Source organism: Sphaerodactylus townsendi, linkage group LG07, assembly GCF_021028975.2.
Source record: "Sphaerodactylus townsendi isolate TG3544 linkage group LG07, MPM_Stown_v2.3, whole genome shotgun sequence".
Lineage (NCBI taxonomy): Eukaryota > Metazoa > Chordata > Lepidosauria > Squamata > Sphaerodactylidae > Sphaerodactylus > Sphaerodactylus townsendi.
The window spans coordinates 53,312,647-53,567,846 of NC_059431.1; the positions used below are offsets into that span (position 1 = coordinate 53,312,647).

The 255,200-nt window shown below is 40.8% G+C and overlaps 1 protein-coding gene across 2 annotated transcripts; it reads left to right on the plus strand.

Moving 5' to 3' along the window:
- The first annotated feature begins 28,160 nt into the window (after window positions 1-28,160).
- Window positions 28,161-158,954, plus strand: FER (FER tyrosine kinase). Of its 2 annotated transcripts, none has more exons than XM_048502984.1 (20): window positions 28,161-28,293; window positions 36,086-36,190; window positions 38,223-38,489; window positions 41,805-41,978; window positions 43,714-43,813; window positions 54,380-54,563; window positions 57,638-57,775; window positions 59,066-59,185; window positions 62,688-62,810; window positions 63,803-63,992; window positions 81,907-81,999; window positions 84,883-85,086; window positions 88,990-89,112; window positions 107,511-107,567; window positions 111,001-111,116; window positions 113,026-113,120; window positions 131,227-131,350; window positions 148,587-148,741; window positions 153,252-153,374; window positions 156,145-158,954. In XM_048502984.1, exons 3-20 carry the CDS (start codon window positions 38,283-38,285, stop codon window positions 156,285-156,287), a joined length of 2,469 nt encoding a protein of 822 aa, XP_048358941.1. In that variant the 5' UTR covers window positions 28,161-28,293; window positions 36,086-36,190; window positions 38,223-38,282; the 3' UTR covers window positions 156,288-158,954. The 2 variants fall into 2 exon arrangements, with proteins under 2 accessions (XP_048358941.1, XP_048358943.1); XM_048502986.1 differs by lacking the exon at window positions 28,161-28,293 and adding an exon at window positions 28,525-29,445.
- The last annotated feature ends 96,246 nt before the right edge of the window (window positions 158,955-255,200 follow it).

Consider the following 255,200-nt stretch of genomic DNA (forward strand, 5'->3'; position numbering starts at 1 on the left):
TGGCGCAGCCTTCGCACTGGCTGTGCCACTCCCAAACAGCTCTTACCTTCTTCCACCTTCCATCATGTTGTAGAGGCCCATGGTCAGAGTGATGGCTCTGGGGTTGAAGACCAGGAGGCGTGTCCCCTGGCCTCCACAAAGTGATAAAAGGTGCCAGAAGGTAAGAGCCATTTGGGAGGGCCATGGAAAAAACGCCGGCTTCCACCAAGTGCCGTTTGCTTGGCCTTGAATGGAAGCCAGCATTTTCCAAAAACCTCATTCCCAAGCGAGGTTCAAAAATGCCATTTTGGAGGCGGGGGGGAGCACCGCTGCATCAATTTGGCAGCAGCACACCCTGCCCCCCAGCGGAAACAGCCTCAGTTAGGAAACGTAGTGCAAAAGATTTTCATGCCTGATTATCATGTCTATTTTTTTTTACAAATGATAGAATACCTCAGAGAATAAGCTCACTCTCATGAATTGCTATTAGTATTATGCCAGCTTTCATCCAAATTGGCACAAGATGTAAAATAACAAATTCTATCTGTGTCTAATGTATTTTTTTCCCCAACTTTCAGGTTTGGCGATATTCCTTATTGACATTTTATGTTTAGCAGGAGGTTAATTAGACTCAGTTTCAGCACTGCTGCGATGCTTTAGGGCACCACACAACAGACCAGTTTTTAAATGTCTGTATTTTAGAAACCCCGGGAGATAGCAGCATGAAACCTGTAGCAGATTGAAACCACAGCTTCTTCTACACAAATGTATCTAGCAGAATAGAATTTAGTTCCCTAGCACAAACTATAATTGGACAAGGTTGTGTTAATGACATGTTCCTGAAGGGCACAATGAAAAATCTGACTTTGTAAGCATGGCTTTGTCTTTTTACACAGTAGCTCTCAGGCACGATGCAAATGTTAACATCCAGATGTCCATATCCAACAGGGATCAAAGATTCTCATGCTGAATACAGAATGTCAGCTATTCTGGATCCTACAATTCAGTCTGTACATTTACATTTGGACACTTTAAAAATACAGAGTACAGGTCAAAGAATAGCCTTGCTTTGACATGCTAATTTGTGGTTTACATTTTCAGTATTTTACCTCAAAGGCAGAAACTCATAAATCAAACTACTGTTTTGTGATACGAATAACAATGATATCTATTGACAAAGAGTAATGAAGAAGTTTCTTGGAATTATTTCTTCTTTTTTTCAAAAAGTGGCAATGCTTAATATACAACAGAGCTCAATATTCCTTTTGCTTACAGGCATGTAGACGTAGAAAAGATGAACCAATAACAGCTCCACACAACCAAAGGATAAACCATGAAACAAGCTGATGTGACCAAAAGCAGTCCCGGATAGGAAGTAGGAAGGAAGTGGAGCAATTAAATCCATGTGACTAGTTGACTAAACTGTTAGACTAAGAGCTAAATTTATTAAGAAACGGTTGACAAATGTATCAGCAATCAAAGCAGCTAATGCAGTTTCTGGGTGTCCAAGCAAAAATGTTGCTGTGATCTTTCTCCCCTCGTTTTATTGACATTACTGACTATCACTTGGCTTGTGATAACCCAACTATCCTACCAGTCAAGTTGCGGTTAGCCCTTATCTGGCAGTTGACAGATCAAGGAACAATGGATCTATTTATGTATGACCAATTTTGTGACTGTTATTCTAAGCATTTCATACTAATGTAGAGGTCATTGGGCACCATACTCTGTTGACTTATCTCAGTTTTGCTTAACAAACTGGTCATCTGAGCCTGTAACAATGAATTATTCCTCTAAAGATGAAATTTCTCCAGTCTGTAACACTCCTCCTCTTTGATCTCTTCATCTGGAAAGCTATCTTCCATAATAGTCCCTCCTGTTCATACCTAGTCCCCACTTCAAGCCACTTCAGGCTTGATTCTGACTTCACCTTCATTTCTCCCAGCCACAATGGTTTGTGTTTTTTATTCCCTGACTCTTCTATTAAGAATTGCAACCATCATCCTGACTTGTGTTCATTAAAATCACACAGGCTCAGTATGGCACCTACCCTGTATAGCAGCTACACCTACTCTCTTGCTCACCACCACCACCACCCCGCCCCTGCAAGTTGTATAGATGCTTCCATGTACTTGGAGTGCCATGTGGCTTTGACTAGCAACCCTTCTGGAACCCTTCCTTCTCAACTTCTGGTTAGTGTAGGTCTGAAGGCTATGAGATGTCTAGATAGTTGAAAATTATGGCAAATGATTTCCTAACATAAACTAATACAAGGGGAGGTAATATAGTTCAGTGTTTTTTGCTTATCACTTTCTAAAACTGTTCCTTGAGTTACATGTGGCAAATGTGCATATTTGTCCCACAATAATTTGGTATAGTTGTTTGATACATGCTTAATAAGACTGAACAAGCATGAGTGTATTGTGGGTATTCTGGGTTGTATGGCCGTGTTCCAGTAGTATATAGATCCTCTGAAGATGCCAGCCACAGATGCAAGCGAAACATCAGGAGAAAATGCTACTGAAACCCAGCCATACAACCTGGAAAACCCACAACACGCTAGTAATTCTGGCCGTGAAAGCCTTTGACAATACATTGAATAAGCACATTTCAGTATTTCACTCAATAAAACTATGTCTAATTATCCTACCGTATTCCAACCTCTCTTTCATGCTAAACTTGCTTAGGATCTCCATTGCTTTGTCAAAGAACTCCAAAATACAGTGTGATGGTCTAAATACAGATTTGCAAATAATTACCTTGAAAACTCTATGGGATCGCCATGAGCCAGCAGTAACTTGACAGCACATGCACACACCCAATAATGCTAATATTTACAATAATGAATTATTTAGCTCAAAATTTTAATATGGTATAGAAAAACTAAAAACATAGACTCTACTCCCATACGTAGAATGGAATTTTTATTTATTCACTTCATTTTACAGTATTTTCTCAAATGCAAGATTAACAGCACAATCCAGATAGTGGAGGCAGGTTGGGACAGAGCTGCTACTGCCTCGTCCTTCCTTGCTGCCTCAAGAGGCATGGGGAGGGAGAAAACAGGAAAAAACCTCTCTGTCACTGAAAAACTCTCCACCGGGACCAATGGAATATGTCACCTAAAAGGTAAGGCCAAGGCTGCTGTAGCAACTGGCTGCAAACCCTGGTTGGGAGCTTAGCTCTTGGGAACGCCCCAGTCCTACCTCCCACATGCTGATGTTGGTTCTAGAAATCAGCACAGCTCCACTGTGGCCAGGACTTCTGACTTCTGTGGTGGTGGTGGGATTGAGGGACACTTGCCTGCCTGTGTATCTGCCCCCTTTACTGATGCATTTGCCCCTTGTGCATGCGGAAGGGGCAAATGCATTGGTACAGGGTTGTGCTGCCTCCTAAGATAAGTCCGTCTCCCTGGATTGGGCTGTACATTTCCCCCCCAGTAATGCCCCCCCCCAAACAACAGTCAGAATTGTCATACATTCAAATACATTACAGTTATGTCCAGCAATTTTTTGTGGTGTATAACATTTTAAAGAATGTCTAACATTCAACATCCTCTTCTTTTTCTCCCCACTAGGAACTTCAATCCACTGAGTACTCTATACAGTGCAATCCTAAACAGTATTTCATATTTCTAAGTTATTGACTTCAGTGGACTTAGAAAGGTGTCACTGTGCTTAGAACTGGACTACAAGTGAGCTTCGTAGCTGAAGGTAAGCAGATTTGAAACTGGGTTTCCCCAGTCCCAGTCCCTCAAAGCTGTATGTTGTAGGAAGTGAAGGGACAGCATCTGGCCACTGGTGTTAATGATTAACAATCGTGTCTGTATTCCATTGTGTTTTTTCTTGAAACAGTCCAGAGCAGTAAACATTTGGTTGTCCCATTTTTATCTTCAGAGCAAGCCTGCAACTCAAGCTTACACACAAGGTTTCATGTAACTGAAAATGGAAACATTTGCCCAGTTCTACACAGAGGCAGCTTTCAGTGCAGCTGGTCTTCATGGATACCTAGATGTTGTCATGACAAACAGTTCAGATCCCATGCCTATACCAGCCAGACAAAGTCAAATGTGATTTAGGGATGACTCAGATTGGCAGACATCAGCACAGACCCTCATTCTTCCTTCCTGCACATGTTAAACAAGAAGAACCTGCTTCAGAATATGCATCTTACACTATTGTGCATCTATTGTACCAGAGTACACTTACCTGTGATCTTCAGTTTGCATAACAGGGTCAATCTATCTGCATTTGCTGGTGTTAGCAGCTGTTCTGCATATTCCACAGTAATAACTTGTTTTTATGTAGCCTGTTGGAATTAAAACACATGGCTACTTCTGTGAAATATCTATTTCCTTATAGAAAATTCAGCACTTTCCTAAAGCCCTGTTGCTGCAGCCAAAGGAATTAGGCACATGGCTGATTGAAATGAGCCAAACTTTTGGTTTAAAGTTACTTGTTGCATCTAATGCAGACATTTGAGCTTTCTCCTGAAAAGTGTTAAAGTGAACCTTCTTTACACTAGAGAGGAGTGTATATTCCCAAGAGAAACAGGTCTTGGAAGAACAGGGACAATTAAGCTTTTTTGGCCTTTCTTGGGGGAAGACTTGATCGTGTATAATTCTCTAATTCATTTTAGGAGTATAGATCACAAAATTATATTTTATACATGGGCGTGACATACATTTACTATATTCAGAGGATTTCTTCTTTACTAGACAGTGGGATGCAAAGAACCACAAAGGAGCCCAAAGGAGCTCTAGACATAATTTTCTAGAACAGGAGAGATAGCATAGTGGTGGCAGGGATCAGGTTTAGCCCTTAAAAGAAAAAAATTGTCCAAACCTTTTGCATGACCCTAAGTATTACTTTGAATCTAGTCCAGCTGTAAAAAAATGGTGCTTAAATCTGTTTTGCAGAGTTCTGTGACAAAGTTGGGAAGAAAACCCAGTTTTCATTCTCCACATTTTTTAATGTATGTATGAAACAATATAATCTAGGTTGAGTTTTTCAGGCATATTTATTTTTTCAACATTTGGTCATTGCATTTCTCCTACAAATGCTGTCTCGTGAGCAGGGGGAGGGGGGCTTTCCTTAAAAGCTAAGCAATCTCTATCTTCTATTTCCAAATATCTTCCCCATTCTTTTTATATTCCAGGTTTTACTTGGGAAGGCCCCTTTGGAAAACTCCAATTGGAGTTCCCCGGTGAGTGCTCTGTCACAAAATTAACATACTATATTCTGCACAAAGTCATCGATTTAGTGATAGGATGGAGTACTTCCAATTCAGTCCTGGGAAAATGCCATATTAGCTACATTTCAAAACTTGTACAATAGTAATACTAATCAGTGTTTATTAAGATTCAGACATATTCACAACTATTCCAGCTGCTGAATGCCTGTAAGCTAAATTGATTTTAGCCCTGAGACACCCACTAACAGACACCCATTATTTCCCATTTAGATGATGGAGTACAGTTGTTATAGGGGTGTTTGGGAAATGGCAACCATTTGATTTATAACTGACCTGGACTGAATAAGGCTGGGTACATGCTAGAATTTAGTCTCATTTGATTACTGAATGTGAATCTAGAAAGAATACAGTAATCTATAAAAACCCAAAATATTAATTTGTTATGTATTCCATCAGAAATATGACTGGGAGGTTTAAGCATTAACTAGTATTTCATTTATATGCAACATGTAGAAAAGATGTGAAAGCAATTATAAAAAAATAAAAATCAAATTTTGCTCATTTGGCTTTATAGTTTATGATAAGTCTGATCAGGTTCCATAGCAACAAGCATTTTAGGAGTTAGTTAAATACCAAAAATTGCTGTACAGCTTCTTGAAATGATTGTATAGAAGGTGTACAATTAAATTATTTAAGAAAGTTAGGAAGGTCCCACTGGCATATATTATATATAACCAGAGAAATCCCAGCTTGTCCTAACAATAATGCTTTCCAACACTATGTTAGTTGTTAAATAATAAATGTAGTCACTAGCTAAATAATTAACAAGATGTTTGCTTAAAATAAATTTTAAAAATCATTCTCCAAGGATCTCTGTTACATCCTAGCATAAGCAGGATTGTCTCTCTTGAAGGGCATATTGAGAACATTCTCTAAACATGCAGTTTGTGGTGATGATAGTGAAATGATTTTAAGAAAAAAATAATCTCAGAAGTTGGATCGTGCCAGCTTTATTGCTCTTTTTTGCACAGTTTTCCCCCTTACCATCATCCCTATCCCACACAGCTTTTTCTCCATGCAGTTCATGATAAACAGGGGTTACCCTTGTCAGTCATCAAAACAGACAGACTGAGGCTCCTTCCACACATGCAGAATAATACACTTTCAATCCACTTTCTCAATTGTTTGCAGGTGAATTTTGCTATTCCACACAGTAAAATCCAGCTGCAATGTGCATTGAAAGTGGATTGAAAGTGCATTATTCTGCATGTGTGGAAGGGGCCTGAGAGTGGACAAACTTTCAACTAATAAGGACAGCAAATAATTACTTCTGTTGAAATAATGAAAAAATTAGGAAAATTATCAAGAGATAATAGCCTATCATCAAAGACTTCCCTGTATGTGAGTTACCACCCCTACTGGAATAGAGAAAGACTAGATCATTAATTAGGGCAGATGTTAGAAATCCTGACCCACAGACTACTTTAAATACAGTGGGGATTTCAAATGGAGCATGCGTGCTGCCTGCTTGCTAGCATTTGAGTGCAAATAAATTTCATTTCTTAAATAACATTTCTATAGAAAGATCATACAATTTACAAACTGCAATACAAAAACTGCTGTTTATTGTGTATTTTGCTAGCATGGTTTGTCTTATATTGTAGAAAGGTAACGACCAGTGTGCTTGAACACTTATCCCAGATCTTTAACAGGGTCATGGAAACACCACTAGTATAACGCTTTGTCCAACAACAGCACAAGCCTGAATCTCTTTGCTTCTTCGTGTTGGCTATGGTGGAAGAAAAAGATGCACAAGGTAACATTCAACAAGAATTACAAAAGATGAAACATTACCAACTGTCCAACCCACAGGTCTCAATGCTAATCTAGATTTTCCTGCCTTTTTGTGACCCATACCACTTGGATTTCCCTCACCTGTACTCGGGCGTTTGTGCCCTTCTATATGACTGCTAGTACTCTCTTGTTTCAAGGACAGTTTATGACATGAGTAAGTAGCACAGAGAACAATGCAGTCCAGAATGGTTATTTTCTGATAGAAAAAAAAATTCAGTTTGTCCTGGTGCTTTTGTATACAAATGAGGATAGATTTTCCATGTCTGTATATGAATCATGATGGCATTTGTATGGGGAAGGGAATACAGGAAAAAATGAAAGTACTTGCAGGTTCTATATTGGTTATGCTATAATTCTCAACAGAACTTCACAAGGTAGATCTCTCCTGTTACGGTTGCATTGCATGTGGGGCGAGACTGAAGCAAAGAAACAGGGCTTAAGCTAATTCTTGTAATTCAAGGCTGAAGTAAGATGAGAATCAGTGATTCACTGATTTATAGCTCATTTTATCAAGCACTATTTATGCAATCAATCTCTTTCAGGTAACGTAGAACTATAATCTGATTTGAATTTGTACTGTCTTGAGTCTGTGGGATACATTACAATAAATACATCAAATAGTGAAGTCTCTTAATACTTATTCCAAGACGCTTGGTTTCTGTTGGCCACAAGGTGGTGATGATGCATCTATAAAGACTTGAAAAGCCTTTGTACTTAAAAATAATTCCAGCCACACTATAAGTAAATGTGGCTGCCCAATCCAGGCTATTCGAAATTCTGTCCCCTTTACATATTGTGTGGTTAAAGGCAGAGGCATAGCTAGGGAAAATGGAGCCCAGGGCAAAATCTGAGTCCCCCCCAATATAGGCAGCTCCCCACCACCACAACGGTAGGGGAAATGGGAAGGGGTGGCTAGGGGTGGGAAAGGGTGGGTAGGGATTTGGAGAAGGGGTGGGGGAGATGGGAAGGGATTGCTAGGGATGGGGGAGATGGGAAGGGTGGCTAGGGGTGGGGAAGGGTGGGAAAGGGTGGGTGGGGACAGAGGCGTAGCTGGGCCAAACTGCGCCCGGTGCGCAGTGTGATTTTTCCGCCCCATGGCCCCCCCATGGCGCCCCCCACCCTCCTTCTCACCAGAGGAGTTCCAGGGGTAAATGGCGCCCGGAGACAAATTGTCTCCAGAATGCCCCCCCCAGCCTCAGCCCCCCACCCTTGATGCCCCCAGGCTCCATCCCTACTGCCCTCGACCCCGTCCACGTCACCATGGACATGGGCAAAGTCTAGGGTGCCCACCTCCCCCCCAGACTCACCCAGCTGGCTTCCTGCTCCCCAAGCCCCACCCCCGGCCTCAGTGCTTATAAAAGAAGGTCTCTGAGGCCGGGACTGCAGTCTCTTCTGGCCTGCCTGGAGGGGAGGTCAGAAGAGAACTGCAGGCTGCCGGCTGGGAGCCCAGCTGGCGGGGGAAGGGAGGGAGGGGGGAGTTCAGGGTGGGATTGAGGGCGCTTGGGGCTTCCTGCTGCCTCATCGTGTTTGAGTACCTCGGACGGGTCGGGGCACGCAAAAACGAGGAGACAGAAGGACTTCCTGGTTATGTGGGGGGCTGATTTTGTGCCCCCCACATGACCAGAAGAGTGGCGCCCGGGGACAAGGGGTACCCCTTGTCCCTAGGCAGATACACCACTGCTTCTCACACTTACCTACATTCCTTTTCTATTTCTAGTACTTTTTGAGGCTGAAAAAAGTGGCCTCTTCACAGTTTAGGGAAAAAACTGCCTGACGAACTATACTTCCCAGGAGACCTTGTGAGCCCCAAGGTCTCCTGGGAACTGTAGTTCCATAGGCAGTTTTACATAGGCCGCTTTTTTCAGCCTCAAAAAGTACTTAAAAAATAAAAGGAATGTAGGTAAGTGTGGGAAGGGGGGGCGGTGTGTGTGTGCCATAGGGGGGTGCCGCAGGGGGGCTGCGGGAGGCCTGGGGGAAAGGGGGAGGGCCTGGGGGCAATTTTCTGCCCCTCAGCATTCGCCGGGTGCACGTCGACCCCCCGTCCCCTTGGCGCTCCGCCACGGGGTAGGGATGGGAGAAGGTGGCAAGGAATTGCTAGGGTTGGGGGAGATGGGAAGGAATGGCTAGGGGTGGGAGAAATGGGAAGGGTGGCTACAGGTGGGGGGAGGGTGGGAAGGGGTGGCTATGGGTGGGGGAGGGTGGAAAAGGGTGGCCAGAAATTGGAGAAGGTGGCAAGAGATGGCTGGGGTGGGGAAGATGGGAAGGGATGGCTAGAGGTGGGGGGAGGGTGGGAAGGGGTGGGTAGGGGTTGGAAAGGGTGTCAAGGGGTGGCTAGGGGTGGAGGAAGTTCTCACCAGGCCCTCTGTGGCCCAGGGAGCTTGAAGATGGGCAGGGTAGGGGCATCTCCCGCCAGGCTCAGCAAAAGCTTCCCCAACTCCGCTCACGCTGAAGCTCCCTGGGCCTTGGGGCAGGGAAGCTCTCACCAGGCTCTTGGTGGCCCGGTGAGCTTTGAGGTGAGCAGAGGTAGGGAAGCTCTCACCAAGCCTGGCAGGAGCTGCCCCCACCCTGCCCACCTTCAAGCTCCCTGTGCTGCAGAAAACCCAAAGAAAGCACCCCCCATTGCAACTCAAGCCAGGCTGCCGAGAGACTGGCGAGAACTTTCCCACTCCACCCCCTTCAAGCAGGCCATAGAAGGCCTGAAGAAAGTGTCCCCCCATCCCAACTCAAGCTGGGCTGCGGAGAGCCTGGCGAGAGCTTTCTCAACCTGTCTCCTTCAAGCTCCCCAGGTCGAAGGGCAGGAAAGCTTGCGCCAGGCTCTCGGCATCCCAGTGAGTTTGAAGGGGGCGGGGCAGGGAAGCTCTCACTGGGCTCTCCACAGCCCGGCTTGAGTTGGGATGGGGAGCGCTTTCTCTGGGCTTTCTGCGGCTGCCCACAGAGGCGTAGGAAGGGGAAAGGAGGCCCAAGGAAGCACCTGCTCTAGATTGCCCCAGCTCTGCACCCCCCCACACACACCCCATACACCACTTACCTTAGGCAGTGATGGTCCCAGGCAGCCTGGTGGGGCAGGATCAAGGGGTGCCTGGTGGCAGCCCTGCTAATCTGCTCTTTCAGCTGGCGGAGGCTCTGCCGTGTGAAGGGGCAGCCTGGCAAGGTGGGGCTGGGCCAGTCCCAGGGAGGAAGGAGGAGGGGTATGGGGGTGATTTTCCGCTCCCCACATGATTGAACAGTGGTCCGCTCAGGGCAAAAGTCCCCATATGTCCCCATGGAAGCTCTGCCTCTGGTTAAAGGACACTTTAACCTCCTACTTGACACAGCTCCACATTTCACTGAGCAGTGAGAAGTGACTGCAGCAGTGCTTCTCTGAGTTAGTCCTTTGGAGAAGAGAACACTGCAGACTAAATGACATTTCTGCAATATTTGCTTTACTTATGAACAAAACAAAGGTAGAAGCAAATATGCTCTTCTACAGAAGGACAAGTGCACTACGCTGCATCAGATTTCCAGAGAGGTCTTGTACCACCACTGCACTGACAGAAGAGGTAGGAAGGGTGATTTCACCCCCTTTCCCCTCTTTGCTGCAGCCAACTAGACTGCTTGACTATTACTCCACACAGATCCTACAATCCCAGGAAGCAACTTTGTCCTTATAAGAGACTGTTGGTCAAAGCAGAAAGTGGGAAAAGTCCAAGGGTGGGTCAGCACCTGCTTCTTACAGATTTCTAGATCAAAACTGGAATCTCTCTTTCCAAGGGTACGGAACATGTTCATGCTTATGCTTGAAACTCCTTCTGTTCAAGGAACTGTGGAGCACAAAACAATATATTACCATCAGTGATGCTTCAGTAGGAGATACTTTAATAAATACAGCAAGGCAGGATATATCATACACGTATCATTTATAATTGTGATTTCATTCATAGAAGAACATAAATATTTCTACGGTATGTGAAATATTATTCTCCCAGGATATTTCCAGCTGATTTGTGCCAAGTGATCTAACCAACCTTGTATTTAATGTATTTTAATGCATTGATCTTAATTGTAATGATTTATATAATGAATCAGCAACAATGATTATGCAATGCCTAATGTTACTGACTTGTTTGCTGGTTATGGAGTGAAGTGAATGCTAGCTTGCACCTGCATAGATTTTTTTAAAATGGCTTCATGGCTGTGTAAAATCACATAATGGAGCCATTTAACTAAGGGAAAATCCCCAGGAGACCAATGCTCTGGAGGGCTACTGGTGGCCAAAAGCAGAGCCAAGTCCTAGAAACTCTGCCAGTGCCTCAGGAGCATCTTGGCTCAGAGACAATGGTAATTAGTATCAGTTCCTAAATGGCCTTTTCCTGCACTGCTGTCATTTTTCAGGAGGAAGAAAAGGGTGACTGACTCCTGCAGTGCTTGTTTGTAAAGCCACAGGGGCTGCTCAGCTTGGCTCCTTCCAGGGCCATCTGCACTTGTCAGTCTGCTCCTGACTTTATTACTTATATAAAAAAGTACACATATGCGAAACTTGGAGGATGCTGATTATATGATATCATCATTTTACATAGGGAAGCAGCTGGAATAAGAGAACTGACAAACCTAGTGCCTAAAACCTTATACTTTCACAGCTTCATCGTCTACAAATATATGTTAACTTTAGATCAGAATGCATGCCAATTGTCTGTATATTGAACACGTATATGGGAGATGCATGCGCTTGTACTATATATATACACAGGCTAATTATTATTGTTAATAATACTTTATACCACCTTCCACCCAGTTTAAGATCCCCAAGGTGGCAAACAATAACAAAATTTTGAATGGGTAACTAGGTAAGTATATTCAATTCAACAAAATTCAAATTCATAGAAACATACATATAAATGGAAGGAAGGTCATTGAGGATGACTGAGGGAACGCCAAACCAGACAAGTCTTTATCTCTAGCAGATGGTAAAGGAATTCTGCAGCTTTGGTGCCATGACTGAAATGGCCAATTCACAGTTTTCCACCTGCCTTATGTCAGATGGAAAGAGAATATAAATTCAAAAGAGCACCCCTTCACACACACACAAAGTAGAATTGCACTCAAGTAAATATTATCAGTTTCATTTAAAGCATAGAAAATCAATATTTAGGATCTATAACAAGAAAATCTGCAAAATACAGAAATACAAATGAAAATTGACAATTAAATATGTATGGTAACTCCCACTGTTAATGAAAGGTGTACAGTGAGTTCCATTTGAAGTGAGCCCAAAGATAAATTATAGTTGATGCTAAATAGCTAAATAATGTTAAAGTTCATTGCCAATGCATTATTTAAACAAGGAAATTCCAATCCAAAAATAAATGAAGCTAAGCTTTCAAGGGTTTGTTATGAGTGATGTTATGCAGCCAACGTTGTCTTAAGTTGTGTTTCAAAATAAACTCGAGTCTACAAGCCACTCCAGATTCTGACTTGTTCAGCATACCTTCACTGTCCTCAAGATGAAATTTCTAAAATACATAACAATGTAGAAGACGAAGAAGAATTTGGATTTATATCCCCCTTTCTCTCCTGCAGGAGACTCAATGGGGCTTACAATCTCCTTGCCCTTCCCCCCTCACAACAAAGACCCTGTGAGGTAGGTGGGGCTGAGAGAGCTCCGAAAAGCTGTGACTAGCCCAAGGTCACCCAGCTGGCGTATGTGGGAGCGCACAGGCTAATCTGAATTCCCCAGATAAGCCTCCACAGCTCAGGCGGCAGAGCGGGGAATCAAACCCGGTTCCTCCAGATTAGAATGCACCTGCTCTTAACCACTACACCACTCCTGCTCCTGCTACAGCTTCTGGTAACAATTCAACAAATGCATCAAGGGCATTTAAGTGCCAAAGCAGTTACAGAATTAATCACAAGGAATGATACAAAAAGTAACTTGGAAATAATTAACAAATAATCCCAAAAGGAGGAAATACTGTGCCTATTGATTGGCAATGTTACCTCATTTGCTTGCCTATGATCCCAGGTGTAGTTTACCCAAGTAACCATTAAGTAGCCTTCAAGGAAACATTTACCATTAATGAATTATAGCTCCAATACTTTCTGCTGATCTAGGTAGCCTATTCCAGCCACCGTAAAGGTTTTTAGGCCTTACAGGTTTCACCATATAGGAGAAAATAGATTCTTGCTGCCAAGAGTCAAAACTTCATTTTCAGCTAGGAAGAGTTGTAGGGTGGAATATAAATAGGTCTCTTCTTTTCTATTTAGAATTTAGTTGTGGACTTTGCTCCTGCTGTTTCTGTGATTCCTGTCAGAGAGAGGGAGGGAAGGACCAGAAGAAGAAGAGTTGGATTTATATATCCCCTTTCTCTCCTATAGGAGACTCAAAGGGACTTAAAAACTCCTTTCCCTCCCTCCCTCACAACACACTGTGAGGCAGGTGTATGCTCAGAAGAACTGTGACTAGCCCAAGGTCACCCAGCTGGCATGTGTTGGAGTGTACAGACTAATCTGAATTCCTCAGATAAGCCTCCACAGCTCAGGTGGCAGAGTGGGGAATCAAACCTGGTTCCTCCAGATAAGAGTACACCTGCTCTTAACCACCACACCACTGCTGCTCCCAGGGTCATCACAGTCACTTTCTGGAGCCGGGGGGCTGCCCATGACAGTGATCCACTGGCAGATTCTATCTCCATAGTGCAACAGGGCGGTGACAGGGCTTGTCTTGGAGCCTCTTCCTCTGGCATCCTAGCTGATCATCAAAAGGATGGGCCAGCATTGTGTGTGCGCGCACACACACACACACCTGCCCTCTGCTGTTCATTGATGAGAGTACATTCTATGATCTTCGTCTACTGACCAGCTGCCACCTTAACAGAGGAATCTAGACTCCCAAAGAGTAAGACACAGCATATTTTATCCCCACAAAAATGTAAGTATTCTTGATCTATAGTCTAAAGCAGTGCTTCCCAAACTGTGGGTCCTAACACAAAACTGGGTAACTCACAAAGCTTGGGAAAGTAGATCTCAGACTTTTTCTAGTATTATTGATTTGTACATGTTCTGGTGTTTTTTTTTAATTGGGTGTCCTATCAAGTAAATTTGGATCTGTACATTACTGTACCAAAAAGTCTGGGAATCCCTGGTCTAAAGGTCTATTCAGATGTTTCGATTCTCGATGTCTCCCAACCCTTTTTCGGCTCACTTAGCTCTGTGGTAAACCAGGGGACTGAGTTTCATTCCAAGGGCAGAAGTTGTTGTCAATAGGTAACCTTTAAATTCCAAGCTTCTACTGCAACCTCAACACAGTAAATTGTTGGATTCCTAAAATCCCCCAGAGCACTTTGCAATGAGCTTCTGTGGGTGGATCATTTTAACTGGGCTCTCTCTTCTGTGAGTGTTGATGCTATATTGCTGGTCATGGTTGCTAACAGAATGCTGGGTTATGTGAAATTTTGGTCTTGTACATCAAGGCAATTCCTTGGTTCTGAGAGTTTTGTATGAAGGCATAACTACAATTGTTTTACTTAAGGAGTATCTAATATGTAATAAAGAATATGGCCCCAAATTTTGGATTTGAAAAATTCATACAATGTGGCCATGTACACTTTTGAGAGAGGACCATGGTTCTGCAAACCTAGGGCAAATCGCAGGTTTGTAGAAAAATCTAATTTTAAAAAATGCTGAAGAATTTAAAATCTCCGTTGAAAAAATGAGATTGTATTTACATTGTGATATTTCAGCTGCCATGCTTAGCAAAACCAGTAAGCACTCTGAGACCAGTGAAACAGTGTAAGGAAGAATAGAAAGCAGCATAAAAGGAGGTGTTGCCAGGTTTGGTGAGAAGGAAAGACAGTGGCAAAGGGGTGGCAGGGGCCAGGAAGGGGTGAGAAGGCAGCTGCAGCTATTCCTGCTAGGGTTCTCAAGTGCCCCCCTCTAAGGGTGGGCAATTGGCCATCGATTGCTGCAGTTGCGCACAGACACTCAGTTGGCAGGCAAAAGCAAGCCAACAGAAAGGGAAGACTGATCCATGGCCCCATGTGATGATGTCCTTTATGTAACAGCATGAAACAGCCGGCTTTGCACCAAGATGGCACTTGTTGTAATGTATCCGTGAAGGTGAAAAATGGGTGCTCCGACAAATTAACTAGTTTAGAATAACTAGTCTTGGTCAACTTTAGCAGCTTTTGACTTGAATCTCTAGCTGTTGCTCATGTTGGAATAAACAAGGACTTCTGTGAGACTATTTCCAAGGCCATTTTTACCCTTAGCACTGGAGATTTTCAGTCTAACAATCTTCTTGAAAGCTTCCAGATTTTACCATATACTTAACACTGATATCACGATTTAAAAGACTGTTCTGGATTTGATTTTTAATATGAAGTTAACATTATGGAAGCATCTTAACATTATGGAAGCATCTTATGGAGCAGCAGTGGTGTAGGAGGTTAAGAGCTCGTGTATCTAATCTGGAGAAACTGGGTTTGATTCCCTGCTCTGCTGCCTGAGCTGTGGAGGCTTATCTGGGGAATTCAGATTAGCCTATATACTCCCACACATGCCAGCTGTGTGACCTTGGGCTAGTCACAGCTTCTCGGAGCTCTCTCAGCCCCACCTACCTCACAGGGTGTTTGTTGTGAGTGGGGAAGGGCAAGGAGATTGTAAGCCCCTTTGAGTCCCCTACTGGAGAAAAAAGGGATATAAGTCCAAACTCCTCCTCCTCCTCCTCCTCCTCCTCCTCCTCCTCCTCCTCCTCTTCTTCTTCAATCCAATACTCCACCTTAATTGCTTTGGATGTTCTTACAGTTTTCAAAAACCATTTGGACATTTTCAAAAAGCAGGTAGGTCTTTTGCGGGGTTCTTTGGAACAAAATACACAGAAGATTCTATCATTAGTTTTTTCATTATAAAAAGAAATGCTGTAAGATGTGATTCATGAAAAACTGAGCCTGATTTGTCAGAATTCATAGTTATTGCCGTAGAAAGTTGAAGTAAAGTAAAAGATTTAATGTTAAATAGGAATGTGCTCCATTAATTCTACAAGCATAAGAGACAGATTCAGAATTAAATTTTGCCTTCTGCCTTTTTTCCCAATAAAACTATACAACTGATTTATATGAAAAAATAAAGAAATGATTATCTGCTAAATCATAAGAGGAAATATTCAGAGGTGAATGCTCCAAGTTTTGAAAAATGTGAGCTGCTGACCACGTTAAACTTTTTATGCGCCAACTTCCCATTAAACAAGTAGTATTTCTTAAGCTGCAGTTAAACAATGCTTTTGCTGTCGCCATTACTTTTCACTCACATCTCTCGATACAAGATTTCATTCAGCGCTCTCAATGGTCACTAGTTGCTGCAAAGTAATTACAATTGCTCCAAAGTAATTAAATCTCAACTTCCAAAAATGTTATAAAATCTAAGTTGCCTGAGAGGGACTGCAAAGACATTGTACACAAGAAAGTACTTTGCAGTTTCTCTATCATAAAACTCTGCACCAATGATCTAAATGAAGATAACTTCAAGCCAGCCATGGACAAGATTCAAGATTAAAGAAATCAAGAGTTTATTTCCCTATTTGACAACATTTATTGCCCTTATAGGCCATCATTTAGATTTATGGATGAATATGACTTTGCAGTTTGTACTAAAATTCTACAGGATCCCCAGTAGTGTTGTCTTCTGACAGCTGGCCCTATCCAAATACAAGTGTGGACAATTAACTGTCCACAAAAACAATTAAAAATGAACATGAAAGAAACATTTCTAAGGAAGCCATGATGAAACTGAAAGAACTAGGGAGTCAGTAAATGATGGATACAGATTCCCGAGTCGGAATATTCTGAATGAACATAGCTGGGGTTGGTCAAATGGATGGGATTTTGAGTACTGTCAGGTTTGAGGGACAGCTTTCTCAGCATGAGGGATGGCAGCTGGTGCATCTGGTTACCAACCTAAAAGTGAAAGAGGGATATAGCTGGAGCAAAGCTTGCAAATAAAACTCACGTGGGAAGGAGTGAAGGAGAGGGTTACATAGTATGATCTTTAGTATTAGCTGAGGTATGTTTGGTATTGATTAGTGTAGATGGTTGATCTTACCAAGGAGGGGTGGAATTAGTATTCCACTTGAGGAAGGTCAACATGGAGTTGGGGATCCGAATGCTTATGAGGTGAGGGAGATATAGCAATGGGAAAAGACTTTATGAGAAAAGGTGGCTGATATGTGGTAATGCCAGCCTCCTTCTAGCCTGTGTCTTATCCCAAGACATCACTGTGGTGAGGATCGGAAATAATTCCCTTCTCCAACACTGATGCTCTGCAATGCCAGGTGCATCAATAATAAGCCATGACATGGCAAAATTACTTTGAGGTGCATAAGGTGGACCTGGCATGTGTGACCAAGATCTGGGTGCAGGAGAGCGAGACAGTTGCCTTGAAATAACTGACCTCAAGTTACTCGGTCTTCATCAGTCCTAGACAAAGGGCTGGGGGCTATGAATTGAGGTTTTCTCCATCATTCAGGAAGTTTTCTCCATCAGGACAATTTCATCCCAAAAATATCCAGCACTGACTGTGTGACTTTGGTGTGGGACACCTTGGAGAGTTTGGCTAACTTACTGGTGTACTGGCTACCTAGTGCGCCAGTAGATACCCTGCTGAACCTATTAGAGGTTGTGCCAGACTGGGTCTTGAGGTACCCCAGGCTGATTGTCTTGGGGGACTTCAAAATTCATGTGGACTTGGCCTCATCATCTCAAGAAATGAACCTGGTATTTTCCATGGCAGCACTAGGACTCTTCTTGGATAGTACAGGTCCCTCACATCAAGCATGCCACATTTGATCTCTGGCATGGGGTTGAATGTTTGTCTGATCTCTACAGATAGGGTTCTATGGATGGATCATTTTGTCTTGAAGTACCCCTCCCTGTGTAGGTGGCAGGTGGATTTATGCCTGCCTGCTGAGACTTATGGATCCTACTGGTTTCTGGAATGATCTGCAGGATCTGATGCCCCCATTGATTCTCTTGATAAGCTCACAAAAGACCGTCATGCCAGCTCTCTGATACCATCAATGACATCCCCACTGCCATCCTCATCCCTCCTATTTTTTCCGGGTTGAGTGGCCATGGTCTGGTGGATCTTGCTCCTAATGTTTCGCCTGCATCTGTGGCTGGCATCTTCAGATGTGTATCACAGAGGGAAGTCTATTTTACACTGTGGTTAATCTCTGCTACTTGGAGATGTAAAAAGAGGAGATCTCCAACCACAACCTGGAGTTGGCAATCAATTGAGGTCACTGCCCTCCCCAGGTTTTATTTCCAATCTCTGAGAATTTACCAACTAGATCTGGAAACCCTAACCCACATCTCCCACCAGTGGCTAGAGGGGACTTGGCAACCCTACGAAAGTATCTCTAATCACCTCTCATTCCATACCATGCATACAGCAGAATGAGTCCTTTCCACTCTTGCCTGGTAGAAAAGACTGCCTCTGCTCTGTAAAAACGAGGTGCTGAGAATCACACTGTCACTGAAAATTTGGAAGTAAATAACTTTGACGGTACTTTTTCTTTAATGCTGTTTCTTGCCTCATTTTTCCCTGTATATCACTTATGTCTAAAACTCAGTTTTTGAGGAATAAGCTGTAGCTTTTTCATTGCCTTGTTATAGTGTAAACTATCTTGTGTAATTTGCATGTTTGGGTAGGGTTGGAAACAGGCCAGGAGAAAAGTTTCCTTTTTCTTCAACTGAGGCTTAATGCTGGGAAATGGCTAGCTGAAGCTGTTTGTGGTAAATAATATTCCACCTCCCCAAGTTCCCTGCAAAGTTGGCAACCCTGCCTTTGGAGGGCCCTTATTAACTAACCATTATTCTCCTTAATTTTTATGATGCACAAAGTAACCCAGTCATTTTAGTTGAAGTATTTATAATTTATTTTTTTATCCATTCAGTTTTCATACAGATTACATTAACTGATCCATTAACCTAAACTTTTTGCCCAGGTATTCATTCAAGGTAAGTATTGTTAACATGGAAAACTCCAGAAATAACATGTGTTTTACTAAACTTTATGTTCCTGCTGCTAAACATTCACGGATGCTGCAATACACAATTACATACAGGGATTTGCCAAAAGATATGAAACTTTTTTTTGGTTATGAGGAAATTATGGAGTTTTCAATTTATTTCTTTGAAGTCCTCTCTAAAAATCGGAGTATTTGTTAGGAAGGCTGGCTGGAGCCCTGAGAAAGCCTAGGATGATTCATTGGTGAAGATATAACAACTAACTACACTGGCTTACACTCTGAAGGATGTGTGTTGTTTTTACTACTGTTGAGCTGAAGCCAAATACCTTAGCTCTGTAGTCCTACTCAGAAGCTCTAAGTGGCACTAGTTTGTCATTCTTCATGTCCTCAAGAGAAATCTTAGCTGTTGAGTGGGATAATGAATCTAGAGCAGTCCCACAGTTCCTTTCCTGATCCATTCAGTGTTGTGTGAAAATAAAAGGTCAGTGCAGAACTGCAGAGCTATCATTGCCTACTGTTCATATTTAGAAAATATCAGTGCTCCCTTTCATGAGAACTGACATGGATTCATTTTTCCCTGCTTCTACAGAATATCTGGTCCAACTGGATTTGCATGTTTCTGAATTACTTTAAGCATTACTTATGAAAAGCTGCAGCTGCCTTGGAAGACCAGTAGGGCTACAATAAATGCTTACATTTTAGAGTGATTACACAAGCATCTATTGTACAGCATCTGTGATGATTAATGCATACAGCCACAAAGTGAAAATTTAGAGCTGTTTTTAAAATACTTCATGTACCAAAATGCTTATATGCACATCTGCACAACTGCTTTTTACAACAATGGCAAAACACCTCAGACCATTTCATACCTTGAAAACCCTACAGGGTCACAATAAGTTAGCTGCGACGAAGGATCTGGGAGGAGAACAAGACACTTAGAAATCTCATAATCTGAGGATACTTTCTTTCTTGCTTGGTGTTCACAATTCCTAAGGTTAGGGAAAGCAGCTGCAATTGGGATTGTATAATAAACATTAACAGGCTTCCTTGCCTAATGTTTGAACACCTACCAATTTGTGATAGTAGGGAAAGGGTGTTTCTGTTGTTTCTTGTCTGTGTATACACAGGCAAAGACTGAACTTCATTCAAACATTTTCTCAGAGGTCCCAAACCAAAGTAATTTGCCTTTTATTACAATGGTTAATAAACTTTGAATAGAAAACTGGCCAAAAGATACATTTATAGGAACCCCAGTTCTGGTGCAAAAATAGGCTTGATTTTCCTCCATGGTGAAAAATAAAATTATAGATGTCTCATCCAGCTGTGTTTACTCTGAAGTTCAAATACAATTTGATGATGGAAACAGATTGAACCTATGTAAATCTGTATCAGATCACTAAGAAAACTCTAACACTCTTAAATACATATCCTGGGCATAGAGAAATATCTGCATCAATATCATGTGGATTATTACACCACCACCTGCCTTTATTGACAGTTGGACATGATGTTAGATTTACAAAAGGTGAACATACTTGCACAAACCAATGCAGAGAAAACATTTAAAAGGGAATATGCTCTGATAACATCCATTCTGATTATTTAAAGAGATCTCTACACTGAATAGTTGAAATGTTTTACTAGTAACATTAAAGCATTTTTGCAAATAGTTTTTCACACAAAGTATTTGTTAGAATGATATTGGCTAGAGAAGTATGTACAAGAGGCTTGGGGCAAGTGTCTCTTGTCAGCACTACCTTGCTATGTGTTTGGAACAGCTTGGGCCATGTGAAGAAGATTGTGATCTTGACTGTGAAACCTTGATGGGGAAGCCCAATGGATCTTTGGCCAAATCCCCACTGAGAAATTAAATCTAGATAAAACTAAGTTTCAAAATAAACTGCACCTTTTCATCGAGGTTTCAACCTCCCCACCACAAAATTCTTCTAGTAAACACATCTAGGCCCATCTGGAATTCAGGAAATGTAACAATCCCCACTACCATGAGATTGGCTTGGTGGGTCTATCCTGATTGGTTGTCATGCTGTGTTGGGGCAGGAACTTTTTTTATTTTGCGAAAAAATGTACTCGCATTAGCACATCAGCATATCCACACAGTATCCACAACCAAGCATCTTTCTTCCAATTTGTTATCGTGCTGTCGCGAGAACTGTACTGCGTAGTCTCGTGCATGCGTAAAATGCATGCGTTCCAGTCATTGCCGGATAAATAGTTGCCTGCCACTAGAAAACATGTTTGTGTTAGCTCATGCGAACGTTTGAGCGTTTCCCATTCTCCCGTTCGCACGTTAGAGCTGTTCTCGTTCCCTAGTGCACACGTTCACCGAAACACAAAACAAAAACGAAACACACAAAAAAAGGCTGTGCAGGCATTGCGCACAGCCCACCATGCACTGATTGTCTGGAAAACGTTTGCAGCACTTTCTATGGGAAATTTGAACCCACATTAGACCCCCGATTCTCCCCTCTGATATGTTTTGGAGATGTGTTTTTTTTTAAAAAAGTTCACATTCAAGCAAGTTCAGGAAAAACACGGGGGGCGGGTAGCACCAGAACCGGGATGAATCTGTGTTCAGCGGTTCGGCTGTGGGGAGATCTCGATGAAACCTGGATATTTCAGGTCACGGGATTAATTGCCAGTGGGAATATCGCAACTGTTAGCTGATACCAAAATGAAGCACAGGAAATGTACAGGTCAATGTGTGATATATGAAAGTGGTAATTATTTAGGGACAAAATTAAGTCTGGGATGGCTCCTGGCTGCCCCTCTCCTCATCCCATCACTTACCTTACAGTGATGGGCAGGCCCACCAGCAGCTTATGGGCTCTGCTGCCATGGACAGGATACTGGGCTCCACCCCACACTTCTGTGCTTCACTGAATGCTCCCAGATTTCAGAAGGGAATGTCCCAGTATTAGAAGCAATACATATTCAGACATGAACCCCATTGCTCCTTGATTGTTTCTGCACCCCTCAACTTCCCCTAAATTGGTATCCTCTCCTTCCTCCCCCTGCCCCATCAGTAACCCTATCCTTGTTTGACCAAAGAAAGATACTTCATGTATTTCCTGTCTATAGCATCATCTAAAGTTATTCTCCAGTTCTATGAATAAATGGACAACCCTTTCTTTCTCCCATACAAGATGGTCTGTTAGTTCTTAAAATTTCAAAAGCAGACTCTATCTGTGTGGAACTAGGTTGCAGGTCTGAGTATCAGGTTACAGCATGTAGCATGTAGCCTGCCTGGTAAGAGACAGCCCAAGCTAGGAGTCAGTATCAAAGTCTGCAAACTGAGAAGCTGAGTCAAGAGTTCCAAGGTCAGAGCCAGGTTACCAGTACAAGTTCAGAGTTCAAGGGGTCCAGTTCAGCAGTCAGAGTCCACAGAGGTCACTCCAATGATTGGAAGCTATGCAGCAATCAAGTTGCTCAACTGTGTCCAGGCTGGTGTGTCTCACAAATCCCCATGTTATAGATCTCACAGTGACCTAACCTTCCTCCTGTGTGGAATCAGATACTCCCTGCTGAAGCAGGTATCTCCTTCGAGCAAGCAATCACATGCTTTGCCTTTTTGTTCACATCTCTCTGCAATGCAGTCTGTGTGGGTGAGCTTGCTCAGGTGAGCTAATTGTCTGAAGCACCTCAGCTGGGGTGAGGTCAGGTAAACAGGTGGTTTCTGCAGGCACTTTGGCCCCTGAGCCCTGGCTAGCTTGCTGTTCAAGATCACCCTGCAGGGGCTCTGGCTGCTCTGAACTCACCCCTGTTGGGGTTCTGGCTGGGCTGAACTCTCTTTGCCAATTCTTTCCCTGAAGACTCCTCATTCCCCAGGGATTGGCCCAATGCACTATTCAAGGAACCTGTGTAACTTCTTGAAATCTTATCTTCATCTGTTACCTTGCCATTTAATTAAGGGTGCAACACTTTCAGGTCATTTAAAGAAAACTGCTGACTTTGGAACAATACAACTTTCCAACATTTCCTGAACATTTTCTCTGTCTCTCCTCCATGTCTGTGTATTGAGCATCCAACTTGATGGAGCACAGAGAATTTGAAAGCTTGGGCTCATTATTTTGTGATATTTTGATTGGTCCTGACAGAAAGCTATTGTGCACATCTTGCTTTTGGATAGTTTCTATTAATCATCACAGCTGTCTACAATTTCTGTCCACTTCTGTTCGCATCTCTGGTTCTGGAACCACTCTCTTCTCTTGCTGAGAGGTGTATGGGATTGTTTAAAACCATTTTGAGGAGCTGGGGTGATGCAATGGTTCTCAGCAACCACATTCATTTTCAACTGGCTGCTCTCCTTGACTGGAGCACATCTAAACCAGAGATGCGAATTGCTAGCATAAGACGGTGTACCATACTAAAAATGCATATTTTCATTCTTGGTACCAAATACCATTCTTAGCAACATACCATGAGGAGACAGTTCTATCCCTCAACAGAACACACTTCAGTGTTGCAATTTATGTTCAGAAGTTTGGGAGAGTATGTATTAATGAGATTATTATGCTTTAGTCCTTACAGAAATATGTCCCTACAATCATTCATTCTTTTTAATCTTCTCTAATAACTTCCTGTATTATTGCCATATGCATTAATAGCCTCCTTTAATATATTCAAAATATTATTTTATGTTGTAGTTTGCAATTATTTGAGGCCTGTTCTATCATCTTGGAGGAGTGATAATGAGGTACTCTGCCTCTTATATTTTATACTCCCCTTCCAGGCATGTAATTTCCTTCAAAAGTTAATATTGTTCTCAAAGCTGTTCTTTCCAGTAATAGAATGTAGTGTAGCGATCTATCCTTCAACTAGAATTTTAAAGTTCCCCTCTCCCTTCTCCCCAGCAAGAGGATTAATTATTTGCAGCAGATACAGCAACTTGTATTAGGGAATTTGAAACAATGAAGTGGAAAGAAGGAAGAGGAACGAATTAAAAAAGAGCAAATTTGGCAGTGAACCAGAGGAGAAAGGTGTGTTCCAATCAGTACCAGAAAGAAATCTGATTAATTGATGGTTTTTATATTTTTAAAGAGAGATCAGCCATTTGTGTCTTTAAACCTGTTTTGTACTTAACCCAATGTAATCCAATTAAGTCCCCATCACATTTTGGTTCTGCAGACTAGGTGTCTTTCAATATATTCTAAAACTTCTCCAGTCACTTTTTTTTTGTAATGAACATCCACCCTGGTAAGAGTTTTTCTTACTGTTTTGTGATATTTTTCTTGATCATAATAGCCCACTGATAATGGAAGAACAAAAAGTATCCCGAATCCTTGGAAGCACTCAGTAGGAAAAGACACCTACAGTGCAATCCCAAAAAGCATTGCAACCTTCCAGGCCCACTTTCAGTGAAGGCTTTAACTTTTAGAAGGCTTTAGCCCTGGAATTAGTAGGATGTCACTCCTTATGACAGCACGGCTTGATTTACTATAGCCTTCAAATGACTCAATAGTTATGCCTTGGAGAGCCACATGAAATTGATTAACCTTTTTTTAACAAGCAAACAACACCCAGAACTGTTGGTGGGGAAGAGCCAACAATCACTGAGAATTCTTAACAGTCTCCACAACTACAGTTCCCAGAACTCACAGGGAAACACCATGAATGTTAAACTGATAAAGAAATGGTACATGTTTCTAGAGCAGATGCATCATACTTTAGGGCCATTGTGAAAGATGAAAAATACAAAAGAATTAGGCTGGAGACAGAATTTTAAAAAATGTGTTTGCCATTGCTGAACACAGTGATTTCTTTTGTTCTACTGAAAGAATGTCGTTTTCTCTCTGATCCATTAAACTACACACCAATTGCCCATACCACTGGAGTCAATAAGATTATTCTTATTATACCTAGCCCTAAACAGTATCTGAAAATATTTAATGTAAAAGGCCATTAGGTTACCTCCACAAACCCCAGAATAAATCATTTTTGGGGTCTCAAGATTCCAAAAGTAAAGGCTTACTGATGCCATAAATCAACAATTTGGCACAACGTATTTCTCTCCATCTGTTCTTTGGCCTGTAATCTCTTCTATCAGATGGATGTTAAAGCTCAAGGTTAGGTATTTTCTGGAAATAATATTTTTTATTTAAGTTGGAGTTATTTCTTTCCCTTTCTATTGTAGGCAGCTTATCCTAGTGGGATGAAATGTTGGGAGACATGGAATGCTGAGAAATAGCAGTTAAGAACAGCAGCTAAGGAATCAAGAAGGAAAAACAAGATGAGTGAAACCAGTTATAACTATATAAACTGGTTATAGAAGGCTGAAAATAGTCAGTTTGTAATTAAAGGATCCAAGTTGCAGGAACAGGACCTTAAGTCTTGGTCTACATCTAAATCATAGGATATGAATAAATGCTGGCAGCATGTGAATGGAACAAAGTTTGAGCCCCACCCTAATAACTCTGGCCGATTATGCACAAGGCATCTGTTGCGAGATGGGGGCAAATGTCTATTGCAGCAAGTTTTCTTGGGTGGATGTATTTTCTACAGCCTCATTTTTACTTTCCATTCTCTCCATGGCAAGCAAAACCACTTCTAGCACAACTTTAATTTGCTTCGCTGCCAGAGTGGGACAGATTTGACAGTCAGCACAGCTTTGTCCCAGACATCTTTCCTACACCCACAGCTAGCCTGCTTAGCTTCATCCTGCCATCCATGCTTTCCCCCTTGCTTTCCCTTCCATGTTGCCAGCTCTTTCCTGTTTCTCTAAGTGCATATATCAAAATATTGATATACTGATATACTAACAACAGAGCGGGTTTTTCCAAGAAATAGTACAAGCACCTCCCCCGCTCTACTTCCTTCCGCTCTAATTATTTCAACCCAGCCTGTCTTTTAGAACAAATCTGTGTTTTCCATGAAGCAGTAGTAATGGCAGGAAGGGGGAGAGGGGAGGGGGAGAGAGCTGTGCCTTTCAGCCTGATTTGATGGGTGGAGTAAAGAGAACTAGGAACTCAGAGCCAACAGAGTTCAGAAGACAAACTGTACTGCAGGCTGCCTCCTTGTGTGTGTAAACAGAGAAACACGAAAAGACCCCACTACAAGCCCACTATGGAACAAGCTAATCTCATTTAGTTGAGAACATATTCTACATTTTAATTCTACAATTGCAGACAAATAGTCTTTGCCACACGCATTCCCTGGTCTAAACAATTTTTATCCCTTTTCCCTTTTGTACTGACATTTGTCTGATAAAGAGTTCTGATTTGCCTGATAAATAGTTCAAGAGCCTGCACACTGTTTTATGTTTGATACAGTTTTTTGACATTTTGGTTGGTTTTAGCATCACATTAACTTTATTTTCGGAATATGTCTGCAGGTCAATGTGGCTATCAGCAACATTTGTCTGTTTTGATTGAAGAAGAGATAGATAAATATGCAATTTTTCAATTGCAATTGACATGTTAGAAACTAATAGTACAATAGTAGCCATATTTCATTGGAAGTGCTGATTGACACAGGATCATTTCAGTTTCTATGCCATTATAGCATTTTTTATTTTTACTCATTAAATAACAAAGACATTTAACTTTACTCTCTCCTTTGTAGATTTTTATCCTGCTCTTGCCCCAAGGATCTCAGAGCGGCATGCAATAGGAGCTAATAGAAGATGGGGGCTACACCTTTGAGGGTCCATAACTTTGGATCCCCTGAACCAAACTTTACCAAACGTGGGTGGTATCATCAGGAGAGTCTCCTAATGATACCCTGAAAGTTTGGTGCTACTAGCTTAACAATTGTACCCCTGACAGCAGGCACCCCCCCAATTTCCCCAGATTCTCCTTTTAAATCCCCCCCTTCTGCATGGATTTCAAAGGGAGAATCTGAGGTCCCCAGTTTAAACACTGAAAATGATGCTGTTTCAAGGTGGGGAGTAGTGGGAGTCCATAAATTTGGACCCCCTGAACCAAACCTCACCAAACCTGGGTGGTATCATCAGGAGAGTCTTCCAAAAAATCCATGAAATTTTGCTGCTGCTAGCCTAAAAACTACATCTCCTACAGGCCCAAAACTGAAAAACCCCCACCAAAAATACAAAAAAAAACACAAATGGGGGGAGGGGGCGGAACTTCAGAAATGTAATGGGGGGTTGAATCCGGGAAAACCCGACCACCACCACCTACATTCTTGATGAGCTGTAATTCTGGAAACGTTCCTAGTCCTACATGGAGATTGGCATCACTGTCTGCTACTGCTTACCAGAAAACTGAGTTGGCATGGGAGGACACTGCAAGAATAAAGTTTTAGGCCTTCCAAAATCAATACAAGGGACTAGTCTAATACATAACAAACATCCTTGATAAGAATCAGTACAGCAGTCAAACCTATGTTTGATCCCAACAGTTTCAGCTCAAGGTTGACTCAACCCTCCATCCTTCTGACCTTGATTAAATGAGTACACATCTTGCTGTGGGTAATGTATAGAAAACTGGGAAATACAATGGCAATTGCAAACAATCCCGAAAACACAATCTGTCTACGGTCACTTCATAAGTCAGTCATGACCAACTTACCTTTACCTTTAAAATAATACTCAATCTATACTTCAATGGGAGGAAACCCCTTTTGCCTGCATTAAATTCCTGATGCGCTGCAGGTCATGAAACCTTGTTCACAGGAGACAATCCCATACATACAAAATTAAGTCCAACCTATGTTCTAGTCACTGTACACAGGATCGGGTTGCACGGCTGTAGTGTTACATGCACATCCTGCATAACCATTTGCGTACTCCCGTGTCAATCAGACCGTAAATGTACCCAGGGCTGCAGCTTTACGTTAGTAGAAGCCCAATTAAATTCGATAAGGCTTCGAGCCCAGTAAAGGCTGAAAGTGACGTGCAAAAATATTTACAAGGAGGAACCGGGCAGAGACCCAACAATTACTCCTTCCCCCTATTCTGCTCCTCTGTTCCGAACGGGACCCCTCCAGGATACTAACCCACCTGCCTAATCAATGAAAGGAAGCCAACGCCCTCTGCTCCGCTCTTGCACCTTCCCACCCAAAAGGGGTGCGGCCAATCACCTCCCGACATCAGACAGGAGGGCGGGAGCGACGGTTTCCTCGTCTCCACCTATTGGTTGCCGGCGGGAGAAGTCTTCAACGAAGAGCTCCAACGCTAGCCGGGATTGGTGGCCGGTAGAGCGAGAGGTGGGAGCGGATTCGCCAACCTGTCCTCACGTGACCCAGGCGGGCCGATGACGGCATATTGTGGCGGAGGGGGTTCAGCTGGTAAGGTAGGTGGGTGCTGTGTTCGTGTTAGACCTGTCCGGTTTTTTCCTTAGGCAGGGTTTGCACTCGCTCAGGGCCGGCAAGGGGCGGAGGGAGGTGCATGGGGGCACCCGTGATGGATGCTGGGGGTGGGATCGGTGGGGGTCGCTTGTGGGTAGGCCCGACGGTGGGCGAGCCCTTGGGGCGGTGGCGCCGAGGTATCGCTTCCCGAGGGCGTTCCTGGTGGGGTCGTAGAGCCTGTAGGTGAGAGGGGCGGCAGGAGCTCCTTGCCCCGTGTGGAGCCTGGTCCTTTGGATACCTGATTCTGCTCCGTTTCCTTCTATGAAGTGCTTAGGCAACTCCTGAGGTTTTTCTTGAGAGTTAAGTTCTTCTGTGCCTGGGCGTGGAGGAAATAGTGATGGTTTTGTCCTTTTCTCTGACCTCACGACTTTTGCAAATAGGCGGGTGCTAGAAATTGGGCAAGTAGTTTCTGAGGCCAGGGCCTTTGGGATGTTATTAGAGCAGGAAGTGTAAAATGGTAAAGTCAGGATAGGGGTAATAACAGGGAATCGGTGTGATGGTTTTTTTTTTAATTCGGCCCCCAAGAATATTCTCAGGACAATTAAAAACATTTGATGTAAATTGTTATTTTAGGGACTTTAAGTCTTCTATTGAATATTGATCTTGAGTCCCTGTGAGAGCTTCTTTTGTAAAGTTTTGTCATGCAGTTCTGTTGTGATGGCTTTCAATAGTGTTGTTCAAATGAGGTCAGTTTTCTTGTCTTTGTTGCCACTAGCTCTTATTCTTGTCCGAACACACAGAATTGGTTTCTACAGAGGAAAGTGGGTATGGTGATAGATTGTTGGAAATTGCTCATTTTCATTGCATTATGTGTCCTGCTTCAAACTAGGTTTTTTTCCAACAGCTGAGGTTTTCATGGTTTTATAAAGAAGTAGAAGTGGAAGAGGCTGCTGAATATAAGCTTAGTTTGAACTAGGAAGCAACAGGGCTTTTCAGTCCTACAAGGCAAGGTGACTGTCTTGTATTTGGATGTTCAACCTAGGGGGAATGGATCGCATTGATAATGAAAGTCTGTTGAATCATAGTGGTGTTGACAATGCTTCCTTTTTAGCACTCAAGCACAAAACTAGCGGGGACAAAACAAACCAGTTAAGCAGGTAAAATAGGCTTTCATCGAGCTGCAGAATTATTTCTGTGTTACATCTTTATATGATGTTCATCATTGATGTGATAATGTATTTAACACAATTACAATAAAATTGAAACACTTAAAATTCTGTTGAGTTTGTGTCAATGTTGAAGTAAGTGTGTGTTGATGGCAGAGGGAAGGGAAGAAGGGAGAAAGTTCCTCCATTGCAACAGAACACATACAAGGAAAATTAACTGAATTTTAAGTTCTAGAAAGAATTTGGGAGCCTCTTTGGACAAGAAAAGAAAATCTTGGGAAATTAAATTCCCACAATTTCTTAGTATTTATGCAATGTTTTTTCCATGTCTTATTTCAGCGGGCATTATGCTTAGCTTGAAACAGAAAAACATGACTTTGCATAAGAATTGTTTTCCAGCTACATGAAGTGGTGGTGCAGTAGATTGAGTTTTTAAGTATCCTGCTTGGAGTGTGGAGCATTATGCCTAGTACTTAAACAGATTAAATTCTCAGTAGTGGAATTCAGGGCTCCCGAGAGCCACTATGAGCCCACAAACAACAGTGCCTTGTGAACTGTTCATTATACTCCCCAGAAACCTCACCTAAAACAAATGGGGTGACCTGCAATTATAATCAGCTCATATTGAATTGTTTCCTCGGGAAAAGCTTCTAAGGAATCTGGTTCATTACTTACAAAAAACCATTTTATGACCCATTCTGTCACATCCAACAGCAATGTACAGCTTGTGATCTCTACATATGAATCAAGCATAATTTTAATAAAAACCTGTGGAAATTCTCCATTTCTCCCCAAAATCTGTGACGAGCTTTGATAAATGGAAAACAATTCACATTAGGCTAAAAGTAATGGCTTTTCTTTAAACCGGGGTCCCCAGCCTTTTTGATGATTCAGGGACCTTCAGAAGTTTTACAGAAGGAAAGTGCCAACCCAAAATGGCTGCCAAGGGAGGCAGCGGCCAAAACCATTTCCCTCACTTTCCAATTAATTGTAGAAAGAAAATAAAAGAAAGAAGGAAAGCTGGAGGTATGAGGGTGAAAGAAAAGAAACTGAGAATGTAGAATGAGATTGGAGAATAAAGGAGAATGGAATTACCCTCTTGATCTTCTAATGGCTGCAGTTGCTACTGTAGCAGTACCCATTCATTTGAATTTGGGCAACCAGTACCAAGCTGTGCCTTACAGTGAGCTTGCCCTCTTTTTAAAAAATTATGTATATACTAGGAAATACTGGTGGATATCATGTTGTCAGGAGAGCCCTGACTTCAACCAAATACTACTGATGCTTGTATTATTTTTGTTGATAGTCCACCTTTCTCACTGGAACTCATGGTGGATTTTCCCCCAATTTATTTTCACAACCCTGAGAGATGCTACCGGTAATTGGCAATCTAATGGATCTGACCAGTAAATAATGTCAGTGGCTTTTTTCCCCCAGAAAGGACAGGTTGCATATTAGTACTGTTTGATAAAAATGAAATCCAACTGAAGTGCCAGGGATTGACAATACGTTTGTTGGCATGTAACCTTCTTCTGAGCTACTGAAGCTGATTTGACTCATTGGATGAATCTAGCTTATGGATAACAACTCACCTAAACAAGTCTCAGATATTGGTTACTAAATTTGAGCTGGCAACAGGATGTGGTTCTTCATTAAGGGACCAGGATACTTTTTTCTGAGCCCAAGCTAGTGAAATTGAACCTACTGCTTGCTTTCTGATGTAACCAGTATAGTGTGGCCAGACTTCGCAGGTGGAGGGATGACTGAGAGCTTGTGAGTACAATCTCCACTCTTCCAAGGAATCTTAGGCCATTCACACACTATGAGCTTAACTTACTTCGTAGGTAGGGCTCTCCATTTCATTTCCATTTCAGTTCTACGATGTCTGATTAATAGAGCTTTGACTCTTGAAAATGCATACCTTGAAACTCCTGTTCACCTCTAAAATGCTGCTAGACATGATTCTAACTGTGATACAGCAGACCATCATGGCAGACCCTTGAATCTTACTTCCCAGGTGGTTCTGGTGGGTTTTCCTGGCTGTGTGGCTGTGGTCTGGTGGATCTTGTTCCTAACGTTTTGCCTGCATCTGTGTATACTTCTGAAGATGCCAGCCACAGATGCAGGCGAAACGTTAGGAACAAGATCCACCAGATCACAGCCACGCAGCCCGGAAAACCCACCACATATATAAAAGAACTTCATATTTATTAGTAAACCAAATGCTTATGCAGCATGCAGCATTGATATACAACCCTTGTATTGGTTTCCATTCTGTGATGAGATCTATGCCTTTAAGAAGTATATAAGAAAATAGACTAAATACATAATTCAGTACCTAACCATTATTAGGTGCTCAAATATATGAATAACTACTTAACTCAACTATACTAATAATGTGAGATGCCACTGCTGCACTTTGCCACTTTGTTGTCCGCTGCCAAATTTGTAGAGATCCTCCTGGAGTTCTTCACCATCCTGAGAAAGGTGTCATCTATAGACTTTGCCACTACAGTGCTCACCTCCAGTTCCAGATAATTTATGAACAAAATATGTAGTACTGGTCCCATTATTGATCTTTGTAGGACCTTAGTGCTTACTTTTCTCCATTTTGAGAACTGTCTGTTTTGAGAACTATTTCTTCTTTCTTCTGTTTTTAACCAACTTTTAGTTTTGTTTAAAAAAGACACATCCTTTTACACAGGAGCTTTTGGTGAGTTGCCTTGCCAAAACTTTTTGAATGTCCTAAGTATATAATATCTGATGGGTCACTGTTACCTAAATATTAATATTCTCAAAGAACTGCAAAAGGTTGGTGAAGAATGATGTCCCTTTGCAAGCCTCACTGATTTTCCCTCAGCAGGCCTTGTTCCTCTGTGTGCCTAAAATTCTCTCCTTGATTACACTTTCTATCAATTTGCCTGGACAGGGGTTGAGCCTTTAATTTCCTGATTCCCCGCTGGATTTCTTTATAAAAATTTCTGTAACATTTGCCATTTTCCAGTCTTCTGGTACAGTGGTTATATGCTATATATACAGATTAGTAGATAAACTATCTCACATTTGATTTCCCTAAGAATCTTTAAGTGTATGCCATCAGGACCTGGAGGCTTACTGTTCCTCAATTTCCCCAAACTTCATCTCTTCTCAACTCAACTCACTTCAGAATTCCCCCCCCCCCTGAAAATAGTGGCTGAGATCTGGGTACATGCCCCACAGTTTCTGCAGAAAATGCCAATATAAATTATTCATTTAGCTTGTCTACTATTGCCCTATCTTGCTTCAGCAATCTCTCTATTCGATGGTCATTTGAAGTTTCAACCTATTCTGTAACTAGTTTCCTGTTCTAGTTATTTTTGAAGAAATGCTTGTTGTTTGTCTTTATTTTTTTTAGCAATTTGGATCTCAGATTCTCTTTTTTGAATGCCTACAGTTGTCTCTCCAGAACTGGTTCTCCTTTCTGTTCACTAAATTGAGGAAGATCTTTAGAAAAAGTATTTTTGTCCATTATGGCTTCATTGTGTTGTTAACTATGCAGCCATCCTTTTAGGCTTGGTAGTAGCTGTCCCAAAGTATGCATTCTATCTGGCCTTCAGTTAGTATAGTTTTATTCAACAGTTACAAGAATCCCTTAGGAATTTGACTCTCTTGTCTCCCTTTAGTTTCGTGAAGTTTCCTTATTTGAAATCAAATGTTACTGTTTTAGACTCTAGGAGTAATTTTACATTGACATGAATACTGAATGTAATAGCACCGGTGTCAGAACTCATAGGGTCCTGTTATTTCTTTCAACACTATTGCAAAGTCTTAAGGAACTTTCTGCTAAAATGAGAAAATTTTTCCAAAGGAAGAAAGCTCTGTAGCTAGTAAATTGAGTTGTAGAATTCAGCCTAGTGTTTTGGAAATGCTTTGTGTGGAAACCATGGTGATAAATCTATGAGACAGATATTTACTTGATATGAATTGGCTGACTATTCAGAGAGCTATTGGACGTATCAGCAAAAAGAAAATGGCAAGACTTGCTAATTCTCCAAGTGTGCAATTCTACCCTTTCAGCCTGTGTGAAAATAGTATGCAGTACCATCTTTTATCCAGGATCTTCCATTTATGGAATCAAGCAGTCAGTTTTTGTAGACTACAATGCTTAATTCTTGTAATGGCAAAATTGCAGGTGCCTCAGGCTACACACTAGAAGTGAAAGGTCAGAAAACAATGGAAGTAAAGCTGAATATACTTTCCCCGTGAAAGGGAAGTGACTAGGGTTCTGTACTGAACTGAAAGGAACTGAAAATACAGTCGGTGTAAAGGCCACAAACTATATCTGGCCTGCTGAGTTTTCTCCTCCCTCCATCCCAGAACATTAAGTTCATGGATGAATTGTTGTTGTTGTTGAAATTGGTGCACTGTGGAAGAGAATAGGGAAAGCTGAGTCAGAAAAAAGCCTTGTCAGGGTGAAGAGAAGCTGGGTGATCTTGGGCCAGTCACACTCTCAGCTTAACCTGCCTCACAGGGTTGTTGTGAGAATGAAATTAAAGAGAGCAATGAAGACTGTTTTGGGTACCCATTGGGAAGAAAGGCAGGGTATAAATCAATGAAACAAATACAGTAAAATAAATGTTGCCTACCTTGTCTTAAAATGCTAGGTTTCTAAATTCTTTTGAAAAATCCTGAAGGTTTCAGTTTTATTTTTACTGCTTTTCCTCCTCACACTTGGTTCCTTATACAGATTTATTCTGCTCCTAACCATCTTCTACTCACTGAACTTAAGAGGTAGGGGTTGATTCTGTGTATATAGAGTTGCAATGAAACAATGGGATTAAGATCCTTTCTTCCAACTCTGCATGTTTCTCTTATATAATTTTTGCTGTGAAGAAGAGGCAGAATTTCTCTGCAAATAAAAATTCACAGTTTTGAGAATTGCTATATCAAGCATCTGTAATAGTATCTTCTAGACCCGTGGTGGCGAACCTTTGGCACTCCAGATGTTATGGACTACAATTCCCTTCAGCCCCTGCCAGCATGGCCAATTGTAGGGGCTGATGGGAATTGTAGTCCATAACATCTGGAGTGCCAAGGGTTCGCCACCACTGTTCTAGACAGAAAAATTACCCAAAATAATCTTATAAAAACTTTTACAAGAGCATGACATTGTGAATGGATTAATGGAATTCATTTACCAAAAATTTTAAATATTTCATGAATATACAGTTTCATGTTACATTGTTAAAAAACAATCCTTATTTCATGATGAATAACCTTTAAACTATCACGTATCCTAAACAGAAATCTATTTAAACTATCTTTAGATGGATTTTTCCTCAAAAACATTTTATTTTAAATTACGATTATCCACCCTGGCCATCTCTAAGGAGTTGTTGGCTTGTGTTTTGCACCAGGCTTTAAGAAATGCAGCCAGTCTGGGCAAAGAGTAACATTTGACAAAGTCATAAGGATCCGTATTCAGGCTTGTAAGAAATTGGGAGCCCATGAAAATGGTGAAATCAAATAGTGTTATTAAGGGGAATAATTAGCAAATGCATAGTCACATTAATATCAGGCTTGTCTGATTCCAAATACCTGCTTAAGAGGTACATTGCGTTTAGGGGTGGGATGGGGAAAGAGGCGAAAGAGGTAGTGCTGTTAATCATTGTAGTTTCGAGGCAAAACATCCTTGTCTAAAGAGGGGTTCTGCAATGTCCACCTAGCTAATTGTGCAGCAAGCATACGTTCAGCCAGGCTGCTGCTGAAGGAAGGACATACCGGTAGTCCTGGGAATGTGTTCCAGCAGAAATGGAAAATTGGATAAGAAGTGTGTTGCAGGCAATTTTAATTGTCTCCATTAACTCCTGAGTTGGGAGTTGTGTCAGGCAATTCTATAGTCCAAATTAGATCACTCTGGACTAGGAAAATGCTAATGTAGGTGTTAGTTCTTCCTAAGGCTGACAGTTGAGGCAGCAAGATCTTTTGTATGTATTGCGTTTTAAGTGCCATTAAGTCACTTCTGACTCATGGTGGTCCTATGAATGAATGGCCTTCAAAACATGCTATTATTAAAAACGGGGGGTGGGGAGTACGATGCAATTGGCCACAAACCTGGGGTGGAAGCTGACTAAGGTCAGCTCCACTTCGGGAACAACCTGACCCACCCCTCCACATCGGTGTTCACTTTGGATGCCAGCACAGTTCCATGGTTCTTCCAGGTTCACCCACTGTGGAGCTGAGGGGTGCCAGTCACTGATGCATGTGCTCCCTGCACGATTGGGGATACCCCCTATGTGGCAGGGTGGGGGAACACACCTATATAATACTACTCTGGTCCCTAAGAGTGTTTGGCTCCCCTCATCTGGATTGGGTTGCCCATGTTGTATGTCTATGTTGTGGACTGAAAAAAGATTTATATTTGAGATTCTGAACTGTTCATTCAGAATGGACATGGTATGCTAGGTTGTTGACTACTATATGCTTATTGATAAATGCTGTTTATAGTTCACATTTCACTTCTGCAAAAGATGGCATCTGCTAAGGCAAGTGCAAGCTTCTTTTTCAAAGTGTTCTGGTTCAAAACTAGCAATACATAAAATTTCCTTTTGTGTGGTTGTCAAACTAGATCATACAACTTTGTTTTGTATAGGATCAGAAGACATTGAGAGAACAGAGGAATTGGAAGAATTGAGCAATGACCACGTTACCATTGTTGTAAGGAAGAAAACTTTGCCAGAAGAAAACTTTTTAGAAGGTATGTACGAAGCGTTTTATTTTCTTGTTTTAAAGTCTAGTTCAAGAACTTCGCTGTGCCATTAATAATTCAGGTGTGTCATAACCAGAGGCGTAGCTGTGGAAAACTGCACCTGAGGCAGACTCCGTGTTTTCCGCTCCCCCTGTGCTGCTGCTCGCCCCTCACTTACAGGGTGCCAAGCCAGTCCCGCTTCTTCTGGAGAGGGACGCGCCGGGCAGGACTGGTCCAGCACGCTCAAGAAGAGCCTAGGACAGTGGTAGCGAACCTTTGGCACTCCAGATGTTATGGACTACAATTCCCATCAGCCCCAGCCAGCATGGCCAATTGGCCATGCTGGCTGGGGCTGAAGGGAATTGTAGTCCATAACATCTGGAGTGCCAAAGGTTCGCCACCACGGGCCTAGGAGGTGCATCCGCAGCGGCCTCTGCCAGGCCTGGCGGGGGGAAGGAGGACATGCCCCTCCTTCCCCCCTCACCCCGCCAGGCCTGGCAGAAGCCCCAAGAGACCTGCCTGAATGGCACCTGGCTGCTCCGTGCTGCGGCCAGGTTGTCTGCTGCCCAAGGGGCAGGCCTATGACCCAGCTGCAGCGCAGAGCAGCAGGCGCTGCCCGGACAGGTCCGGGCAGCAACTGAGCCAGTCGATGGGCCTAGAGGCCTGCCTGGGTGGCACCTGACTACTCCACGCAGTGGCCAGGTTTTCTGCTGAGACGGGGGTTGTTTTCCGGACCCCCCACATGACTTAATGGGGCGCGCCTGGGGCATTTGTTCCCGGATGTCCCCATTACAGCTACACCACTGGTCATACCCACAGTGCTTGTCAGCAGTTGTTCATAGCTAGATGGAGAGATTATTTTTCCAGAAACGTGTACACTCTGGGTGAGTGTCAGATTAGAACTTGTGTCACATCTAATTTTAAGTTTGTCTCTCCTAGTGCTTGTTCAAATGTTTGTTTATAAGTATATTTTTGATTTTGAGGCTTACTTAACTTTATGCACTCTGTAATGAGCTTGGTATATGAGCTAAACTGATGTAGATGTGCTTAATGTAGATGTGCAAGAGGCTTTTAAAAAAATAGTTTGTGTCCACATACTCATCTATGAATATCTAATCCAGGGGTAGGGAACCTGCGGCTCTCCAGATGTTCAGGAACTACAATTCCCATCAGCCCCTACCAGCATGGCCAATTGGCCATGCTGACAGAGGCTGATGGGAATTGTAGTTCCTGAACATCTGGAGAGCCGCAGGTTCCCTACCCCTGATCTAATCTTATGCAATGGTGGGGTATCATTGCAAAGAATATTCTTGACTAGAGTTCTGCATTCTTCTCCATTTCAGAATTGCTCCAGACACAAGAAAAAAAGTCATTACAATGTTTTCCTATTTCTCTTGCTTGATATGTTTTTGTGACACATCACTTAATTTTATCCTGGATAGTGTTGTAAAGTTTGACCAATGCCACCTTTGAATTTTACAAACTGTCTTGGCTTCTTTGCCATCTGGGAGCTGTCCATGCTTTGAGCCTTCAGGCCTTAAGCACATAGTTGGTGGTTATTTACCCATAGCCATGGGCTTTAGGGGAATGTGGAATAATGAAGTTGCCCTGTCTTCAAAACAGTTTATCTTGGAGTATATTGATGATTACACTGGTTTGAATCTTTGACCAGTGGAATATGCTGCCATTAGTCCAATGGAATGATAGAATTTAACCTCTAAAAACTGTTTCGCTTATGATAATTTTTCATTGAGGGAATTTCCTACTTGGTAATCCACCTTTGTGTTTGGAGAGCTGACTGAGGGGGCAGGGAAGGGAGATGTTTGAGAAGTTGAATTTTTTCAAAGCCAAGACTTCCCCTTTTGATTCCTGACTGTGTAGATGAGTTTATTTCTTAATCTGAATATTCATTTATGATTTAAATATAAATTTCTTGATTCAAATATTTCTTTATTTAAATATACAAGAAATATTGCACTGGAAAGTAGCATTACTCATTGTTCTTCCAATACACTTCTGATTAGTTTTATTCTTTGTACAGATGTGCTGACCAGAAGGATCCCTCACTTGTAGCCCTTGGTAAATCTGGTGCCTTATAAATATGGGGTTTGGAAGTGACCTGAAGTATTCTCATGAAGCTTTGCTAAAACTGCAAGATTGGGAGTTGCGGCTATTAGAAATGGTGAAGAAATTTATGGCCACAAGAATAAAAAGTGACAAAGAATATGCATCCACTTTACAGAATCTTTGCAATCAGGTTGATAAAGAGAGTACTTCACAACTGGATTATGTTAGTAATGTATCTAAGGTAAGAGAACAATATTTAAAAAGTTGAACAGAGTTAAAATTGTGTGCATATATAATGAACTGCAAATAATTTATTGAACACAGTGCTGTGGAAATCCTGGGTAGACTGCATTGTATAATCATGACGATTTCCACAGTGCAAAGCTAACTGAAATCCATGAACTTAGACTGGAGTAACTCAGCATAGGATCACACTGTTAACATTACAGGAGTAGTGGTAGTCTGATTCACTTTGAGTACTGATCAACTGAATCACTTTGCTTGTGGAGTATTTCTAACGGTTGGTACAATTAATGGCTTTTGTACTTAATTACTATTTAAGTGAATCAGCAGTCCTAATAAAGGACTTCTAATAAGTATATTAACATTTTGAAGCAAGCTCCTGATAATCCTTCATCTGAAGTTAAATTTATTCATTTAACTTGTAGATGCAAATGTTAGAATATTTGTGCCGTAAGCATCTTTGGTCTGGTTGTGTTTGTCTTGTTTGAATTTCTGTTCCATTGTTAGTTGTACTACATTTTTTTGCCACATAAACATTAAGTGTTGTCTAATAAAAAGTGCCAAGACAGAAGATTTTCAGAATGCATTAAGCACAAAGTGTCTCAGAGTTTCACAGTTTTTAAATCAGTTTTAAAAATTATATAGAAATAAAATGTTCATATATGGAAATTTTAGCTATGAAGGACTGTTGAAATTAAATGTTAGTACTTATGAACAGTAAAGTGAAAAATATGTGTTTGCATGTGTGTTTGTACAATAGTATCATAAAGTAATATACACAGATCCACTTAACCAAGTAGAGGGAAGCTAAAATAAATGTACAGGTAGAGAGGATGATGTTCAGGATTTGCTCCTAAAGCCCTGTTTTATATACAAATCCATAAATTTGGTGACTGCATCTTTTTCATCACTACTGGGGCTGTCCAACATAAAGGTAATCTTTTGCAAGTCAGATGCATACTCTTTTTTGAGTAGCAGGGGTGACTCTGGGTACTGTGTAAGATGGACAATAAAGTAAAATATGGTCTATAGAGTCAACACAATTCCCGTTGCATATGCGTAGCCTTTGACGGTAAGGGGTTTTAGTGAATCTCCCTGTTGATACGGCTGATGGAAGGGCGTTGCGACGGGCCAACATCATTGCTCTACGGAGCCCGGGCACGGTTATCTGGTGCAGGTATTGAGCTCCCTTATTACCAATGTAGGTGATACCTAGAGCTAAAGGAGAACAAGTCCTGGAAGCCTTTTCAAGTAGGATCTCAACATCAGATATCTTAGTGCTGCCATAAATTTGAGGCTCTTTGATTTTGATAAATTTTTGGTTACCTCACAGTACAGTGTCAAAGGGCAACAGTTCTTGGCATATGCCCCTGACTAGTAGTTGTTAGATCTTCACTTGACAATCTTTGTCACTAAGATTCTGCAAGAGGAGCAAGTTATGAGGAAACAGCAGCAGTATCTGTCAGTATTTCAATGGTAGTGGTTTAGAGCTATAACTGTAAATGTCTCGGGGAAAAACAGAAGGGTAACTGTGGTTGCTTTGTGCTTACTATCTTTTTTGCTTGCAATGTGTAATGGAGAACTGGCTTTGTGGGCTTATTTCCCTAATTTTAGAATCCAGAGACTGAAGCATGTCTTATATACTTAGCATACTTGTTTTCTGTAGCACATCTCAGTGTGATTGTAATCTGTTGCCTCAAACCATGTTTTCTGCATTTTTTGGAAAGCTCTTCAGTAGTGTTGCAGAGCATGGTGTAACTCAGGGGTCCCAACATGTTGTCCATGGATGTGATGGAACCCACCAAATTCTTTTAGAAAGTGGAGCTTTTTCCAGCAAGACATCCAATTGACCAACTGGTCCTTTTTCCAGCAAGGCTTTTGATTTGACCATTGGAAATTGATTGAATTTGTAGATTTTAAAAAATGTTACTTTGTCAGCAGCTGCCACCACGCTACAAGCATCTTCATTGCACAAGCATGAAGGAAGACTGTGGCAGCCATTTTGTGTCAAAAATCCAGTACTGCCCACAAGCTTAAAATCTTGGGTAACTGTTTACAAAAGATTTTTTGAGTGTAACTGTTGCACAATATACGCTGGATGATAAAATGATTGGGCCGTCACCATTTTCCTTCATCTGTGGCCATGCATCTTTTTTCAGAAGCTGGGAGGAGTTTGTTTTTACCTAAACCTTGTAAACTGATGTTCCAGTATTGGTGCTGTTTACAGATATGCCTTAGTGGTTTTGGCATTGTTTAGACATGTGGTTTCTGTTAGATATGTAGTTAAACTAGTGGCTAACAGTGCCACTGTATGCGTGGTTACACCCTTCTGAGCCCACTGATTTCAATAAACTTAGAAAGGTGTAATTCTGGTTAGGATGGCAGTATTAATGGACCCAATGTCTTAATTACTTGTCAACCATCAAGCTGCTATCTTCCCTAAGCATTAATGAATGAAACTGATAAAATAGAAAAACGAACTAACATGTGAATAGGTTAGAATAGATTGCCAGAAGTAAAAGCAATTTATACAATTAGGAAAATAAATCAGGTTAGTGGTAATGCAGCAGAAATTGCTTCATTTCACTAATTGCGTTGGTTGTATCCCCCCCCACCCCCAGAACTTATTTGGAACATTCATTATGCTAAGTACAGATTTTATTTATTATAATTTTTATAATATCTGTTCCTCAGCTGTGCTTCAATTATATTAATATATTAATCATTTTATGTACCTAAAATTTCTGTAGACAAAAAGTTTAATTGTTTCCTGTTCAAAGCTGTCTCCATTTCCCTTTTCTGTAGACCAGGGGTCTTCAAACGATGGCCCTCCAGATGTTCATGGACTACAATTCCCATCAGCCCCTGCCAGCATGGCCAAGTGGTAGGGCTCATGGGAATTGTAGTCTATGAACATCTGGAGGGCCATCGTTTGAAGATCCCTGCTGTAGACTGAATTCAGTTCTTTGTGATGTCTTTTCAGAACCTAAATTGTGATAATTTGTATTACAAACTTTAGAAGTAGTGCGTGAGTTCTGTATTAGAATAGCTTAATATACTGTGAACTACTAATTTGTAGAATTGGTAAATATGCTTACAAAACATTTACAAACCATGCCTCAACAATGAATGGTCAGATAATCTGTCTGTACTTTAAGCTAACAAATGCAATCACACATGTTCATCAACATACTCAATGGTAGACACTTAATAATAAATGCTTTTTGAAATTTGAAAATTTTGACATGTGTACCTGCATACTTTGTAACCAAACTGATAACTATTAAGTTTTCATCTCTCCTCTTTTGTCAAGTCATGGCTGCTCATTGTACAGCAAACGGAACAGCTTAGCAAGATCATGAAGTCACATGCGGAAGACTTGAATGCTGGTCCATTACATAGACTTACCATGATGATCAAAGACAAGCAGCAAATAAAGAAGAGTTACATAGGTGTTCACCAGCAGATTGAGGCAGAGATGTTTAAGGTATTTCATTTAATTGTTCTTTGTTTTTAACTGAAAATATCATTTGGAGTTAGAAATCTCCCATTAATATACTGCCAGGAAGAACCTATTGATGGTTATTGGGCCTGTTCTTGCGTGTCCTCTTAAAAGCCAGAACAGTCTAAGCCCGAGATTAACCCAAGATGACATTTCTTTAACTAAAATCTTTTCATTTCCCTCCGTTCAGCAATTTTATGAGGTGCTAGAATAAAAGTATTCTAGTATTATAATCTGAAATTGGATGTTGGTAAACTTTTATAGCTATGACAGTAGAAAGTAGGGTAGGTAAAGACTGAACACTTGTGTAAGGTAATTCAATAATAATAGACTACTTGGCAGGTAAAAGGACAAAGGTTAGTGCTAGGCATCACCTTTTCTTGATTTTTGAGTTTTTTCAGGAGGAGCTCTTCTGCACAGATAGTATGTGAAATGTGAGAATTTCTTTGCCTCACTTAAGAGCGCATGTTTAATAGTTTCAGATGGTGGCCACGTTGATCTGCAGTAAAACAGTTAGATTTGTGTCTAGAAGTACCTGGGACACCCTTCCCCCTTGAAGGCAGCTTTGCTCCTGAAAACCTTATACTCTGAAGCTTATACTTTGAAGGTGCTACTCTTGAATCTAACTGTTTTCCCAGAAATACTGTTTTTGCTGTATGTCCATGACATTTAAACTGTATATTAATTGTTTGGGATTGCTTATGTTAATATAGCATTTGTGTCATCCTTTGTTTTGCCTTAAACGGATGATAAAAGATCACTTAGAACATTATACTATGAAGGCTGGTGAATAATTTTCCATAGTAACATGCACTAGGGGTGGGCATTTGGTAAAGCTGAACCCCCCTCTCACATACCTTGTCAGTCTTTTTCTGGACTTTTTTTCCCACTTTTTTTTGGACTTTGGTAGAAGTCCAAAAGGAACAAAAAATCTCAAAAAATGTAGAATTTTTTTCAGACCTGTTCTGCTCTCTGCCTTAAAAAACAAACACACAAAAACCTCCTCCTCCCTCACTCATTTACCTGTGGTTTGGCCGAGCCCAACATTCAACTACAGGCTCCATCCATGCACAGTTCAGTCCTGGACCTGGCCAGGCCAAAGCTGTATTTTAATGCTGGACTTGGCCTGGCTGGGATGTACTTTAAAGCTGGATCCAGCCAGGTTGAGCCCACCATTAAGCTGCAGGCTCTACCTTTGAAATCTACATGGCCTTGGCCAGGCTGAACCTGGCCACACTGCACATGATTGCTGGACTTGACCTGGCCAGGCCCAGTGTTCAACTCTGAGCCCTTCGGGGGTTGGGCGGTCTATTAAGTCTAATAAAATAACAATAATAATAATAATAATAATAATAATAATAATAATAATAATAATAATAATAATAATAATAATAATAATAATAATAATAATAATAATAATAATAATAATAATACCTCTAAGACCCACGTGGAGATTGGAAACAGGTGTATTTTTCAGATTTGGGTTTAATGACCCAAATTTTTTCAGAAAGAAAAGCCAATATGCAATTTCAGCTTTTCTGAAAAAATCTAGGTCTTTTAAACCCAAACCTAAAAAATACTGAAAAAATGGTGGATGCTACTTACAATGTGCTTCAGCCTGGTTGTGTGGAGGGCTTCTGCATTCTTGCTGCATTTATTAGTTGCTTGTCTTTCTACTAAAGCAGAGTGACTTACCACATCTTCTGGTTTTTTTTTTCAGGTAACAAAAACAGAATTGGAAAAATTAAAATCTAGTTATAGGCAATTAATTAAAGAAGTAAATTCTGCAAAAGAGAAGTACAAGGAAGCTGTGTCAAAAGGTAGGTATTTAATGATTGGTAGTATGAATGTTTAATCTGCATAATCCTTTCATGGTTATATATATATGTTGCTGGGAAGTCACAGTGAACTTATGGTGATACTGTAGGGTTTTCAAAGCAAGAGACTTCAGAGGTGGTTTTCCATAGCCTGCATCTGCATAACAACTCTGATATTCCTCATTAGTCCCATCCAAATACTGACCAGGGTTGATGCTACCTATCTTCCAAGGTCTGACAAGATCAGGCAAGCCTGAGCTATCTAGGTCAAGGTCTCAGGATATACTTGTACATGATAAAACTAGTTACAAATGAACTGGTTGTTGATGGAAGGTGCCATTAATTTGCAGATAAATGTCAGCTGACATATGGCAACCCTGAAGAATTTTCAAGGCAAGAAGAGGCTAACAGAGATGGTTTTGCTTCTGTGTAGCAACCTTGGGCTTCCTTAGTGGCACAAGTACTAATCAGGGCCAACCTAAACTGGTTAGCAAGTACAACCAAACAGTGTGAAATTCACTCTGTCTCCTCCACTTGTTTAACAACTCAAGAGCTGCTGGTGGCGCAAGGAGAAAGAAAAAGCCAACCCCCCCTCCCTTTTGCCACAAAACCCTCTACAAGGCTTAATGAATTTGCACCATACAAAAGGGTGGTGCAAGTCCAGGACCCAGGCCATGACTCAACTAGCCACAAACCTTGGGTGGAATCCCACTAATGTCGCCTCTACCCGCCCAGGAATGCCTTCGCCCACTTTCTCCTACTGGCATCAGATGAGGCTGCCAGGACAGCTCCACGATGGCCTGGTCTTCTGGGTTTCACTGCAGCAGAGCCGAGGGGCAACCAACTGGAGGCACCTTTGCCCCCCTCTGGGAGTTCTGGAAGTGCAATATTACAATAGGGTGGAAATTCAGTATTAAATTTCAGTGAACAGCTGATCTAAGTAAACTGCTAAATAAGATTATAAAATATTGGTTTTAACATTGGTCTATTGAAAATCTTAACTGTATTCATACAGATGATCATTTGAATTTTAGACGCTAAATTATGGTGGAGCAGTTGAAGTGAATTAAGAGAAGATCAGTTTTGAACATCTTGAAATGAATCAATCCAGTGTTCATGAACTGCTGTGCTGATCTTGACTGTAGGCTGATGAACTCAGAAATAATTGAAAGATTCTGTTCAGTTTGGTTTATAAATGATTCCATTCTGACTAGCAGCAGAAGTGTAGTGTGCTATGCTTTAATTTTTATAAGGATTGTCACTACAAGGAATATAATAAAAATCAAAGTATATATTCAGTGTGGATTCTAACACTGTAAGATACCACAAGTTAATTATCTGCAGTTGTCATTAATGGGATATAGAATATTTACTGAATCCTTATGCAAATACAGCTGTGTTTGTTCATCTTTAGCAGTAAAAAAGAGGAAGAGTCCAGTAGCACCTTAAAGACTAACAAAATTTCTAGCAGGGCGTGAGCTAATTTTTCCACATCTATTACCCCTCTGCATATTCCATCTAATTCAATCATGCCCACTATTGTCATTTGCCTCCTATTGAGATTTACATTCTATTTCCATTGGGTGTCTGAATTCACTCTTCTCAAGGCCAGGTGGACTCACATTCTAGCTGCTTCTGAAAGCTCATACTCTACCAGAAATTTTGTTAGACTTGAAGTAGCTGTTGGACTCTATGTAAATGCACATTGTCATAGGGGTGAGAGAACTGTGCAGAGTTGTCGAATTGTTCTTATCAACGATGGGCACAAATACTTGCATGTTAATATCCAACTAACACATTGATTTGTTATAATGCTGAGTACTATAGAATCAAAAAATGAAAAGTTTTGAACAATGAATTTCAAGTATTTGATGCAAGAAACTTAATTAACCTCCTAGTGTGCTACTGTATTTGACAAGCCAGTTGTGGTCCTCCCAGGGCAGTTGCTGTGGTGGACAAACCTGTCCCTCAGTCCTGCTGCAGAGAAACCTGGAAGACAGTGCCACAGTGGGGCTGCATTGTCATTTGCTGGCAGATTTATGTCACATTGCAGCTATTAAACATACTGCATATTCTTTGGATGGGGTCTGTATCTTACTGTGAACTAAAAACCACTTGTAGTTTACGGAAATATATGTAATGTAAAATCAAACTTATGATAATCAGTTAATCTTTATTCAAATGAATGTTCAGTACAATTTTTCACTAAGTGATATGAAAGACCTGTAGGCAGGGCACTGGGGAAACTGCTTCCAGTCAAAATAGACAATACTAACTTTCCGAAACTAGTGATCTCATTCAGTATAAGGCAGCTTCATGTGTTCATTTGAGCTGGATTCTTTTCAGATGGAAACATCTAAAACTATTGAAACTCGGTCTCAGTATGTGTTTGGTTGTCAGGAGTTTAAGCCTGCAACTATTGCATAATGTATTCTGTGATGCCTGAGAAGCCAGAGCCACCCCTTACACGTCTGGACTTAAGCACTTGTGAACAGGAAAGAGAAAAGGATGAATTTGGGCCATGAAATGATGAACTCCATAGGATGATGGTTGTATTACAAACCACATAACTTGGCATTATAAGTTGAAAAATGTGAACAGTTTTTTGTTGCATCGCTCATCTTGAATTATGTTATGCACAGTTTTTGATGGACACGTGTCAATCTCCATGAATGACTTAATAACGTTGTGATTGGCTCTTGAACTCATTTAGATTAAGTGGGGAGATAGCTTCAAGCAGTTTGACTAACCTGGGCGATAATCTCGTGGCTCTTCCATTGTTATTGGTCAACTACAGGTCATCTAGCTCTGAACACTAGATTTCCTCATTGCATCACTCACTTTGGTACAATGAGCATCTTCTTATGCTGGTGGGGATCACTCAAAATTGTTTGGTTCTCCCACAGCTTTTTAAATGAAGGTTAGTGCAGACGGTGACATATCTTTCTAGCTCAACTAATCTTGGAAACATTGGGTGCAGAAGCAATTGTATAGTCATCACATCAAACCCTGCCTATTCCCTCCCATTCATGATTAACCTTTTCTGAAGTCAGAATGGATGAAAAATTATGCTTCTATTCTCTCTCCCAGCTTTATAATTTAAAGCAGCAGTAGTAACAGGAGGATTGTGCTTTGTGTCAGGATTCTGCTTATGTACTCCCAGTGGTTAGATGTTAATACGTGGTATTAAACATTCTTTGGGCATCATTCAGCTTTTACTTGTCAAATCATAGTCACCAGACTGCTAGAAATCGAGACTTAACTCCGCTTGATGTAATTTCATTTCAAGTCAGAATTACTATGTTTTGTGACATAGTAATGAAAATATTTCAGTTTTGTTTTGATAATCCAGATAATAACTAGTTGTAGTGTTTTAGCTGAAACAGCCTTGTAAGTAACCAGAAATTTATGTGAGTTCAGGTTAGCATTTGTGATGAAACACTGAATTCATGCACTCTCTGCTTTTCTCTTCTGGAGGAGAACCTGGAATCTTAAAAACAGATTGTACTTGTAATGATTGTAAAGTAGTGTTTTAAATGTCACATTAGATAACCTGAGTGCAGACTTGTGAGGCATTTTTGGTATTACCCTATAGAAATATGCACCCAGGTACTTTAAGGTTTTCTTCAATGTTTATGGGCGGGTATGGGAGAAATATCTGGGTGTACTCCTGCAATCTAAGCTGTGGGATTCCAGAAGTTCGTACACACAATGTTTAAAAATCCCCCTCCCCTTATTTGTGCACTCTGAGGAGGCAAAGGAGGGGAAGCTTTTTTCTTGAGAGTGTGTGTGCTCATTCTCATGCTTTACTCTTGAGTTCCTTTGAGAAGTTTGATGCAAGATCGTTGGAACAAATCAGTGAGAGCAAGGAGAGAGTGAATCCAAATAGAATGGAGCTCTCATTCCTCCTTTGGATTAGTGTATTGTATCCTGTTCAGATTATAAAAATATTTTATAGCATTTTGTTTTCATTGGAAGCTTAATTATTACCTTGGGAGAAGGTACAGATCTAGAAGAAGTAGGAAGGCAGAAAGAAGAACTTGACTAACCAGTAACTCAGACTTGTTGTAAATAGAGATGTTGAATATAAATTTTGTGCTATTTCTTTGGACTGCTTCTGTTTCTTGATCCAATATATAGGGTTTAATTAAATAACTTTACCCTTAACTGCAGTCAGTGATTGGTACTGAGAATAACTAATTCATGAACTAGTGGTAAAAACAAAAATAAACCTCTTAAATTATTTACTGGTAGAAAGCATCTTTTCAACCAGTGTGGGTACAAGCTTTGTAAACCCTGAATGGGTTGACTTAAAAAAAAACTTAGGGGGTTTGCACAAATGCTGTACTGGATGATTTGTGCATTGTTCATTGATAATAAAATATATGAATGTACAAATTCATTACACATATTTTGTATTTCTTCAGACATGTTGTCATAGAAAGAGAGCAATCCTAATCAAGTCTACTCAAAAGTAAGGGCCATATTATTAGGTGTAGCTTCCTTCCATAGAAGTATTTTTAGGATTGCAGCCTAAGAAGAGAAAATTAAAGATTATTAAAATTGAAAAGTAGCTGATTTACTGGAGAAAGATTTCCAGTGAAAGTCAGTGCCGAGTTCTCAGGGAATGTGAAATGACGAAATCAATCGCAGTTTTCTCTAGCTTAGGAGAAGTTTAACTTATGAAAGAAAAAATAAGAGCTTTGATTCTAGATTCTATAATGTCTGAATTTGGCAGGGGTTGCCATATTGTTTTCCATGGTTTGATTCTAAACAGTAACATAGTAATATGTCTTTGATTTTCATTTTTTTCATTTTGTAGTAGGTGTTAAAATCTAGTTTTGTACAGCCTTCTAGCAGAAATTAGGGCTATAGAAATTAGCAGTCCTTAAACATCTAATGTGCTATAATGTGCAGCATAATTCCTGTTTAAACCCAGTTAAATCAGTAAGTTCAATCTGGAGTAACTCTCCATAGAATTGCATTGTAAACGTGTAGTTTAGTCCCAGAAGTTTGATTAGAGCTTAGTTCTGGGTAACATTTACTTGACTTTTCACCCCTTAGATGAAACACTTGTCTTCTGGAGTGCTTCTGTGAGCTTCTCTTAAAGAGACCAGAATTGTGTAATAGACATTTTACACCTTATAAATAGTTATTGTGGTCTGGCCTATTGCTATAAACATTAAACATTTACCAAGAAGTGATGGCAGTAGAATTGTAATTAGATCTTTTTATAAGCATCATTATACAGTTGATGAGGAACTGGTGGTTTTCCTTCTCTTTTAAGTCATAAGTAGGCTTGAACAAAATTCAGTCAAATTTGGGTTTGGTGCCACCCAAGATTGGTGAAGTTGGGGGGGGGGATCCAGTTCTATGGGCATCCACATGAAGGAAGTGGTCCCCATAGAATTGGACCCCCCACTCAAACTTCACTAAAGTTGGTTTGTTCTTGTGAGGAGTCACCAACAGCTGTGTGGCAACTTTGGGGCCCCTACTTGGAACAACACCCCTACCAGAGCCATTCCAAATTTCCAGCACAATGCAATTGTAGCAATACAGCAAGCAACCCTCCACCTTCCACTGTTTCAAATGGAGAAAAAAACCAGCATTTTTTTCTTCCAGGAAAGAAGCAGAGAAGCATGCCCTCCATTTCCAGTACCCACACCCCTACATTTATCACAGCAGAGCAACTCTATAAAAAGCCAATTAACCAGAGAACTGACCACATGACAACCAACACATTACAAACCCTAACAGAACCAAAGCAATATGCCATACTACAACACAAAGCTAGGGGGCATGTTTGCTAGCCCTCACTTCCACCCGCCAAAACACCAAAGCAGAACCCAGAAATAGTAACTCAAAAATGCAACTCCATCTTTCCCAGCAGAGAAATCAACCGTCACCCCAAGAAAACCTTATGTGGAAAAACCCATAGGCCCACTCAGGCCACAGCAATACCACCTTGCTACCACCAAAACAATGAAGGCCAAGCAAACACTAGGAAAGCAATAACAGGGGTTAGGGAATGATCAACTATGAAAACCTAAAACTCCCCCCCCCCTGAAAACAAGCCGACAGTGAAACACTTTAAAAAACAATCAAATCTACTTTAATCTTTGAATATCAGCAACCGCCTCCCCACAGCAACGCACAGGAGGGATTTAAACTTTCAACAACAAAAATTGCAGTAATCAAAGCAACAATGCAGTTAAACACAGTGAGGAAAGCCCTCGGCTGGGCCCTAGTCCCCTCAACCCACTAGCAAGCCCAAACAAACAAGTTAACAGTGATCAACTGGAGCAGCTGTGAGATTCCAGATGGGCGGTCGCCACTTACTGAAGACTCTTTGCTGCCAGGGGTGCAAGCCATATAAGCCCACATCTGGGCAGATGACCCCTTGGCTTGCTCTACCCCAAACTTCCTGAGGAGGTTCCACTAAAGCGGGTATTTTGCCCGCTGCCCCCCAGCTAAAGATCAGTCCCCCATGTGCAAACCGCCAACCCTCTAACAATAATGTGCATGCATTAACAAAGACCAAAAACAGGGAGAGGTGGGTGGGAAACGTGCTTGCTCCTGCAAATGGGAAGGTGAAAAGGCCAGGCCCTGGCCTAAATAGGCTGCCTGGACCCCAGCATCACTGCTTGGCGCCCTGAGGCTTGCTAGGCCTGCGCCTCTGGCCAGCCAAAGCCTCACGAGCCCAGAGGAGCTCGCAAGGCTGCGGGGAAGGAGGTCCCTTCCCCACCAGCAATGGCCGCCGCGGTAAGTCGTGGCTGCTCTTTGCTGCCTGAGGGAAGTAACTAATAACCCTCCTACCTTTTGAGAGAAATTGTAAATACAACAAACATTTGTGTGTGGTAAAAAACATTTTATTAACACAATTCGTTCAAGGTAAACAAAAGTGTAAGGCGCATCATGGGAGTCTGATCTTCTGATCTGTGTACTGGGCAGCACAAGTGCTGTCCCCCAGACACCTACAATTTTCTCAGCACACCTGCCAATGAAAAATTATCACACACACTGGAGCAGCTGTGAGATTCTAGATGGTGGGATTCAAATAATTTAACAGCTGGCTGTTTACAAGCACCATTTTAACAACCGGTTCTGCCAAAATGGTGCGAACCTGCGGAATCCCACCACTGACTTGAATGTTTGACAGGAACCCTTGTTTTAGATCAGTCAGTGCTGCAGCTGATACTTTGTCCCTACTTCCCCACCCTTTTTGAACCTGTGGTTATCTTTGGAATTTTTATAAAGTGTGGTTGGCACAGGCACAAAATGACTTCCATGGGAAGTAGAGCTGGTCACAAAGTGGCTGAAGCAGCTTGCCTTCAGTCGTACAGAGAAGATCCTTGTAATGTAGTGGCAGAGGCTGCCAAAAGTTTGTCTTCAAATATCTGCTCGGCAGTTCAGAAGTCCTGCTGGGTGAAAGTCTCATGTGGCCTTACCCACTTTCTCAAAACTCTTGGCAGGCTCCAGGAAAGGTGTTAGCAGGCTTCATTGGTGCCCACGAGTACCACATTAGAGATGCCTGGTCTAGAAAATGGAGTAAAAAATAAATATAGCTTGAAAGGTATTGAGTTCACCTATTTTTTCATGATGAGGAATGCATTTCTCTAATTTGATTACTGAGGCTACTTTAGAATTAAACAAATTTTTAAGTGCATATTGCTCAGCTAAAGTACATAATCTGTATACTTCATAAACCAAAATACATTCCAGCAGCATTAAAAGTTTTTAATGCCAAAATCTGCCCTCAGCTTTTCTATGGCATACCACTTTGGATCCAAGCATGGAGTAGGAATATTGAATGTATTCAATCCAACTTTCTTTGTAAAGCACTTGGCATCCCACATTCGATGCCTTATGCTACTCTCTGCTTGGAAACTGGACAGCACTTACTGGAAAACAGGGCCTGGTCCATCACCTTTAAATATTGGATACATCTTTGTTTTAATCATGAGACCGAGAGCTTCTCTTCCTAGGCCCTAAGTATACTCTGAATAGTGGACCCTTATTGAGTCCAAACTAGTAGGGATAGGATTATCAACCGAATCCTTAGTAATGCTGACCCCCAACAAAATGTTCTGCAAAATCAAAGAGTCTAGTAAATTTTGCTTGCCTTTGTCTAGTAGATTTTGCTTGCCTTTGTATCTAGGAATTCCCTTGAGAAAAATGAGTACAGCTAGATACTTATACTTGCTTCCAGAACCAAAGTTTTGACGTGTGATCTGCTTGGTGAGATGAAATATCATGCCATCTTCTCTAAGAGTTGATAGCGAATTAAAAATGTCACGCCATGAAAGATTCTGTATTTGCAGTATGAACTGTGAAGAGTCTGTCCACGAAATTTTATATCATTGCCTTTTATATTCTGTAAGCAAAAAGAAGATGTTAATACCCTGGCTGCCTGGCAATAGTGATCTTATGAATCAACAGAAAACCCTTTTCTTTTTAGATAATGGGTCGAGAGAAGTTTTGGAGTCAACAGCCAGGTTCCTTCATATTGTTATTATAAAGCGTTCTTAATTCCATTAAAGGTGTTTGCATGCAACTAAACTACATACCCTCTGATTTCAAGGCTTCAAACATTTAAAATAGTAGCATAGAGAAGAATGGATGGGGGGAATCAGTGCACAGAATCACTGCATCCAAAAAATCATTGCAGCAGTAATGTGCTTTGTTGCGTCTAGGCCAGCATGCTTGATATGGGGTCTTCCAGCACACTAGGCTTCATCCTGTGAAGACTCTGCCTCCCCTGCTGCAGAAGGTGTCTTCTCTGAGATAGCAGAAGTGCACTTTTCTGTTTCATTTCCAACCGCTCACAGCATCTCTGCCGTTGTTGACACATAGGCTCAGGTGAGCTAGGTGCTTGAGTCTCTGCAGCTGGAGGAGGGCTGGAAGCACAGCCTGCTTCTGTAGGCATTTCTGGCTCTGAGTCTTGACCCGCCTGTTGCTCACCCTGTAAAGCTGGAAGGGGCCCTGAATGCTCCAAGCCTAGCTCTCGTTGGTTCCCAACCTGGTTTGGGCTTACTGGTCTCTGCTCATCCCCTGAGGACTCATCACTCTCCAGGAGATGATCCATGACACCATGGTTTTATTACACAATCCCATTAGGGTAAGAGGTCTAATTTATGCCACAAACTGTACAGAATTTGGATTCAGAGCAGCTGAAGGGGGGAAATATTAGGGCTGGGGTAGCAACACTACAGTCAGGATGATTTACCCTTTTCCCCATCAAAATACCCACATTAAATTTACTGTTAGCCACAGTAGAGGTCAAGCTCCAAAAAGACTGATACAATATGGGTACCTGCCATTCTCAGGCCGGACTTCTGATGCTGAAATTGTTTAATGGACTCTTGGACTAGACACAGCTCTCTGCTGTAATCTGACACCTCTGCCTGACAACCCAAGCTGGGACACCCTGCTATCGTTCTCTTTCCCCCAATACTCCCAGTATTGGAGTCTTTGGGATGTGAATTCGTTGCATAAAAATAATGACAAAATTTATTCCCTCATACATAACAACTAAAAGTCTAAATATAGGGAGTCATTATTTTTCTATATGTTAACTTTGCACTAGGCTTGTATAAATGTCAAAGTAAGAACACTCAGGTCTTGAAAGTATCTCTAAGGAGTGTTGAAATTGTACATGGAAAGGTTATTTAGTCACTTGCTATCACAATGAGTAATATGATGCAATGCCTCTTTTTAAACATCTAACAATACACATTTTAGCTATACAGCTGAAATCAGAACATGTATGCAGCTGTGTTTACATTAGAAAAAAGTCCAGAGGTATGGAAACAAAGATGTTACTAGCTAGCACAAAAAATCCCCCTACCAAAAACACATTCACTCACAGAACTATTCCTCAAACTGTTGAAATAAACACAAAAAAATCATGGGATGATATTGTTGGTAGAAAGCAAGGTGGATGCCAGTTTTTTGTTTGTTATGGTTCTAGGATAGTTATTCTGGATTAATTTTGCAAACTAATTAGTTCCAAGCATAGGCAGTGCAAACAGACTACCGATGGTCATTGCCTTGGTGCAAAGAAGCAACAGCAGCAAACTCTCTGAAAATACAAAAACCATCAGTTGTTCAGCTCTGACTTGGATTCCTGCTGGAACTTGTGGGTTTCTTGTAAGGTACAGAGCAGAAATAAAGAACAGGAAGCTTTCCATTGGCTCTGGAGGAATACTGCAAAATTTGTCTTGGTTCGTGATTCTCCTTTGGTTATTTTTTAATCCCTGTATTAGATGGCAAATATGTAAATATATACAATGCATGAGCAGCTAGCTCTTAGGGGTTCAATTGTCAGCCTGTTCTTGAAATAACTTTAGGTGCATCTAAAGCAGGTTTTTGTATTCCACTCAGCATGTATTCCAGCTGAATATGCAGTTAATAAAACAGGGACTCTTTTAATTCCTACTGAATTCACTGGATGAGTGTTAAGCACATAGTCATATCTCATTGAAATTCAGATGCTTTATCTTGCTTCAATAGTTTTTTGTGGTTGCTGCCTGTAAAATTAACATAGGTTTTTATTTTCTTTTGCTTTAGGAAAAGAGACTGAAAAAGCCAAAGATCGTTATGATAAAGCTACTATGAAACTCCACATGTTGCACAATCAATATGTATTGGCACTGAAAGGAGCACAACTGCACCAACATCAGTATTATGATACTACACTTCCTCTATTTCTTGACTCCTTACAGAAGATGCAAGAAGAAATGATTAAAGCACTGTAAGACTCACTTTCCCCCTGTACTGTTCATCAATGAAAGTATGCATATTTCTTCTAATTCATCAGTTGAGTTGTATTACATTCTAAAACTTATTTTCTGCTGATGAATATATCTTGTTCCTGGAAGCAACTCTTTTGTAAACAGGAGCGAGACCTCTTGCTGCAAAAGACCTACTTTTGCAGAAAGTAACTTTAGGATCCCACCCCATTGTAACCAAGAAATGGCAGCCTTCAGTGTTATATATTGGTATTCTTGCCCTTTAAAACCACTTTAAACGGTAAAGGCAGCTCCTGTGCAAGCACTGGGTCATTCCTGATCCATGAAGTGATGTCCCATCACTGTGTTTACTAGGCAGACTTTGTTTGTGGTGTGGTTTGCCATTGCTTTTCCCAGTCATTGACACTTTACACATACACACACACCCCCTCCCCGCAAGCTGGTTACTCATTTTACTGACCTCAAAAGGTTGGAAGACTGAGTCAGCCTTGAGCCGACTACCTGAAACCGACTTTCATTGAGGTTGAACTCAGGTTGTGAGCAGAGCTGTGAACTGCAGTAGTGCAGCTTACCACTCTGTGCCATAGGTACCATTATGCAGTGGCCATGACCTATCATCAGTTCATTAAATTATATGAAGGGATCAGGTAGTTGTTGACTGTTATCTTTTTTGCACCCTCGTCCCATATTTCTTAAGGTAAATAAAGGTAAAAAAAAGGTGTTATGGATTTCTGAAAAGTATAATGTCTTGTTCAGACATTCTAAAACTAGGGATTCCCCCTTCAAACTACTGCTGAAATATTAATATATCTTGAAACAAATGGAACTCATATTTTGGTATTCATGAAACTACTAACCCTGATCTTTGTGTGTGTGTGTGTGTGTGTGTGAGAGAGAGAGAGAGAGAGAGAGGGAGGGAGGCTTCTACTTTCTAATTTTAATAGCAGAGAACAGCATCATTTCTGTCTACGTAAAACTGGACCTTTGTGTCCTTATCTGTTCAGTTCTTTGAATTTGTTTAGTTCTCTAGGGAACACTTTCTAACCATAACACTTCTCTTGTAACAGTAACACTGCACTATACAGCTTGTTTAGATGGTCCAAATAAACAGATGTATCCTTCATATTATAGTCCAACATTTTATAGACTGATTAGTCTGCAGTATGCTGACTCTTCAGAATTGACTTCCCAGTTGCTGGGACAAAAGAAGAGCCATGCTGGATCAAACCAAATGGCCATCTAATGCAGCAGGTGCTAGGTAGCCCATAGGCAGGTTGACTGCAACAGCATCCATCCAACTATGCTCCTCAGCATGTCTTATAAAAAGACATACTGCATCTGGGAGTAGATTTAGCAATGACTCCTAGCCATGATGAATTAGTAGTCATTGATAGCCCTGTCTCCTATCAGTTTGGCACATGGCATACAACTGAAGTCTTTGCACTTATCTAGTCTTCTTGCTTAGCTTGAACCTACAACAAGTTCATCATAGTCTGTTCTGATGAGTAGGACAGATTATACTAGACTATCAGGGGAATGTGTGGAGTTAAGGTATTGCTCGTTCATCTTTTCCCTCTTCACTACAATGGAAACAGAAGTGGAGGAGAGATAAGAAGGTTGGTATTGCGATTTTACTTCTTTCTTATCCATCATCTTTACTTTGAAAATGAGTGGAGGATGAAGAGGTAGAAGTTAAATTAGCATGCATCTCACAAACCTCTTCTTCCTAGTTCAAAAGAAAGGGAAGGGCTTATGCAAAATGCAAGATGCACTTTCCACCTTTCCTTCTTTGGAATGATATGCAGTGGAATGATATGCAGGTGAAAATAAGAACATAAGAAAGAGCTTGCTGGATCAGACCAGAGTCCATCTAGTCCAGCACTCTGCTACTTGCAGTGGCCCACCAAATGCCTTTGGGAGCTCACATGCAGGATGTGAAAGCAATGGCCTTCTGCTGCTCCTGAGCACCTGGTCTGCTGAGGCATTTGCAATCTCAGATCAAGGAGAATCAAGATTGGCAGCCATATATCAACTTCTCCTTCATAAATCTGTCCAAGCCCTTTTTAAAGCTATCCAGGTTAGTGGCCATCACCACTTCCTGTGGCAGCATATTCCAAACACCAATCATGTGTTGTGTGAAGAAATGTTTCCTTTTATTAGTCCTAATTCTTCCCCGCAGCATTTTCAATGTATGCCCCCTGGTTTTAGTATTGTGAGAAAGAGAGAAATTTTTCTCTCTGTCAACATTTTCTACCCCATGCCTAATTTTATAGACTTCAATCATATCCCCCTCAGACGTCTCCTCTCCAAACTAAAGAGTCCCAAATGTTGCAGCCTCTCCTCATAAGGAAGGGGCTCCAATCCCTCAGTCATCCTCGTTGCCCTTCTCTGCACTTTTTCTATCTCTTCGATATCCTTTTTGAGATGTGGCGACCAGAACTGAACATAGTACTCCAAGTGCAGCTGCACCACTGCTTTATATAAGGGCATGACAATCCTTGCAGTTTTATTATCAACTCCTTTCCTAATCATCCCCAGCATAGAGTTTTCCTTTTTCACAGCTGCCATGCACTGAGTTGACATTCCCATGGAACTATCAACTAAGATGCCCAAATCCCTTTCCTGGTCTGTGATTGATAGCACTGACCCCTGTAGTATGTATGTGAAGTTTGGATTTTTTGCCCCTATGTGCATCACTTTACATTTTGCTACATTGAACTGCATTTGCCACTTCTTAGCCCACTCACCTAATTTATCAAGGTCCGCTTGGAGCTCTTCGCAATCCTTTGTGGTTCTCACCACCCTACATAATTTGGTATCATCCGCAAACTTGGCCACCACGCTACCCACCCCTACTTCCAGGTCATTTATGAATAGGTTAAGAGAGAGATAGTGTTCTTCTCAGTCTCCTCACACGATATCTGGGAGTAACAGAGTTTTTAACGGAAAGCCTTAAATTCCCAACAAGGGATTGAAGGTCAGAAAATTGAGAGATCATTTACTTATGAAAAATACTTCACTCAGTTTATTAAATTCTACTGTATTTTCTTACATGGTTTTCTTTCCCTCCCACTAGAAAAGGGATTCTTGATGAATATAGTCATATCACCAGTCTTGTAACAGAAGAAATAGTGAATGTTCATAAAGAAATTCAGACTTCTGTTGAACAGATAGATCCCGGTTCAGAGTACAATGGATTCATCGAGGTTCATAGGTAAATTTCTTATTTTTTTATTTCCTTATTTTTATTCTTAAATCTGTAATCTATTTTTAAAATTAATGCTGTAAAATAGTGAAAATTGCCTGCAGTTGCCAAGAGACAGTTAATATGCATAATTTACTTTAAACAGCTGCTTTAGACACCTGCTTTGGTAGCATTTATTGAGAATGAATTTTATTTCCCAGGGGAAGTAATTAGCTGTACCTGGACGATCGGGATCTGTGTAGTGTAATCCACAAGTCGTCATTACGGAGTAGAAGATTTCACAATTGTATCGAGGGCATGTATCAATCATCGATCAAATCATCAATCAGAACACAACATGCAGTTGTGTTTTCGACTTCTCTTCATCAGTGAGAGCCTCCCCAGTTAGTCATTTATATTTAGCCACCCCCGGGATTCTATTGTTTGAATATACAAAGGGTATGGTGTCTTGAGCATGATAAATCATTTCCTATTGCAATAATTCCTGTCAATCAATTCCTATATTATACTGTTTTTAATAATAATATAGCCAATCTGTAAAAATAATAAATATGAATAAAAACTATGTCCATAATAATTTTAAATAACGACGACTTGTGGATTACGCTACACAGATCCTGATCGTCCAGGTGTGACTAATTACTTCTACAGCTCTCGGAGCCGGAAGCATTTCATTGACTTCAGAAGACCTGTGAAACCTGTTGGTTATATATACACAAAAACTGACTTGTGCAATACTTATGCACTTACTCATGTGACTGGAAGGGAAATATATAGCAAAATCTTTTTGGACTGAATGAAACTATATTGTGGTATATAAATTACTGTAATAGATTATCCGCCATATCTTCCATTAAATCATTAATTCCCAGCGTAGTAGTGAGTGCCCCAAAGTCTATTGTTTAGACATATACATATCGTAAATTTTGAGAATTGACACATTTGTGTGATTAGGTATAATAATTTGGAATACAGCACAATACATTTTGCCATTGCAGCATTATATTCATTATATGCTTTGTATTGTTGATTGTGTTTTCTCTTCATTATTTTTCCAGTCACAGTTCCTATAACTTTCTGTTTTAGCCTTTTGGCAATATCTTGTGTCTCACCCTCAGCAATAAAAAGTCATCCCAGTAACTGAAATGGAATCTTATCTTTTTTGTGCTGTTGTGGAGTCAAATAAGCAGCAGGAGGTGATTTTTTTTGCTTAAGTGTAGATTCTTTTTCTTAAGATAGGTTGTGTAGAGAAGAGAGACCCTATACTTCTGATACTCAGCTGTTTTGCATTTTCCAAAGGACACCAGATGTTGTACAACAAGAAATAGAGTTTGATACATCTTTATTGGAAGAAAATGAAAACCTTCAAGCTAATGAAATTATGTGGAATAATTTGACAGCTGAAAGTTTGCAAAGCATGTAAGTAATTTGTCTTTTCAATTTATTCCTATGTGAATTTATCCGTATTTGAGATACATATGCCCAAACTCTGCAGTTGGAATGATTTATCCAAGTAAAATAAATCTACATACATATACATATATAAATATATAGATTTAGTTTCTATGGTTTTAAAGGGATCTGGAGGTTTCTGTGTTTTTGGCAAGGATCCACTACTGAGAATATTGGCCTATAAAATGGAGGTGGATGGCCAATGAGTTACAAGGATAGGGAATAGTAACTGCAATAGAGAAAGGGAGAGTTTTTTGAGGCAGCAGTATCACTTTGAGTCCTATATAAAAGCATTGAAAGAGCATAAAATATCTGAGTTGATGAACACACTGCACTTGCACTTGTATGAATGCATACATGCATGTTGTGGTTCCTCTGTACCCACTCTCTCTTACATACTCACGTACAGAGTTCAATATCAATGGTCAAAGTTGTGGTCCAAAAATTCAGCATGGAAATTCCACAAGTTCAAGGGTGAATCAGAAACACAAGCCCAGAGACCAAAGTCAGGACAAAGTAGGAGCCTCAAGCTCAGCAGCAATTCAGCATGTAGCTTCCATGCATCTACTGTGTTTCCCTGAAAATAAGACCGGGTCTTATATTAATTTTTGCTCCAAAAGATGCGTTGGGGCTTATTTTCAGGGGATGTCTTATTTTTTTCCATGATGTTGTGCCCCCCACATGACCAGATTAGCTTCTCCAGGGAATCTGTAACTAGGGCTTATTTTTGGAGTAGGGCTTATATTTCAAGCATCCTCCAAAAATCCTGAAAAATCATGCTAGGGCTTATTTTCGGGGTAGGCCTTATTTGTGGGGAAACAGCGTATGCCCTTTCCAGCTGCTTATAAAGGCAAGGCTACTCAGAGGGTGTATAATGCTGTTCACTTGCTGGCTGCCTCAGACTTGCTCCTGCAAATGCTCCTCCTCACTGTCCATGCAGGGCCTGTGCTGGGCTGCCAGGCACACACTGTCTTTTGTTCTGTAGGGGCCCTGCAGGTTCTCCTCCCCTTCTGTTCCTGAGGTTCTAGTGGTGGGGTGGTGAGCAGGCTGGCATCTGACTTTTCACAGCTTTCTCAGAGCTGGAGGGCTGCAGGGTCACTGCACTGATGTCTGGCTGTGGGTTCATGTCTGGCCCCACAGGGACTTCTTCTCCACGTGCCACTTCTACTACTGAGTGTGGACAGGAGCCAGGGCTGCCTGCTGTCTCTTCATCAGAGAAGTCCTCAATACTTTCTGGACCAAGCTGGTTCATGACACTGTGCTGGAAAGCTCTGTGGTCATAATTTCTCGTTAGGTGCAAACAGGTTTATAATTTGTGATCACTCTTTAAAAAAGCAAGCAAAACTGAACTATTGAGGTTGTTAAATTCTACCTTAAGTGGTATGCTTAAATGTTGAAGATACAATGTATGGGTAGATCAATTTGATATAATCTTGTACTTCATATACCATATGACTGGTTCTTTGTGCAGTTTAAAAAAGTATAGTTTGGGAATGCATTCTTAGGTTGTTAAAACAATTAAATTCTATTTGCTGATGTTTAGGCTACATAGTTAGCACTATCAATATAGAGGTTTTTTTCTCCTCCATCCTGGCAACTTATCGTTATTAATTTCAGGCTATGATGGATAAATGAGGAGTCTTTAAAGCCTCCACAGATAACAGGAGGTACTTAACTTATGTGTATATGAACAAAGAAAACATGCATGTTGAAACTGTATTTGTCTAAAGAAATAGTTGTTAAGTGGGAAGGAATATTGTGAATAATAGTTTTAAACAGGCGGAAACCTTATTATTTATTTATATTTATTTGATTTGTATCCCTCCGTCCCCCGAAGGGCTCAGGGCGGCGTACAACAATGGTGTAAACAACATCAATAACTACAACATCCAATACATTACAATAAATAGTTAACATCAATAAAGATGGGCAGTAAAGTCAGCAAATAGCAGACATCACAACATCATACATTACAAATCATAATATACAAACAATAAATGGAAAAACATCAATAGGCATAACACAATAGGATACAATATAATAATATCAACAAGATAACAATGATCATAACAATATACCTAACTAAATATCAATAAATATCAATAAATATTGCACAATTATTTAATAAAAAACAACAATCATCCTAACCCAATGACAGTTCAAAATACAGATAGAGATGGCTAAAAACTGTAACCCTCATTTAAACTTCAGTCTTTCTTCAAGGAGACATGTACAGTAAACACACTAGTTTGACAGTAGACAGCTTCAGCAGCAAATATGAATTCTGGAAAAAAGTGACCTCATAGGAAGGGACAGAGTTTTGTTGATGAGGGTGACCTGGAATTGACATCACATAAAGGCTGGGGCTGTGGCCCAGCAGTGATATCCCAGGGTTGTGACTTTATCGAATATTTTAAAGCCCCGTCCTAAAAATCACAAGTTTTTCCCAAGTTGGACTAGGCAACCCAAGGTCAAGGCTATGAAAGGCTTTGTATGTGATCATCATTTCCTTGAAGTGAGCTTGGTAATTGATGAACAGCCAATAGGATGCCTTCAGAATATGGGTGATACTGTGTGATTTTTTCTGAAAAGGTTATATGTTGTTAATAAATATCTGTCATGTATAATAAAACTGGTGGGAGATGAAGTTGAATAACTGAATGTATACAGTAAAATAATCTATTCTGTTTTACTCAACTTTGTTCAGGACTGAGAGATTATTCAGGTTTTTTAAGTAATACGCGATTACATATCTATGTTTGGATGTGATGAATAGTTTGGATGTGATGAATCTCATCTCACTGCAGTTGGCTGCTGTAATGAACTTTTAAACCCTTTCATTTCTGTGAGATAAAAGTAATTTCTGTCATAGTGCAAACTGTTTATTCCTGGGCTGTAATTTATCAGCTTGAATCTGGTACGCAAACATTTGTTGGTGACTGAATGTTTCAAACATGCCTTACTTTTTATTGAGTTTATTGAATTAAAAAAATTATTTTAGCTTTAACTGCTGCTGGAAAATTACTGTTTCTAGATAATAGTTTTATTTTGTAGTAATTTAAATTCTCCAACTGCTCTAACTGTAATAAGGCTATTGACTGTAATATGACTGTAATAGGGCTATTGCCAAGAAGTCCTCAGTTTTGCATCTTAGCATCTTGTTATATTGAATTAAAAATATGAGTTATATTATGAATAGCAGGTCCTAATAAGAACAAATTTCAGCTTCTCTTATAGCATTAGCATATAAATGCTTCCTGGAATGTGATTGTTTTTACTGTCAGAAGTGTTTACAGGTGGCTTAATACTTTTAGGGTACGTAAGTGGACATAGATAAAACTGGAAATGGCTAAAGTTATTTCTTCCATATTAGTATCAATTCAGAGAAATGGAAAGAAACATGTGTTACATGTACTCAACCCATATTTGTGATCAAGGCATATATAGATTCTTTCAATTGAAACCATAGGTTGAAAACTGTAGTAGAAGAACTGAATCAGACCCAGCAGACACTTCTAAACAAGGAGGAGCTTGTGTTGGAACTAGAAAAAAAGATTGAAGAATCTTCAAAAATCTGTGGGAGGAAATCAGAGTGAGTACTAGAAGGATGATAACTCTTGAAATTATAATATACCACGATTGGATTTGGTATGTGAAATATTTAAGTGTTTATATGTAAGCATGCCAAAATGGTTCATTTCAACTTGTTATGTTTCTTCTTGAAATTCTCAGAATTTTGTATTTGATAAGAACCAAAAAAGGTTTGACCTTTGTGCATTTGTAATGATTGATAAAAAAATAGTTCCTTTTGTTGGATGAATATGTTGGAACTGAGATGTATAGGTCAGATCACAGAAAATAGAACCAAAATTTGCTGATGCCTCTCTCCCAAGTTGGTCATTTTCCCAAGTTGGTTATTAGAGGTAAAACATCTGTGTGCTTGCAAGCAGATCTGTTTTGTGTCTTAAGGGGAATTTGAGAAACCACTTTCCTTAGATGTTTTACAAGCTCGCCTTTCACCAAGGGTGCCAGAAACCTGTCTGTATCCTGGTACTTATATCACTCTTCCTTTCTTGTCTCTCACAAGTGACATCCCAACTAGTGACATCTATTATATCATGTCCACTTTCTTTCCCTTTCTTAATGTAGTATAGGTACAGAGATGGCAATCTCTACCTTTAACTTTTCTGCATGGTAGTCATCAAATTTTCTGAACTCCTTCTGTTGCCCACTCTCAATATTCATTACTGAGGACACACTCAAGCCAAAGTATTCTTATACTTCTGTAGCAAGGAATCTCCACACCCCACTTGGAACAAACGTGCTGCTTGTTGCATGCCTTAGGTACAGTGGGTTAGATAATGTTTTTTCTGATTATGCAATTACATAGGAAAACACAAAACCATTCGATATTTTTGTATCAATTATTGTTCTGCACAGTTGGAGTTTGTGTTGGTGCACAAAAAAGGTTTTTGAGGTATTTTCTGGCAGATACATTTGAGGAAAATATGTTAAATTCTTCATAGTTTTGACAGAAATGCTGCCCAGTTCTTCTCTGAGCTACTTTTGTTATCTTCTTTTCAGTGTTGTACTTCTGCTCAGTCAAAAGCAGGCACTAGAGGAACTGAAGCAAACAGTTCAGCAATTGAGATGCACTGAAGTCAAGTTTGCTGCCCAGAAAGAACTTCTAGAACAAAAAGTTCAAGAAAATGATGGGAAAGAGCCCCCACCTGTTGTAAATTATGAAGAAGATTCCAGATCAGTCACTTCTATGGTAAATTTTATGTTTATTATTCATTGGCATAAAGTTTTACTGTTATGAATTTGCAAGGATTCATGATTAATGTAGAACTATGTTACAGATGGACCTACTCCATGGTGTTTTATTTCTTTGTTTTTTAATAGTAATCATTATCAAATTAGTAATCTTCCAGTTGTTTTTATTTTTACATGATTGATTCAGCTTCATATAAAAAATAAAGTTCCCATCTCTCATCAAATTCATTTTTTGCCAGTCTGTTTACTCCTTTGTTGATTATTATCCTTTCCTAATGGTTATTTGAAAATTGGTTAAAAATCATAGGTAGTAGATGTTTTGTCATGCCCTCTAATCACAAACTTCATGGTTCTATCTTCAAGGCACTAAAATGAGGGCTATCCACAGAAAATGTAGGGGACTCCACAGGAACAATGAAAAATACTAGTTTTTGAATTCAAGAACATTACCTCTTTCTCAATTTGACGAGGACTGAGCTCATTCATTGCCTTTTAGCAAGCACTGAATATTGAAGGTAGTTGAGTGTCAGTTAAGGGGGAAAATATAACTAGGTGGGGATGGAGTAGAAGAAAGGAGCCTGATCAAGCTGACATAAGTTTATGGTATCCAGAAATGGGGCAGATTTGAATTGAGTGACGGGGAGAGATGCATTGGTGAAATGTGTATTGGTAGAACATTGATTTGCCACAATCCCAAACCCACTTTTCCTAGTTCCACTCCCACCAGATGCTATAAGTTTTTAAGAATGTCTGATTTAAAGTTAAAAGTTGAAGCAGGAGGATTAATGAGGTTTGAAGGAAAACATCACCCAATCCTGCCCCAATGATTCCTCAAACTCCAGCGTAACTACCGGTACCAATGTAAAGAGTCTTAGAACTGAAAATAAGGTCAGGGTGAATATTCTGTATGACAGAAAAATGTGCTGAGATTTGAGGCTAGGTAAGTGGATTTTTCCTGAATTAGTCCAAACCTTAGCAGTCAAAGCATTAGTGAGCATTAGCTCTGGCAGCTTCAAATGTAAATGGGTTCAGTGTTGGCATATTCCTAATTATTAGGTGGAGGATTAGAATACACAGAATGTGTTTGCCTTCATTTCCTGTGTACTGGCCAGGGACTGTTGGTTTATATGAGGTTTTACATTTTGTTAGCGTGACAGTTATTTATTTATCTTAATGGGAGAGAAATTCAGTAGACTATGCAAAAAAGGGTATACAAGAGTTTAGCAAATCCTTTGGATACATAATTAATCTGAAACGAAAGTGTTGGCTTTAATCACAGATATTACCATTAGAGAAGAAATTGCTTCTACATTTTGTATTAAGTGGGCTGCAACCTCAATAAGAGATTTGGTATCTGGATAAATTCATCTGTAGCAGACTTCTTTGAAGTTATGTAAAACTCTGAAGTAAAACCAAGAGTGATTTGTAAAATTGGTCAAAGCTACGAAATTTTCTGGTTCAGGAAAATTACTGGCATCAAAGTAGTGATTGTTTCTGCTTAGGAGTAAGCAACAGGGATTGGGAGGTTCTTGAATAAATTTTTTTGGAACAATGTTGGAAGTGTGGTATAAATTGAGAAAAGACTTAAGCTCTTCATTATCCCTATTATCATCCTTCATTTTTAATTTTGATTTTAAAATTGAGCCCATCATGCATTTGGACAGAATCAGGCATCACTTGGCTGGTAGCAGTTTGTATTTATTTATCATATTTATGTTCTGATTTATCTTATGGTGATTTTATTTATATTTTTTATTTAGAATATCTATGTATTATCTGATTCTCTCAGAATGGTCACTACATTTCTAATGAAGACTGGTTGAAATATTTTTACTATATATTCACATTTTTGATATCAAAACAACTTCTCATCCCCATGACATCTTTTGAGAACATATTAAGCAAAAATGGGGAGATGAAGGATTTATTAAAGTTAATTTTAGTAGAGGTGGATAAACCTGTATTTTATGGTAAACAAAAATGAAAAATGCGCAACTCATTACTGTTATTGTCAGAATATTGGTATGTGGGTACGGATTGATTAGATACTATTTTTTTGTTGTGATTTTGTGGAAAGAAAATTAGTATTTCGAGGGGCATGTCTTTTTCTTTCTATATTACGATTACGTGAATTTTGAGGGGTAGTGTGGTTACTATGTTCTGCATGAGATCATACATTTGCTAAAGTAAAAGTTTGGCCTTGTGGCATATTGTGTTTTCATACAGCCGTATGATTTATTATTCTCTTTAGATGATACTGCTTCCTCCACTCTTTTCCCCTGCTATTCTTTTACCTAAGTGCCAGATTTATATATATTCCTGTTACTATGTATTTTTACTGAATGTATTGTAGCAGAAAATATTGTAGCAGATTAGGGGTGCCATGGCAAAGGGTGGAAAAGAGGTGCAGTGATTCAAGAACTGGAGGTAAACTGGTCCTGTGCAAGTTGCTTATACTGGCCTAAACCTAAAGACAACCTGGGCTATCTAATGGCATGCCAAAATTTCAGAGAGTGGATGACTTGATTTACTTCTTGCATTTCAGGGGAGATAGCTGAAAGTCTTTTGATTTCTGTTTTTGTGCATGGCATAACAGAGTGCAAATGAAGAAATAACTATGAAAATTAAAATGAGGAAGTATAATCTTTGTCACCTCCTGGCATTTATTCACTTTGGAAGGCTACTTTGGAAGGCAGGTCAAATGGAGCCAAAGGGTGCGAGGATTTAGGGCACTAAGAAGAAAGAGCTTGAACTTCTAATGCAGATAGAAAAATATGATGTCATAAGTATTGATGTAATAGTGGATGGATATGAGTTATTCAAGAGAAACTGAAAGATTGAAAAAAAAAGGCAGAGTGGCACTGTATGTGATGAAAGGATTGCTTGTCAGGAAATAATGGAGAAGGATGACAGCCCAGTGGAAAGTATCTGAGGATAAGCAAAGGAAGGTCAAACAATATTGTGACTAGAGTCTGATGCAGACCTCCTGACCAGGGTGACATGGTGGATGCTGCCCTCCTTGAGCACTTGATAAGATATTAAAATAAAATGACCTAGTAGTTATGGGTGACTTGAGGTTCCTTGATGTGTGCTGGGAGCCCAACTCGGCAAAGCATCCAGTATCACACAAGTTCCTAACCTGTCTGGCCGACATCTTCCTTTATCAAATGGTGGAGTAAGCTACGAGGGGCTCACCCATACTCAACTTTATATTGATCAATAGGCAAGATATGGTGGATGGGGTGAAAGTGGTGGGAATCTTAGGGTGAGGTGACCATGTCCTCCTAGTATTCCTTTTGCTGTAGGGCACATAAAAGTTTGTTACCACTTGGGTCTGTTAGATTTTAATAGGGCAGACTTTAATAAACTCAGAGGCGTGATGGGAGTCACTCCATGGGCAAAACTGTTGGAAGGGAAAGGAGCAAGTGAAGAGTGGGCTCTCATGAAAGAAGAGATCTTGCAAACTCAAACTATCACTATTCCAACAAGACGGAATCCTGGTAGGGGCTTGAAGAAGCCAATGTGGATGAACAAAGAACTCAGTGATGAGCTAAGGGAGAAAAAGACAATGTTCAATAAATGGAGGCAAGGACATTCCTCTAAAGAAGAGTATTTGAGGGTTGCTAGGTTCTGTAGGTCAGTCATCAGAGAGACCACAGTGAGCTGAGGCTTGCCAGGGAGAAGCAAACAAGAAGTGATAGGCCTACTGTTGAGTAAGAATGGAGGAAATGTGACAGAAAGAAGCAGGAAGTCTCAATGCCTATTTTGCTTCAGTTATTTTTCCAGAAGGAGAGAACAGGCCAAGGATGAAGGTAAGGGAGGGGTTCTCGGGTTCAACCCCCCCACATTGCATGTCCGAAGCTCCGCCCCCTGTTTGTGTTTTTTGTGTTTTTTTGTTTTTGGCCTGCAGGGGGCACATTTTTTAGGCTAGCAACACCAAAATTTCAGGGATTTGTTGGGAGACTCTCCTGATGGTACTACCTATGTTTGGTGAGGTTTGGTTAAGGGGGTCCAAAGTTATGGACTCCCAAAGGGGGTGCCCCATCCACCATTGTTTCCAAAGGAAGCTAATGGAAGATGGGGGCTACACCTTTGAGGGTCCAAAGTTATTGACCCATGAACCAAACTTCACCAAACCTGGGAGGTATCATCAGGATAGTCTCTTACTGATACCACCCAGGTTTTGTGAAGTTTGGTCCAGGGGGTCCAAAGCTATCGACTCTCAAAGGGGGTGCCCCCATCCCTCATTGTTTCCAATGGGAGCTAATAGAAGATGGGGCTACACCTTTGATGGTCCATAACGTTGGCCCCCTTGAACCAAACTTCACCAAACCTGGATGATATCATTAGGAGAATCTCCTAAAGATACCCTGAAAGTTTGGTGCTGCTAGCTGAACAATTGCATTTGTGACAGCAGGCACCCTCCAAATTTCCCCAGATTCTCCTTTTAAATCCACCCCCTTTGGCATGGATTTAAAGGGAGAATCTGAGGTCCCCAGTTTAAACATTGAAAAGGATGCTGTTTCAGGTGGGCGAGAATCCACCCTAAAACAGCATCACTTTCAATGTTGTTTTAACTGGGGACCCCAGATTCTCTCTTTAAAGTTTAAACACCATTGAAAGTGATGCTGTTTGGGGTGGATTCCAGCATAACTGCTGCTGCCCATGGGTGTGTGTGTGCAAAACTCAGATTTTGCACCGGGCTCCATTTTCCCTAGCTATGCCTCTGCCCAGAGGGGAGGGCAAAAGGGGCTGCTGGCTGGGAGCCCAGCTGGTGGGGGGGGGCGGGGGAGGGCGGGACAGAGGAGTCTGCCATCCCTGGCCTGGGAGAGCAGCCTTTATAACCACTGAGGCCACGGGCGGGGGAGGCGTGGCCGCACCCCCAGCAGCAGGTGGGGGCCTAGCCCTACCCCCTGAACCCCCTCCATAAAAAATCTATACCTACATCCCTGGAACAGGCTCATCTTGAGATGGTCAGAGGCAATGCATGACATCTGGGTTGCCAGTTGACATGGTCTGGAAAGTTGTTGAGAGGAACATGGCTCCATTGGATGAGTACATACCCCCCCCCCCAGGTGTGCTCCTGAGAGTATTCAAAAAATTCACTGGATAATTTGCAGAGTTTTTGTATATAATCTTCCAGATGTCTTGAAGAATAGGCAGTGAGCTACAAGGTAGAGGATGGTGAAGGTTATCCCCATCTTTTTCATAGGGTAAGTGCTCCATCACCTTAATCATCTTGGTTCCTTTTTTCTGACTTTCTCCAGCTCTGCAACTCCTTTTTGAGATAAAGCAACAAAACTGCACACAGTATTCCAAATAAGGTTGTCCCATAGATCTGTGCAAGGGTATTACAATATTGGCATTTTTTTTTCAATTTTCAATTGCTTTCCTAATAATTCCCATCATGGAGTTTGCCTTTTTTGCACACTGAGCCAATATTTTCCTCAAGCTATCCAGTACAACTCCAAAATATTTGATGTTAATCTCTGCATATTTTGGAAGGTAGGATTTTTTTTCTAGTGTATACCACCTTACATTTAGCAGACCTGAATAAGCTTATGTCCGTACAGATTTCAGTGACTGGTATCCAACCATTTGTGCAAGAATAGCATGAAGCATTTTCTTGTATTCTCTATTTCTATGCCCTTTCCAAATTGTGGAAAGGTTATTCTTTTTATGTTATGTCAGGAGCCTCCTAAAACCTGACAATAGTTTAAGGTGTTTATACTTCTATGGTGTGTGAATTTAAATTAATTTAAAATATCACCACATTAATCTAACTGGCACAAAGTAAAACTTCAAATCTAGCCAAAAGAATTTTGAAGATGCATAATATTTGGGCCAATATGCCAGTAGGTGGAGCTCACTCCTAGCTAAAATGGGATGATTTAAAGAAGAATCTTGATTTAATGCACATGTTCTGAGAACAAATATTTATCAATGACATTACTCTTTGTCTACTCATAAAATGTGCTGGTTTTGAGTATAGCTGGACTGTGCGGGAGGAGATATTTCATGTTCTGAGGCTAGTTAGGACCTGATAGTTTAGAATCAGCATTTCAAACTATGACTGAAAACAAAAGATCTTTCAGTACAGTTCCCTAGTAGTTTTCCAGCACCATCTTCTGGAATTGGTTAGCCGAGGAAGAATGAAATAATCAAAACACAGCACCCACAACTCCACCACCCTCTCCAGAAACATACCATGGTCAGTGGTGTGAAAAGCTGCTGACAGGTCCAAAAGAATCAACAGGTATTCACTCTCCCATTTTTTTCTCCCAGTGCAGGTCATCCATTAGAGTGACCAGTCAGGTAACAAACATGTGCCTTTGTTTGGATTGTAGTGGGTCCAGATAAACAGTCTCTTCCAAGACTGACTGATTCTGGTCAGTCACTGCTACTAAATACACTGCTTCACATCCAGTCAGTCACTGCTACTAAATACATTTTCAAAACTTTTATTTCCCACCCCCCCAAAAAATCAGATGCAGTTTTTCCCCTATGGGAAACAAATGTTCCTTCCAGCAACTTCATAGGAGTCCCCTTGAATTAGGGAGATGCAGCATCATATCTGGGATGAGCACAAAGATTTTCTGTCATTACTTCAAAATGCGCTCCTGCTGGAGATATGGGCTATCCTATTCTTTACTTTTAAGAGGGGCTATAAAACCTTTGTATATGAGAGATTTTTTATATATAAGTAAATAGGGTACGGTTCTCTTCCAGAAATGTATGCCAGTACTATTCAAACTCTCACAATCTTCCCTAGTAACTTCTGATAGACATTAAACAATATAGATAAGAAAGTGGATTGTCGTGGGGCATGGTTGAGCAACATGGACCACCCTTTGTGACCTACTCTCCAAGAAACAAAACAGTACCAACCAATCAGAAAAATCCATAAGAATGCTGTAGTTGACATTAGGTGTCACTGAGAAATGAAGGGCAAGCAACAGGATGCCTTCCTCCAGCCATCTTTCTGGCATACATTCATCAGACTACCAAAATGATCTTTTGTTCTAAAGCCCTACGCTGAAACAACTAAAAGTAACAAAAAAGAACTCTACTGTAAGGGAGAAGGGTTTGCTCCTGATTTCTTCTGCTCCAAATAGAAACACAATCAAAAATTTACTGCTTTATTATTAGTAAATCAAATAGGATTCACTCTTTTCTCTGTTATGTGCATTTTCTTATTCTCCTAGTCCTCAGATACCCAAATCATTAGGTTATTTTTCTCAGTTCAAGCAAAACATCCATCAGGAGTTATCAGTCTTTAAAGTCTTTAAAAGCTTCTGAATTATTAAATGTATTTCTATCCAAATGTCTTAGCTTTATTTCAAGTCTACCATAAATGGCAAAACCCTTCATGATTTTCACATTTCTAACATACACTTGAAACATTTTTATACATTTTTGTGAATTTCTCTAATAAGTATTAATGATAGATAATTTTTTTGGAAATTCTCTTTGAGGCTGGCATTGGCTGGTAAATTTAAGATCCTTTAACCACATACTCTCTGATTAATCCATTTGTATATAATGCCCAAAGTTACTGGCCCATTTTATCACACAGTTGTTCATTCTTTCTCCATTTCAAATTTCAACAGAAGCTTATGCATTCTGGCAATAACATGATCATCGTTATTACATAGTTTTACTTTAAATTCAGTCTTAGAGTCTTCAAAACCATGATATCTTTTATCTGCTTTGAATCTTTCCAATAATTGTGCATAGAAAAACTAATGACAGATATGATCTTCTGCTACTAAAGCTTGTCTCGATTTCATTTAGTTTGTCATGATATGTTAGCCGCCTACTTTCAGCTATAATTTTTCATCTGATTAGGGCTTTTTGTGATGGGAGCCATAATGGTGTTTTCTGATACAACCTAGGTTTGTACTTGTCCCATATTCTCAGAATGACATGTCTAATAAAATGATTTTTTAGATCCTTATTAACATTAACTTTGTCATACCGTAAAGAGGCATGCCATCTGAATCTCATATCATGTCTCTCTGATTTCAGCAATCTTCTATTTCTCAACAGAACCATTCTGACCAATCTTTAACTTAAATTTATTTTCACGTATAATAACCACTGTTATGCCTGTATTAGGCCAACATGTGATTTGAAACATTATTTTAAACCTTCTTGTTGCTCGTTTGTTACCTGTATGGTCTTCCGTGACCTGTCTTTTTTCAGTCTTTCAGCAAAATCTTAGCAGTTGTTACTTTTAAATTGTTCAGTACTGACAGTAATAAAGTCTTGGAATCCTTGACTTTGCTGATTAAAGCAGCATGGTTTTCACACTGTGTTCTGTGGCACTATGTGTTTCATCACAGGGGAAGGTGTGCCAATATTCTAAGCAGCTCCAGCTGCAGAATTCTCATATTCAAAGTAAGACACAGGAAAACTGTCAGCTTCTTGGACATTCTATCTCTCCAGTAACTGGGAGCCAAATAGTGAAAGTTAAAACAACTGGCTGAATACTAGCTTGTTTGCTTAGCACAATGGGAACATTTCAGCAGTGCCTTAAATATTATCAAATGCTTATCATTCAGAATGGAATTAAATAATTGGTAACTTGTATTGCAACAAGTGCTGAGGAGATTAGTAAACCATCTTAAGGATTCAGACTTGATCTGAACAGCTACTGTGTCAATAGTTGTAGGGTTTTAGACTTGGCAAGTGAAACAATCTTGGCACAGTTATGCTGAAGGTACTATGTTTTGTTTAAAATTGTTTTGAGATTCCACATAGCTAGCTAATTTCTTGTATTAGGACTGGACAAAGTATATTTTTGGTTCCTTATTGGAATCCACCATGGACCAAAAATGCTGCAAATGCCTGATACTTCCTGCAGTTATGGGGAGTGAAATGTGTACTTCATGTAACAATGAACAGAGTTCAGCTCCTTCTAAGTCCATCTCAGTTCCTTCTAAATCCATCTCAGTTCCTTGTAAATCATGTACTGTTCCTTCTAAAACTACAGCAGCTCCTAAAGCCCTTGCATGTCCTCTCCAGTCACAGGAGAAGCCACTCACAAAAGATAAGGTAAGAGATTAATTTGTATGGGTGAACCATGAGAAAGTGATTTACATCTTCTCCAAAAAATTATGTTGAATCTTGGAAAACTGCTGTATTTTCTGTTTTCTAGTGAAACCAATTCTACTGTTAATAATGTCATCCTCTATTGTTTAGTGGCACAAGATAGATATCCTCATGCTGAAGCGCATCCATGTTTGAGTCCTGTGTTGACTTAAAAGAAAAATGATGACTTCTGGAAGAACTCTCTGATAAGGGCCTTACTTATGCAAGGAGCTTCTTTTGGGAAGAAAGATAGAGACATCTTGTGCCAGTCTTGAGGACCTTGGACCAACTTGTTCCCAAACTCTTAACCAAAAGAAAATAAATCAGCCCCCAGAAGCTAATCACTTGTTTTCATTAACTATTAACTAATTATTGGTTTGCATCTCTTCTGATTTAACCGTAGGGATATTTCAGTGCATGGCTTCTTTTGTTGCAACTTGCCATCTAAAAATAACCTTTAATTTTGTATTATCACATAAATGTTGGGATTATTTTAGGGCTGCATTAACTTGGCATACTGAGGTGATTTATGTTGGGGAAAAGTAGTAATTTTATATTTATTATAAATACGCTAATTTATATGTAGAGAGAGATATTCATTATCAGTTACTTTCTTAATCCACTTATATTCCACACTCATATTACACATTCCTTCATTACGAATGTCATTTTCTACTTAGGATAACATAAGAATCTGATAAATATTCCACCACTTAATTTCCTCTCTAATTTTTAATGCAGTCTTACCAGTTTTAACTATCACCCATTTCTTCTTTAACCAAGCTATCTTAATTAGAACAAGACTTGATTTCTATGGACTAACTCATTCTTGCAGTTTTTAATAAATTTAAGTGTATTTCATGAGACAGTGGATAAAACTCCCTTTGCATAATAATAAAAACCCCTCAGGTACCAGTTGTAGATCAGTTTTCAGAACTTCAGTTATTTTCCATCATTTCCCAATAAGTTTTCACACAATTACATAACTGTCACGTATGATAAAATTAGCCTTATCTCTTGACCAATGCCAGCATCTGCTAATTGAGATTGTAAAAATTATATACAGATAGCACTATGTATTTTTAAGTTTACAAGATGCAATCGAGTTGCATTTTTAGGCCAGATAAATAACCTTGAACACCAGTTGACTGTCTGGTTCTATTGTGGTTCTCAGACATTGCCTCTTTTCCAGTTGCTGGCTATGTCCAGACTTGTATTTGTAGTACTATTGAACCTTTATGTACTGAACAGTTAAGAAAATCTGAAGCACATGAAAATGTTATCCAAAGTAGAGACACAATCTCTCAAGAATATTAGCTTAGAACAGAGCTGCTATTAATGTTGCGAGAGGCTGGGTAAGGAATCTTTAATACCAGTGTATACAAGATCAGCGCTCGGAAGAAAATCTACTGAGAGGAATATAGTCCAAATTGGTAATCTTTATTGTAGGGGAAAGGGTTTACAGTAATTTGGTTCAATGAATCAAACATGCACACACAAGAGTTTCTAAGATATAGATAGGTTAGAAAATAGATTTGGAATAGAAAGAGGTATGGGATATATGGGTAATGCAACCTGATAGCAACATGAAGAAGATCCAAGGTTCAGAGCCAAACGGCCAGCGTTTAGTTCCAGGGGGCAACGGTTGGACAGAGCGACAAAAACAGAAAGGTGTCAATGTAACATCTTCCTATTTTGCACTGAGCAATTGGTCCTTCGGGTGGTAGGATATTCATAGGGTGAAGAACTACTTCTGGGACAACTTCTGGGAGGTATCAGGGTTAGGGTTGTTTTTTTGAAAAAAATAGAGTGCATTGTAAGGTGGTCAGAATAAATTAGTTACAGAAGGGTGTATCTGAGTTAAGATAATCAGGGGAGGTAACGACAGTAGAAGTCTTCTTGTGGCTGGAAATGAGTATCCATTCAGCAGGGCTACTGTATTGTGTTTAGGACACATTCTTCCTTGGCTGTGGGGCTGAAATTGTGCTACTATAGCTAGCAAGCTGAGAGCTTGAGAACAGAAAAACAATTCCCGGAAGTTTCTTGTGAGCAGACCTGGCTATTGCCAGACAATGGGCTCCCCATCTCTGCAACACCAGCATCACCCTTTAGGCTGGCAGGTGAATAAGCACTCCCCCTCCCCCCCCCCCCCAATACTAGGGCGGTATGGTAATAAAAGGGTATCCACAGTATATGAAGAAGAAAAACAGCCATTGGCTATGACTGGAGAAGTGATGGTCTGGGAGCTGTAAAAGTGCAAATCATAAGAGGCAAGAAGAGAGACAATGCTAATTATGTACAGAAACCTATTAATTATGGCTCAGTGAATTCCTGAGTATCAGGATTCTGTAGCTTTCATAAAGACTGCAGGGGAGAAATGTAATAAACTTTTGTACATTTTAGTATTAATAGATGTTTACTTGAGAGAATTTTTTTCAGGAGTTGCTGTGTTGGAAAACAGAATCATAATGCAGAATGTTTATAATATATGTCTGTTACATTTGCTGTGCTAACTCTTATTTTTTTACATGCTCTGGCATGTGTGCAATTCAATGAGTTTTTGCTGGAAGCATTTGTAAGTACTGTAGGACTGCTCAAATATCCTGGCTTTCTAAGCAAGTAAGAATATATCAAATCTATTTCCTTCGAGGTAGCATTAAAAACAGTTTTATGGTGATACTTATGGTGGACTTCACCATGCATGGGTTTCTCATAAATTATAGTGCATTTTTGGACTGCCTTTGCAGAATTGGCTGATTTGAATAAAAAGTCAACAAAGTACGCAGTCACTTGCAGTGCCTCCCCCCACCTCAAATTACTAGAAAAATAGGAAGATGTTACATGCTTGATCAAGTATTAACTGTATTAGAACATAACAAATAATAGACAATTTTGATATTTGTGCTAATTACAAAAAGTAAAGGGCATAAAAGACCATTCTTTGTTTACTCACTCTTTGCATCTCACTGTTTACCATGATGGGGACCCAGAGTGTCTTATATTGTTCTCCTTTCCTCCATTAATGATCCAAGAACAGGTCCAATTTTCTGGACCCTCAAAGGGGTAGGGTTCATCTCCCACTGCCCCCTGAAGCAAAGTTCACCAAACCCAGGTGCTCTTACCAGGAAGGTCTCCTGAAGCCGCCCTACAAGTTTGGTGCCTCTACCTTAAAAAATGTGCAGCCTGCGTGCACACACCCAGAAATGTCCCATTGGCTGCAATGGAGCCAGGCCAGTTCAGAAGGGAATCTGGGGAAATTTCTTGGGGTGCCTGGCAGGGGTGCATTTTTTTGAAATAACAGCACAAAACTTGCAGGGTGTCTTCAGGAAAGACTCTTGATGATGCCATCCAGGTTTAGTGAACTTTGGTTCAGGGGGTGCAATTTTATAGACCCTCAAAGAGGTCCCCCATCTCCTATTGGAAACGAGAGAAGGGGGAAACGAGAGAAGGGGGCACCCCTTTCAGGGGTCCATAAAATTGGACCCCCTGACCCAAACTTCACCAAACCTGGTTGATATCATCCAGAGAGTCTCCTGAAGATACCCTGCAAGTTTGGTACTGCTAGCTTAAAATGTGCCCCCTACAGGTAAAAACCATAAAAACACAAAAATACCTAAAAAATAAAATCCACCCAATTTTTTCAGATTTTTTCAGAAAATCCAAAAATATTCGTGTTTATTGAATTAGGTACCTGGTTTTTTAAACTTTAACAACAATTTTAAAGTCAAACAAAGCCAAATCTGAATTTTACCGAATTCTTTCAGTATTGCTCATGCTTACTGTCTACTTTCAAATGAAGTTTTGTTGCAAGTATAATATGTGTCCAAAACTACAAACAATACATAACTACCACAAGGTATCTGAAATACAGACCCCAATAACACTGATAAAAATCCTGTGCAGTGCAAAACATCCACTAAGCTAACCAAAACTCGGTTGTGCGCTAGTCTTGAACAAGCTTAAAGGCTAGTAGAACATAAATTCCATTCATCTGTTTCCAAAATGCACAAAAATTTGCTAGAACAGCAGTGGCTTGAAACCATCATGGGCTGCAGTCTGCTCTGAAAACTCTGGCTGCTGCAAAATGTCCTTCAATTTGGATGTGAACATTTCACAATCATGCCAGATTAGGCAGGTGAAAAACAGTGAATGTGAATTTTGAGACACTTCTGGAGAAACAGCCTGCTGAAGGCGCCTCCCTTTTGTGCTATGAAGCAGATGATCCTGAATTTAAAAGTCTTCCTCATGAAAAGCAACAATATAAACAAAATTTATATTACATAGTAATTGATACACGATAAACAGTGCAGACTACAAAAGAAAATAATTGTACCGTGTTTCCCTGAAAATAAGACAGTGTCTTATATTAATTTTTGTTCCCAAAGATGCGCTATGTCTTATTTTCAGGGGATGCCTTATTTTTCTGTGTTCTGTTCATCGGGCATGCTTCCAAACAAAAACTTTGCTACGTCTTACTTTTGGGGGATGCCTTATATTTCGCACTTCAGCAAAACCTCTACTATGTCCTATTTTCAGGGGATGTACTTGCTTTTTGCACCTCTTCATATTATAACTGTTCACACATAGTATTGGATAATGTTTCAAATTTAAAAGACACTGGCTTTTTAAACCCCCCAAGAGTTTAATACAGTAGACAACAGGTTTTCCTGATAGACTAACAAATGGCACAGAAGCCAAGATGGTTCGATAGAGTTGCATGCAAGTACTGATATTTTTCTGAATTATTTTAAAAGTGTGCAAAGACTTCCAGCTGTATTTCCATGTAGTTGTGTGGGAATACTCTTTGGAAGTACCAAGTTTGTATTCGTAGTTAGTGTCAGTTTCCAGATCAGACAACAAACCACTTGTAAGTTTCCAAGGATTTTTTTGCAGACATGAAAGAAACAGAAGACAACAGTTCTGGTGGAAAAGGCACCAGGCAGTTGATAATATGAGTGAAAGATTCTCACCCCCACAAGTGAACAGAAGGAGCTAGAAAAGTCCAGCCTGGAGGCCCGTCCCAGCAGCAGAACTCCAAGGCCAGAGTTAGTAGATAGCGGTGCATCTGCAAAAGTGAAAGTCACTCCTGAACAGTTCCCCCTTACAACAATGCCATCCTGACAGCTAGAGAGTATGAGAGACTTACACCATCAGTTGTCCTTAGGAACTGGCAAAAAGTCATAAGCCCAGGTTATAAAAGGAGATGGTGAAACACATTGCCAGGTAGATGTTAGATTAGGAGGGCTTACCTTGCCGAGCAATAGAGCCAGAAGCATGGGTTCAGAAGAGAAGTTGTCAGTGTTGAAGGTAAAGGTTGAAGTACATTTGCAGTAAAACACAAGTTGCTATTTCTAAAGTGCTAGTAAATACACTTTTGTAGCAGTTTGCCAGGGTCAGGGGCACGCTTCCTCCTGAAAGCTCCCCACCAGAGGGTTCTACAGAGGCATTTGTTTGGGAAGCATTTTTGTTTCATCAATGCTTTTGTGATTTGACACTGCGGTCTGACTCAGTGTAAGAGCTACATATGTGAAGAAATATCCTATGCAAGCTATATCTGTAGGTATGGGTTGGAATGAGATTCCTAAGGTGCCAGAGGAATTAATGTTTCTTTTTATATTAAGTAATTTCTTAAAATTAGACTTGCAACATGCTTCAAATTCCAAGCTACATAGATTTTTGCAGGCAAAGGTAGATTGTTCCACTTTATAGGTAAGTCACAGGACACCAAATCAAGGAGATTGCTAGCTAGAACCAGATATTGGATAAAAAAGGACCAGATATTAAATAACAGTGTGAATGTTGACATTCTCTAGTCTAGAACAATAAAGCTGGGGTAGCTATTTTGATTATTTGAGATAAGGGAGCAGAGAATCAACAGGGTGGCTGATATACAAGGGTAATTTGACTTGATCTCAGTACCAGGTACAGAATCTTATAATCTATAGACTGCTGAACAGGGTTTCTGGTAATGGAGATCAAATCTTAATAAAATATATCAGTAGCACCACACCTTTTACCTCTGGGTCTCAAGTTCTGGTCTATCAAGAAATCTGCTGGACACAGTTATAATAATGCAATCCTCTCCCCTTGTCAAGTCAGCTCTTGCAATAGATCTTTGAAAGAACTAATTGTCTTTGTAATCTTTGTTTTGTTAACATCATCCCTGTTTACTGTGTGAAGATACTGAAGCAGTTGAATCTAATGATGTATATATTTTAACATTTTGTGGAAAAATGCTTTTGGAAAGGTGATGCGCCTTATTGTAGGCAGATAGTTATTCTGGATTTTAGGAAATATCGTCCTTGGGGAGAAAATGTTAGTATAAAATCAGTGCATTACTTAAATGCATTTTTAGGATGCCTAATTAGGATGCACAGATTATTTCTCATCCCTTGCCCCCTCAGTGATATGAGAAACAGTCATTTAGCTGATGCTAATCCCTAGGACTCATTTAGCTGAAGAAGACCCTTTATCTTGTCATTACTTGAGGTGCATGAAATGAGCTGATCATCCCAAGTCCTGGCAGACCTAGAGGCAAAATTAGGCACCGTATCCATGGTAATGCAGTGAACGGTTTTTAAAGTAGCCATTTAATCCATTGATATAAAATTGACTTGCCAGTGGAGTCCGAGCAGCCTTTTTCTTGTTGGACAGATAGTAATTTAAAATTGATATGCTGTGTTGTGTAGACTTGAGATGTTTTATTTGAACACTGTTGGTGCAGTTTGGAATAGATATTAACTGCTGAGTTCTATAATTGTCTCAAGATTATTTTGATGTAGAATTTAAAATTGTTTCTATTCTCTTTTGTTCTCATTGACAATGTTTGTGTTCCTTTACAACATAAAATTCAGCGTATTGTACTGTTCTGCAACTAGAGCTTCTCTTAAATATCATCCTGGTCATTTGCTGAATAGTACAGCAGAGAAGATATTATTTGAATATGCTTTTAGCTCACATTGCCTTCCATATCCTGTAAAAGCATTCAGTGAGATCCTTAAGTGAATTGAGGCTGGTGATATCTCCCACGGGGGTTAATTCGTGGGAATGCATTGCTGTATTCCATGATGTTTGGAGTGCATCCCTGCATCGCTCATCTCCTCCCGCATCGGAGAAGGTGGTAAACTGCAGTTTCACAGATCAGAACGTTGGTATGCATGGCCATCAACTGGCGGCTTCAGCACCTAAGCTGTTCACCTGAATCCTCTCCTGCCAGTGTCCTGTTTATACCTCTGTTGATAAGCGTGGAAAATGGTTTTTGTACTTTTGTATTTTAAAAATCCTTAAGAATGCAAAATGAAGATGGTTGTGATTTCCTCTGCTGTGTAATGAGAAGATGAAGAGCTGCTATTAGAAGTGTTAAGATGGTTTCCATTTTATTTGGTATTTCAGGAATGACATAATGACCATTATCCTTGGGGGCATTGCATTGATACTATTTCAAGAATCTGTTTCTGGTAATGGGGGACAGCTATCCACAGATCTGGAGCCGTTGTTTTCAGTGGGTGATAGACCTTGTGTTCAGACTCTGGAGGTTAGATCTGCTTTCAGTGGGTGGTAACCTGCACCAATTTAAGACAGTGGCAGTAGACCTGGGTACCAGTTGGCCAAGCCAGCCAATTCCATTGCCTGCCCACCCCATCACCCCAAACAGTATAAATGCTAGCAAAAGATAATAATGCTCTTTGTAAAATACCAAAAATAAATCAAAACTGGCTGGCCCCTTCCAACTCTATGATTCTGCAAGTGTCTTGGATAGTTTTCTTTTTAAATGACTAAAACAAGCATTTTATCAAGTGCAAAACAGAATGCAAAGGAGGTATTTGGGTTAGATTGAAGTTGGTTGGCCAAGAAACAAGATATAAATCTTAGAAGTATAATACTGTATATAGAAGCACTATTATATTGTGGTACTGTTATGACTACACCTGTCAGTAGGAGAAGAAAGGCAAAGTGAAGGCGGGTGTGTGGAAAATTATGCAACAGATAGCATATAATCCGTTCTGTTCCACAGATGTTTCTGTCTTTTCCTGTTGGCAGCTTTTATAGGCTTCTGTGGGTCTGTGCATACATGAAAAGCTTGTATTGAGAAGGAAAACACACATTTAACCCCTCAGCTAGTCTGAGCTCTACTCCATTTGGCAGCTGCTCATTTAAAGTGGGAATAGGCTTTGTTGAGGTAGTTATCTGATATAATGTCTGTCTTTAGTTGTATTTTGTAATAACAGTGAGATAGTTGGATTTACAACACAAAATTAATAATCTAAATCCATGCTATTCTATTGGTTTATGGAACTACATATATTTTTGCAAGTCTTGTGGAAACTGCCCAGTTACATCTAAGTAAGCATTGTCCTCCAGAGGAGTTCCGTACATATGAACTCTTCAGAGGTAACCTTCTCTTTGGTTATATCTTCTGATGGTGAGCAAATATGGAACAAATCCTCCGTGAAGCATTTCAAGGGGTGTTGAAATTAAATAAGTTGGAACGTCCATGAAACCTTTGTCTAGCTCACTGCCATATATTCCTTTAAATTGAGCATTCTGGGTGAGAATAGTCCTGAAGGCCTAAAATCAAACTACTGAATTGATTTCACTACTGTATGTTGCCCAGTTGCCATTCATCATGCCTTTAAATGATCCAAAAACTACAGTTTCAAGCTAAAAGTAAAGTTTGTATATGCAATTAAATTAAAGATACTGTAGTGGAATTATTAATTTCACCTCCTACTTTTGATAAAACTCCACATACTTTAAGTACTTAATTTGCAAAGATTGGCTGACTTGGTTTCTGATAGTCTTTTTCACTTGTTTCCTAGGATAAGAAAGATAAAGTTTCCAGGTTTGATACAATTCGGCATTCCATTGCTGGAATGATAAGATCTCCAAAGTCTATGATAGGCACTTCATCGGTAAGTGCATACAGTTATTGTATTATTCTGTACTCTCTAAAGTTAAGATGCATTCTTCCACTATAATTTGTGCAAAACTTTTTGGTAGTTGCAATAAACGATTAGTAGAATAGGTAATGTTTGGAATGGTAAGGTATGCAGAGCATTCTGATTTGTTACTTACACATTTGTTACCTACTGTATTGCATGCTGTATGGTTCTGGCCACTGGGTGAGGTCCACTTGCATGGTAGGGAAGCCAGAAAGGCTTTTGGGGTACCTCACTTTTGCTGTACCTGAACTATTTCTTCTTTCCCTCCTCTTGGCAGCCCCTGTATTCTCTCCTTTCTCTGCCTCATTCTTTCCTTCTTAGCCATTTACTAACGTACCTTTTATCTGCATTCTATCTTCTGCTATATTAATATTTACTTCATTTTTACTAATATTTACTCTCACTTTTTCTATAGTGGGAACTGAATCAGTGTACATCATTCTCCTTTCTTCCTTTCTGTTACTCATAATAACCCAGTGAGGCAGATTAGTCTGCAAGTATGTGATTGGCACAAGGCCATGAAGTGGCAAAATGATGGTTTGAGCCTGGGTTTCCCAGACTCCAGTCTGAAGCTGTAACCTCTGTACCAGACCAGCTTCTGTAGAGTGGCTACTGTTTAACAGTAGCAAACATCCTGGGCTGAGTCGCACAAGTCATGTGGTATCAAGTGGTTGCTACCAGTTCCAGCTACAATGAGTTTTCCTTCGAAGGCCAAAACATGTCTGGAAAGGGTCCTTTCCCCTGCACTCCTGAAATTGGCAAAACTGTTGTGCTTGGCTAGCCACGAACAACATCAGTTTCTTAAAGTTACTAGTGCTCTTTTTATAATTTCTGAGGGTTTTTTAAAAAATATCTAATACATTATTTTTATATTTCAAATTTTTCTGCAAACCTGATATGGGGGGGGGGGTTGTAGGAAAATCTGTCTTGTCTAGTTCATATCTCTCTCAAAACACTTGTCAGTCTCTCTCCAAACACTTGTCAATCTCTCAACTGCTGACACTGATTGTCTCTTTAGCTGTCCTTCTCTCCCAGTTCTATGGTAACACTCTCTCCACACACAGTTTGTCTCTCTTTCTTCATCTACCATCCATCATTCTCTCTCACTCCCCACTTTTGCAGACTGTAATAGTTCAACCTATCTCCCCGCCCCCAAGCACCACCATTGGAGAGGTAGTGAATGCAACTCTCACTGCTGGCAACAATTCTATGGCTGAAAACAAACAAGGACAGTGGAGGAGAGGATTAAGTGTGGCACACAGCAGTCAAAATCCTTCCTCCACCCCTTTCCAATGACATCCCAGTTTCATTGCAGTGCATGTTAGAAACCAAAGGATTCATTTTGGATTAGTGCATATTGCAGGTATCCATGCACTGCTCAATGAAAGTCTTATTGGAGATGCTGGGATATGCCCCCTGGAGTGACTGAAATTTATGCTGGATGCTCAGGTCTTCAAGGGCTATCAAATCCAGCATGGTGCACAGCCAGAGCCTCATTATACCATCCTTGCTGTAGCAGTGGCATGCCTGACTCTCCCTCGAACAAATTGCCCTCATGTGCCAACTGTCATGCTCCCAGAACAGCAGTCCCCTAGAACCACCTTCTGAACTCTGACCTGAAAGGATATCAGAGTCAATGATAACAAATGTCGCTAAAATCCATGAGAATCAGTAGGGTTGCACTCCATTGTCCATCTCCTGGTACAGGCTGTGCATGTAAGCAACCAAGGCTATAGAATGTTGACTGGAGTGGATCATAGGGAACATATCACTCCAGTCTTGTTTTATCTACACTGGGTCACAGCTTGTCTTTAGATCTCATTCAGGTTGTTGGTACTGAGCTATAAAGCCCTATAAGTCTTAGGCCAGTGGTTCTCAACCTGTGGGTCGTGACCCCTTTGAGGGTCGAATGACCCTTTCACAGGGGTCGCCTAAGACCATCGGAAAACACACATATTGGTTGGGGGTCACCACAACATGAAGAACTGTATTAAAGGGTCACGGAATTAGGAAGGTTGAGAACCACTGTCTTAGGGCATACTAAGGACTGCCTATTCCCATATGACCCTGACCTGGATAGCCCCAGGCAGCATGCAAATGTTTTCTGCATGTAGATGTTACTACAAACCCTGACCAGGAGCCAGATTCATAAGTATCCAGATAATGTTTCATCCAAAAACCTGTGGTTACATGACTACTTCATGCTTGATCACTATGTCCAGCAATAAAATCTTTGATGGAAGCTGCAAATTATGCAAACCACTAGTTCTTTACAAGGTGACTTTTTAAAAAGTTGTTTCACAACAGCATATTTAAGCTTCTGCACACTATTCATTCTCTCATAGGCTTTGGCAACCTCAGGCATGCTGTTCTATTTAAACCTCTTGCTTATTCTATGGGTAATGTTTCATAATTCATTTTTCCCTCTAATCATTTTGATTTTTGAATTTTTTGAATGTGACAATCTTATTTAGCTAAAAGAATGCTTAACAGTTCTTTCCTCTGCTGGTTTTTAAATACTATATGCAAATAGTATTGATCATTCTGAAAAAATTAAATACTTTTATAAAATATATCTGCATTTAAACATCATTAGTCAAACTTTTAAAAACAGAATATAGTTTGTCCCAAAGCCTGTCACTTCCTCTTTCTCAGTTTTTTCTAATGCATGACTCTGCTTGTTCCTCTTTAAGTATTCAAGAACAATACAATTGCCTAGCTTTATGGTTAGTTCGTTATGTTCACTTCAGTTTGCTGAGTATAGTGTTGAGAAAAATGTATAATAGTTAATCTGTACTCACTTAAAATTAAACACTTAAACTTGTGTTCACTAACTTTCATATCTTCCCCAAGTTCTTTGATGTAATATCAGCCACCGAAAGACCATTGGCAGAGCAAGATTGGTATCATGGTGCAATTCCAAGAATAGAATCTCAAGAGCTATTAAAACAGCAAGGAGACTTCTTGGTACGAGAGAGCCATGGGAAGCCTGGGGAATATGTCCTTTCTGTATACTCGGATGGACAACGGAGACACTTCATCATACAGTATGCTGATGTGGGTTTGATATTATGCTGACTTTTAAGAAGGGTATCTAATTTGCATGCAACTATATAATATTTTAATAATATTTTTTTTAATTTTTTCACATAAAATCATAGAATAATAGAGTTGGAAGAGACCACAATGGCCATTGTCCAACCCCCTGCCATGCAGGAACACACAATCAAAGCACTGCTGACATGTTCATTCAGCCTCTGTTTAAAAATCTCCAAAGATCTCCACCACTCTCCGAGGCAGTGAATTTCACTGTCAAACAGCCCTGACAGTCAGAAGGTTCTTCCTAATGTTTAGGTGGAATCTCTTTTCCTGCACCTTGAATCTATTACTCCATGCTTTAGTCTCTGAGGCAGCAGAAAACAAGCTTGCTCTCTCTTCAACATGACATCCCTTCAAATATTTAAACATAGCTATCATGTCCCCCCTTAACTTTTCCTTCTCCAGACTAAACATCCCCAGCTCCTTAAGTCTCTCTTCAAAGGGCATGGATTCCAGATCTTTTGTCATTTTGGTTGCCCTCCTCTGGACCTGTTCCAGCTTGTCAATATCCTTCTTAAATTGCGGTGCCCAGAACTGAACACGATACTCTAGGTGAGGTCTGTCCAATGCAGAGTAGAGTGGTAAAATTACTTCCCTCAGGATCTAGAGCCCAGGGCCAGGGAGCATCAGCTCTCTTTCAGCATGGCCAATTGGCCATGCTGAAAGGGGCTGATGGGAATTGTAGTTCCTGAACATCTGGAGAGCCGCAGGTTCCCTACCCCTGATCTAGACACTATACTCTTATTGATTATTCCCAGAATTGCATTGGCTTTCTTGGCTGCCATATCACACTGCTGACTGATGTTCAGTTTGTGGTCTACTAAAACTCCCAGATCCCTTTCTACTAAGACTTTCCAGACCCTAAGACAACACAAAACGTACAAAAAGAAAAAACAAACACAACCCAAAACCAAACCAAACACATCATAAGGTAACTTCCAGCTATCTCATCTTTGACTACGGATTAACTCTAACTTCAATGCATACAATTAACACGTTGTTTCGGTAATTCTTTCTTAAATGTCTTCTGGTAATTACAATATACTGTCTTTAGATTTCAAACCCTGATGCTACTTCTCTATTTGCATAGTTTGTCAAAAGGTATTCTGAAAAGGGTTTCCAGTTTTGTGAATAATCGTCTAACCTGTTACCTCTTAGTAATGCTTAATAATTTTGCCATTCCTGCATATTCTGTAACTTTCAGAATCCAGTCCTCATTTGTTGGTATCTTATCTCTACATTTTTGGGCAAATAAAGTCCTTGCTGCAGTTGTCATATACATAAACAGAGTTCTATATTGCTTGGGAAAGTCTTCACCCATTATTCCCAATAGAAAGCCCTCAGGTTTTTTCACAATTGTTATTTTCAATTTTTTTTCGCAGTTCCTTGAGTATTATATCCCACCACATATGAACAAGATCCCTCTTGCTGTTGAACTTCCAGCACCTATTTGACACACTTTTATACAGCTTTCCCATTTTTTTTGGCATTAAATACTATTTATACATCATTTTGTAACCATTTTCTTCAAATTGTAACATGCTTTAAATTTTAACCCTTTTTTCAATAGTCTCGCCCACTGTTCCATCAGAATATCATGGCTAACATTTCTGAACCATTTAATCATTACAGATTTAACTACCTCATCTTCTGTATCCCATTATCATAGTATCTTATACATTTTCATAATCAGTTTGTCATCATTTATACATAGGTTACATTCAAAATCTGTCATTTGTGGATTAAAACCAGCTTTTTTATCATCTTTAAATGTTTATAATAATATGTTTATAATGATATGTTTATAATAAAACCAATTTTCAATTATATCTTTTAAACCATTCATAGGTTTAAGTTTCACATTTATTCTCTTGAAAAATCAACAACTCTCTATATGTAGGCTAGGCCATTTTTCTTGCATATTCTGGCAAACACTGCATTCATCCATATATTATGTAGCATAATTTATGGCTAAATTTCCTGAAATTTAAACTTTTGTCAGTTTTTAAAGACTAAAGCATTGTCCACTAGGGATGCTTCTGGTAGCTATACTGTGTTGACTCAGTATGAGTTACAAAAGCTTAGAAATCTTACTTCCAAAGTGAGACAAGTCTTATTGCTGCTGAATTATTGAATAATTGTGTTTGAACAATAAGTTGGAGCCAGGGAAGTTTAGCTTCCTCACCCCAGCCCCCAAATCTATTTCATCTTTGTACCCCATCCCATCTTACCTGAAGAATATTCTTCTAAACTTAAGAGGAGTAAGATGGGGTACAGATCTTGGGATATACTGCATGTAAAGAACTGGTAACTAGATGACCTAGTTTTAGTTTTGCAAATATTGAAGAGGCAGATGTTAATAGTTTTGACCAATCTAATGATTTTCATCAACACTTACAAAGGTAAAATGTTTCATTCCTTCATTGCATTAATTGTTGGCAAAGTAGGAGGGATTGTTGACAGTATGAACCTAGATGAGATACTGCACTTCATCAGCTGAATCTGTAGAACAGGAGTCTTCAAACTATGGCCCTCCAGATGTTCATAGACTACAATTCCCATGAGCCCTACCACTTGCCATGCTGGCAGGGGTTGATGGGAATTGTAGTCCATGAACTTCTGGAGGGCCATAGTTTGAAGACCCCTGCTGTAGAATAACAATATCTTTATCACAGGTGGTCCTTTTGGATTACAGAATAAAGTAGTGGAACTTTTTATTGTGCTTGGCAATTCTGAAAAAAAATTGTTAGTCAAAGAATTTGAACTACTATTCAAAATGTTATCACTTAGCTTTCCCACAATAGCCAAAGGGGACAATACTTCCATAGGTGCATGTGAGATCATTCCTTCAATGGAAAGCTCCTCACGTACTTTAATGTATCCATTCCCCAGTATATCTCTTTATAAATATATTTATATAGATCTGGATCCAACCTATTTTATATAATATGCATGAAAAAGACTTCTGAAAACAGTCATGAGACACATCCTCCAAGTTTTTATTTGAAATTTGGCAATGAGAACCCTTGGTATTTACTTTGATCTTCTAGTTCCTTGTGATACATCAGTGTGTACTGTCCAAAACAGCTGAAATATTTAATATCTCCCTAGTTTTTCTACCCAGTTGCTCTGGTTAGAACTATCCTTTTTTTAAATTATATTTCCAGTTTACTAAACTTCACATATGAACATGTTTGAATAATATATCTTGTTGGAATATTAGAAATAATACTGGAAAAGATATACATTCAGATATTTTTTCATAAGAAAAAGTGGTTTTTAAAAAGTATATCATTGAGATCTGCACTGTCTGAGATAAAAGCTGTAATAACTTTAGTGTTTTTTATTTCAAAATGAAGAACATGTTTTCCACATTTTTGTTACATTTGATAGTGATTTGAGACATACTTTAGATACCCCCAAATGTAATCTCTTGAAACTTCACTTTTTAACAAGTTGAGGCAAGTTAAATTATTTCTACCAATCTTTGTTTTGGCATGGAAATAATTGAGTTAAATAATTTTTACTCAATAAATATTGACATATTAAAACTGTTTTGAGTTTTAACTATCTACACTGTGCATTCATTCTATAGCAGTTTGTCTTAAAAATGGCAAAATATTTCATCCAATTATGTTCTGTGAGGATTGTTACTGTAAACTATACTGTAAACTATACTGAATTTACTGGAATTTAATTCTAGCTAAACAAGGCTAAAATTATGCTGAAAACTTTATTTCTTTTTTACATTCTTTTGTAATTAAGTTATATGTCACAATTCAAGGAAATCCAAAAATGATGATGAAAATGAACTATTTGTACATATTTGTGGTAACAGGTTGTCTAATTTTTTTCTTACAGAATCAGTATCGATTTGAAGGAATTGGGTTTCCAACTATTCCTCAGCTTATAGAACACCACTACCAATCAAAACAAATAATTACAAAGAAATCAGGTGTAGTTCTGCTGAATCCTGTTGTTAAGGTATGTGCATGGCTATGTCCCTTTGAATGAAACTCTGCTTTTCTGAGTGTGTATAATGTTACTTTAAGCAGCTTTCATGATTGATATGTGATTGATAATACATGGCTGTCTTGTATATTTTTGTTGATATTTGTTGACCAACCCTGGGGTAATGTACACGGAGGGAAAGGTGGGATAGAAATTCTTCAGTAAATTCAAACACAATCATAGAACACATATGTTGCAATTATTTTTGGACATATTTTGTGGAAGGTGCAGTTCTTTTCTAATTGGTTTGACAAAAATGGTTTTTTCAAGTAAATTTGTTTTATTCTTGCAATTGTTCTTTGTGCCTCTTTTTGAAATAGAAAGAATGATCAACCTACCTATCATTTTACTAAGGTGTCATTAATGTCATAAGCAGAGATAAAATATTTCCCTAAACCACTTTTTGTTTTATTTTCTCTGTATGAGAAGTTTGGTTCAGTTTTTCTCCCTTAGGAATATGAGTTGTTTTTTTAAAAAAGGAAATCACTGATTGCTTGAGCTTGAGCTTAAGCAAGTTTATAGAAAAATTTTTTTTAAAAAAAATGGATTGTATCCAGTGAACTGGCACTCTAGCTTTCTTGCCTCTCTCTTCTAGTTGCAACCCTCTTGTGTCCTTTGAAAAGCTGGTTGTAAGGATTATGAATGGCAGGAGGTGTATTGCATCAGACGTTGCTGAGCCAGAAAGGGGTCATTAGTGGACAATGTGCCCTGCCCTTTTGCAAGTGGAAGTGCCCTTTCATTTGTACAAGAGTACATTTGAAGCCAAGCAAATGTACCAGTGCCGCAACCTGAGAGCAATAATGTTTATATGATGTAATCCATTTAATCTTTACCATGTGTACACAACAATTAATTGTTATTAGAGATATATGATTTGTAGAAATTTATTTTGCATCCGAGGTGGTTTGTCATTGCCTACCTCCTTGTCATAATTCTGGTATTCCTTGGAGGACTCCTATCCAAATACTAGTCAAGGTCATGCAGAGATTGTTACTGGCCCAAAGTCACCCACCAAATTTCTCGGGCGCAAGTGGGGATCTGAACTTGGGTTTTGCAGGTCCTAGCCCAGGGGTAGGGAACCTTTAACACTCAAAGAGCCATTTGGACCCATTTTCCACAGGAAAAGAAAACACTTGGAGCCACAAATAATTTTTGTCATTTAAAATAAAGATAACACTATATATATAGGGTTCTTTTTAATCCTTTTACTCCTCAGCCATTCTGAGAAGCGCATGGATGCGCTTCGCCTCTGCTACCTGCAGGGGCAGGCAAGGATGAAGCCGGGTGGCCTGCATTCTCGCCGTCCGCTGGAAAGTGCCCTCCCCGGGCCAACGGGCTGGACGAGAGGGGGGGAAGTTTCGCGCCCTTCCAGCCGCACTGCAGAAAGAGGCGCCTGCCCCTGCTGCTCGCAGGGCGGGCGGGCGATGGGGCTGGCGGCTTGGCTCGTGGAGCCACAGTGCAAGGGCAGAAGAGCCGCATGCGGCTCTCGAGCCACAGGTTCCCTACCCCTGTCCTAGCCTGACACCTTAACCACTACATCATTCTGGCTGGCTGTGAAAGCAGCAACCTAATGTGAAAGTTTCAAGTACAGCCCTTGTTTTCTGTCTCATGAAGTATTATTTTTTTTTCTGGGATTGTTTCCTTGTTTTGGTAATCTTGATAGGAACAACCAAACAGATACAAGGAATTCAAGCAGTTGTGAGATACCAAACATATTTAAGTCTGGAAGTAGTTTTCTGCCTGTGTTTCCTAGACATGATACATATTACAAAAGAGCATGGTTTCTTGTTCAAAGCATGAGCTTTTGGGATTTTTAATCTTGCACCCTTCCTTCCTTCCTTCCTTCCTTCCTTCCTTCCTTCCTCACCACATCTCTTCCTTCCTTCCTTCCTTCCTTCCTTCCTTCCTTCCTTCCTTCCTTCCTTCCTTCCTTCCTTCCTTCCTTCCTTCCTTCCTTCCTTCCTTCCTTCCTTCCTGTCTTTCACACAGCAATCTAATGAAAGGCTTTTCTAGGAAACCAACATTTGTCATTACATCTAATTTACAAGTTATAGATTAAATTCTTCCCTGAAAATCAGAGCTGAGAATCTTGGATTTTAGAGAAAAGTACACACCATTGTTTGTGGCTTAAATCTAACTACAAGCTGTACTTTACAGTGAAAGTAGAAGTCTTAATTAGATCTCAAAGGGATGGGGAAGATGAAGAATAGATGAAGAAGGAATGCTCTAACTGAAGTATCCCCAGCTCACTTGTTCATATAATGACAAACTATGGGGTTTTGTCTGAAGGATTGCTTAATGGTTTCTGTTCTGTGTTTAAAAATCTGTATTACCCTGTGAAATACTTGCAGGCCTACAGTGCATACCAGAAATTCAGTATCTAGCGCTGCTTTGGAATTGACTTTCAAGCTGGGAGCCCACACACTTGGGCTTAAATATAGTTCTTCTAGACTCCTTTAAAAATAAGGGTGGGGGTGAGCACTGATCTGCCTTGTTCTATTTTAATGTAAAATAATCCTACGGAAACAGTAGAGCCAGAAGAGTAAAGTATTTGCTCAGAATTTTCCTATTGGAGTTGCCCTCTTTTTAACCTGTCAAAGATACTATTTCTGTAATAGCATTCATTTTTAGCCTGCTGGTATGGTGCCATTGATTATACAATAGAACTAAACAATTGGTACTTTGCTTTAAGAAACTAAAATTGAAATATATTAAGAGAAATTATTATGTTTAGTTTCAGGGAGAATTTCCAGGTTCTTTGTTATCAGATCTTTCTATGAAATAAAGATTTATAATAATAATTTTAACAAAGGCACATTGGCAATTATGCTTTTTAAATGGATCATGAGTAGCCATCAGACTCTCAGCCCACTCCCCCCCCAAATCTAAGTCAGCTGGGAGATCTTGACTTTACTGTGCTGTTAACTAGCTCTGAATTGCAGCTAGCAAACACTTTGTTTCCAAGGCTTGTTTTAGATAGATGATAGTTCACTGGGCACTAGACAGTTGCTGATTTTGTCATGTACACCTCTCCCCCTGCCGCTACATATAATAATCAGGTGACCTGTACTAATTGAGCACAGGGTTAGGGTCTATAATTATATCAATACCCAAACTGTTTGTTTCACAGAAGTAAATGTTTTTGTAGGTGCAAACCATTTCACCAAAGAGACACCTCATTTTCTGAGATCTGTGCTCAGAGTTATTGATATAGGTTTTGCCTGTATATATAAAAAGTTATATTGAGTCCCGCCCAGCCACCTTTAGAGATGCTAATACAGGTAGTGAGGGACAATGAGATGGGTTAAGCCCCTCCTCCTTCTCAAAGCAGGTTTCACAGATTTGGAGGACTTAAAAAATGATAGAAGGAAATCAGTAAGATGATACCTGGATCTAGCAGGAAAAGTGTCTTTGACTCTGACCAGGTCAAGAGGCTGGGGGCTGGGAACTTATAAAACTCTTAGGAACAGGAAAGGAGGGGCTCTTCTGACTGGCCATTGAATGAGGCAGATCTTGTGCCTGAGCTCTGGAGGCAGCAGCCATTTTGGATAATGTGCTTGCCCAGGAAGCTGGCACAATGTTCCAGATGATGAAAACTCTTTGAGATCTGTAATATTCTAAGCTAAAGAGCTATCTTATTTTAACAACTGATAGAGTATGTATCGAGAAAGGGACAGTAGAATTGTGTTTATCTCTCATTTCTTTTGAATCCCTTGCTCACTTTGCTGCTGTGCTGAAATTACGCTTGTAAACATTTTCTTTTTAATAAATACTTTTTAATGTTGGATGCTGGTAGCAGCTCTCTATACCAGATAGGACACCCCCCCCCCCCCGTTTTGGACATGCTATGTTAAATAGTTGATGCCACAGGGAAGGCTGGCAGTTGGCAAGCAGGATGTTCTCAGGGTAGGGGAATTCCAGTGCTTCAGATAGCTCATGGTCCAGCCCTTATCAAAGTTTCACTCAGCATGGCCAATTGGCCATGCTGACAGAGGCTGATGGGAATTGTAGTTCCTGAACATCTGGAGAGCCGCAGGTTCCCTACCCCTGCTCTAGGGGTACACCAGGCCATAATCCATCCCTGTGGTACTCAGGAGGGGGGAAAGGGAAGACACAGAGGCAAGGCCTCAGAGTTGAAGCTGGGTGAACCTGACCCTCCTCACTGGGAAATTCCTACAGCAGTTATCTGGAGAGAAAGAAAGCCCCTTCCAGGAGAAGCTGGGAAACCCTGGAAGGAGTCTGGGTAGTGTAGAGCCTGCAGGTCAAACCAGGCCTATTATGCTACAAAGACAATTTTTTTTCAAAAACAGGCCAGCTAATCTTGTATTTTATGCATTAATGCCAGTGATACTTTTATATCTCTTTATCTGAGGAACCAGAAATATTTCACTAAAGATTGTCAGAATGAGGAATAGTTTAAAATAACTTTAATATGAATAGCAACTGAGCAATCTTGTACAGTAGTCTCTAAGTCTTGTTGTAAAACTAAGGTCATATGGTTATAGAAAATTTTTCAGAGTACAAGTTCTCTAACCATGTTAGACTGACACAACTCTGGAACTGGTGGCTGGGCACCGGTTGGGCCTGCCTCCCTATTTACTTTCCCAGCCAGCATAAGTGCTGTTTACCCCAGCTGGAAGGGCAAATGCATCAGCGCAAATCTGCGCTGACTCCAGTGGCCATTCAGCCCCACCCTATTTGGATTTTGCTGCATGATGCATCCCTTCAGGAATCAATGACACATAAGCAAAAAAGAATGTACAGACTTGCGTGAACTGTGGCTACTTCACTACATCTGCAACCATCTCCTGAAGAAAGTCTTTTCAACTAAGGGGGAGTCTGAGGCCTGGAAGCTACTGTAGGAGGCCTTGCACCATTCTTGCCTATGGAATACCTCAAGCTCTACTCAGAACAACTCATCTGAATGGCAAAAGCTCTGGGAATTGACTGCTCAGTTGGGTAGGAAATCCTTGGATATGATAATGTGTCTGCATATACAGAACCATTGCTCTTCCTTGAATCAACGGTATTTCCAAGATAGCTGAAGATGTGTGGATTAGACCATCTTCCAGTCAAACTTCTACTAAAAAGGGGGAAACATATGTAAAATTAAACTAGGAGGGTCTGAATTTCTCTACCATCATCTCATACCCAATTCAGTGGTTACCAAAGTGTTTTTATCTCATTACTTCTCTGTGTTCCATTCTTCCCCACTGGATGAGGTGGGGAGAAAATTAGGTACCTTAAGGAGAAAAGTATATTCTTCCAGTGCCCATAACCTAAGGTTTCCAACTTCAGTGCTGTCATGGAGTGTTATCAAATGTGCCTTTGGGAATATATGGAAATGGATGTTGCAGCATCTGCTTGTTTTAATGTGCAACCTGTACTCTTGACAAGAAGCTACTGTTAGGAGAGAACATGGAAAGACAGAATGGTTTCCAATTGGTAAAAGTGTTAGACAGGGATGTATTTTATTTCCCTGTCTCTTCAATCTTTATGCAGTTTTAGGAAGTGAAATAAAAGCTGCACTGAGAACAATTGGGAGAAACAAATCACGAGGAATAGATAGAATATCAAGAAACCTATTCCAAACCTCAGAAATTGAGTTTCATCAAAATCTTGACAAGAATATGCCAACAAATATGGAAAACAAAGCAATCACCCACAGACTAGAAACTCCAAAGCTACATTTCAGTTCTGAAAAAAGGAGATTCCAAAGAGTGCAGCAACTTTGGGACCATGTCATTAATTTATCACGTAAGTAAAGTGATGATCAAATATTTCCACAAAGACAGTTAGCCATCTATGAAATGGGAAATGCAATTTAGATGAAGGTGGGGTAAAACTGGGGGTGGGGAGTAACACAAACAGTTTGAGATATGCTGATGATATTTCATTACTGGCAGAAAATAGCAAAGACTTGGAAATGACAACTGGTGAAAGTTAAAGGAGAAAGTACTGAAGCAGGATTACAGCTGAACATCATGAAGACAACAGTAATGATTACTGGGTAATTGCACAACTTTAAGGTTATGATGAAGAAATGGAAATTCTTCAAGATTTTCTGTTTGTCTCCATCATCAACCAAAACGGAAATGCCAAACAAGAAATTAGAAGAAAATTGAACCTGGGAAGGGCAACTGTGAAGGTAAAAACTAGAAAAGATTCTTAAGTGAAAGAATATGTTGCTGGTGACCAGGATCAGGTTAATTTATGCCACATCATTCCCTATTAATTTATATATGGATGTGAAAGGTGGACGATGAAGTAAGTTGAAAGCAGAACCGTGTTGTTGAAGAGGAATTTTGTGGATACCATGGACTACCAAAAAGACAAATAAGTGGGTTCTAGGCTCGAATTCTTCTTTGAAGCCAAAACGGCTAAACTGAGGCTATTGCACTTTGGACTCATTGTAAGAGAATATTCGCAAGAACAGATGACAATGCTAGAAAATGTTGAAGGCAGCAGGAAAAGAGAAAGATCCAACATGAGATCCATGAAGAAAGCCACAGCCCGCTATTTAAGAGGTTACTAGAGCAGGTGCAAGCAGCTCTGCTGCTTGAGCTGTGGAGGCTTATCTGCAGAATTCAGATTAGCCTGTGCACTCCCACACACGCCAGCTGGGTGACCTTGGGCTAGTCACAGCTTTTCGGAGCTCTCTCAGCCCCACCCATCTTACAGGGTGTTTGTTGTGAGGGGGGAAGGGCAAGGAGATTGTAAGCCCCTTTGAGTCTTCTACAGGAGAGAAAGGGGGGATATAAATCCAAACTCTTCTTCTTCTTCTTCTATTTGCAAGAGCTGGTTAAAATCTGATCTCTGTGCACAGCAACTGATATGTCTCAATCTCTCTCTTTCCTCCCTTTCTGTCTGTGTGGTCTCTGACTCTTGTGTTGGTGTTCTGCATGTGAGAAAGAGAGAGATTCCTTAGTAGTTGTGGCTTTTCCCTGCTAGTACCTTGTTGTTTTGTCCTACCCTTCTCTCAGTATCTCTGGAGTTCTATTTGAAGCAGGGTCATCCTGATCAGTTCTAGTGACTGGAAGATGCGCAGTGCTACCTGAAGCAAAGCTGCACAATCCTAAGCTTATTAACTTTGGAGTGAACTTAGAAGGGTTTACCCAGTGGTGGGATTCAGCAGGTTCGCACCACTTTGGCAGAACCAGTTGTTAAAATGGTGCTTATAAACAACCAGTTGTTAAATTATTTGAATCCCACCACGGGAACCAGTTGTTAAATTATTTGAATCCAATCACTTGGTTTACCTCTCTTTGGAATGGTACAGGTAATATGTCAAGCATCCGTGATGGTGTGCCATTTCTATCAGTACAGTTTGAGTATTTTGGACACAGTTCTGAAACCTGTGTTACCTAAAGGATTTAAAACTGTGGTTCACAATGCTCCTCTTTGAATAATGCATGGAATGAAAGAGCTTATGTAAATAGCTTATTTTGTGTTTTTATTTTCACATTCTTAGTTGGATTTTATCAAAGTAATGGCAAGGAGCCTGATTGTAATGATGTAGAAGTATTCCTGTGAAGTTCTCTTATTCTATGAATTATAATTTTGATAACGGTGGAAAGATTACTTTCTGAATATATTTTAGACATTTTTAGAAAAAATATTTCTCCCATCTACCTTGCATTTCTGCACTTCATCTGAAGAACTTCAGACATTTTGTTTATAATTCACGAAATCCATGTGTATACTCTTAGAAGCTCTGCTGTAATTGACATCAAAAATAGTTTCCCTAACTGGATCATTTCTGTAGCAACAGACAGTACCAACAGGTGCTCTGTCATTCCCTTTCATTTCTTTGTGTACTTCTGCAAGTTTTGATGAATGGCATTGAAATACCAACTTTTGATGAGAAATTGTGTTACCTTTTGGGAGGGGGGGAGATTACATGCCATACCTTTATCTAGAAAAATAAAAGGTTGTTTAAGATTTCCTCTGATATCCCCCCCCCCCCTTTTCTATCTTCTTTCAGTTGAACAGGTTCTCTAATATAATAGGAACACATCTTTAAGTTGAAAGGAATAAATTTTATTGGGGAAAAAAGCTTTCATGATCACAAGGATCCTCCAACACCTCCCCAACTCAGTGATTCAGTTGGGCTGTTAAAATGCCTTTTGATGATACAAAGTTGCTCCAAAATCTGTGAATACCATTCCACCAAGTATAGGAGTCTTTGCTATGTTGTCCTTTGACTGCGCCCCCTGAAATGCTTCTCTCATGGGTTGGGGAATTCTGAAGGGTAGTTTGAGTCAGCCAGGACTCAAAAGAGGAAGAAAGGTAGGAAATAGAGATGTGTGCTAGGAGTCAAGGAGTATCTCAGGTATTCTTAAAAGCTTTTGAAATTTCTCCCATGGTAGGCCTGTATATGCACAGCAGCCATGTGTGATTGCACTGGTGACTACTTTATAACTTCAGTTACAGGTAAATGTGATCATGCTTTATTTGTACCTATTGCCACAGCAATAAGTACTTACTATACTACCTGCTCTTATTTATTTTTCCCTTGTTATCCCTTGGCAAGTTTTGTTTGCTTTGCTTATGATTAGTTTCCTTATAATTGCCTGCATGTTCTTTCATATAGGAATTTGCCCCAGAACAGATGAAGAAATAAACTGTTTGACTAATGATGGACCATTATTTGTGCTTCTCTGTAAGCTTGAATGTGGTGAAAGAAAAGGTGACATCAGTACACGTTCTAGGTCATTCTCGGGTCTGGGAGTAAAATGATCCTTTGTAGTCAACAACAACAACAGCAAACTAGTCAAACTAAAGATTTTAAAATGAACTTTGCAAGACTGTTTTAGACAAGGGAAGGGCTGCAGCTGGGAAAAAGTAAGCCTAGTACTGGATTGCTTAGGTATTGTGATTAATTTCTTAGTCAATATGATTGAAGAAAATTGGCATATGATTGAAGAAAATTGGCATGTATTCAGCCAGGTGTGCACAGAAGGCGTGCACAGAAGGCGTGCAGATGTTTGCTCTCTGTTCATGTAGCTACTTCTTAGCCATAGAAAGATGATTCTTGGGGTTGTGGGATTCATGTGGAAGAACAGCAATATAAATTAGTAGACCAGAGTAATGAAAGTCAAGGGTATGAAGCTGATCCTTTTTCCTCAGCAGAGCTGAACTTGAAGAAGAGGCAGGAGAAGTGATTTTGTCCCCTTGTCCTTTGTCACACCATCCTCCCTAAACCATGCAGCTGTGCCTTCATGTGGTTCCTGTGACGCTAAGAATTAACCTTCCAGGGGTTGCAAGGGGCTGCAGAAATAGAGGGACTGCAGAAAAAAATTGTTTTCACTGTCATTTCTTCAGTTCAGTCCCACATGGAATACTTTGCAGAGTGTCAACAGAGATGTGACCAGAAGACTCCAAAGTGGCCTGTGGATTTAGTAAAGCCGCATCAAGGCCCACTCCGCATGGGCCAATAACAGCAGTGCAAGCACGGTAAAAACACCGATTGGGGGGAGAACTTCGCATGGCTGCTGCCCCTGAAACAAGGCTGCACTGTGCTATTTCCCCCCAACCGGTGTTTTTGAGTTGAGCAAGTTTTTTCAAAAACACCGTTTTGCACCCGCTTGCAAGCGAATGGCCCTGGGTGAGAGGCGCCACTTTTGGGTGCGTCCTTTTTTTAAAAAAAACTTACTCTCTCTTCTGCGCAGCTCTGCAGGAGAGGATGACTGGCCCTCTGGATCCAGAGGCATCGCCAGGGCTGTGGTGGCCTGTCCCCTCATCCCTGTGGAGCTGCGCAGGGAAGAGAAGGTAAGTTTAAAAAACAAAGAATGAGCCTCTGTGTGGAGGTTCATTCGCGAGCTGCGGCAGCGCCGGGGCTGCCCACACAGAAGCATGTGAACGGCTTTGGGGCTGCACCAGGATCATAAAGCCTGGTGTGCACCCGCATTCCTGGCCCATGCAGAAAGGGTCGAAAAGATGGCCCAGACAGCATCATAGGAACTGAAGAGGGTGAAGGGGTATGGAACCTCCTTAACAACTTATTAAAAGGAGCATCCACCAAAGTGAGAGACTTCTCCCTGAGAGCGACATTCAGCCTCAAAACCTGCTCATGTCTAGTCTTTGGGGTGAAAAGACAAGACAGATAAGTCTCGAAAACCTGGGTCTCACCTGGACAGAAGAGACAGTTGTCATGCTCATCATTCTGGGCCATTTTAATTCTGCATTTTGCATATTTTTGTCATCATTAAAAGAAAAAAGACAATTCTGAGGCAAGTTGAAGTGCTCAGCAAAGTATGTCCCCCCTCCGCAGTGGCGAAGAGAGAACTGAAAGAGGAGTGCTCTTCCTTTAACATGGCCATTTGGGCGGGAGGCCGTTCTGTTCTCAGCTCCAGAGTGGAGGGGGGAGAGCACTTGAAACACTCAAAAGTTTATAGAAGCCTTCTGGTCACATCTGTGTGGCTAGCATGCACAGTCCTCCATGCCTGCCTGCACAGAAGACATTCAAGGAACAGTTACAGGTAAGTACAATGTTTTTCTGTGCACAGTGGTAGGATACATGCAGCTATGACATGGTCTTAGAAAAATAAACATATTTTAAAAGGAAAAATATGTACTGTCATTTTGTGTGCTAAAAATCAACTTGTGCATATAAACTAAGTCTTTTTGTACATAGGCGTCTTTGCACAAGACAATTAATGGATAATGGAATTAATTTATGGACCATTTAAGAAGCATTCAGTTACTGATGGCTTGTAAAACTGACTTTAACAAGGCAACAGAATTTGCATATACATGTCAAAAAGCTTTTTTTCAAGTACGCATGAAAACATTGAGGGAGCAGATGAAATTTTGAATAATCCTTTGGCATTAAAATATGTGCTGGAACTGAAAATTTTGACTGGAACAAATGTGAAAAGATTGAATAATAAAGCTGTCTAACTATAACACTTGCATTAGGAAGAAAAACACAGGTGACTGTTGATGTACTAATATAAATAGAGGTAACAGCCTCTGACAGCTATCTTGATTGCATTTTATAGTGCCATTTTGTTTAATTGTTTCTCTGAAGGATTATACATCACGTATATTTTTCATAAACAGCTTTTGAAATTTAATGTCATCAGGATTTTTAAAAATATGGAAATGTATGAAAATCCACTAGCCTTTTATTCTAGTACTTTTTTTGCAGCTTACAAGTTCTTATTTCCAGTCTAAGAGATTATTAGGTTACTGTTCTAAGATGTTATTGCTATTTCCTTTTTGAGGAAGGTGTGCACTTCTATTTCCAGTTTAGAGTTCTGTTCAGCAATGTACATATTGAACAGTTTAGTATAATAGACAATGCAGCATCTATCTTCAGACACATTGCTGGAAAACAAAGGTACTCTGTTCAGTACAGAAATAGTACAGACAATACTCTGGTTCCTATGTACTGAAGAATTTCACAGAAGGCTATTTTCCCTGCCTTTCTTGTGCAGCCCCTTGCACATTCCAGAAGGCTTCTTCTGAGGGTCAGGACCTTTTTTGAACAAAATGCCATGTTCTTACAAGAGGAGAGAGACTGATTTCAGTGGATTTCACTTCTTTCAGACACTGACTCCCCATGAGCTGCTGCTAGCTCTGATAGGGAAAGAAAGCTATCACTTTTCCCTGTGGTGACTAATAATAGTTGGGATGGGGAAGATTTCCTATTGTAAAAAAATCATGGGGCAGAGAGCTAACTCCCCCCCCCGCCCCAGCACAGTCCCACTAATTCAAATCTCTGGTTCCTTTTAAAGAAAATTAATGACACCTAGAGATTGGATCATAGAGTCCCAGTACCTCACCTGGTTGTATCTTCATGTAAAGTTAATCCCTACAAGACTGAAAGAATAATAATGTTGCTGCCATTGAGTTTACTTACACTTGTGTGTGTTTTTTTAATGTCTGCAACTCTTATTGCTCAGTGCCTTATAGCACTTTTGAAATTCCGAGGAAGTATAATCTTCACAGATAAAAAGAAATATTTCACTTGGCCAGCTACAAACTCTTACCCATGCTTTGATCTTTCTTGTCCTCCTCCCTCCCCCTTGCTCAATGAATAACAGACATTTTTGCCATGTTTCTGATTGTGTTTAATTTCCTATGTCCTGTTCAAACTGAACCATTTCTGAAACTTACTATTCATGCTTTCAAGAAACTTGGACAATAGTCAGTTTTATTCCCAAATGAATCATAAAAGGAAAATTCAAAAAATTGATAGTTCAATAAAGATGTTGAATTTCATGTCGCCTTTAGTCTTGTACCTTTCAAATGCTATAATTATTTCTGTCTTATAATGGAATTTTCTCAATAGACTATAATTCAGCATTCTATGTACATAGATTTCCAAAGGAACAAAGGGATTTAGGGGTTTTTCTCAACTCTGTACATTTATTTGATAACATTTTTGCTATGAAGAAGAGGCATGCTATCCTTGCAGACACAAATCCACATTTCTGAGAACTGCAGAACCAAGCATCCGTGATATTATCGTCTACATAGAAAAATTGCCCAAAATGATCTTAGAGAAACCTCTGGAAGAGCACAACATTGTGAACGGATTTATGGAATTCATTTATGAAATAGTGTGAACATTGCATGAATATATAGCCTCATTCTCCATAATTAAAAACTAATCTTTATTTCATGTCTAATAACCTTTGGACTGTCATGTATCTTAAATAGAAAACTATTTTCAGATAGATTTTTCTTCAAAAAGCATTAATCAGATGTAAGTTTAAAAATTACAATTTGTTTTTTTAAAAATCATTGATTTTTATCTACCCTGTAATAGATTGGTATGAGGATTGCAGGAAAAATATAATGCCTTTTCTACATATATAGATGGAAGGTTAGGTGAGAAAGCAAAAAGGAAAAGGTTTAAGAGAGAAATGTTTTATAGGAAACTTTTCTGTTAAGCAGATGTAAAGAAAAAAGATTAAGATATAATATGAAGGTAATGCAAACTCTCAAGTGTTATTGCTTGCCCTTCTTAAAAACACTGTGCTTATATATCTTGTCTGTTAGGGTCCTCCCAATGTATTATCTAGGAATCAGTTGTATGCATTCAATGTGTATTGTCTCTACTTGAGAATTCTCATTGTATTTTTTTTTTTTAATCTGTAGCAAAATTTCTGCTAACAATAATAGACGTAAGTCTAGATGAATACCAACCAAAGTCTATGTATGTATTTTTTTAATCAGTGTGCAGAGGGTTTCTGCTTTTTATTTCTGCCGTCCAGTGCCAGTCACATGAGATTTAATGAATCTTGTTCCTTTTCCTTTCTGGCAGAAATTGACTTTGATGTAAGATTCCTTCAGAGTGGAAGGAAAATGTTCTAATTCTTTCCTAACTCCTCCTCTCGAAAGTATATAATTAAATATAGGTTGTCTCTGTAATATTTCTGATGAAATTATTGATGTAAAGTGGCAGGTCTTTAAGAATCATGTTCTATGGTTAGCTTTCTTGTCTACTTACAAACTTCTAATGGTTGGACAAGTTTGCATTATATCGAAAGCTTATTCTGATAATAGATTTGGTCTATGTTTAAATTTAATACTTTATAATAAAAGGCCCTATAATTCTGTGTCTTCATAATTCTGTTAGTATGCTTACAATACTTTCCTGCAACCACCAAAACAGATTATTTCAGTGTCACCCAGGAAAGTAGAGGCAGCTTATTGTTGCTTTTTTATTGTGCTTGTTTGCTGTCCACAATTTGCTATTAAGAATAAAAATGTATAATACAAAATGACGAAAACCACAGACATCAGTAGTCCAAAAGGGTTAGTTTCCTAGAGCAGAATTTATTTTTGCTTATTCTTTGATGTTCCTCTATATCAGTGATTCTCAACCTTCCTAATGCCGCAACCCTTTAACACAGTTCCTCATATTATGGTGACCCCTAACCCTAACATTTATCCATTTTACAGATGGAGGACACTGATGCAGAGAGTCTTAGGCAACCCCTGTGAAAGGGTCGTTCGACCCCCAAAGGGGTCACAACCCACAGGTTGAGAACCACTGCTCTATATAATTGAAAGAAGCTTGTGTTTATTTTCTTGTAACCTGTCTTGTTTCTCAGTGGAACCCCCAAGTATGTGACTGGCCTGTGATAACCCAATAAGTTTTTATGACAAAGTAGCGATTTGAACCTGGGTTTCCTGGTTCTTACAAATAGCCTATGGGAAGGAGCTCCAGAACTATGACTAAAAAGACCTTGCTTCTGGTGGAAACTAGCAGAAGCGTGGATGGGCCAAACTGCACCCAGTGCGCATCATAATTTTCCGCACCCCATGGCCCCCCCACGGTATCCCCCCCGCGGCGCCCCCCTTCCCACACTTACCTTAGTTCCTTTCCTTTTTCAGAACTTTTTCAGGCTACAAAAGGCCTGTTCTCAGTAAAAACGGCCTGATGGGAACTATACTTCCCAGGAGACCTTGTGAGCCCCAGTTCATTACTCCCCTCCCCAATTGACCAGAATTCAGTTCTCAACGTTTCCCCCGCCCACCTCAACTATTGACAGCAGAAGTCATTGTTCTTCACAGGCAACATTTTTTTTCATATTCCATGTTTTGTGTGAAAGCATCCTTTAACCAGAGCATAGAATTGCCTTCTAAAGGTTTCTTGATCTTGCTTTATCTCAGTTGTATAAACAAATAAGATGAGGAGAGGATGATGACTGAAATCTCTCTTAATTAATGTAAAATTTTCCAAAAACTTTAAAGCCATGAATTCTTCCTTAAACTGACAAAAAACAGTAGCTTTATTATTGAGACAAAATGTATTTTGCTGCGTTAGCAAAAAATAAAATGAAGTATTTCATAATGATAAAGTATAAATATTTGACATATTGATTTAAGTAGGGGACCCGCACTGGGGTATCATATTTTCCCCCCACTTTCCCTTCCCTGAAAACTTCCATAGCCTCGCTCCTTTTCCTGCCTCCGTCTCTCTTTTAAACAAAACATCCAATTTATCTTTTCTGCCTCCACTCCCATGTTTAGCTTCCTCCCTCTCTCCCTGCAGCTTCTACTACGTTGCTGGCCACTGTATTATCTCCTGTTTCTCTGCCTCATTCTTTCTTCCTCAGCCATTCACCAGCCTACCTTTTATCTGCCTTCCATCTCTGCTATATTAATATTTAATTACAACTTTTGTACCCCAACTGTTCTAACAATTGGGACCAAATGAGTACATCATTTTCTTTTTCTCCTCCCCAAAATCCTGGGAGGTATGTTAGGCTGCTGATATGTGACTGGCCCAAGATCACCTAGTGAGCTTCCATGGCAGACAGGTGATTTGATCCTGGATTTCCCGAACCCCAGTCTGAAGCTGTAACTTCTAAAACAGACTGGCTTTTTAAGGGTGACTTCTGTTGAACATGCAGCTGGGCTGGGTGAGTCATACTAGTCATGTAGTATCAAATGGTTGCTGCCAAACCCAGTCCCAGTGAGTTCTCCCTCGAAGAGGAAAATAACCATGTAACTTCCCCCACCTCTGTCTTTTTACTGAAATTAAACCTGAAATTCTTGCAAAACTTGTGGTTGCTAAGCAACAGGTGCTGAGGACATCTGTTTCTTAAAGCTACAGGTGCGCCTTTTATCATTTATACGTTTTAAATCTCCAGTTGTTTTTTAAGATTTCAGATTATTCTGCAAACCTGGGGTAATCTTTACATTTGTAAAAAGATGTATGTTGGTTCACGGCTCCAATATCTGGATTGGCTGGGTGGAGAATTATATTAATTATATGTATATTAAGCATATTTATTAAGTATAATTTTTTTGGTATTCTATAAGCATTTGCACATACATCCAGTACTGAAGAGATATAGATAGAGCTGCAAACAGTTGCATCCTTTTCTACTTTAGCACATGTATATTAGCTAGGTTGGCTATTGGGTGGGAAGGAGATAGAGTTGCCTGCTCTAGGTTGGAAAACTCTTGGAGATTTGAAGGATGAAACCTGGGGAGGGGAGGGTTTGAGGGTATAATACCCTAGACTCCACCTTCCAAAGCAATCATTTTCTCCAGGGAAACTAGGGTTGCTAACCTATATTTTACACAAAATTACAACTGATCTCCAAAAGACTGAGATCAGTTCCCTTGGAGAAAATAGCTGTTTTGGAAGGTGGAGTTTATGGTATTTATTGGACTCCCCAAATCTTACCCTCCCAAGGCTCCACCCCCAAATCTCCAGGAATTTCCCAACCTGGAGCTGGCAACCCTAAAAGGAACTGATCTCTGTAGTGGGAGATCTATTGTAATTCCAGGAGAGCTGCTTCTATTGCTGTTGTAGTGGTGGGGACAAGCAGGTGAGAGGCCAGGAAAGTGTTGGGGGACAGAAAGAATGAGTGATGAGGTGGAGGCAGAAAGAAAACAGTGGTAGTGTAGAGGGCAGAGAGAAAGTGATAGGCACGGAAGGGAGACAGAGAGAGCCGAGGGATGACAGAACAAAGAGAGGGCATAAGAAAAGGGATAGCAGAAAGGAGAAAGAGTGATAGACTGAAAGAAATAGGTGGAGAGGGGAGGAAGCAAGGAGGAGCATGTGATAGCTGCTTCCGGGAATTTCTTGTGATTCCCCACTTTTCATTAATGTTGTGAATGATCTTAACACATACTGGATTTTGAATGAATAAAACACTGTTTTGTTCATTTTACCATTTCAGAAAAAAATTCATCACTTTGTTCTTGTAGTACTTTCTAAAATTTCCAATTTTTGAAAAAAATCCTCAGTGGAGGAAAAATACCCGCTCAGTTTTTTCCTTGTTTTTGTTCATGGCTTTCATATCCTGCTTTTAATTCTGTTGCCCTGGCAAAAGGCTGATTGCATTGGAGGAAAGCTCTGTTAACAAAATGGAACCTTTAGATCTAATCCAATATTGGAGGATTTTAATCAGTGTGCATCTGTTATCAGATGCCAGGAAAAAAATTATAATGATTCAAGGCAGTATTGATCAATAGCAGAGGGATTTAAGAAAGAGATTTGGTGAAATTTAATTTGTTGTGGATTAGTTAGCGTTACACTTACTGGTCAAAGTCAAATTGGCTATGCTATTAATTTGCGGTATATTCTGTAACAGTATGCTTGAATCAACATAGCACTGTAATGTATGTTTTCTATATCATTATGCTACTTGAATATTACTGGAGTATGGTATGAGCCTATATTTTGTGTGTCGAACAGATTCTAATATATAGTTCATCTGCATAATAAAAACTTTTTCCAGTGTGTTGGGAAATGGTCATTTTTTTGGCTCAAGTCAACCTTTGGATTTTACTGCAAAATGAATTACCCTGTTCTTTACTGAAATGTATGTTTTAAATCAACAAAGGGTATATGAACAAATGAAAATATGAAAAAGCATATCTAGTTTTATATGTATAATATTACAGCAAACCTCTGTGGTAGGAATTTGCCACAAAATGATAATGTTCCATTGTGCAGAACAGTCTAAAATCTGTTTTATAGACAGTTAGGGGTTATAAGTTTTTAGCATGTTATTGGTTGAACGGTCCAACAGTAGAGTGGTTATAGTAGTCCAATGTTCAGTTCAGTTTATTTAAATATAGTAACAGACCAGCTCAAAAAAAAAAAAGAAGAGACATCGAGATAGAATAATGTTCCCCAGCTTCAGCACATTAATAACTTTAACCAATAAGTTTACCAACCAGGACCTTCTGCATTTTGTAAGCACCACAGTGGAATTTCACTACTGTGTACAAGACTGTGTCATCCTTATCTGCAAGCAAATTTTACCAAAAAATCACCAGGATGTCCAGAGTCACCAAAGACTTTGTGCAACGGAGGCAGAATTAAATGGCTCCTAACCTTCCTGAACAACTCACAGCAAAGTAAGATATAAGCAAGTGTTTCAACTGCGCAAGCACTTTGGGGACATAGACGGACTTCTAAAAGCCAATTTTGAAATCTCCCTTTAAGTAAGGTCCCCAGAAGAGCATTAAAAATACTTTGGAAAAAGCCCAATGAAATTTGGAAAAGTAAATAGAAGTTAAATACGGAGCAGCAGAGAATCCCATCCATGATTTTAATGATCTGTGTGAAGGTAAAAGAAGGTCATTTCATTTTACAGTTCTATATCTATAAAGTGCTGGTGAACCTAATTTTTTGCATTAAGACCCTTTTCCAGAAGTTGATCTAGGGCTAAACCAATGGAAAGAAGTTTATTGATTACCCCCAATCTCCAGTTGGGCTGTGGATCAGCTGATAAAAAAGAATAAGTTCTATGGGAGAAAGATGTAATTTTAGCCAATATTTAACATTGCTCAAACAGATCCTGGTGTCTATTTTTTAGCTAGTAGCTCAAATATATTGTATAAGAAATGCCTACTTATGGATTAAACATTGGTGTTTTCTTCTGCAGGATAAGAAATGGGTTCTCAGTCATGAAGATATCACACTGGGAGAATTACTGGGCAAAGTAAGTAATCAACTTGTTTACATTAGACTCCAATTTAAGTCCAAATTAGAGTCCAATTTGAGTCCAATGTGGTGTAGTAGTTAAGAGCAGGTGGATTCTAATCTGGAGAACTGGGTTTGATTCCTCACTTCTCCACCTGAGTGGCGAAGGCTTATCTGGTGAACCATATATGTTTCTGCACTACTACATTCCTGTTGGGTGACCTTGAGCTAGTCACAGTTCTTTGGAACTCTCTCAGCCCCACCTACCTGTTGTGGGGAGAGGAAGGGAAAGGAGCTTGTAAACCACCTTGTCTGTTGTGGGGAGAGGAAGGGAAAGGAGCTTGTAAGCCACCTTGCGTCTCCTTACAAGAGAGAAAGGTGGGGTAGACATCCAAACTCCTCCTCCTCCTCCTCAAGCAAATGACTAGAAGAGCTATAGTGTTTCTCTCCCTCCTACTGCCACCCCCTCCCCCCGGTACCATTTCTACGAATACAAAATAGACTGAATTGTTATTTTCATCACAGGAGGAATGGGTAAGATTCAGACAAAACCATGCTCTGTTAATTATCTTTGACTTCATTGGGAGACAAAAGCCCTCTCCCATTGAAATCAATGTGTGATGTAAGTACTTCAGGCTTTCGCTTTATATTTTAAATAATTTTAAAACTACTTTATGTTAGAATGTACTTGAACCATAGAGAAACGTTATGAGAATATTTTTGTACTAACAATTTTTATTTGTACTTCCAAGTCAAAACATATAAAAATTGATCAAATTAAAAAAATACTTATTTCATAGAGACTTCCAGTTTCCTCTGTGTTGAATATTAACCCTTAAACAGTAAACTTTCATTACACATCAAAACAGAATTAAATCTTTACCATCATTATTTATAAAAAATCTCACTTTTCTCTATTGGATCTTATTTAGAGAAGAGCCAGCATGGTATAGTGAAGAGTAGTGGACACTAATCTGGTGATCCACATTTGTTTCCCCACACCTCCACATGAAGCTCGCTGGGTGACCTCGGGCTAGTCACAGTTCTTTCAGCACTCACTCAAACCCACCTACTTCACAAGGTGTCTCTTATTGAGAGAGGAAGGGAAGGAGTATGTAAGCTGTTTTGAGACACCTTTTGATTGACAAAAGCAGAGTTTAAATCCAGACTTCTCCTTGTCTACCTTGTTATCTTCTTCATCTATTTCTGTTTTAATAGTCCTTAATCTTAGAAACATAATGAGAATATGAAATAATTATCTTTCTGCTAGTTCATTTTAAATCATTCTAAATAACTAGCTTTCCAACCTTTTGCAAATGGCTAGTTCCTTATCTTTTCCCATTTTCCTTTGCTGCCACTGTAATTGCGCTTTTTCTGTAGGCTTGTTTCCTCCTATTAACACGGCTCAACCAGCCAGTAATTTTTGACAGTTAATAGCACTGGAGGTCTTTTATCATCCCAATGGGGTAAAAGTGTGAGAGCAAAGCCATACTTTCTATTGTGTTTCAGTGAAACAAACGTGGCATGGCACGACTGTGTCTATCATTTACTTGCCCCCACATCACTTTCTTTTCTATTGTTTTGGGGCAGGGGATCATGTGGAAATGCTGAATGCCATGACCAGAACATAGAAATAGGAGAAGTTTGGAAAGGGGTGAACTCCAGTTAGCTGGTCTGACCCTTATTTCTCTCCTTGTCTTTTCCTTCCTGAGCTTCCTCTACATAAAAAACAGACTCATGGCCAGTGGTGGGAGTCAAATAATTTAACAACTGGTTGTTTATAAGCACCATTTTAACAACCGTTCCTGCCGAAGTGGTGCGAGCCTGCTGAATTCCACCCTTATAATTTTACCATGAGTACTGTTTTAAGAGCTATGGTACTACTACGGCTACTAATAATAATAACAGCTGTACAACGCAACTTGAGAAAATTAGGCATGTCCAAAGTGGCATAGCATTTAAGTTGAAATATATGCGTTTAAAATCAAAGGGACTTGCATCCATAATGTTTACATGTTCGAAATCATGAATGGAAGATTGTGGGATTTACCTAGCCCCTGGTCAGTATGCCCAGAGTTGAGATTAAGAGGAGAATAGAGATGAGGTGGGTCATTAGTTTTATGCCAAGAAACTTACACCATTGCTTATACTCTGCTTCACCCCTCTGGCTGTCATTAGAAGAATGACTAGCAGATACAAGGCAGAGAAACACTGGGATATGTGCTCGAATATATCCGGTTTGAATGTATACCTCAAAAGTACCTTATTAGCAGTGGTGGGATTCAGCCAGTTTGGCCCAGCTCGGGCGAACCAATTGTTAAGTCCCTCACTCCCCTTCCCCTGGAAAGGGAAGCAGGAGGCAGCCGGCTCCTCCCACAATCACCTCCCTCTGAGGGAGGCTCTGGCCTGGCTGTGGCGGAAGGAATGCTGGTTGCAGTCTGGGAAGCTCAGGCCCCTCGCTGGCTTCTGTGGCTGGCTGTGCACCTCTGGGTCACCTGCATGGCCTTTGGGGGGAGACCTGCTGGCACCTGGTTGCAGTGAGGGGCCCATGCTTCCCAAGCTGCGTCCAGCATTTTCTCCACCGCAGCCGGGCTGGAGCCTCCCTCAGAAGAACTGCTATGCCGGCCACCTCCTGCTTCCCTTTCCCAGCCTGGGCATCCGGCCCTTTCCCATGCAGCTGCCCCCACTTCCCTGACTAGGAGACTCAGCCAGGTAAGTGGGCAGCAGGGCAGGGGGCATGCACAGCAGGGGCGCATGGCAGGGGGGGAACCGGTGGTTGAGGGATTGGAATCCCACCACTGCTTATCAGTATGTTGGGGTATATTCAGATATCCAGAGCATTATTCAATATTCTGGGAATACTAACGTCTCAGTCTGGTATATTCTGAAAACATTGCGGAATATTTTGCCTGAGTGATAAAAAAATCTCTGTACATTTCCTGACTTTCTCTGATCAAAATGAGGAAAAATATTTCAATCCAATACCCAAGGGTTTATGCACTTTTATTTCTTTCTGCTGTTTTTGTGCTTGGTATACACATTTCACACAGAGGCCACGGCCTCCCACCACCGAGCCCTGCCCCCCCACCTCCCTGTAGGCTGACTTCTGCCTTCCCCAGGGCCTGAGGAGGGCAGAATCCGACCTACAGGGAGGCTGGGAGTGGGACGGGGCTTGGTGGCATGCGCCTGGGGACATGGGATCCCCCATGTCCCCACTAGCAGTAAGCCACTGGTCCTTCCCCTCCCCAAACCCTGCCCTTCCTAGGCAGTACCTCCAAAATTCTCCAGGTATTTCCCAACCCATAGTTGACAATGCTCCTTGTAATTCACACATGAGCTTGTAAGAATATTTTTAATCAGTACAGTTGTGTGGGATGCTTTGTGATATGTTCTGTATTGTGAAATGTAAGAAGAGTACTATGTTTATTGACTGTTTATATCTGCAATTTCAGGGTAATTTTGGTGAAGTATACAAGGGAACACTAAAAGATAAAACTGCTGTTGCTGTGAAAACCTGTAAAGAAGACCTTCCTCAAGAGCTGAAAATAAAGTTTTTATCAGAGGCCAGGTGACTAGTGAAAATTAAAATAATTTTTTTTTGCAGATCCTTTTGATCTTTAACAGACTTACACCCTTCTAAACCTATTGAAGTCAATGGGCTTAGAAGGGTACAACTCCTTAGGACTGTACTTAAAACATACATGTAAATTGTACATGGCTTCACATTAGACTAGCTAATGAACTCTCTTTGAAGTGGGAATGGATCTCTGAAGGAATACATTCAATATAAATGATCAAACATGATATTGAAAATTAAAACTAGAAACTGTTGATAAAAAGCTCACTCATATGCACTCATACATTCAGTGGAAGTTCTGTAAATGATATATTCTTAGTATTAACAACAGTCACTGCCATCATAATAGCTGTAGTTGGGGGTCCTTTCTATCACCTTAAAATATCTTGAGTTTCCTATTGTTTTAATAAGTGCCTAGAACAGTTTTTCCTTGCTAAAATTCTGTAGTTAGAAATTATTTCTTATAATTCAGCACCAATTTAAAAAGTACCTCAAAACAGTACTACTCAGAAAGCCTCTGGGTTTAATGTCTCTCTAGGTTCAGGCCACGTTTTTTAATTTTAAATTTTATGTATATGTTTGTGTGCATTCATTTATGGCTTAGTGTGGTGAAATGGTAAGGAATATATGTGCATGTGGAAATCATGTCCTGCATAATTAATTAAAGGAATACACAGCTATAAGATGTTGCCTCCACTGGTTTAGAAGACCAATGCATTGAGGTAGAAAGGTCCATCAGTGGCTATTAGCCATGTTGGCTAAATAGATTATTCATGTTCAGAGGCAATGTACCTCTGAGTGTCTGTTGCTATAGGCAACTATTGGGGAAGACTGTTAACTTATTCCATGCAGATGGGGAGGGAGAAGACTGCAATTGCTCAGCGCTGAAGCAAAGTGCACATTCAGAGGAATTTCTCTTCCAGAACTGGGACTTAATGCTGAAAGCAGCATTGGGCTAAGCCCTGGTAAATTTTAACACAAGTCATGTGATTAAGTTCAGAGACAAATTCTAGAAAGGTGGCAATATTAGTCTATTGTAGCAAAATCAAAAGTGGTTTTTTTGCCACCTTAGAAATTAACAAATTATTGTAGCAGATACTTTATTGGTAGTGACTATTTCATTAGATGCATGAATTTTTCCCAAATTTATATCCTTCCTTTCGGCCCTCAGAAAGCCCACCAAGTTAATTAACAAATTAAAACATGTGCAATAAAATCACATTGTAAAACCACCTTGCCACCATTAAAGAAATTAAAAACAAAGCTAAAATACATATAAAGACAAAAACAACAATGAAAAGGAGGAAAGGAATGCTGAAGGAACCAAAAAAGACTTCACCTGCTGGTGGAGGATGGCAACATAATTGAATCCTGGTTAGCAAATAAAACCACACATAGGGAAAAACTGTGAACATTAGAGTTCAGAAGATCCGAGTAGTATATAATTCTATTCAAAATTCAAAAGTACAAGGTAAGTTTAGGGACCTTCTAAGCAGAAACAGTGATGCTTAATACATTAGAAGCTATTTGATATTAAATACATCAAAACTAAAATAATATACCAGAAAACTGAACTATTTTTATGAACCTATGTTGTGCTGGTTAGAAATTAATGGGAAAAGCGAGGACAGAAAAATTGTACCTTTCTTGTGGAGATAAAAATACTTTGCTTTCCTTCCATCATTTTTTACTTGATTCATCTATTCATGTCTGATAGGTTGTAAGAAATGTCAGAAATGGCATTTTAGGTTACCTTATGAAAGGAATGTGCTTTCAGTTGTGAAAATTGGTTCTTTTGATAGTTTAGATGTGTTAATTATACACATTGACATATGTTGTTGTATCCATCAAACTCAATATGTAACATACTAATGCAATGAAAACTGTTCACCCTTTGCAGAATACTCAAACAGTACGACCATCCGAACATTGTAAAGCTTATAGGAGTTTGCACTCAAAGGCAGCCTATTTATATCGTTATGGAGCTTGTTCCAGGTAATACACTTCTTTACTACATTCTTTACAATGTATTTTAGAACGCAGTTGAACATTCAATTGTATTCTTGTTCTCTTGGACATGGCTTTTTTGCTCTACATACCCACCTAACATAATACACTGTTGAAGGCTATTCTGATTCTGTTCAGAGTGGTAGGTTTTTTTATTTTTGCCAGTAGATGGAGACAGTATCAAAGTGATAACTCCTAGACTTTTCCTGTGGTAAATCTGTCCAGATCATGGGAATTTATGCCACCACTGTTGTTCCACATTTGACTATACATTGATTATACAGGAGGAGAAAAATAGTGTGTCCCAAGGCGTCTTTGAGAATTATGTTACTACAACATAACAAGCATGTTTCACTTCTGGATAAAAAAATAGGAGGGTTCATGGTAGGGGCTAGACAGCATAGTAAAAGGTTTTCATTTTTATGTCTCTCCCCACCTCCCACCCCATCCCATGCCTGAATGTGAGAAAGCTTAATTTGCAACATTATTTTCAGTTTATGAGGCACCCCTGGGTAGATATTTTTACAAAGTCCATAGCTTTTTGTCATGTAATTGTTATGGGAACACAAGTTCCTTTGCAGATGAAAATCAGATTCATGGAGAGAGCAAAATACTAAACTATAGAGAAGTGATCTTGCATTGAGCAGGGGGTTGGACTGGCCTGATCAGGCTGATCTTGCGTTGAGCAGTGGGTTGGACTGACCTGTAGAACCCCTTCAAACTCTATGATTCTTTGATTTGATGCTGCAAAGAGCTAACAGCAGCAGAAGGGATTTCATCTTGTCTGTGTAATTGTATTATCTCTAGTTGCTTTCATTGAAACAATCCTTGAATTTTAACAATAGCTTGCCTTGTGAGCTTATTGACCTCCCAGATTCCTATAACAGCCTCTTGCCCCGGCAGAACACTGTCAGTAGTCAGGATTCTGAGCAAGGATCCCTGTGCGCTGGAGAGAATTGCATGGTAATGTTACTTTCCTTTGCTGTGATGTTCTCAAAAATATTAAATTTATCGTGTTAAGATAAAGTAATTTTTCTTTGAAGGCTAGGGAACTGTGGGTGGAATAGTAGGGGTCCTCTTATTGAAGTATTTAAGAATTTATTTTGAAGCCATTTCTTTGCTATTTTAGGAACAAATGACACACCCTCATTCTTAATGCATTGCTTTCAAATATGTAATTTTTGTAACATTAATATGGACTGAATCTTTTCTACATCACTGACTTTTAGGTGTCAGCATATAGCAAAAAATTCATGCTTGTGTGCCTTTATAGTCTTAATATTTCAAAACTTGTTCCTTTTGATTTTATCTGTCAAAATATTGCTGATGCAGCATCTTGGATACTTTAAAATGGCATTCCATAATGCTTAATGTTTGATTGATCTAATGTTTCACTTGGTGCCTAATATTCCAAAACAAATGAGAATGGGAAAATATAAGCTGACCAATTATTACTGCGAAGATACATTAATCATTTAAAACATGGGCCTGCATCTTTTAAACTGCATATTACACAAGTCCAAAGAATCTTAGCAGATTATATTAAAAACTGTGTTGACACCATTATCATTCAGTTATGGTTAGGCTATTTGATTATACCAATATTTATTTTTCTATTGAGGATAGATTGAAGAGTTGGGCTTAAAAATGTTTCTATGGAAGAACTTTTTTTGTTAAACAAAGCCAAAATTACTGGAGTTCAATACAAATTATTTCTGCAGTTAGTTAGAAAAAGTAGTGTCTTGGAAAAAATTGCAGGTCTTTTTCACATTCCACCTTTTTGTAGGTTCTCTTTTTAATAGATCTGCTCACTTTTCCACCTAGTTGTGCTAGGTGTAATCCTCTTTAAGATAAATCATCTTTGTTTCTCGTTTGCATCTTCTACTCAATAGATCACAGCTCCTACTGTCCCGTTTCCTTTTGTGGAGATTTTGCCCCTTTTAGAACACTAGCATCAAAGAAGCTTTAAAAGCCAGAGGAAGGAAGGTGGGGTTTCTATACCCTTGAAGAAAGAATTATAGTTGCCATGTTACTAAGCCCACCTTCATCCTGGACTTTTCTTCATTTTCCTTGGGGAGGGAGAGTAATCTGATGGCACCTCATACCTCAGAGGTGGATACAGAGGAATTGACCCAATTTTTCTTTCATTGATTGTTTACTTTGGCATTCAGAGCACAGGAATGCCCCATACCCATAACATATTCCAGTAAACCAAGATAATATGTTTATCAGAGCCCTACTTGTCAATCATGAGACTACTCTTGTTCTGTTCCCCAAGCGATCTAATATTAGGTGCCTTGCACTCAGCCAGAACAGAATGTGAGATCCATAGACGAATGAGTAACAGTTCAAAAACGGTTTAATAGCATTGAAAGTGTAGGACTCTGACTCCTCCCATGAAGTCTAACTGATAAAGAATACTTGCGATGCTGGAAACAGTTGGAGATTATTTGAAGCGCTTGCAGGCACCAATTCTTCCTTAACTGCTTCTAAGAAAGTCTGTTTATGCTTCTTCTGAGTTCTCCTGGGGTCCTCTTAACTGGACTCTGTTTTTCCTGCAATCCTGTTGAAACTTGCTTAGAGTTCTATAGATCTCTAACACCTTATACTTAACTTCTTAGATGTCTGGGATATTGCTGTCTCCAGCCTTTCTCAGACACTTGAAACTAAAACAAAACTGAAAAAAGGGACTTCTAATTAACAAAAATACTAAGTGCTCTTGCCTATGGAGGGCTTCTTAAAGGGGCAGGGTCTAATTAAGGTACCCTCCCACAGAATACTGTACAAAAACAATTAAGCCCATTCTATCTAAGGGTATAACTAAGGCTTAAATAAAGAAAATAGTGAGAGTGTCTCTAGGGTCATGACAAGTCGTCTTGTATGCACTTCTGTTTTGGGGACTTTTTCCTTTTTCAGGAACAAACAGTGAGTTCTGGAGACTTCTCATAAAGAGGTTCAGGCTGAGGGTCAAATAAAAGTATTTCTGTGTGGGTGTCTTCCTTCACTGCCATCCTGGTCAGGTAGTCTGGTGCCCTGGTGGGCCACTCACAGGGCAAAGAAGCACACTGAAGCTCGCAGTTTCCAATAGGCAGGCTTTAATGGGAAGCAGCTTACAACATGTTTGCACACTTCTCATCCCACTCCTTACTACACTCCCTCTTCCCTGTGCCCCTTTTATCCCTCCCAAAAGAGTTCCTTGGGGCTCCCTATTCCTGACTATTATTGGTCAATAGGCTGTCTTTCAAGGCCTTGTGGCTCTTGTCTCCTTCCCCCTGTTTGCAGCCTGTTCTCTACTACTGTGCCAGCCTCACTCTACTATGTGGAAATGCTGAAGCCTGTAGATTGCAGCTGGGTTGGGGTTGTGGTGGCCCTGCCCTCTCAGTGGAACTGCTGAAGCGTACTCCTGCTGGCCAGGTGTTCCAGCCAGCTCCCTGCAGCTTCTTCTGGCTTCTGGCTCCCAAAAGGTTCTTATATTTGTTGGTAAGCCTAGGGGTAGGGTTGCCTGTTGCGGAGCACCCTGTGGTCCCTGGGCTACAATCTGGGAAAGGGAGGGGGATAGGGAAGACTGCTGAGTGGTGGGAGGCAGTCCCATCTCTGTGCAGCATGATTGTATGCAAACACTCCAAGGGTCTCCCTTTAAGCGTGGAACCCAGTTCTGTGCAATCTTGTTATCTATGGGAACCAACTACCTACTCATGGTATCTTAGCAGCTGTCTGTCTTAATTTGATTGTCAACATTTGTGCAGCATAGTCCAGTCAACACAGCAATTTCTGGATCCATCTGAATCCACAGATTTTCCCAAAGCCTTTGTAACAATCACACACAATAAGATCAGAAGCTTTCTTTCACACCATAATATCATGTAGAGCCAAACACTGTTGGGGTCTTGTAGTAGAAAGGCTTTTCTGTTGAAAAATCCATTTGGCAAGCTTTAGACACACTGCCCCCCCTTAATGAAAGTATTTTCTTTATGTTTAATGGTACATTTCAAGTGCTAACAGCTGCTTGAGGTTATATTTTCCTTGTAAAAAGCAAACCAGTCACCCAGTGCTGAACTGCTGCAGTCTCAACAAAAGTGGCAAACTATATGGAGTCAGGGTCTGAAACCCATTTTGCTCATAAACGGAGGCTGTAACTTGGCCAATAAAGGGTCAAAGTGTAGCAGATTAGCAGTTATTGTGAATAAAGTACGTACATACTTTCAATTCCTTTTTATGTAATGTTTCTTGATAATCTATTCGTTTGTGAGTTGGATTGAAGGATGAGGGCAAGGTTCTTGGCATCTTTCCAAAGAATGGCATTCAGCAAGTTCATGGTGCGTTTTTTTCTTTTTTTGTTTGCTTGTTTTTGTGTATAAAGCAAGAACCACAGTGAGTAAGTAACTTGAGGCTCTGATTTGAGAATGCAGTAGATGAAGTGTATTCTGAGAGCCATAGTCTTTGTGGACTCCATTTTGAACCATTTCTTGTTTCATGCTTCTTGTAGTGGTAGTACAATAACTGGGCCCAAAACATGGCATCATATTGTTTCATATTATTTATTTACAAAAATTATTTACAAAATTTAAAGTAATGTAGAATTAATTTGTTTGTATGTCCAAAATACAGCAGTGGATTTTTCCAGCTTTTATTCGCAGAAATAATGAAAGCACTGAAAGATGTATATGCCCATATTGATTAACAACCTGATACATAAACCCTGTTCTCAATTTCCATGATGAGAACGTAAGCATAGCTTTGAGGCTGAAGCATAAGAGCACTTGTGCTGGGGAAAGATTCTCTTGCATATCAATGAATTCCTGGCAGAGCTAGGCATTTACAAAACAGCTACATTGGTCTCTAATATGTTAAGTAAACCTCTGCAGTGTCTATAGCCTAGTAATCAAAATTATAATCTGATGAAGATTCTTCAGTACCTTCATTATACCATAATTGGGTAGCAGAACCTCAGTTTGGGGACATAAATCATATGTTACCTGAAAAAAATGGGCTTTAATTCACAAAGCTTATGCTGGAATTAAAAAATTGTTCATTTTTCAATGTTACAAGTGAATATGGATGGGGGGCTAAGGAGGGTATTGATTTACTTTAACCTGTGAAGACAGTTTTACTGTCAGCAGGAAAAAGCATTCCTTAGCCCATTGAGGGAGTTTAGGTGATCTCTTCTGCTTACACTTACATTGGGTAACGTACACTTACCAGTGTAAGATTCATAAACTTCTTTGGGACTTACTTCCAGATAAATATGTATCAAGTGCTGACTCACAGCATATTCACTTGGGAAATAGCTTTGGCATTTCCAAACAATTGGGTTTTCTGTCCAGGAAAGAAAGCTGCCAGAAAAGCCTAGAGAAACAGTAGTGAAATCTACCCTTGAAGGGGCTGGGAGGTGGGGTGGGGTTGGGGCTTTGGGCAGTCCTTTCCTGCCAGAGCGGAACTATGACCCCTTCCACACATGCAGAATAATGCACTTTCAGTCCACTTTCACAATTGTTTGCAAGTGGATTTCACTTTTCCACACAGCTGCAAAGTGGATTGAAAGTGCATTATTCTGCATGTGCAGAAGGGGCCTTTCTTCCTCAGCCTGTCCCATTGGTTGGCTTCATTTTCTCTCCTTCCACAGTGGCCCATTCTGCATGGGCCATTTAGACTGGCGTGGGGCCAGTAAAAACGCCGTTGTAGGGGAGAAGATCATACAGCAGCAGCATCGGCGTTTCCCCCCCACAACAGCGTTTTCTCGACTCGCTCATTGAGCATGACTTTTTGAAAATGCCAGCTTCTATCTGGTGCCAAGTGAACGGCATTGTGTGGAAGCCGGCATTTTCCCCGCACCACTCCTGGTCCCCTTTTACCTCCTGCCGGCTCCAGTCACTCTGTGCAGGCCAGGTGACACTCCTCCTGGCCTCCAACCCTGGAGGCATCGCTATGGCCACGGGGGTGTGTCCCGTGGCCTCCACACAGCTACGGGACCCAGCAGGAGGTAAAAGGGCACCGGGAGCAGCACAGCCCCTTGCAGAGCGAACGGCCCCGGGGGGTGCACTGGCATAGACTATGCCAGTGCATCCCCACTTGCGTAGCCCATGCAGAAAGGGCCTATGTTTCTTTGCAGACATCCCTGATCAGGGCTGATTACTGCCATGTATGACATCCTTTTCTGCCTTCACTGCATATGCATTGGGGTAAGGCCAAGGCAGCTGCCACTGACACTCCAGTGCAGCAGCCTACCAGGTTTTTCCTGTTCCATACAGTGGCAATTTCACTGCTATTAACCACTAACCAGTACACCACTCTGACTCCACAGCAAGCCCTAGGGAACTTGCTGCCATCTACCTTGTACAACTCACACAGGTTCGAGAGCTCACTACTGTTCAGCAGCAGCCACCGCGTAAAAACCATGTTCAAATCCCCAGTCTGCCATTGACTCTCAGTGGCCAGTCTCACAGTTTCCAGACAACCTAATTTCAGGGTTGTTGTGAGAAAAGTGGAATATACTTGAAAGACATAACTAATAAATATAGGCGAACATCCGGGGGGGGGGCGGGGCATATAAAAGGTAAGTTGATAGTGGGTGTGAATGAGGGAAGGAAGTGGGGAAAGATGAGGACATGAACGTTGCCAGCATGAGGGAAAAAGGGAATATCATGAGAGGCCAGGTATAAAAGAAAGTGGTGTTCTGCCTGCAAGGACTTGCAGGTTCCTCACTGTGCAACTTGGCCTGGCTCACCAAGCAATTCACAAACTCACCAGTTTTCCCTGGGAGAGGCTGCCAGATAGAAGTAAGGAGGGAAAGGTAAGCGTAGGTTGGCTGGTGGATGGAAAGGAGAGCAGAAAGCAGGAAAAGATTAAATACTATAGGGGATTTCAAGGGGGGGAAAGGATGAAATAACAGAAGGGGAATTTTTTGATATCTCCTGTGAGTCCTTGCATGTCCTCCCTTATTGTGAATTATTTATATTAACATCCTTAGCAGTAGTTTGTGGAGAATTTCCAGAATCCAGATATATTAAAAGATACCTTTGTTGCAGAATAACAGGACTAGATGACTTGAAACTGCTTACTATTCCTGAACCTTCAAGCTTTACAGTCTGAGAAGCATTTTCCTTGTCTTTTCTTCCTTTGCGATAGGCTGCTGCAAAGCTCAGTTGTTTGGAGAAATGTCATTATGTTACTAGATGTGCTGTGGCTGGTGGGGTGGAGTTTCAATGCACAAATGGGGAAAACATTCCTACTCCGCCAGATTTCTAAAATAATATTGTTCTGTTGCATTGTAGTTGTATTCTTATTTACTGTATGGATGAGTGAGAGCAGAGCAGCAGGATGTGTATTTAGCTGGTGTGAAATAATTCTCCCAATAGCTTTTGTTATGTGTATATTCTCTCTCAACAGCCTGTGGTGGAACTTTATTAGTGCATGTCTAGCTCTCTAGATAGAGAAGCTAATGGACTAATATCTGGCAGGTTCACATGCACTCATTTTAGGCTTTATTCTGTAAAGACACTGAATATACTTTTGTTTACCTGTTCAGCGGTAAAGCACAAGAAAACTTGAACATGACAGGTTAATTTCTGGATTATTGTCCTTTGAGAAAAAATAATGTTTGAGTTGAATAGAATGAGTAAAGACTGAATTTTTTCCCTGATTTGAAGATTTCTGATTTGAAGATTTCGTTAGAATTCAGTAATCCAGATATTTATTTAGTTTTCTGTTTCTGTCATAGTTCATAGAGCAGTGTCAAAAGAGATGTTCCATTGGGTGCCATTTCTGTACAAGAGATGCCAAAACCTACAAACCTATTAAGGGAATTTCTGATGTACTTCACTGGGGAAATAGAATGTAGATATTGTTCTGACAGATAAATGGTACTGGCTGTTACACACATTGATTCATACCTTGCCTAGAAAGGATACTGTCACAGGATTTGATGTTGAAAATATCAGTTACAATGTCTTATGGCTCTCTGATCAGATGGTACTAAAATGCAATATTTATCATGTCTCTGTTAAGTAGGTACTATTGATCATATCTACCCCCCTCTTTTGTGTTATTAAATCACTATTGTATTGGTGAAAGATTAGAAAGTTCACATTCTCGTCTAAGAAGAAATGTATAATCCTACCAACAGAGTTGGTTGTTTCATGCTTTGTAAAAAAAATTCTAGTCACAGTACAAGAATAGAGGACTCTGAAACATTTTTAGCACATTCTTTCAAAAACAAAATTATTGGTTTCAACTATGCAGAACAAAATTCCATGGATCATTGTACAATAGTCAGGGTGTTAAAATACAGTAAGCTTTCAGCAAATGAATCATGGGAAAGAAATTTAGGAAAATGATACGTTCAGTTGGATCAGTATTTTCTTTTATTCATAAAAGGTTGGTATTGATATGTAATAGTTGGGACTGTTCCTCCATCAAATCATCTGACCTATGGCAACCCTATGAGGCTTTCAAGGCAAGATACATTCAGAGGTGAGGTTTGCCATCACCTGCCTGTGCATCACACCTCTGGTATTCCTTAGAGGTCTCCCATCCAAATACTTACCAGAGTTGAGGCAGAGAGTGTATGAGCACACTTCTATTGCAGAGTGGGGATTAGATCTTGGGTTTCACAGATCCTAATCTGACACTTTAACCACTGCACTATGCTGGCTCTCAGAACTGTTTTCCTATTTATTTATTTTCTGTAGATTTATTTCCTACCCACTACCAGAGTCCCTAGACATAGTACAATCTTAAAAACACTATAAAAATACAATTATATAAGGCCAATGTAAACACTCCTTAATCAGCCATCCCCATTCCCTACCCTAGACCCCCTCCTAAAAATACATATTTTTATATCACCCAATCCACATAGAACCCACCCCAACAAATTTCAGAGTTTGCGCGGGGGCTAAACCAGGAGAGAGCTAGTCCTGATACCAAAAAATAAAAGGGAGTATAAGGGGGGCAGGCACCTCTCAGGTACAGAGGGTGGTTTTGTCCAGGCACCTATACTCCTGCAGAGTTGGTGCCTGATACACCTCTGGAGGAGAGTGTTTCAAAGCACTGGGACCACCACAGAGAAGTTCCTCTGAGTGGCCCCCACCCCCTACATCTCGGAAGGCAATGGGGCTGCTAGGAGCCCCCCCACCCACCACTGACCTGAGTGCCTTGGCAGCTCTATATGGGAGGAGGCGTTTCTTCAGATATGTAGGACCCAAGCCATTTAGGGCTTTGTATGTCAGTATCACCACCTTGAATTGGGGCCTCAAGCTGGGTTTTATATGATAAAATTGTGAGATATCCACTAGGAGCTGAGCTGTCACATTCTGGGCTAACTGCAGCTTCTGGACCATTTTCAAGAACAACGCCAGGTAGAGCGTGTTAGAGTAGTCTAACTGGGAGGTTATCAGTGCATGAATAGCTGTATAGAAATCTGTCAGGTTCCCATTGATATGGTGGTGATGTTGGCTTAGCACTAGGAAAGCTACACAAATAGTAGCTTTGCCCTATTGGCTCCTTAGAACTTGATTCTACAACCTTTTTCTGTAGCGCTGCCTCCTCTGTATAGGCTTCACTGTGTAAATGGGGCTCCCAGAAGAATGGATGTACAGTAACTATGATTTTCTCAGACTTTCTGATTGGATCATGGCAATTTCCTTTCTATCAATACATAATTGAAGCAGTTTCATTTGCCATGAGTTATGCAGACTTATTTTGCTTTGCATATGTACACTTCTGCAGAATTTTGATCTCCAAATCTGCGCATAGCTATCTATGTTTACATCAACTTTTCTATTTTAATCATTAAATTCATCCCCTATGTATAATGTGTTGATGTTGCTAGATATTCATCTTTAAACCAGTGCAGATGAGAGTGATGGTCCTTCTTCTGTTCCCAATACATATTGGTAACTATAATTAAAGAATTTGCAGTCCCAAATAATATACTTGATTCAAACATCAATGTGTTTGACTTCAGAATTGTCCCTTATACCAAGGACCAAGAGTGAAGCTCCAGACTTGTCAGACAGTCTTGCAGTAGTTGAAAGAACTTGGAATTGAGGACTCCTTCTGACTATGATCATATGCAGAAAAACTGAAAGCAGTCATTCCAGATTTCAGAATCTCACCTTAAATTGCTGAAGAACACTTGACTGCACAGATTTTTGTTCTGCTTTCACTGTACCGTATTTTCCAGAGTCTGATCACCAGTTCACTTGATACAGCTAAAGTTATGGTGTTTGTTGGGTTTCTGGTTTATTCCAGTCTTTATGGGATACTAAGTGATGCAACTGTTATTGTATTGATGGATGAAGTGTGTGTTAGATTGGAATATCCAATAGAGTAAATATGTGCATGCATTTGTTTTATACCTCGTAGACAGCTGTTGAGTTTGTCATAAATTATTTTTGCATTACTTTTGATATCCTAATTAAGGTTGTGAAGTTCCATTTATTCTGAAATAGTGCAGGGAAAGTTTATCTGCTTTGGTGGAACTAGAAACTCAAGAAAAAGTGTGAGTAGAAATTAGGTTTCAATCTGCTTGCACTGTCATTTACTTTAAGGACTGATTAAGAAGAGAAGAAGAAGAAGAGTTTGGATTTATATCCCCTCTTTCTCTCCTATAGGAGACTCAAAGGGGCTTACAATTTCCTTGCCTTTCCCCTCTCACAACAAACACCCTGTGAGGTAGGTGTGGCTGAGAGAGCTCCAGAAAGCTGTGACTAGCCCAAGGTTACCCAGCTGGTGTGTGTGGGAGTGCATAGGCTAATTTGAATTCCCCAGATAAGCCTCCACAACTCAAGCGGCAGAGCTGGGGATCAAACCCGGTTCCTCCAGATCAGAGTGCACCTGCTCTTAACCACTACACCACTGCTGCTCCATGTTTTAACCGTTAACACCATGTTTTACTGTTGTATTAAACAGATGCTGTTATCTGTTGTTGAACTTCACAAGTAATTAACATTCACTTTATTTGTAATCAAATTGCATTTGGGAAGGGACTGAGAAGGGCTTTATTTTTTGTGTGTTTTTACTAGTTTTCATTCATTGGTAGATGGAATTTTACCTTTTTTAAAAATCAGAGCTACATTTGATTAGAGGGCAGACTTAAAATATATGCCACTGATTACTAGATTATTCTATTTTCTTTTACACTGTAATTTAATAATGTTTGTAATGTAATAATGGCTGTTTAAGTCTTTGTTCTGAACAGGCAACTGTTTTCTCTAAAATCTGCAATTTTTATAATCCAATAGTGAGTTACATGGAAAAGTGAAAAACCTGAGCTATTAACAGTGATTTTCTGTTTGTGTATGTGTGTGTTCCTTTGTCCTCCATTATGACTGCGCAAACAGAATTTTTCCAAATAGCAAATTATATTAAAGCTTGCACTAAAGCAAGCAACAGATCAATACCAGCAGAAAAAAAACACCATTTTAAGGAAAGCAATTTTTCAGCATGTCTAGACATTATTGTTTTGGGTATGATGTGGCATACAGTTGGCTGCTTATAATTGTCTGGGAAATGATACTCAAAGGCCAGTGCAGTACATCTTGCTTCATTATTTAAAAACATATGTATTAAATGCATCGATTTTCTGTTGAAACTACATTCAGAAATGATGGTAAGCAGAGACGATGTTTCAGATTGCTTTGCAAGCTTCCCCACCCCATTAGAACATTTAGAATGACTAGAAGACTATAATAGAAAGTTTTGTATCTATCACTGATTTTTATATACACAAGATTCTCAGTGAGAACCATTGGGTTTCATCCTATCGACTGTGAGCACAACAGCACTTGCAGACATGGGTTTTTGTCCACATCCTCTAAAAGCCTCTTTTATTCAACCCAAAAGCTGATGGGGGGGGGGTCAAAGAGGGGCTTTAGAGATAACATGTAATGGCAATCTGGGGTCTTCAGTGAATAGTAATACGAGGTGGGGAATGGTAACCAGATGGAGGACTTGAAATGGAGGCATGACAGGGGCATGGTGGCAGAGTGCTGATGGGTAGCTCTAGAAAGTGCTGGAAACACTATGGTTGGCAGTTCCAGGACCTACCAACCGGCAATTTGGGGTTTTCCCAAAAGTGACATCATAAAGCATGTTCTGATTATGGTTTATTTGTTTTTAATGTTTTTCCACTCAGAGCAACGGCAGGAAAAGTAGGTTGCCAGTGAGAGATCTAGTACCTCCAGCAGTAAGGAAGGGGCCATACCGAGGTTATTACTGTCTCTTTGCATCAGCAGAGCCTCTTGTGGGCAGCAAAAGAGGGAAGTGTGAATGTTTTTTTCCTGATTCTCCCCATACACTGTTGATTCCATGGCCATGGTATTTTGTTCCTGAGGCTTGCTCACCCCCATCCCCCTGCGCCAGTATTTTCTTTATCAAAGTGCGCTATGGGGTAAATGGAAAGGCAGGAAATATCTACCCACAGATTTCGCAGGATACAACCTGTTCAGTTAATTAAAAATATGTATTTTATTATTATTTGTTTGGAGTTTGTGCTTGGTAAAAGATGCTTATCACTAGTGATGTTTTTGAATTCAAATAATGGATTTAGTTGGAGTTGCCAATAGGCCTGGAGAAAAATTTCTTGTTCTATAATAGAAGTTCACTGGTTGAAAATAGGCAGTTGAAGCTTTTCATGGCATGCAAGTTAATAATATCACCCGATGAAGGTGGAAAAACGAAGTCTGGGCTGTTCTCATGACCTAGTCCTCTAACAAAATGGTAGAGTCCAAGGTCATGCTAAGACTTTTCCCTGATGAGGCCAGATGTAGGGCCTCACCATCTAAGGCTGGCAATTGAAAGTTCCTTGGCCCCTCCCCCTGACCCAGCCACAGGATCTCTGTCTTCGCTGTATTAAGTTTCAGTCTGCTGACCCTCCATTGTAAGGATGAGTTGGGTGTCATCAACATACTGATGGCACTGTAAACCATATCTCCTTACCAACTGGACCAGGGGTCGCATGAAAGTGTTAAATAATGTTGGGGAAAGGATGACTCCTTGTGGCACCCCGCATCTAATGGTATATTGCTTGGCTTCATCCCCCTCTGATATCACCTGCAGTTCCCAACCCTGGAGGAAAGAGGTAATCTAGTGCAAGGCTGTCCCTCTGGCTTTTCAAGGGCTCCGCAGGTGGCAGGTAGGAATGAAGTTCAGAGAGACTTGAGACAGATGGAGGACAGAGAAAGGGGAAGAAAGAAATGTGAAAGGTGACAAGGAAATTAAAAAAATGTTGAGTGAAGGAAGGTAAAATTTGAAAAAAACAAAGAATAGAATGGGAGAGATAAGGAAGTAGGGCAACAAATAAGTGCCAGGAAATTGAATGTCATGATTTTCCTTCTAGCATAAAATAAGAAACAAAGCTGTCACCTGTACTGGACCTCTGAGACACAAGATTTCTCTCTCCCCCCCCCCCCCCATCCATTGTTAAAACGATCATATATTTATTTATTTATTTTATTTATTTATGGGTTTTTTATACCGCTCTACCCCCGAAGGGCTCTGGGCTGTTCTCATGCCTTGGGGTATTGTAATGGTTACTGGTTAAGAATGGCAGACTCTAAACTGGGTTTGTTACCCCACTCCTACACATGAAACTTGCTGGGTGACCTTGGGCTAGTCACAGTTCTCTCAGAATTCTCTCAGCTCCACCTACCTCAGAAGGTTTCTTTTCTTGGGACGGGAAGGGAACGTAAGCCACTTTGAGATTCCTTGAAGGCAGAGAAAGTAGGGTATAAAAACTAATTCTTCTTTTAAACACAACCACATTAATACAACTTCAAGCTGACTGTGTAGGTTCTCTTCAAGCTGTGTATGTTAGTTAATGCAACTTCAAGCTGACTGTGTATGTTGATTTCTGACTAATTTCCCAGGATGATTCATTGACATTTCATCAACAGAAACTAAGACTGGGGATCTCTTTCCAGTTATTGAATGTTGTACTCATCAGAGCATGGAATAGGTAAAACCACTCAGTGTAAAGAGATAAAAAAGCAAAAGGTATTTTGGTTTTAGATGAAAGAAAAAGGCAGTTTTCTCCAATATTACCCAGCCCGCCAGTTAAGATCTACCTCTCAGAAATATCACGAACGCAGAAAGAGCTGAGAGTGAGAAGGGATGGTGGCTCAGTGATCAGCTTGCCATACTGAAAGTCCCAAGTTCAATCGCTTGCCTCTCTGGTTAGGCGGGATCAAATAATAAATGATGTGAAAGATCTGTATCTGAGGCCCTGGAAAGCCTTTGCCAGTCTGAATAGATAATTCTGACCTTGATGGATTCATTATAAGGCAGTTCACATAAGTTTCTAGATAGGATTGGATAAATTTGGGTGCATTCTTGGCTGAGGGTGCTCAGATTGTGATGAAAGTTCTAAGGGTGTGAAATTCCCTGGGACAGATTCCTCTGGAGGGCTAGGAAGTCATGGGCTGTTACCCACCCACTTATCCACTCCCACTGCTCAAAATCACCTGCACTCTTGGTGCCTATGCAGACTGATGTGTAGGCATACTCTATCTTGCATCAACCTAGAGAATCACAAGTATCAACTAATGATGCAATAGCCAGCTTCCCATAAGAAACTGTGACAACTCCTCATCATGAATTTGCCTTGTGAGTCCATGGGATCTACCCACATTTAGGCCTGAATTACTTGTGCTTGGGGGACAACCGCCTGACATTCCTCTCAACTCAAGGAATGTCCAGAATAATACAGGCATGTCTGGTAGATCTTCAATCAGTAAGATAACTTAAGTTTCTGCCCCACAAAATAACTTAAGTAACAAGAAAGCCATGTTTTCTTTACTGGCAGAAAAGGTTGAAAAATTGGGATACAAAAAGGATCCATTTTAACCCAGCATTTAAGATTCAGTTTCATCCCAGGAGTCTCACAGCTCAGCTGCAACTCTGGACAACATTTGTGCTTCAGGATCAGGCGCACACTCTCTCTCAATCTCCTTCCTCGTCTTCTTTCCAGCCCAGTTTCTCCCTCATTCTTATCCCTCTTAGTAGTTCTTCCATTTTAACTCTCCACAATCTTTCCTCTTATCTCTTCCAGAAATGCCCTTCCTCCCTCTCTGCCTTCTGCTTTTCACCAGTCCCTAGGCATGAATAGATGTATGACATAGTATTAAACCAAAGGAATAAGTGTAGCCTTGGGCGTTATCATTTTGGAATTTACGCTTTAATTCAGAGATTTGGACATTATTATAAATATATTTTTTCTATTTGTTTTGATACATGGATTTTGTAACAGAAATAAACAGTATATTTAAAAATTGACATATGATAATTTTATATCTGTTTTTGGTGTAAGTACATCAGTACTATTACAGCATTATTACCAGAATAAGAAATAGAAAACATGCTTTCTTTAAAAAAAAATAGGTGAGAGAATAACCCAAAGGTTAAGCAGGGTATTTTTGTTTTCTGGAAAGCTTTAATTAAAGAACATGCAATTAAGCCATCACCTCCAGTCTTTCTATGTAAAGAAGCCCAGATCCTTGAAAGACCTGGTAAAAAGCTCAGGAGTTGGCAAAGTAAAATGCTAATCCCTGTCATTTACATGTCAGCTTAAATTTGAGGACTGTTAGGAGGTTTAGTCCGCTGTTAATAGTCATGTGCTTTGCATCATCTGTGAAATAAGTAATATCAGTATAGGGTAGGAAACATTTAGCAAATTGGAATCTCTCTCTCTTTAAATGAAGAATATCAGTTTGTGAAAAGCTGTCTAACAGAGATTCAATTACAGAGTCTGAGTGTTCGTTGAAAAGAGAGTCTTTCAGGTCATCTAGTCCATCCCCCAGCTCAGTGCAGCCATATGGCCCTTCAGCATCCTTGACAGATGGCCTTCTAATGAAGGAGAAACCAACACCTTCTAAGACAGTTGGTTCCATTGCTGAACAGCTGTTATTGTTAGGCAATTTTCCCTAACATTGAACCAAAATCTGCTTCTTTGAAATCTTTATCCATTAGCTCCATCTTCTATATTGTTCACATCTCCTCTTGGTTTTGCTTCTCCAGCAACGCAGTCTCAGTTTTTTCAACCTTTTCTCAGTGGGCTTGTTTGCCAGACCCTCAGCATTCTGATCACTTTTGTCTTGATGTACTCGATTTATCAGTGTCCTTCTTAAAATGTGCCCTGAACTGAATACATTACTCACTTGAGATCTGACTGTGCAAGATACAGTAGAATTTATCCCCTGTGGGAATAGGGTGGGATACAAAACCAATAAATAAATAAATAAATAGTTACTTCCCTTGATGTAGACACTATGATTTTGTTAAGACTGCCCAAAACTGTATTATCTCCATTTGCAGCTACATCACACAAGTTATTTGTTTAGCTTGTGATCAATTGAGATAGTAGGATCCTGCTAAAATGTACTTCTGCCAAGTCATGTCTTCTGCAACCTAAGGTTGTTCCTCTAACTTGGGTAGCACAGATTACTCTGATCTCTGAAGCTGAGCAGGATCAGCCCTGGATAGTGTTTGCAGGAAAGACCACCAAGCAAGTCCAGGGTTGTTATGCAGAGCCAGGCAATGGCAAATGGCCTCTGTTAGTTTCTTGTCTGAAAAACCCATGAGATTACCATAAGTCAGCTGTGACTTGTAGCAAAAACCAACAACTGCTTTTATCTTTGTAGAATTTAGTTTATTGATTTATGGCCTAATGTGCTACCTGCCAAGATGATTTTGAATTATGACTGTCTTCTTCAGTGTTTACTGTGTCTTCCAGCTTCATGTCATCCAGGTTTATGTCGGTTGTTCCCCCCTTTTGATGGTCCCCGTAACATCTGAGGGACCACCCCCTCCGGGGGGCAGGGGTTAGTGACCGGACGCAAGGAATTATATATTTGAATGCTGTGTTTTATGGGGATTTTTTAGTTGTTTTAATCCTAATAGAGCCATATGTCTTTTACTGTAAATTACTGATGTTTTAAATTGTGCTCTATCTAATTATCTAATTATTTAATAATAATAATAATAATAATAATAATAATAATAATAATAATAATAATATTTGATAAACATCTCCTCTGTGACCTCATCTCACTCATTGATAAAAAATGTTAAACAGCACAGGGCCCAGGGCCACCCCACTGGATCTCTCCCCTTCAGAGTGAATGCAAACTCCTAATGAGCAGTCATTGGGTATACTTGTTCAGCCACCTGTGAATCTACCCAGCCAACATTTAACTGTCTTTTTCGCAAGGATATGAGTGTATTTGTCAAACATTGTCTATTAGATTAGGCAGGTATGAAGCATCATTATGGCCAGAGCAGAATCTTAAACATTGTATGTGTTTTGAGATATGAAAAACTATGCTGTCATTTTTGGAACTGGCTGTTAGCAATGATAGGTATTGTGAAAAGAATTCTTCAAGTTAAATTTCTAACAGTAATGTTGTGTGATCTCTCTGCTTTTCATCTAAATAACTTCTGGGACTGGCGAGAATAAAAATGTAAATAACATGTAGACTAGAAATGTAAATAACACGTAGACTGAAAGTATCCCTTTAGGAACTTGTAAAATCTTTGGCATGTCCTGTAGGATTTTTGGTTTTTTTCTCCTTTGAAGTGTATACCTCCATGCCATATCACAAACGGTTTTTGAAAGTCCCTTCTGTTACAAAAATATTCACTGTGAAGTCTGGCAGGCTGCCACTCATGAAGCAAAAGCCCTTCTGTGTGCACAGAGGGTGGTGCTCTGGATTCTCATCATTATTCAGTATTAAAATACCATAATAAAAAACTTGTCAGCTATTGTCATGTTCATAGTTTTTAATTAGTTCAGGTACTGGCTGTTTCTGCTTTTCATTAAACTCTAATAAATCCCTTTTGTATCTTTAAATCAGAGTTATGCATAGGTGTTGGTAGCATTCTGTCCAAAAATGCTTCAGCGAAGTAGTATTTAAGTAAGCTGAGTGTTGGTGGAAATATTATCTTTGTATTTTCTTTTTTTTTATCGTATGCTGAGACAAATTGTTTTAAAAACACATCTGAAAGTATAACACAGTTGTTCTGTCAGTTGTCGCTAATAAGAGATAAATGAGAATATCATCCCTGTCATGTCTCATTGTCTACCTGTCTCTTTCTCTAGGAGGTGATTTCCTCTCCTTTTTAAGAAAGAAGAAGGATGAGCTCAAAACCAAACAGCTTGTGAAATTTTCGTTAGATGTTGCTGCTGGTATGGCATATCTTGAATCCAAAAACTGTATTCATAGGTAAGATCAATGCAAATGTTCTGCACTACAGCATTGAGTATTTAGATAAATGGGTACATGCATAAGCTGTAACAATAACGGATGAATGAAAAGTTGAATTGACTTCATATATTTTTCAATGCCATGTCTCTTTTCCTAGCTACTACTTCTTTTTTTAATTCAGTTATAAAACAATGTGTGTATTTCACTGTCAGCTCTTTATGGAGGCCAAGTTATTCTTCCCATTGAGCCATATGTTTAAAATGTAGTGCAAGTTGGTGGCAAGGGATTAGGGCCCAATTAATGAACCAGTAACAGTCCTGTCTGAAACTGAGACATGGGCTGATTCCGCATGGGCCCAAAACAGCAGTGTGAAAACGGTATTAAAATGGTGCAAAAGAGTTTAAAACGGTGTAAAAAGGTTTATACTGTTTTCACACCATTTTCACACTGCTGTTTTTGGCCCACGCGGAATCAGCCATGGCTAGAAGAGAGATTATGATTTGTTACCTTTTCTTGAAATCCATAAGCATTTTCCAGATTGTAACCAATTGTTAAACTTAAGCTTGTTTTTCTTCTCATATGCAACCTGTCTATATATCTGATTTTACTATGTTAATGCTAATATTTTACTACATTAATACTACTATGCTTAATATTACTATAGTTAATAATTTAGTATGTTAATGTTGGTCTTTCTCATCTCTTTTCCTCCAAAAGAATTTCTCCAATGGTTGAAGACTTACCACACTCTTTCCACCTTAAATTTCTGATTTGATTTCTAACTTTCTTGTTTGGCACAACACGTTTAGGTGAAAATTGAAGAGTTTTAGAAGATGCTAATGGATTGTTTTTAATTTAGTTTCATTTTGTTACTGAAACAATTTACCTGTATCACCAAAACCTTTATCTCTTCAGGTTGTGAAAGCTTAGTCACTTTGAACTGATTCTTAATTGCTTCTGACAGTCAAGAGTCAAACTCCTTGTTACGTTGTGATCTGTGATTGGATTCAGACATTGTCTTTTGCTTTACTTTACTTTAGAAAATAGCTTCGGAGAGCTGGGTCTGAATTAATCCTTAGCGAGACACTCATCTTCAGCATTATTCTCCTGCCCCCCCCCCCCCCGCCCTGGTAGCTCCACCTCTGACAGGGAATTCATAATTGTTCTAAGAGTGATCCCAAAGTTTGAAATTAAAACTCAGGGAACTTGTGACTGTCCCTAAAAGCATTCTGAAATAACTCTGAAAACATCATTTGCACCTTTATTTTTGCACACCTAGAAGTTTTCCTTGCCTCAGCCTTCTGGAGCCCACCAGATTGGATCCAGATTAAGGTGTAAAATGTATTCAGTTTTCCCTTCCCTGCTTCATGTTATTTCATGGGGTCTCCTGTCTCCCCAGTGGAAAGAGGGAGGCAGGGTAGTTCCATTCAGCCTTCAGAAAATTGAGTCTCATTCCAACCCACCATTCTTCTCCCTTTCCATCAGCAAGTTTTTTAAAAGGAAGTTGCTACATCAGTGTAGTATTATAATGTCACATATCTATTGCTGTGATCCCAGCTTTCATTTTTTAAAGTATCTAGTCCTTTTCTTTGCAGTGTTATAAGGGGAAAGTGCAGGTTGTAACTCCGCTTACAGTGCTACAATGAAAAGGACATGTCTTCTTTTTTAAATGAAAGTTTAAAACCAATAAATCATGGCAATACATTGCTATGGTAATCTAGCAATTCCTTGTTTTGGTTCTGGAGGGTTTTCTGGGCTGTGTAGCTGTGGTCTAGTGGATTTTGTTCCTAACGTTTTGCCTGCATCTTTGGCTGGCATCTTTAGAGGTGTATCACAGAGAAAAGTCTGTTTCTCACTGTGTCTAAGTGAGAAGGGAAAGTTTAGTGTGGTATATTCTCCATGTCCCCAAAAGCCCTCCAGTGGTGGTAGTGTGGAATGGTGAAACAAATGGCTGAAACAAAGAAAATGCCACTGAAGACATGGCTGAAACAAAGAAAATGCCACTGAAGACATGGCTGAAACAAAGAAAATGCCACTGAAGTGAATGAAACCTGCTAAAATGAAAACCTTCCCATCTCGGCAGCACTGAAAGACATTTGACCACAGCCTTTCTGCAAAACATCATAGTAAAACAGGAAAACACAGAAACAGGACAAGTAGAGCAATATTCCTGAAAACAGCCCTGCTGTAAGGAATCCAAGGTGTAGGAAAGTATGTGTGGAGAAGTCCTGGTAAGATTTTCCTAATAACATTATCTGACCTTTTTGGTGTATTTCCTTACAGGAAAGAAAGGCAGGGCATAAATCCAAACTTCTCCTCCTCCTTTTCCTCCTCTTCTTCTAAAGGTAGAATGCTTCTGGGTTCATTTGACTCGCCTGTGTTATTTAAATACCCACCCAAACGCCACATGCAAGTCTTCAAGGTGCAGTTGAAGTTGAACTAAAATACACTGAAGGCTTCTCATTGACCTCAGAATATGTGTGTGTTTTTAATTGTAAATTTTCAAGCTGTGTCTTGTGCTTTGAAGTACATGAAACAAATTACAGAGTGCTTTTTTCATAGTAGTGTCATTCTCAGAGGTGGGATCCAGCAGGTTCTCACAGGTTCCTGAGAGTAGGTTACTAATTATTTGTGTCTGCCGAGAGGGGGTTACTAATTGGTGATTTTGCCACATGATTTTCGCCTTAGTTACGCCCCTCCTCTCAGCAGTAGCGCGCAGAACTTGAAGTAGTCTAGCAGGAGGTGCACCGGGGTGGGTGGTAGCCTGCGCCTGCATGCATTTGTTTCCACCCAAGGACCGGCGCAGTGGCTGCGTCCTTGCCACAGCCCCGCCCAGGAATGCCACACCCCACAATGCCTGGCCACGCCCTCGTCGTGCCGCGCCCAGCCCCATTGGCGCTCCGCCACAGTTTGAATCCCACCACCATGGGAACCTGTTACTAAAATTTTTGGATCCCACCACTGGTCATTCTCCAAGAATTACAAGACCGGTCAATATTATTCTGTTTAATTTAATTTGTTATGAATCCATACTTATTTATCATATTGGCATTGTATTTATGTGAGCTTTTTATCTCTTAGGTGTGCTTATAATGGTTGCCAAACATGATCTAATTTTTAAACTAAGGTGAAGCACAACTTTACAGAACTTTTTTTTTAACTGTTCAGTATGTTCAGCACTTTACTTCCTGGATTTTTGCCCTTTCTTCCCATCTCCTACCTCATCTCTCTGCTTGCCCTCTCTGCTTCTTTATATAAATATTATCTAATGGCGTTTTCCTGTTAATACTGTTCCAGTGGTGCTTAGTTCCTCATCAGGGATTTTTTGGGAGACGCTCCTGATGATACCTCTCAGGTTTGTTGAGGTTTGGTTCATGGGGTCCAAGGTTATGAAGTTGCCAAAGATGAAGTTGCCAAAGAACAACTGATTAACAATAAATGTTTCCTTCTGGGCTGCACATTCTATATTCCCAGTAAGGTCTTTCATTGGAAGTTAACACCATATTGTCAAGGTAATGATAAGTGATACACTGGGATTGCTTATACATGAAATAATTACATCCCAGTTTGCTTTTGGTGTGATACTTTCCTTGAAGAAAGACAAACACACAGTTCAACTAATGATGAATACTTGCCTCAGCATATTTTATTTATTCTAGTTCACAATGTCTACCAGAGACTAAATGGGTATGAATAATAAGATAGTTTTCTATATATAATCATGTTTTAAAGGTCAGATAACAGAGATGGCTAGAGTCACTTGATGTGCGATAAAAGATTTACATGCTTTGCCTTATTATAAATGTCGCATTTCTTGGAAGATAACTTTAATATGTAATACTTTGTCCAGACTCCTTGATTTAATAGGTTTGTTAGAAAACTTGATTTTTAGGAGCTCAACTGAACAAAATTCCTTATTATAGATTATATGTTAAATTAATTCCAGCTACAGTGATGCAACATATTTTTCTTTCTTGCATTTGGTAGCAGCCAAAATGTACAACGGAACTCTAGTGAGTAAATTTGCATACCTTTCAACTTCACCATTGTCAATTGTTGCTGAATAAGTACCTTGAACAGTTGCCAGCCTGGCTTCACCTTGGCGTATTCCATCAGTATTTTAACTGTTTTAGAAGGGGAATTTGACTTTTCCCATCTGAAAGTGAACACCAAACTGTAGGGTCCCACAGGGTTCCATGTTGCCCATCGTGTTGTTTGACATCTAAATGAAACTATTGAGAGAGATCATCAGGGGATTTGGAGTGAGGTGCCATAGATATATGTGTAACACCCAGCTCCTACTTCTTAACAGTTGAGTTCAGTGAGTCTTTGGAAGCCTTGAACAGGTGCCTGGGGAAGGTAACAAGAGGGATGAGGGCCAGGATTGAGATGCTGCTTATTAATGACAAAGTTGGTCAAAGACTGAGGAACCAGCCAGCCCTGGAGAGGTTTGTCCACTCCCTGAAGGAACTGGCTAACAGCTTGGGATGGCTGCTGGGTCTACGGTTGGAGGCTCATATCTCCTCTGTGGCAGGTAGTACCTTTTATTAACTGGTACACCAGCTATAGCAGTTTCTTGAAAAGCATGTTCTGGCCATCGTGGGCCCATGCTCTGATTACTTCCATGTTAGACTACTACAATGTGCATTATGGGGAGCTGTCTTTGAAAACAGTCTGGAAACTTAAGCTTGTTCAGAATGTAGCATCCAGGCTGCTGTCTGGAATGGTGTAGAATGATCATATCATTTTAGCTCTGAAAAATTTTCATTGGCTGCCTACACTAATTTCTCTTTCCACTACCCTCCCGCACATCTAATATCTCCCCCCCTCAATCTACTCTCCCTGTTCGTAGCTGTTTTTACTCTGTGAGTTCACAGTCTACCAAGCAAAACAACTCAGCCTCCTTTTGAATTTCTGAATTTCATTTTATTTAACATTATTTAACATTTCCTTTTTTAAAAATTTGTTCTTTAGTAGTAAAATATATGTAGTATTGTATTCTTACTTAGTGGCTGCACTGTCCGAGTTTATTTTCTTTATGCTACAGTGGCAAGTATACATGGTCAAAGTTTCATTGAAATCATTAAATGTGACTCCAAATAGGGTAAGCCTAGAGGTTTGGGGTGAGCCTAGAGCCAGGTTTGGAGATCTTCTGGCAAAATGTTTTCTTGTACTTCCAAAGGTGGAGAGAAAAATATCAACTGCCCGTCCTAGTTATGTCTTGAGTTTCCAGAGAGTGATACAGGAAGAATTCTTCTTAGGAAACTGTACATGTCTCAGAATCCAAATTGGAAAAATTAACAAGTCGTTACAGTGTATGCTTAAAAGATAGGGTTTGATCCATTAAGTATCAGAGATTGGCTTTTTTGGAAAGCCATATGGAAAGACAAAAGCGTGTGTTGAGGGTTGACTTTCAATAGATCGCAGCGAGGGAGCTGCTCTGCTACGTACGAAACCCCAAGCTAGAATCAGGTCATCTACGAATGACTTAGCACTGGGTTCCCCACAAATGTGCAGTGCGCCACAGAAGAGAGGTGGCCCCCTTTTGGCTGCGCTCCACTCCCGAGACAGACGGCTCTCCACACTGGGCTCTGGGTTAGAGTTTATTTATTGGGTGCTTTAGGAGACTGTACATGTCTCAGAGAATAGTTTATGGGGAAAGCTGGTGGATACTTTTCTAGATTCTAGGAGTAGGTCACACTGATATTGGGGGGATTCCTGAAGTTAGGAAAAAACAGATTCAACTCAGAAGTTTTAAAAGCTTTATTGATAACTGCTGTCTGCACTCAGTATTTGTCAATTGACATGATATTTTATGTATTTATGTATTTATTTATTTATATTGGATTTTAGAACCACCCAACCCCCGAAGGGCTCTGGACGGTGTACATCAAACCAGAATCAACAATACACACAATAAATAAGTTAAATTCAATTAAAATCATATTACAAACTCTATAAAAACATAGCAGCATTACAAATATGGTGACGCCCGATCCCATGGCCGGGAGGGGGTAGGCAGCACTAATTAGATGTTACGTCAGGTGTGCCAAAGATGGAACAGCATGCAACACAGGGGCATCCGGGAGGGGGAATCTGCGACCAGCCTCACCAAAGGCCCGGTGGAACAATACAGTTTTGCAGGCCCTTCGGAATTCACCAAGATCCCGCAGGGCCTGCACATCTGATGGAAGAGTGTTCCACCAGGCAGAGGCCAGGGCCATAAAAGCCCTGGCCCGGGTAGAGGCCAGCCGCATCATAGAGGGGCTGGGAACCACCAGTAAATTGGCCTCTGCCGATCGCAGAGGCCTACCCGGGACATATGGGGTGAGGCCAGCAATGCCATGTTCTACATAAATAGTTGCAATCCTCTCTTCTGAACATCCTTACTCCCCTATCCAAGGCTGTAAATACAAATTACTTGGCCCCTCCCCCCTCATTTCCCTCATGTGAATCCCTAGGGGAGAATAAGACATTTCTTGACCATAACCCAGACAGTACCAGAAGGAAGAATATTAATGGCATCATAACCATAGAATACAGCAATTAGACTATGGTAAGTTCCCTCACATGTACTTAAAGAACCTCATTTGAAAGCCACTTGGCTTCAGTCTGTCAGCTTGATGTTAAGGTGGAGGCCATACTAGCCCAATTTCATATCATGATGCTTCTGCTCTAATACCATTTTAAACCCTAACCTTCCCTCCTGTTCTCTCCATAATAGAGAAGAAACTGTTACTGATATTTCTGCCAGGCCCACATTCCTGATCCACCATGTTTTGTCTTTGCTTGCTGTTACAGACTCTGTCCAGTTATATGGTCTTGTTGTCTGCTTTTTGGATTATCATCCTTCAGCCTACCAACTCTGATACCATGAGTGAGATCTAAAGACATAGATCTTGAAATAGGTTTGCAAAAGTAGAAACTGGTTTCTGCAATTTGATCAGCAGTTTTTGTTATACAAGTGGCCAGAGGCGTATCGGAGGGAAATGGTGCCAGAGAAAACCCCTTCTCCAGGCACCTTCTGGGGGCCCTTGTGCCCCGTCAGCCTGCACGGAGGCCAGAGGTGTGGCTCAGGGCCGGTGCCACCCAACAGCAAGCCCTGTCAACCAGCCTCCGTGCAGGCTGGCAGGGCCTGGGGAGGGCAAAAACCGGCCTGCAAAGAGGCCGGGGGCAGGGCTTGGGGCAGCAGGAAGGCCAGGTGGGCGCTGGGGCCACCCACTGATGAGCCCTGCCCTTCCATGGGAGGGCGGGGCTTGGTGTCATGGGGCTGGGGCACACACCTTTTGGGACATGTGTGACCCCAAGTCCCTATAAGCCAAATGCCTCTGCAAGTAGCTTGTACGAAAAGATTGCACAGGGAAATCATTTGCTTTTTAGTAGGGTTTTTTGAATATATCACACTTTTCAGCTCAAGATTCCTGTATTTACTTTAGAATTTCCAGAGCGTTTTTTAAACTCAGCATGATAGAATAATGAAGAAATAATCTACAAAGACAGCAAATTGGAATTAGATAAAAGGGAATACTTATGTTAAAGATAAACTATCAATTGAGTGCATAAAGGGAAATGTGCATTTTCATCCCTGTTGAACAATTAGTTTCATATGGGAGCATTTATTACTTATCTTAAAGAAGTTGATAGTTTCACTTTGGCCTTATTAAGAGACATTTTTTAAAAAGATAACTTTTTGCTATAGGGAAAATATGACTTGAAAAATAAACAGAATGTAGTAATCACCCACTGTTTGACTATGCTGTGGCACAATGGACATCTGATATGACATCTAGACTAAGAGAACATTCTTAATTATATTATATCTTATTAATTTCCAGACATTTAACTTAACAGTCAGTGCTCATGAAATTGTACTTGTTTGCAGGATCCAAGTCAAAGTATCATAATTTCCTTGCAGAATTGTATTTGAAGAAGGTATAAAAAATGGCTTCTAGCCTCCAATGAAGGAGACCTAGTTGCCTTGCTAAATGGATTATTCCATTGATAGATAATTTTTATATAGATCGATCTTTCCAGTGTTGGCAGGTCTTGCAGGGTTGTACTTGCTTCTCGTGCTCTAACACGTGGTGCAAGAAGGCTAGAATGGCTAGTGCTACATTTAAAAATATTATGGCATAGCTATCTGGCCTCATAGTTTACGCTCCACCTTTCTTCTGTTAGTGAGATTTAAGACAGCATATATAAGCGCCTTAAAAGTTATCTCATCCAAGCACTGAGAAGGCTAGGAATGTCATGATAAGTTGTGTTTCTCCTTTGAAGAGGTCAGCCATAGATGCAGGCAAAACATTTGGAGCAAAAACTACCAGACCATGGGCACACAGCCCAGAAAACCCACAACAGCCAATATTCGCATTCTCCAGTCTTTGGTTTCTGTCAGCCAATAGCAGAGGGGAGCGTGCTGCTCAGGACTACTTTGACCTTCTGTTCCATCCTTGTACCTCCTCCCTCTTGCCATGGAACAAGGACTCAATAGGCCTGGCCCAGCAGCAATCAAGAAGAGGAGACGATGGAAGTTGCTTTGTGTGCTCATTGAGTGCTCAATGGAACTTGCATTGAGTGCTCATGGAAGTAAAACAGTTCATTTCTCTGCACGATCCTTACTATGATACCACATCATTCTCACAGGATTCTGCCAAGAGCGTTACAGGATGTTTTCCACAAAAGAATTATATTTATGTGATTATAGCTAGCCCATTGCTATAGCTAGCTTGAATTATAGCTAGCCCATTAACGTTAAGTGCTTTTCCCCCTCTTTTGGGCAGATGACTTTATTAGCATTCACTTTTTGCAATTTTGGGCCTCTTTTGTTTGGGTTTCTTCTCCAGACAGGCAGTAATTTGATGTCACTACAACGATCCATCCTGGATTTGTTATTTTATCCCTTCCGTCACTTTTTTAGAGATAGAAAAGCACAGAATAGCCAACTTTTTATGGCTGTTGTGGATCTGTGACCTCCTTTTAGGTACTTCCATCAAATTTACTTTGACCTTTGCACCACCCTACTGTCTCCAAATTGCATTCTGGGCAGATGTTGAAACTTCCATGTTATCATCCTGTAGCTGACTCAGAGTGGAACTCTTAACAATACATCAGCTGTAGGAGGAATCCACTTCTTCAGTAAAAGCTTCTGCTTTCACCTTTTGCGTGATGTGAATGTTGATAGGCTTTTTTCTCCCTTGGTGCTGAATTCAGCATCTGAATTTCTGTATCAGTGGATAGAATGTAATAGTACAATGAGTGGTTTTATCATGTCTGAAATAGGATTTTTGTTCGGTTTTCAAACAAGACAACAGGGCATATATAACTACTTACTAATCTCTGTTGCATTGATGATGCAGCAACCTTAGAAAAAATGGTAGTTGCTACTCTGACAATTCAGTCAGCAAATGTCTTCTGCCTCTTAAGCATTCATATTTTAGTAATAGCTACTTAAATAAATCCTCCTTAGATATTAGCTTTGTATGGAGTACTATGTACAGTTTTTGATTCTATATTTAAAAATATTTTGTCCAATGTAATTGTAAGTAGCATAGTGGGCATTTAGAGCTTGTTTATCCCTGTTTATCACATAAGAGCAAGAGGATTTCAGAATCATGCTGCAGGTTATTTATTTATTTATTTTTAATCACAGGGTTTTCATGCTGAAAGTCGATATGTAGGAATTACTGGCAGGGTGCAGGAATGGTGAAGGCTTTGTTGACAACATCAAGTAATTATCTTGCATTCTGAACATATTGTGGACCTGCTGACATTTAAAGTGATTCATGTTGTCGTTGGGATATCTGTATGATTTTCTTCAAATTACAATGAACCAAGTATCCCTAACTGCTGCTACATTCTCCATAAAGGCTCTCCTAATATTCAAACTGATAATCAATTGGAATATATTACATAGTTCTGTGCAATTTTTAGAAGTAAGCTTTCTGTTTTAAGCAATTAGTAGCATTTGCATTTTGACATATGAAGGAATATTTCTTGAGTAGAAAGTGTGAATCACAGATCTAAATGTAAGGCAAGTGCTAATGAATGTGTTTAAGGTTTCTGAATTGAGAGGTAAATTGTTCAGTATTGAGGCTATCGACTTGGCAAAGACTTCATCTTGCATTGCCATGAGGAATAGCTGCCCTAAGATTGGGACCAAATGCTCTACTGCTTGAAATAAAGTCCTATCCAACTCGGTGCTGAATTATTGAAATTGAACTACCTCTAGTTTTTTATTAAAGGGAGGAAATATGTTGAAACAGACAAACTGAATTGCAACCTTTGTTTCAAAATGTGAATGAATTTTAGGGGGAAAGTCATAAAATCAACACTACATATAAAGACATGAAAAATTATGAATTGAAATGGAAATAATAAAAATTCCATCAAAACAAAATGGAAAAAACAGTTAAGAAACATTCCTCAAACAACTCATTCGTATTACTTCCTCAAATGCTTGAAATTGATTTGCTTTATTGACATGCCTAGTTCACTGACCATTTTCTAGTCCAAATGCATAGTGCACACCTTTCACCACATACACAAAACCATGGCTAACTGTTCCAGTGGAATAATTGCCACCCTTTAATTGATAACTAGTGACAGTGATGAGAACTCTTTCCAGTCATAAACATGCTTACAAAGGAGAGGGAAAAATCCATCCTCTTTGCATTCCTGAATTGTAAGAACACTATGTTTAAGGATTTAAAGGATAAAGAATGTAGGCACTGAGTACTGCCACTGACTATCATATGAAATAAATGATTAATGTGAAACTAAGATTTTGCTCTCATATACTATCATACTGTTTATATATTTCTGTGCTGTGTTGAGTATATCGCTAATCACACTGCACTTCATAAGATAGTGTAAAAGAACTGGGGAGCTTGGAATAATATTAAAGCTAAAAGACAATACATTATTTTTTGGGTACCATTCTCGAGGAATGCCCTGGGAAGAAGTATAGTTCAGATGAGGGAAGAGTTCAAGAGAAAAGCATCTGGCAGGATGAAGGGTTAAGTAACCCCTTTTCCACTCCATCTTTCCTGCAAATTTGTCCTCTTCTTGAAATACATTTGCAACAAAGAAGCTGTCCCCAGCATTTCCAGACTCTCTTAGCCAAGTTTTAGCTTTGGCAACACTATCAGTCTCCCACTTGAGATATGAATTCATGCTGCTACAGGCCTCCCAGATCAGAAAGTGGTTCTATGACAGTGGTTCCCAACCTGTGGGTCACGACCCCGAATGACCCTTTCACAGGGGTCGCCTAAGACTCTCTGCATCAGTGTTCTCCATCTGTAAAATAGATAGGTGTTAGGGTTGGGGGTCACCACAACATGAGGAACTGTATTAAAGGGTCGTGGCATTAGGAAGGTTGAGAACCACTGGTCTATGACATAGCTTATTTTAGACATGGACAGCCAGTCATACCTTACTTTTGCTTAGATCAGGGGTGGGTCAAACATATGGCCCAGGGATCAGATCCTGCCCCTTGAAGGAGTTTATCAGGCCTGTGAGCCAGCTGAGGCAACTCCCCCTCGCTCCTGATTAGGAGCGAGTGGGGGGGGGGGTTGCCTCAGCTGGCTCCCAGGCCTGATAAGCCCCCTCAAGGCAGTCACCTCACTCCGCTGTAGGCTCACCAGTCCAGGCACCCCAACCCCTCAGTTCTGTTTTGGGACCACCTGAGGCTACTGTTCCCCCAGGGCCTGGCCTGACCAAGTCACATTTATGTCATATCTGTCCCTCATATCAAATGAGTTCAACACTCCTTGCCCTCATAAGAAATGAGTTCAACATTCCACTGGCCCTCATAACAAATTAGTTCGACATTCCTGGCTTAGATAGTTAAGTACTGCTGACTCATCACCATACAATATGTGACCCAACACCAGGCACTGATACCTGATAATATTCCAAGCTCCCTAATTGTTTTACACTGTGTTTCATCCCCTTGCTTCTTTGTGTGGCACTTACATAGGCTAGTATACTCACGCATGACCCTAATGTGGAGAGGAGATGATGATGATGATTACTACTACTACTGTCGTTGTTGTTGTCATCATCATCATAATTAATAACAATAATAACAATAATAATAATAATAATAATAATTATTATTATTATTATTATTATTATTATTATTATTATTATTAATTTGATTTGATAGACTGCTCTATCCCCGAAGGGCTCAGAGCGGTGTACAAATTAAACAAAAAACAAACAAATCGAATAGCATCATTAAAATCCAATTAAAACAGTAGCAACAGTACATCCCCATATTATGCTTGGATCCAAGTCCCTCTGTCATTCATTTGCTATTGATGGGGCTGTCAGAGGAAGGACAGGAAGCTTGCCCATATCTAACTTAATTTGCGTATCCCCTCTCCATAGACCATCCATGCTGAATTTTAATATTTCTTTGCCTTTAATTCCTGAGACCTACTTTTGGAGTTCATTTTGGCTGAAAATTAGGATACTATGTGTGATGAGTTTGTACAATGGAACCTCATGTTGCATAAACTGCATGCTTTCTTTTGCCTTCCCCTGGTCACTGAGCATATGAAGAAGTGTTCCTTTTGAGTAGGTGGCCTTCATATCCATAGCTACTATTACAATATTGCATTCGAAGAACCGTGAGATTCATATATATTAATTAATTTAAAAGGTGCTTATTCCTTTTCATCCAGGCTGGTTTTAAAGTGTAGGTGACTGAGGGAGGAATTGGTAGACCACTCCGTAAACATAGTCTTCCTATACATTGTTTGCCATAAAGATGATGTTAGATTGTATACTCCTCTGTCATAGAACAAAGCAAACCTTTGCCTGGGTGCTAGTGCCTGCTTAACCCTGCTCTCGCCATCCATTTGAAAGTTTGAAAGTAAAAATTTTGGCATAAATGCTCTTGTATCAAAATACCATGTTCAGTAATGCACAAAATAATGGTTTTGACAAAGGCAGTGCATAATAAATGAATGATTATTCCCATATTTGTTTAGGACTGTATTCTAATTCAGATGCATACAACTTTCTCAACCACCGTACCTCAACTGACTGAACTATCATTTTTATGTGAAATATAGTAAATGTCATAATGTGACCCGGTGCTTGCACAGCAGACTACCTTTACCTATTTTTTGTCTGTACTGAACAACTATGGTTCTATCACCTTTCTCAAGAATTCAAGAAACAATAGCAAAAGTATGCCTGTGGGCTGTTCTCACAACTTGCATATAAACAAGATTCCATTTAAAAGCTTGCATAATTTTTAATCTTAATAATCCTCAAAGAAACAATTCATTATTTATGCATAGCAACCTATTGGTTGACAAAGTATCTACCCTGAAAGCAAACAGCAAACTCTTCATAAATCCTTTTCTCAGGAATGACTTCTAATGTTATAATTGTAATTCCCAACATTAAATGCTTGTGTTCAAATAGTTTAACATTATTATTTTTCTTATGGTCAGCTGTGCTCACAAAATGTTTTAAAGAATGTTTGGGATAAGTTTTTTCTTTGCTGCAGGATGGCTTCTGCTGAGCCTTTTGCCTTTTTGTTTTTACCAAGCTTTTGACTTATGTTTGTCAGTAGTGTAGTGCTCTAAAAGTTTAAATCCGCAAGAGCTGCTGTAAAGTGATAAGAATTTCAGCCTACAAAGTTTTCTGATGTTGGATTTTTTTAAATTACTGGACTTATAGGCCACAATTCAGAGGACCATGTGACTGACTCAAAGCGCCCAGTGGAACTTGGAAATATAATATTTTCCTATCTCAGGCTGGTTTCAAAATTCAGGGGAGTAAATTGTAGTACTGCAGGCTGCTATTCATAGTGCTTCCCTTTGACCATAGCTATTAAATATAGTTCTAGATTTCAGAATATTAGTAGTCTTATTTCTTCCCCCAAATAAGAGAGAAGGTAAAACTGGGACATAATGCTGCTTTAACGTTTCATGCTTTTAATTCTGATATCAGAGTCGAGTAAAAGTTGTAATAAATAGACCTTGTTTAATGCCAGGACCAAGGATCACCTAGAAGTGAGAGGCTGTTAAAATTCATTTATAGATATCTGTGTCTAATCCAGAGAAACAGTCTTAAATTTTAAAAAAAGAAAAGAAAATGCTGCCAATAAAAAAACCCAACAAAGTATGTGACTTTTTTTTAATCCAGCTATTCAGTTGGATTGTGTCCAGCTTTTGTAAGATAGACAGCCAGACAGCCATTATGGTTGAAACCAATACTCAATCATCTTACCCTATATAATTCACTAACATGCAAATTGACTTGACGGTGAATTTTCAACTAATGGACACACTGGATACTGTCCAGTGTGCCCGTTGGTTGAGGGTTTGTCCCCACGCTCAAAACAGAATGAGAATCTCCCCACCCATCCTGGAAAGCCCTATCAGGCCCGCCAATAGCTTCCTCCTTCCCTGTTTACCTTCCCAATTCCTGCACACTCCCTCCCTGGCCCACCAAAAGCCCTCCCACTTCCCACACACCATTTCCCCAGTACCAGACCAACTGTCAGCCAGTGGTGGAAAGGCAACAAATCCCTCTCCCCAATGGCTGCACCAAAGCTCTTCCACTCTCCTCTACCCTCTCCCTCCACCTGACCCAGGAGCACGCTGCCCAATGTTGGGCAAAGGCATCAGGTCCACTTGCCCAGATAAAGCCCTCCCACTTCCCTCCCTCAACACCAAACCCAGGAGCACACCATCCATGGTGGAGCTAAGACGGCAGGCTTCCTTCCCCTCTGCTCTGGACAAAGCCCTTCCACTTTCCCCACCCTCTCCCAACACCCCACCCAAAAGCATGCTGCCTGTAGCAGGGCAAAGGGGGCAGGCCACTCTTCCCACCAGCCCAGAAAAAGCCCTCCTACTTCCCACCACCCTCTCCCAACCCATGGCCACGCTGCCAGTGGTGTGGCAAATGTGGCAGGCTGCCCTCCCTACCACTCTGGACAAAGTCCTCCCACTTCTCCCCACCCTCTTCCAATGCCCCACCCAGGAGCACACTGCATGCGGCAGGGCAAAGGCAGCAGACAGCCCTCTCCAGCACTCCAGACAAAGCCATCTCACTTCCCTCAAACCCAGAAGCAACACACATGTGGTGGAGCAGAGGTGGCAGGCTGCGCTCCTCCAAACCTGGAAAAAGCCATGTCAGTCAGGAAGCACCTTGGCATGGCAAAAGATGGATCCTGTGAGGGATGACATACCACCTGGCAATGAATGTGTCTTTCCTGGGTTTGGTTGCCACACCTGGTGAGCCCTGGTATAGCGATGGGCTGACTACAGCCTTGCTCAGCACAGTGAGAAATGGGCCCAACCTTATTCTGTGCCATGGTTTATAGCCAAGCTGAGGGGAGTGAGACTGAAAGCTGAGCAGAGTCATTCACCTTCCCTTCCTCCGTTCTTTAGCAGGGCACCAGGTTCATTTCCACGACCCTTTTTCCCCCAGTCTGCTCCTGATTACTCGTATGGATAACAATGTAGATTGCAGCCTGGATTTGGCATCATTACTGTGGTCATTCTGCTAAAAGCACTGGTATTCCCATCCTTGCATGGACATGCTCCATATAGTTTTCAGCTGAGCCAAGGGGACATTTACTAGTTTGTCTTTTTTTTTTAGGAGTGTATATTTAGGAGGTATTTTTCTCAGTATCTTTGTTCTATCAACAGTTATTCATGAATATATTTGATACATTATTGATCATGTATTGGATAAATTATTAAACAAGCTTGAGAGAACCAGTGATGAGCTGGATATTTAAATTATTTTGTGGAATAATTATTAATTAATTGTTATTTGTATTGTTTGTTTGAATCTTTGGTGTAGGGGATGTTTTACACTTATAATATCTGAATATTAATATTTGATGTTAAAGATACAATCTTTATGTAAGACAAGAATGCTGAAGGATAAATGGCTTAGAGCTTGTGTCAGTTTGGCAACCATTGGTGAAAAAATATGACCATTAATTGTTTATCTTCCCCTTCCACATTTGGGAGTTATGAGAATAAGTAGTTCTGGTTTTGTCTTCAGGCTGTGCTATCCTTCGCTATCAGATCTGGAAATAACCCTCAAGGGGTCTGTGGCTTCAGTACTCTATTACACTACATATGTTGCTCGTACTATTTTAGTTTTTTTTTAAAAAAATCTGAGAACTGTTTACATTTTCAAAATCAAGAGTCCATCTAAAACCTTTTATTAAAATCAACTAAAACAATAAGTGTACACGTTCTCGGAGTCCCCTGAACTCTCTGTTAGGCTTGATGTTTTTGAAAAGAAAAATAAATTTAGGGTATGATGTGACACGATTAGTTTGCTGATGTTGAAGCTAAGGTATTCTGCATGCTGGCCTTTCCCTCGCTCCAACCGAAAACTTCCCAGCCAGAGACTTCCCATAGGAATGCAGAATGCAGACTCTCAGCTGCTTCAGCAGTCAGATAAGTAATTTCCAGGAGAAGGATAAGAATGCTAAAAGGGGCCATTCTGGACCCGCCTACCCCCAACTTTCCAGGGATGCAGCAAGAACTGAAGAAAATGAGCAGATTGCCACATTAGCATTCCTGCCTCCTGGGATGTAATGGAGAAGGCCATCTTTCATCTCAGAGAATAGCTGAGAAGCAGAGTTCCCCTCATACAGTTATGTGAGTCAAAATGGAGCCAGGTGCCATCATAATGCTGTGCCAGGCATCATCATGGGGTGGCCTACATAGCTCCAGCCAAGAACTCTTACTGCTCACCTGAGTTGTTTATTTCTGTACTGGAGAATCATGCAAACATAGAAGTCACTGGGGATTAGGGTGAGGGCTGATATAGTACCTTTGACCTGAGGAAGAAGACAGTGAGAACAATCATAGCCTTCACTATGAGTATCAAATCCACTGGTTTATCAGCAGAAAATTCAAGTCCTTTAAAGGGCTGAGAATGGAATAGAAATATGGTATCTGTATACTAATAGCGAAATGTGGCCCCATCTGTGGATACCTAAATGTGCAGATTAGGGGGCAAACTGATGCTAAACTGACTTTTTTTCAAACTTGGGAGACCTCCCAGGTTAGACAAAAAATCTGAAATAAAAAGTAAAATATATAGGGGTGTTAAATTCCTCCTAAATGTATTTGCATTATTTGTTCATGGCAGTATCAAAGGACGACAGCAGCTGCTCCAGGCCCATATAATATAATATAAAAATGCACAATTCTATTGTAAACTCTGGTTTTGTATAACAGCAGTGCCTTTTTTTTCTTCCTAGGGACCTTGCTGCCAGAAACTGCCTAGTAGGTGAAAATCACATACTGAAAATCAGTGACTTTGGAATGTCTCGTCAAGAAGATGATGGAGTCTATTCCTCTTCAGGCTTAAAGCAGATTCCCATCAAATGGACAGCTCCGGAGGCTTTGAACTATGGTAAAGAAATGTTATTTTTAATAAAAGTAAATGGAATACAAAGGTCTCCAGAACTTGTGAGCTACTCCAGCCTCAGGGTAGCTTGCAGGCACTACTGCTGCTGCCACTGGGATCTAAGGTGGGTGGTAAGACCTGGAACTATACCAGCTTAGTGATGGGGAGAGATGGGTTTTCCCCTGCAAGTCCCGTAAGCCCCTGCTTATATATTATAATCTGCAGATACATAAATCCAGTGATTGGAATTGAAAACTGGCAAGACTGATCTTTCTACAAACCTGTACAGTGGCCCATGTTTGCAAAACAATAATTCTGAAATCTAAAAAATACATTGTGTGTGTAAGTGCTATCAGGCCACTACCAGGCTTATGGAAACCCTATGATCACTGTTCTCCCAAACATCCTATTGTTAACAGCCTTGCTCATGTCTCAAGGACTGAGAACTGTAGTTTCCTCTGTAGAGTCAATCAATTTCATGTTGGATCTTTCTCTTTTCTTGCTGCCTTCAACTTTTCCTACCATGTCTTTCCTAGCATGATTGACTCTTGTCTTCTCATAACTAGACCAAAATACAATAGGCCCAGTTTAGTCATTTGATATAGGCCTCTTTATTTATCTTTCTGGCAATACTTTATGTGGTTTAGAAAACCCCCAAAATGAAAAAAGTGCCTGTAGCTTTAACAAATGGATTTCCTCAAGGGCTTGGTTTCTGTGAGCAAAAAGCAGGGTGAGGGGGCTGGGTCCTCAATAGAACTGCTTGGGCTTTTCAGGGAAAACTTGTCAGAGCCAGGCCTGACAGCAATCACTGGGCGACTTGGTACTTACCTGATTTGTGTGACTCATCTATGCCTGGCTGCTTACTACTCTTCAACAGTAACCATCCTATGAAAGCCAATGTGGTACAGCTGTTAGAGCTTCAGAGCAGGGTCTGGGAGTCCTGGATTTAAAAGTTGGGGCATAAAATGAAGTAAATAAATAATGGAAGGGAGATAAAAGATAGATTGGTGAATGGCTGAGAAGGTGAGGCGTGGAAAGGGTGGTTAACAGGTGAGAGAGAAGAAATAGTGTGGGAAGGGGGATACAATGAAAAATGAGGTACTCTGCATTGATCCCTAAGGGTTCCTTATCATTCAAATGAGCCTTGAACAGTGGCAGGCTTTCTAGATAGAGGCTGCTAGGTTAAAATATAGAAACATTTTAGTGTGGGATTTATACAAGCAAGGGTAAAAAGTATTTTACTGATTCAAATTTTTCAACAAGGTTTGTAGATAAGAATTTAAATGGACTGCAGGAAGAAAAAAATGAAAAAAATCCATCTGATCTTAAACTCCATCCAGGCACCTTAGAATAAATTGTATTGAGGATTTTAATGATTTTATGGCCTTTAAAAACAATTCACTCTTAAGGTCTTCGAAAAGTAATATCAATAAGCAAACAGTATTGATTAATAGGTTGATTTCATTTGTCATATATTAATCCCATGGAATTTATTTTTGTTTACAGAGGAAGTGTTACCTGCTCATAGTGGCATGTATCCCACTCTATCTGTGTGGTACCACTTCTCAAGCTGACTCTTGTAAAATTTACACACTTTTTTAAACACTGCACTAGCACCTCGCATTTATTCCTCTGTCAGTTTTTAAAATCAACTTCATGAAAATCATGTAGTGAGGATAACTGGGTGTCAGAAGCAGCACTAAGATGACTTACAAGGAATCTAACTGTGCAATCCTATGCAGAGTCACTCCAGTCTAAGCGAATTGAAATGAATGGGCTTAGACTGAAATAACTCTCCTTAGGATTGTAATGAAAATAGAATTATTTTGCACTTTCAGTGCTTACAACAACACAAACCTTTATTGGCATACAAAAAAGGACAAAATTTTAAAACAAAACAAGGTTAAGAATTGCAGTTAAAATTACTAATTTCCAGTATAAAATTTGCAACAGTTTCACAAAAGAGCACCTCAGAGCTGTTCAGGAGATTGTGTAAGGAATTCCATAGAAGCAGAAATAAAAGGCTTTTTGGGTGTAAAAGACCGTTTATTCAGACATCCTAGAAAGCTCACGTACACGCAGTGGCAGGAATAAGATCTCCCGCCAGAAGCACAGGTTATAACTCTGTCCATCCCATCCCCTCTCCCGGATTCCCATGGGAACGGAGGTCTCATCTCCCTCGCAGAGATAAGGTCTCCGCCGGAGAAGCTGGCCCATCGCCCGGGCTGTGGAATGTAGTCAAGGCTGGGCGGCTGACCCGCTCATCAACACCATTGAATCCTTTACAGATTGGGTATCTTATAACACTCATGCCACTGAGAACATTGCAAGAAAATGGAATTCATGTATTTCATGCGTATCTTATTGTATTTAGGGCATAGAAACAGAGAATGGTCAAGTGTTTCAACCGTAGTCCTATCACATGAACAAACTCTTTAGCATGTTCCATATTCTAAATCTTCTTTCCCCACCTCAGCAGAGAGCTGATGGTAGCACATTACATCCTTTGCAGTAGCCAAGCAAGGCTCTCCCTCTGGGTGGGATTTAATCAGCAGGATCGTAAGATATGCTGCCATAATTCCGCGCTCGCATGGGATTAATAATGTAGTCGGAGAACAGGTTGTCTTGGCAGCAAGAGTCAAATTATGAAAATCAAGATCCAAGAGCCTATTCTTTAACTATTAGTCTGAAGGCTTCCACTTTTTGTAAGCATAAGGAGGATTCCAAGGGGAAACCACATAGCTTCAACTTTTTTTCTAAAGATCAAAGCATACCATCTCTGAAATAATAAAGTGATCTGATAAACAGAGAGGGAATATAGCTACTTGATCCCACTAGAAAAAATGTATATGCAGCCAATATTTTATGGCCCTTATCCATGCCAAGGTTTCTAGAGTTGTTTGGCTACCATCTCTATGCACAACGCAGCTGTATATGGGCCAATTAAATAATCTAGGGAGCCTCCTATTAGTTTCCTCGGAAGGAATTTGGAAATGTAATAAATTAAAATGATTTATTTTATTGCCAGTCGTAAATCCAAATGGGGGAATCCATACAGTAGCAAGGAGCCAATCCTAGCCTCAAAAACCTTCAAAGCCGCAGGAATGTATTGATTGCCTTTACTGTAAAAAAAGCGATATATTGCCGTCATGTTGGTATGTGCCGTGGTAGTTACTGCTTGTCGCTGTGAGGACCATGACAAATTATACCTATAGCAAATGCCAAGGTATCGGAAATATTTGACCTGCTCAATTGTGTGGCCCTTAATTCGCCAGGACGTGGGCTTCCAACTCTTAGCAACAGTGCTTACAAAGATCTGGCTGTTTGAGAAGATAGTCAAGTAAATATGCTTTTGCATTATGGTGTAAACATCTTTGTGATCTGCTGAACTACATGACAGACATGTCAGATGAGTCCTGTAAAATTGCATTGTTTTGTTGTACATGGTCCCTGATCAGAAGGATGCTTGTTCTGCTGCTGACCTCTTGGGTTTTGACTATATTTCTGGAAAACCATGCTACTGTACTTTATGTTTTATGTCTTAGCAAGATAACCTATTCCTACGGTTAGAACAGTCTCATCCGCATGCCAATATTTTTGTGGCTAGTAATGTGAAGGCCTCAGGGAAAGCATGGAAAAATTCAGGAAAAAAAAATTCCTGGAGGCCTTCCCGCTCCCCAATTTTTTTCAACTGGAAATTTTGGGAAATGATGAAAAAAAAATCCTATGAAATATTGTCTCTTTTCAAATGAGTGAACTGCTTTTGAAAGACAAGGTGGGCATTTTATAGACACCTACTGTTCTTAAATCTAAAACACATTTCTTGTCTTCATGAGGGGAGCATGCATGGCTCTCATTTCTTTTCAGCTGTTGTGTACCTTCGGTTGTCCTTTTAACCTGACTTGTGATTGTCCTTTACATGTCTCCCTCAAGCCATAGTGATTTATATACCCATTGACTGGGTAAAAAGTAGTTTCTTGCTTTATCTTTTAAAAAAGATAAATAGTAGGTAGGACAGAAACTGTACCAAAGCCTCAGAGGAAAACAAAGTTTCATTGAAAACATAGTTTTCTCTAACGAGACAGCAAAAATTAAGGCACATATGTTAAGATAGCACCGGGTGTATCAGTTTTCTCTCAATTATTAGATGTATTTGCAATTTTACTTGTTTCAAAGACTAATGCACTCATAAATTTTAAATTACATAAAGATGTCAAGTCTTGCAATTTTATATGCTGAGTAAATAAGGGCCACATTTTATGTTGTTAAATCAGTAATATTAGTTTAGATTTTGATAGATCAGCACGTATTTTTGTTTTTTCCAATTTTTCCCAGAAAAAAATGGCTGCAAAATTTTTGGAACTTTTATATTGCTGCTTGTGGCAATGGTTTGAACTGTTAACTAAACTTTTCTTCGACCGAAGCTATGGGGCTTCCTAAGTCTCCCCTTTGGCTTCCTGAATCGTTCTATACATGCTGTTACAATATTGCTGTCTTTTTTTTTTTTAATCTGCAGGGCGATACACTTCTGAAAGTGATGTATGGAGTTTTGGTATCTTTCTTTGGGAGACTTTCAGTTTAGGTATATGCCCATACCCAGGAATGACTAATCAGCAGGCTCGGGAGCAAGTAGAGAAAGGTAATTACGTCTGGAGTTTTCTATGTGATTTTTAAACCTGACTACAAGTAATCCTTGGTAAAACTTTGTGTTATACTGTATTTAATTGGGATGAAGGTCTCCCTCTGTCCTAAAGAAATTACCAGTTAACAATGTACAGAGTTTTGAGATAGAGGGTAATTGCCACAAAAAGTATCATACAGATGATTTTGCAAGTATTGTATTGATTTTATAGTTTCAGAATTTGAAACCTGTGTTGATAATCAAAATGTTTATTGATCTTGTTTTAACAAGATCTCTCCAGGGACCTCTTTATTTTAATACCTTTTTTTAAAAAAAGGACAGGGGAAGGGGCCAGTTTAGCATTGATAGGATACAGCATCTCCCTGGAATGTTTTTTGTAGGCCAGGAGGAAAATGTGTAGGCCATGGGGAAAAATGAGACAAAATATGAGGGCAAACTAGAAGTGCTCTAGATGTATGATGAGACACATCATTAAGCACTGTGAGAACTGCTTTGCCATGAGGGAAGAATCCTACAAGATGGCCATGGTTGTTTGGTTCAGGTTTTATTTACGTATCACAGTGATATGGGATACAGCCACAGCTGACAGATTCCTATGATGCTCAATGAAGACACAAATGAGACTCCACATGCACAGAAATATGAACAAAATGCTCTATGTGATAAAAAAGTTGCTTATATTTTACTATAACCTCATGCTTTATTGGAGAGTAGCAAGTAATTATATGTGAAAATGAAGCTAAACATCAGTATTTCCAGTAGTTGGCATCATTTCACCTATGGATACTTAAAGCTGCAGATTATACTCTGGATTATATATATATTTTTTGCAAACTTGGAAGATCCCCTAGTTTTGTGGAAAAATAAGAAACTGGGGAGGGGGTAAAATCACCCCAAATAGAGGAGTGTTTGTGGGTGTACAGACAAGACACCTCTGCTGGAGCCGCCACTGCTGCCTTCTTTTCTCTCCCTTTCCCTGAGGGGAAGAAGAAAACTGTTCACTGTAAGGGCTGCATCAGACGCTGCAAGCCAAGCTTTGGCTGGGTCAGGAAAGAAGAGGCACTATTGCCACTTCTTTTCCTCCTGTTGAGCCGACATCAAAGCAATCTGCAGGTTGAGCTGAAACAGCAGCGTCAACATCATTTTCTTTTAGCACCTCCACCCAGTCTGAAGGGGCTGCATTGCCATGATCAGCAGGGGACAAACAATTGGGTGGTACGAAGTAGGCAGGGAGGGTTGTGAAGCCCACAGTGAGGAGAGGGGTGGGCAGGCAGGCAGGTCTGTAGAACAGCAAGGAAGGGAAATGTGCAGGCAGAGTGGTTAGGAGGGGTGAGGAAGTAGGCTGAGTGACAAGGTTGGGGTAGGCTGAGGAAAGGAGCAAGTGGGCAAGATGGCAAAGAGGCAGTTATGAAAAGGCAGAGTGGCAAGGGACTGGATGAGCAGAATGGCTGGGGTAGGCAGGAAGAGTGATGAGGAAACGAGTGGGTGACAGGGAGGTAAGACTGTGGAAACAACTGGTGGTGAGAGGACAGATGGGAGCTGGGGAACCAGTGTGGGAGGGTAAGGAAGGAGAAGGAGGATGGTGTGGAAGAAAAGAGATGTTAGAATGAAATTGCAATGGGAGGAAAGGATAGAGAAAGGTGGCTGGGGGGTGGGTGTCAGAAGCCAGAGGAGAAAACACAAGGATCAGTGAGGTAATTTCCCTGTGAGTTTCTCACAAGTCCCCACTGGCCTCAAATGGCAGAGGAGCACTTACCGGTATGGGATATGCTCTTCAAAATGCAGTTGCACTTTCATTCACCATTTCTTATAAAGTTCTATAGGGGTTTGCACCATCCTGTATGGAATTGCTCATTATGTTGCCTGGCCTTCCTGTATGATCTATATAGTAGATATTAGCAATACACAGAGGTTTTAAGGTTTTGTATCTGTGAGGTTATAGAATGTAAAGCTTGCTTTTCCCAAGCTCTGGAGCCTCTTCTTTCATAGTTTAAGATCTACCACGTTCTTGCCCTCTGTTCCCTTGGGATGATTTCTTATGTTTGAACAGTATGGAGAAAATGTTGTGTACTGATTCAGCAAAGAAAACAATTTGCTGTGTGTGAGAGGAGTAAAGTGAATTCAGAATGATATTGTAAAGAGAGAGGCCTGATTAAAAATGGGCAAAGCTGGCTGATAAAACAAAAACAAAAACAGAATAAGAAAATAAAAGTGGAAGTGTGATTAAGGCTGAAATCCTGAGCATGTCTTACTGAGAAGTAAGTTTGGCTAATTTCAGTGGAACTTCAGAATAAAAAGCATATTTTAAAATGGAAGATAGGAGATAAAAGTATTTTATATAGTGGTAGAAGATAAAAGTATTTCTCAAAACAAATAAACATATAGCTGAAAGAGTACTAGGTAAATGCCTCATTCAAAAAATTATATTGTACATTAATTATTATTGATATAATAAAGAACTGAATGCAAACCTGCAGTCAACTTTTCAGATAGATTGTAGCTCTGAGCGTGTGGGCTGAAGTGATTGACCCATCCTGACAATTTATTTTTTCAGTTCATGCAATGTTGGGTCATTTAGTTTTCAGACTTTCAGTGCAACCTGGTGTGAAAATCCCTTAATATATTTAAGAGAAGGTGTGCCTCTTTTAATATTCTGTGAGTATCAGCTTTGAGGAAGTGGGGTCATCTAATTTTAATTATAGTCTTTTTTTTTCACTTTCCAAAGTTCAGGTACATTTTTAACAATCATTTCTTTTCTTTATGTTAGGCTATCGAATGTCAGCACCTCAGAAATGCCCAGAGGAGATCTATAAAATAATGCACCTGTGTTGGAATTATAACCCTGAACTCAGACCAAAATTCTATGAGATTCACAAAGAACTGGCTGCAATCAAGAAGAGAGTGACATAGTGAAAAACTAGCAGGATTCAAACTAGACTTCTCTTTTTCTAGAAAGTAATATTTTTGTCATGAACACTATGCATTTATATCACATTGCTTTGGGTTTTCTTCTGGGATTTCTTAAAACAAACGGTTTGTGTACAAATTTGACAGGCTGCAAGAACATCATACCTATGTAGAAGAGGAAGAGAGGCTTTGCCAAATACCGTGTAACTAATCACAGTGATACTCTCTTTTAGGTTGTGTGTACTTAGAATACACACACATAAGGAACTCTGGCTTCTTTCTTTTACTGTGATAAATTCCTCACAATGTTTTTCACTTTTTTTCTCAGATTTCAGTTCAGTTCCAAGTTTTCATTCCAGTCATTCTACCAGCTGAATGATTTACACATCTTTCCTACAAGTCTTAAAACTGAAGGTGCAGTTTTTAATGTTACCTCAGTTTTAAAAGATTATACAATGCAGTACTCCAAAAAAAAAATCCTCCACCACCAGCTGATGTAGTCTTGGATTTGCTGGTTCTTGTTCTAAAAAAACAAAATAAGCTAAAGGTTTGTTTGTGGAACAGGGAGCGCACTCGAAGTTTCTTGCAAATATTGCAAGACTCAGAAAACATTTCCAACAATGAATGTTTATTTCCCTTTTTAAAAAAAAACAGGGGAAAAGGCACAATTCACCAGGAATCAGCATGCACAGATCTATGTCTGGTCTTGCTTTTATTTTTAAAAAGTTGAAACTGGGTCATATATATTTGTCTGGAAATATTGCAGATGATCTGTCTTTTCTGAAAGATGAACTATAGCAGTATACAGTTGTTTCTGAATGTGCACATTTAGAAGTACTATCAGCAAGAAACATGTTTAAGTATGGGAATGGCTCACAATGAACATTACCAGTAGCATTGATTTTGAATGGGAAAGAGAAAGTGAATTGCCAGATTGGCCTTTGGAAACTCGGTGTATTGATGTTCCTGTTTTGTATGCTGCTGGAGCAAGGAAAAGGGGAAAATTATATTCCATAACACTGTCCAAGGAGAGAAAATGTCTTTCGGTAGCAAAAAGAAACCTCTAATGATACTGAAACAAGGAAATGTGTCTTCCACACTAAACAAACCACAGAGTTGTAATACATTGTAGGACACACACACACCCCACACACAATTGTTTTCAGATTCTTCTGGGTTTATTCAATGACATATAACATACTCATCAACATAGGCTATCCCAGGACAACAAAATTTTGAATGAATTATATCTGGGTTTATTTGTAATAAGAGTTTTTCTCAGCTGCTTTGTAATCTGATAATATATTTTAAAAGATTGACCATAGCTGCAGAGGTTCTTGCCTAAGATAGCAACATGACAGTATGTCTTAACAAGTTGGTCATCACTAGCCCAAGGGTATGGAGGTGTGGACATAAAACTGTGTTTTTAACTTTCAATGACGTTTTGTACAATAGGACCAAGATGTTACATGTTTTGCAGACCCTCCCAGCCAGAGAATATTTGCTCTTTTTGTGTATTTTTGTGGTAGTACAGAGTGGTAATGTTGAGCAGGGTGTCTTGTACATGTTGTCTAGAAAGGCTGATGTTATTAACAGGATAAAATTTAATGTCAGAATAAAATGATAAAACATTTGTATTGAAGAAAACTGTAGGTGGACTTGTTAGCACACTAGCACAGGAGAAAGTTGGGCTTCTTTCTTTATCCCACAGATTGATCCATGGGTTCAGAAATCTAGTGCAAAAGCAGAGGATGGGAAGAAACTTTAGTGCTGACTACCCTGGGAGTTTCTTTATTTAGCAGTGTGTATACACTGATCTTAAAGATCTGTTTGAAATGAGAAACATGAGTTTGGTTACTATGATCCTAAAGGGATCCTAAACAGTGTGCCTTAATTCATTGGCATTCCTGTGTTAAATGAAATGCACAAAGACTGAATGCTAACACCACATGGGAGAAGTCACAAATCTGTCTGCTGCAGGTCTTCATCTATGCATTCACTAATGTACAAATGTAAGAACAAGAATGTATTTTCCTTTTATTCCTGGTGTTCTTAGTTTTTCTCTTAAGGGTTAATATTTTTATATAGGAGAGACTATACCATTTCTAAAAGTCTTTTGAATGTACTCTTCCTTGGTGAAAGGCAAAGAACAGTTCTTCGCCTTAATTTTATTAACAGGACACACTGTTCTGATCTTCTTGTGCAGATGTAAAGGATAACTGCTATTTATATTTCATTTATGTAAGCAGTTAAAATTTGCAATTCATGTCATACCGCTGCTCAAATTGAAAATCCCTTTCCAAACAGAATACCAAAAGCATGTAGAGTTTGTTCTGTCTGCCCTGTGTCTGAAATTGGTGATCTGTTTAAGATCAGAAACTATATGGGATATTGTCAGACCTGGTTTATTCATAGAAAGTGAGTTTAGTATATGGTAGTTAGGTTTTCACAAACTTTATGAACCATTTTCTTAATGTATCTTTATTATATATAACACAACAATGCCTTTCATTTAAAATATTGAAGTATATTAGGAAGTTCAATCCATACCAGATACATGTGGACAAAAACAATTAGCTGGGAGGGGAACAAAATACACACATGCTTGGGAAATGATAAAGGGAAATCTATATAATCCAAAGCTGGAATAAGCTGTTGGCTTAAGTCAAACCTTTGTTGTGTGTTTTGTTCCAAAATTTAGATGGCTTGTATTATAACAAATTAGGATTTTCCCACTTGCACTGTTAAATAGATTTAGTAGTATTTCATAGCAGTAGATCATCATGGGCTTTAAAAGTGCTAAAGTAAGTGTGCCTCTGCATTACACTCAAATCAAGAAATTTTGGCTCAAAAGCCAAAATTTTTCAAAAACTTTTGTTTGCAAATTTGTGCTTGGTGCTTTGGAGCCTGTTACTGCAGTCTACTTGATTTAAGGAATATGATCTCAAGAAACTGTTAACAAGGAAAGCTGCAAATGGCATTTTTTGCCAGGTTATGATGTCTTTACTTTAAAAAAAAGATTATGATGGACCTACATGAAAGCAGCTGAGCTAGCAAGTGAGCTCCTATGAAACAGATACCCTGTATTCTTTGGAAATATGTGATACAGAAAACTGACCTGTCTAAAAATATCTTGAGGAAAGACTGTTGTCCCTTCACAATCAGAATCATTTATTTGACTTCCATTACACGATGGTTTTAAATATTTGGAACTTTTAATTTGAAGGGTAAATTCATCTATGTGTTTATCAGATTCTGCCTATATATTTTTTGAACAGTGAAGCAGATGCCAGAATTATCTTGGTACATATTTATATAACTAGCCACTGGATTGTCTGGTTAGAAAACAGTTGGGAAGGACATGTTTTCCTCATTTTTCCTTAATGTTGGCATAGGAGAAACAATAAATTGCAATAATCTCTATTTTTTATCATTGGGTTATCAGCTGACTAATCGGTTGGTGACCTTTGTCTGCCTAAGGAAGGCAGTCAGCCACAGAAAGAAAATAGTAAAATACATAAGTTCATTAGTCATTCTTTTCTACATTTGAACAGCTGGGTCGATTTTTAAATAGTTTGTCTCTATGGCCCTTTCCGCATGGGCCATAAACAGCGCCCTGGGGACGGCAAAAACGCCGTCCCCAGGGAGCTGTTCGCACGGGAGGTGCAGCTGCTGCGCAGCCGCAGCGCGAAGCCGCCGTTTTCCGACCTCGCTTCCCGAGCGAGGTTTACAGAAAATGGCGGCTTCCAGCCGCTGCTGTGTGAACGGCAGTGACTCGAAGGTGCCATCCCTCCCCCCTGTGACCGGTCAACCTACTTTCTCTGCGGCTGTCCGGCACGTCGCCAAGGCCTGGGGACACGCCCCCCCGCCCTGCGACGCCAGGCCGGTCACGCAGGGCACGGGGGCGTATCCCCTGGCCTCAGCGACGCGACGGACAGCCGCAGAGACGGTAGGTCGACTGGGCGACGGCGCCGTCGTCCCGGTAGTTTCTGGGACCATTCGTGCGAACGGTCCCAGGGGGGTTGGGTCAGCGACATGTACGCCGACCCAACCCCCATCGTGGCCGTGCGGAAACAGCCTATGTTACTAAAAGCTTTAAACCACCCACTACCCCCACTTCAGTTGGGTCTCAAGTTAAGACACTTGTAGGCTTTATTGGAAATATAACTTCCCCAGACAAGACTAGTTGGCAAACTTTCACACTACTGTTTTACAGTGGTACAGTGTTAGTTGTTTGTGGGGCTGGTTTGTTTGTTGTTTTTCAAGTAAGAAAAAATAGGACTTTTTAGTTGTGAAATAATCTAGGTCTTGAGTAACGAAATCATGCTGCAGTACTCCATGCAGTGGTTGTACTTGGTTCATCAGCCAAACCACTATGCCTACCTGGAGTCTCTAAAATACTTCATTACAGCAGTTAATTAAATTGATGTGAATATTAACAATCAGATAAAAGGGTCAGATAGTCCTGAGCAGCATATCCATACTACTTGTTGTCTTCTATTTTGTCAGTTTTAGTTTTACAAGACGTTTGTTCTTTCAATTTTGGATTTTTTAAATTTATTTGGTCTTGCATTACTTCCTCTCTCAGCTGTCTAGCTATTTTCATGCTGGTCCATCTTCTGTTTTCTTGAAACCAAAGATGTAACCTGGTTGAACCTGTTGTAGGCCATGGCTTTTTTCATCCCCTTTGTTAAAAACATTGGATTTTGAAACACTGAAAAATGACCAAAAGGTCAGTAGAGCACATGCAAGATGATACATCCCTCCTCCTCCTTATGGCTTACAGTGTTTGTAAGCTTTTCTTCTAGCAGGGAGAAAGCTATAGCCAAGAAAAGAAAGTAAGGTAAAGATTAACTGAATGGTGCACTGGAAGGTAAAAATTAACTGAATGATTCACTCATTATTTGAAAAACTGAGAGAAATGTCGGTGCATGTTTGCATAGCTCTTGAACAGATATAGTAAAAAATGTAAGCATGTCATTTTTCAGGGCTTTCCCCCCAGAAATGTGTATCCAAACATGTAGGGATCAAATATTTATTTGCCTCAGACAGCAGTTCCTTGGAGGCCAGTTTTATTTCTGCCCCCTTTTTTGGCAATCCAAGAGTTCTTTTCGTGAGTGGGAATGCACGCAGAAGATAACTGCTCAATCCTAGCTGTTTGGTATGAATTTATTTGTGAGGTTATTTTTATTGTGTGGACACATTCCTTTTTATAATATGTGAAGTGGCCCTAAACTTTATATTTTGAAGGGATGATTTAATAATTTATCAATGAGTTCATTTAAGAGCCTTGGTACATGTTTTAATAAGTTTTTTATTCATTTTTGCTTTCAATATTAATTCCAAAACATTGTTTCAATAGTGCCAGAGTATTAAGGACTTCTGCCTCACTCATATATGCATATCTGCAAATCCCTCCATTCGAAATTTTATTTATCTGTGGGCTGCAGCATTACTTCTATACAAATGCTTAAGCAATGTGAGAGAATGGGAAGGAAAAAAGGTTATATCAGATGAGTCAGTGAACTGTTTAAACCGTGCATATTTGAATTCAAGCCAAAAATGTTTTGATTTGATTCCTCCCCCGCCCCCAAATTATACTAATAACTTGCCTGGAATTATTAGAGGAACAACCAAGATCTAGTGTGCAACTACTGGGATTTTCGAATAGCGCACACACATTGATTCACAACCTGATTTTGAAATGTTACTGAGTTCTGTAAGTCCTTTTCAGCATGTCATGAGAAGCAATTGTTTGACAAACATGCTTCAAGTCGTGTTTTGTTTCTGGAAGTAGTTGTATGGTCCTATGGGACCTAGGCATCTATTTGGTCATTAGACTCTTAATATAAGTATACTGAGGAGGCAGTGAAGCCCTCGCCTGTACATGAAGTATGTTCAGGATATTAGACCAAAATAATTTCAATAAATTGTATAAATTAGTGAGGAGGCTGTTATTTGATAATGCACTTCAGTCCTTCCATTCATTCAGTAATTGTACTGATTTCCCCCTATCCAGGAATTGCACAGTTAATGAAGGGGAGGTTAACTGAATGTTGAGATCTTCCAATAAGAGACATGACTGCTTAAAACTTTCAAGAAAAATGGCTAAACTGCCAGCTCCTCAGTGAACATTGTGCTGGTTGTTAAATTAAACAAACATCTCTAGCTGTTTCAAATTGCGCATGCAGCAGCCTGTTTAAATAAGCTGTCATGCATGAAGTCATACTGGTGAGTTATTTTGCTTTACTATCCTTAAGCTTAAATTAGGCCTAACTTGAACAGTGTTCATGGACATGAGAAACTTTTTCCCAAAATTGGTAGCAAATCTCACCTGTTTAAGGTCCAGAATATGATCAGAAACCTCCATACCATGTCAAAGCCCAACAAAATCAAAAGTGAAGTTGGCTATATTGTATAGCAACTGCATAAAGTACAAAGTAGCGGGTGGATAAACTTTCCCAAAACAGGTAAGTCATGTGACTTGAGCATCACCTGCCATTGAAAAGTGGTGCCCAGTGGACTACTACTATAATTATCAGCAGGTTTACAATTTATGGTGTAACTTTAACTCTGATGGTTAAACACAGACTGCCTAATTTATAGAACAAAGGCATCGCATACATCAAGGAGAGACAGAAAAGCCCTTTAGCAATGCCATTAATAATCTGAATCAAGGAGAAGTATGTGTAAGGGTGATGTTCTAGCCATGGAAAAGGAGTCATGGTTTCTGTTGTTAGTTTACAGAGGAAAGATCCTTTTGCAAAGATACATGTAAGAGCAGCCAGAACAAACATAGATTAGTTTTCTGAAATGTATCAAGGAATAACAAAGGAAATTATTTTTAAAGTCTTCAGAGAAGTACAGTGTGGAAGAGGGAAATTCAGGCTCTTAGCTGTGTAGGCAAAAGGATAATATGTACAATTATGTAGAATATATGTGCATCAGCCTTTGAGATTATGGAAATTTTAAAACATCCTTAATTTTGAGTGCTGACTCCTTCCTATATGTTAATATTGGTGCTGTTTTCTTGAGCTGATCTTGACAGCTCTTAAGTGATGGAAGAACTGAATTCCAAAAACATTTTTACAGGGAAATTTTGTGTCATTCTCATTATGTCTATTACACCATAACGTGCTGTAATGATTCATATCTGTGCTTTTTGTAATTGCCCTGTTTAAGGCTAAATTACTGGGAAAGAAGGAAATTTCCAGGAGAAATAGTTGGACAGGCTTTCTCCATATTAATTTGAGAGTAAATTCATGGAAGAGATTTTGACTGATTTCTCCTTCCCATTGCAATCCCCTAGCCAACTCCCACCCAAACATGCTCGGGTCCATGGGAATGATAGATGTGGCATGAGGATGTGGCATGAAGGAGCTGGAATATGAAGGGGCAGTCTACAGAAATAATACCTGGCCAGATGGAACAGGAGTTCATGTAAGAATTGAGGGATGGTGTGATTTCTATTGCTTCTTCTTTCTTACTGCAGCCACTTCCCAAGCCCCCAAAGTTCCTCAGCACTTAGGAATTGCTTTTATAGGAATGCAGCAGGCTTCACTGAGAAGAGGAGAAATTCTCTTGCCTCCTCTGTGTTTACTAACCCTGTATCTGTGGAATTGGTGGAGTCCGAGGGGACTTGCTAAAAACAAGAACTGAAGAAAGTTAGATGTTTGAGTAAGGCACTGAGATAGTTTACAAGTCTTTACATACATGTATTTTGGTGTGGATTTGGGTCTCTGTTTAAGTTAGTGCCAGTATGTGTGCCAACAGGTATATTATCAGGTAAAGCACCTTTTATGCTCTTTATTTTAAAAATAATATATTTGTGAAACACATTGATAATACATAACACTGGAAAGGATTGCTTCCCCCCCCCCCAAAAAAAAGGACAGATGGTTATAAAGGGAGGAAAGGGAAGTTTTTAGAGGCTTTCCTAGCTTTTATCAAAAGTTAAAATGATAGCATATGTAATACTTATTGGCTGTCCTTTGTAATTTTATCAGATATACATTTTATCTCTTATTTATTTGTCAATTTTTTATATTCAAGTTTGAACCTAAATTAACCTTGTTTTATTTTCCTAGCTTGTTTCAAAAAAGGATCTTTGGTGTTCTTGTTTGCAGATAGTTTTGAATAACCTTTTTCTCTTTGACTGGACCAATTACCACTAATAGGTCTGCAGGACCTTTTTTTTTAAAAAAAAAAACTGTATTCTTCCAATAAATGTACAATATTTGTACTGCTTGTGTGCCAACTTTTATTTGATGTTCAGTGGTTAATTTTAGCTCCTTTTTCTAAAGGTTCCTTAAAAAAAATCTCCATTATTATTAGAGTAACCTTTCAGCTCAAGCTGTTTTCAGGGCTTTACATATTTACTTGGATATCTTCTTGAAGACCTTACTTGTATGGTTTGGGTGGGAACTTTAAAAGAAGGCTTAAAAGGATGTGATAATCTTTTCAAGAATATGCACTGGTGATATAACAATAATCCAGTTTAATCACATTGGCCCAGTTGTTTCAGCAATGGGATTATCTTCCCTGTCATTCCCTGACTTTATATTCCCTTACTGACATGGAACCAGATACAATTGTTGATTCAACTGGTTGTAGTGGGTTGTTCCTAACGTTTCGCCTGCATCTGTGGCTGGCATCTTCAGAGGTGTATCACAGAGGGAAGTCTGTTACACACTGTGTCCAGTGAGAAGGGAATGTTTTAGTGGGGTATAAATTTTCATGTCCCCGGGTGGGGAACCAATCAGTAAGTGTTTAGGTGGAACTTGCTATGCAAACGTGTGGTTGATAGTATAGTATTGCAGGTGGGTTTTTCAGTCTAAGGAGTGATTCACCTGCAATACTATACTATCCTCTTGTGTGAATTAAACCAGCCAGATCTTTATTTTGCACTATTTTGTTTCTTCACATAATGTTTGGTGAACAGTCCATGCTTTCAACATTATTTTTGTGTTTGATTAGCATTATGCATTGTATTAGCATTGTGCATTGACTTTCTTAGTACATTGTACAGCACACATATATAGTACTAGCAGGGTACTCAAGCTTCGCTACAGGGAGTGGGAAAAGCGGAACACAGAAATGCAAATACTCCACCTGTAAGAAATGCAAAGAACTCCACCCGTAAGATGGTTGTGGCCAGTAATATCTTGGAGCATCCTATTTAGGGCCTCGAAACCTCATGTGTGAGCCATGGTGCAGTCATGGTGCTGGGGTCACGCCATGAGGCTTCCTATCCTGTGATCACAGTGTCTGTATGAAGTTATTGAGTCACCCTGTAGTGGGTGCAGCAGAAGGAACAGGTTGCTACGCGTTGGGCGTGGTGTTGGATAGTAGGGCACCCGTGGTTCGGTACATGTTGGAGAGCGCGGCATCTCTGTGAACTTTGGGGTGACAGTCAACATACTTCTGTACAGGGTGGTTGTGAACTGAGGGGTGACATGCAGAATATTTCCTCACAGCTTACCTGCGGAGTGATGGGGTGGGTTTTGCATATGTTGCAGCAGCTTCCTAGCGCTGTCTGTGTGTAATGCAATGGGTAAGTTGATGTGTGTATGTAAGGCATGTTCTCCCTTTAGTGGTTTCAGCGGAAGGAACAGGTTCCTGTGTGCTGAGGAGCGCGGTGTTAGACAGGGCCCCTGTGATTCGCAACGTGTTGGTGATAACAGTGTCTATATGAATTTGTTGAGTCACCCTGTAGCAGTTGCAGAAGAAGGAACAGGTTGCTGTGCATGGAGGAGCATCATGTTGGATAGCAGGGCACCAGTGGTTCACTATGTGTTGGTGAGAGCGATGTCTATATGAATGTCAGGGTGACAAGCAGCATACTTCTTTGCAGTGTGTGAACTGAGGGGTAGCATGCAGCATGTTTCCTCATAGCGTGCCTGTGGTGTGGCGGGGTGGGTTTTGCATGCTTTACAGCAGCTTTCTGGTGTTGTCTGTGTGTAATGCAATCTGTAAGTTGCTGTGCGTATGTAAGGCATCGCATCAGTGGATCAAGCGTGCCTGTTGTTTGGTGGGCAGTACCACAGCTTGTCGATTTGGATAGTGGAGTTAGAGCAGCAACATGGCTGTCACTGAAAAGTTCTGTGACATGAAGCTGTATATGTAAACGCGGAATACCAATCACTGTTAGAGCAAGTGACTCATCAAAGGAACTGGGAAGCTGTTCCATTAGTGGGTATTCTCAGTGGGTTGTTCCATTCTCTTACCCAGGAGGGAGAACCCTGAAAGGGACCCCTTCCTCCAGGAAATAATTCTGATCACCCCTGGGACAGCCCTTTTGTAGGCTTTCTTTGCAGTTGTCCAGTTGGATCCTCAGCGTCCACTGGATGCTGCAAATCTAACGCATTTATAGTTTTTGTAATTAGTAGAGATAAATCCTCCCCTTTAAAAAAATCGGGGAGTCTGTTCTATGTCCTCTGTGAGTGGATCGTCTGTATCTGAAAATTGAGTTTCCTCCTGTAAGCATTCACCCTCACTTAGATCCTCTGTACACAAGGGACTGTGTTGAGAGAAGCTAAATGGTCCAAGATCTAATGGAACAGCTCCCTCTGCTGGCTGTTGTGGCCATTGTCTAGTATTCTGGGAAGGGTGAAGTGCTCAACTCACAGAATGTTTGGGCAGATGGGCAGAGATGAATAGGAAAAACAGAAAATAGCTAATAACTCAAGTTGACTTCAATATTTTTGGAAATCCTTTCTTATTGAGCGCCTTGGGCACATGAGGAACCGGCGTGCCAAATTTCAAGTGCGTAGGTTCGGCGGTTTCTGAGTTCCGTTGGTGAGTGAGTCAGTGAGTGGAATTCGCTTATATATATATGGAAGATTAGAAGACCATATATATATATATGGAAAGTGTGTGTGTGTGTGTGTGTGTGTGTGTGTGTGTGTGTGTGTGTGTGTGTGTGTGTGTGTATGGAAAGTGTATATATATATATATATATATATATGGAAAGTAGTGATGCAACACTGACAGTAACAGGAATAATTGAGGACCATTTGCTTACTCCTTGCCTCTGTTTGGTTTTGGGTAATGGTCTTCTAATCTTCCATTGTCCTTCAGATGTTCTTCCATTTGTTCTGCTCATTGAAACTTGGAGCCAATCTATTGTCCCTAGGTGTTTCTGTTAATGTATGAAGCTGTAGAATTATCTTGCATTTCCACATTTTGGTAAATTCCCCTTTTGCCATTGCAAAAGCCACCATTACAAAAGAAGCCAAAATGTAAAATTTCCAAAAAATTGAAAGTCATGAAGGAATTTTTTTCCCAGGAAAAAATAGAAATTGGAAGAAAATTGAAATATGTTAATACATGCAATTATACTATTTGGTATATCTATGGGATTTAAAAGTATAAAGGTAAAGGTAGTCTGTGCAAGCACTGGGTCACGGGGGAGGGGGGATGTGTTATAATGTGTAGGTCGCCATCTGGACTTGGGTTTTAGTAACTGATTAACTGTTTTAACTTATTTATTATGATTTTATTGTGTTGTTTGTAGTGTTGTTGCTGCCCTGAACCCCTAGGGGAATGGCAGGGTATAAATTTAAAAATAAAATACTGACCCATGGAATATCATCACATCATGGTGTTTACTATGAAGACTATGTTTACGATGTGGTTTGCCATTACCTTCCCCAGTCATCTGCACTTTACCCCACAGGTTGGGTACTCATTTTGCCGACCTCAGAAGAATGGAAGGCTGAGTCAACCTTAAGCCGGCTACTAAAACTGACTTCTGGCAGGTTTGAACTCAGGTCATTAGCAGAGCTTACCACTCTGTTCCATAGGGCTCTTGAAAGTATAAATGCCTTCATTTTCTATGAGCAAAACTGCAAATACTTGACAGAAATACAAATTGCTGCACCTGATGTTACCTTAGTGCATGTATCCTAATTTTTGCCATTTAAATAAAAATTGAAAATAAATGGTTCAGTAAACTAAAAAGGGTATTCTAATAAACAAAAGAAACATATATCCACAAAAGAACTACTACATATTTAAATATCAAGTTAAATTTAGTGATACGGGAAGCACTGAACTGTAATATATAATCTGTTATCCTCTAGAGCAGGGGTCTGCAACCAATTGGCCATGGTGGCAGGGGCTGATGGGAATTGTAGTCATGAACATCTGGAGAGCCACAGGTTGCAGACCCCTGCTCTAGAGCATACCTGGAATATAAATTTTTGGTGTGGAGATAGGCATTTTCTTTTGGAGGTTTGGACTGTACAAAGTCATCTTGAGTTTTCAAAAGTTTTTTCTCTCTCTTGGCAGAGAACATGAAGAGGAGTCATTAGCTCTCTAGCTTCACCCAATCAAGCTTTACAAATGCTAACAGCAGGCCTGGCCAGAAAGAATGAAGTAGTCAGTTCGCACCTTCTGCTAAAAAAGCTGACACCTAGAAGGGAATAGAGATCTGGAAGACTTAAAGTGCTAGAAAGACTTCAGAAAAAACTTATTTGATCCACAAAGTGGTGGACAAAGAAGTATAATAAAGCTCCTTGGCACAGATGGTGCGGTCTCTTCTTTTGCTGAATCCATCTAGGCAAACCCGGGCTCCTGCTGAAGGCAGCCATTGTCATGTGGCTGACTGCAGACCTGAACAAAGACTCCAGGGTAATGGGGATCTTTTAGAACCACTGTAACTTCTGCATTAAGGAGACTGCCTAAAAATAACATCAGTTAGGTCATGTACAGAGTGAGGAACAGAGGACCTATGTTTACACTTTTCTTGTTCAATTTGTTGACTGTGTACCACCTGGACCTCCAATGTTTGAACACACCGTTTGCAAAATGAGTGCCAGGAGAAGGGGGGAAACCAGTTGGCAAGTGACTGATCCTTCAGTGGCATGGAGGTGCAGAAAACTATTACTGTGGTAGCAGGAAATTCAGGCATGAAATGAGGCCATTAAATGGAAATGAGTGGAAGTCAGAAGCCCTGGTTCTCTCAGTGGGCAATTCCTTTGAAGACCAGGTGATGGTAGTGGTTGAACTGTGAAAGAAGGAGAGTAAAACTCAAAAGAGTTGGGAAATCACAGTGGTGGCACATCCCAGGCAGAAACATGGGTTGACAGTTGGTGTTGAGAGTAAGCTGGAACAAGACCTGCAGGCCAATGTGGCTGTTTTGCCACAATTGTCAAAATTATTCACCTTTCAACAACAAATGTGTTTGTAAAGTGTCATCAAGTTATGGCGACTCCAGCAAAGGGCTTACAAGGCAAGTGAGAAGCAGAGATGGTATGTCATTGCCCTCCTCTGCAGAGCCTTCCTTGGAGGTCTGCCTTCCAAGCATTCGATATCTGACAAGATTGGAATATAACTCTCCTTCCCTCCTAAACAGTAGAAATATCTTTGAAAACATGCTCCATACATCTACAATATACATAGGCATTATTATTATAGGGCATGTACAGAATTAAAAATTGTATTAAATTGCATTAAAAAGATTCATGCCACACATTTTGAATGAGTAAAGACAGAATGTCTTAGGAAAGCAGGTTCCAGTTTACATACTGACTTCAAATACCATATGCTACATGTAAGTTTAAAAGGTAAGTTTCTTTTTTGTAGAATAACAGAATCATGAAAACCTACAACAGTTATAACCAATGTAGTGCCCTGGGGAACTATGATGCATGCTGATGTGTTTTCTGGCTCCCATTTGCTTGAACAAGGCCAAAGGTGTATTTAGGGAAAATGTAGCCCAGTACAAAATCAGAGTTTTCCGTCCTGCCCCCCCCCCTCCACCCTGTTTGGGAGGCCACCCACCCCCACCACAACCAAACACCTTATCTTGCACCAGGTCTTGAAGTCAGTGTATAGGGAGGAGGAGGGGTGATTTTTCCACCCCCCCCCACATGACCCCATATGTCCCCCTGGTTGGTACACCCCTGAACAAGGCCTTCTGCAGGTGCCAACCAGCAAATGGGCAAAATCAATAACTGCCCATACATGTGTCTTCTTCATTATGACCCCCATCTCATGGAAGATGGGGGTCACCCTAACCCTAACCCTGCCTGAGGAAATCAGGAAGACTCCCACTGTCCCGGCTTTTCACAAGCTATGCAAAACTGAACAAGAGGGCTTTTCTACACAGGCAATTGAGTTGCACTACTAAATAATTCACAAAGTTACTTAGAAAAATTATTAAGGACTGTGGCCAAAACTACTGCATATAGCTTGCTGAAAGTAGGATCCTACTGTGGAATGTGTCATGTTAATAGTTATGCTTTGCTTCAGTAATTAGACTTCTGACTGGTTTTGCAACCCTAACCCTATTGCATTGTTTACTGAATATCCCATCTGTCAATTGCATTGATTCACTCTGTGTAATCCGCCTAGAGGAGCCCCATGGTGCAGTACTGCAGTCAAAGCTCTGCTCACAACCTGAGTTCAGTCCTGACAGAAGTTGGTTTCAGGTAGTTGGCTCAAGATTGACTCAGGCTTTTATCCTTCAAGGTCATTACCCAGCTTACGGGGCAGGTGCAAAGTGTAGATGACTGGGGAAGGCAATGACAAACCATGCCCTAAAAATAGTCTTCCTAGTAAACATCATGAAGTAATGTCACCTTGTAGGTCAGTAATGATCCAGTACTTTACCATTTATCCACCTTAAGTGCAAGTAAGAAAGGTGATGTGAGATAGAAGACACTCAAGGCTGAGATCTCAGAACTTTGAGCTCTATTTGTTTTAATTACTTACTTTGGTTTTTTATTCAGTTTATTTAGTGACTTGCCTTTACTACCTTTCACTTTTTTAAATTTTCACTTCTAAAACTCTTTAGACTTTGAGCTTTTCTCCTTCTTTTCAGCCTCCCATATTGCCATTTCCTCGATGCTTTGTAACTCCACTTGCAATCTTTTTTCTTGTATTTTTTCTGTCCCCCTATCTTTTGCTTTGTTAATTTTATCTATTCCCTTTGGGCTTGGCTGGATTCCTAGCTAAGTAGCTGCTAAATTTTCTTTTCTTTTTTCTCCCCTCTCTTCTTGCGTGTGTGTGTTGGGGGGGGGGGGGATTGTATATACTAGTTTTTACTCTGCTATTCTTGCTAGGTTTTAAATCTTTTTGTTAACCTTCCAATTACTAACCTTGATGCTTTAATTGATATTATACTATATTTATTTTATATCAATTGTAAAAATTAATCCAAAATATTTAGAGCTAGGCTCAGTTTTCTGAGTGTTTTAGTTTATCATAACTTTTAACTTTGTTTATATCTCATGTTTTATTCCCTGCATATTGTATTTTCTATTTACTAGGGGTTTTTTTCCCTTGTTTTCCTGGCTGGGTTGGGCTGTACCTATAGTTAATTTTTTAATAAGTTAAAAGGGCTGATATTTGTAAAGCATATATTTAATCTTAATCTAATTTTAACAATTACATACCTCGAATATATATGTAGGTGTATAGGAGATTAGGTACTACTTGAAGAAGTAGAACTTAATTGGCTCTGTCAGGCTTATTTTATTTGCCCCTACCCTTGGAGCTTTAGTAATAGAAGTTGGCATAATCAAAACAGGGGCTTTTGCAATCTTTTGGCAATTGGAAATAGTTCTAGGGATCTCAGATATGCAGACTGAAGCTACTACCTAGTCATAGCTGATTTAGTTCATGTTAGCATATAATTTAAAGACACCTTTTGTACCACAGAAAAGTTTATTATGGACCGTAAGAGTAACTGCCCTTTTAAGGACCTCAAACACCTTTCTAAACAAATTGGGTTTACTAAAGGGAAATCTACATTAGACCATGTCATTCTTCTAAATATGATGATATCTAAGTATGTCTCAAGGGGCAAATCCAACTTGTATGTTGCCTTTTTAGACCTAAAAGGGGCATTTGACTCGGTGAGCAGGGAACTTCTATGGGAAAAACTTACAAAAATGGGCATAGATGGCAGGCTGCTTGCCCTTGTTAAAGCCTTTTTTACTAACACTACCTTCCAAGTGAGATGTGATCCATCAGGAAAATTAACACCAAAAATTCAATCTTCCAAAGGCGTCAAACAAGGCTGCGTGATGGCCCCTCTTCTATTTAATTTGTTTATTAACGATTTGTCCCTCGACCTGACATCGGTCACTGCACCTTGCCCCTGCTTTGGTAACATGACTCTACCACTGCTCTTATTTGCAGACGATGCACTATTACTTTCAAGAACGAAGTCGGGCCTAAAAGGATTGCTGTCTAAATGCAACAACTATTGTACACGGAATTCATTACTTATTAACCCTGCCAAATCTAAAGTGATTGTGTTTGCTAACACCTATAAACCCAGCAGATGGATACTCGATGGTGCATCTGTCGAACAAGTCAAGTTCTGTAAATACTTGGGAGTTGTTTTTCACCACAAAGCCCATTGGTCCAAATCAAACCTAGCTATGAAAGCTTGTAGAGCTACTGTGGCGGGAGTTGAGAATTTCTTTTTTACAAAAGGTAACAGGTTTATTCCTGCCGCAGTGAAAGTTTTCAATATGAAAGTTATTCCTCAATTGTTGTATGGGATCCTCTTGTGGATCAATGCTTGGAATCATAAAAGTTGAGAGGATTCAGTCCCAGCTTTTCCTATATAAAAAATATTTGGAGTGCCACATTGTAATTCCATATACCGCACTCTGGAAGCCGGGACAACATCTCCCTGGCTACTTAAAGCCCTGGCTGGTTACCTTTGAAGTTTCTGGGTCCCACCTGTGCTTTTAACTCAGATACTGACACAGTCTTATATATCTTATCCTCCCCAGCTTCATGAATCTAAGTGGTGGCAGGCGAGTGGAAACCAGTAAAATACTTTCCCCTTGGGATTTTCTCCTCTGGGAAGCCTTGGCAAATGCTGCCTGCTTCTTGAAATCTTCTCTCAATTAAAAAAGCGACTGATAGATCAAGAGTTTCAAGTTCTGCAGGACAAGGCAAGAAGCAATTGCTCCCCCCTCTTTTTTAATATCAAATTTAAAATCAATCACATGGCAGATTATTTGAGTTTACTTCAGGAGCCCAAGCATAGATGGATAATCACTAGGCTCCGGATGTAACTCCTTCCCTTGCTCTATGCTGCACAAGGAAGGTTCCAAAAAATGCGACCTGCAGTAAGAGGTAGGAAATGTCCCTCATTGTATCACAGCGATTCAAACCATGGAACATATATTGCTCGACTGCCCCAAATACGAGGGATCTAGGACCAGACTTTTTGCTTTTTGCCCTGTAATCTTTAATGAATACTCTACTGTGGGGAAGATTACGTTTCTACTAAACAATTCCGCCTCCGAGATTTTAACTTTTGTAGCTAGGTTCCTTATAGAAACTTTGAAATGATTACCTGCGATGGTTCTCATGTATGGGATACTTGTTTAAACAATGTTGGCTGTTATATGGATTCTATGCCTAATAAAGGATTCTATGCCTAATAAAGCAGGACTGAAGATTCCCATGGATTTCTCCATAACTTTGAAAATAGCTTTGAAGGTCCACAATCAGTCACAGACGAACACTCTTTAGTAAATGATATAATCATAAAAAGTTCTGATAACCTCTGTTTCTTTAATGAGACAGTTATAGACTTTAACTGCCCAAACACATCTCTACAAGCTAAGCCATCAAGAAATGGGGACTTGATATTAAGCCTGCTGGCATCACAAACTCTCCTTATTACAGACACTTTAAATAAAATGTATGAAAAACTAGACCATATTCCTATCCATGTTTTAAATAGTAAACTAAATCTAATAAATATGGAGGACAAAATTCACAGCCTAGAAATCTTCATGTATTTAGATTAATGCTCCCTTTTTACTTCCCCAAATTCTCACTCTATAACCAAAAAAATCACTACCATGACCTGGAAAATTGATGGCATTCAATTAGAACAAGTCTTTAAATTCCCATATTTGGACATAGCTTCAATTCTAACTTTAGCTGGTAATCCCATCTCAAATTCATAAATAAAATCAAACCCTTACTGGCAGCAACTGAACTTTTTTCCTTTCCAAAGAAGGCAAATATATTCTAGGGGAACTGAAGCTACGGAACGTGAAAATTGTTCCACAGCGCCTATAGAGAGCCTCAATATGGGTCCTTCATGCTAGCGAGAATTTAGTTTGGCTTCTCTGTCAAACCCTGCAGCAAATTACCAGGACCCCAAGATGTGTAGCCATAATTTTTGAATCTCCCAACATTTTGTGATTGACCTGTCCCCATGGCAGTTTGTGGTGGTACCTATTACTCTTCCTTAGAGATTTATGGAAAAGTCTCATTGTATTGTAAGTTAAAATACAGTATCTTTAGCGTACTTATTAAATTCCCTGTTGGACATGTTTTCTGTATGTGTAGTGAGGAAAGAGAATTTCTTAAAGATATATGTACACTAGGGATTCCCAAAGCAGGTAGTACTACCCCGCTGGGGGCACTGGAAATATCAAGGGGGGTGGTGAGGAATTTTGGGGGGTGGTGCTGGGGGGAAGCGCAGGAATTCCTGGGCCAGCTAGCATAGAAAAGGTATTGTCCATCCATACTAGTCACTGGTGAGTTTAAAAGGAAAAGCAGCAGCACTCTCCTCACAGGGTAGCCCAGTGTAGGAGGTAAAGCTAAGGCAATGAGCCCTGCCACTGCTGCTTTGCAAGGCGAGATTTTCTTTTTTCTTTTTTAAACAGCACTCTCCTCACTGTGTAATTGGGGTAGGGGAGCAAAGTCAAAGAGCCCTGTTGCTGCTGCTTTGAAAGTCATGGGTTTTTTTAAAGGAAAAGCAGCAGCACTCTCTTTGCTGTGGGGCAGGGGCAGTGGTATAGCTAGGGAGCAGGGGGGAGCTGGGATCCCAGGCACCACTTCCTGGGGGTACATGGTGGGGCAGCACCCCCCCTCACAACTGTGCCCTGGTCTGAAACTCCCTATGGAGTTCAGGGTAGGGATGCCAGCAAATGGAGCCTTCCCCACCCCCAATCTCCAAGGTGGACAGCTTCCATGCTAAGGCTGATCCCAGGTAGTTTAAAGCTGGAGCCAAGCCTGGCTGAGGCCAGGGTTAAATGGGCCCTTGCTGCTCCACCCTCCATGTGGAGATGGGAGTGAGGAAAGGCCAGATGGCCCTGCTTCTGATCACCATATGGAGACTGGGGGCAGGGTGAGTCTTGCCAGCCAGCTAGCCAGCTTGCACCCCTCCCTCAAACTTCATTGGGAGTTTGGGGTGGAATGTAGCTGTTGGAAGGGGGGCAGTACCCAGGGTGGGTCCCAGACCCTATTTTAAGAAGCTATGCCCCTGGGCAGGAGAGCGGAGAAACAAGGCTAACAGCCAGCAGAGAGCCAGTAAAGCCATCTTCATTACTCAATTTCTGAACCCCATTTAAATGGTTCTCTTGAAAAGACCCTGCACTGTGGGATAAAGTAAAGATGTACTTTATTGCCTTCCCAACATCATATGTAGTAGAGCAGGACCTTAGTGCAGTCACCCAGCTTCTTTCCGAGCAGAGGAACAGGCTGAAACTACTTAATGTGGCAATATAAGAATTCTTCTTAATGCCTGATGTTGAGAAGCTGATATCCCTGCACCAATCACATCCATCACGTTAAAACTGTGAAGACATAATGGGTGAGATGCAAATATACCCTTTCATATTGCTAAAATAGCTCAACAAATTGGTTTACTTTTATTTGGTCATGTTTTATTTGTAAAAGATATATGTGTGTTCACAGTGTTAGAACTGTTTTGAATTTTTAGTAGACCTAATTCCAAGAAAGAGGTGTGTGTTCATATGCCTGTTTTGGGGGAGGCACTAAGGATGTGGCCTGGGAGCCAAGGGAGTGGCAGCCCAAATAAATTTAGGAACCACTGATGTACACCATACTGGGGGGGGGGGAGGATGAGCACACGCCATCAAGTCACAGCTGATTTATGGCAATCCCATAGGGTTTTCAAAGCAAGAGATAGTTGGAGATGGTTTGCCATTGTTTGCCTCCACATGGGCTAAGAGAGTTCTGAAAAAACTGTGACAGACCAAAAGCAGGCTTTATGTGAAGGAGTGGGGAATCAAACCCTGTTCTCCAGATTAGAGGCTGTTGCTCTTAACCACTACATGCTGACTCCACCACTATACCATTGCCCAGTTGTAAGTATATATTCATACAGAACAGTCAAGATACTGAATTTTCTTTGCAATAAATTTTCTGTTGGAAAATGTTTACTTATTTAAAATTGAAGATGCTTAGTTATCTTTTCTGTAAGTTCTCAGACTTGGCCCAGCTCACTTTTTGTAAATGTAGATCCTGGTTAAAAGCACCATTTTTTAAAAGTTTCCTTGTCAAAGAGGTTTCTGAAATTAAACATTTCATCCCTTAACTCCCTGGCGTCCTTAAATATTTGAGACTGGCTTAACTTCCATTGCTTTTTTTTCAGCTTCAAGTCTCATTCTGATGCTAATGTTTGCTGTCAGTTTAGCCAATTATGCAAAATCCCAAGGGATTTTCAGAAGTTGCTGATTTAAATTTTTTAAAAGCCAGTTTGGAGGATAAACACTCTACAGAGGCATAAAACTATTATTATTATTGTTGTTGTTGTTGTTGTTGTTGAGGCCATTCTGAGACTTTTGCATTAGTAGTAGGTGAGGAATAGTGGCCATGAATCCCCATGAATCTTAGAACACATGAAGGTATACCTTCTATTGTGTTAATATATTTGCAAATTATTTGTTCTGTCTTGCAGAAGTATATGGTACAAAAAAGAGGGTAGAGTTTATTATAGGGATAAGCCACTGGTGGCTGGGATATTTTGAAGTTGATGTGATTTTTTTTTAATTCACACACTCTCATACATTTTACCAATAAACGTTGCCTGTCAGACTTACAAGGAACATACATGTCAATTTATGTCCTGACATGACTGAGTTTGAACTTTTGGTTAGAGAAGAAAGATGTGGAAGAGAAAATGCCTATTGATACTTCATGTGTTTATGTAAAGTGCTGTCTAGTCTCAGCCAATTTAGAGGAACTTTGCAGGATTTTCAAGACGAGGTGGTTTTCCATTGCTTTCTTCTGCATAGCAACCCTTGAAACCTTTTGTGGTCTCCCACCCAAATGTTAACCAGGCCCAACCTTGTTAGATTTGATCAGATCGGGCTAACCTGGGTCATCCAGTTCAGGACTTAATACTTTAAAGATATCATTGCATAGTTGGTAAGAGTGTGACTGGCATTGTTCCAGTTTCCTCTGTTCCTCATGAGCCCATTGAGGCCTGCTATTAGCCTTGTCTGAAACAGTAATAATATTAATGGTCCACCTTCTTTTAAGACTTGCTTTAAAAAAGTTATTTGAACATTATAAATCACTTTATAAATGCTAAGTAATCCTTATACTGAAACAAATGTCGGTGCTTTCCAAAGATGGGCCTTCTGCACAAGTCAAATACAAACACAGCAATGGGGTGTACCCTGCAGAGCAAGAGAATGTCTCAGCTTTTCATCTATTCCTCAAAGATGAGAACATAAATAAGGATTATTTGCCTTTGTGCTCTTTGAAATAAAACTCTTACACTGAAAAGCAAGTCCCAGCAGTTTAACTGTGGTGGTTATTATCTACAAATATGTTCTGTCGGTCCACTTGTTAGCAGCATTGTGAAGAGGTGGAACATGGTCTTTGTGAGAATCAAAACTATGATATGAAATTTCTAGAATTTTTAGTGCTGAAAGATACCTATAGGAAAAAGAAAGCATTGCAATTTGTTTTTCTCTGCCCCCCCCCCCCCCCCCCCGCCCCCAGGCACCATCCCTTATCTTCTCCAGTCAGAGGAGGGCATTGGTGAGAGTAACAGAATGATGAGTTAATTTCCCCACCCTTACTGTCAAGACAGGAGAAGCTCATAGTAAAGGAACTTTCTTTGATCCAAACATATTTTGCTTTCAGTCACAAACCACATTAGGAAAGACTTTCTTCAGATTGTAAATTTTAGATCTTATCTTGAAAGGGGGTAAGTAAATATGCCTTTTATTTTACTTTTATGAAGGTGCATTCAAGTTTTTGCCATCTTATACCAAGAAAGTCAACTATTTTCAAAGTGCAATCTGTGAGTATGGGTCAAGAATACCAAATGGGCTCCCACTACACTTACACATCTGGGCCAAACATTAGTAAGATAGTCATGGTTTAAGATGGAATTTGCTTAATGATAAATGATCACTGAACTATACAACAGTTTTGTAGTATAGGACAAATTGATAATGCCATTTTAAGTTAAATACTCTTTTTCAGTGCTTGGTCTGAATTCTTATGATCCTTTAAAAACATATGTCAAAATGTATTTTCCCCAGACTTTGCAAATAAAAAAGAAATTTAGAATCTGTTCAGACACTGATTGAAACATGCATGATTAGATCACTTCTCTGCTGTCAGTCATTCACTTCACAGGAGACTATTCAAATTTACAAGTGGGTGTATGTGTCTCAGAGGTAGAACAACAGTTCAGTATGTAGGAGGTCTCCAACACCTCCAGTTTAAAAAGTCAGGTAACAGGTGATGTGAAAGCCCTTTGCCTGAGACCATGGAGAACTGCTGCTAGCCTGAGTAGACAACATTGATCTTTATGGACCAATGGTCTCATTGAGTATAAGACAGATTCTTGTGTTCATGCATGTTCAATCTCTTAGCCATCTCCAAATTGCAAGGTTTAAAGCTGTTGTGTTTTAAAGGTGAAGATGAGAAACTGTAAATAAAATGAAAAATGTAGAGCGTGGAGCAGACATGTTAGTAAAACATCTCTGAACATTATCGTTGTCAGGTCTGAGCAGGAGAGTGATAACATGGTGCTATTTAAACAAAATGTTTTGTGGAAAATGAAGAATGTGGATATAGACAGCGGGATGAATTGGAAGCCTGAAAGAATAGGCCAGTAGAGTTTAATTGTAGCTTAATAGCTCGGCTCTCTGTTTATCTCATTCTCTTCTTTTAACATTTAAGATATACTAATATATAATTTTTCAGTTCTCCAGGTGCCCTGCAAAGAGCAGGGCTGTTTCCTGTAGCAGCCCCAGAACTCTGGGATACTTGCAAGGCGGCTTCCCCATTAACTATCCCAGTGGAAGCTGAGGCCTTCTTTGTCGTTGTGCATGTGGTAGTTGAATTTTAAGATGTTCTGCTATGCCTTACTGTGTTTTCAGTGAACTGATTTATTTTATTTTTTGTTTTATACAAAAGGATTTAAAATTGTGATTTGATTGTGTTTATTTTTTATAATTACCTAAAGTAAGCAATTCTCCCAAGGATGGGAATAGCACACACAAAAACCAGATGCCATAGAAATAACCATGGGAATTGTTACTAAGGTCTAGTTCATATGTAACTGGTTCCATGTGTGCATTGCCAAAAGAAGTAAGAGGCTATCCCTGCACTTAAATTTATGAAGTAATATTAGTGAAACTGTTCAGATGCAGTGTCCCCAGCATTGCACTTTCATTGACATTTAGTTTACAGGAGTGAAATTTGGACAGGATGTTCAGTAAAACCAGTGTACTGTATAGTGCTCAAATGGACATTTTCTGATAGTTTGTCCAGCTGAGAGACTATATAATAGGACAAAAATTTTAATGGACAGCTAAGTTGGCTCCTTGGACTGAGTTGTTGGGTAATGAGAGTAGCCACAAAGAACCGGAGACAATGACTCTCTTCTAAATCCTGTTACCTCTAAAGGTCAGAAGTTGAATAGTAGCCTATGCCAGGAAGTTCCTTCTGCTAAGCAGCAAGGAGATGGCAGGAAAGAGGAGACAGAAAAAGTTGAAATGACAGTCTTTGGGAACTTGAGGGATTTAAAAGCCTTGTTCATAGTGTCGTGTGATTGTTTGGTTCAGCTGCAGTGTATTTAGAAATGATCTAAACATACATGTCCTAGGAAGACACCAGCCCCTTTTCAAGAGAAAGGAAGTCTGCACTTAACAAGCTGTCAGGGCAGTGGACTGAAGTCACAGAAGGGGGCTTTGGATTAGATAGGAGGGAATCAAAACTCTGAGAACTGGCATCCACATTAAGGGTTTAACAAAGGGAAATGGGGAGGAGGGCATCTGTCTGCTCTTAAGGAGGGAAGCAGCATTGACTTAAAATGTGTCCTTACTGGCAACTCACTGCAACCAATTAAATGGCAGAAGAGTCATACAAACAAACCCCTTGCAAACTCTATAAGCAGTGGGGACAGAGAGAAGTTGGGAGCTGTGCATACTTTCTATCTAATCCTCATGCTAAGCACAAGATCAAGAAATGTATAGCAAACATTCAAATAATTTTGCTAAGCCAACTGATGTTGAAAAGCACTTCAGTGTACAAATTGAACAACAGAAATGACTTCATTGAAGAATTCCTATCATTCACAGCTGCCTTTGGCTGTGTTATGGATCCCATCCTTAATCAGTGTTTACCCAGGGAAGAATGGAATGGGGTGGGTGAGACACCTACATGTCAAAACAACAAAATGGGCTCTTTATGTAACTAAAAACAGAACTGGACATTACATCAGAAGGAAAAAAATACAGTTTTTAGTGAGTCAATAGTTATCCTTAGGATCTCTGTTTAAAAAGCACAAGAGCAAAACTCTCTCTGACAATGGGACATTTGTGATTGGATTTCCTATAGGTACTGCTGCAAACAATTACATAAACATGACTGCCAGTCAAACTGTATTTGCTTGATCCCCTCAGTCAAACATAAAGTAAAGCTTCTGATCTGATGGCCTCAAATGGTTCTTTTCAAAATAATTTTGAACAGACAGTAGCTCTGTCTAGCCATGTCATTGTGCCTTCAGTTTTTGCAGTTCTGGTTGTTAACCTCTGAAATGCTTGCTACAGTTGCCATTTATTTATTTTTAAATGGTCTCTATTATCCTGTTACCTTCTTTCTGCCATTAATATTCCTAGTGTCATGGTATAATAACACTAATCTGCTCAAAGTGAGTGAAAAATTGGTATGAAACTTTCACCTACATAAGTGAACAGAAGAGGAAATCAGATTAATGATTATAAGGCATAAACACTGAAGGTATACAAAGACACCTCAGTAGTAAGTCTCTATCTAAACAGAATAACTTTCTATGATCTAACTATATTCATTTCAGCAGGCATGGGTGGAGTGGCTGCTATGAAAAAGGAAAAAGAGAAATCTACCTCTGTATATGAGTGGACTAGCACTGCTACAGCAAGACATTGTCAATTTCAATTTTTTTAAAAAAAGGGAAGCCAGCAGCATAGAGGGAGTCTGGCAACCAGCAGAATGATTTCCAACATGTGTAAGAAAGCAGTCTAATCAGGCAAAAAAGACTAGTAGTTCCCTGCTTGTGACTGGCAAACAAGCTGTGAGTCAAACTGGTGGGTGCTCAAGCATTTCTGATCTCCTACTGTGTTTTAAATTGTGCAAGAGCTCCAGGGAATCTTGGACCCATAAGGTGGATGGGTGGGAATGGATCATTTAGTGGTTTAGTTATCTGAATCACAATCATACAGGTACACTCACCTCCCTTTGCCATAGATACATTCAACTCCTTAGAGACAGCAACCAGGCGGTCACGGAAGAATGCATTGGAGCCAGAGTGAGCAGAGTCTACCTCTAGTAATTTAAACAATCTTGTAAAGCCTCACTGGACTGGCTCAGCTCTTAACTGGTTGGTAGGGCAAGAAGGAGCAGGATTGGCCTGCCCCTTTGGCTCTCTTCCCTCCTGCCTCTCTCTCTGCATGAATGGTGAGGGAGGAAGAAGCCAGGCAGGCAGCAGAATGAATTGTTGTGGCTTGCAGCTGCTGCTGCTTTCAATCAGGTGGGGGCCCAGGTGGGTGGGGGGAGGGAAATCCTGTGGTCTGCAGCTCACCCACCCACCTTTCTTGCATGATTACTGATCTGCCCACTCTCAACCTTGTCCACTTGCCCTTTCTGACCTATGGGGGGTGAGGGAGGGGGGCAGGTGGCCAACTGCACCCCACATGTGACCAAAATGAATAGTGCCTGGATCATGAGACTCCCTGCCCCCCCCAAGATATGCCTGTGACAATATCTATTTACAATTATAATTAGTATCTTGCATTTCTTGAATCAGAATGTGGTGTTAATCTCTACAAATTTCCTGGGATTTTCCAAATTACCTTTAATAATGCATTTAAAGGGGGTAAACAGAGCAAGACAACACAGAAGAAATTAGCAAACCACTATAAGTAGTTAAATCTTTTTTTCAAAATACAGTAAGAAATTTCCACCCAATTTAGGCTCCCCAAAGCAGTGAGCAAGCAAACCCACTGAAAAAACAATTTAAACAATAATTAAAACTTAGGCAATGAACAAAAGCACATAAACAGGAAAGTGAGTCAGAAGGGACCAGCAGACAAAGCTGATAAATTTTCGCTTACTGTTGGAAGACAATGATCTATGGGGGTGGGGGGCAGTGCTAGCTTTGTTCAATCATTCATAATTTGCATATATTCAACATATGGGGCAGGGTACACTTTGTCTCTCCCAAGCAGGATCCACAAATTGGAACCCTGAAAAATGTCCTCAACTTCGCAATGAGAGTTTACCTAGTTCAGGGGTAGGGAACCTGCGGCTCTCCAGATGTTCAGGAACTACAATTCCCATCAGCCTCTGTCAGCATGGCCAATTGGCCATGCTGGTAGGGGCTGATGGGAATTGTAGTTCCTGAACATCTGGAGAGCCGCAGGTTCCCTATCCCTGACCTAGTTTGATTTGTACTCCTGCAGGCTCAGTGCACACAGAGTCTGTGGAGCTGAGGAGAGTGGGCACAATCTCTCTCCCTCCCTCTTCCACATGTTGAGGATACACAGATTACTATGAATGACTGAGTAAGTCTCTTGTTTTGTTGAGATGGGACTTCTGTCAGGATGACTTTGGCAGAACTATCTGAACTGTTTTTCACAGTCATCTGAAAGGCCTGCTGAAGTTACACAGCTGACCTTTTCAGCTGCTGAGGTGCACCATTGTCAGTGTTTACAAGGGAAAAGAATAAGCCAACATGCCCATTTAATTCTTCTCGTTTGTTTCCTTTGTATGATTCCCATTGACTGCTAAAGGCTGATTTACCAGTCTGTCACTGTTTGAAAGCAGCAGCTTGGCCACCTTGTCCTTAAGTTTAACTGTCAGAAACCAAGCTATATGTCAAAACACACTAAAGGTCAGGTTTGCCGTGTCTTAAAGAGAAAGGTGATGTTATTTTTCTTTATTGGATTTAAGATTCAAGGAGTACATTTAAAATTGTCACACTGATGTTCATCTTGATAGCTCTTGTGAGCCAAATTATTATACTGATTCAAGGGTTTTTTTAAAAAATAAGCACTTTTCTTGTGATAATTATACAGTGAAAATGTAGACCTGAAGCTTTGCTTTTACAGATGACCAGCTGTGTTGTTTATATTATTTACTCATTTAGAGGAGTGGGGAATCTAGTTATCCAAGCTCTGATGTTTCCTAAAGTTAGGAACGGAGAGTATCATGTTAAATTATGTCTCAATATTTCTTGCAGTGATTGAGGAAGAGAGTTATATGTGCCTAGTTCTTTAGAAGGCTATGATAGGAACGTGTTGTTTCTCCCCAAATGCAAGATCTTTGAGAGAAGGTCTCCCAAGATCAGCTGTCTTTCCCTGTGACATGGCACAATTAAATGGACAATTCTTTAGGGCAGCTCACCATCTCACATTTTGGACACTTTTGCACATGCAGGATAATGCACTTTCAGTGCACTTTCGCAATTGTGTGCAAGTGGATTTTGCTATTTCACATTGTAAAATCCGGCTGCAAAGTGCATTGAAAGTGGATTGAAAGTGGATTATTCTGTATGTGTGAAAGTGCCCTTTGAGAACTTTTTGCCCTTGTAACTGTTACACTCCCAATTATTTTTTGTACAGCTTTTCCAGGAAAAGGTAAAAGTTGTCCTACCTGTAAACCCCAGTGCTGCATTACACAGCATTTTGAGGGTTCCCTGATCCCTCAGGAAAAGTTCTGCAGGAAGGGTTGCAATTTGATGCAGGAGGAGAGGGGTGGATATCTGCTCTGTTTGAGGTTCTTTACTCCAGCTCTTTGACTTTTCATATATAGAATTGTTCAGAAGGGATGAGTAACCAAGTCTATAGTTAGTTCAGTAAAAGACAAAATCAAGATTCAGAGTCATCTTGACAGGCTGGAAAACTGGGCTGAAATTAACAACATAAATTCAGTTGAGATACATGTAAACTTCTGCATTTAGGTAGGAAAAATCAAATGCATAATCATAGGATGGAGAAGACTTTTTGTGGCAGTAATGCAAGCAAAAAGGATTTAGGGGTCTGAGTAAAGCATACACTGTCCATAAGTCAGCAGTGGGATGTCATGGCTAAAAACGCAAATGCAATTTTGGGTTGTATCAACAGACGTATAGAATCCAGATCATGCAAAATGATACCATTACTTTACTCTGGTTAGACCTCATAAGTACTTCAGTTTTAGGCACCACCAGTTGGGTATCTTGCGGGGCAGGTGGGGTCTTTTGACCGAGGTTCCACTGGCCTTAGTGGGAACCTGGGAACACATTCGGCTGCTCCTTCCCCCTGTGCCTCCACTGCCTCACAGGGTCCCACTTCACCTGACCTGCCACCTCCCTCTCTCCTCTACGCCACACTCACATGGCCCCAGCTCACTGCCTCACCTGTCTGCTGCTTCACCTGGCCTGGCTCAACCCAGCCAATTGCCTTGCTGCTTTGCATGGCTTGCCTCCTCCCTCCCTCCCTGCACCCAGCCCCCAGCCAAACGCTCCCTGCCCTTGCCACTGAACTCCCCCACCCACAGCATTGGGGAACTGGCAGTGGGGGGCGTGGCGGCTGGGGCAAGACCTGGGTGCCATTTTGCAGTGGTATGCCACTGGGCACCACAGTTTAAGTGGATGTTGATAAGCTAAAATGTCTCCAGAATAGGGTAACAAAGAAGAAGAAGGGGAATTTGGATTTATGCCCCACCTTTCTCTACTGTAAAGAGACCCAAGGGACTTACAAATTCCTTTCTTTTTCTCTCCCCACAACAGACACCTTTGAGATAGGTGGGACTGAGACAATTCAGAGGGAGCTGTGACTGACCCAAGGTCACCCAACCGGCTTTATGTTATGGGTTGGCTGCTGGGGAAACCAAGGAGGTGAGGGTAGCCACAATCCACAGTCTTTATTTTAACAAGTCAACAAATCAGAGCTAGGGAGTTGAGCAGAGAAGCAGGTTTTCAGAAACAGCACACAGGTCTGGAGCAGAACAGCAGCAGGCCAAGGTGACACATTGTCTTCTGCAGAGAGTCTGCTGGCTGAGGTCTCTTTATTCGCTGGGGGGGGGCAGGAATTACATCAGCAACTCTTGCCTTTTGGACCTGCTCCTGTGAGCCACTTACAGTTGATGTGCTGGTGAGCCTGCTGACCTTGGGCGCTCAACCAGCTTTGAGCGCAGTCTTTGGCGGCACTCCAAGGGGGAAGACGAGCTAGAGAAAAGGATGCTGGCGGCATGCTCCGAGGGAATACAGGATAACTGGAGGGTCAAGAAGATGGTTCTGGCACTGGGCTGTCAGTGCAGGGTGATGCTTCTGGATCGGGTTGGTGCACCTGTGCAACTGGCCACTTTTCTATTTGTTTGTTTGTTTGTTTATGTACTTATTTTAACCACTTTTCTATTGATGGATCTAGGTGACCCAATGCAGCCTTACTGACAGTTGGCTTCTCCTCCTTGTCCGAGCTGCAGTAGCTGTCACTTTCAAATCCCAGAAATGTCCTTTCACTACTGGTGGAGAGGTTGAGAGCAGAGTCCAAAGGACTGTTCTCACTCTCAAACCTGTAGAACATCCCCTCACTATCAGGAGAGGCGTCAGGAGGAGGGGATGGATGGATGGATGGATGGATGGATGGATGGATGGATGGATGGATGGATGGATGGATGGATGGATGGATGGATGGATGGATGGATGGATGGATGGATGGATGGATGGATGGATGGATACGACACTTCATGTATAGGAGTGGGGAAACAAATCCACCAGATAAGAGTTCACCACCACTTTTAACCACTACACCACACTGGCTTTCTCATGCTGGCTCTCTCACACTGATGAGGGATCTGGAGACCATATATTATGAGAAATGTTGAAGGAGCTGGGTATGCTTATCCTCGAGAGATGATTGGGAGGTGATTGAGAGATGATTGAGAGGTGATATGATAGCCATCATGTGGAGGACGGGGCAGAGCTGTTGCCCCAGAAGGTCAGACCAAAACCAACAGGTTGAAATTAAATCAAAAGAGTTTTCAGCTAAACATTAGGAAGAATTTCCTGATAATTTGAGCAGTTTCTTAGTGGAACAGGATTCCTTGGGAGGAAGTGGACTTGCTTTCTTTGGAGGTTTTTAAGCAGAGACTAGAAGGACATTTGACAGCAGTTCTGATCCTTTGACCCGCTATGAACTTAGGCAGATCCTGGGAAGAAAGATAGGAAGGAATGAGCCAGTGCTGGGCACTTGTGGCCCATTCTTATGTAGTCACGGTTATGCTTTTGCCACTTTAGGGACAGGAAGGAATTTCCCTTCAGGCCAGACTGGCCAGGGATTCTAGAGGTTTTATGCCTTTCTTTGTGCACAGAGCAGCAGTCACTGAGAGAGTGCTGGGGTAGCCATGAATTTCCTGTATTGTACAGGGGGTTAAACTAAATGTTGCTTGGGGTTCCTTCCAGCTCTACGTTTCTGTGCTTCAGCTCACAAACAAAAATGTTTAATTATGTGCACACTGTAACAGAGAGAGGGGCAAAGAAAAGACAGAATCTAGACATTTTTCCCAGCAATCCTTATTTGAACTGGTATTGTAATAATGGTACAAGACCCCCTCTGCTCTGGGGTGGGGTGATTGCTTGAGCTGGCTTTCCACAAGGCGTGTAAAGGTCATGCTGCTTCTGTTCCTCTTGAGCCAAGTCTGTGCATCACTCATCAAGCAGGATCCTTCCAAGCTCAGTTAAAAAATATCAGTGATCATGCTTGAAAAAGGAAAATGTGCTTGAAATATAATGCTATTAGAATTGCTTGGCCTGTTCTAAAGCTGCTGCCAGTCATAGTTTTCTTTTCTCACATGACTGCAAAAGCTGGACTTTGAGATAGAAGATCTTTTTGATAGTCTTGAACAATCAGTTTGAATTGTAATTTGTACTAGTCAAGGTGTTTCATTTCCACTTTTACTTTAAAAGAAATAGATTTGGCAGCCTTTCCAGGAGAGAAAATAACTTCCATTGAACTTACATCTCGGCTCCTGTCCCTCTGATCAAGTCGGATTCACTCTTCATAAAGCTATTTAGATGAGATTCCCGGAACAACAAATGTATTCTGACAAGCATCCCATATAAGAAGGGAGCCAATTACCGGCTTCCCTGAACTGGCATTGCTGTGTGGAATGATACTGAGAACTCAACCACATCCATCAGTTTATTATTCCAACAGTCATAAGGATATTATGTGAAATCCCTGAAGGTAAGTCGATCTCATAAAACCCAAGCTGGCAGAGACTCTGAAATGCTAATTTGTTCTCTCCCACTCGCTCCATGCCTGAATTAAGCCAAAGGTCCAAATATAGATACCCCTGGTTATTGTTAAGCCTTCTGGAAAGCTGTTTCCTACTTCTGATTTAAGGGATAGAAAACCTTGAAAGCAATGTCCTGAATGCTATTCTAACTCTGGCTGCAGATGACATAAGAGCAGGGAAATGTGAATACATTATTCACACCTGACATTCACTCAAGCAGACATTACAAGATTCAGTCAGAGGTTCCTCTAATTGCAAGATCAGTTGATCTTTTTGTCCCCAGAATTACCGTGAAGCCTATAAGAGGAGTTCATTTTCTTTATTGAAAGCACAGGTGTAACGAACTTGCCCCACCCTGAAGGGCTGGCGTACAGCAGGCCAAAGGGAGAAGGCCTTAGCAACAGCCAGAAAAAGAGAAAAAGGCTCCACAGTAGAGAACCCACCTGATTGGGTGGAAAAGGTCCAGTAACGTTTGGAAAAAGCTAGGGGGAGCTAGTATGCTTACAGCACGGAGAGTGAAGGCAGTGCTAATCGGAGTCTGTCAGAGATCAGAGCAGAGTTGGGCAGTCTGTCAGCTCTGACAAGAGAAGGATTCTGACTCAAGCTGAGGAAGCTTGAGGGAGTGTGTGGAAGGCCCTGAGTCTTGGTGGAGTGTGAACCTCCGCTCAGGTGCCTGGCAGCTAGCCTGCCCTGCCATAGTCTGTCCGTTCCCTGTTCTAAACCCAGTCACCAGAAGTCCAGTCCGAAAGGGGGCATTTTAGGCCTGAGTAGGGGACTGATAGGGTAGGTGGCTAGTGTGTGCCAGTCCTACCAGACTTAGACTTGGGGTATATGAACGAGAAAGGGGTGTGTGGAACAGAGACCATCTAGTGTCTGTGAAGTAACATCTTAAGTGAAGTGCCTGAAACCGTTCAGTTTAAAAACAATATTTCTCTGCAACCGCTAAGCTTAAGACAAACTGACTCTGTAACGGTTAAGCTTAAGCGAACTATCTCAGAAACCATCAAGCGTAAAACCTCTCCAGTTTATCTGAGAAGCCTCTTTGTTAAAGCCAGCAAATAAACGTTTTAAGGTTTTGGTTCAACTTTAAACCGTTCCAGTCTTCATCAGTTATTTTTCAGTCTGTGTCTGTGTGTTCCCCAGGCAGGGTGGTGACCGTGTTTAAAAATCAGTTTGAGTGGGCTATAAAAAAAACCAACAAATTTATATTTTGGTGGCAGCGAAAAGCAGAAGATATAAGCCCTTTCGTTACAACAGGATACCCAGCTAAACCAAAACATTCAGGGCTAACCAAGACAATACTGGTCTAACACAGCTGGAACTGGTTTAGCATGTAGCTTCTAAATATAGTCAATACTGAATGATATCCTTTGGCCACTCATACTTTTGTTGTAATCAGAATTTGAGCCCCTTAACCTGTTAGACTCTGCATCTGGTAATTTAGCAGAGTGCACATAGGCTTACTTGAACGTTGCAAAGCCCATCTAATCTATATGTGTGCCAGGAAGTGTTCAGCCTTTTTACCTATTCAAATTAATATACTTCATTCATTGTAGAAACTCCATTTCTGGATAGGATATAGTAAACATCGTTTCCAAATTTAGGATAACCAGGATGGAAGGAGATACAGGACCTGTATACTGCACTAATGGTTCCAAGAAGAAGAGTGTATGCAAATGGAGGTGTGTGAAGAAGCAGGTAGGAAGTCACGAAGGCATATCTAAGGAAAATGGAGCCAGGGCAAAACCTGAGTTTTCCACACACACACACACACCCCACCCGACCCAACCCCAGCCCTCCAAACCCTGCCCCACCCCTTTTCACTCCTGCAAGCCTGGCCTGCCTCTGAGCTGGCCCACCCCTTCCCAGCCACTCCTGGTAGGGTCTGCTCTGACCGTGGCATCGTTGCCAGCCCCTCTGCCTCCCCGGGGGCCGCTGCATCCCTCCTTGGTGTTTCTGCAGCGGCCTGCCACCAGCCTGCATATTTCAGAGCTCTCCTGACTGCTGTGAGTTCATCGGTTGCTGCCGCCTGTGGCTCGCTGTTCCCCAGCCCCCTCTCGACCCGGGTGAGTGCTTGTTTGCTGGGGCTGGGAGGAAAATCTGATGCAGGTGCCAACCCCAGCCTTGAACATGGCATTTGCCCATGCCTTCCTCTGGGTGACCCCACCCTCCTTTGGGGATACCTGACTGGGCCACCGGTCATGCCTCACTGCTCCATCTGTTTGCATGCCGCTGTTTCCTGCACGCTGAGGGCTGTGGCCATGTGGGGGGCAATTTTCTGCCTCCATGTGACTGAATTGCCTGTGCCCAGGGACATGTGACCCCACATGTCCCCATGGGGTGGTACGCCACTAGGTTGGCAGGTTCCCTGAGATTAATAATCTGCCCATCAAAAGGATGGTGTTAGAGGAGTAGAGAAAGGATGCCCAGCCTCTTGAGCCCTTTGTTTTGCAGTCTCTGTAGTCAAGTCCCGCTCTGGATTCTGAAGTTAAGAGACAGCACAAAGTCCTTCATTTCTACTTTGTTGGGCAAGTATAGTGGAAAGCTTCAGAGCACTATAATTTGATCTGTTTTTGATGGAAAGGCATACCAGTAGGGTTGGATCCTCAGTGATTTTCATCACTAGAGCAGGACTTGGTTGCCTTCTCCATCTTACTGCAGCCCAAAATGGTGTCCCTGGGGGCAGGGGATGGGATTCCCAGAAACAGCATTAGGGCCTAATTGGAGGTCTGCAGAGGAATGGGTAGCCAGCAAAGATTGCCCCTCTTTTGCTAGCAGACCTCTACACTGGGTCAAACCCATAGTTTTATATCTTTGGATGTCTTCACAGAACATGTACCCTGCTTTGCTGAACAATAGGAAGTTCACAAGGTAAGTTTCCTTGTGAAACAGATACTCAGCCAACCATGGCTGTTCTTTAGAGTAGCATCAGGTCCCTGGAATCAATAGCACCCTCTTGCTAAACACACATACACATGGACACTTCCTTCTTTTTCATTGCAATATTTAGACTGTCATATTATTTCCCTCAACCCGCATCCAAAATAGTTTTGGTCAGATCCAGTAGGTAGTGACCCTCATGAAGACAGTCAAACAAAAAAAATCACCTTGGGAAATGGCCTTCTCTTCACCAGTCACAGTACCACTTAGATCTTATTTATACAAGACCATGTGCTTTTGCAGTATAATAAAGGCTGGCTCACATGTAAGGTATTCCAGTTGAATTCCCTGTGCACAAATATCCTTGACCTGAGCTTACTCACATTCACATGAAAGTACACACACACACACACACACACACACACACACACACACACACCTACCTACCTACCTACCTACCTACCTACCTGAGTTTGCTGCAGTTGCGATGGCCCCTTGTCTTCCTTCCTTCCACTGATGGGAGTGCACATAACTGAATATAAATATAGGACCTGTGAACCAGTATGTGTGTTGGTTCAAACACAGGTAAGGAAAAGCCCAAATACATTTGTTTCTAGGAAATTTGGCAATGCCATAATATGAGTGCACTGGTCTTTTTATGCCTGTAAACTAAATGCTATATTTTCAGTGAGAAGCTGTTCTCCATCAGAAACCTTATTCATTGTACTCAGATGCACGACTCTTTCATTTGTCACTCATTCACTCAGTCTCTTACTGCTGACTTCCCCTCATCTCCTCTCCCTTTTTACTGCAACAGGAAAAGAGGAATCCAGCTGAACACATGGTACACTTGCAAAGGCAGTGTGACCTCTTCCTATTTTGGGCACCTGGCTGTCAGATAGTTCATTGCACATAAATGAGGTGACAACCATGGTGTGGGTAGCTACAGTTTATGTAGAATAAACTCCATACAGTACACTGACATGTTCTACAGCAGTGGTACCCAGCAAAGTGTGCGTAGGCACCAGTGATGTTTGCTGAAGTGTTTCCTAGAGTCCTCTTCTGTCTTTCCTCAAAGCATTGCTTTCCAAAGTGAAGAGCAAATCCTGCCTTTCCTTCTCCAAGGAAATATTTCTGTTGGCAGAAAGTACCTATGCAAAAACAGGATGCTTACAGCCTCCCAATGTAATTGCTCCAAGATCCTATGGTGGCCATTTTGTGATGGTACTCATGACCTTTTTCTGAAAATTCAAAAGTATCAGAAGAAGAGGAGGAGGAGGAGGAGGAGTTTGGATTTATATCCCCCTTTCTCTCCTGCTGGAGACTCAAAGGGGCTTACAATCTCCTTTCCCTTCCCCCCTCACAACAAACACCCTGTGAGGTGGGTGGGGCTGAGAGAGCTCCGAAAAGCTGTGACTAGCCCAAGGTCACCCAGCAGGCATGTGTGGGAGCGCATAAGCTAATCTGAATTCCCCAGATAAGCCTCCACAGCTCAAGCGGCAGAGCTGGAAATCGAACCCGGTTCCTCCAGATCAGAGTGCATCTGCTCTTAGCCACTACACCACTGCTGCTCTTAGCCACTACGCCACTTAAGCTCAACAATGCTGGGGACCCCTGCTCGGCAAATACATGTACATATAAAAAGTGAGTTCAAATTTTATTGAGTGCATCAAGAGTATCTTTTGAAAGTAGGTATGAGTCCCGTCTGGATTCATCATTAATACGAATATTTTCTTCCTGCCACATAAGAAACATTTCTTTTCTTAAGAGCCAACAGTTGTTTGAACCATAGATGAAATTAGATTGTTGTATGCTTGAACTCAGTCACTGAATAAATGCTTTGGCATTGAGTATTGGTGGTTCAGGACTCCTGTGTCTTTTCCAACTAGATAATAGGCAGAAATTCAGCAGGTGAAGCTTCTTATTCATTCTTAGAAGAGCTGTTCTGGTTTCTTAATAGAAAAGCATTATGAGATTCTTATACTTGGTTGAGAATTAAACTACATTGACCAGAGCAACTTGCCTTTTGTTTTGTATCTCCTATTATCTGAGAGTAGCACAGATTTTGTTTTGTACTCTCCTATTATCTGAGAGTAGCACAGATATCATTTTGTACAATAAACAAAAACCTTATGACATCTGGCTACCCAGTGCATTTGGCTGCAAGTTTCATTCAGTGCTTTTAAGAGCATGTTAGACACTGACAGAGTTCCTATTTGAAAAGAACAGTGAGTTATTTCTAGTCACGTCTCATCCTTCTGGATCTATTTTATTTGCGCACTTGCTGCCAAATCAATAAGAAGCTTTCTCCACAACAGACAAATATCCCATGTTCTTTTCCACCCTGCTGCCACCTGAGCAAGGTGTGGGGTCCAGTACTGATGGCATTTGAGATTCCTATTTCAAATATTATTGGGAAGGCCAAGAGGAACTGGTTTGCAGTGGCAGATGCATTGCAGCAATAACATTTAAATTGCCCTCTGATGTTGCATAACACAAATCTCTATTGTATTGATCGGTGTGTGGTTCTGCTTTTTCTTTTCAATAGCCCCTGCCTGAGTCTTCTGACAATACAGTCAAGCAAGCACTCAATCAAGAGGTTTCTTGTTTGCTTAGATTAATCCCAGACACAACTGTCTTTCTCCGACCAGCCCAAAGCTCTTGTAAGCATTTAAGACTCCCCATCGCTTCAGGTGCTTTCTCATCAGTTGTATTCTTTCTTCATTTCCTCAGTCATTTTGTATCTGTATGGAAAACTGTACTGGATAATCAGAACAACAGATGTGTACTTTAAAGCAATGCACCCCCCCCCCCCCCCCGGCCTCTTTTAAACTGACAGAGAGAACCAAAAATATCTGTGTTTGGCTGTCTTGCACATGAGAGTCATAACAGTAACGACAGAGAAGATATTTTAAAATGGTACACTGCTCAGCAGGAAGCTTCTGGGAGCTAGTGGATGAGTAGCTTCTGCCTGTGGGAGATAGAAAGAAACAGCATTCACCTTCAGGCACCAGATCTTTGCATGCCACAGTGCTGGTAGCAGTCGTTCAGCATACAGAGGCTCACAGCCCAAAGGATAAATGGTTGTATCGGGAGCTTCCTGTGGCCAAATTACTTAAAACTGGATTTAGCAGAGGTATCCTAGTACAGTTTCTAAAAACAGACGGCATTATGTTTCTGAGCAGCATGAAGCAGCTGAGCCCTAGTGCCTAGAGCAAAAGAAAGGTAGAAGTTATTGGCTGCATCCACACATTGCTGGCCATCACTGCGCTAGAGCATTTTCATCTGGATGGGTTTGCCACACAAGATTGTCCAGTTGTGAAAGACAGTTAAAGTGCAATGATAGTGCAATACTAAATAAAGTGTGGATGAATTCAGAGGAAATACATTGGGGCTCTAAACATCTCCCTTTTCATAATTTCACCAGCTGAACAATAGTGTTTGAAGAAACACAGCTATCCCATTCCTGCAGCTTGATCTAAGAAAACAAGTAGAATTATAAAAGTGCACAAATTGGTGGCATGCAAAAAATGCAGTGTAGTTTGTTTAGAACTGAGTTAGGTTTTCACAACAAAATTCTATGCAGGGTTTTCCTGACTTAAAAATATTACTAGATAACACAGCTCTTTTGTTTAGATTTCTGAACTTTCTATGTTGTAAGATGGGACCAGTCTTGGGATTCAAAAAATTTAACAACTGGTTCTGGTGGTGAGATTACAAATAATTTAACAACTGGTTGTTTACAAGCACCAATTTAACAACCGGTTCTGCCGAAGTGGTTCGAACCTGTTGAATCCCACCACTGGATGGGACAATAACATAAGAGGCATTCTGTTAGAAACTATACACATTACTCTTTATTATAATTTCTGTAGATATAATTTTTAGTTAATTAAGATGATTAGAAAAATTGTCTAGTATTAGTGACTTGGAAGCCTCTGATTCAGCTCTGATTCAATTTCCAGCACACCAGCTGGGGACAGTCACTTTTAACTGAAAACCATCACTTGTTAAGGTCTCCCTGTAGTTTACCATAGGAATGGACTGTCACCATTTCTGAATGGATGGTCATGGATGAGGTTTCAGCTGACCCACTTTTTGTGGGATGCACTCTTTTGAAAGCCTTCATCATATTTGAAGGCAACTGCCTCCCCAGCAATGGTTCATGCCTTCACAACTTTGCACATGTGGGATGCAAGGTGCCACCCTCTTTTATGGTAGGCCACAGAAAGTAAGGCCAAATACTCCCTGAAGCCCTTCTACCAGTTCTTGAAGGTGTGTTCTGTGCCCTTTTCCCTGGACTTCTTAGAAGCAAACGTTACCCCAGTGCCCCCTGCATCCCTGTCAGGTTTTAAGAGGGAGAACATGTCCACTTAGTAGCCATCTAACTCTTTCCTCCACAGTTTATGCTGGAGATGGGAGCCCAAGAGGTCACCTGAATGGTTTGTTCCAGCACAGTTAGCTGGGACCTGACCCAGTGTTCTGCCCCCACTGCCCAAACTTTGCATCCTACATCTAGCTAGCCCATTGTGCAAACTGGGCATGTCCTCCCTCACCCTCTGGTATGTGTTGCCAGCATGGGCTGTGTCCTCATCCGAGGAAGACATACTCAAAGATGAACTGATTGAGGATTGACAGTGTGACCAGTATCCTTGGCATGAATATTTGTGCTTCAGGTGATGCCTGTTTTCCCTTATGGAAGAGTCAGGATGGCCCCTGTCATTGCCTAAAACTGTCCTCCCAGATTTGGGCCACTATTCTGCCACTCATGGTGCAACACTCCTCTCTGGACTCCATTGGCAGGCCATGATAGAGCCACTTGCACTGAACTGTTCCATGCACTAGGAGAGCTACATCAAAATCCTGGAGATGCCCTGAAAAAAGTATGGCACCACTTGAAGAGAGGGCCACAAAATTCCTCCCGTATATTGCCAGAGAACCAATCCTGGTGGTTCCCCAGACAGGCACTTGGCCCCTGCTCTTGTTGGTATGAAAGCTGGAGTCACAGTGGCCCCTCCTTGGCAACCAGGGAGGCTGAGGCAAGACCCGGCTGCCCCTCAGTATTCAAATTCCATGATGTGAGAGCCAAGGGGACCCAGAAACTGCCCCTGTCTGGTTTCTGGATCTGTTGCCATGCCACTGAAGAGTGGTTGGCCTAGTCCTGTGGCCAGTGGGTTTCCAGATCCATAAATATTGAACACTTTTCCACGAGGGAATGAGTGTGGAGGCCCAGCATGCCTGAGCCCATTGAACCAGGACACAATGCCCAGGAAATCCCCCCCAACCAGACTGGTCACAGCACCCTCGCCCCCATGGGCTAAGAGGCTAGGTCAGCTGCAACTGTGTGCAGGCCAGAAGTGAGGTTCAGGCCTCCACATGTCTGGGTTTGCTCCCCCAGCTGGATGTTTCTTGAAGTGCCAATGTCCACCTGCAAGTCTGGGTGCTTTGGCTCCTCAGGGTGGCCCTCTTCTTCCACAAGGGACCTAGGTTCTGTCAGAAGGCCCCCACTGATTCAGTGGCTCAGCCCCCCCATATTGTGGCTGCCACTGCCCAAACTGGCTCCCCTCTTTCCAGGTCTCCCTCCCCAGAATTCCACTTTACCACCTTTTTGCCACTCCAAGCCCTTTTGCAGGCATCTCTAGCCCTTTTACCATTGCTGCAAACCCAAAAACTGCTGTTCCTCATGTCCCGCTTGTGGTCACTGTCCCCCATGAACATGCCACTGCCAAGACTGCTAGAACCATCACTGGGAAAGGGGTGTGTACTGCTGAAGAACGCCCTTGCAATCTGCCATTCCCCAGAAGCCTCCGAAGTCTTCCAAGCATAACTGGGTCTGAGCAGAGGTGGGATTCAGCTGGTTCGCAAACCAGTAGCTAACAGTCTGGAATCCCACCAGGGTGGCTGCAGTCTGGCTCTGGCCAACCCCCAGTGCGTCCTTTGCTTCAGGAGAGGGGTCCTGGAGCAGGCCTCCCCTGAAGCGAAGGCCACACTGCGCATATAGTTCAATCGGAGGGCAGATGGCCCCCACAGCCACTTCCTTCTCTCGTCTCCCCCACCCAACATTGGAAATGGGGGGCACCCGGCACAACACAGCAGCCAGGTAAGTGGGCGGCACAGGCACGGGAATGTGGGGGCGCAGCGCAGTGCATGGCATGGGAGCCAGGGCGACGGTGAACCGGTTTCTTGAAGTGCCAATGTCCACCTGCAAGTCCACCCGCATTTTAGAATCCCACCACTGGGTCTGAACAATGTTCTGATGAAACTTACCAAATCTCCTCTGACACCCTCCAAAGTCTAAAGTGGCACCATGTGGTTGCTAATGATCAATAGGGTGTCCAGGCCACTGCCGAAGATGTGCTGATGCAAAAATCAGGGGAACATAGTACTGAAGAGGCAGGTGCTTGCTCTACCCTTAAATAGCCAGGCCTGCCCAGCTTCACCCCCTGGCCACCTGACCTGCTCATGCTGGCTGGGCCTCTGGGGGCCCTGCCCATTGGGCACCATATGGCCAGTGTGGGGCCCAGCCCTTTATTCCCCTCTCTCTCCAGCAGCAATGGTGGCCTTGGGTGAGTCCTGGGCTACTCTTTCTTCCTTCCCCATCTCAAAATGAGATCACCTTCTCAGGGATTTTAATGCAGAGCAGTCTTGGGTAAGAGTGAACTAATGTGGGAGTGAATGTTTCCCTTCATTCCAGAGTTCTTTCCAGAGACCAAGGGGGAGGAGCACAGTGTAATCCCGCCCCCCCAGAAAGTGAAGCACTCAGGAGGGCTAAACCCTGATGCCTTCCACACCTTACCTAATTATACTCCAATTCTTTGGATATTTTCCCCCAGACCAGTTGTTTTCTCATATCAGAGCCTGGCTCTAAGAAAACTTGCTTTAGGCAACAGAACACAGTGATGTAAGGCAGGGTGGGAGCAGTGCTCCCCTCCATGTGAAATAGTGGGTGATAGTCCCCAAAAATGTTTAAGTTGTCCTGATTCAGGTGATCTGACCCATGACCATCACCCATCTTTCTTGCATTTCCTGTGTGTGTGATAGTGCTTTACTACTGACTGGCGGGGAACCCTCAAGCTTGTATCTTCCCACCCCAGGTTGCAGACAAATTGGCTTCCTATTTCAGATGTGGGTGGGTAGGTGGAGGAGGGTATTTTGACCCATTCCAATGTGAAATTAAGAAGTGATGTCATTCAGTGGGGGATGGAGAGTACTGTGTTCAACCAAAAACTTCAAAGTTTTAAGAAGGGATTTGTAGGAATTTGGCGTAACTTATTTTGGTAGGTTTTATTTGCCTGCTTCCTCTTTGTCACTCCTGTTGAGCTTATCTTCTGTTCTCTAATTACTTAGCATTTTATTCCAATCCAATCCAAAAACCTTTATTAGGCATAAAAGCATTTTATTAATGTATAGCTTTCACATTTTGAATATGTCACAGAATCCCAAGGTTCCTTTGAAAATTCCCAGACAAGTTCTGCTTCTACAAGTTTTGCTTGCTCTTCAGATAGATTACATTGGCTCAACAGTTCCTTGCTTTATTTTTTGCCAAGATGTTTTCCCCCTAAGCTCCCATAACATTTTTCTTTTTCTAAGATGGTATTATTACATTATCCCTGGGGAAAAGACCGATCTTGTAATTTTTGAAGAAATGCTACATAATTTAGATTTGAAAAGAGCATTATGTTGTTCCAATGACCGTGACATTCAGTATGCAGAGATCAGATAATTATTTGTATCTTTCCTTTTTGTTTGCAAGTATATTTTCCAGGGATGAGTAATTTGTCTTTTTATACTGGCACATTTGCAAGTCTTATTCTTGAATGTGCTTGAAAACTGATGATGCATTTATAAAAAAGTCAAATAGAAAAATAACCAAAGGTTGATGTGGCCTGCTCTTCAAATTAAATCAAGAAGTGATTTTGTTGTGGATACAAATGCATTTGCAAGGAGTGAAGAAAATATACTGTGTGGTTGCAGAGAAAGGGCTCTCAAACAATCAGGCTTTCCTTGTGGAAGGATTTATTCTTTGCAGAAATGATATAGTTATATATTGACTGGAGATTGCTTTGAAAACAGCACAGCCCCATCAGTTTTATTCAGAAATAATGGTTGCTTTTCAGAGTTTGGAAGAGGCTGCTGTGTTATGAACCCATCCTTGAATATTTTTGTATAACGCTGGTCAGTGATCCCAGCAAAGCAAGTGGGGAACCCATAAAATAATGTTGGATCGAGAACTCAAGATGTTATAGTTTCTCCCCCACCCACCCACCCACCGCATAGCAATACAGAAGCAAGACAGGGTGATTATGCAGATGATCCATAACCGAGCCTTTCACAAATCCAGAGAAAAACTGTCAAGAAATATTGCTGCGCCAGAACACTTCAGGTTGGTCACCCTAGTCAGAAAGGAATTGAAAAGATGAGCTGTAGGCTAGCTGAAGAGAGACAAACATGCTCATGATTCATAGATAGGTCCATTAGGTCTGAATGACTCTTTGATGTAATGTCTGGAAAGATACAGATGTGCATTCTTTTATTAGATTAGGTTATATATGTGTAATGTAGCATGCAATATACCAAAGATGGTGAGCTGCTGGAGTTAATTGGCAGGACTCCCAAGAGCCACCATGGATTCCCAACAAAATTTCCCCCTCCCTCTCCATGACCCCATGGATATCACACCAAAGCTTTCTGTTACTGCAAATAGAATAACAATTGTTATCTGGGAATAAGCTCCACTGAAATGTGAGGTATCAGTCTCTCTCAAACATTACTAAACTGCAAAAAAACCTTTGAAATATTTCTAACCTGGAAAAAACAAGCTCACAAGATGCTTAATGAGGAAGGAAAACTGGGGAGATATGAGGAGTTGAATTGAGAAGGCCTGTTAACTAATCCCCATGTTACCTATGCTCTGAAGTGTAATATTTAACAATGAAAATGTACTAGAGTCATATTGCTAATCTGAATGCAGGTTGTCATACTTCTGGAAAACATTTTAATCTGCCTTCAGGGATTTAATATAAATAGCTGTTGAAAATTACCTAGAGTTGTCTGTAGGTGCAATAGTTTGACTGAGATTCAAATGATTCTCAGAAAGGAGGAACTGCAAAGCTCTTTTTATTTTCCTTCCCAATTGTCAAAGTGTGCTGTGATTTATTTGTGAATGACAGAGTACTGTCAAAATGACACCACTCTATCAACCTACAGAACTCTTTATCAACTAGTTTTTTTTGAAAACAGTGAACTGCATGCTCAGATGGTAGTGCTAGTTTACATAGTCACAAACCCAGTCTTAGGGAGATGATCTCTGCAGCTTTTGAAAAACAATTACGTACAGGTGGCAATATATGGGCCTAAGAGGTTTTTTAAAATTCTCTATTAGCAACTTTCTGACAAAAGTATAAGAATTGCCTTGCTAGATTGAATAAAAAGTAATTTTATCCAGCATTTCATTTCCAACAGTAGCTAATCAGATGTCTTGGAATACTCAAAAGCAGGGCACGTTGTGAAAGCCATCTTGGGAACTTTGTTGCCAGTATTTGGTTGATGGAGTTAGTACTAGAACAATAACTGAACTGTTTGAGTGTATCATCCAAATCTTTAGACCAAAGGAGTTACTCTCTGTTTGCCATTGGCCACTTTCATAGTGTCACTAGGCTTGGTCAATACCCTAGAAATTCGATAAAATTCGAATTCAGATTTATTCAGGCATAAAATTATCTGCATGCCCGATTAAGACAAATAACATATTCGGATATACCCTTTGGCCCCCCAAACCAATCTTCACCAAACTTGGATGGTATCATCAGGACAGTCTCCAGATGATGCCCTTAAATTTTGGTGCTATTAGCTGTAAAATTGCACACCTGACAGACACCCCAAGAAATTGCCCAAGATTCTCTGTTCTGCAGTGCCTTGGCTCCATTGTACCCAATGGGGAATTTCTGTGCAGGCTGCACATTTTTCAAAGAAGAGGCACCAGTCTTTCAAGGTGGCTCAAGGAGGCCCTTCTGGTAATAGCACCCAGGTTTGGTGAACTTTGCTTCTGGGGGTTTGATTTTATGGGCCCCCAAAAGCCTTATTTTGTTTTCCTGCTCCTATGCATGAAGCCTGCTGGCTGAGTTTTTTTCAAAACTCTGTCAACCCCCTCCCCACTGCCCCCAGAAGCAAAGTTCACCAAGACTGGATGCTATTACCAGGAGGGCTTCCTGGAGCCACCTTGAAAGTCTGGTGCCTCTACCTTGAAAAATATGCAGCCTGCTTGCACACTCATAAATACCCCAGTGGCTACAATGGAGCTATTGCAGAGCACAGAATCTGCCCGGCTCTTCAGCAAGTTCTATGGTGGGAAAAATTAATTAACTTTTACCACCATAGATTTCAATGGGGCTTGCTGTTATGCCCAACTGGTTCTGTGGTGGAGTTTTTTTGGGGGGGCTCTGGTGGGGGTCTTGCTCTGGGTAGGGGCTCCTAATTTCCCACAGGGCTGCTCATGAGTCATGATTCTCCTCAAAGGAACCAGCCAACTTTGCTGGAGTTTGAGTGACTGGGCACTCATTCTGCAGGCATCAGCTTCACCTTCAACTGGGTGCCCCCATAGCATTTGCCCCTCCCAAGCAAACTTCTACCACAGTGACAGCTGGGCATAACATCAAGCCTCACCCCATCCCACACACCCCCACTGCTTCAAATGGAAGAGAAAAAGCAGCATTTTTCCCTCCAGAAGAACAGAGGCACACTCCCCTTTCCCTAATGCCTTCCACACACCCTCAGCAACACCTCCACATCTCTTTAAATGAAGTTACTCTACAACAACAACACCTAATGAACTATGCACATCAAGTAGGGAGGGCATGTTTGCAAGGCTGAATTTCCTACCAAATCCACACAGCACTACACCACAGCAACAGAAACACAACTCTCCCCAGCAAACTAAAGTGGGGAGACCCACAGATCTGCCCAGGCCATAGCAAGACCTACACGAAAACAAACCACTTTTAAATAAAAGGTAGTTTGAAAAAAAAAGCTAAGACAACAAACTTAAAAGTAGAACCAAAGCAAGTTAGCAAGTAGCAGCTTAGCCCAATGCAGGGAGGGGGGACAACAAACTGGGAGACACCTATATAGAAATTTTACAAATCCAAACTAACAGTAGAACAAGGGTAAAATCAGAAAATCACAATGTAAGGCAATCATGTGTGGGCTAGGCCTAAGGCCTAACCCCCCCCCCCCAAAAAAAAACATAACAGTGAAACAATTGAACAAATAAGGTAAACTCCAAGAACCCTTGACCCTGGGTGGCTTAACCCTCCCCTCCCCAATACCGAATAGCAACAGGAAACTAATAAGTTTTCAAGTGAACTGTTAGTAAAAGCAAAAAAATAAATTGGTTTGGTTGGTTAAACCAAAATCAAACTTTTCAGTGTCGTCTTCTCCACTCAAGTCAGATGTCCTCTGCAGGGCTGGCGTGTCCAACAAAGACAGACTCTAGTCACCAGATAGAGGGAGAGCAATTTCAAGGCAGTCTTGAACTGTGTCTCTTTACCTCTCCTGCACAGAATGGACTGGGAAGAACCTGGGCCAAGCAAGAAACCCAGATTGAGTTTTAGTTTAAAATAAATTATCCAAATCTCCCTGGGTAGTTCCTCTCCATCTGCTCTTGAGAAGGTGACTCGCAAGAAACCGATCATAAGGTGTGTCCAATTTATCACCCTGGTAACACATTCACAAGACAATGCAAAGTAGGCTTGCCAGCCCAGGAGCTAAAGCTTTGGGGTCCAGCTTATTTCTACATCAATCTGCATTGGATCAGACTTAGGAAATTTTTTGCTCAAGCCCCTGACTTGACCAGAGTTTTATTACTCTGTCTGTATAGAATACTAGCAGAGCACAAGCAGCATGTAGGCCAAGCTGCCAAGGATTTATTGGTTGAATGGGGCAACTAGCAGCACCTTTGTAACATAAAGCAGGAACAAACACCCCCTTTCTGTTAAGGAAAACAAATGGTTGTTGGGGAGGCAGAAGATTACAGGCACTAGTTGTAAATCTCTTGTGGGTCTTAAAGAATCCTTGATAAGCATCTTGGTCAAATAGGCATCTGCCACACAGTTTAACAGTTTTGATTTAAGAAGTTTAAAGTTCTTAAAGTTCTCCTGATTAACTTGTATCTACTTAGAAGTATTAGATAATATGAGACTTCCTCCTTTTAATTTGGTTACAGCTATAGCTTGTGTTAATTTAGTTATAACCTAATGGATAATTGGTTGTTGTGAGTTTTCTGGGCTGTGTGGCCATGGTCTGGTAGATCTTGTTTCTAATGTTTTGCCTGCATCTGAGGCTGGCATCTTCAGAGAGAGCGGTGTGTTACACACTATGCCCAGATCTTGGGTCCGCCCCTTTTTTTACCTGTTTAAGCCACATGCAGTGGCAGGTAGGAAAGGGAGTCTCCTCTCTGGTTTCTTTTAAAAACTTTTTCAAGCTGCTGTGCAGCGGCAGGGAGGAAGACTGGGAGTTTTGTCTCTGGATTTAAAGAAATTTTTTTTATAAGGTTTATGGAGATATATTTGTTAATACAGAGGTAAGTATGGTTTGTACAAAGGTAAGTGTATAAATTACAAACACATTACCGTCTACACTTAACAACAAAATACTCTAAAACAATAAAATTTCCTCCTCTTCTCCGGAGGTTTGTATATTCCTTTCTCTTACTAGAACCTCTCTTCCAAACTTACACAAGGAATAGGTAAACTATTCCAGGGAAAATGTACTTTTTTGACCTTCATGGAATAATTGTATATATAAATGAATATATAAATGAATATAAAATTGCTGGGTTTTGCATCAATACTAATTCAATAACCTATCTATACTTATCTATTCCATGGTATAACTTAAAATAATTTTCTAGAGGCTTCCACTCTTTTTCCCTCCTCTTTGTTTCTTCCACCTGTAAAGACAATGCAATATAATCCATGTCCATAAACATGTAATTTTTTTCTAACCATGCATCTATTGGTATTTTTTTAATTTCCATTCCAAAGCAATAAGCATTCTTGCTGCGGCTGTGAGGTAAGTGATTAATTTTGTATGTGGTGTGAGTCTCTTATCCTTGTAAAGTCCTAATAGATATATTTCCGGATCCATATTAAATTGTGTGGCCAAAATAAGTGGCATCTGTTTATTTATTTTAACCCAGAAACTTTTAATTTTTTTACAGTTCCACCAAACGTGCTACTGTGCAGTGGCAGGAAGAGGAGATCTTGGGTTTCCCCTTTTAAAAACTTTTTCAAGCCGCTGTGCAGCGACAGGGAGGCAGTCTCGTCTCCAGGTTTTTTTAAAAAGTTTTCAAGCCGCTATGCAGTGGCAGACAGGGAGATCTCAGGTTCTCCTCCCCCGCTTTTTTTTACTTTTTCAAGCCACGTGCAAAGGCACGGAGGAGGGATCTCTGTTTTTAAAAAACTTTTCAGGCACGCCGAGCCTGAATATGTACGAGCCAGTGCCTTCTATTCGGATCGGCTCTTATTTGGGCAGGACATATTTTGGCCAAGTTTGGCCTGAATATGCCCAAATGCACCTGGATTCATCCGAAATCCAGGATTCGTCATGCCCAAATCACCTAAGTGTCACTACAATGAAGAGATGGGTATGGTCACCCTAGGGATCTAAATACTTGTTCTGAGAGCTGCCTAAGGAGAAGATACTAAGCATAATACTTATAATTCTGAGCTTCTGTTCTCAGGACCTAAGAACATTACCACCATGTTAGCAATATTCAGTATGTTTTTTCTCTAAACTTGCTGAAGATGCTGCTGTCTGAAAGCTTGTTTTGAAGAATTTAAACTATTTAAGTGGCATGTGAGTCCATTGAAAAGATTATGCCCTTCACTATATGTTTTGGGTTTTCTTTGGAATGGAATGGAAATTTTATTTATATACTGCCCTCACTCAAAAGGTGCAGGTCAGTGTACAACAGCATAATAGCAATATCAATCAGCATAAATAACAATAATCGTAATACCAACAATAACATCAATAATAATATCTCAAATATCAAAATCAGTAATCATGACATAAATATAACATTTCATAATGGCATAATAACAGCATAACAGCATAATAACTGATTATATCATAAAAATAATAATATAACATCAAACAACAAAATTCACAGTAGATATGACATCCTGACTAATAATGTGAGTAAACTTCAGATGGCAACTTTCTATTCCATAATACATTTACAGAAGACACCCTAGGACTAAACAGCTATACAATTCATTGCAGTGTCAGCATAGTAAACTAAAGCCAACAACTAATCTAAACAGCATCTCATCACTCCCTATATCTAATACTACCTACAAAATTGCCAACAATATAACAATTTCACTACCTAAATTTCTAAACTATCTAAAACAGTCTTAATACTATCATCCTAATAGGAGGGAAAAACCTCCTATTATATCAACCCTAGAAGCTAACCAGAGAACAGTGTCCACACCACTGCCATCACCATGCTTCTGCTGGGCAATGCCCAGCCTCAGCCATGAAGTGAAAGTCCACTGAGTAGAAATGGGAGTCCCGGCTGCTAAGTGAGCATTGTATGGGGGCCCCTGCCACAGGTTCCCACTGTTGTCGCTATGCTTCTCCTGGGTATGTCCAGCCTTGACCACTGAGTAAAAGTCTCTTACACATTGTATGGGGACCCCTGCCACAGACCCCCCCTGTCGTTGCCATACTTCAGCTCAACTGCTGAGTGGGCACAAGAGTTCCTTATGCATTGTATGGGGGCCCCTGCCACTGGCCCCCATCACTACCTGGGAACCTCCACATCGCCACAAAAGCACTCCACCTTGGTGTCCTTGTTGCTAACGAGTTGCTGGCACTGCCTGTAAACCCACAGCACCACTTGGGCCCACCCCATCAGTTGTTGTCTGGGGATCTCATTTGGATGTTGCTGGGGGCCTCTGCCACTGACCCCCTGCATCTGATATGCCTAGGGATCTCAAAAGCACCTCTCAGCTCAAAGGAGCATTGTTTACTGAGATGCTGCTTGCTGGAACAAAGGTGTATGCCAACTGCTGATGAATACAGATGTGGAGTAAACTGATCCATTTTTAACTCAGTATAATTGAAAAAAGGTACTAGTAACAAGGTGCTAGGGAAAAAAACCCTCGAAGTAGTGAAAACACACACACTCCTAACCCCTCCCAGGTCCTTAAAAATGCTAACCACCAGAGCTCTGAACTACCGGTCTGCTCTGGGTGCCATCTTGAAGGTCTATCTTTGACTTCATATAGATGTTCTTAACTCTTGCTTGACATTGATCCTAAAGTGCTGTAGAACAAAAAAGAGGTCTCCTTACCTTCATTTACATTGCAAACACAAGCATGTCTCAAATGTGAAATTGAGCTTGTGCACCTTCCTTTAGTTCACTATTTGCTGCCTTGGGAACTTGCAGCATCAAGTAACTCAGTGGCTTGTTTCCATGCTGCTTTCTGTAAAATTGCCATTGTCAGCTTATCCTATGCTGTGGACAATTTTGCCATTAATCAGAACCAATGATCTGTTCAAATGAAAGATCATCTCGCTAGCCTGCTCCACAGAAGATATTCAGTGGCAAAGATGCCCTCAATCATCCCAAGGCAATCTGGAATGACTAACAGCATCTCTCCTCCTGCTGCAGTTTATCTTCAATCATGATAGCAATGAGCTGATCACAGGTGCTAAGCTGATTGGGATACCAGCAAAGCAAAATTGCCTTGCCTGTGATACTTATTTAAAGTTAAGATTCTGGGAACTGCTTGGCACCAATATCCAATTCATCAGTACTTTTCATTTTTACTTTTGCATTTGATGATAAAAAGGGGTTCTTTCCTAGGATGTAGAGATGTCCCAGTCTTCTGAATCCCAGTATGCTGGTAATCCAGCTCTTATGTGGTGTCTGTTTCCTCATTTCAGATTGATCTATTCATAGATCAGGTCACTACAAAATTTAACTCCACAGAATAGGCTCAACCATCACCCTGACAATCAGGGCTTCAGCTAATTTGGAAATGCACAATTCGAAAGCTATTTAAATGTGCTAAAATGCCTATTTTTCTGAAGCAAGGACATTCTACATCACTTCTTTCCTTCTGATGGATCATTTGCTGGGAACCCCACCCCCCACAACTCACAAGTGGGTGCTTCAACCCCATTCTAAATATTTTTGTTTGGAAGGCATTGGTACCCAGAGACACCCGAAAAAGCATTGCCCAATACATCTATGGTGCAACGCTATTTGTGAAAGTACGCTTCCCTGGTGCTAGCAAGTGTATACGCAATGGGCCTGCCAAACATGCTATGCCCTGTGGATGTGCAAATTACTGAGTGATAAGAACATGTGGGAAAATTGCACAGATATAGGGATACATAATGGTTTTCTGGAGTTGCCATGGGAGGGTTTGGAGGGCATGGGCTGTAGCCGACCAGTGTCCACATCTGGTTATTTGTTGCTGTGAAGATCCACTCCATCTTGCATCTAGAGAACTGTGCTGCAGAACAACTCAGAGCAACCAACAGTCCCATTACCACAGTGGACAGATAGGACATGCCCTTGGGTGCCTAATAAATGGAAAGGAAGACTTGCCCCACTCATGAACATGCTTAGTGGTGGGAACCCACCACACAATCTTGTTCTGACACACAGAGCACCAGCCATACTTCCAATCCATGCCCTGAGTTGGGGCACATCAGCCACACGCCCCCTGAACAATGAAAATGTACACAATAGTTTAAACCATAATGCTGTTATGTGAGGTCTCAAAAGGACCATATGATGCACACAGTGGATCCCCAATCTGGCATTTAGCACAAGCATGAGTGGATTGGCATGTCCACTGTGGAGGTCCTGCAGGTATGTGAATGGGCCAAAAAGAGTGGGTGTGCAATTGTATAGTCAGCTATTTTCTATTTTCTATTTTCAAGGTAGAAGCAAAGTGTGCAGTTGCATAGCGCCCACAGGGTGGGGGGTGACGCCCCAGTTGGAGCAGTGGTGGGGGTGGTCAGGCCGACGAGGGTGCATGGCAGGGGCATGGTGGGTGCGTGGGTGTGGTGAGACCGCGGCAGAAGCAGGAGCGCAGGGCGCATGTGCACCCCGGCACAGTTTCCCCTCATTCTGCCTCTGCAATTGTGCCATCTATTTCAGGCACTAATTTTGGCTGTGTTTATTGCTGATATGTTATATTGGAAATTTATGCCTAGGTATTTAAAATGCTTGACCTATTCTATTCTATTGCCGATTATTCCCCACTTATGTGGCTTCCAGGTTTTTGAAAAGACAAGGACTTTTGATTTCTCATTGTTCAGTTCCAATCTATTTATCATGCAGCAATTCAGCAAAGCAGCAATTCAGAAAGCATTTCAAACCCACTTGTAAAAAAGACAATAAAACTGCATCATCGGCATAAAGTAATAAGGGCATGTGTAAAGATCCTAAATGAAAGCTATGACCATCAAATCTAGATTAAAAAGTACAAAATCATTTAAAAACAGGTTAAACAAGGAAGGAGCCAAACTACCACCATGCTTGACTCCTTTATTAATAAGATTTTTTTGAATTAGTTTCCCTGTCACGGGACGTTTAATTTGACAACTCATAGAGGTATGATGTTTTTAATAAAAAACAGGAGCCTTTTATCTATATTCATATTTGTTTATTCTATAAGAATAACCTTGGAATAGCATCAAAACATCTTTTAAATCCAAAAAGGCTGTATACAATTTAGATCTCTCTTTTCTGGTGTATTTATTAGCCAAGTGGGATAGAACCATATAGTGGTAAAAAGTGGTCTTTTCTTCATGAAAGCCCATGTGCTCCAGGCCCAATTTTCTCTGCTATTCAACAAGTTAATCTGGATAATAGATATTTGGCATAACGTTTCCATATTATAGAGAGGAGATTGGTTGGTCTAAAATTAGCAGGGTTCATATAATTTATCTTTTTTTAGAAGGGTACCACTATCACATTTGTCCAAGGCTCTGGCATTAGACTAGTTTTATTTATTAATGTGAAAAGGGTGGCGCACAAAGGTGCCCACCAGTCTGGATCTACTTTAAGATTTCTGATATTAACACATCTGGACCTGGAGCTTTCCCTATTTTAAGCTGGCTAATTAGTTTTATTATTTCAGCGGATGTTACAGGTGATAGATCATCTATAGGGAGATTTGAATGATTCGTTTCGTGCATTGCCTTCTCATACAATAGATCTGAAAAATGTTGGAATAATGTATGAAGAGAAATAATTGACAAAGGCTGTTTTTGCACGGTCAAAATGTCCCTGTGTGAGCATGGAAAATATTTCTGTGCTCCCGATAATTCTGCATGGTCCCCAGAGCTGAACCAGGTTTGCCCTGGGGTTGCCCCAGGGTTGCCCTGCAACATTCCCTTTGCTTCACAACTTGCAAAACTTGCAAAATTGGAGGTTCTTTTCAAATATCCCTGTTTGACCCTGTGCTGTGCAAAGTCAATGGGAGCAAAACAGGAGCATTTTTCCCACCTCGCTGCTCTGGCCCACCCCACCAATCAACAGGCGCCGGGAGCAACAAATGTTTGCATTGGTTCAGGAAGTGCTTGCAGTTGCTTGAGAGACTTGCTTCCCCCCTTATGTGTCTTGGCTTTGGAGCCAGCGAATGTGTGGATTGTGGAGGGGAGTGCAGATGTGGGGGGAGCGGTTTCCCTTTCTGCTTTGGAGCCAGCAAATGTGTGGATCACAGAGGGGAATTTGGGGTGGGGTGGGGAGCCATTTCCCTTTGTCTTTTGTCAAGCCATTCCTTCTGTCTAAATCCATGGTTTCTCCCTTTGAGTTTTTCCCCACTGCAATAAAAGTCATGTTTCTTATCAACACAGAAGGAGTTTTGGGTTCACAGTCATTTAAAACTAAACTAGTGAAAGTGAGTGTGGGAATGGGGGAAACAGCCAATTAGAACGTGGGACATGGCGGTTATCCACACATGTGTGGAAGAGATCATGGAAGAGATTGTGGTGCAAATGGAAAAAAGATGTGGGCTAGTGCGGAAATAGCACCAGGGAGCTGGGTGGAAGGAGAAACTGCAACAAATCAGCTGCAGTATGTAAGAACCTGGTTCTACTCCAGGGCATTTTGACCATGCAAAAATGGCCAAAGAAGGGGCATTAGTATGAAAGCACCAGTTACTATAGCCCAAAGCTGCTTTGAATTATTTGATGAAGTAGGATGGAAGATTGGTTCCCATTTTTAATTTATGAACTCATTTCTTTTATTTTTAATGGGTTGTTGTAACTGGTTTTTAAACACAAAGAGACCTGTTTTTTTTTTAAAAAAATAGGGCAGCTGGAAAGGCAGGACCATATTTGATGTTCCCATCCTCTTGGAGGAGGTGATCTGTTGGGGAGTACTTGCTTCACATTCAATCATGAGAGCAAGTATTGGTAATAAGGGAGGAATCCAGCCAGACTCTCTCTAAGTTGCGAAAGTAGGGATAGGTGGTCATCCTTCAACCTGTTCAAACCAGGGCAGGGCTCCCTGAGGACATTATCCTGCCCTCAGTAAGGGCCATGACATTAATGTTGCCATATTGTCTTGCTGTCCCTTGACCATGTTCAGCAAAAGGGAATGTGTAGGAGCATCTATGGCCAAACAAGCATGGAGGCAAAAGCTGATGGAAGAACAGGAGGCAGATAGGTGCTATGAGTCTGTCATGTTGATATCCCAATACAGGTTGACTTGATTTGAGTCTGTCATGTGGTCAATATGTTGCGTAATTGAAAATCTGCCCCAAAGAGAAGATAGGCTTGTGTGTGGAGAAACCCTATCATCCTAAGGAAACTGGGTATCCTCTAGCAGGCAGAGTGTTCTTTTCTTCCCTTCAAATCTCATTGAAAAAGGTGGAAAAACTTTTCATACACTCTCTGCCTTTTTTCCTCACATTTTCTAAAAGCTTGTACACCATCAAAGAAAAATTACTATTTGTAACAATCAGATTATAGATGCCAAGAGGTGTTGCTAATCAAGTCATTGAGTCCTTGTTTCTGCATGTAAGTGGTTGGCTTGCTGTTGCTCTCAAATGTGGAGCCAATTAACCACTCTTTAATCACAGACTTGGTTTCATGCACTATGTCGATAAATGTATTTGATTAAGCTATACTTCAGGTATGCTGTAAAACAGTAGTAATAATAATAATTTTAGATCAGTTGTTTCACTTCTTCCAAATGACTCTGAGCAAGTCAAAACAGAGGTTGTTTCCTCCAAGATGCTTATAGAAACAAAATAAAGTAAAATGTTTCACTATAGATCAGGGTCTGGAAAAAGTACACATGAACAACAAGTATAAAAAAGCTATGTTGGTTCAGGTAAATATACTGATAAACAAAACACTCTGCTTTTAAGAGACTCCAGTCTTTATACCTTTAGGGTTATTTGTTTGTTTCTTTATTTGATTTTTAACCTGCCATTTCTTGACTAAGTTGCACTCAGGGCAGTGTACAACATATATCATGACAATTAAAATTACAAATTTCACAATATTAAGTATAATTTCACAATATTTTGATACCATTACAATTCTCAATACTTCTTCTTTAGACACTCTAATGGTGCCCTAACATACATAATGGAAAGCTAGAGGGGGGGAAGAAAGGGAAGGGAAGCAACTAGTTAATTCTCTGTACAAAGATAAAAGGGAATAAACACCAGGTAAATTCAATATGGTACAGGGAGGGAAGGAGAGAAGCCAGCTAGGTGGAAACAGTCACAGTCCTTAACCATAGGCCTGGTGGAACATCTCAGTCTTACAGGCACTGTGGAATTGCAACAGATCCTGAAGGGCCTAGATCTTACTTGATAAAAAGTTCCACCAAGGCAAAAACAGAGCTGAAAAGGCTCTGGCTTAGGACAGCCTGATGGTTTTTGGATGAGGAACCAGCAGTATGTTGTTCCCTGCTGTACTAATGGTCTTTGAGAGGTCTATCAAGAGAGGCAGTCTTGCAGGTCATTTCATGATGAATTAAATGGATAAGGCCAAAGAAAGTTAGATAGGGAGTGATTTATAGATGAAACACCAACTGAGAGTTATTCTTCATGACCATTGGAGTGCAACCTATTCCCCCCCCCCCCACCACCAGTGAAATATAGCCTTAGAATGTATAATCTGGGAAATGAAAACTCAGAGGAACACTCCTTTTAGTTTTGTGGGGCTCTTGCGGAAATAACATGAAATGGCAGAAACAAAAAAATTAGCTTTCATTTACAGATGAGTTAATAATAAAGACACTGCTGATTTCTTATTCACCCTTGGTTATGGTGACAAAATGGAGGAGCACAAACTGCTTTGAGTCCCCACTGGGGAAAAAGTAGGGGTAGAAATGAAGGAAAATATAACAAATTGAAAAAGAAAATGTATTCTGAGCATGCTACAGCTAAAATTAACCAAGTATTAGAGAGGATATATGAAATAATGTTAAAATATAATAAAATATAAACTCAGTGGAATAACGAGAAAGGACGCCAAACTGAATATGTACCAATGAATAATTCTGGGGGAAAAGGAACTAATTTAATGAATATAATCCTCTGTCTTGGTCAGTGAAATGAGAAATGCAAAATACTGTTATCTTGGAAAATGTGGTCTTGCCCATTAAAATGTTGGGATTAATATTTATAATTTCTATAGCACTTGAGATAATTGCCCTTTCCCCATTTAACTTGATATCAACTCTAAAGTGCCACCATTGTATTATTTTTATAGTGGTCTTGCACAACAACCATACAATTAACAATGACTTAACAGAATTAGAAAAAAATTCTTATATATATGATCAGATAGTGATATAATACCAGTAGTCTTGTCTGGACATGGGCATTTAATTTTTTTTTACACTAGTTATGTCAGGACAAATAACAACCATCAGTGGAGATTTGTTAACTCGAGGATAGTTCATCAATGCAAATACTTAATTCCTATAACAAAGATTAAAATACAATATTAAAAATAAAAAAGCCAAGATATGTTTACTTTGTATGACAATAAAGTCTAGTGAGTCTAAAGTTCTTCGCACGTCATTCTTTTTGGCTGAGGTGGGGGTATAAGGAAGGGTTTCCAAAAGAAGTTTGGATATGGCTTTAGATTCTCAAGACAAAAACAGAACATTGTTTGTGTGGTCACTATTCCAAAAACATGCCATGTGACATGGCCCTTCCCAAGAGGCTGAGCTTCCAGTTGGCAGGTTGGAATCCAAAGTCTTTGAGGTGGGCAGACTAGGGGTGTGCATTTGAATATGCTGAACTGAAAAAAAATGTGGCAATCTGGATCAAGCCAAAAATCTGAAAGCTGGAAAGTTTTTTTTTTTTGGGGGGGGGGGCTTTTATGGACTTTCTGTAGCCCCTCTAAGGGCATGGAGTGAATTCAAAACAATCTAAAGCCTGGTTGTGGTGGGCTTTCCGGGCTGTGTGGCCAAGGTCTAGTAGATCTTGTTCTAGCATGAAAGACGCTGTCTTTCCATCCTGAAAAATCTGCAGTTGCAGAACATGTCTTAAACAAAACTGGACATAACCTACAAACCCGGAAAACCCACCACAACCAGTTGAATCCGGCCATGAAAGCCTTCGACAATACAAATTTAAAGCCTAATTGTGAGGTTGGTGATTGGGCTTTAAATTATAACCCTCACCTCACCTCACCTCACCTCACCTCACCTTACCTTGTGAACTAGTTTAGCTTGTGCACTCCAGCACATACCAGCTGGGTGAACTTGGGCTAGTCACAGTTCTTTGGAGCTCTCTCAGCCACACCTACCTCACAGGGTGGTTGTTGTGAGGGGGGAAGGGAAAGGAGTTTGTAAGCCCCTTTGAGTCTCTTTGCAGGAGAGAAAGAGAGGATATAAATCTAAGTCTTCTTCTTCTCTTCAAACCTAACTTGGCAGGTTGTCTGCTGGGCTTCCATGTTGGTTTGGCTGGGCTGGCCACTCCCTTTGCTGGATTTCACTGGAAAGAGCAATCTCATGTTGCCCCTTTCTGCTTTTTGTCTGGTTTCCAGGATAACAAGAAGGAGGAGGAGATACATTTTGAAAGGACAGGAGTTTTCCTGTTTGGCCGATGGCTGCAACGCACTTTGCATTGCATTTTTGCTAGGCTGTTGTGTATTACAACAGTCCATAGAAAGGGGAGGGTGGTGTCAGAATCCTGAATAATCACCTTTTGCTAAAGTGCTTTATAGCTTCTGCTAGTAACCCTTTAATCCAGGGGTCCCCAAACTTTTTAAACAGGGGGCCAGTTCACTGTCCCTCAGACTGTTGGAGGGCCGGACTAAAAAAAACTATGAACAAATTCCTTTGCACAAATGATTGTAAAATGTTTGATTTCACCTTTCAGCCTTTCTGTCATGGTCTATTTTTAGAACAGTGACCAAAGTATGTCAAGTACAGGGTGGGCTCCAAATATTGTTGGGGAGGCTGTGGAATACCTTTCCCTGTAAAAAAAAAAAAAGCAGAAATTTCCCAATGAATCATTCCATCTAACCCAGGATCAGGTATCTTCCTGGGTTCTTTCCTCCCTAGCAGCCAGCGAGCGATTCGCCAGCCTGGCTGATGCCAATGGGAGTGAGGCAGAACAGAAAGCCTGAGAGCAACACATGGAGTAGTCGAGAGGGAAGGGCAGAGCAGGCGTTGCCACATGTAAGGTTTCCAACTCTGGGTCAGAAAATTCATGGAGATTTGGGGGTGCCATCATGTAACTGCAATCAACGGCCATTGGGGCCGGTTCCTCCTCTCCCTCGAGCCCCCACTGCACATGAATGGAGCCATCGCTGCCATGCCTGGCGGGCCGGATAAATGCCTTCAGGGGGCCACATTTGGCCCCCGGGCCGTAGTTTGGGGACCCCTGCTTTAATCCCTTTCACAGTGTCAACTGCTGTGTACATAACTTGGGGCGATCTATTGTCTTCCTGGTGGGAGGCTGGTAACTTATAGCTCATTTATGTCAGTGTGCTCTGCTGTGTGTGTGCCTCTGCCCTAATCTCTGCTGGCCTTGCTTCAAAGAATGTCTTAGCTTTACCTGGGCCTCCTCTGCATTCCTTCCCTTTGTAGTGCCAGGCAATCAGATAATGGCTCTCACCTCACTAGACATAAACATTACTAACCTCCCAGCTTTTCCCACCAGTCAGGTGAGGGGGGGGGGGGCTGAAACTGATCCTATATCTCCCTTTGTCTTTCCCACATTCTTCAGATCTGGCTATGAAAAGTATGGTACCTTGCCTTGCATAGACTTCCAATAAAGACTACTGTATTCAATATCAGAGTCTGGTTAATGTCTACAGACAGGCAACCTTACAGGTGGTAATGGGGCAGAAAGTTAATGCGGTTAATAGGATTCCAGGTTAGGGACAACATTGCTCTTTGGTCAATCACAGAAGGTGTTTTTTGGCCTGGATTTCTTTCAGATGTTTTTATGCATGGCCAAAAAGCATGAGAAGCAGTAAAGTTTCAGCAGACCCCATTACAGACAGACGTTTGAGAGAGTTCAGTGCAAAGCTTGCCTTTAGCGGCTGCTTCTCTCTCTGAGTTTATGGTGCTTTGATTTGCATTACTTCCTGCCTGCATTAGATTCCTGCTGCTGGCATGCTGCGTGGAGAAAGAGACATCAAATGGTTTGAAATAACTTTATTTTTTTAAAAAAATGTGAAGTGTGCTTGTTGCATCTTTTTGGCTTTGACTGTTGATGGGTTGAGGAGGAGGGCTCAGGGCCCTTCAGTTGCCTTGGGGTTAGTTTGGTTTCCCTGTAGCTTTTTAAGAGATGCTCAAGGGGTTTTTTTTTGCATGATTAGGTCAATTGTCTATTCCACACAGCACAGAAAAGACGTCTGTGGGATGTCTGTTTTTGGCTCTATCCCACCTCTCCCATTCTACTTCCGCCCTTCCCAATGTTTGAGACGGCTTTTAAAAACTTTATTTCACACAAGCCTCTAGTTTAAACGAAGCATCTCTCTCCTACTGTGGCAGAGAGAGTGAAAGGGTGTGTGTGTGTCTGGTGGGAGGAGGGAAGGGGAGGGGGAGAGAATATCAGCTGTAGCACATGCCCCCCCCCTTCAGCAGTGTGTAGTCTAGGGAATTGCTTGGACTCTTTTATTGGTGAGGAATTATTTTGGGGGAGGGCTACCAATATAATAGCAATAACAGTATAATCTATATCTATAAATGTGAAATACCACTGACTGACTCACCAACAGAACTCAAAAACCACCGAAGCCACACACATGAAATTTGGCACACCTGTTCCTTACGTACTCCAGGTGCTCACTAAGAAAGGATTTCCCAAAATATTCACTTTCACTCGATTTATTACCTATTTACTGTTTTAACTGCTCATCTCTGGCCATCTGAGCGAGCATTCTAAGGGCAAACCAACTGCTCAGTACACAGACATGCTGCATGAACATTCTAAGGGTGACAGTTAAACACAATACAACAACCTTTATTAGGCATATTAAAATAGGCTCCAGAGCATTACAGACATTTCTGAAGTACAAATCAAAAGTACATTCAAAACACAGACAGATAAACTGTATCTAGCATTGGATGTTACTTAGAAAATTCTGTCACTTGTAAAAGAAATTTTGCTACTTTTTCCAAGAGCATGGCCTCTGTGTTATTTAACAAAAGCTCCACAACAGAGTTGTCAGAGTCTCTTTCAGTTAAACACCACCAGCTTCATGTCCTTCACCAACTGCACTCTACCACCGCCCTCCACAACGCACGTGAACCTATTTGAAAACAAACCCATCAGTTCACAGACAGGCTGTGAGGAAATATGCTGCATGTCACCCCAAAGTTCACAAACAAGCTGCAAAAAAGTATGCTGAATGTCACCCCAAAGTTAACAGACAGGCTGTGAAAAAGTACTCCACCCACCCTCACATTAACAACACCGCTACAGCCAAATACTATCCAAACAGATTACAAACCACACTATCACCTTGGACTACTAAACATTTGTCAGTTTTTGCATATGGACATCAGATTGATTACTGTGGAGACAAGTTTATTGCTCTTGGCCTCCAATCACCCTGTGCTTGGTGTCGTGCTCTGAAGTGGCGGGATGAGTCCCGAAGAATGTGCTGCAGTGGCGGTATGGTCCAACTCCCTGCCCTTCAACCCTACCCTGAACCCCATTCACAGCCTTCTCACTCATCAGCATCCAATTGCAGAACACTTCCTTTCTGCATCCTGAAAATACAACGGCTGCTTCCACATGACGTCTTTTGGAGCCCACCAGGTGAAAGAGAGCAATAACACATTGCATTATAAAAAGACAACTACAGAAGCTGCTGCAAAATATGCGAAACCCATCAATCCACAGACAGGCTGTGAGGAAATATGCTGCATGTCATTCCAAAGTGCACAAACAGGCTGTAAAGAAGTATGTTGAATGTCACCCCGAAATTCATAGAGAGCCTGTGATGAAGTATGCATAGCGAAGCACGGGTGCCCTGCTAGTAGCAATATATAGCAATTTAAAGGGCTTTAATAAAGACAGCAGTCTTAAGATCTGTGCCTTCAAGACTGAATTGGTGAGTGGAGTAAAGAGAACCAGGGAAAGGAGAGGCCTAGCAGACTTCAGCAAGCAACTGCAAGGCAAGCACTGGGCTGCCTCCTCTCATGTAAACAGAGAAATGCCAAGAGACCATACTACAGCCTCACTGTGCAGATAAAAGCCTCAAGGCAAGAAGGCTATGTATCATGGGCCTCTATCTGTTTATGTTTTAAGTGGGCCTTGATCTGAGTCAAGCAGCTGCCAAAGCAGCATTTATTAGCAGAAGTTATTTCTGCAGAACCTCCTATATTATGGGGACTTCAGGCTTCCTGAAGTCCCCCAGGTTTCCTATTATTTGCTGACATGTTATTTAGAAGAACTTTTCCAAATGAGCACTTTTTGTGGCTAAGACATGTGACCACCAACTCGGGTGAATTTTAATGCATTTGTTGCTTTTACTTCTTTTATTTGATATGTATGTTAAATAAAACGGTTAAAATGCCTTAAAGAAATAATCAGTTAATTTTTAATCAGTTAATTTTTTAAAATACAGAAATCTGGAATATTTCTTCTGTGTTTCAGTATACCTGTCCTGGCTGCTGCTCATTCTTCAAGTTCAAGGAAGATGAATGTAAATAAACCACCATCTTGCCATTGCCTCTCAATTAACAATCTTCTTTGCTTCCCAGATTCAATTTCCAATCCTTAATTTGTCTTCTTTGGTAGCAGGAGCTTGGCTGCTAAATGTGTTGTTCTAGTCATGTTGAGCACAAACAAATGTACTGCAATGGAGCCCCAGAAACTCATGGAGCATCTTGAACAGCACACCTGGAGACCATGGAAATGTTGGTGTTGTATTTTCTGTTACTTTCAGCCAGAATGTTTAACAAGGGTTGCTTCAATGATTTTCCCATCCTTGTTGATGGAACTGTTCACCCAATCTGGACAGATTGTATATCTCTCACTCCATGACCTTCAAAAGAAAACCTGCCAAACATGTGAATGCAGTACAAAGCCAGACAAATGAGAGGAACCAAATTTCTCTCCTAAAGGGAGAACTAGTGCAGCAATTAAGGGAAAGGACATGTTATACCATCTGGGTGCCCAACCTGAAGTGGCACAGGCATAGCAGGAACCTTCCATTTGACGTATTTGATCTACTGAATAATCTATTTTTTTATATAGATTTTTATTGTATAGAATATGTATACATTTTTTTTACATTCATTATCTTCATTTCATCTATACATTTTTTCATCCCCCCCCCTTATCTATTGATTGTTTTATGCAAGCAGCAGGAGATTCATTCTTCTTATTCTCTTATTCCATAGTTCTTTGTTAAATCCGGCTTCTTCCATCCATGTTTCATAGACTGTCCATAATTTCATGATATCTTCCATCTTTTCTTCCCATAGTTTATTTTTTGTCAGTCTCTCAAAGATCTCTAACTGTATTTGTTCCCATATGTATTCCAACCATTTTGACACTGTCCATTTTTTATTATCTTTCCAGCCCAACGCCAACACTGCGTGTGCTGCTCTAATCATTATTTTATACATTGGTTCCAAGCTTCTATTCACTCTTTTATCATCCATTATCCCCACAATTAATAATTCATTATTTATATCAATTTTTACTTTTACTAACTGTTCAACATATTTCAATATATTTTCCCAAAACTTTTTCACCATTTTACATTCTATCCACATATGAGTGTAATATGCTCCTTTTTCTCCACAATGCCAACATTTTGGGCTTAGTCCTTTTATCATATATGCTAGTTGTATTGGGGTTCTGTACCATTTAAGTAAAATCTTTCTTTCTAGTTCCACATATTTTTCAACTTCTTCATACTCTCCATGATTCTTTCTATTTTTTCAGGATCTAAGATATTTTCTTTCTCCCATTTTTGATTTAAAGTTCTTACCATAAATTCTTTATCCTCTACCATATGCTTGTATACTGCTCCTATAATTTTCCCTTGTGATATTTCGTGGAGTTTTAACCATTGAGTTATTATACAATCATCTTTTATTCTAAATTTCCTTAGTTTTTCCCATAAGCCTCTTATCGCCAGCCAATTTTCTCTCCCTCCCAGTTCTATTAAATTTTGTAATGGTATAATTTCTCCTTCACTAACTAAATCAGAAACTTTATGTATTCCTTTTTCTTTCAAATTCTTTATGATTTTCCAGCCTTCTATTCCAGTCACGCTTGCCACTGGGGATCTATCCAGAATGCCAGGCATCCATTTATTTCTCCATTTTTCCCATATATCCATATTCACTTTTCTTGGGCCTAGCACTCTATGTTTCATGTTTTTATAGTCATTAGTATAAATTCCATAGTTGCCTACTCCTTCATTTACTTCGTTTTCAAACTTTAACCATTTTGAGGTATTATCTTCATTAATATCTATTAAACTCTTTATCTGGAATGCCTCGAAATATTCCTGAGTTTTCGGTATCCCCCATCCTAGAAGGCCATTTGGCATATACACTATTTTATTCATCACTCTAGCATTTTTTAATTAAATATCCATGCTTTTATTTTTCTATCCCACTCCTCAAATTGTTTTTTGTTAATTTCCATTGGTAATGTTCTAAATAAATAAGAGATTTTGGGTAGCAAACACATCTTTATTGCTTTTACTTTCCCCGTTATAGACAGGTTTTTAGCTTCCCAACTTTTTATCTGATTTTGTATTTTTTTCCATCTGTTTTCATAATTATATTTATACATCCTATCTTTTCTAGTAGAAATTATAATTCCTAGATATTTAATTTTCTTCTTTAATATCTCTTTGTTAAACTGTTTCTTTTCTATGTTCATTCCTAGTATTTCTGTTTTATCCATGTTTACTGTTAACCCTGAATAGTTCTTAAAATCTTCCAAAATTATTTTTAATTCTTTCATTGTATCCTCAGGATTAGTTGTTATTAATAATACATCATCTGCAAACATGTTTATTCTGATTTCTTCCTTATTTATTTTATATCCTTTTATTCTTCCATTATTTCTAATTCTATTAGCTAGGAACTCCATTGCCATTACGAACAGGGACGGAGACAGCGGGCAGCCCTGTTTTACTCCTCTTCTACTGAATAATCTAGAATACTTTTTCAGTCTAATGTTTTTATAAGTTTTTACTTAAACAGTAAAAAAAACAAAGATCTGTACACATTCTGCAGTAATATTCATTTTTAATCCACACAGTGCAAGAAAAAAAAATGTCTTACAGAAAAACCGTGGCACCCAGATATATGAATGTGATGTGATACTCATTACAAAGAGATACTGATAATAAATGTGGACATGTGTGTTTAGTAAGAGAGACACAATTAGATTTGGTACTTTGAGGAGGATGGATACATTATTTATGCCTATATATCTTCCACTGTGTGAGAACTGAGTGGGTTGCAGTTGTACCCAATCATCTTTCTAAAATGCCATAAAAATGCTTCCAAATTGCCTCAGATCAGGAAGAAATTGTATTGCAACTTATATGAGAGGATTTTTTTATCCTCTTGACATTTCTCTGCTAGCAAACACTTTCACACTTTTTTGTTCATTTCTAATATTCAGACAGTGTGATGGGAAGCTGATAACTGCATCAGTTCTGGCCAGAAATGAAAGTGGCTGTTTGAACTGGTTATCATGCTTTATCTACAGATTGCCACCAGGGAAATGTCCATAAAGGGACATGGTATATAATCTTTTATGAAGTATATTGGCCTTCAGAACAGACTCCCATCCAAGAATCCTATAAACTCCCCAATTCTTGGTATAGGTTTTAAGAAAGACAGTCTCCAATGAAAAAGAACAAATTTTATTTCAGTTATAATATTATCTTTTGTACTGTGCTACTAGAAACCAGAAGATGAAGCAGGCAGAATTTGCTGCTAATTTGCACACACAAGGAACCATTACACATAGAATGCTTACCTTGGGGGTTCCTCAGAGAGCAGTGGGCTTGCAGATGGGTCTCCTCGCTTTTTCTGTTTACACATGAGGAGCCTTTCTCTGTCTGCCCAAAGCTAACTTGCAGATCTAAATGGGCCTCTGCAGCTTTTCCTGGTTCTCTTAACTCAGCCCATCAACTCCTCTTAAAGGCACAGATCTAATCACACCTGTAATTGGAAGATAAAGGGCTTTGTTAAAGTCCTTTAAATTGCATTTATATTGACATACCTTCGATAGCAAGTATATCAATATTGTAGCCCCTTTTCCAACATAACCTCCCTACCCCCCCAAAAAGAGTCAAAGCCATTCCCTGGACCATGCACTGCTGAAGAAGGGCACCATGTGCTAGATCCTTTTTCCTTTCCCTCTAAACATACATATTCTCTCTCTCTTGCTCTTGCTCTCGCTCTCGCTCTCTCTCTCTTGCTCTCTCTTGCTCTCTCTGTCTGCTGCAGCAGCCAGGAAAATTATTTTAAAATATAATCTTGTTTGAAATAAAATTGTGAAAAGCCCTCTTGATCATCAGAGAGGGTAGAAACAGAGCAGGGGAGGTGGGGTGAGGGAAAAAGAGAGACCCTGCTTATGTTGTACCTTTGCAAAAGCCAAAGGGAGAGGCTCTTTTTAAAAATAGAAGCTTGTCTGAAAGAAAGTTTTAAAAATGCCCTCCTAGTCATTGGAGAGGGCCGGGGAAGGTGGGGTGGAGCCAGAAAAAGACTCTTCTTGTGTTGTTCCTATCAATGTAGCAATACAAGGATTTAGAGAAGAGGAGAGGAAGTGTGCAAAGCCACACAAGGGAGTGGGGGGACTGAGACTAAACGAGCTGGGTGTGGCAGAGGGAAGAGGTCCAGGGCAAAGGTGTGCTCACTGGCAACTTGACCTGCTCTGACTGCAAAGCAAAATTAAATTTGTGCTAGAAGTGGTCTCATTTGCTGTGGGGAGAATAGAAAATGAAAGCAGGGCTTGAGGAAATACATCTTACAAGAAATGTTGCAGTGACGCACATTTGCTCCTATCGCACAGCAGGTGGCATGGCATAATTGGCCAAGGAGATTTGCACCCAGGCACAAGAAGTTTTCATTAGTTGATTGTAACTACTATGTGGAAACCATGTTATGTATCATAAGCAATGATTAAGAAGTCCACATCAGGACTGAGTTTTGACCTACACAGGTCTACACTGCTGTTCTCTTAATAGTTCTGCTGGCACAACAAGCAAGGAGTTTGTATCTTGCCTGATATGCAGTGTGATGGGAGACCTTTCAGTTCAAATATGCTCCTTGCTCATTAAGAATGCTTCTTACTTTCTCTTCCAACAATGGCCCCAGGCTCACCTGAGACAATGTTTGCTGCCTGGGGTTGGGAGTGGTCAGAGGGAGGCTGATCTTGCTCACTCTGTGCTGGTAGTGTGCACCCCCAAAGAGGCAGAGACATGCAGCCCAGCTGGCAGCAGATGACTTGGGAGGGGATATGTACCTATGCATGCTCTTTCTACATAGGCTACCCTGCCCCTCTCTTACTAAGATAAGCTGCTGTCTAGCCCCTCCTTCAACTCAGCTTTGGTTTTCCCATCCACTTGCCTTTAAATCTTGGTTATTGCATTTTCAGTTTATGTGCTCCTGTTCTCTAAGAGGTAATGATGATAACCACTTTAGGGCCAGGAAGGAATTTTCCTCCAGTCCAGATTGGTAAGGGATCCTGGAGGATTTTGGCCTTCCTCTGAGCATACGGCAAGGGTCATTGGTAGAGTGGGGGGAAGGTGGTTGCAAATGTCCTGTTTTGTCCTGGGATTAGACTAGATGACCCCTAAGGTGCCTTCCAGCTTCAAGTTTCAATGTTTGTTTTTATGTTTCTGTCACAACTTCTCTTTGGGATTCATCTGTGAAGATGCCAACCACAGATGCAGGCAAAACATTAGAAACAAAATCTACCAGACCACGGCCACACTGCCTGGAAAGCCCACAACAACTGGTCCATCTATAACTCTTCAAATTTCATTCTCTCTTGTGGTTCCCACTTTGTGGAATGCTTCCATATGTTGAGCATTTCACAGAATGTGTAAAACAGAATTGTTTGTTTAAAAAAACAGAATTTTTTTTTTAAAGGAGAAGGAATGCAGTAAATCAGAATTATTCCGGACAATGTTTACTATATGCATTATCTTGTTTTCACTGCATGGTTTTTCTAGATTCTGTAATCCAGATTTTGCATTTTTATGTGCTATGTCTTATCCTGTTCTAATTGAATGGTTTGCATGTTTTCAAATGGTAATACAATTGTTTTCTAACATTGTAATGCAATATTATGACCCTGTTCATTATATGCCTTATAGTGTTCCTATTGCATTGTTCAAAATGTTTTAATCCATCTTGAGTCTCAAAGTCTCAAAGAGAAAGGCAGACTATAAATAAAGTAAATTAGCTAGTAAGTAAATATATTTAGCCAAATTCCCTGTTTATGAATATGATATAATAAAGAACAGCTGCAGCTAACAAAGACTATAGTGAGATCTCAGCCTTTGTGTCCAGCTGGGTTAAGGTTAATCATAACTACATCCCATTGGAAACAGTGGAATTTACTTATAACTATCTTTAGCTAGATCAGAACCCAAGGCAGAACCCAGGTTAGCTCCCCAATTACATAGAAAATTGAAGTTTTCAGAATTTAATATGTGTTCATTGTTTGTATTAGTTTTTCTATAAGCATGTCATTAGAGAAAATTATTATACATAAAAGTTGTAAATGTTTATTTTGGTTCTTCTCTAGACTGTTTAAGATATTACATGCCTCAAAGCGTAATGTCTTTTAATATTTCTTAGCAACTTAAAATGCAGGTGAGACCTGCCACATTATCAGCCTATACTCTTGGGCAGTTGCTTGTCCCTCAGTGTCATACTGTTGGGACCATTTATATGAAATGAGTTGTTTAGGTGAGATCTGGCTTCAGGGCTATTGTTGCCCTGTCCAACATTTACTTGGTGGTCCACAGAGAGTAGTGCTGGTTATTCTCTCAATAGGACAGCCTTATCCTTTTTATTTAAACTAGAAGATAAAAAATGAAGTAACTATGACCTGTGATTCCATCTTCTTGAGGCCAGAAATCATTGCTTGAAGAATGAATCTGACAAAGAAAATGGACAAGTAAAAGCTATAGACAGGGTAACAATGATTTATTGTCTCAAAATGTCTTTGTCCTTCTACATTGGAAAGAGAAAAAGGTTACTGCACTCTGCTGAGCATTGAGGAATTTATTTATGCTGGTGTAAATGTCCATCCTGAAGGGTAATGCTTGTTTTTTTTCAAGACAAAAGGCAAGACCTATTACAGCTACTGTGCCTGTTATCAGAAAAAGACTTCCAGACATAATGGAAATCAATTGGAACAATGTTCACAGCTCCTCTAAGCCACTTGCAAGTTAACAGGGTTTTGTCATAATGTCCCACAAACGTTAGAAGGTATTAGAGCAAGCGTTCTTTATATAATGCTTCATTTCCTCTTCTGTTATGACTTTGGGGAAACTTCTGAATATATTTTATTACATGTGTGTATATAAAAATAAATATTTTCTTAATGCCATCCATTACAGAGAGCATCTTGTCTTACAGTAGTACCATACAAATTATTTGCTGTTTCACTGACTGAGTACTCTGCTTAAGAAATACTGTAATAGTCTGATCCAATCCTTGCTGGCTCTGGCTTCCAAATGAGATTAGGGCCCTGTGGGACCTGCATTGTTTCTGCAGAGCCTGTAAGACGGAGCTTTTTGCCAGGCATTTGACCAGCCTACCTGACCAGAATGTTACTCGTGGCCTCTGTGGGCACGGTGGGTAGGGAGGGAAGTCGCCATCTGAATTGAGTTGGTTTTACTGGATTTTATGTATGCTATACTGTTTTATGGTTATCTATTTTTCACAGCCCTGGGGAGGGGAGGATATAAATGGGGAAAAAAATAAAAAATGTGTCCCATGAAATGCAGTGGGATTTACTCCCAAGTGACTGTGCTTAGGATTGTAGATGTGTAGTTTGATTCTATCCTTCTTTTCCTTCTTAGAAGTTCCTGTAGTTAACTGGATTTACTTGGAATGGGCTGTAGCAGAGGTGTACGGCCTATATAGGGACATGGGATCACCCATGTCTCCAGGCGCATGCCTCTCTGTCATGTAGGGCCCCCCTAGCACACGGCACCAAGCCCTGCCTCCCTGCAGAAAGGCAGGGGCAGAGCTCAGTGGTGGGCAGCCGTGGTCCCTGCCTGGGCCACCCACCACCACCAAGCCTCACCCCTGCCCTCCATGCAGGCCAGTTTTTGCCTTCCCCAGGCCCTGGGGACAGCAGCAGCCCGCCTGCAGAGAGGTGGGGGGGCAGGGCTCAGTCTGATCCCCTGTTCCAAGCCCCGCCCCAAAGGCTACAGTCCGTTTGCATCCATATCCTAGGCATGTTTAATCTGAAGTATATCCCATGGAATCCTGTGGGATTTACCCCTAAGTAAGATTCAATTACAGATCTCCTGTATAATGGGTTGTGGGCTGGAAACAAAGCTTAAAAAGGTATCACAAACATATTTGAGACACTGATGTGCTGCTGTACATCCAGCAAGGCTCAGGCCCTCCACTTTCCATGACAAGTGGCTTCTAATGTTCCCCCAAGTTCAGAAAATAGGTTGCAATGTGAAGAAAGTTGCTGTTATTGTGAAGAGGGGTAGAAACACTGCTGAGCCTTGACAAGGTGCAAATAGATTCAGAATGCAGGCAACAGCAACTTTCCATATGCCATCTGGTTTGATTAATGTTTATGGATTACTGTCATGGGGCCTGTAGCCACTGTGCAGTTTTCATTGCAGGCCACTGAACTCTGGCTCCTGCTGCCTGACTGCTGCTTAGCTTAGTTTGGCTGGAGGCTTTGTTGGTTTCACAGTGTACTTGGCTGTGGAGGGCTTGTTCTTCAGAACTGGTTTACAGAAGAGCGGAAAGGCAGTTTACTGATGCACTTGCTATACATATGCCTGATGTTGGCACTCTCTTTGAATCCTCATGGCTTTGTCCAGAAACAGTTGTGTTCTGGTGGAGAGTTTGTGGGGATTATCTTTGCCTCGCATGGGCCAGAAAATTCATTCAGGATTCAGTTTCACAGGGTTGTCATACACACCAGCTGAAACTAGAATGCTATTCCTTTGCCAAGTTGTGGCTAATTCTAACTGCTCTTGGAATCACTGTCTGGGGTTGGTATTGTACTGCACAGAAGATACTGAAACTACTTATCTGAATTATCTAGGAGACAGAGGAAGCAGGAGAAACCAGAGTGTCTCTGCCATGCCTGTCATGGCCATAGCTCAGAGGCAGAACACAATCATTCAGTGGCCCATGCTCAATCTCTGGCATCTTTGGTTTAAAAGGTTCTCAGACAGCAGCTGCTAGTTGTAGATAATACTCATTTAGAGTTGGTAGAAGGCAGCTTTGTATTTTCAAAGAAAAAAATTCAGATAGCATCATGGGCCAAATGACGTTGAAGATCCTAGGTAGACCACAAAAGTAGTAAAAGTTACAATAATTCTGAGAGAGCATAAATCTCTCTGTAATTGTGAATGGTCTTAGATACAGGTAGTAGATTCTGAGGCTTTTTGAAAACCAGCTATCACAGTTTTGTTTCATTTGAGACTGAAAGTAAAGATTTTGGGGGCTAAGGCCTAGGATTGGTTAAAGATAATTTGTATTGCTGATTATCATACTATATTGCTATATTTAGCTATTATAATGTTTGCCAGCCTTGTTATATTTCAGAGTGTATATGTCTCTAGCAGATAATGTTCCAGCTATGAAATCCTAACATATGATAGTTCCAAATTACCTATGAGTTGATCACTATTAGATCTTAACGGGTACAATATTTTGGGAAATGTAATCCTGTTTTGCAAACTCTGGCCCAGATTGGGAGACAGTGTGCTAAATAGAAAACCCAGTGTATCAATTAATCACATGATTCTAGGGTAGAGACTGAAATTGTAGAACAGGCTATTTTTCATTGCCTGGGATTAGGTTTAGAGCCAGTATTTATATAGTGCTTTCCCATGTGCTCAAGGAACTTTATATGCATTCCTAGGATGGGACAGTGTTTCAGTGGTAGAGTATTTGTTTGGTATGGAGAAGGTCTCATATTCAGTCTCTGGCATTTTCAGTTTAAATGATCAGATAGTGGGTGATATGAAAGCTACTGCTAGTCAAAGTAGACAGCACTGACCTTGATAGGGTGATAGTCTGACACAGTATGTCAGTTTTACATGTCCGTGTGTGTTCCTTGAGGAATCCTCAATATAATAATGACAGATAGGCCAATGCTATGTGCTCATTACATTAAGAGGCTGTAGCAAAAAGCTGGTCAAATACAACCTACAGATGCTATAGTTTTATGGAGACTTGAGCAAGGTACTTCCAGTTTCATAGCCCACAGTCCTAACCAAATATGTTCTTCTTTGTTCAACACACACTATTGCTCCATTCCAAATTAGTAGAATATACTTTGTAATTGTGATGATGTTTATTCAATATTCTAATAAAGAAATTATTTACTTAACTCTGATTTAGGAAATGTTGTAGTAAAACAACAATAACAGCAGAGACTGCTGCTTAAACATTGTCACACCAAAATAACTAAAAGAAGTATACTTAGACAAATTGGGCAGAAAGTTAAAGCTATAAATGATCTTCTAGTTAGTTAAGGTTTGGTTTTTTGGTCTAATTACTTCATTCACATTTTGTCTTTCTCCCCATGAGGACCAAAGTTATTTATATTATTCTCCCTTCCTTCATTTTATCCTCATTGCAATCTTGTGAGGTAGGTCAAGCTGAGAGTGTGTGACTGGCCCCAAGTCACCCATCAGGCTTCCATGTCTGACTGATGATTTAAAATTGGGGCCGATTGTGCATGCAGGGCTTACCTCACAGCCCTGCCCTTTGCATTGGGCTTTCTCCCTGGTTTTTAGTTCAACCTGGGGATTCTCCCATTGCAAAGTTTTCCCAGCTAAGCCAATTGCCATTTCCCTTACTTGCCACTTCTCTTGTTGCCTGCTGCTTTCTCTCATAAAAAAGAACAAAAAAGAAAACCTTCGAGTTGCTCAGGTGGTTGAGAGTGGGAGTTGGACAGGTGTTGGATACTGTTGTGTAGGTAGGGGAAGGCAGGAGGGGCGAGCAAAGCCAAGGCAAGCTGAATACACAACAAAGATATTTGCTTTCTCAGCAAAAAAAGAGGAAAAGTTACACTTTTAAAAAGTTTTGGAAGTTGCAGGGCTTCTCTGGTCTGTGTGCAGTGAGTTTAAGAGGGGGAAGATACATGTGCAACCAAGAATCTGACCCGAAGAGAATGTACACTCACTGTGGTGCGGACCAGAAGTGCATAAATGACTTGTGTCTCCCAAATCCTGGTTTAATACTCTGACCACTGTACAACACTACCTTTCTATTGTCAGAGTTTTAATTTTACTTTGTTTACCAGTTGTATAGTTTATGGCAGCTTGACAGCAGTTTTACAGCTCTGATATTTATCAGGAGCCATGTTATTGATCTGTCAGTAGTTAGCCACTGTAGTATCTCAAGTATTCAGGAGTGAACTCAGCTGAAAGACAAAGCTGAAATAGATCATGGCTTGGATTCAAATCTTTTTTCCCATTTGTGGAATAAGTACATCTGCTGATGCAAGGAAAATGTTTTTACTAATATACCTCTCTCTATAGATCTTTACATTATGTCTAGTACTGTTTTTAAGCATCACTGTGTTACCAGCTCCAGCTGCTTTTTGGGGTAGAGAACCTGGGGAAGTGGGGTTGTATGAAGCTGAGACCTTAGCAAGGTATATTGCCACAGATACCACACCCCAAAGCATCCATTATCTCCAGGGAAATTTGTCTCTGTAGTCTAGAGACCAGTTATAATTCCACAGTGTCTGGGGCAGGCCCCGGAGCTGCGCAAGAATGGAGCCTCGCATCAGCACGGCAACCCCAGGGGCCATGCCAAGCCTCCCTCAACTCCTAAGCATCCGTCCTGACAATCGGGCTTGGGCCACCCAATGTGGTGTGGCCACATGCGCTGGGACGGGGGCCCCTGCCCCCAGACATACACAAGCCAGTGATGGGTTCCTAGCATCGGAGAAGGCTGGTGGTGCCTGGATGAGCATTACCCAGCCTGCAGTGACCTGGCCTAGTCTTCCATTGACACCACTGAGGGATGAGCAGCTGGGAGAGGCTGGAAGCCGACCCAGCTCCTCTGTTAAGAGAGGGGCCGACAATAGGGCAGCAGGGCAAGGGCAAGCCCACCCGCGACTGAGGGAGCCGCACCTGGTTGCCCCAGACGGGAAAGGAGGGAGGGATCAACAAGAGGCTTGGGGGGATAAAGAGTAAATGCCCAGGCAAGGCAGGGAGGAGAGGAAGGAGAAGAGAGTGGAGGGAGGAAGAGACATGAAGGAGCAAGTGAGGGGAAAATTGAAAGAAAGAGAGCGTGAGTGGAAGAGAGAGAGAAAGAATCAGAGGGAGGGGGGACAACACACAGACCCATGCTGACCTTGATGCAAGATCAAGGGAGGAGACTCGGGACCAACACAAAGTGGCCTCTAGAGGAAGGGAGAACACAGGCTATAGGGGTCTTTGCAGAAGAGGGGGCAAGGAGGGCTGAAGGTCTAGGGATACTGCCTCCTATGGTTCCACTCTGTGGCTGAAGTGGTTGAACCTAAGTTGCTGCCCAAAGGAGAACGAGGGTGAGGATGGTGAGAACACCAGCTGTGAAGGGTTTGGAGGGATGGACCAGCCACCCCAGGGGACCCTAGGGGAGGGAGAGGCTCCCACACAGATTTCCGGGTCCCATCTGGAGGTTGGCAACCCTATGTGTTAAGCAGACTTGCTAGAGGTGCAGAGGAAGAAACTCAACGTAGTGTGTAGTGGGGAATGGTGGAAAGCCTGATACTTTCTCTGGGACCAGTGCAGCCACTGTTGATGTCATGGTGGTGAATCAGAGGCTGGTGGCTCTGGAGCATCCTGAGGCCCCAGCAGATTCTGAAAGGGTGAATCTCTGAAGCAGGTCTTACCTAAACCCTGTACTGCAATTATACAGGAAGATAAGTATTGGTGAGTAAGTTATATTTTAAAAATGACTGTCTGCCACATGCATTTTTTTTACTGAAGAACTTGATAATTTTTTGAGAAATCCTAGAATTCCCTGAAACATACTTTAAAACCATTGACTTAAGTGGCAAATGATCCCCTCCAAAGTTGTTGGCTTTTCCTCTAGAAAGCCAGGGATAAAAGTAAAAGCATTAAGCTTAGTAAGAAGAGTGTAAAGTTATCTGAAAAGCTGCCACACTCCTGTCCAGAGAGTCATAGCTTTTGATGTAAGCAACAGCAACATGTGGTCTATTCACACAATCATTTTTCATGTGGAGAATGTATGGCTTTTAAGTGATTCCTTGAATCCAGCTTTTTAAACACGTTTACATCGGTTTTTGCTCCATCCAAGCTCTAATAGATAGGGTGAGTAAAATTCATCACAGAAAAAGATTAATGCAAGAGGATAAAATAACAGTTAAAAATGTAGTAAAATTACCACACTCCCAATTCAATCTGCCTGTTGATAGTCATCCTCACAGTGGTCTGGAAAATATTACTTTTGAGTAATATATAAGAGACAGAAGTTCCACCATTGTGAGACCATCACCAGGAACCCTGTTGAATCTGTCCTTGTGTTTTTGACTGATTGTAAACATCATGATAGAAACTGAGGGCAAAGCTCCTATGAAATTTTATAGATTAAAACGAGCAACTTCTATAAAATACTTAGGATGACATGCTTTTTTATTTTATCCTCATAATAGACTCAGGAAGTTGGTTAGGGAGAGTGTGTATAGTTGGCCCAACATCATGATTGAGTGGGGTTTTTAATCCATGTATCATTAGCCTGACATTCTAACCACTGTACTGAATTGGGTTAGGCAGAAACTAACTCTGGACTATTTCAGATTTGCAGGGGCTGTTGGCAAGCGTGAATATTTCCTTCATTTGCAAGCTACTATCAGGATATGGCAGATTTGGCACACACCTTTTCTGTTTGTTGAAAAAAAATATATACTTTCCTTCCTGCTTCCAGAGTCCTCAAAGCAGCTTCCAAGCAGTAAAAAAGTCACATCAGTCACTAATAAGAACAAAGACCATGTTCAGTGGCAGAACAAATCCATAAAAACTTTATTACTTTTAAAAGCTCAGATGAACACTGTAGTCTTAGCTTAGTACATCTCTAATGATAACAATGACACCAGCCAACTCTTTCTAAGAAAGGTTGTTTCCACAGAAAAGACAGTCTCTCCACTTGCCTGCCTAATCTCAGACACTGGGGGTACCTGGAGCAAAAATTACACTGATTGGAGTATTTCTGAGAGCTGTTGGAATACCTATCTCAGTGTAAATGGGTTGCTCCTCAAAAGAAGAACTTAGAAGTTGGCAGTGGTACCAGCAGGGCTGGAATTCTGTGTCTCTTGTTCACAGTGTTTGAAAGGGTCTCCTAAATAGAGGCTATAATGTGTGATTATAACTATAGCCTGCAAAGTGACTTTGCACCCTCTGCAGCGTCAGAGACAGGCCTTTTCTGCACAAGTCACAACATTCCCAAGATGATAATAAAAAGTTTATAGTTAGTAAGCCCTATTGACTAGCAGGATATGGAATGGAATAATATAGCCTGATCTTGCCAGATCTTGGAAGTTAAGTTAGATTGGAACTTGGAAGGGAGACTTTGAAGGAAGAGTCTGTAGAGGAAGGCAATGGAAAACCATTTCTGCTTTATCACTTGCCTGGAAAACCCCAGAAGGGATCAGTATAAATCGGCTGCAACTTGACGGGTCTTTACACACAAATTGACCAACAAGACTTACTTCTGAGTAAATATGCATGTAGTTTGTGGAACTGGATCTCAAGTTCTCCATCAATTAAATTAAACATGGAAAACATTATAGTACTTGGAACGTCAGCTTGTAGATTGAGAGAAACTGCCCCATCACTAGGGAAACCCATATACTTTTTTATTGACTTGGAAGTGTTCAAAAGCACTGGACTAAATGCCACTGTAAATCCATCTTCCAGCTAAGTTCACGCATAGGTGGCAAGTATTCTTAATTTTGTTACCGCTGCTGCTCGGGTAACAATAAGTGATTTCAGCTCAGCAACTTAATGAGGCGCAGGAAGCCGATGGTCTTCAAAGCAAAGGATTTTATTCGGAGATGGTGGTCACAGCTCGGGCAGGAGAATCGCGCTCTTGCAACCAAGTGCAAGAACTTTTATTTCCAAACTTCAAAGGGGCAAAGGGGCAGGTAGAAAGGGGAGGAGAGGGGGCAAGTCCCTCACCAAACACCAATAAGAAAACAACAACACAAAAGCAAGATACAGTTACAACTTTTGAATGGGATTATGAAATCCCGCTGTCAAGCGTAGTCCTGAGAGGTCTTGCAATGATGCTGAAAGGAAAGCCGATAAGGTCCATTCAGGAAATCCAGGTGGGCTCGCTACCGCACCCAGTTATCTTCTTTATCAGATGGCTGTTTCCTTCAGTACTGCCCTGCGGCTCCCGCTCACTCATCTTTGCCAACAAAGAAAAGTTCAAACTGTCCAATGAGTGGGTCCCCTGCCACGTGCTTCCAACGGCTGGGGACCTCTGGAGTGCCTACGCAACAGATTTTGATTTACTGCAAGTCAAAAGGGGTCTTTTGTTTTTTGCTTAAGAAGTCGGCTGGGTGTTGGTCTAAGCTGCATTCCAGAGCCAAGTTCCTTGTCCCTTAATATCAGCCTCTATAGGCTACTGTTTTTTGCCTAACAGACACAAATTTCAAAAATAACATTTCTAAACTTAAACATTAGGGAAACCTTAAGGGATAAACACATATACTTATAGGCAAGACTCTCCTAAATTAACAATAACAAAACCTTAAACTAATCTGGAGAACCTAGTCAAACAAAAATCCTAAACAGCGGGCACATCATAAATTGAACTCTAAAGGGGCTTTTATTACAACCTGGAAGGGCATAAATAAGAGGGAAACCATACAACATTGGCATAATCGCACGTTCATGACCTTTGGAAGCCTAATGAAGGCTTCTGAGCCACACAAGTCTCCGCGTCCAGGCATGGAGCCAGGGTAGTCACATAACTTGACTCAGGAAAATATTCTGTTTATTTTCCTGGTCGGTAACAATTTCACTCATAAAAATCACCCTTATTGTATTGTAGTTATATATAGTTTATTGGTTTTTATGTGCCTGGCAGCTGTCATGGTACAGCTAGATATATTATATTATGATGTGTTTATTCTGGAGCTGTTTCAACAAATCTTTCTGTTGAGCCTCTAATAATTGTTGGCAAGGACTTAGAATAAATGAGATAGGAGCACCCACTTCCTATTAGAGCAGCAATTGAAGGGATGTATTGTCGAAGGCTTTCACGGCCGGAATCACTTGGGTGCTGTGTGGTTTCCGGGCTGTATGGCCGTGTTCTAGCAGCATTCTCTCCTGACGTTTCGCCTGCATCTGTGGCTGGCATCCTCTGAAGATGCCAGCCACAGATTGCAGGCAACGTCGAGGCTATATTAAATGCTGTTCCCATACAGTAAACCACACAACACCTAATGATTTCGGCCGTGAATGCTCTCGGCTCATCTATCGAATAATCCCTCTGAAGATGCCAGCCACAGATGCAGGCGAAACGTCAGGAGAGAATGCTGCTGGACACGGCCATACAGCCCAGAAACCACACAGCACCCAAATTGAAGGGATCTTATGTGACTCCACCCACTGTTCTCACTGAAGAGAACCTTGATGACAAGAACTTCACAAGTGCTGCTAAGCCAAGCCCACTGCTGCATATACAGTCTTTTTCTAGATATTTTCTATAAGTTTCACCAGACTAGTTTTACAAATTAAAACATATCAATTGCATTTGTTCTACCAAGCTTGACAAAGAGAACATGTTTAAGTGAATGCACCATCTGTTTCCACTGCTTTTGTGTCTTAATGTTGTCATTCACTGTTCTCTCATACACTGTCCACATGCATGGGTGCACATTGTACATTAATAGCAGGCAATGTGAGCAGATGCTACAACTCCAATTGTATTTATAAAAATGCAGTGGGTCCTATTCAATTGTTTTGAGGTGTGATTTGAACTATCATTACAGGATTTATCTGAAAGGTTTTAAGTCAAAACATGATTAATCTATTATGTCACTTTGCATGAGAAATGATAGAAATAGATTTCCTTTTGCAAAGATTGTACCATGAAGTTTTGATAAAAAAAACCACCCATCCATGCATGTAGAAATGGTATCTGTCTCAAAATGCATCATGACAATTGATTGTCATAAAGAAAGTTTTGATTAATAGTCACAAAATTATTAATTACCATGGTAAAGTAATCAACATGTTGGGTTAAATCCTCAGAGACCCAGATTTAAATTTACATTCAAAGCTCACCTTGGACTAGTCACATTTCCTCCGTCTACCTTAACTCAGAGAGTTGCTGTTAGAAAACAAGGAAATGGAAAATTGTGTTTGTTGCCCTGAGCTTCCTGAAGGAAGGGCAGAATAAAATCCAATTCAGAGCAGTATTCAAGCTAAAGGGAAAATAAGGGTATGAAGAATTCCAAAAACATTCTGTTGAAGCCGGAGATGGAGGCTTCTCGTTAGGGTTGTGTTGGATAAATTTAGCAGAGTAAAGCAGAAGAGACAGAATCACCCTTTTAAAAATATATAAATGAATTTTATTAGCTATTAGGAAGGGTTACATGGAGAGAAAATAACAAGACCTTTCTATTCTAGCCCTACAAGACTCTGTCCAATGGTTACATACTTGGTTACATACTTCTACCTCATGGTTTCATATCATGGCTATATTGCTCTCCCACATGTCTTCTACATCGTTGTGTGTTCAAACAAAGAAACATACTTTACTTTATAACTTCTGCCTACATGACCACTTGCATGCTAGCTATGTCGGATCAACTGACCATCAGCTTAATCAATAGACTGGCCATAAAACTGTAACCTCAGTAACTAGTTTGCAGGCACACAGTTAACTCTTTCATGTCTGAGTTGTGCTAGACACTTGCAAAATACCAACAGGTTGCCAACCTACTTGTTGGCCATGGAGATCTCCTGGAATTATGACTGATTTGCAGACTACAGAGATCAGGTTCCCTGGAAGAAAGGGCAGCTCTAGAGGATGGACTCTATGGCATAATACCCTGCTGAGGTCCCTGCTACCCCCAGACCATGCTGTCCCCAGGCTTCACTCCCAAAGCGCCAAGAATTTCCAATATTGAGTTAGCAAACCTACTCAGAGCCCCTTCTTACTGTGTAGAGGTAATGCATTGGAACTCCTTGTTTGTCAAACTAGGACATGCTGGAGTACTGCTCTTTAGCAACAATAATTTCACTTTCCACTATCAATAAAATCTGGTTCTCATTATAGCAGTCAGTTCAGTTCAAGATTACCTCCTGATGTTCCTTTTGCATTTATTTTTAAAAAATCAGTTGGATCTGTAGCTCATAATAGACCCTTTTCATGATATATTATAAGGCCCATGTGGCTTTTTTTTCTGTGAGAGTTTCTTGATTAATCCTCCATCATCCATGCATTTGTCACAGGGTACTGCCTGCTGAGAAGTGCAGAATGTGACAGATTACACCCAGGTAAAAGGGTTAATTTTTCAAAGGTGCAGAAAAACTGGCCTTATCAACACTTAATGAAAATGTAGACACCTCCTGGTTGACTGGCGGAGACGCAGTTAGCCTAGAGCCACAGGTAGGGGGACCAAGGGACTATAAAAACAGGGAACAGCCTGTCAGAAGGGGGAGAGAAAAAAAGGTTTTGTGAGAGAAGGAGCAGTTTGATTTTTGGGAACTGAGCTCTTGAACTGGCAAACAGAGGGTCACAGTTCTGGGCAGGTGGTCAGTCAAACTCTATCTGCGAAACAGATCCTTCAGTCTGGAGATTGTGTCCAGTGGCAGTGAGGCCAGTGAGAGACAGAGAAAGGAAGGCTAGGTGCCCAGATTCCTCGAAAGTAATCTCAGACTGTCAGGGAGAAACTGTGGTTGTTATAGGCTAGATAGCCTGGTTCTCTGAATTAGGGAAACTTCACGTGGGGGCCCTCCTAAAGTCAGTGACCATTCCCTTTTGGTGATAAAGGGCGGGTGAACTAGGAGTGTGCTTGACTGCGGGTGGAAAGAGACACCTGTGGGTGAATAAGTCTGTTCTGAAACTGAAACCTGTAATAACTAAGAAGAAGAAAACTGTTCTGTAACATCTAAGTATCTGCCTAAAGTAACGCTTATGTGCCTCTCTGAACCATTCTAAGAGGAGAAGTCTGTTAAATAAAAATCCAGTTTGTGTTTTAAACTTTCAAGAGCCTCTCTATACATTCCATTTGGTTCAGTTTCTGGTGGCAGTTTTATATTTGTAGTTTAGTGTCCTCTGACAGGATTTTCTGTTTAAGAGGCCTGTGTGTGCGTGAATTGAGGGGAGTGTCTTAGTCCAACAAAGTCAGCTATCCAAATATCCCACCCTCAGGAACAGGCTTCCCTCCCTTTTTGGGGCCTCTATCTACCCTCAGGGAGTGGGTGCTGTTACACAGAACATGGGAAATGATCTCCTTTCACCAGCAGAATGTGTGTAGAATCAAATCAACTGTAGAGGTGCCATTTACGACTTTTGGGTGGTAAATCCCTGCAGAAACACCCGCTTCTTGCATGGGTGCTGAAAAGAGTAATGAGAGGAACTGAGTGGGAACATCATTTATGACTTGGAACTGATATCACTATTACTCTAGGATTGTGCCAGTCTCTATTGTTTTACCACAGAGATTGGTTAAATCTTTGAGCATCAGTGACATGAGTTTCAGGTTGTAGCCAAAAGTGATATTAATAAGTTGACAAAATCTTTTCCCCTGTCTCCCACCCTCAGTTTCCTTGGGTTTTCAGACACACACCTCACAACCCTATTCAACCTTATACATTAGATACTTCACAAGTGGAGCTTACAAGGACTTGCAGGGAGCATTTCATTTCCCCTTTCCCAATATTTCCTCTTTCCCTTTCTTGAAAGCCCCCAGACCTTCTCCACATTTCTTGCTTCCTTCTCTCCCAACAGCCCACCTTCACTTATCTGCCCCTCTGCCTTCAGAGTTGCTTCTCCACCTGCTCCCAGCAGCTTCTTCCTGGGAAAACTGTGGCCCAGTTGTGTAGTTTCAGTCACTGGGTCATACACTTACATGGAAGGGAACCCCCAAGGATTCCCTGTACTCACCCTTCCCTGTACTCCTACTCTATTTCCTTATTCTATCATCCTGGCAATCCCCATATCCTCTTCCTTTTCTCTGCCTCATTCTCTCCTCAGCTTTTTACCAACCTACCTTTTATCTACCCCTTATCTTCAGCTACAGTTATTATTTATTTACTTCATTTATATCCCTCCTTGGAGTTTATAAGCCTTATTGGAAAAGATCAATTTGTGTCCTCTTGGGAAAAGGTTATTGTAAATAGACTGTATCTTTTGGACTTTAATCCCAACAAGGCATATAAGATGAATGAAGTCAAAGTAGTGATGGGGCTTATATTAGTGTGATACTGCTTGTGGTCTTTTGGCTTTTAAAGCAATATCATTTTAGTAAGTTAAGTAAGGTATACCCGTCCTGCACAATGGGGACCAAGCAGCTTACACCATTTTCCTGTCCTCCTTTCTATCCTCACAACAACCCTGTGTGGAAGATTAGGCTGAAAATATGTGAGTGGTCTAAAATTGCCGAGTGGGATTCAAATCTGGGTCTCCCAGACCCAATTCTGCAGTTCTAACCACTGCACTGCACTAGCATTCATAGGATGGCTGCTGATGAACAGCAGCAAACAGCCAAGCCTATGTAAGCCAGGCAAGTCAAATTGTACCAAGTCATCTAGTGATTGCTGTTAGGTTTGATTACTCTTTCCTGAAAGGCCAAAACAGTCCTGGAAAGAAATCTGCCTCCTCCCCTTGCCTTGAACTCACAGAAACTGAAAGCTGGAATTCTGTGGTTGTCTAGCAAAAGCCACAGAGGGAACCCATTGCTTAAAGCTAGAAATGTTCCATTTATCATTTTGGGCTTTCTTTCCAACTTTTTTTTTAGATGTCATATTTTTTGCAAACCCAGGACCCTTTATATATTTGTAGATAGATCCATCCTGCCCATTTACAGCTCTAGCCACCAGATTTAAGTATTCAAGGTTTGCCAACTTCCCTATTAATTTGCAAATGATTTATTTATGTAAAATATTTATAAACCACCTTTCTCCCTGCAGAACTCAGGGTGGCTTGCAATATAAATTAAACAATTATTTATAAACAATTAAACAATTAAAAGGCGCAGAAAGTTTTCCCATTTTAAAAACTCCAGTTAGGACTGCCAATAAATAAAAAACTACATCTGAGAAATACAATCCTACATAAAACTGTCTTCAATTGCCTCCTGAAAGTTGAAACAGAGGGAACTAGGGATACCTCCCTAGAGAAGTTGTTCCACATTTGCGTTATTTAATTTTCCAAAATAGAGAATGAACTTTCATGTCCTATGAACCACACATACAAGATTAGAATTCTTACCAGATGCTCTTGGTAAACTCTTTTGCTTCACAAACTAGAGGGTTGAATGAATAGCATGAGTGGAAGAAAGGCCTGTTTACATTTGACAAATATGACTCTAACAAAAGCCATGTATGATAATGGAAGTTCAGTAATTAGTCTCTAATCTACTTATGGAGAACTATGGAAAGCTGCCCCCTTGCCTTATATTTTACTGAACTGGGTTTTTAAATGTCTGTCATTGCTTTTAGCAGACAGGACAAACCTCTGTAAGTAGAGGCATAAAGTAAGGCTTTTCTGACATGCAGAAAAATCATATCACTAACAGCTCTTGACACTACCATGCCATTACATGGTTGATATTCCCTTTGCCCAGAAAACTCCCCTAACTTATCACAAAGCACAACGCTGAAAGGACCCCATATATTCTGCTGAACCATCAACATTTGATTATATTCTGTGTGGAGACAGCAAGATGGATGGGCTTCTACACAGTATCCACTGAGCTTTGTTTCTTAAGATTTATGGTAAACACACCTGTTTAGCATAATAGTTGTGTACTTCAAATGTGCACCAATTTATCTTTGTCACATTCCTACAAGACGGGAAAAGATTATTATGCCATTTTATCAATAGTGGACTAAATTACAGGGAGTCTTGGGGTATGTAAATATTTAGGGCTGTGGTGTAAGACGTATGGACTTCAACAAGATGATTCCAGGGTAGATCATTGAGCTATTCCTTAACTCAAGAATGCTATTATAGACACAAATACACACACAGAGGATTTAAATAAATGTTTGTGGCTACAAGTGACTAGCAACAGTTATATTACCAGTACCTATCACTTCAGTGATGATTTACTTCTGTACCTTCCTTTTCAAGTTGTCAAACACTCCTTTTATGCCCCATTTCTATCTTTTGCTTGTGAACTTCTATTCCTATATTTTCATTTTGATTCATATGTACCATGTTTGAAACAAATCTATGGTTCCAGGTGGCATTTATTTTCTCCTCTACTCCATTTTAACTTCACAAAAACCCTTTGAAGTGGGTTAGGCTGTTGACAGACCAACCTATGGTGAGCTAAGGAAACCCTATTGAAAGACAGTGGTGTTTTTACCCATTTCAGCCAATTATTGGGGTGCCTAGCAATGCAATGCCAAAATAGGTAGCCCATTTCTTTGCATTGGTTCTGTGTACCCACAAGGAAAAAGAACTATGTCTGGACTTTTGCCCCCCCAAATCAGCCTTGCTGTCATGCTGGATCTTGGCAACCAGCAGAGGAGTATCAGGGAGCAGGGAAGGTCCACAGAATTGGCTGAAGTACTTTCGTTTTCTCGAGAAGAGACTTTCACAGCTAAAAGACTTTATCTCAACTTCTGACCTTGGGTTCATCTTACACTCCAGCTCTTCTTGCCTTCTGTAGTTCAGGATAGTATTATGGGCTAGGGAGGGTGGAGGAGGAATGGGGTTTGATATACTGGGGTTGTTTGAAAGTTCTGGCAGAACCAGTTTTTTCCCTCTTACTCATGTATCTACCAATAAAGGCTTCTTAACTGTCAAGTTACAGTCTGGCCCCTTCCGCACGGAGGCGGAAGGGCTTGGGTCGGCGTAACCGACACCGACCCGACAACGCCGGGACCGTCTGCATGGACGGTCCCAGAAAGTACCGGGAAGACAGCGCCGCTGGGCGCCGTCGCCCGGTGGACTCACCTGGTCTCCGGCCCTCTGGTGTGTCGCCGGGGGCTGGGGACACGCCTCCCCTGCCCTGCGCGCCTGCTGCAGCGTCGCAGAGCAGGGGCGTGATCCCCAGGCAGCGCCGCTTGAAGGGCGAGGAGACCAGGTAAGTGAAGGGAGGGAGTGGGGAAGCTGGAGCGCTGCGTTCGCCGCGGCAGCGGCTCCAAGCCGGCATTTCCCAACAACCTCGCCAATGTCCTCTCCCACCTTGCCCAGCAGGGGTGCAGCCTGGAACACCCCTTGCACACAATATTCATGCCCACCCAGCTTGGCCTCCAAGTAGTCACAAGAGGCATGGCCAAGGCAGAGGCCCGGCCTGTGGCCAAGCCCAACCTCCCCCTCCCCCTTGGCAAGGAATTGAAAGCTCTTTGCAAAACGCTCTCTGCTGATGAAAAAAGGTGGGGGTTCTTGAAGAGCGGGGAGCTGGGTTGGTGGAAGGGGGACAAGTTTTACATCCCCGAGCCCCTTAGGGCCAAGGTTCTTTCCGGTTGCCATGAAGTAAAGTCGGCGGGCCACTTTGGATTTGTGAAAACACTACACCTAGCCCAGCGCCAGTTTTGGTGGCGTTCTCTTTGCAAAGACATGGAGGCCTATGTCAAGGGATGCCCTATGTGCGCCATGGCGAAACATGTTCCAGGCTGACAACCAGGCTTGCTCCAGCCCTTGCCCACACTTGAGGTCCCTTGGAAGGTGATCTCGAAGGACTTCAATCTCCCCTCTAGCAAAGGGAAGATAGTCATTTGGGTGGTGGTGAACCTTTTCTCCAAACAGGCCCACTTTGTGCCCTGTGGGGGGATCCCCTCAGCACGGAAACTACTGAAGTTGTTCATTCAGCACATTTACCACCTCATGCTGCTCCAGTCAAAGTAATCTTGGATTGTGGTAGCCAATTTAGCTCCAGGTTTTGGAGGCAGTTTATGAAACTCTTGGGCGTGGAATAAAACCTCTCCTCGACATACCATGCAGCCACAGACGGCCAGACCCAATGCATCAATGCAGTGCTCGAACAGTACCTAAGGTGCCTATAATAATGCCATGCACTCCAGCATGGGGAAGAGTCCCTTTCATGTTGTCTATGACCAGGAAAGCAAGGGGGGATGTCCCGCCCAAACCGGGAGATCTCCAGGAATGGGTGGCTTCCATTCAGGCTTCCTGGAAAATGGTACAGGAGGCCCTGTGGAAGGCCAGGGAGGACTATAAGAAGAAGGCTGACCACAAATGGTGCCCCGTCCTTTACGCAGTGGGTGATTATGCATACGTCTTCACAAAAAACTTGAGGGGCCTCCCCGGTACCTGCAAGCTAGGGCACAAGTTCATTGGACCCTTTAAGGTGTTACAGGTAATCAACCAATTGGCCATGGAACTCGAGCTACCTAAGAACTTACAAGGTGTGCACCCTGTCTTTCATTCTAGCCTCCTCAAGAAAGCTGCTCTGAGTGACGTTTGGCACCTGCCTCCAAAGCCTCCGGACCCCCGCCTGGTTAAGAGTGAGCTGCATCATGAAGTAGCCAACATCCTTCGGGGATAGGGCGGTATACTAAATTTAATAAATAAAATAATAATAATAATAATCCTGGACTCCCATCTCCACCAGGGCCGCCTCCAGTATCTACTGGCCTGGACTAACTTACCACCTGGTTTCAATGAATGGGTCCACCTGATATGGCTCCATCTGATAAAAGCTTTCCACTGAGTGTACCCTGACTGCCCATGGGGGAGGGGGCTTTAAGGGGAGCAAAATGTCAGGCCTGTGCGATTCTTGACCTGGCAGCTCGCACGTCCGCTCCAAGGCCACAGCTGGCCCAGCCCTTATCTCTGCCAGAATCTGAGGAGGTTTCCATTCTTCTGTATATAACTAGTGAATAGAGCTTAAACATTCCTCCTTATCTATCATTTTCCGAACCGACTGTCTCATAACAATACCACTGTTCTCACTGTCTTTTCTTATGCGCTGTTTTGGGAATGTGAGGGAGGGGGGAATCACAGATTGAGTTATCTTGTAATTTACAGGTATAAACTGGTGTTCAGAGAGCAAAGCTTTCTGAACCTTGGACTGACACAGTTCCAATAAAGCTCTTGAAACTTTCCGGAATCTGTGCTTGTTGACAGGCGTAACAGACCCTTCCACCCAGGCACCAAAAATCTGCCCCCAACAGTCCAAAAATGGCACAGAAAGGTACCAAAACTACACCAGGCACCCCAAACTTTGCCCCAACAGCCCAAACAAAGGAACATAGAAAGGCTGGCACGCACCCATTGCCTGATTCTATAGAATTATATATCTCACTGACACAACATAATTCCTGCAACAGCAACAGAATGAAAAGTAAAGTTTTTTTTTTAAAAAAAATCTAGGCAGGCAGGCAGGCAGGCAGGCAGCCAGGCAGGCACTAACACAGCCATAGCCGGATATTGCTGAAACAGGCAGCCCTAGAGCCAGGCAGCCGCAGCGGAACACATGCACCGGAGCCGAGTGAGCCTGCCACTACTAATTCAAACTTATAAAGCCTCACAGGACTGACTCAGCTCCTGATTGGCTGGCAGGGCAAGATGGTGCAGGATTGACCAGTTGAGCCTTGTCCCTGCCCTTTTGGTTCTCTTCCCTACTGCCTCTCTCGTTGCATGTCTGGTGAGGGAGAGAGGAGCCAGGAAGGAAGCAGAATGCATGGTTGTGGCCGCTAGCTGCTGCTGCTGTCAATTTGGTGAAGCCCAGCCGAGGGAGGATGAGCAGCTCTGCAGGTCATACCACACCTGTCCATCTTTCTTGCCCAATTGCTGGCCTGCCCTCTCTCTCACCATCCCCTGTTTGCCTTTCCTGGTCTGCATGGGGAGGGGAAGGGAAGGTATGTGTGGCCAATTGTGCCCCTCAAATGACTGAGGCAAGTGGCGCCTGGGTCATGAGACCCCCCTGCCCCTCAAGATATGTCCAAGGTCACTTGGATGTGATCAGAGCATGCCTCACTGTAATCAGGTCACACTTTTTGAGGAATTGTCATAGCTGGTGAACCAGTCAGAGCTGATAAAAACTGGCATGGTCCACTGAGGAGACCTAAGCTTCCAACCACTGCAGTAGTATATAAATATAAATATTTTATTAATAGTGCTTGAAAATATGTGGGGTTCAATGCAAAGGTCATTCCTCCCCCCATAACTCACTTCTGCTAGAGCAGGTGGAATAATTTTCATAATTTTCCATTACTCTCCAAAATGCTCTTCTTGGAGGACATGGTCATGAACAGAATGGAAGAGTGATGTGGTACCTAAGTGATGTGCTGCTATGCAGTGGGAAGAGAGATTGAGCAAAAATTACTTTCCCTGCTGTTGGTAGAAAATCATCTTTGGATCCAACCATGTACTTAAGTATGGTCATTATTTTTAGATATCTTACCTTGCCCAAGCAACTGACTTCATCTTTTTATCCAGCTTACACAAAAAATGATCCATATCTTCTAAGATGTATAAAATATTAAAGCAAAATTAAGCACATGGGATTGTGCAGACATTATGCAATGCTACCATGAAATACTACATTAAAAAGGTGATTGTATGAAATTGCAATTATTAATTGAGTTTTCTGATAATGAACATTTGCGAGCTGTGAAGTTGGAACAGCTTCTGTTCAAAATTAAGGTCAGGAGGCACTTGTTAATGAGAGTTGTCACCACTCTTTAATATGTAATGATGTCAGAAAGAAAATAACTATCCTTCTGCAGAGTGCTAGTTTGACAGAATGGCATGCTGGGTATTCTAATAATAATGGCACACTGCTGCACCACTTTCCTGGGACCTATCATTAACTTGACTGTCTGGTTTTGTTCGCATTTGCAAGTGCCTATCACAACCAGCCACAAAAGTGTTAACTATCTGTGAATAAACAGGATGTTAAGGTAACATTCTAATTAGCTGACCTGTTGATTAGCTATTGGGCAGTTTGATAGCTTGAAGTTATAAAGTTGATTTGTTTTCTTTGTTCTTTCAGTCAGTCAGTCAGTCAGTCAGTCCTGTAAATATGTAACAGTACAGTATAGTATTTATTGTTTTATTTCCATGTTACCCTGCTCTTTTAGCTAGTAATCCTTATAGAATGCAACTCACTTGTATCTGGGTCTTTATTGATATCTGCTAAACTCTGCTCATGTATATCCGCTAAGAGTTTTACGTTGGCATTCTTCACATTTTTTATTTGTTGAATGTTGATGCTATATACATTCCTGATTATTCATATGCCATAACAACAGCAAGTTTCTGTCCAATTCATACTTTCAAACGACCAAGGAAAAATAGTCTGGCTCATTCCTGTTATTTATAGTTCTTTTAGAAAATGTAAACATGTATATGTAAAAACAAGGAATAATCCATGTCTGTTTACCATTCGCATTATGATCTTGGCGCATACCGGTATGAAAATAGAGCAATATGACTTAGCCTCCAGCCAGTCACCCTAAGTTACATTATTTTGATAGTTTGCAAAACAACTCTTCTGGGTTGACAGAATTCTCAAATGGTTTGCTCTTTGTCCAATATGCCATTTGGATTTCATTTCAAATTCAGATTGTCCTAGGAGGGGTGAACAATTAATATCTGTTTTTGTCCATATGAAAAAAGAATACATATTATTTTGGGGGTTGGGCACATGTTGACAAGTTGAACCTTGGGAGAAGCAACAGCCCAGGCATATTCCTAACTGACTGCAGAGAAAGACCAAAAAACACTCTAGTATTAATGAGACTACAGAGTACTCATGAACAAAAAGTGCCACTTGGAGAGGCTAAGAAAGAAGGCATCCAGTTTGAGTAGGCAAGAAATAGAGACTCAGGAGTCCCATTGGGGGTGTTCAATTTGCATTACTATAAACTCTTAACCTAGTGCAGTTGGTTAAGAATGGGTTACTCTCAGCTTCCCCACATGGATAACTGCTCACAGAGATCTAATTCAGTAGCTGAAAAATAATCTCTCTATTTGAGAAGGAAACATGGAAACGGGGATATCAACAGAAAATGGAGCCTGGGGCAAGCTCTCAAATTGTGCCCCCAAACATTTGACACTTATCTTTTACATAACTGTGCTATAATATCAGCTGCACCTTCCTTGCACCTTACAAATTAAATGCATCATAGTAATATCTGCCTGGGCAACGTCCTAATCAGTTCTGAAACCATTAATGAATGAACCCTATTCCTTAAAAGCTCATTTAAAAACATATTACAAAATTACAATATTTTTTAAATTAAAAAGCACAATCTGACAGATTACAAAGTAATAAAACAAGTGAAGGCTTTTTGCAAAAAATAGTCGATAATTTATGAATTTGCAAAAAATAGTCGATAATTAATGAATTTGGAAGGAAACACATTGCCGCCTCTTTAAGGGTGAGTGTCCCACTGCCACCACTTGTTTGAAGATAGGGGAAACCATCCATTCTCTCAAGGAGATCTTCACTGTCTTCTTGACCCAGTCAGTCATGCCCCTCCCCCAATATATTCAAGCAACCAGAAGGAGGACTCCAAATTGGTGCAGATGCTAGAGATTTTATTTGCAAAATGTTGGACAAATTGGTCACAGTAGAACACCAATAGGTTGCCAACTCCAGCATGGGAAATTCCCTGACATATGGAAGTGGGTTTTAGAGAGGGTGGAGTTTGGAAGAGGGGATCAAGCTCTGTAGAGATGCATTACAGCAACCATTTCCTCCAGGGGAACTAATTTCTGCAGTCTAAAACTACTGCAGACTATTTCAACCAGAAAAATCAGCAATAGCAGAACACATGATAAACCAACCTGGACACAGAATATTATTTGAAAACACAGAAATTCTGGACCACTCTAACAGCCACTACGTCAGACTACACAGAGAAGCCACTGAAATCCACAAGCACATGGACAATTTCAACAGAAAGGAAGAAAGCATGAAAATGAACAGAACTTGGCTGCCAGTGTTGAAAAACACTAGAGTCAAGACAGTGACTAATCAGCTCCACACAAACAAAGGATGACTATAGACAATATACAATCAAAGGGAACAAAGACCAGGCTACTTCTATTCAGATGCCCTCACCTATTGACCTTGCTATCTTCATTGTTACTCACCTACTCCATACTTCATTGTTACTCGCATGCCAGGCTACTTCTATTCTGATGCCTTCACCTATTGATCTTGCTATTTTCATTGTTATTCACAGGTGTATATATACTCCACTTGCTTTCCTTTCCTACTATCAGATCCTCTGAAGATGCCAGCCACAGATGCAGGTGAAATGTCAGGAGAGAAGCACCTCCTTGCCCCGCCAGGATTGGCCCTGCAATCCTGCAAGTTTTCAGATGCACACCTCTGATGGAGGTGGGGGGTGGCCCAGCAGAAGCCTCATCCATGCCCAGAGCTTGGCTCCCCATCCAGTCAGAGAAAGTCCTAGCATTTCTCAGGAATTCTGGGATCTGTGCAGTCCAGTCTGAAAACTTGCAGGATTGCCCGGCAGGGCAAGGAGCTGCTGCCCACTGCAACCTTGAATTGCTCACAGTGGAGGATATTCTCTCCTTGGACTGGCCACGCTGCAAAGTTGCTGAGAGAAGGAATGAGGAGCGGAAAGTAAAAGCAGCAGGAGCCCGGGAGAGGTTGCACAAAGGGCAACCCAGGCAGCCACCCAGAGGAGTGAGGAGGAGGGCTGCCAGCCACCCCGTGCCCTGTGCGGATGGAGGTGGAGGATGGAGGAGGTGCATGCGAAAAGAAGGCCTTGCGAAAAGAAGGCCTTGCAAAAGTGGACAGAGGCTCCTTGCCCCACTGGGACTTGCAATCCTGCAAGTTTTCAGGCTGGACTGCACAGATCCCAGAATTCCTGGGAAGTGCTGGGACTTTCTCTGACTTGGTGGAAAGCAGAGCTCTGGGCGTGGATGAGGCTCCTGCGGGGCTGCCCCCCCCTCCTTCGGAGGCACACGCCTGCTCGCAGCCTCCGATAGAGGTGAGGGGGCAGCAGCAGCTGGCCCAATTGGGAGTGGCAAGCTTCTGGGCCAGGCCTAGGTGCTGCCACCCCCCCCCCACTTTTTGGAGGCTGTGCCTGCCCTGGGAAGGGTGGGAGCCAGCCTGCAGCTGCCAGCAGGCAGTGCCTGCCATTCTGTCACATGGGGAACTGCCGAGATACCCCATATCCCCATTGACAGCAGGCCACTGCTCAGTGGATGCAGGGTGCAAGGAGGGGGGTATGGAGGGCGATGTTGTGCACCCCACATGACTGACTGGCCTGTACCCAGGGACCTGTGACCCCATATGTCCTTTTGGCCAGTATGCCCCTGTTTGTAAGAATGGACATGTTAAATAAGAGAGATAATCAATGAAAGGTATTCAATTGTCTTGGTATTTACTGATTAGCAGACTCATGAAAGACCAGACAAAGGAAGCTGTAATAACGAAATCACATTGACTTTAGAATTCCTCAGAAAATATTTACTCTTTGGCTGCTTGTACTAGTTCTGTTTATTTTGGGGGTTTTCACTGTATCCTTCTTTGCAAATGGATTTCTGAGGCCAGAGTGACTGCAATAAAGTCTTAAATTGCCAATGTGTGGACAAGCAGAGATATTACTTTTGTCATTCAATAATTTTTTCATTTTTTTTCCCACAAGCCACCAAATCAAATTTAAAGTCTCTGAATTAAGGAATAGTGTTGCTGGAAGGTCACAGGAGTGAAAAGACAACAATATGTCTCAATTGCCCATGGATTATTTACCATTCATAGATGATGGCAAACTGTGTCTACAACCTACTACTTTTTTCAGCTAAATTTAATGACAACATCACAACAGGCATCTACATTGGAGGCACTTTTTATTCCAGGCAACAATCCAATGATCTTCCACTTTCTCTGTCTGACTAGTATGCAATCCCAATATCATCATGTCTTTTCCTGGAATATAGCCAGCTGGCAATCCACTGTTTTTGTAAATTTTATAAAATAATTTCATACTATTTTCCTTCAGGAAACTTGGTGTACTGACCCCACTCCTCTTTACCTACTACACTCCTCTTTATAGACTGTGTTTTTGGTTGGACCAGCAGTGGCCTCTTGATTCTTATATTGACGGTTCCTTTCAATTTCTTACTTTCAATTTTTTTTATTTTCACACATAAAAGAAAACACACAAACATAAAAAGCACAATCCGTTACACATCATATATTGACTTTCAGCTATCCCATCTGTGACTGAACCTTAATTCGAGATTCATGCATATAATTAAAACATTAGTTCAGTAGTTATTTTTAAATGAGTTCTAGTGTTTCCAATAACTGTTTTCTTTTGATTTCAACCCCTGCCTCTACTTTCCTATTTGAATAGGTTTTCAAAAGATATTCCATAAAAGGTTTCCAGTTTTCTAAAAAAAAAAAGAAGGCCAAACTTCTGCCTCTTATTAGTGTTGAATATTCTGTAACTTTCAGAATCCAGTCTTCTTTTATCGGTATCTTATTATTTGTCCACTTTTGTGCAAAAAAAGAGTCCTTACTGCAATTGTTATATATAGAAGAAGAAGAAGAAGAGGAGTTTGGATTTATATCCCCCCTTTCTCTCCTGCAGGAGACTCAAAGGGGCTTACAATCTCCTTGCCCTTCCCCCTCACAACAAACACCCTGTGAGGTAGGTGGGGCTGAGAGAGCTTCGAGAAGCTGTGACTAGCCCAAGGTCACCCAGCTGGCATGTGTGGGAGTATACAGGCTAATCTGAATTCCCCAGATAAGCCTCCACAGGTCAGACGGCAGAGCTGGGAATCAAACCCGGTTCCTCCAGATTAGATACATGAGCTCTTAACCTCCTACGCCACTGCTGTAAATGTAAACAGCATTCTCTATTTCTTAGGAAAGTCCTCTCCCATAATTCCCAATAAAAGGGCCTCAGGTTTTTTTAATTGTTATCTTTAGAATATTTTGTACTTTTTAAAGTGTCATATCCCAAAAAAGTCTTAGTTTCTTTACACATCCACCACTTCTTACTGGATCAGAATGTAAATTTATTCAGGTTATTCATATTTCTGGTAAGCAAATTGGCTGTATCCTTTGTGTAAATGTATATATGCCGTCATGCAAGTCTTCTAATTTGTTTAATATTCTGGACAAGGTAGAAATATCCTTCCCTGAAGCAGACATCTTGCTCACAGGTGATTTCAATGCCAGAATAAGTTGATATTAATACTTATATTGATAAGTTACAGACCTTTCCAGCTTAATGTGTGTGACTTAGCCTGTTCAGGATTATGTCTGACAGAATGTTTCTGCATCTGTATCCCAGGATTAATTCTAGGCAAGTGCAATAACAGTATCTATTCAGTATCCCACTGAGGAAGGCAGCAAGTGAAAACGTGAGTATTTATCACAGAACACATTTGGGATTGGATGGATTTGGATAGCTAATTTTTTGTACTGCTTTACTCCTTGTATATAATCCAGAGTTGCCATAAGAATCTCCTTTGAGGAGAACATACATGTACAGAGTTTCCTTATAAGGTGTTCCCTAGGAGCTTTACCAGACATATAGCAGCAGCATCTGACATGCTGGATAGTTTTCAACCTGTCTTGACAACATGTCTTCCGTATTTGATTGGATTATTATTTATATGTGTATACCAGCACTGCTATGTACGTGACATAGGAAGTGATAAGCAGTATTCTGTGTAATGCCTTACTGTATATCATAATTGGTTCTCAGCGCTCCTTGTCATGGTGGGTACATTTAAATTCCACACTTACGTCCAACTGATGCACTCATGGAATTATCATCAATTTTTTCTGTACTTAAAGAGGGCAAGGTTTTCTTAGGTAAAGTAGTTCCCCATTTACTATATGGGGTTGAGATCTGCGGAGGGAATCAAAAGATGTTGGATCAAGTGGACATTATCTGGAATAACTTTGTGAGAAAAGTATTAGGTCTCCCTCAGGGTACTGTGGCAGCATACCTAACGATCGAGGCTAGTCTGCTTTTACTTTCCATGAAGGCTCATCTAAAGCTCTTGTGATTTTACCTCAAATTTGCTACTGCCTCTATTACACTGCTGGCCTCATATAGATATCACTTTTACCTGAAGGAAAACTGGTTCAAGGTCTTTATTCCTATTCTACAACTTTATGATTTACCTCCCCTCAAGAATATTAAAACTTGGGGCTATAATAAAATTTGTGAATGGGTAAACGATAAGGAAGCATGTCAGTACATTCAGTTTGCTCAAAATCCAAAGTTTCCAAGATGGTATTCTCACTTTAAGGCACTCAAAAAATCCTCATGATATTTATCTGAGCTTGAATGCATCACTTAGGCCCATTCTGCACGGGTCTCCACAGCAGCTGCACACCGGCATATATGATGCTGGCGTGGCCCCGGGGCCATTCGCATGCTGAGATGCAAGTGGCCCCAGAGGGGTCAAAGGGCATCATTGGCGTGTCTCCTCGTCTCTGTCAAGCTCCGCAGGGAGAGAAGGTAAGTGTGGGGAAAGCAGGAAGTGCCTAAAAGCGGCGCCTCCAACCCAGTGCTGTTTGCATGGCGCCGGCTGGGAAACGGTGCTTCCCAAAAGCCTCGCTCATTGGGCAAGGCAGGGCAGGAAAACAGCATTGCCCCACTGGTTTCAGAGGGAAAGCATGGGGCTGCCTCGCAGCCATGTGAACACCACCCATGGAACAGTGTAATTGGGATTGCATTCAGTCTAGACTGAGCCAAGTTTTCCACAGTCTGTGGAGTCAGATGAGGATTACATCTGTTTTCTTTTGATTGATGTAAACCGAGAAATATGATAGCGAGGACGCCCCTGAAATGCCTGGAGGAGAACATTTGCGCAAGACCTGAAAGCACTGAATATTCTATAGGAAGAGGCTGAAACACTTGCCCAAGACTGGAAATGCTGAGGAGCACTTGTTGCCTGATTTGCGACTTAGCATGGGAGGAGCTAACCAACTAAACCCAGCAATTATATATAGGGTTGGCTCTTTTATGCATTTATCAATTAAATTAAGGAAAAGTTTTGTGTTAGCCAACCTTCAAAAATAGATCTGCCAGTTTTGGTTTTGTCTATGAAATTGATAAGTGTATTTTATTTTGTTGTGTATTTTTATTTTACTGTATCTCTTTTATTAATTTGGTTGCATTTCACATTATTAAGACCTGTGACTATAACATTTAATAAATATTAAAATTTACAAGCCAAAGCCAAATCACTTTCACTTAAAAAAAACACCTTAGGATCAGTACCTGGAGAAATGGGGAGTATCTAATGTGTATTCAGAAATTCACTCGTGAAATCCTAAGAATCACACAATATGCATATAAGGAAAAACTATATATATTGTATATAGGTGGTATTCATGTTATGTATGTACAATGCTACAGACTGTGAGGGTCAGTTGCCCTTGAGTATAACTTCTGGTTCCTGTTAACTACCTCTTAAAAATACTAAGGAAGAGGGCAGGTGTATGTGAGATTCAAGGTTACATAAAGGGTCAAATGAGAAGTTATCATGGTTTGAGCTAACCTTGACATTCAGTTGCCTGTCCCCAATACAGACAGAAATGGTTGGAGTGACAGTTAACCATATTGCTGTTGGGAGATTGGCTAAGATTTGCAACGTAATGCCATTCTCCTGTTTTAACTTGTAGCAGATACAAATGAAAATATGTGCCATCTGAATTGTTCTTATTTCATTGCCTCCTACTGCACCATGGTAGATTAACAAGACAAATTTAGCCATCCCCTGTTGCTACTGTAATCAAAGTTTTTGCTCTCTCAATTTTGCTGTGTTTGTGAGTTTTCCTTGGGCAAGTGCTGAAGTTAATACTACACCAGATGGAGCTGTAGCCTGAACCAGCACAAATAGATTCCTGTATATGTGTGTGCTCATGTACATATGCACCCACTTAGATGCACGAGTGTCTGCAGATTTATCAGACTACCAGTTTAGAGAACACTTTTAGAAAAGATTGATAAGCATGTTGATGCCACTTTAATTTACAAGTATTTTCCCCGCCAAGTCACACAGTTCTTAAGAACCATAGCAGTGCATCCAGAATTTTGATTTTTATTGATAGAAAAAGTCTTCTCCTGAGCAATGAAGCTTATCTTCACTTTTATAGAGATCATCTCTACATTAACAGGTCACAGTCGACTACTGTTCCTCAATTTACAAGACAAAATGCTCATGCACTGGAATTTTTTTTACTCAGCAGGTTTTCCAATTTCAGAATCATCAAGTAGTCACCAGCTCCGAGGCATTATTAATCAGAGTTGTCACTGTAAGGCACTCTGAACTCTATCTCTTTTCTTTTAATAAAGAACTTGCAGCTGAACATGTAACCTTAAGCAAACCGAACAGCAAAACTAAGTTAGATCTAATTGTTCAACTATGGAATCAAATAATATTTCAGAGATTCTGGAAGAGATCTTCTTGCAGCTTTAAACCAAAGAGTAAGGGAATCAAGATTTATGTTGTAAAGTGAGAAGCATTTGCCCTCATGTTTATTGAAATCTTCTGTGTTACATCATAATTTCTTACATCTGGTACACAGCTCTAGATGTATAAGTCCAATTAAAATCAAAGGAACTGCACATCTTTAATTGTAGTCAGGCCTGCAATGGCAGAACCATATAAAACATGTAATAGAGTTCTCAAATTTAAGCTCTTCTCTGGAGATCATCCATTTACTTTGTGAGCAATCCACTCCCTCCACCATTCAGTCCTCTGTTCTGACAACCTCCTGGGCATCATGGCTCTTCTCTTGCACTCCCTTTACTCCTGGCATCACCTGACTAAACCAAATGGTTCAGTCAAATGGACCAAAACCCCAATTGGCATATTACCCTCTTTCCTCTTTCCTCCTTTCACCTTTCTTCCTTTCCAGCCTGCTTTATTTTTTCCTTCCTAGTACTCTCCTTTCAGCTTAATCTGGAGTTCTTCATCTTCCCTCTTCGCTCTCTCATTTCCCTTCTCTTTTGAGGACATCACACCTACATGTACAGGTAGCTTCTACTGGGACTTCACTGGGTAGATGCGTCCAGCTAAATGTGACCATTGGCAGAAAACTGGGAGATAAATCCAGTGCAGTAATTTTATATCATATTACACCTCTCATCATTTGATTCTCCCTTTTGATTATTAGTGAGGATTAGTTTCATAAACAATTGTAGGATCTGAATTGACAGTGATTCCTTTATTTTTTTTTAAATCTATCGGAAATCAATTCATTATGAAACATGAGTCTGAAAACTAAGCCAGTGCGCGAGCTACAGAAGATGCAATTGCCATCTTTTCTTTTCCACCAACTGTTTTAGGGGGAGACAAGAGCCAAGGACTAAAGCCAGCAACAGTGAAAAAGATCTAGAACAGATGTAGTAGCCAAGAATTTGTCTGCTATTGCTCTCAGTAGAAGGGAAAATGAGAGACAGGGTCATAACTGGCTACATCCTTTTTTGGTAGGGTTTTTTTTTAGCAGCAGATAGTTAGCTGTCTCTTTGAGTGGTCAAGTGAACTTGCCTTGAATTAGTGATGGTTTTGTAATAGATACTAAGGATTTGTTGATGTGATCCTTACATGATTTTAGAAGCCATAATGGGCAAGGATCCAGGGCACCAATACTGGACTTCACAGACCCCAGGAGCTTTTCAACATCCATCATGGAAACTAGATCAAAATTGTCCATAAATTGAATAGGCAATTCTTCCAGTGGACCTGTATTACAGTCAGCATCTAAATCAGAGTGTTTTCTTAACATTTTATTAGCAAAGGACTTCAGAAAAGTGTCACAATTAATTGTCTGGTCTTTATGCAGTGAATGCTAAAGTTTAGGATCAATAGATGCCATGTTACCTTAAACAATTGGGATGGCCCTGAATCAGCTGATGCAACTGTAACAGAGAACAGAGAGCTCTATAACATGATATCTCAGATTCAGTGTAAGCTGTCCACTAGTTCAATTTTAGATGTCTCCAAGCCCTTTTCAGATCACCCAGCTCCAAGGTAAACCAGGGAGCTGGGTTTCATGCCAAGGATGGCAAAGGCCTTCGAGGAGAAACCTTGCTGATAGCTTCCAGGTGTTTCAAATTCCATATTTCTATTGCAACCTCAACAGAGCACCTGTTTGGAATGCTAAAGCCCGTACAGTGTTCTGTAATCCAATAGGATTCATGAGCTTTCATGGGATGACCATTTTAACTGAGCCCCCTCTTCTGCTGGATGTTGGAGTCACAATGACCTTGGTTTTGAGTAGGCAGTGGCCAGACCAAGGATCAGGGTGAATCAAACCTGCTCTCAAAAGTTTCAGTGCAAAAGATTGTTAGAACAATTGGTTAGTATGCAAACTTCTTTTGGGAAATATATGAATTTTAACATGAGATACCTGATTAAAATCTATTATTTAAATGTATCCTTCTTGGTGATTTAAATCATGATTCAGATAAATGGTTTAGAAGCCAACTTATTTAGCCAAAATGGGGCATTCAATTTAATTGCTATCTCTAAAAGGACACGTTTGTTGCCAAATGTTCAGCTCAGATAATTTTTCAGTCTTGCAAGGAAGGAAAATTGAAGATGCCTTTTTTCTCTATTGCTAGGCAACTGAAGAACACATTTCTTTCCCCATGAACTCTTAACAAAATGCTTAGACTGTAACTAGAATAGGAAGTGGCAAAAGT

Coding starts and splice junctions, on each gene's coding strand:
- FER (XM_048502984.1), top strand. CDS start 38,283: ATGGGGTTTGGAAGTGACCTGAAGTATTCTCATGAAGCTTTGCTAAAA. Junction 82,000..84,882: donor CTATGATAGGCACTTCATCG/GTAAGTGCATAC, acceptor ATCTTCCCCAAG/TTCTTTGATGTAATATCAGC. Junction 148,742..153,251: donor TCCGGAGGCTTTGAACTATG/GTAAAGAAATGT, acceptor TTTAATCTGCAG/GGCGATACACTTCTGAAAGT.